Consider the following 237861-nt stretch of genomic DNA (forward strand, 5'->3'; position numbering starts at 1 on the left):
AGAGCAAAACTCCTATTGACTTCAACATTAGCAGTGTGGAACCCAGTAGCTCAAACATTGTTAAGGAGACTATTCCTCACCTGGATTTTCCTTTATAACCAGCTCTACATACAGATTAAATCCTACATTGGATTCTACCTTTTTTTGTAAATATTTTATTAATAATACATTAGTTGAGGAATATAAGGACAATTTCTTCTTACATTTTAACACTAAAGAGTATTTGTGAAGTAAGAATAGTCTCTGAAGAAAGAAAGTTATAATTAAATACAGCATGGAACCAAATACAGACAATCTTTTAACAAGATGAAGTTCTGGTTACCTTTCCTTATGCATTATGTAAAAATAAGTATATTTCATTTAATTTTTAAAATATTAGCAAGGGGAAAATGATAAAAATAGAACTAGACTAAACATCTCTTTTCTAACTAGGATACTGGTTAGAAAAGACACAGGGATCCCTGCAAAGGAATCAATTTCTATTGAGAACAAAAAACATATATAGTGTGATATAGAAATGCTCACTTTCTTATAAAGCGTCCATCCTGGGCAGTTATCAACGTTATTCGTTATTTACTTTTCAAAAATCAGAAACCCTCGAAGGTTACAAATTATCTCATTTGTTACTATTTAAACTAGACCTTTACTGTCTGTGAAAAAATAAACAAAACCAACCCAATGAGAAAGTTGACAACCAGATGTTTTTAACCAAGTCATGTTTCACATGAGAGGAAATTCAAAGAATCAGAATTGTGACTTTCACAGCAGCATGGGAACTATATAGTTGTGTAACCAAATGGTGACATTAACACTACAAAACTCACGTTGGGGAGACACATTTGATATTTAAACAATGTACAAACAAGAAAGATAGGCAAAAAGCTGAACAGCAATAATCTTTAGTGTTACTGAAGGAAAGCATGGGTGGGTGGAAGAAAAAAAAAGTGCTAACTTTTAGTAAGCTACATGAAATCTGACATGTAATTAAAGGTATCAACCTTTTTTTGTGTGTCTGTGAGAAAGGTGCAAGAAAGCTACTTACTTCTGGAAAACATTTCATGATACAAAAATATATGCACTGGTTATTTCAGCTTTGTACACAGAATGCATAATATTAACCCATTGCTCCAGCTTTTAGTCAACAATGCGAATATAAAGGCCTGACTCATGTATAATAAGTGCAGGGGCCAGGGAAACAGCCACGTACATTAGGATACCTCCCTAACCCAACACTGAACATAACCCATTGTGTGCGCTAATGTGGAAGATCATGTTAAAAAGTGACTTCAGTACAGTTTTGGGGTCAGGCCCTCAGCTGGTGTAAACTCCTTGACTTCAAGGGAACGATACTGGTTGACACCAACAGAGATTCGTTTATTTTTACCAACCCAGGGGCACTGCGGTATTCTGATGTTCCAGTGCTGTAAGTTTCATGCTCTGGAACAATTCGGTTTGGTGGAATAAGAGTAGAGAGGAAGGTTGGATGCAAGGAAACAATGCAAACAATGCAAGCTTTCTGCCTACACAATAATGGTAAGTAGCACAAAGAGAATCATTTACACTTTTCATAGCATCTTTCCTCTGAGGATCTCAAAGCGTTTAACTAAGCTGCACAAAACCCCTGTGAGGTAGGTTTGTACAGATAGGGAAACCGAGGCACGGGAAGGTTACGTGACTTAACCAAGGTTACATAGCAAGTCAGTGTGGTAGAGGAGACAAGCAGAATCCAGAACTCCCTCATGCTAGTTCTATACCCTATCATGAAACTCCACTCCCTCCCCGAATGTGAATTAAACTAAAGAGTTGAGATGTGCAGTCCCTGAAAGGGTCAGATGAGATGGTGGTTGAGCAAACAGCATCAAGCATTCCTGTCAGGTAAGATGCCCCCAAATATTATACATCAATTTACAATAAGCCAATAGTTTCTCCCTTTATTATTTCCAATTGTGTGAGAATCACCCCAGTGTTTGCTCCTGGGAGCTTTGCTTGTGTCAGGCAGCATGACTGGGTCTTTACAGAACATAGGAAAGGGAAATGATCCTTTCTCAGACTTTTACTCTTCGGGAAGGGGAAGGGAGGAGGGTTAGTACACTAACAGCTAATCAGGTCTCTCAATTTCAGAGGCCTGAGGAAATTAGCAGTAGCTATTGGCAAGTGAGAAGAGGATGCTGTATGAGACATTCACGGCAATCTGAGCATTTAGACCAAGTCAAGATTTAAACAGAAAGCTGGTCTTAACCTTAACTATAAGGTAATAGCAGTGGTCCATTCTAGTAAAGAGCCTGATTTCGAGACTTGGCTTCCTCCCATTTTGCATCCACAATTTAGGAGGGACAAATAGGAACATCGGAAATGGCTCATACCAGTGAATGATTCATCTAGTCTGTAATCCCATCTCTGACAGTGGCCAGTACCAGATGCTTTGGAAGAAGGCCCAGGAAGCTCCACAGAGGCCCATTATGGAATTATGGTGCATCTAAGGAAATTCCTTCCTAACCCCAGGCAGCTAGTGGTTGGTTTATGCTCCAAAGCAAAAAGGGTTATATCCCTTTTGTATTTTTATCCTATCTAATGTAATTGTGGGTTGCTCTTATTGTCCATGAAAATGTTTAATCTTTGGATTTTCAAACCTGCTAAGCTCTGAGTAAAATATCCTGTAGCAGCGAGTTCCACAGCTTAATCATACGTTGTTTAGAATGCATTTCCTTCCATCCACTTCAAACTGTGTGCTGTGTGTCACCCTGCTCTGGTATTATATGAATAACTGAGGAGGCGCTCCCAACTAACCTTCTCTATGCTATTCTTTATTTAAATACCTGTACCGCATCCCCTCAGATCTGCCTCCCACTAAACTATGGTGCCAACTTTAACTAAGCTAAGTAAATAGTGCAGTATGTGGACTACTCCATTCTACACTAGATTCCATTCATTAGCAAGCCCTCCGCTGCCAGCCACAAGTGGGCCATTCTCTGGCTGTTGCCAATAAGGCAGGTTTGCGGGGCTGCAGCAAGGGAAGGCAGGTCCCAGAGTTTCCTTCATTGTCTGCAGCCTCACAAATCCGCCTGTGGCTGGGGCCTTTCCTCCAAAAGCAGTTCTCAGTAAGCGACGTCCTGCTGCCAGTATCTGCATCCCATTAACATTAAGGTCAATGAGACAGGACTGGTTCCCAGCAAAATGTTGCTATGAACTGGACATTGTTAATATCACGGTTGCTATTAAGCAGCATCCACTGTGTTTCCCTAGCCTTAGTACAGGGAATACTGCAAATACGGAGGTTAGCTCACTACAAATCTTCATTATCTATGGGAAATGGTGAGCTTTTCACCACAACTGTATATTGCTCTATTTTATTCTAATCTCCTCTCAAAGCCTTTAATCCTGTTCTGTGCCTTTCTCTGCACCCTTTCCATTTCTCCTATATGCTTTCTGAGGAGAGGCATCCAGAGTTGAGCACTGTCTCCAAGCAGAGTGAGTATCATTGATTTGACAATGGCACTCAGTATTTCCAGCATTATTCTCTATCCCTTTCTTAATTAAGCCTAACATCTGGTTTTGCTTTTTTTTTGTCTTTTCCTCTCTCTTTTGACCGCTGCTGCTCACCGAGCACATGTTTCCATTGCAATGGCTGTATTGGCAGCTAGGTCTATTTCCTGAGTGGCTCCAGTTAATTTAAAACCTATCGACATGTATGGAAAGAAATGCAGGCATGGCTGAGGTCATTAAGACGTGATTGGCAGCTGCTATCCCACATGGCACCGTAGACAGTGGCACCTGCAAGTATTTGCCTCACAAAATTGTGAGAGTGTGAAATTTCCACCCACAAAACAGGAAGCCAGGTGGAGGCCTCATTCAGAACCAGGCACATACCATGTGCCTCGAAAAAGGCTCTTTTGGAATAGCAGAGCTACTCATTTTTTTAAATGTAGTTCTTGAGCACAACAGCCCCCTTCACTGACCCTGTCATCCCATGGTATTGGGGCGGGGGTTCCTGAGGGTCTAACAAATGATGGTTACGAGCGATCGGCCTGTTCAACAGGGATCTCAGGGTGTGTCTGTATGGAGAGGCAGTGAGCAGCAAGCTGGGGTGTAGCGTTCTAGGCTGCCGTGCACACAAAGTCCTTTGAACTACTGCAAAGCAGGGCCACAGGGTAGCAGGGTCCACCCGGCCAGTTAGTGTGTGGTGGGCTGGAGCGCTGTAGACTGATTCCCCGGCTTGCTGCACAGTAACTCTCTGTACAGACAAGCTCTCGCGCTGCTTGCTCCTTCTGTGTGGTGGTGCTGGGAACAATGCAGGTCGCCTTTCATACCACTTTGCAGCTGCTCACAGAATGACATTCAAGAGGCTACTGTAGGCTCCAAACCGTCTTTGAGCAGGGAATGGAAAGACAGAGCTGTGACAGACACCACTTACATTACTGGGGACAGAAGTTATATGCTAGAGAAGGGTGGCCAAAGGCAGGAGAAAGCAAGATCCTCAGACTCAGGTTAGAGCCTACCAGGGCCTGATCCATTGGCTTGACTGTGTGTTGGACAGGGCCCTTTTAATACAATCCTATTACTGTACGTGTACACACCCACACCCACACCCACAGGGTTCCACTTGGAATCAAAGGGAGCCTTGAGTGAGTAGCCAGGGCAGGATCGGACTGCTCAAGAGGGATCTGATTCTTTCCTTGACTTGCACCAGTAAATGCCATGAACATGAATGGGAGTTACAGGCACGCACCATGGAAAGAAAATCCACTGCAGGATGGGAGAGTCCCTTCTCTCTACACCTTGTCAGAGTTGATGGGAGAGGAAGGCATCCTTCATATCCATCCACGTTACCAGAACAGAGGAAACAGTGGCCTTTGCGGACTCTTGTCCACGACAGTCACTGCCAATGGGACATTTTGCAAGCAAATAATGATGAAATAAAGGGATGCAGTCAGGTCAATTCAGCTCCAATTATAGGGCCAGACTGCAGGGCTGCCTGTGGAGTACAGGGTTCCCCTCTGCTCGCAAGGGTAATCCTGTATCACAATCTGGACTGAGATGTAAAAACTTTTTACAAAGCCTCAGATCAGCACAAAGGTCTCCATGATATTTTTCTGGCTAATTCCAATGGAAGCAGGGTTTAGGGGTTTTTTTTTGTTTTTTGTTTTGCTTCGCTGTTTAACCAACAAATGGCTAAATCCGAAGAAATGCTGAGCATCTCCTCAGCACCCGCAATGTCCAATGAATTCAATGGGACATGCAGATCCTCAGCACCTCTCAGGATTTGGCCCAGTCTGCAGTGTTCGCTATTCAAACATGGCTGTGTTTTGAGAATCTGAAACTGAGCTAAGACAGGGTAGGAATGAAGGGAAACTAACTCCTTTCTTTTCAAAGGCTCAAGCGGAGAGAAATGCCCTCAGTAAACAGTCTAAATAATGAAGAGTAAATGAGATTATTTAAAACCTGTCTGTGATCATTCAAGGTGCTATCTGAACAAGAACGAACGTTTTTTTTAACGTGGCTCTGTCCTTTTAAGGGGATGGCCTCGCGCCGAGTGCGAATCCCAGCGGAAACACACTCACACTAGCGGCCATTGACCTAGCATGCTAAAAATAGAGTGGAGTGTGGACCAACAGGTTAGCTACGTGAGTACGTGGCATGGGTCTGTAGTCGGGGAGGCTAGCCCCTCCCACGGCTCGCCTGCCCGTGGCTACACTCCATTTTTAGGTTTATGACAGCTAGTGTAAGCAGAGGGGATGCATGGCGGGAGGCATGTGGGGTCATATGCCCGTCCCCCCTGCCCAGATTTGCAGCTTGCCTTGTATTGAGCATGCTCACACGAATTGAGCATGCTCAGTAACATTGCTGAAGCTGGCTGCTCTCACTCTGCCCCCCGCTATCGGCAGGCACGGGTTGTCTCCGAGTAAGTCAGTCTCCTTGAGCAGGAAAGCGGACGCCCCAGCTCGAAGGCCAGGCACACCCTGAAAATCCATTTTGGCCAAGATTGTCAGAAGTGACTTGTGATTTTGGCTGCCGAATTTGACCCACTTTAAAGGGACCCAATTTTCAGAAACTGTTTTGTACCCACACTCAGGCAATCTGGCCTCTTTAAAGTGTCTCTTTAGTTGGGGTTGGACTAGATGACCTCCTGAGGTCTCTTCCAATCCTGATATTCTATGATTCTATGTCTCATGTTGGGCCCTAACAAACTGACGCTCCCCGTTTGAAAACTTCAGCTCTTCATTTTCTTTACCAGCATGAGCCCCTTAAAAACAAAATGCTGCCAACCATCGCCCCATCTGCGATGGCCTTTTTGCAAAGCACATGGTTCTAACGGCCAAACACGCCCAACGCGTCAGTCCTAGGGCAGGTGGTCCTGCCGTAATGTATTCAAAAGAAAGAGAGAGACTTGACACCTGCAGCACTATTTCATTAAAAAATAGTCAAAAACCAGTGCAAACATATTCTTTAGAAAAAGGCAGTATAAGAATAAGTTAAAAACTAAAATGGACTATAACAAAAGAGTAAATCTACGGCTTTTTTTTTTTTCTCCAACAGACATGAGGTAGTTGTGTTGTTAAGGAGGAAAAAATAAAGAGAGAAGTAGTAAAAATGCTACTCTAGACCACACACTACTCCACTTTATAAAATTAAATAATATAAAGATGCTCCGAGGAAATAAAAATACATTGTCGTACATTAAAAGGAGAGAGACGTACCTAAAACGATAGGTACAAGAACCTACATAACACAAAGTCCAGCTTGGTGAAGTGACCGAGACGCTGAAAAAGGTTCTATGTAGTACAAGTTGTTAGAGGCACTCGCAGAGTGTGTAATAAAAGGCCACTACGTCAGCCAGCTAGTAATGTTTACCTGGGTAGTGTACAAAGGGATCATTAACATCATTTTAACCATGGGTGAGCGGAGAAGGCCGCTGGCTACGGCTAATTGCCTTTTGGCTGGTGTTTGTCTCAACCCCTTTGGCTGCGGCCCTCCCTGGCGAAAAGCAACATTGGAGAAGATACGCTTAATGTATTCTCCCTCTTTCTGCCGTGAAAAATGTTCCGGCACTCCCCATCATGGAATAAAAGGAAACAATGGCACAGGCTGCAGGCAGAAGGTTCGGTTTTAGTCACTTCAATGGGTGTTGGATTGGGCCCACAGCAATCTACATATTGATTTATTTCATGTGAATTTAGGGCTGTTCATCTGTCCAGGAACCAGAGTCTCTAAGGTGCTAAGCACCCTCAGCCCCACCGAATTCACTGCGAGGTGAGGGCACACAGTATCTCTCCGGATCTGGCCCCCAGTAACTCACACCTACTTCTTCTAGCTCTCCCATGGTCAAAATCAGATTAATTTCCTCTTTAATGGTTATGGACACGCGTCACGTTCTCAGATGCTGAGGATGAATTGATTAGCGCAGAGATACTACACAGAGGGGCGTCCTGCTGGCCTGTGGGAAAAGCTTGGCACTTGACTGACTGTACATTCCCTCTGTCTTCTTGAAGAGAGTCCGAATCCCCGCTTTCCATAAAGTCCAGACTTTCTCCGTGCTTGTGGAAGCCGTTGGTGAGCCCATGAGGGCCGACAGCTTCCATTTTGTTAGTCTTTCTGTCAGTACTTAACATAGCGTCCTGGGTCTGAAGCTCAGGTTTGCCTTGGCAGTCCACGAATGCTATGCTGACATTCTGCTTGGCGTTTGGGGAGGTTTGAAGGGGCTGCTCATCGGAGGGGACGTTTTCTGGGCTGTGGTCCTCAGGATCCGTTTCTTCAGCATCCAGCGTGTGAAGCTGAGAGTCGCAGTCTCTGTCAGAGGCTGAGAAATCGGAATGGACAATGACCTCGGCTTCCACTTGATGAAGGCTGATGGGTGGCTGATTTTTCATCACTTCATTCTGTTAGTAAGCAAAGGGAGAAAGTGACTAAATTCAGATCGTTCGGCCCCTGGATCCTGACAAACGGAGAAGCCCTTGTTTAACTGGGAGCAAGTTAGTAATCCCATTGAGTTCAATGGGTCTACGCACATGCTTAAAATTAAGTAAAAAGAAAAGGAGTACTTGTGGCACCTTAGAGACTAACCAATTTATTTGAGCATGAGCTTTCGTGAGCTACAGCTCACTTCATCGGATGCATACCGTGGAAACTGCAGCAGACTTTATATACACACAGAAATCATGAAACAATACCTCCTCCCACCCCACTGTCCTGCTGGTAATAGCTTATCTAAAGTGATCAACAGGTGGGCCATTTCCAGCACAAATCCAGGTTTTCTCACCCTCCACCCCCCCCCACAAATTTACTCTCCTGTTGGTGCTAGCCCATCCAAAGTGACAACTCTTTACATAATCAAGTCGGGCTATTTCCTGCATAGATCAAGGTTTTCTCACATCCCCCCCACCCCCATACACACACAAACTCACTCTCCTGCTGGTAATAGCTCATCTAAACTGACCATTCTCCAGGTTTAAATCCAAGTTAAACCAGAACATCTGGGGGGGGGGGGGTAGGAAAAAACAAGAGGAAACAGGCTACCTTGCATAATGACTTAGCCACTCCCAGTCTCTATTTAAGCCTAAATTAATAGTATCCAATTTGCAAATGAATTCCAATTCAGCAGTTTCTCGCTGGAGTCTGGATTTGAAGTTTTTTTGTTTTAAGATAGCGACCTTCATGTCTGTGATTGCGTGACCAGAGAGATTGAAGTGTTCTCCGACTGGTTTATGAATGTTATAATTCTTGACATCTCGCCACTAGCCGTCACCTTCAGCCCCCAACTAAAACCCCTCCAACGCATTATTAAGGATCTACAACCTATCCTAAAGGATGACCCAACACTCTCACAAGTCTTGGGAGACAGGCCAGTCCTTGCCTACAGACAGCCCCGCAACCTGAAGCAAATACTCACCAACAACCACATACCACACAACAGAACCACTAACCCAGGAACTTATCCTTGCAACAAAGCCCGTTGCCAATTGTGCCCACATATCTATTCAGGGGACACCATCACAGGGCCTAATAACATCAGCCACACTATCAGAGGCTCGTTCACCTGCACATCCACCAATGTGATCTATGCCATCATGTGCCAGCAATGCCCCTCTGCCATGTACATTGGTCAAACTGGACAGTCTCTACGTAAAAGAATAAATGGACACAAATCAGATGTCAAGAATTATAACATTCATAAACCAGTCGGAGAACACTTCAATCTCTCTGGTCACGCAATCACAGACATGAAGGTCGCTATCTTAAAACAAAAAAACTTCAAATCCAGACTCCAGCGAGAAACTGCTGAATTGGAATTCATTTGCAAATTGGATACTATTAATTTAGGCTTAAATAGAGACTGGGAGTGGCTAAGTCATTATGCAAGGTAGCCTGTTTCCTCTTGTTTTTTCCTACCCCCCCCCCCAGATGTTCTGGTTTAACTTGGATTTAAACCTGGAGAATGGTCAGTTTAGATGAGCTATTACCAGCAGGAGAGTGAGTTTGTGTGTGTATGGGGGTGGGGGGGATGTGAGAAAACCTTGATCTATGCAGGAAATAGCCCGACTTGATTATGTAAAGAGTTGTCACTTTGGATGGGCTAGCACCAACAGGAGAGTAAATTTGTGGGGGGGGGTGGAGGGTGAGAAAACCTGGATTTGTGCTGGAAATGGCCCACCTGTTGATCACTTTAGATAAGCTATTACCAGCAGGACAGTGGGGTGGGAGGAGGTATTGTTTCATGATTTCTGTGTGTATATAAAGTCTGCTGCAGTTTCCACAGTAAACATCTGATGAAGTGAGCTGTAGCTCACGAAAGCTCATGCTCAAATAAATTGGTTAGTCTCTAAGGTGCCACAAGTACTCCTTTTCTTTTTGCGAATACAGACTAACACGGCTGTTCCTCTGAAACTTAAAATTAAGTGTGTCTTTATATGCCTCAGTGGATTGGAGTCTTAACACTGTAACATGAGCAATAGCCAAAGTAGCCAAAGACAGAATGGCTTTATGGCATAACAGCTTTGTTTTTCTCAGAAACAAGAGCATTTGCTCTTTTTCAATGCAGGCAACTTTTCCAAGCTTCTCTTTTCAGGTCTAAAGTCAAGAGATGCTATTCTAACCCAACCAGATTTCCTAAAATGCCAGCTGAGTTTAATTGCATTTTCCATCAGCTTTTGGTAATTAATGCTGGAAATAAAGCATGTAGCTCAGAGACAGAACTCACTGTATACCCAAAACCAAATACGTCATTTAAAAAAATAAACAGCCGGCTGTGTCATTTTAAAAGACAAACAATCTAACAAAAGCCTATTCAGATCAATAGCCCCAAGCACTTCCGGGCGCTTGTCCACATGGTTTTAGATGGTTGTGATTCCATCAGTGATTTCAGGAAAAAAATATTCTGGGTTTTGAGCTTGGCAAGTGAGCAAAGTTGGAATGGCTGTCCCAAGACTCTGTTATAAAATGTATTTTCAAATCTGAAGTCAACACACGCAGGGCATGACATTTACCCTCCCCGCCCCAAGTGGATTGCTGATCCCCAGTCCAGACGCTATGCGCAGAGTGCTCATTTATAACAGCGGAAGCATTCTCTCTGGAATGAGTGTGGTGAGCATAACAGATTTCACACTGTAAAGTGGGCAGGGGGACTACCTCCAGAAACATGTACTCTGCACTTATACATCATCACCTTCCATCACAGGACCTCAAGATGTTTTGGAAGCCTCACAACACACATAGCTACAGGTGGGGAAACTGAGGCATAGAGCGGTGCAAAGACTTCCACAGGTTACCCAGTGAGTCAGCAGCAGAAAGGGGACTAGACTCCAGGATCCTAGCAAACTGTACCAGGTGGTGGCTTAGAGGTATGGCCAATAGTGTACAGAGACATTAAGTGGATGGATAGCAGTATGGCCAACCCCAAGCATTCAAAAATAATGAATCTGGCTTCAAAAACTAATGAGAGTTTAAAAAATGAAAAGTGTGGGGTTTCTTTTTATTTGCCTTTGGGTTTTGAGCCTTGAGAGTTCATTTTTTCAAGCACGAGGGGCTCAAAAAGTAGCTTTTATTTTTTAAATGTAAGCTGAGATTCTCACATAATCACATGACTCCAAGAACTGGGACATTAAGAAAAAACCCCCAGCAAATATAGCAACTGAGAAATTGTGAGAGTTGGCAATGTTATAATAATAACAGTAGTAATAACTTGCTCCGACATAGCACATTTCATCAGTCAATCTCAAAAGGAGATTTTTACAAAGGAGGTGAGCATCATTACCTCCATTGTCGAGCTGGGGAAACTGATGCACAAAGTATTGTAGTAACTTGTTCACAGGCACCTAGCATGCCAGTAGCCAAGCCAGGAATAGAAACCAGATGTCTTGCGTTCTAGTCCAGTACTCTGTCCACAGGGCGACATGCCTAGAATAACTTGGATGCCTTCAGATTCTTAAGGATATTCCCCAAGTCCTTAGCTATCAATTATTGAAATTGGGACACGTACATTACAACGATTCCACAAGGCCCTCTCCCTCCAGAGACAAAGGCTGAGATTTTCAAAAGTCCTAGTGATTTTAGGTGCTTAAAGGGTCAGATTTTCAGAAGGTGTGTGCTCAGCACTTTCTAAATATCAGGCCCCTTTGTGGCATCTGAAGTTGGGCACCCAAAACATGAGGCACCCAAGTTGACTACTCATTTCTGAAAATGTTGGCCACAGCGTACAAAGCAGAACAATATTTGCTAGTTACCTCAATCCTATTCTGTAATTTGCAAAAGCTGTTATAAAACAAAGCACTTAGAATTGGAAAAACAGAACGATTTCACTCATGCAACATTTAAACAGTGTCCTATGTTCTTGGGTCCTTTGCATTTATTTTGAAGCAGGGTGTTACTATATTAGACTAAAATTTGTTAACTAAGCAGATTTCTCTATTTTGGAAACCCATAGAGAGTCTCCTAGACAATTAGCTTTAAAATCTTTTCAATGCTTATTGCCTTTGCTGGTTAACAACTTCACTTACTGAAAGGAAACAATCCAAAACAAGGAAGTGAACTATCCTATGTGTAAACTTTCCAGCTTCCTATTTAAGCCAATTTTGTGTAACATTTACATATTTTAACACTTCTCTCCTTTTGTTGACAAACTCTGATGGGTAGCTAAACTGTGATGTAAATGACACACTATAATTGGGTTGTAAAACATTGTCTCAACTCTCTACACAACATTAATTACATCCTGTGTATAACTGATTGTCACACTGCTATCTAGGAAGGAAGCATAGGATAGGTGGAGGTACTTATGAGAGGAGAGAAGACAAACAGGCAAATCTCTTGCTTTACAGAATCAGCTGAGTTTATGTCAAATTGCTTCAATGGAGCCTTGACACAGATTATGGTATTAGCAACTGCTTCATTGGAATAGATCTGTATTCCCAAGTTTGAGAACGCAACATCAGAAATGTTAATGTTGATTTTCAATAAGTCTTGGAACACTGGGGAAGTTCTAGATGACTGGAACAAAGCAAATGTGCCAATATTTAAAAAAAAGTTAAAAGGGATGACGCAGGTAATTATAAGGCTTGTCAGCCTAACATTAATCCTGGGCAAGATAATGGAGCAGCTGATAATGGACTTGATTAATAAAGAATTAAAGGAGGGTAATGTAATTAACCCAAATCAACACACATTTATGGAAAATAGATCCTGACAAACAAGAGTACGAGTTTGGTTCCTAGGGTAAAAGCACTGATATAATACTTTTAGATTTCTGCAAGGTGTTTGACAGTACTGCACAACATTTTGATTTGAAAACTAGAACTATATAAAATAAACATGGCACACATTAAATGGATTAAAAACTGGCTAACTGATAGGTCTCCAAATGTAACTGAAAATGGGGAATCATTGAGCAGGTGCGCTTACAGTGGGGTCCCGCAGGGATTGGTTCTTGGTCCTACACTATTTAACATTTTTATCAATGGCCTGGAAGAAAATGTAAAATCATCACTGGTAAAATCTGCCGATGACATAAAGACTGGGAGGGGGGTAAATAATGAAGAGGACAGGTCGCTGATTTAGAGCGATCTGCATCACTTGGTAAACTGGGTGCGTGCAAACAATGTGTTTTAACACAGCTAAATGTAAATGTATACATCTGGGAACAAAGAACATAAGCCATACTTACAGGATGGGGGACTCTATCCTGGGAAGTAGTGACTCTCAAAAAGATTTGGGGGGTGTGGTGGATAATCAACTGAACATGAGCCCCCAAAATGACTCTGTGGCCAAGAGCTAATGTGATCCTGGAATGCATAAAGAAGGGAATCTCGAGTAGGAGTAGAGAGGTTTTTTTCCTCTATATTTGGCACTGGTGTGACTTCTGCTGGAATACTGTGTCCAGTTCTGGTGCCCACACAGGATGCTGATAAATTGGAGAGGGTTCAGAGAAGAGCCAGAAGAATGACTGAAGGATTAGAAAACCTGCCTTACAGCAATAGACTCACAGGCTCCATCTATTTATCTTAACAAAGAGAAGGGTAATGGGTGAGTTGATTACAGTCCATAAGTATCTACATGGGAAACAAATATTTAATAATGGGCTCTTCAATATTGCAGAGAAAGATTTAACACAATCCAGTGGCTGGACATTGAAGCTAGACAAATACAGGCATAAATGTATAATGTTGAGAATAATTTACCAAGGATTTTTAAATCAAGATTGGATGTTTTTCTAAAAGATCTACTCTAGGAATTTGTTTTGGGAAGCCCTACGGCCTATGTTATGCAGAAGGTCAGACTAGATTATTACAGTGGGCCATTCTGGGCAAGGAATCTATGAAACCTGAATTTTCTCCTGAGCTGTAGACTAAGGATAATGGAAATTGCTTTACACTACCTTTCAAAGGAATTTAAAACAACCCTAGATTTTTGACTCTTTCTATAGGGAAAAATGCAATTCGTTCTCCAGGTTGGAATACATTAGACCTTAATAACTCTCTATGCTGAGTATTGTAGATCCTAACTCATTTTATGTGTAAGTTTACTGCACTGCTACATAAAAAAGCCAAATCTGTTTTCTTGAGCCTGAGCACAGCAGCCTCTCCATCTCATTAACAAGGAATCTGCTCCACTCCCCCCTGGGCCACCGATTCAAGACCACAAGGACTGAGGAAAGTAAGGCAGTGAGAACATGGGGATTGCTGGACCTCTGAGAGAGACACAGAGGACTCCCTGAAAATAAAACAACTTTTTCCCACTGTGACAAAGTTCCTTCTCTACCTTGGTGGGTCTTGCACTTATTGGCGGATTTGCTCGCCTCGGAGATTCACGGCAGCCCTCAGTTTGGCTGGTTCTGTGAACCCATAGTCCAGGTCAACTCCTCCTGTGTCTGATTAGGAGTTGGGACGTTTGAGGGGGAACCTGGGTCTGCCCTCTACTCCGGGTTCCAGCCCAGGGCCCTGTGGAATGCAGCTGTCTAGAGTGCCTTCTGGAACAGCTGTGTGACAGCTACAACTCCCTGGGCTACTTCCCCATGGCCTCCTCCCAACACCTTCTTTATCCTCACCACAGGACCTTCTTCCTGGTGTCTGATAATGCTTGTACATCTCAGTACTCCAACAGTCCGCGTTCTCACTCTCAGCTCCTAGTGCCTCTTGCTCCCAGCTCCTCACATGCGCTCCACAAACTGAAGTGAGCTCCTTTTTAAACCCAGGTGCCCTGATTAGCCTGCCTTAATTGATTCTAGCAGCTTCTTGATTTGCTGCAAGTGTTCTAATCAGCCTGTCTGCCTTAATTTTTTCCAGAAAGTTCCTGATTGTTCTGGAACCTTCACTGTTACCTTACCCAGGGAATAGGGACCTACTTAACCTGGGGCTAATATATCTGCCTTCTATCACTCTCCTGTAGCCATCTGGCCCGACCCTGTCACACCACGTACGCAAATCACACATGACATACAGTGTTATACTTGGGCAATGGAACAAAAACCATAATCAGCAAACTGAGACTAACTCTAAGGGGTAAATATTTTCTCTCCCTCTACAAGCAGGGAAAAAGATGAAAAGACACATAACAAATGTACCGTAGTGCACAAGCGTCTGACACTAAAATACTGAAGACACCCACCGTAACAGCATCGTACACCAGGGCTTGTAGCAAAAGCTTTTGTCCTGCATTAGAAGGCGGCTTCAGTGTTCCATTCACAGCAGCAGTAGGCTCCTTTGTAATGGCATCTCCACATCTGGCTATGCTACTAGCCCAGTTCTGATTAATTGATTTATTCCATGTAGACTGCAGAATAAAAAGGAAAGCAATGATCAGATTATTTCCGAGACACAGATTTGTATCCCTCCAAACCTGAAAGAACAGGCAGTTCAACACAAAAAAGGAAGTTGGAGAAATGCCGTATGGCTTAAAGATGTCGGTTAAATGCAGCCAACACACTTTCCAATGACGTCACAATAACACTAGCCCTAACAAATGGACATTATTACCACAGGACACGGGGGTTTAGAGCACTGATCTGTTTTGGTCCGATGCAGAGCAAGTGGATAATTGGGATTTTCTTAGCTCTGACACAATATTTCTAATACCGTTCTTCCTATGTCACATTACGAGAAGAGCTCATGCTCCAAATCTAATATGGGGTCTCTGCTGATTTCATAGATTTTAAGACCAATAGGATGCAATGTATCAGGTAACACAACACTGCATGCATCTTCCTTTTGAAGCCCTAATTCAAAGCCCATTGAAGTCAGTGGGAAAATGCTCTTTTATCTCGATTGGTTTGGTATCAGACCCTACTGCATGTACATACCAAGACACTAGTGGGTCGGAGGCAGTGGGAATAATACTCTACACTTCAGTAGCTATCTTCCTATAACGATCTCAAAGCACTTTATACAGGTGAATAAAGATCTCCATGTTACATGTGGAGAAACTCAGGCACAGAGAGGCTAACTGACTTGCCTAACATCTAATAGTGGCTCAGTAGCAAAATTAGGAATAGAATGCAGGTCTCCAATACACCACTCTACCTCTCTTTCTTAAAGTTCCCCCGTGACAGTCAGAATCTTTTAGTATTTTATTATTTGAGCTTTTCCATTTTGCGTGTTTTATATAAGGAAGGATCCCATTTTGGGCCAAATCTTCAGCTGATCTTCTGTCCGGCTTCCTCTTGCGTGTGCATATGCAAAAACTGCACACTCACATCTATTCACCCATGCTTTGCAGGTACAAAAACCTGCACGGACAGCTTGAAATGTTTAACACCTATAGAAAGTGCACCCACAAACTCCATTAAGGTGAATGGGTTTTTCAGGGGTACATTTTAACCCTTGTGCATGCAGAGGTGTTCAAAGATGTGGGTAAGCATCTGCACCTGAAACATGCAGCTCACGTGTGTGTGTGTGTGTGTGTGCGTGCACAATTTTGTATTACGCACGTAGAGACTGAGGGCTTTATATCAATGAATTCTGCTACGAATCTCATTCCAGGAAACCTGGCAGTAGCAAAAGCAGATGAAGCAGTTGGGTTACTTTTGAAATGCACTTTAATAGAAATTGTTACACGCTGGTCAATTTATATTCACGCACTTCATTAGCAAAATGGTTAACCATGTTCAGCAGCCACAATCGATACATACACGCAGTCGTGACAAGTTAATGTCAGAGTTACTTTGTATTATACCAAAATGGAATGGTCTAAACCAATCAGAGGGCTGCATGGTTACTGACTCACTGATGGACATCATAGTTTTCGGCACTCAGACACTATGCAAATCCCTGCAGTCTCATTGGCTACTGCCCTTAGAAGTCACCATCCACAGGCCCACCACAAACATGGCTGCCACAACTTCTCGTTTCATCCAGCTAACAGAAGACGAAAAACCCAGTTACGTCGCAAAAACATCTCACTGTTATACATTTCAGTATAATAACCGCAGCGCAAGGTGCTTCCTCTTGACCCAATAACAACTGTCTTCTGGGCTAACAAGCCACCTTTGACCTTGGAGTTACTCAGCTCACAACTGAGTTATTACTTCATAAATAGGAAGTACCTTCATATTATTCTCTATTCATGTTATTTCACAGTATCACAGTAACTCTTCTGGAAGAAACAGTAAGGATTATTTGCTATCTATGAGAATAAGCAATGTAACATTTTTGTTTAGGACTATGAACGTTATTGGAGAAGTAACTGTACCATAGCAATTATGGACATTTACCCATAACACATTGGCTAATTCTCTCCAGGCTTGCCTGGTATTATACTAGCTACCACTAGTCCCTCTCGATGTTTTAACTACAGTAGTTTTTGTGATGGAAGGATGTAAGCCAAAGCTCGAGTTCTAACGGTGCATCATTATGATTATTTATCTACCTCTGTCAATGCACAGGGCTGCGCAGTAAGAGAAAGCGGATAAGTAATGAATTGGTCTCCTACTTTGAAAGGCTGCCTAGAACAACTGGTTAAGAATTTATTTTCCTCTTTCATGAAAAATGTCAATGAAAATAATTTTTTTAAATTGTCTTTGGCATTTGTCTTTGAAAGGTTTCATGGGATTTTGTAAAAGATACTTTTTTCATCAACCAAAAATGGAAAAAGAAAATTTAAAATTTTTTTTGTTTCATTTGGTCAAAAAGCCAAGTTTTTACCCTAAATAAAAGTTAAAATGAATTTCTTTGCAGCAACTGTTTTGTCTAGAAACAACATAGGACATCAGGTGGGTCGCTTTGACAGCTATGGCAATTTCCTGCAGTATCTTTGGGAGCTCTCACTTTATTAAGTTTATTTATCACAATGGGCTAGGAATTGTCTGTAACTCCATGGGGGATGGAAACCACAGACCCCCAGGAACTAAGAACACTGTGGGGTGATTAGGCACATTCACTCAGGGCGTAATGCCTCCACAGAGGTATCATCACCTGGAGAGGCTTATATATACTGGTTCAAACTGGAGTCTCCAGAGACCAACAAAGAAAGGACTTTGGACAAATAGCTGAGTTTAAACGGACTCAGGTCCATCTTTCTGATCCACCAAACAGACAGGACCTTCTGCCTAAGCAGGGCCGCAGTCTTTCCTGGGAGAGGCTGGAAGATTTTGGCCTACTGAGGCCCCATAAGACTGATGGGTGACCTCTGGGAAGCTTTTAGCAGGTGTATAGGAACTCTTATTGTTGCTATTATGTTTTCTCTGTAACGCTTTCATCTTAAAAAGAAATGTGCTTGCTCAGACCAGGTCTACACTACAAACTTATATCAGTATAACTACGGCGCTCAGGGGTGTGAAAAATCCACATGCCTGAGTGACACAGTTCTACCGATCTCACCACCGGTGTAGACAGAGCTATGTTGACAGGAGAGCTAGCTACCACCTACTGGGGAGGTGGATTAACTATGCAGATGGGAGAAGTTCTCTCATCGGCGTAGTAGTGTCTTCACTAATGCGCTATGGCAGCGCAGGAATGAGAGATGGGAACAAGCTAGCAGTGACATTTCGGTTGAGCAAAGGGGGTGGGAGGCCATGCAAGAGAAAATTAGAGCCTAGATATGGAGAGAAGCTGATTTATGGGGAACCTTCATGGGGGGAGAAGGGAATAATGTGGATTCTATTGTGGGAGAATGCATCAACTCCCCACCGGGAGAAATGTCGGGCCAGAAAGAAACCAGGAACAGTTCTAACCTATTGAAAATTAATTCAGTGATAGAAACAAATGGCCTTTTTTGGAAATAAATGGATCTTTCAGTGCTGCCTGATGGCATCATTTACTTTGCTAATTGGAACAATCAGTATTCTGCACTACGGAGAAAGACTCACCACACAAGTTCACTATCAAGGCACGTTCAAGCTGAGGTATGTGTGAATGGATTCCTGCGTAAAGTTAGAGCCCGGGGAAAAAGGGTGGTTGCTTCACCAATACAGAGGCACAAAATGGGGCGGGGGGGGGGTCTTTTTTTTTTTTTTTTTTTTTTTTAAAGCAGACCACCAAGCTATTCTTAGTAGAGCTTCAAATCCCCCAGGCAACCAATGTTACCTTTTAGTAGATCTAATTAAATTATATGGGCTGAATGCAATTTGTTCTGGGTTCTCATGGCTTCCCTTTGCAATAAACTGTTGAATGCACACCTCTGTGCATGGGAAATGCGTGCCTTTAAGAGCTCAAATTATTTCACAGCTCAGACTATTAGTTCATGGACAGAGGTAATTTCTTTGCAGGGCTTGATTTTACTGGGCAACCTTGTGTTTATGTGGACTCACCTTGTTACCAAAAGCTTAGTGTGGCTACAGCCACTCCTCTTTCTGGCCTGGAGGTTAAGCAGAAATGTAGCCCCATTTTTCTTTGGTGGTCTATTTGTCCCACAAAGAATAAATTCCCTGAGAACAGGAGAAGAGCATGGAGGTGGAAGGGAGGGAAGCTGTAAGGTTTAAATGGAGGAAAATCTTTTTCTCTCTCTCTAGACCTAATGCCCAGTGAGGATAGCACAAAGCCAGTGTCTGGCTGCAAGAGCAAAGAGGCTTCTGACACCAGTGTGACCTTGTATGAGTCATTTGACCTCCTTGTGCCTCAGTCCATCTGGCTGGACATGAGGTAGCAACGCAGGACCAGATGTTGCACGGAAGCCGAGGATTCCAAAAAGTCAGTCACTTACAAAAATCAGACGTTAGACCACGTTGTCGGGGCTGGCATCAGGCAAATAAAAACAAAACACTCATGTGCATGCTTGGGAGGTGCTGAGCGCCCTCGGCCCACTTTGACTTCAAACAGCAGCCGAAGGTGCTCAGCACCTCGCAGGATGAGACCTCTCTAGATAATCATTGCTTTGCACAAAAACCTCTAGGGGCCAAACCTTGCTCCTACTGAAGTCCCATCGCTACGGGATCAGGCCTATAGAGACCAGCTATCAAAGACGTTGTTTATGCAGCAACGAGCTTCAGAAAGAAAGATCGTCAGTCCAAAGCTGTGGATTTCAGGTGCTCATTTTCAAAACTGCAAATATGCTGATCATGGTGACAGCAGCTCTGCTAATGGTCACTTCTTGTACATTAACAATACAGTCTATTCTGGACCAATGCCTCCTGCACCTCTCCCTCATTTGGGTCAGCGATAATTAAACTAACTGTAAGTAATGAGAAAACAGACAAGTGATCACATATAACTGGCTGGGATGAAACACAATAAGGAATATTAATAAATGAAACAGCATTTAATTACACTAATTTGCTCCTGCTGCCATCTGAATGGGTTTCTGCAGATAGGCCAATTACTGGTGGATTACGAGCTTTTTCCAGAGAACATATCATTACTTAGCAAATAAAGTCTGAATGTTTCAGACTAGAAGGTATATAACACACACACGCGTGGCCATATGTGCAATTATAGATATCTGCACGCACACACACACTATCAGAGATACCTGCTCACAAATAACACACCCCTACCCCTTGCATACCCGCACACTCCTTTTGTAGGCTTCCTGTGCAAACCAAAAACGTGGAAAGAAACAGCAACTCCGGTGCAATCCCCAAAGGAGTAACTGCTAGCGGAAATGTCAATCTGCCATGTTTACATAGGTTTTGATGACTCTGGGAACAGACTGTTCAGCTCCGGTTGAAATTAGCTGTGATGAAGAGTAAAGTTTTTTTGTACCAGTTTGCTATTTTCAACAAACAAACAAAAAACCCCATCCACTTCACCACGCAACTGTATACCATGTTACTCAGGCAGGTTCCATTTACAAAAAAAATTCCCTCCTAGAGAGCTAATATCTCCTAGGTCAAGCACTTGCAATTAGCTCCAGGTCTGTTTGTTGAAGCTTAGTTTCAGAAAGCTGGGGGAGAAGTTGCAGGAAGTCAGGAAAATGGTCTCTGGACTTTTTACAGAGTATTAGCTAAGGAGCGGTGTGTCAGTCTCAGATTTAATTTAGAGGGGCAAAAAAATCACTCTCTGAATAATAAACTTCGCATCAAACGAGAGAAGGAATACATAACCATCTTCCAATAAAGGGCCGAGAGCAAAGACATTTCAGTTTCAGCTAAACTCATCAAAGCAAATAGACTTTTCCCCTGTAACCTCTTTGTAGTATCAGCAACTGCTGGTAAAGATGGTATTGGTTCACGTTTCCTTCACCAGCAACAGCTTGTGATTTCCTGCAACTCTGTTAGCTGGAGATCGACACTTAGAATATGTACATAGCCATTTATACCCTGAGTGCCAAAGGAGTCTAAAGAACACTGCCTCTCACATCATCAGCCCACCCTGAAACCTTATTTGCTTTGGGATCACATCTGTTTAGACTCAGTTTAAATCCCATGCAAGACAACAATGGGAAATTTCAGCCGTGCCCATTTTCGAGTTAAGAGCACCCCGCTGAAGAGAGTCGATTCATTACAGAAGCTGTGCCTCAGTCTGCAGAAGAGGGTGCAATGACCCCATGTCATGCAAACATACAGACACCGTGGTAGGCAGCAGGGATACAACCCAGGAACATTGGACCCCAATACAAAAAAAAGCTCAGGCCTCTACCACTTGAGATAAAGGAGACTTTCTGTTAGCTGTCAGCAGGAGTAAGGCTCTTATTTAGAACTGGTTGGCAAGTGTCCTCCTCGGCAAATTTCAACTAAAAGGGGAAAAAAGTGGCCACACTACATCTCCCATGATGCACCACTCTCTACCCTCTTCCTGAGCCTCTGTAGTGCATCAAGGAAACTAAAGTCCACTGCGGAGCATGCCCTGTTAAGAAGAATGGAGGCGGCATGAGGCAGCCAAACTACAACTCCCATGAGGCACTCCAGTATTGTCTCCAAATCAAAATATGTTGGGTGTTGGTGTTGAAAATGTTGGATTTTTGAGCATTAAGTGCTTGGACGAAGAGTTTCCATGACAAGCGTACACATTTTACGAAAAATGTCATTGAGTCAAAACCAGTTAAATAGAAAAGTAAAAGAAAAGCCCCACCCAGTAGAGGGAGACAGAGTTGTACCACCCTTAGCCACTACATTATAAGCATCATTTATCGCCTGTCCTGTTGGATACCAAAGGTAGTGGTGTTTAGGAGGTGCATTTGGGAGGGAAAGGGAGCTGTGGGAGATGGGTCAATGATAGGACTAGTTAGCCTGTTGGCGCATCCGCAATTCCCCCGATGACAACTGAAAACCAGCATTTGAAGAAGACACACTGCAGGACGGACAAAAAACTATCCCAAAAGGGGCATGACCCTCCTCTGGCAAAGCAGCTGCCAGCACTATGCAGGAGCGCCACCAACTGGCCTCTGCTGACAGCTCACCTGCAGTGGCAACCAGCTCTCATTACAGCTGGGCGGTTCAAATGTTTATTTATAAGCAAGGAGAAAGGATGGCCTTGTGGTTAAGGTACTGGGCTGGAGAGGCATGTTCAATTCTTGGCTCTGCTAGAGGCTTCCTGTACGTAGTGTCTCCGTGCCTCAGTTTCCTCATCTGCAGCATGGGTATGATAAAAGTATCTCTCTCTGTGTGTCGATATGGAACCTAGTGCAGCAGAGGCTCCAGTCTCAATTGGGCTATCTCAAGGCTGTGGTAATACCATAATAAAGAAAAATCAAAAGGGAAAGCCCTAAATATGACTGAATGCTAAACCAAGAGCCTCAATGTGAATTAATGGAGAAAGAACGTACAAGCACTGAGAGCAGCTCTTTTAACCCAGCTGTAACTTCAAGCGCAAGGTGTTCACAGAACAACAGATTTCTGGCTGAATGATTTCGAATCCAAGAGCCTATTTACTAATTTTAAAGGTCATGTAGCCGTGTTACTGCCAATTTCGTGGCATCCCAGCTACATCAAACTGTGTAAGAGTAATTGCAGTAGCAACATGTGCTAAGCCTTGAGCTGTCAAAAGATCCGGATCAAGAATAATACCAGATTGCACATATAGAGCATGTTTCAGCTGGGGATCTCAAAGCATTTTAAATCAAGAAAGCTCCGTGATAACCCTGGGAGACTGGTAAATGTTATTAATTGTATTCATTTTACAGATGGGGGATTGTGGTACAGAGACGTGTGTGAATCAGCGGCACAGCTGAAATCAGTACTCCAGAGTCCGTGTGGCCAAGTGGGTAGAGCATTGGATTGACACTAAGACGACCTGGGTTTTATTCCTGGCTCTGCCACTGCTCTGTTGGGTGATCTTGACCAAGTTACCTCACAGCTCTGGGCCTCAGTTTCCCCATCTGTAAAATGGCACTAACGATGCTGAGCTCCTTGAAATCTACTGGGGAAAAGCCCCATAGAAGAACTAGATCTTGTTGCTGGCACTCCTCTGCCCCAATCATTAGGCTGAACTCCCTTCCTGTTAATGTCAAAACCTGTCAGGAATGGGCTGGATAGCTCAGGGGCTGAATGATGCAGCCTTTCATCTCTAGTTAAATGATCTGAATGCAAACCCAGGACAGTGCAGTGAAATGAGCTATCTCATTTCAGTTCCTAGGACTGGAATTCACATCCTTGCTGGTTATCTGATGGCATTCACAGCATAGAGGGTAAGGAGTGACTGGATCATGGAGACTGCCCTAGTCTCCTGTCCCTACATCCAGCTCCCTGCAACCAGGTCTTGCTTTAAAGCACATAGGCGTGGCAGGAAAGTCTGCCCTACCGGTGTCATGCTGCTCCCATTCCCTGGAGAGCCAGGGGATTTCTGTCTCCAAGTAATGCCCATCTGGCAATTGCTATAATTTAATATCTTGCAGCCCATCTGTTGCACAATCATCTAGAGCTGCAAGGATGGATGGAGGGACGACGCAGTGGGCGAGAATGCGCACTGCCACGGACAGACCCGGGTTGGGAGCAGCCCGGGGGACGTCACTCCTTGGTCGGACCTGTGCTGGAAGCAGGGGAAGGGCAGAGTGCAGCATGCATTGGGCTCTTGCATCCCCTAGTGGCCGGTTACAGGCTTGGAGAAGGAGGAGGAAAAGGAGGAAGAGGCTTGCCCGTCCAGCTACAGTTTAATTGCACTGCTCTGAGCTATGAGGGAGGAAGTATCCCTGCACAGAGCCCCAAGTGGCTACAAAAGCCTTCTGCTCAGCAGGCAGGAAGGCTTCAATTTCAAGTTACTGCCTGAGAAACATACAGCTCCCTAGGAGTGGGCAGCAGGAAGATACTGGTAAGTGGGGCTGAATAGCACTTTGGAGGGATAATGGGGCACAGAGATTTTCACCTCTGGGTCACTAGTCTGAGATGAATCAAGTTGCTACTAACTGAGGGCTGTTTGGTGCAATGGGCTTGGTGGGTCTCAGCCCAGTTCCCGGGGGACGGGCACCCACATCACAAAAGCCACCAGCCCAACTGGCAGCGTCGTGGAGATGGAATGACCTCCTCCCTGCCAATGGTCAGGCTGGAGGTGCAGGAAAGGCAGGGAAGCCAAGGGTGGGGAGGTGTTATGAGCGTTAGGCCTGTTCTGTGGGATACCATGTCTGTCTCTGGAGTGGCACTCGGCACCTCCCACCAGTGCTGTGGCCTCGTGATGTTTACTAGAAAAAGAAACATTAAAAGAGAGCGAAAATTGCCTACAGTGTCCCTTTCATCTGGAAAGAGATCAGGTCACCCCACAGAGCCAGCAGTACCTCCGGGGCTTCAGACACAGGGTCGGAGAAGATGAGCAAACTCTAAACTCCTGGCGAAGGTGCAATTTCCTATACAAACCAGACTGGATCTCTTCTCTGCTGAGTGGGGCTTTCCTGGGGTCATTCTTCTAAGTCCCCCACTTTCCTGTTGTTCTACTGCTTTCCACGCCAGGGGTTTTCATAGCCTCACTCACAGCTCAGAGCAAAAATCCCCTTAGCACAGCAGAGCTCAGTCTGTTGCACAGTGGACCAAAACCCACTGTGAGACTCTTCCCTCCACTCTGATCTCCATGGCTCCTAGCCAATGTATTCACACTACCTGCGGCAGGAGTATCTAGGTTAAGCACTCATGTAAAGAGCTGCACAGGGGATGCCATCTGCCGCATGCAACAACCAATGTATTCTGGCATGTGTTCTTGAGCCCCATCTCCTGGCACCTTGTTGATCCATTACCTATTCACATTCTATACAGACACAGAGCCCTCTTGCAACAATTTGGATGCTATCTCTATCTCTGCAGTTACAAGGCTTCTGCCAGCCATGCCCCTTCATTCAGTTGTTCACCTGAGTACTGATGGATTTACAGCTTAGCGTCCATGCCACGCTAATGCCTGAAGAATTTTTATGTTATGGTCTGTTTCACTCTAGAAATTTCAGAGAAAGAGAGAAAAGAGGAAAAGCCAGAAAGAAGAAAAATGCTTCTCAGTTCGACAGCACCTTCCATCGGAGGCTTGCAAGTCTTCATGAATTAAGCTGTACAGCCCCTTTTGGTATTTACAGGACTCAATTTCCTTAGGATGGGAAATGCCATGGTAAATTTAACAGTTGCCAAGGAGATATGTCCTGATTTTAATGATCACTACTGTAGGAAAGTAGCATTATCACCATTTTATGGTTGAGGAAACCAAGATAGGATAAGTTAAGTGATTTGACAAAGGTTATTTAAAGAATCTGTCAGAACTGGCAACAGAGTTTTCATCTCCCGACGCACAGCCCTGAGCTGTAACTATAAGGCCAGGCCTCTCTCCAGTGACCAAAGAGCAGAAAACTACATCTGCTGGAATTATGGTCCCCATTTTCTAAGTTACAGTGTCCAGATGTACATGCTCCTGACTGCATGCACCTGGGGCATGCTCACAAATTGAGTTAAGTGCACAGGTTAAGTTTGGAATTTTGGAAGCGTCTGTACAATACACTAGCTCACTCCATGTCGTGATGTCTCCCTCCACTGCCCATGTCCAGCAACTACAACAGCCTGCTCCTTGCTGCCTGCTAAAGGAGTGGCTAGGATTTTGTGCATTCAGCACTGAAGATCCTGGTGCAGTCGACGCAGATGACCATGCTCTATATGTACGCAGCCAGGCTTCCTCACACGTGCACTTTTGAAGACATGGATCTTTACGTTTGTATCCATTTCTTTGTAACAAAATAATGTCCCGATTCTTCCAGTGAAACCCTTCCAATACACCAGCAGGGATTCAAAAAATATCATTTCTTTAGCATTCGATGGCACCCCTACCAGACTGTTCCAATGGGGGACAGGGCGGGGCTGGTGGTAGCTACTTAGCGGCATTGCTGTCACATGATACTAAGGGGCACAGCTAGAATTCAGCTAGGGAAGAGGTGAGAATCGTTTATGAAAAAAACCCTAAACCAGGAACAGGTCATGGTTACGCCTCTTCTCTGGCCCCCACCACCATGGCATCTGGGCTAGCACCTCACCCCCTGGCAGAGGCTAGTGCCACCAGGGAAAGTAGGGCCCCGATTTAGCAAAGCATGTAAAGCACCTGCTTGACTTTCCGCACACACCTCGTTGCTGAATCAGGGGCCAGCACGGCAGAGTTTACAGGATGCTGACTGTGTCCAGCCCCCCACATGGGGTGGGGTGCGTGGGAGAATGCTTGCACTCCCCCTTCTTGCACACCCATGCTGGGTCAAGCTGAGATAAGCCCCAAGAGTAGCTCTGCAGAGAGTGCAGATACTTAATCTATCCGATCTGCTGGCAGATTTCGTTCCAAGCACGTGCACTTTTCCTTGGCATCCTCCAGGATACTGCATACGGTTTGCTGTCCAGTGGTAACACAGCTGCCCCAGAAATATATTACTGACTTTCTCAGAGTACAAGAACCAGGAAGTTACTGGCTGTCTGAGCTTTGTGGTCACAGCTTTGGAGGCTGCAATCTTCTGGCTTTGTGAGACTAACGCTCCTGCATGTCTCCTGCTCACCAAGCCCAGGTGGCTCTCCAATATAATTTCATGGAGGAGTCAGGATTTCTGGAGACTAGGAGCAAATCCAAGGTGCTGCAGATGACAGCACAGCACTTGAATAGAAGCATGTACATCTCCATGGCATAGACAGTCCAACAATGCAGGCAGCAAGACCCTGCTGAGCTGCCAGAAGCTATGGCAGACTGGGACTGAAAGTGAAACCCTGGATGTAGGAGCATTAGCCAGCCTCCCACTCAGCAGATTAAATTGCGGCCAGACCGTACACTCTGCAAACCTTTGATCTTTGATAATCCATCTGCCGAACGCCAAGACAGGACTCTAAGATACTGAGATTCTGAGGCCTTAAACTCTCTGAAGACAAACCCTGAACAGACTGTGATTGGCATTCGTGCTCCTTTGGGGAGCTGATCTTGCGTTTCTAGAGATTGAATTCCCGCTTGGGCAGTATCCACAGAGGGATCTGGATTTATTATCCCCAAAAGGCAGGAGGAAAGTGACTCAGTTGGGCAGAGAGTTTTACCTCCAGGACCCTGAATCAGAGATCAGGGGCAAAGTAACTCTTTAAAGAAAAACATTTGTTCCTCATTTAATGGAAAGGGCTGTTAAAAGGGCGGGGGGGGGGTGTGTGGAGAAGCAACCCAATGCTTAAATACTTACACTGCAAGGAGCTGTGCTTGCTACACAGGAAACCTCACGCTCTCTCCTATCTTTTCCTGTTAGTCTTGATCCGATGGAACACCTGGGAAACCAAGGTGAATCGCTTTGACCCTTGTGACGGTTAAGGAAGACAAGGATGTGGCATATCAAAAAGAATACATCTGCTCATTCCAAACTCTCCAAGGCCGGGCTCTCACACGTCTCCCTTATTTTGCACTTAGATTTGATTAAAGTTTTCTATCTTGAATACACCTTAACACCAGTGACATACAAGCATATGATTGATGCAAACATGAAATCCTCTGTGCTCACAATGCGCCTGTTTCACTCAACCTCCTAATTACCTTACACACTCTCCCCGGGTTACAAAGAAAGACATAAACAGATTAACTAAATTAGGCCAATTAAAGGTTCCCTAATGGAATGAAATGCTTCAGACATTGCTTGAGAGAGAAAAGGGGGCAGGGAGACGAGAAAGACGAGGCAATGTCAGGCAAATTACATAGAGCTCGGAGAATACCTCCAAACATACAGATCCACAAATAAAAACACAAGCTCCCTTCAGTTGAGGTCACCTTCCTGATGTTTGCTCTCCGTGAACATGCTGGTGAACTTGATGTTTATAAAAACGGCACATTTTAAGTTAATACTGGGGAGAGTATTTGTAGAAAGCAGATGTCGAATTTGTGAACGCAAATATTTGCATTGGAAACCCGATCATTAATCTGTGGAATTCGTGGCCACAAGATCTCACAGAGTTTAGCAGGAGTCCCAAGGGGACTGAAACCTGAGTGCATCCACAATATCAGACAGGACAAAACAATTTTCTCTATAAAAAGCCTCAGATATTTCTCGATACAAGTTCTCCGATCCAGCATTCTGGTTTTGCTTTCAATGCTCGTTTTCAAATAAACCAAGAATCTCATTGGTTCCATCCAAAGAGAAACTGTCGTCCTCTTTTGCCATTCGCCAACAACCACTTCAACCTTCTCTCATAGATCAATGGATTCTAAGGCCAGAATGGACCATTATGATCATCCAGTCCGAACGTCTGCAAAACACAGTCCCTAGAATTTCACTCCATCATTTCTGCATCACGTCCATAACGTCAGCTTGAGCTAAAGCATCTCTCTTTTGATTTACTGATTGCCACAACGTCCTTGTACAGTTACTTGTCTTAAGTGGAAAGTCAAGTTTCTTGGTCATGGTCATTAAATTGCCCCAGGCTTGCAACTGAACCAGAGTTATGACCAGACAGACAACACAGTAGAGTCCAGCATCATCTTTCTTACCGAAAGGCTGGAGGAATTTCTCCTTTGTAGAATCACAACATGCTATTGTGGGGCCTTTTGATGGACAAACATGCTCTACAGCAGGGCTCAAGGACCTAACACAGGACCTGATTCAAATTCTGATGAAGCCAATGGAAGTCCTTCTATTGACTTCAATGGGCTTTGGATCAGTTCTATTAATACCAGAGACTGGTCCAAACCCAGGCCCTGGTCCAGAACACCATCAAACTTTGAGGAAGCCTGGGGCCAAAACGTGGGGGATTTAGGCTCATGGCTAGCAAACATCAGCATCTGTAATGATATTGCCACTGGCCCATAGACATGCCAGGCAGATAAAAACCCCAGCACAACTCTGCAAGTCTACCAACCTTTGAAAAAGGGAGATTCACTCTGCAGAATTTGCATGGCTGACTGTCAACTACAGTAAGGTCTGGCTTTCATCAGAATCCTTATGGGAAAGTCCAGAATTAGATAATGAGGACCTTTTCTATAAGGCGTTTTTTTAACCATTGTACAGAATGTAATGGAGAATTATATCCCTCCTATAGAATTCCACAGGACGAGAAAAGCTAAAGAAAGGATATTAAGTCTCTTTTAAATGCTATCGGTTTAATTTTTAAAAATCCCTATTAGTTTTCTACAGAACTCTGTTTGTCTCACCCCTATTAAATTCTAGAGGACGAATGTGGTTTGGTCCTAATGGATTCATATTAGTGCTAAGTAGAGGGTGAGACCTTTTTCCCTTGTCTCTCTAGTGGTGAAGGCCACTATGACATTTGCATTGAACACAGAGGCATCAGTAACAAACCCTGCCCTGCACAACGGCACAAAGGACCTGAGTGGAACAGAACCACGGCAGCTCTGCTGGGAGAAGAACCTTTCTACTCTACAGCGCAGAGCTGTGTTCCCAGAGATGAGGTGGAGCTGGACTGAGGCAGAAGCAACAGATCACAAATCCATAGCTATGGAGATCCATCCACTATTCCATCCTTCCCCAAAATGGGATCATTGCAGCCAGGGGATCTACTCCTGCCTTGAAGCTACAGCAGCATCCATAGGTCAACATTACGGGAGCTCTGAGACTCTTGCCTTTAGAAAGTGTCTTGTAATACATCAATGGAAAACTAACACCACGTTGGTCACTAAAATCATTATGAAATGTACGTAACAATGCTGTATGTGACATTATGGATATTCTCTCTTTTGGGATCTGTAAACAAACCAAGGAAGCAAAAAAGTTTTTTTCCAGACAAAGGAGAATGGCCAACACCTCTTGGACTCAACGACAAATCAAGCCAGGTGTGCCAAGAACAATGGGCCATTCATTTGCATTGCAAAATCCCAGGAGACTGCAAAAATTAACATGGCGTCAGCTCCGTGGAGAACACAGAGAGCTGAGCCCCCAGGACGGCTTCCTGGCTTTGAAACCAAAGATGAACTTTGAGGATATCAGGACCTTCTGAAAGACTTGGAGGTAACCATCACAGAGGGACGATGGGGTACTGCACCCTTCAAGCCTTTGAGAGCTGGGCCCTCTTAGCCTGGAAGGCAAGAGCTGCGGCAGGGCAGACAGCTTTGGGGGGACGGACACACACACACACACTCTCTCTCTCAGGACTGAAAGGGCTGTTGGTGTCGCCCTGCAAGGAGGAACCAGGCTGGTGGAGGCCAGGGTGAGGCCGTTGTCCCATGAGCAGGCTGCTGGTGGCAGGGCTCGGAGCCAAAGTTGCACAGCACAGAAGTACCCAGGTCTACAGGGCAGGTGGTGACACACCCCCTTACTGGTCTGGGTGAACCCCAAAGCATCACCAGGGAATGTCCTCCTCTGGCACTGGCGATGACATGGACTCGCTATAGGAACTGGGAAATTCTTAACATGGCTGGATATGAAAATCAGTGTACTGGGGGGAAAACAGCTCAGGATAACCATATTAGAGGAAATACATTTGATAATACTCTGTAGTCAGGGATTCTCAGCATCAGGTGATACAGGAACCCCCCTTGCTAGCATGGTGCCTGCCCTGAAATGATCCATCCAGAGCCAGAGGGGAAATCAGACGCAACTCTGCTTGGTTCCTTGGTGCCGCTCCAGGTTAAGAGGGTTATCTGAGCAAGGCGGTGGTAAGCATTCGCACTGGCGATACCTTTCTTATCCCGTGGATGCCGTCATCCGGAAGGCTGGTGTGGATGAGGCTGTGTACTTCCGTCAGCTCTGTGATGTCCACCAGGGGCAAGGGAACCTCTTCAGAGAGCGGGGACATGAGCGATTCCAGCTCATGAGAATCAGACTTGGCGCTGGGCCCGGGTGGTCCCTGCCTGCCCCGGTGATAGGAGCTGTGATTCCCAGAGGCTTGAGAATCCAGGCCTGGCAGAGCCTCCCTGCAGGGGATGGGAAAACAAACAAAGGTTTCCACCTCGGAGGGCAAACAGCCCTGGACTCCCTTGTCCAGCCAATCAGAGCTCAAGGGGTGTCATCTCCCAACTCGTGAGCAGTGGCAGATGCTGGACCAAACTGCCCCTCTCTGCTTGGGTTGTTATCAACAGGACTGGAACAGCTCTGCTTTTGGCTACTCTGCTGGGTGCAGGGATCAGTGTTAAGGCCCCTGTGCTCACCACTTATTGCCAACACACTCTGAGCCCGGGCTGTGTAACAAGCACAGTGTGCCGTTTCTACAACCCGCCCCCTGTCCAGCAGATCACAGTGGCTGGTCCTTAGTGCCCCGTAACGGGAGCGAGAGACAAGGACCAGGATCTACCTCTCACTCATGCTTACCACACCCCACATGAAGCAGCTAAGTTTCATCAGCCCCATTTTACAGGTGACAGAGGGAGGTTACGTGATGGGGGTGGGTTTGTGGCAGAGCCTGGATGAGACTTCAGGAGCTCCTAGGTCCCAGCCCTGTGCTCAGTCCACCTGCTCACAATGCCTCTCTCTAAAACTACGGCTTACATCAAAAGTTGGGCTTCAAATGATTTCCTTTGTAAGCAGTTACAGGGCAGGTTCTGACACCTAGGTCAGATCAATAGGACTCAGCCAATATACCCCAAATGAGGATCTGGCCCCGACCATGCCAACCCACTCCATTACATCAGGAAGAAAGGGAACCCTCTAACAGTCTTCCCTGCTGGAAGTTCACAAAGCTGCTCAGTGCATGCTTACAGCTATCAGCCAGGCACCCAAATGCAGCGGAGCCGTGTTGTGCATATGCAGAGAGGAAGGAAGGATAATGTTCTTTGATACGGCAATTAGCATTCTATTTTGCTGCAAAAACAATTACTCTAACAATGCAGATTAAAGAAAAGCTACTGCAGCAGCATACAAACCAGCAAACCAGACTGCATTCATTAAACAGCGCTCCGTCACGGGCACGCCCCGCAAAGCAACATGACAGAGAAGGAATTTTATATTGAAAGACGTGGATTATTTTTAGGGCCTGCATCTTTCACTGCCTTAAATTCAACTGTTCTACAACAGAGCACATCTCAATGTGGGAAAGAATTTGACGGGGCTTTTTGTGCTGCTCCCCATCGGTGCTCTGCTCTGCTTACTGTCCGGATAATGCAAGGCATACCTCTGCTTGCTGCTGCGGAAACTGGCACACGTACAGAAGAGTATGCAGAGGAGACCTAAGCAGACTCCCACGATGATCCCGGTGACCGAGTGGGTATCCAGAACATCTAGTAGGCGAAGGACAGAGTCGAGTCAGCGTCTCAAGCCCTACCAGGAAGAGGACGCAGAGCGTCCAGTGCCTTCAGAAAAACACCGACTTTGGGCGCGTGGATATAAAATGGGCCCAACGGACCAATTACTGATCCAGAGCTAGTGTTCCCTAAAGCCCAGGGGTAGTGGGACGACTGGCCCCAAGTTGGACCCATATCTCAGACACACACACAAAGAGATACGCACACAACACACTATTATAAGAAGTACTTGGCAATGACCGTTGAAGCAGATAAAAGCAAACTGGCATCTGTCAAAGATTCAGCTGCCTTAATGCTACATGAACTAATCTGATCGCTGCAAGATGGGCAATTAGAGCCAAATCCTTGCCCCAAGATACGGATAGGCAACTGCCACAGACGTCAGCAAGAGCTGCGCACACGCTGAATTTGGCTCGATCCCAGCACGGTTTAAGCATGTTCACGTTGGCTGGCACACAAAACTAAACAACACTAATAACTATGGGCAATTATGGAGCGTGACTCAATGCTCAGAGTGACATCTCGAGACCAGGGCATGCTTCCTGGGGTAGTAAAAACTGGAATACCTGACTGCTTCTCGCGAAGGGTGTGCACGTCCTTTACATTCGAGTACGGCCCAGACCCTACAATGGTCTTTGCTCCCATCTTGAAGTAATACCTGGTGTCACTCTCCAAGCCATGCACCTCGGTGCTGAAAGTATTTCCTGTTCAAAAGCAGGTGAGAAGGTTTATTGTTTACGGTTTAGATGCTATCTGGGGGGTTGCAGAACTTTGTTTCATTCTCCGAGCTAGCAGAGTCTGTAAGCAGTATAACGTAAAGAGATGCCTTTTGTACCCCAGGACAGTTATGGTGTAGCTAACTAATATGCTCACTAGCAGCCTGACCCTGCCTGTGTGAAACTTTACTCACATGAGTAATCTCACTGAAGCCTCTCCTTCAGCTACACTGCCTCGTGCTCCCAAATTCTGGGCTGGACGCAGGATTGGAATTCTCTGGCCTGTAATATGCAGGAGGTCGATCAGATGGTCCCTTCAGGCCTGAAAATCTTGACATTTATGTCGTTCCTTGGCCATACCCCTAGACCACCGCCTCTGTGCTACCATGGATTGAGCCCAGTGAGCAATCCCATTTGAGCCACTGAGAGGACTCTCATCAGTCAAGTTCTCTACATGCCGAGCTGTTGGCAGGATGTGGTCCCAATCCAAATCCACTATGTGCTAACTTTAATTCCTAATTAACATCCATTTTGAAATATTCAGTCAGAAGCCTCTGCAGTTCAGCTCCATACATCCCCAGAGATTTCTGACCCTTTCCGTTTTCACAGATTCATAGATTCCAAGGCCAAAAGGGATCACTGTGATCATCTTGTCTGACCTCCTGCATAGCCCAGGCTCTAGGATTCCCTGAATTAACTCAAAAAGAAAAGGAGGACTTGTGGCACCTTAGAGACTAACCAATTTATTTGAGCATGAGCTTTCGTGAGCTACAGCTCACTTCATCGGATGCATGCCGTGGAAACTGCAGCAGGCTTTATATATACACAGAGAATATGAAACAATACCTCCTCCCACCCCACTGTCCAGCTGGTAATAGCTTATCTAAAGTGATCAACAGGTGGGCCTGAATTAACTCCTGTTTGAACTAGGGCACATCTGTTAAAAAACTACCCGATCTAGTTTTACAAGCAGCCAGCGATCAAGAATGCACCACATCCCTTGGTAAGTTGTTCCAGTGGTTAATTACCGTCCCGATGAAAACCGTGCGCCTTCTTTCCCGTCTGAATTTGTTTTGCTTCCGCTACCAGCCATTGGATATTGTTCTATCATCACATTTCCGTTCCCCAGGTAGGTACTCACCAACTGGGGTCAAATCACCCCACAACCTTCTCTTTGTCGAGCTAAATAGATTGAGCTCCATGTGTCAATCACTATAAGGCAGGTTTTCTCATCCTTTAATCATTCTTGTGGCTCTTCTCTGATCCCCTCCCATCTGTCAGAATCCAGAACGGGCCGCAGTGTTTCCAAAATGGTTGCACCAGTGCCGTTACCGAGGTCATTTCACCTCCCTATTCCTGCTGAGATTTCCCTCTTTCTGCATCCAAGAATCGCATTAGCCCTTTTGGCCACCTTGTGCAGCTGATTACCCAAGTCCTTTCCAGAGTCACTGCTTCCCAGGCCTGAGTCCTCCATTCTTTGTGCCTAGATATCTAACTCTACGTTTGGCCATCCTGAATGCATATTGTTTGCTTGCGCTCAGCTTACTGAGCAATCCAGATCACTCTATCTGGGACTTGTCCTCTTCCTTGTTTACCCCTCCCCCAAGCTGTGTGTCGTCTCTACACCTTCTCAGTAATGATTTTATCTTATCTTCCAGGTCATTGATAAAATGTTAAATAGCGTAGGGCCAAGAACCGATCGCTGCAGGAGCCCACTAGAAATACACCCGCTGCAAGCTCATTCCCCATTTGCAGTTACATTTTGAGACCTAGCGATTAGGCAGGTTTTAACCCATTTAATGTGTGCCCTGTTGATTTTGTATCCTTCTGTCTTCTCATTCAAAAGCTCAGTTTTCCTTCAGGGCAATGGGTGAACAAACTGCAAGAAATGACCAGCTGAACTCTTAACTTCTTGCTGCACCTTACACGGACCATTTCCGCTCACTCGCATGGGCTTCACCTCCCCAGCCCGCAGCTCCGCCCTGACACCGTTATCGGATGAAAACCGCCACACATAGGAGTGACCTGGTTTTGCAGAGGGCCTCCTGGATGATCTCAGGTGGCCGATGTGCTCACAGGGCCTAGCTTCTGAGCAGCCGCAAACATGCAGCATTGTCTTTCAACCACCGACCCACCCGCTTTCCTCCTTTCTTATCTCTGAGCCACAGCCTTGACACTCGGTCAACAGGAAGTTCTTTCCCTGCCTAGCGATAACATCTTGTCTCTCTGCAGCCCCGATCCGCAGAGCACCCAAGAGCCTTGCTAAAGAGGCAGCTGGCAAGAGAACCCACCTGCTTCCAAACACACCTCCTCTCCCACACGTCTCTTCTCAATGCTCATGCTCTGCTCTCAGCTGTGGGTCTCCTCCGCCACCTCTATTTCTAATTGTATTGCAGGCTAGCGCAGCCTTTCCTCAACATTATCTGTCCCCCAGCTCATTAGACTTCTGTTATCAGTGTTTCGAGGCTAGATAGCAGAGACGCATGACCCCTGTCAGAAAGCAGAGAGGGCCAGGGAAATGGGGGGATTCTGAACTGACATTTATTAGGACTGGCACATGTGCCCAACAAGGATTGAAGTCAACGCACCTCCACTCTGGACCCAGCCCAATGGACACGCTCCTGAGCTACTCCAGGTGCTCACCTTCTTTCCTCAGCAGAGTCCACATGTCATCGGGCTGTGTGTTGTTTGCATTATACAGGATGACATACTCCACAATGATGCCATTGGGTTCGACTGGAGGACACCAATGCACCTGCACAGCATATGGGTTGATCGGTTGCAGCCTGAGGTCGGATGGAGGCGTCGACGGCCCTGAAGAGACAAAGGATACGACGACTGCCCCAAATGTTCAACAGGAACCAAAGGGGAAATGGTGAAAGCTCAGCTCTTTGGGACACACCTCCAATTTGGTACCCCCAAAAGTGGGCTCGTGCCAAAGCTGCATTTGCAGATGGGAGCTGGGTGGCTGGATGCACACCGGAGTGATCTGCACGCACACCGGAGTGATCTGAACATGGATGGATGCAAATGGTGCACAAACAGGGCTGCTCATTGTTGACTTTGGAGCTGAATGGAAGGGTGTGCTCCCTGAGGCACAAACAGTGGGGAGTTTGTCCGTCCTGGCCAGCAAGCTAAGGAGTAGCAGGAAAACACGGGTGTAGCTGCACAGCTCAGGAAGAGATACAACATTAAAATACACCGAAGCTTTTCTTATCCTCGGGCAAGGGATCCTCCGAGCCCCCTGCCCCCTTCTGGTTTTTAATTCCCCGCCCACAAAGCTCTCTTACCACCACAGCTGGATGGGAGCCACCCTCCAAAGTCATAGAATCATAGAATATCAGGGTTGGAAGGGACCTCAGGAGGCCATCTAGTCCAACCCCCTGCTCAAAGCAGGACCAATCCCCAATTAAACCATCCCAGCCAGGGCTTTGTCAAGCCTGACCTTAAAAACCTCTAAGGAAGGAGATTCTACCACCTCCCTAGGTAACGCATTCCAGTGTTTCACCATCCTCTTAGTGAAAAAGTTTTTCCTAATATCCAATCTAAACCTCCCCCACTGCAACTTGAGACCATTACTCCTCGTTCTGTCATCTGCTACCATTGAGAACAGTCTAGAGCCATCCTCTTTGGAACCCCCTTTCAGGTAGTTGAAAGCAGCTATCAAATCCCCCCTCATTCTTCTCTTCTGCAGACTAAACAATCCCAGTTTCCTCAGCCTCTCCTCATAACTCATGTGTTCCAGTCCCCTAATCATTTTTGTTGCCCTTCGCTGGACTCTCTCCAATTTATCCACATCCTTCTTGTAGTGTGGAGCCCAAAACTGGACACAGTACTCCAGATGAGGCCTCACCAATGTCGAATAGAGGGGGACGATCATGTCCCTCGATCTGCTCGCTATGCCCCTACTTATACATCCCAAAATGCCATTGACCTTCTTGGCAACAAGGGTGCACTGCTGACTCATATCCAGCTTCTCATCCACTGTCACCCGTAGGTCCTTTTCCGCAGAACTGCTGCCTAGCCATTCGGTCCCTAGTCTGTAGCTGTGCATTGGGTTCTTCCGTCCTAAGTGTAGGACCCTGCACTTATCCTTATTGAACCTCATCAGATTTGTTTTGGCCCAATCCTCCAATTTGTCTAGGTCCCTCTGTATCCTATCCCTGCCGTCCAGCATATCTACCACTCCTCCCAGTTTAGTATCATCCACAAATGATAGTCAGTTAAAAGTCAGTTAACTCCACTCCCAAAGCAGCCACTGGAGGTTGCTATTGGACAAGAGAGGTTATCCCCTGACTTACCGGAGCTAGCCGTGTTCCTCAGGGCTCTCAGCCTCTGCCAGCCCTAGGGCAGAGTGGGAGGCTCAAACTCCTGCCACTGCCTCTACACAAACACGCTAGGCTCAACGACTCTCATTTTGACAACATCTGTCAGCCGTAGCCAGGACCGATTGCTCAAAGCAACCCCCAGGGCAGCCCCGGGCACCTCACTAGAAAGCAGGATTTCTTAGAGAAAATCGCCACCCCCCCACCCCAAGAAAACAAAAGAAAACTCAAATCTGAAATAAACATAATTGCCCTGATTCATATCAATTGCTCTTCTCGAGTTCTGCCTCCATTCCTCTGTGGTTACAAAGCCAAGTCCAATGGCAGCATCTCTTCAGTGGGCTTTGGACCGGTTCTTGGGCTTTCAAATGGCTCTCAGCCTCCATTGATGCGGAAGAGGACTGAGGGATGACAAGAGACAGCGAGACGGATTCCCAGGCCTTTCAGCGTACAAGCACGTTACATCTGCTGAGTGAGTACACAGAGGGAACGACAGAATTGGCAGCTGAAAACGGTCTTCAGAGATTTACGTCATTGCTCCACTAGTGGGCAAGGCACATGAGGTGAGACTGGCCTTCCTCCAATCAGGGAGAGCTCCGTGAGTTTGGGGATTTATGTTCACCACGGTGCGGTACTTACGGTCAGGAAGGGTGAACCTCTCCACCACGCTGCCGAACGGTCCGTCAATCCCAACTCCATTAGACTGGACTGCAAACTCATACTTGGTATAGGGTTTCAATCCACTGATGAGAATAGCTTCATCAGAACTGCCAAGGAACACAGACACGCAGGGCAGATTAACACAGGCTGGGGTCCCATTGCCGGCCACCTCAGCAACTTACCAGGCGCCCATGGGCCAGAGAAGATGTGAGTGCAATGGAGCGGATCAAATTCTATCACAAGTCTCACTATCTTTCATATGTTTCTTAAAGTCCAAGCTCCAGGAGTCATGGGATTACGTGAGAATCACAGCTTCCATTCAAATAAAAGTATGTTTCTAGCCTTCATGACAGTTCATTTATTTATGATTTTCTTGCAGAGAAAAGATTGAAAATGTGACCCCGCTAAAGCCTCAAAACCCAGAAGACAAATATACGAGCCACGCCAAATTTGTTATATATATATTTTTAAATGTCACGATTTTTAAACCAAAACGCTGTATTTTTTTTAAAATGTCATGATCTCTGAATATTTGGGGCTGAAAATACTTCAGCTGGCTTTATCCTTAATACAAAGATGTGGAAACTACAGATCCCAGCATGCAGTGCAGGCTGGCCCCCACAAATCAAGATGGAAAAATGCCTGCTTTCTCCTAAGCCCCACCTCTGTGTTTCAGATACGGACCATTCTCCAGGAGCTGCTTTTTGCCCAGCCCTGATTTAGAATTGAGCTAATGGATACAAGTCAGAGTCACATGCGTCCTGGACATACTAAACCACCCCGCCGCCAGGTTTCCCACGTTTCTCCCGTATGTTTGTTTTCTTTCCAACAAGGAAGCTGTTGTGTCGCTCAGCCTGTTGCGCGACACACTTACCTTGTGTAGTAAGTGACAAGAGAGGCGTTTTTCAGTCCCCAAGGGCTGAAACGCACGGTGTAATTGACAATCTTGACAGTCGTGAAGTCTGGTTTCTTCCACCTGAGCCAAATTGAGGTTGAACTGTTGGACTCTGCATAGACATGGGCTGGGGGCAGCGGGGGGCCCTTCTGAACTGGAGGGTCTATGGTACATGAAGGAAGAAGAAAGAAATACACACGTATCAGTGGCATGGGACAGAGAAGAGCAGTCATTGCTGATGAATCAAGAGGAGGATGGGCCCAGTGGTTAGAGCACTAGCCTGGGGAGACCTGGGCTCAGTTCTCTATTCTGCCACAGGCTTCCTATGTGACCTTGGGCAAGTCACTTAGTTACTCTCTGCCTCAGTTCCCCATCTGTGCAATGGGGATAACTGCCCTGCCTCCCAGGATGTGCGAGGATAAATTAATTAAAGATTGCCAGCTGCTCAGATTCAATTGTACTGGGCAACATAAGTACTAAGATTTAGTCATGGAGGTCACAGAAGTCACAGAATCCATGGCTTCCAGCGACCTCCGTGACTTCAGCCTGCAGCAGTGGGGAGCTGCAGGGTCCCACCCCTACCCCCGCCCGCGGAGGTAGGGATCTCCAGTGTACCCCCGCTGCCTCTGGTGGCCCCTGGAGCTCCAAGCTGCCAAAGAGTGTTGAGGTACCCCACAGCTCCTGGCCCCCGTGGGCAGCAGGGGAACCCCCGACCTCCCAGCCATTGTGGGCATGGGCGGCAGGGGAACCTCCAAGCTCCCGGCCACTGCAGCTGGGGGGGGACACCCAGAGCTGCGGGCAGCAGGGGTACCCCACAGCCCCCAGCTGCTGCAGGCAGTGGGGGCCCCGGCAGCTTCCAGCCATGGGCGGTAGGACCTTGAACTCTGACACCCAATCCGCAGTGGGGGCCCCTGGAGCTCCTAGCCCCTGCGCAGCCACCCCGCTGCAGGTGGTGTGGGCACCCACAGATCCCCATTTTGTCTCAGATCTTTTTAGTAAAAGTCAGGGATAGGTCACGGCTTCCATGGATTTTTCTTTGTTGCCCATGACCTGTCCGTGACTTCTACTAAAAATATCTGTGACAAAATCTTAGCCTTAACCATGAACAGATAGAATACGCTTTGTGGATCACAATAATGGCCTAATTTCACCACTAAGGGAAACAAATAATGAAACTGACGCATTTGTCTGTATTATTATTTATCTATATTACCCACTTTTTGGTGGCTCTAAAAATTCGGATGGCCCTGCTCATTCTCCATGGAAGTGATTATGTTTGACACCAGTGCTAGATCACGACTGCTGTCTCTTTGATTCCTAAATGTCTGCCTCCATATCTTTATCCCAGACCTTTATCTTAGACCCCCGGGCAGAGCAGAAGAGAGCAGAACATGTGGGCAGAAGCTCACGGGTGAAATAGCTCAGAAGTGCCCTATGAAGTCACAGGGGTATTGCTTACCTACTGCTGTCGCTGATGCCTTTTCTGTTTTGCCCTTCCATACAGCTGCGTAGCCATCTTCATGCTTACTGAACGCCACCAGCTTCACCTCATAGAGTCTCCCCGGGGCTGGAAAAATGAACGATGTTTCTGGTTGCAAAAATCACTCAGCAGAAGTTAATCTTTGCCCAATCTCAACAGAGCTGCACTGGCTTAAAAACATTCAGATTCCACATTCAGATATTAGCGAATTCATCAGGCTACAACCACCCTACAAAGTGTTATCATCTCCGTTTTATCGATGGAGAAACCAAGGCCAAGAGAGGCAAGGTGACTTGCTCAGGGTCACCGATTGAGTCAGTGGCAGAGCCAATATAATAAGAACTCACGATTTCCTGACCCCCAATCCTGTGTGCCTGCCTCTATCACTGAAGGTAGCATCATGTTGCATTAAAGCTTCATCACGACATTGTCCCACAGTGCAAGATGACTGCGTTTAAGAGGTCCCGGGAGTTGTTCGAGGAGCTATGAATGTCCTGCAAGCATTGGAGCAGGATTATCTGGGAAAACCCGGATGGGTGGTAACCCAATGGCCTCTCCAAAGATAGGTGACACATTAATACTCTTTGCTCCAGTTGCTTTACCCAGTAATTTAGGGCTAGATCCTCAGAGTGATTGCTTAGATACTGCACTAACGAGTGCTCTAAGAAATATCTTAGACCTTACTCCCTTTTGCTCCCATCCAAGACCAACCTACCACAGAACACAAGCGTATTTACTTCTCTCTCCCTTGCACACGCCCACACACATACACACACGTGTACTAAAGCTGACCATCCAAAGTAAACAAAAGCATCACATTAAATTTATCCTTGTAACTCAACAACACCCTTGCAAATCTACAAAACAAAATCAATCACCTTCTAATTATGCAGAGGGCCCTTCAGCAGCCCCTTAGCCTAGTGGGAGAACTTCTCTCATGGTGTGACTGTGCCAATAACCTCTGCTCAGGGAAAGCCCAGTTCATGTATTCTGATCAGAAGGATACATTGTACAGCCACGGGGAGGGGGTATTTTTAAAGACACAGTGCTGGATCCTGCAATTCCTTGCACCTTGAAAACTTCTATTAAAGTTGACAAGAATTTTTGGTGCACACAGAAGCACAGGATCGGTCCCAAACTGTCTCATCTACCAAGAGAAATTCTTACAGTCAGAAAAACTCTGGTGCGCACAACAACAAACAGAGCCTACCGCTTTCTCAGACACAGCTGCTTTAATAATAAAGCCAGGCGCCTTCAGAAAGGAAACAGAGATCCCTGTTTCAAGTGAAATTCTCCCACTGACCCCAAACGGGGTTGCAGGAAAAGGCCCAGAATATCTCCCGGCAGCATTAGCTGCGCTTTCGTTAGTTCCGACAACGGACACCAAACTTAGCCCACACAGTCCAAAAGGCCGTTGCAAAGCTTGCCTGCCTCTTTCTTCTGGTCTTTCACAAACTAGAAGCCTCTCCTGCCATGTTGGGGGACATTTTAGCAGGGATGTTTATTCAAGGAAACTACTTAAAAGATTCAAAGTTTTTAAATAGAGGGAAACTGGCAATTCTCTCTAGACATCTAGTCCCTTGTTCAGAAATGCGCTGAAAGCAGCCCATAGTCTCTTTGGTTCCCTCGGCTGCATTTAGCTGCTGAAGTTTGTTAATTAGGGATGTGCCTATTCATCCCCTGCCCCGATGGCTCACCGGCTCCTTTGCCGTGCCAATGTAAGCAGCACAAAGCCCGTCTCACTGATGCCAATTTTATTATTATTGCGCCAATTATGCTCCCAGGGCCTATTGGTGCCAATTACCCCAAGGGTGCTCGGAAGGCTGCCCTGGCTTCACAATACGTGTTCACGTTCGGAATCTAAAAACAGTTCGGCCACATTCTTCACGCTGAAAGGCTCCCCAAAGCAAACACAGTTTTGTCTCCCTCAAAAGCCGCCTTGGTGTTGCGCGATGATGAAAACAGACTGGCTGACCTGCATTCATGCCTCCTCTGACAAAGGAGAGCCTCTTAAATTCACTGAGGCAGGGGCTATCATTGTTGGACTACAGAGTCGCTGAGTTCTCAGGCTCAGTGGCACGTAACTGATCAATGGCCCCGCTCCACAAACGCTTGCTCAGAGTTTCGCTCTGTGCGTTACTTTCTCAGCTTCACAAAACCTTCTGAGAGGAACACTGGGAAATGAGTCTGGTTTGGGTAGGGGAGCGTTAGGGCAAGAAGGAAGATGTTGCAAAATGGACAACTTGCCCTGGAAGAAATAGCACGAAGACAGGAAGGAAAGGCCAAGTCTCACTGTGCCCGCATACACTGTTAATACAGTAACGACTTTTTTCCTTTTAAACATCATGGCCAAAATTTTACAATGATGAGAGCCTAAAGTCAGGCTCCTAAATCCCCATTTAGGCACTTAACTTAGAGCCCAGATTTCCAGGAGTGCAAGTATCCAGCAGATCCCATTGACACCAGAAGTTGCAGCCGGGTGCTCAGTACTTATATAGGAATTACCAGACTGGATCAGACCTGAGGTCCATTTAGCCCAGTCTGGGAGAGTGGCCAGCACCAGATGCTTCAGAGGAAGGTACAGGAAACCATACAGCAAGCGGACGTGAGATAATCTGCTCCTCATCCTGATCTCTAATAGAGATTGTGAAACACGAAGTTTGATACTGCAAACTTTCTGCAAGGGGCAGCAGTTATAACTCTGGAGATTCTTAGCATCAATTTTTGCCACTTATGCAATCTAGAAGCTGGGATTTGTATCTGCGACCCCTGGCATACGAATCCGGATCATTTCCACTGCACCACCTAGCCACTGAGAATCAGGCCACGTTGGTTTTCGAAAGCTGGAGTTAGGCTCCTGTTTCTTATAATCAAGGCTCAGAAGTTCAATATCTGAAAGCTTACAGACTTGACGTTTTATCAACCTTTCAAGAATTGCTATCGAAGCTAGCAGGCAGGGTGAAAACAGATCTATTTTGTTATATCCCCTTATATATGTGTATGCCTATATTAAATTGATCCAGAATAATCTAGGCTGCATCGCTTCAAATATGGGATCTGGATGGCTGTAATATTTCCAATAGACTAATATATATTTTTGCATTCATTTTCTTAAGTGCTCATTTGGGCATTAACTCTCCCACCCTTTCTCAGGCTAAAAAGTACCTGGTACCGCTCCCAAAGTAAGGTACTACTTACTAGCCATTAACATGGATGGCACAATTAGGCCCTCAGTGTTTCTTTTTCTTCTAGATCCTGGCCCTTGGGTTACATTCCGTTACTAGTGATTAATTGCTAGAGTCAGGCCTAGAATGTCCACTGAAATCAGTGAGAATTCTTGGAGCCAACACATGTCAGGATTAAGCCCGGAACGACAGACTTGTGTTGATTACAATGTCCCATTTCTCCTATTTCCTGCACAATGATTTTCCTGACTCTGTTCCCTTTTTAATACTTTGCAGTTCCTTATCCAATCCCTCGTCCCAACTGAATTGTGATATTCTCGCCAAGTGCCCATGATCCAGATTGTGCAATCCTGACTCGCACATGTAGCCTCAATGAAATCAACACCTGCTTGTGTGAGCTGGCGCCCACCAGTGCAAGGGTTGCACAGTCTAGCCTTCAATCAGCATGCTCATACTTCGACTCTTGCTGGGTTTTCACACTCCCCTGCCTTCCCCATCACCTTTGCATTCTCAGCGTACACTAGGTGCTTCTACCCCATCCCTTTTCCAAGCCCCCAAGAGCTCGTCATTCCACAGAAAATCAAAAGAGGACGCTCCCAACTGGAAGACAGTTCAGCCTCTTCATGAAGTTACACTAGTTAATCCACGTCAGCCCCATCATAAGGAAACCATCAAGAGATGATTGATGCCCAAATGTAAGGAAGTAATTACGGATGAACAAGTCATGTTCTGAGCACTGATGTGCCGGACCATTTGGAACCAATTCAGATCATTCCTGGGCCACTCTCCTTGCTGGTTTGTCAGTGGTAAGGACAGTACATGATGTACAGATGTGGTTTCCTCCATGCAGTAATTACAGATCTAAATTCTTCAGAGTGGCTTGTAACTGCTAACACCCTCTCCAGGCTACGAGTAGACACAGCTGTAAAGCGATTCTAGACGGGGAAAGTTTATTTAGTGGTGACATAAGTTAGCCTCCCAGGTCCTATATATTGACTGTTAAACCATCCATAATATACGTGAGGTGTGTAAATCAAGCTAGCAAGCACACTCAGACTGCTGTTTCAACAGCTGGCCTTTGTCAACAAAGCAAAATGCTGCACTACATGGGGCCAGATCCTCAGCTGGCAAAAATCAGCACAACTGCATTGACTTCAAGGGAATTATGCTGATTTTACACTAGCTGAAGATCAGTCCCATAGAGCCCTATATATTGTACCTCTGAGCCTAGTAATTAACCAACTAGTTACAGAATGCGACAATTACAAGGGTGAGCCATGGGGCAAAGAAGGGAGAGTCCTATTTCAAGAGTACTCATGGCATGTCGGATTTCTTATCAGTTGGTTAATTAACTAATTACTCTAGTCAGATACTATACAGATAGTCTATTGTAGTAAATGGTTACAAGCACCTTGTTAGCTAAAGTTGTCCTTCAGATCTGATTGCGGCTTATTATCCCAGCTGTGACTCAGACTCATTCTCTGACCACCAGCTCTGAACCTTTTTGCCTCAATTTTTCTCCTCTGTAAAATGGGGAAAATAATACCAACCTGAGAGCAGTGTGGTGAGGATTAACTCACGGCTGTATTTTAATCTGGAGCAGACATCTCATGTGCTTTTTAACCTTAAGTAACAAACACACTTGGCTGCATTAGAGATGCATCTTACATACACTGTATGTAAGAGAGCAGCATGATTGCTCACAGCTCCAGTATGAAACTGGAGAAAAGCCTGTTGAGAGCCTTTGGGTTAAGTTTAGACGCGAGAGCAACAAGGGTGATGTCATGGTGGGCGTGTGCTATAGACCACCAGACCAGGACGGGGAGGCTTTCTTCGGACAACTAACAGAAGTTTCCAGATCACAGGCCCTGGTTCTCATGGGGGACTTCAACTACCCTGACATCTGCTGGGAGAGCAAAACAGCAGTGCACAGACAATCCAGGAAGTTTTTGGAGAGTGTTCGGGACAACTTCCTGGTGCAAGTGCTGGAGGAACCAACTAGGGGCCATGCTCCTCTTGACCTGCTGCTCACAAACAGGGAAGAATTGGTAGGGGAAGTAGAAGTGGGTGGCAACCTAGGCAGCAGTGACCATGAGATGGTCGTGTTCAGGATCCTGACAAAAGGAAGAAAGGAGAGCAGCAGAATACAGACCCTGGACTTTAGAAAAGCAGACTTTGACTCCCTCAGGGAACTGATGGGCAGGATCCCCTGGGAGGCTAATGAGGGGGAAAGGAGTCCAGGCGAGCTGGCTGTATTTTAAAGAAGCCTTATTGAGAGTGCAGGAACAAACCATCCCAATGTGCAGAAAGAATAGCAAGTACGGCAGGCCACCACCTTAGCTTAACAGAGAAATCGTCGGTGAACTTAAACACAAAAAGGAATCTTACAAGAAGTAGAAACTTGGTCAGATGAATCGGGAGGAGTATAAAGATATTGCTCGAGCATGCAGGGGTGTCATCAGGAAGGCCAAAGCACAGTTGGAGTTGCAGCTAGCAAGGGATGTGAAGGATAATAAGAAGAGTTTCCACAGGTATGTTAGCAACAAGAATGTGGTCAGGGAAAGTGTGGGACCCTTACTGAATGGGGGAGGCAACCTAGTGACAGAGGATGTGGAAAAAGCTGAAGTACTCAATGCTTTTTTTGCCTCAGTCTTCACAGACAAGGTCAGCTCCCAGACTGCTGCACTGGGCAGCACAGTATGGGGAGGAGGTGAGCAGCCCTCAGTGGTGAAAGAACAGGTTAATGACTGTTTAGAAAAGCTGGACGTGCACAAGTCCATGGGTCCGGATCTATTGCATCGGAGGGTGCTGAGGGAGTTGGCTGATGTGATTGCAGAGCCACTGGCCATTATCTTTGAAAACTCGTGGTGATCGGGGGAGGTCCTGGCCGATTGGAAAAAGGAAAATATAGTGCCCAACTTTAAAAAAAGGAAGGAGGAGGATCCTGGGAACTACAGACTGGTCAGCCTCACCTCAGGCCCTGGAAAAATCATGGAGCAGGTCCTCAAGGAATCCATTTTGAAGCACTTGGAGGAGAGGAAGGTGATCAGGAACAGTCAGCATGGATTCACCAAGGGTAAGTCATGCCTGACCAACTTGATTGCCTTCTGTGATATGATAACTGCCTCTGTGGACATGGGAAAAGCGGTGGACATGATATACCTTGACTTTAGCAAAGCTTTTGATACGGTCTCCCACAGTATTCTTGTCAGCAAGTTAAAGAAGTATGGGCTGGATGAATGGACTATAAGGTGGATGGAAAGTTGGCTAGATCGTCAGGCTCAACGGGTAGTGATCAATGGCTCAATGTCTAGTTGGCAGCTGGTATCAAGCGGAGTGCCCCAGGGGTTGGTCCTGGGACTGGTTTTGTTCAAAATCTTCATTAATGATCAGGAGGATGAGCGTGGATTGCACTCTCAGTGAGTCTGCAGATGACACCAAGCTGGAGGGAGAGGTTGATATGCTGGAGGGTAGGGATAGGGTCCAGAGTGACCTAGACAAATTGGAGGATTGGGCCAAAAGAAATCTGATGAGGTTCAACAAGGACAAGTGAAGAGTCCTGCACTTAGGAAGAAAGAATCCCATGCACCACTACAGGCTGGGGACTGACTGGCTAAGCAGCAGTTCTGCAGAAAAGGACCTGGGGATTACAGTGGACGAGAAGCTGGATATGAGAGTCAGCAGTGTGCCCTAGTTGCCAAGAAGGCTAATGGCCTATTGGGCTGTATTAGTAGGAGCATTGCCAGTAGATTGAGGGAAGTGATTATTCCCCTCTATTCAGCACTGGTAAGGCCACATCTGGAGTATTGCATTCAGTTTTGGGCCCTCCACTACAGAAAGGATGTGGACAAATTGGAGAGAGTTCAGCGGAGGGCAACTAAAATGATTAGGGGGCTGGAGCACATGACTTATGAGGAGAGGCTGAGGGAACTGGGGTTATTTAGTCTGCAGAAGAGAAGAGTGAGGGGGAATTTGACAGCAGCCTTCAATTACCTGAAGCGGTGTTCCAAAGAGGATGGAGCTGGGCTGTTCTCAGTGGTGGCAGATGACAGAACAAGGAGCAATGGTCTCAAGTTGCAGTGGGGGAGGTCTAGGTTGGATATTGGAAAAACGTTTTCACTAGGAGGGTGGTGAAGCACTGGAATAGGTTCCCTAGGGAGGTGGTGGAATCTCCATCCTTAGAAGTTTTTAAGGCCCGGCTTGACATAGCCCTGGCTGGGATGATTTAGTTGGGGATTGGTCCTGCTTTGAGCAGTGGGTTGGACTAGATGACCTCCTGAGGTCCCTTCCAACCCTCATCGTCTATGATTCTATGAGAGGTTCTTAGAAATATGTAGGTGGGGACAGATGATTGTTGTGACCTGAGTTTTGAGATACGAACGTAGGATACACCAACCATTTCAATCTGTGCTTCACCAGATATTATTTAATCACGGATTAGAGAATAATCTGTCACTACATTAGCTTTCAGAAGTTTCTGCATTTTAATATTTACTATTATGAAAATAATTTAGCACTCGGATCCTGCACTGACAGGTGGTCTCACAAGTACCTGAATGAGACAGAGGTTAATTTCTGCCCCCTAAACTCTCAGTACACTCATCCCTGCAACAGTTTGGCTAAAGACTTAACAGTGGGAGGAGCTTTAGAAGTCAGGTACATTCAGCAGACTCTGTAGGATGCAATGGTACAGCTGAAGGGCTTGCAGCCAAATAACTTTGCCCCTTCTTAGAAGTTCTTGATCACGACCTCCTTGCACTGCAAGGTGGAACCACGGTGCCAGTACATGTTGGTAAGAAGTAGACTTAACCAGCTAACCTAGTCGAGTTAACTCATACTGCTTCATTTTCTTCTTTAGCTTTATGGGCCCCACATCCCAGCTCTCCTCTTCCGTGCCATCAGAGGGGTTTTCGTCACTTGACTCTTCTGTGCCCACTTCCCGGTAGTACAGCTTGTAGCCTGAAATCTGGGCGTGGTTGGCTGGGGGTTGCCAAGTGACCAGGAGGGATTCCATTTTCGCTCGGACCTTTAATTCTGTCGGGGCAAATGGAACTAGAAAAACAAGAGGAAAGAAACCCACATTTCAGCAACTCCTCGGTGTTTCCTTCCTTTGCTAAGGGGCTTCCTTCTCTCCACCCCTGAAGGACAGGCAGGGTCTGTCCCAGTGAGGGGACATGCCCCTGATGTGGCAGAGAGGAGCGGTCACAATTCTGTCACTGCATGGGCCAACCAGATAAACACAGAATAACAGAACTGATGTTCATCTACATAGCAAGGGGGTGCAGTCTAGCAGGCAGAACTGGTGATTGGGAGCTACTGTGGTGGGGTGGAGTTTACCTGCCCTATTTTGAGTTAGCTACAGCACCACCTTTACGGCTGCTGTCTGTTGGCTCTGCTTTCATCTTGGTATGTTAATTTTGTCGACCCACTTCCAGACATGTCCACACTCATTTTTCATCAGCCCTTGCTTATAACGTGCAGCCTGAGGAAGATCTGGGAGGTGGTGGGGAGAAGGACCCATCACCAACACACCCAGCAGCAAGGGACAGGGGAAAGCATTCTGGTTTCCTATACTAAATGGAAACCTAGGGAAGGGGTTCTGGTGTGCCTGGGACCTAGTGCTACAATTCCCTAGTGTAGACACAACCTTATGTGAGGTTGGGTAAGCCGTATAGTCTAACTGCCTCAGCTTCCCCATCTGAGAAATGGGGATCATGGTATTGACCTCCCACCCTCATGGCGGTGCTGTTCCAAGCCCCAGCGAAGAGAAAGGAGCTATGCCACGCACACCACGCCCCCTACCGTGTGTTTGGTTGTCCTTGTCAGGAGTACGGTGCTGCGTCCACTCCGACGGGGCCCCATACCCTGCACTGGTGCTGGCCGCAATGCGCACTTTGTAGACTTTATTGGGATGGAGCGACTCAAGGGTGATTTGCGTCTCATTTGCACCCACCTCGGTGGAGGAGATCTGATCTGCCAGAGCCAAGGAAACCCCAGTTAGACTTCTTTATTCCAATCCGAGTGAATTCGCCCCTGTGCCGAGGGCCAGCAGAGCGAGATCCGGGCTACAAATAAGCTGAGGTGAGACTTGCATGGTGCACTGTGCTGGCCTTCGGCCCAGAGGCAAACTTCCCTCCATGTCACATTGTCACGTAACAGCGCGATGATGATTTATAACTAGAGACGGGCCAAAACTGGAATCGTGATTCAGCAATCCCTTTCCAGCTTCGATTCTGGGTCACATTCAGAACAGGAAGGGGTCTGTTCTCCCCACTGAACACACACAATTCCAGTCTGGATACAGCAGGAATTGTGAGACAGCGTGAAGCTGGCAGAAATCTCACGAGAACAGCTGATGGAGTGAAATTTCCACCCTTCTAGATGGTGGACATCTCAATACCTTGGGCCAAAATCTCAGAAGAGCCCCTACTGAGATTTTGGTGCCATCAAATCTGCAGCCAAATGCTAGCCTGAATTAACTGATATGAACCAAGAACCTACCCCTGACTCATGGCATTTCAAATCCAGCCTAAATCTAATCCAGACCCAGACCCAAATTTGAACACTGCCTCCTCAGATCATCTCTGTTATAAGGTACGTTCAGCTAAAGATTTCAATAGAGCCTGGTGGGAGATTTCCATTGGAGCTGCAAAGATCAGCCTTGCTAGAGATTCAAACAGTGGCCCTATGGTTAATGTAAAGGTCACGTTTAAACGATTCACCCTGTTTGAGCTCCTGTGGGAATTTTGCCCCAGTTCTTTAACATTAAGACTGTGTCTACACTGCAGGTGGGAGGTGTGTTTCCAGGCGCAGGCAGACAAACGTGTGCTCCAGCTAGTGCACTAACAGCAGCCGTGTGGAAGCTGCAGGTCTGGCGGCAGCTCAGGCTGGCCGCCCGAATCCAAGCACGCCCGATCCCCTGGCCCTGAGCTCAGGTGGCTAACCCGAGCTGACAGCTGTGCTGCAAAAGTCACACGGCGATTTTTAGCACGCTAGCTCGAGCTGAGCTAGCGCAGGACTGTCTATCCGCGCTGGGAATCCCACCTCCCAGCTGCAGTGCGGATACACCTTAAACAACCCCACATCACCCCCGTGGTGCACACGTTTCAAACGCTTCCCACTGACTCATCGGGTTGGGTGCAACCACTTTTAGGCGCCGAGAATAAACCCAAGAACCAGGTGTCATGGTGCAGAACAGAAATACAGCTCAAACCCGTCACTGTCACATTCCCAATCCCCTCCCTACATCCTGGAGGTGACCAGCTGCAGAGCTAGGAAAGCTTTAGGGGTTGGGACGCCGGCACCGATGAGAAAGTGCCCATGTCCCCACTGAAGGGTTAGTGTACTGGCTAACAATATAATAAAACCAGATAAAGCCGAAACCTGGCAAATGTGGTTACATGGGCTTGCCGGGATACCGGTTTTATTTTGACACTATGATCTGATTTATTACAATTACAATTCATCGAATGCACTTCCCCATCTACCCCTATAATCATTACACCCCTTTCAAAACACATAAAACACCAGGGACAGCCAGAAGTTGTTATCCTCTGATGTTTACTTGGTGGCCCGGGTGAAATGCAATCCTCAGTCCAGTTCCCATGTGCAATGGCAGAGCTCAGCGGAGGGTGGCCACAGAATGGGCGCTGGGGAGTGAATTCTTGTCTAACCCTTTCAGGGGAGGTTTGAGGCACATCAGTGGGGCAGTATGGGGACACCTGCAGGGCTGGTCTCTATGCTGTATGGATATGGATAAACAAAGGCCTCTGGGTCCTAAAGGTTTTCAGCCCGGCACCTTTTGCCAGCATTAACCATACACACAATACATTTCTGAGAACTGCAATAACGCACTGAATGCGCCAATCTCTGCTTCTCACTGAGCACATTTCCTCCTCACCTTCCTTGAGGGTGCAGTAGTCAATTTTATATTTCGTTATCTTCCCATTGCTCAGCTCCGGAGGGAGAGGCAGCCACGTCACTCGGATGTCGGCCGGGGTTGTACTTGACAGAGACAGCTGAGGAGCAGCACTGGGAACTGGGGCAAAAGCAACGAACAGATGAGACATCTCCTCAGTCCAAAACCAAGAGCAACAAGCTGCTTCAACAAGAGGCACAACTGGGGATTAGCTCCACTTGGGAGCATGTATGTCTGAACCAAGGGGCTTCAGAGGTTCAGGGATTGGCTTTGGGATTGCCCGAGCTGACCCATTCCTCTGGGCAGGTGAACCTTGGGTGTCCTCGGTCCTGAAAGTATTGTCCCTGCAGAGCATACAATCGTAACTGCTGGGGGCATGCTGACACTCCATGCCCTGTGTTGAGTCTCACATACTTAATGCCTGTGATTGGACCACAACAGCTTCCACTTCTGTCTTTGCCCCGCTAGCATGTCAATGTCTCATTACCTGTTTGCTTCCAGAATTTAAACACTGATATCCTAAGGACACTCAGAAATGCTCCCTGTTCCACTAAGGATTTGGGAGTTTACTTTAGACAGGCCTATCTGCTTTCAGTTTTTTGCCATGGAAACAGAGAGATTTAATGCCACAGGGGATGGCTCAAGGATCTAAGCATCAGGTTTGAAAAACAAGTCTCCCTAGAACCACAGATTTGTATTCCAGGCAGCTGTTCATACTTCCGAGGCAGATTGTGACAGGGAGTTCACCCCACACCAGCCCTGACAGGATTATGGTGGCTCAGAAGGGGCCAATTAACCTTCTACCGCACCGGGGGGAGAGTCAGGATTGATTGAAAAAGTCTAACTGAAGATGAAGACCAGCTGGGCAGGAGCAGGCTGGGCTTGTATAAGCCAGGAAGTGGAGAGCTGCAGGAAGAGAGTCTACAGTCACACTCTGGGAAGAGAGAGGTGGAAACCCAGGGGGAGGTGAATGCCCTGGGATCCTGTCCCAGACGGAAGGGGTTCACCCAGGGGTGGTATGGGGAAGAAAGCCCGTGGAAGGCAAAGCAGGAAGAAGCCCAGGGACAGAGCAGCAAGAGTTGAGACTGTGTAGACCTTGGATGCTGATGATAGGGTCCCTGAGTGGTAACCTGGAGTAGTGGGTGGGCCCAGGTTTCCTTAGCAGCCACTGGGGAAGTGGCACAGAGTGGTAATTGGCACGGAAGCCTGAGACAGTGTATGGACAGTTGGTCCGGAGGGACTTCGGGACTGCGGCGGGGGGAGGCTATAAAGTGACCCATCTGGAGGGCTGAGTCATGAAGAGCGAGTGCTGTGAAGTACTGGAGGAGAGGCCATTTCAGCAACGGAATGACTGATGGAAAGGGGCACTAGACTGTATGAGACATAATCCCCAGACCCGGCCACAAGGGGGCGCCCCCAGCAGTGACTGTACCCCATTACACAGGCATCATGCAGTTTACTATGTGGGTGAATTTCAGATTAAACTTTACAGTCATGTATGGACATTACAGACCCCATAACAGAAGGGCTTTGCCTGGTATGTGGCCAAAATTTCCCCTTAATGCCACTGTCCTACGGCATGTTATGGGCTAGTTGGCAGTGCCCTCCAGCCCCTGTGCGGCTGCATTTTGGCAGTGTTCTGTATATACTGTTTAAGAAACGCTTTGGAACACTTGGAATGAAAGGTGATATAAATGCAAAATATAATCTTTTAATAGACTTGACTGCAGGCCTGACCCCAGTTAATGGGAGTCTTTCCGTTTGCTTCAGTGGGCTTTGGATCAAGTCCACATGGAGCAAAATCACTGTTACCTAAGTAAAAATCCAGACCGGCTGAATTCACTTCAAGTAATGGTGCCTGTGTGTCAACTGAACCAGGATCAGAAGACAGCAGGATAATATCTAATGTCTGTTGCTGCCCATGCAGATCACTATTCCCCACTCTCTGAAGAAAAAAAAAAAGCATCAATAAATATCCAGTCGCAACAGGCCACCTTCGCAGCGCGTCTGGATTTCTGCAAGCTGACACCATGCTCTGGAGGGTGTCTTGTGACGTCTCCATTTGTGAAGCGTAACGATTTCTTGATCGCTGGATAATACTTTCAGACACACCCGGGCACGTCTACTCAACGCACCATCCTCCAGGGTCCGCACGATAATGGAAGAGGACGTCCGACTGGCTCCTAGCTGGGAGTATGCAACCATGTAGAAAACATAATTGGTATTGGGTTCCAGGTCTTTCACTTGAAGCTCAGTGGTATCATTATTGACAGCAAATTGGTATTCTACATTATCAGTTCCTAGAGACAATGCAAAAACCCATCATCAGTACAACCAGCAGGAAGCAAGACACTGGTCAAGTCCAAAATCAGCTCTTCCACAAGACCTACAAACTGTAACTTTCCCTCTTTGAAACCATTATGGCATACCCCTTGTCCTCCCTCTGTCACCCTCTCCCGTCATGTTCTGGCAAATCTTAACTTAGACACTGAGCTCGTCAGGCAGGGACATTAGATGCCTACGTGTGAGCGTTTTAGCCAAAGTTAAGCACCTAAATCCATACTAAGGCACCTAAATAAGCAGCCTGATTTCACGTGAGCTCTTGCTTCCCACCGACATCCGCAGACATGGGAGATTCTCAGCTCAATTCTCTGAAAGTCAGACCCCTGATTCAGATTGTAGATGTAGACACCTACCGTCTAGGCACCCAACTTTGACCGTTTTAGTCACTGTCATTGCCCCTTGGCACCAAGCGTCTTTCTGGTATTTTGTACATTCACTGATCATAATTAAGGCTACGCTTTAGTCACGGACGTTGTGGGAGTCACAGACTCCGTGACTTCCAGCGACCTCCGTGACTTCAGCCTGCGGTGGTTGGAAGCTGCAGGGTTCCCCGCTGCCTGTGGGGGCAGGGAGCTGTGGGGTACCGCTGCAGCAGGCGGTGGGGTACCCTGCACTTTCCATCCACCACAGGTGGTGGGGGAACCCCCAAGCTCCTGGCCGTCCCTGGGGAACCCCCGAGCTCCTGGCTGCCCCGGGCAGCGGGGAACCCCTGGAGCTGCCAGTGGGGGAGGAACCCAACAGCTTCTGGCCCCCACATGCAGTGGGGGCCCCCAGAGCTGCAAGCGGCTCCTAGCCCTGTGCAGCTGCCCCACTTCAGGCAGTGTGGGGACCCGCAGATCCCCATTTTGTCAGGGATATTTTTAGTAAAAGTCACGGACAGGTCACGGCTCCCATGAATTTTTCTTTTTTTGCCCGTGACCTGTCCGTGACTTTTACTAAAAATATCAGTGACAAATCTTAGCCTTAATCATAATAAGTGTACATAAAATCAAAAGGACAGCAGTGTCATACGGGAATAAAGACTAACGGAAAAGTTTTCAGCAGTGTCTACATCAATGGGATTTAAGCTCCTAAATCACCAAGGATAAAATTTTTCTGAAGTGTCCTGATGAGCACACTACAGATGTTCACCTACTCTTCTTTCAGTTTTTCACAGCTATCCAGAAGACGGAATACTGATTTGGAAGGTAGGAAACTACTTAGTCTGGCTGGGATCCCAGATTAGAATCCCAGCATGGTTATTTCTTCATTGTATCTGTGGGATGCACCAAGGCCTGTTTCGAACATGCATTCCCCAGAGATGCTCAAGGTCAAATTTTCATCCCAGGCTTCCACTTTTGCATGGCCAAGTCTGTTCATGCAACTGATTGCATCACAAAAGTGGCCACTTGCATGCACAGAATGGGGAGATGGGCACCCAACTGCCCAATATGCATGTGCAAAACTGGTAAGTGCAATGAATTGCACGTGCAAAATTGGGTAAGAAGAGGCAGAGGTGGTTTTAAGGCTTCAAACCCTTAGCTCTGTCCCATTAATATAACAACAGCCTTAACAATCATTGAGGGGGCGGGGTCTGAGGTGCAGCTCTGCCATACAAACTGAGCTTCCAAAAAAATCCTAGGGTAAAGTGCTCTGAAACCCCACTGACTCACTAGATTTTTCTGACCCTAGTGGGGAGAAGTCAATAGTATGAGAGGCAGGTTCTCTGAGGAGGCCCTGCAAATACCACACTACAGCTGCCTGAACTCCCAGGCTAAGCACACCCAGCTTGATCACACCCTGTCTGACATGATAACACGCGAACAGCCGCTCCTGTCCATGCACGATGTAGTTAAAAAATAAAGAAGGAAGCACAAGCCCACAAAGGGGACATGCAGCACGTGGATTCGTGTTATCACCGCTATTCTACGATGGTGGTGACAACCGAACTATGCAAACTGAGAGCACCTACCCACGGCCTTCTGATAATGCAGGGAAAAGCCAATGATCTGCTCGCTGTTGTACTCTGGACGCTCCCAGGACACTAAGACAGTGGTGCTGGACAGGGAGACGGCTGACACCTTCTTGGGAGCACTTGGCAAGCCCTCCCGCACAATGACCGAGAGCTTGGCCGTGGCACACGCCATCCCCAGCCTGTTCTCCGCCACGCACTGGTAATAGCCGGCGTCCTCCAGCCCGATCTGGTTGATCACCAGGCTGCCACTGCTCTGAATTTTCACCCGGCCATTGGACAGGACGGCCTCTCCGTTCTTCAGCCAGTGGATGACGGGGGCTGGCTCCCCTTCTGCTTTGCACACAAACCTGGCAGTGCTGGCCCGGGTGCGGGAAATGGTTTCGGGAGACTGGGAGATGCTGGGAGGTGCTGAAAGAACAGCAGAGAAAGGACGGTCAAAAAGAAAAAGCCAAGGCGAGCCCTTTCCTCCCAGGCCACATTAGGTCTGAAACAGCTCCAGGTGCATGGGAGGTTTGCCAGGCAAACTCTTGAGACTTAATTGAGACTAGCCCCCAAAAAATCGGTATCAACTCCCTCCCTGTTCCTAGGCTGTTCTCCCCAGGGGCTTCCATAAGAGTGGAAGTTGGTCGCTTTCACAAGGGAATGCTGCAGAAAGAAAAAAAATGCTTCGGAAAGGAAAAAAAATTAAATGGTGGTAATAACGCCACTGAGAACTATTCCATGCTTGGACTGAATGATTGGGACCTGATGGCTTCCTTCTAATTACGTTCCCCTCTTAGACACAGCGAGGGAGCTGTGAGCATCCCTTCTAGGGGGGCCTCTGGATGTGATTCTAGGGGGAAAGCAATTATCCGGGGTGGTGCTTACATCTGAAACGTTTATTCTGTCAACTCACCGAGGACGCTGAGCTCAGCCGCAGCTGTAACAAACTGCCGGGTCTGGGGTTTGTTCGCCCGACAGACGTACACGCCAGAGTGATGGGGCTGGGCCTGAGGAATTAGGAGGTTGGTCCGGCCTAACACAATCACGTCCATGGAAATAGGCTTCCCGTCTGCAGAGCACAAAAACACACACCGTGGGTGTAAAGCCTACATTAGGGATCCCACTCGGACACCAGGGGTTCCAGACTTTAACTAATAACCATCATGAAAAGTTCAATTCCTAGCTCTGCCGCTGTACATGGCCTTGAGCAAGTCACTTGGTCTCTCTGGGCCTCAGTTTCCTATTGTAAAATGGGGATAAATAGCATTTTTTTTCTCACCCATTCTTTGTCCATCTTGATTATTTAGGCGGGAAGCAATTTGAGATAAGGACAATCTCTTACTACATGTCTGTACAGCACCGAACTTAAATGCCCAAACTTCATTAACATAGAGCTAAGGTTGGCCAGCCAAGCCTTGTGTCTTTCCAGGATATGGAGAATAGCTAATGTAAACCTCTGAAAAACAGGAAATATACTAATATCACCCCCACAAAACAACCTTAACAGCGCCCTCTTTGTGCTATGCCCCAACACATCAGTAATGCTCATGCTATCACTCTACACTCAGATGCTACAGAACAATTTCAGATCAACCTGAACTGTAGCAGAGCAGGTGTTCTGCTACAATGAAAGTCAAAGTTGTTTTGCTGCCTAGCAATGGGTGGCATCTTTCAGGGGCAGAGTTGTGGTGCAGATTTAAGCCCATAGTTAATGCGCACACCAGCTCTCTCCAAGAAGAACCTATATTGCACTGGCAAGGGGTAGCAGCTGAGAAGAAGAGACAGCCCGTGATTATCATTTTCACCATTGGGTTTCTCCTAGGGATGGACTCAGACTACTTCTCATCCTGATCCAAACTGATTGCAAGTTCGGATCCGGGTTTAGTCCATTATAGCCAAGAAGTTCCGACTTGAAGCCAAACATCCCCTACGCTCCGGGGTATCTGGATTCAGACCATATCTAAGGCTGACATATGCGAAGAAGATAATTGCTTTATTACATGCCTATTGGACAAGGTTGCGGGATGGAATCCAGCGTGTATTTGTCTGCTAAAAATCCCACATTTACAAGGAGCCAGAGCACTGAGTCACCATTAACTGAAGAGATTTTTTTCCTGTCCGGCTCCTGGAAGCTGTACTGAACTGGCTCACAACACTGAGGATGCAATGAATTTGCCAAACCCGCTAATAAATTTTTATGTACCTGCTCTGGTTACTGACCTGTAACATATTAGCCAGTTTGATTACATGGGAATTTACTGGCCTGGTTTTGAAACCTAACCCTGCCATGAACAGCAAAGGCTGAATTTTCCACATGAGCCTTCAACTTGGATCCGACAAAGATTTGTCAGATCAGCTACATTTGAAGACTCCTGATCTGTTTCTTGCTGTGGATAGGCCATGCACAGCACTGTTACTCTGAAAACAGGGTAGACCCAGGGACTCTACAGTTCTCCTGGCATGAGAAATTTCAGCAAAGAGAGAGTTCTTGCAGAAAGTGATAAATGGCTTTGGGGCCCGATCCTGGGGGATGATGAGGAACCTCAGCTTCCCCCTGAAGACATAGGGAGTTGTGTTTGGCCTTGCCTGGTTTTGCTGGAGGACTTCTCGTCGCCTCAGAAGGTGTGTAAGAGAAAAGGGCACAAGCCCGGTTTCTGTTCCTTCTCAAAACATCTTTAATTGTAACATCACTGCTGCAAAGCTCCAGGAGCAATGCTGGGTCAGAGGCCTGGCAGTTCCTCAGAACTGAGAACAGAGAGTGTGGAGGCGGGGGGGTCCCTGAGGGACCAGGGCTGGCCAGGAGTCAAAATGGCCTGGGTGTAATTTAAAGCAACGCTTGGCTTCTGTGTCAACCAGAGATTAGGTGGAGTGTCATGCAAGCCACCCTGACTGCTCCTGTCCCTGCTGCCACCATAGTTCCTCCTTGCTCCCAACAGAGCTCAGAGGAAGCCGGTGGCCTGGAGCCAGCGACGTTTACTCTATGCGATCCAAACATTGCCTCCTCCAGCCTGCTCTGTGTCAGGGTTTAAGCAATGCAAGGGGACTTTGGGCCAGATTGTGGGTGAATTTGCTTGGGGGAGGAGAGGCTTCTCTGGGCGCTCGTAAATCCAACCTGCCAGCTGCCAGGCTGAGCTATACGGGGCCGAGGGGGCTCAGGTTTTGCACTCATGCATGATTTACTATTTTAGAACTTTGTTTTAGATTTCAAAAATAACCCACCAGCTTCCAATGCACTATGGGGAACCATGCTGTTTGCCTCCTCTCCCCTCCACAAGAGCCATGGTTGCTTTCGACCACGGTACTGCTGCTAACATCCCTGCTACTTCTGTAACTTCTCATCCTTGCTGCGATACATAGCAAGGAAGAACACACCAGCTGGAAGCTCTGCCATTCCCCTCACCCTCTAGACACACTGCCCTAGACAGCAGAAGCTGAAACGTCTTCCTGGCTCCACACCCCATTGCTGGCTGCATTCAGTTAAGGCTGCATGTGGAGACAGAGACAAGCTTCCTGCCTTCAGGGTACACAGATGCATCCTCCAGGTCGAGTGGTGGCTTGCTCCGAGTAGCAAGGGCCACTCACCTAGCACAAAAAGAAAAGGAGTACTTGTGGCACCTTAGAGACTAACCAATTTATTTGAGCATAAGCTTACGAAAGATTATGCTCATATAAATTGGTTAGTCTCTAAGGTGCCACAAGTCCTCCTTTTCTTTTTACGAATACAGACTAACACGGCTGTTACTCTGTCACCTAGCACAGTTGATGTGGAACGCGGCTGTTAGCAACGTCTACACACCCTCCCACTTACTGCTGGTCTGCGGATGGGCCCACAATTCAGTACCCAGGCGTTCAATTCAGGAACACACCTGCATGCACATTTTGCACACATGCCTAAACACAAGTGACTTGAAAATCTGACCCCAGATGGAACTGATTGTCGTGGCAGAGTTTCAATGGGTGACCTACAGTTGAAACCCTCAGTGTTACAGGACTTTACTCATCCTGAGTGTCTCAGCCCTTCTTTTTACTGCAATTTTGGAACCAAATCTATTTTAATAACCACATGAAGACTGATGAGGCCCAATCAGCTCATCCATGCTAAACCAAGGACATCCAGACCGAAAACCTGAGGGCACAGAACAAACATTTAAAAACTACAGCTTGAAAGAAAACGTGCCACTCATTTAATAAAAAAAAAACAACCCAAACTCTAACCGTGCTAATTGACTCTGATTACAAATACTCTGGGCACTCACCGCTCTCAGTGTAGCAATGAATAAATTATTTAGCATGGGAAAGATGGGTATTGCTAATTATGTCTTAAGTACATGGGATGAAATGCAAGATTCCAGCTCTGCCTCAGTGATTAATCCTCCCTGTTTGTATTCCCCACACAGAGTCCCGCAAACTTTTTTTTTTTTTGAGGGGGGGCGGAGGAGGAAATATTAGCACATCCAAAAACATTGCCATTAACGAAGAGCCCCCGGAGTAGGCAAGTTACAGCTAAAGACTGAGTTGATTAAATGGTTCTGAGGGCAAGGAAAGAGGCTTATGACATAACACAGATTTTTGAAAACTATTTCAATATGTTTTTGAGACGTGGTTTCTGGACTGAGAACCCACATGGCAAGTTTCAATGTTTAATCGCTCATGGGAAACATCTGACACAACCTCAGTGATGGTTACACCAGCCCTACTTCTGATTTAGGCTGATCAGCCCTTGACACATGAAAATCAGTCTGGCTCATTTACAGGCACTTAATGATATCTTTACTCTTTCTCAGACCTTCATTATCTTGACCATAAGAGGATTTACTTTTGAAAACAAGGCCCCTTAAATGACTAAAGAATCCTTATCATATTTTATAATCCCACAAGATATCAAAAGTTATTTTTACAAAGCAACAGCAGATGTGTTAAAATTCCCACTAACCTTTCTGAACCATTACAAAAGAAGTGTCATCAGCCTGACCCCTATATGGTGACCTTCAATGCTCCGGCTCATACAATACTGCCATGACTAATTTAGATCAAAAGGCATCCAGTAACCAGAATTTCATTTATTTTACAGATCAAACAACTATAAAATAAGTTGCACGCTTTGTAAGGTTTTAGATTCAATGAGTAATCCCAGCTCAGAAAGGACACTCCAGATCACCGCGTACATAGCCCCATACAGTGGGTAGCAATTTAAAAAGCGCCCTCTCTTCCACAGCACTTTCCCTTTTAATAGATTTTAAAAATACAGTGTGCATAGACTCCTCCTAACATCAAAAGAATAATTATCTTAATTTACCCTGTCGTATCCAAGAGACAAATGGGGTGGGCTCTGCAGAGGCCATACACTCCATGACGGCACTCTCTCCAGCTACCACTGTGGTGTTCTCCGGAGCAGCAACAATAGCAACATCTCGAGTCACAGCTGGTTGGGAACCTAAATACACCCAGGAAAAAAAAAAAAAGAGGGATAAAAGAAACTCTTTAAAGAAGTGCTGTCCACATTCCATTTATATTAAAAACTAGCCAATTCCTTACCTCCATTTCAAGAACAAACCATCACAGAAAACAGACTTTTCTTCCTCCCTGTTTACACTGTTTGTGTGTTACATTTTTTGTAGTTCACTCAACTGGTCTGGTCAATTTCACCTTTGTTTCTGGTTACTTTCACTTCCTGGTTCTCCCATAGGAGTGCCATGTGATTGGGTTTGGAATGGACATGGAAGACTTCAGGGGAATGAGTTTCTATTTCAGGTCAACATTTCTGTTCAAGTCAAGTCCTGAACTGCAAGCCCACAGCCAAACATTGTGGGACTTTGAGAAAGTGTAGAACCTGATCTAGAGTTCTGCCCCGTCCTGCAATCACATCCATGTCAGTGAAAGTGGATGCATGCCTGGAGCCCCACTGAAGTTCTGCACCAACCCCAGGTCCCATCCACATAGCTCCAATAGAAGGATCAGGCACTTTGTGGTTCAGAACCTCTACAATTGGCCAAACCAGAACCCCAGATCTGAACGGGCCCATACTTAGAGGAATTCCAATGCAAAGTTTGATCTGAAAACTACATCTTAGGTCCATCTAATTTCTTGTCACATTAAATCTGGTAACCAGCCTCCATTGCCATTATTTTTGTCTTCAGAACAAAAGTTCAATTTAATTACTTAAAATTGTAAAATATGGGGCCACATCTACACTACCCGCCGAACCGGCGGGTAGTGATCAATCTATCAGGGATCGATTTATCGCGTCTAGCGTAGATGCAATAAATCGATCCCTGATCGCTCTGCCATCGACTCCGGAACGCCACCACGGCGAGAGGTGGAAGTGGAGTCGACGGGGGAGCGGCGGCCGTCGATCCTGCACCGCGAGGACGTGAAGTAAGTGATTCCAAGTCAATCTAAGATACGTCGACTTCAGCTACGCTATTCTCGTAGCTGAAGTTGCGTATCTTAGATCGATCCAACGTCCTAGTGTAGACCAGGCCTGAGACTCACTCTAGTTGACAGCGTCCCTTTAACCAGCACAAAGGGCCAGATTTTCAAGGGGCTTTGAGTGCAGCTGCAAATGCTGCCTGCACAAAATGAGGGGCCAAATGCCACAATGTTGAAGCTGGCTAAGTTTTGCACTGAACTGTGGTCAGGAAAGGATTTTCTAAAGATTCCTAGGAAGCTGCCGAATAAAATACTTGAAATCCTTTGTTTGTGTTCACATTTATTACTTCACCCATTAACAGCTGAATCTTGCCTATAAGCAGAAAGGTGAATTTCTTTGTTTTGAATATGGAAAGGTTATCACAGACATTTTGATAACCAGCTGCTAGGTTTTAAAGTCAACCACTGAGAGATCAGTTCTCTGCACACCACACCTTCATCTTTATGCACACAGAACAAGTCAATATATAGATTACATACAACATACAGAGGGTATAGATGTATGTATAGATAATCCAAAGTGTTTATGTAGTCACATAGGGAGACATGTATATCCAGTGTGTATACGTATTGAACAACTTCCAGACACTCAAGAGTGGTCTTTTTTTGTTTGAAGTGAACCTTCTGACTCTCTCAGCCAAGTTTATAAGGAGAGGTTAGGGAGACAGGAAATGTCTTTGCTGAAACGAAATTTTTTTATCAGTTGACAGCAGCTTTGACACTAGGAATCCTATTCTCTCCGCAGCTAATGAAAGAGGTTCAGTGCTTTCTGAAGGATGCTGTTGTTGTCTTCACCAGGTAGGAGATATGCAGTGCTGCACAATACAAGTAATTACGGCCTCCCTTAAGGTTGCTCCAGGAGCTCTCGTTCCTGAAAAAGAATATTGTGTGCCTTCAAGGATGCTGTAATTCTTTTAGATCCTGCTTGCTGAAGTTACCAAAAGGTGCATGTTATTTTCACTGGGAGGCACAGACAGCCTTTTGGTGTCCATACAAGAGGGAATGCTTCATTGTCAGCCTGGTGTATTGCAAAATGCATACAGTAATATCAGTCCTTAGCTCTTAGATGCAGCATGTTTAATCCTCAGATCTCAAAGCACTTCATAAAGATGGGTAAGTACTCTCTCTACTTCACCTCCACCCTGCCCTCCTCAATTTCTTCTTCAGCAGAGGACAAGGTGAAAGGAGGAGAAAAGTAAGAAAAATAATATACCATGGAGTAAGGTTAATGGAAGAGTTCCTGGCTCCTAATCCAGCTACAGCAGCTTCCCTCTGGCAACAAAAATGCAGAAGCCAGACCCGCCCATGACTGCCAGTGAAAAGGGGCCATGCAACAACTTTCAGGGCAAAGGGATGGGGCGATTTATCTGATAAGCCATGGGTGAAATTGTGACCTCAATCAAGTCAAAGGAAGTTTCGCTATGGACTCCAACAGGGTCAGGATCTACCCCCAAATGTCTCGACACTGTAAGTTACTGGTTTTGATCCCAGTGCATCACCACTTTAGGAACAAACCAGCAAACAAAGCCACGTACAGCACGAGGTTAGAGTCTGCACCTGCCTAACGTGAACTAAAATAAGGGGAATTGAATCTCATGCTTTAAGGGGTAAACTGATCAGGTGGGGCGACAGGAAGGAATTGCAGAAAGACACATGTACCCAGCATGCTCTCCAGTTCTCCTACATGTTCAACACTGCACAGTTGCACAGCTGTATTATTAGTAGAGGGAGAAGGTTGTTTAACTCCAAAATATCAAACTTTGGTCACGACCAGAGATAGAACAATGGATTTGCTGGACGAGTGATTTTATCTGGTATGGCAATGCATGTGTTTCTAAGGATTAGCTGTGGCATTGTTTACATGGTGAATAAGGGGTAGATATACGTACCAGTCCCAGGATATTAGAGAGACAAGGTAGGTGAGGTAATATCTTTTATCGGACCAACATCTGTTGGCGAAAGAGACCACTCCCCAACAGAAATCGGTCCAATAAAAGATCTTACCTCACCCACTTTGTCTCTCTAATAAAGGGGCAGAAGCTCCCCTGAGTGCATAACATTCCCCCAACAATTTCACTCTGAATCAGTAAAATACTTTAATGTTCCCAGTTCTTTGGCACTGGTGCAGAAAGCCACAACTTTGCTGACAGCCTTGCGCCGGAAACTGTTTTCAGCACAGAAATTCTAATTCTCAGATCGAGACATGACACAGGACATTAGAAACAGAGCATCAGCTCAGGGGCAGGTAGAAGAGCAAAACACATAAGCTAGGGATGCAGCGTTAGGATATTCCCACTTGGATTTCTCAGTCTTCCCGGGTGGCAGCAAGCATCAGGGCCAGATTGTCTCACACAGCTGAGTTTACCCTCTTTGCTGGGATCCGACAGTATCAAGTGATTCTAACCTCTCCCCTTTTCATCTAATTAGAATCTGTTCATTCACATGAAGTCACGTGGCAGCAAAAATCTCTTCATTGCTACCCTATTAGAGAAATATCAGGTGAAGGTTTTATTAGTGGTACATCAGATTAGAAAAATCTTTAAGTATACACAATATTAGCAGGGGGGGAAAAGTGTGTATTTACATCTTACAAACCAACATGGCCCTCTATTTATACTGGTGCCCAACACCATGGTGTCTAAGTGTCTAGTTAACCTCCTCCTAGAGTTGGTTGACACAAACTCCAAGGCTAGCAAGGAAACACAGATTCTTATGCACAAGTAAACACATAATCTAGAAATGAAACGAATTATGTTAGTGCAAAGTAGCAGGATTATCAACCAGGAAGTTTGGGATTAGGAAATTTAACCCACTGACATGTCCGTTTCAAACTAACCTCGAAGATTTTCCTGCAATGTTAAAGAATGGAGACCCAGAAACACAGGAAGCTTCTGCAGTCTTCTGCCAACAAAACACCGAGCTTACAGAATGAAATACTCTGTCTGAAACCCGCTCCATGCACCATGCTGTGAACTAAACGTGGGTTTTTTTTACTAGAGTTGGGTCCAACCCCTGTAAAGTTTAGATCTGGATCCAAATCTTGCTGAAGTCCCAGGTGTGTTTGAATGAAGACCTCTTCTTTAGAATAATGCAAATGTGCTCTAAAAGAGGACTGCGGAAAATCCCTGAGTCAGGACCCTGTATAGAAAAAGACCAGTAGCCAGCATTTGTCCACCAGATGGAAGCAGAGATACAAAGAAGCATGCTGTGGACTTTTACCCTGTGCAACATTTATATTGGACATTCTTAAGATTTAACCTCCAAACTCTTTCCAAATACCCAAGCAGAGTCGCAACAAAGTTCAGAGAAAAAGGCAGGTATTTCAGCCAGGTCTGAGCACGTATCAGCACTTTACACAATGGAACAATTACATTAGAAGGGGTGAATGATGGGAAAAGGCGCATCTGTGATCTGGTTTCATGCTTATAAACACACTGGGAGCTGAACAGGATTTTGCTACATTCAACTACATAAGCTATTCGTTCAGGCCAGGCCTATGGCATAAAAGATTACAAACACCACTGGCTTAACAGCCAAAGGTACGATCACACTATAGCAAAATTCAAGGGATGCTTGAATTAGCATGCCGACTAGGCTACCTTGGATTGCACTGGATAGTAAAAGACATTCTATTCCCTGCTGTACATATTGGGCCAAATATTGATTTCAGTGGAGTTACACCAGCCAAAAGTCTGGCCCACTGTTTAAATATCAAGGGGGTGACGCTCTACCCTGAAGTCACTGGAGTTACCCAAGCAGAGACGTCGTGTGAGAGGGGAATTGGGCCTTGAGGACCCACACTCGCTCTGTTTCTGAGGCACATGTTAGAAAACATCAGCAATAAGCGAGAGGGTAGCGCCGCCTGTCATGCAGAGCAAAGCCCTCAGGTTTGCTGATTGTAACACAAGTGTTGCACCACTTAATTGCAGTTGTTTTAGGCCATGCATTTCCTTGACATACTCAGGGGGCGTTTACTATAAAAATGCACGTGGAGAGTTAAAAAGATCCAAGTCGGCTGAAGTATCAGATAAATGCAACTGTATTCTGAATAGCATCTTTCATCAATGCTACAGCTCCAGGTCAGCAAAGTAGGGAAGTCCATGAGTCGCGCTCGCCCCGTTCAGCAAAGCAACTGAGCACACTGACTTGAACGGGGCTTTACTGAACAGGGAGAGTGGTACTCCCGGACAGGAGTGTGGTGCTGAATTGGGGCCTATATCCCTAAAATGCTTTAAAGAGCAAAATAACACTGCCACCAAGGAGAAGCGGTGGAGAGTGGAGGTTTTGTGGGAGAGCAGGGGAGGGAAATGGTCAATCCAGATTTGAAATGAAATGCTCAAGTGATGAGACACAGGAGGCTGCTCCCGTTGCAGATTAGAAAACTTCTGCACCAGGCGTGGGCATATTACACGGAGGGAGCGAAGGCTGGTTCTAAACGAGCCAAGGGAGTGGAAAGAGGCAACATAAGGTCAAGGAGGGAGATCTCAACAAGTCCACCAGGGGGTTGGAAAATATGAGGGCAATTTTGAGATGGAACCAGAAAGGAACCGGGTGCAGGAGAGACAGTGGAGGACATGGGTGTTGGGTCACTACACTTTAAACGTGCAAGTAGATCTTGAGTAGAGTACACCTGCTGGGGTACCTGGTGAACACATACTCAGGGGGTCTGTGCATGCACACAGGGTGACATTTGCTCTGGCTTTGTGCAGGGATCGGGGAAATGTTATTATTTATTTGTATTACCATCGCACCTAGAAGCCTCTAATCATGGAATTCCCCAGTCCACCCGCTGCATCCAACATACCTGTGACCTGCAAGAGCATCCGCTTTCACTCTGCACCCCGCACTGGGATTGCTGGACCTTTGGCGCCGTAGACTAGCACGCCCCATGGGCCTGCTCTAGGTCTGCCCTCAAATCCCCTTGTGCGGTGTCCTGTTTAGGGCTGGCAGCACAGATGGGGTATGGACCCACTGTACCTATTCAGCCCCTTCTTCACAGGGCATATGCAGCACAAAAGGCCATCCCCCCACCCCCTCCCCAGCCTGCTGTACTGGGTTAACTAGGCATGAAGTTGGCCATTCAGGAGCCAGGCTGTGCATTTCCAAGTAGAACCCAGTGATAAAGCAGAATGAGCACCAGCCCAGATGGGAGCGTTTGCTCACTTACCATAGCCTGGGACAAAGCTGCGGCCATCGCAGAGTTTAATGGTCACTTCTCTTTTTCGGCCTGATTTACGACTTTCCTCACAAGGCTCACGGCAGCTACTCCGTCTCGTCCTTCTGCAGCCCCCGTGCATCGCTTCAGAACAGAGCACCGGGAGGCACTTTGAAAGCAATTTGCTTAATCAGACAGGCACCAATTCCCAGCAAAAAGCTTTGCCAGACTTTTCTGGGTGCTCCTGGTGTCCTCTGAGGTTACAATTTAGGGGGTGGGGGGTTCAAGTCCCCCCCCCCTTACGTAAAACAGATCCTCATGCCTCACAACACCTTTTCCTAAAGGGCTTTACAACTTGACTCAATTTTTGGGGTCTTTTACCATAGGATCAGAGAGCCCAGCCACCTCGGCTAGTGGTTGCTATAGAAACAGCTCAGTCCTCATCCCTAGAGTTCCGCATCCAGAGCGGCTCAGCTTGTGTATCCCAGCTGCCAAATTAGGCCAGAGTTTGAAGTCCTAAACGACATGGTCTTATTGGAAAGGGATGCCGGAGGCAAGCACAGAGCCCCCAGCAGTTCTACACCAGGCGGCCAAACCAAGCGCCTTTCCTATCAGAGCCACAGTGCTGATGGCACCAAGAGCCGTGATGTTCTGACTCCTACACTTTATAAAACCTAATACGCTAACAGCAGTTAACACCGACCTCCAAGAATGATCTGAGGTCTGGAAAACATGCCTTGTAATAAGAGACCAAAGAAGCTCAATCAATTTAGTCTAGTAAAACAGGAGTGATCTGGGGAAATTATAGAACCGCAAACCTTACATCTTTACCTGGCAAACTGGTTGAAACAATAAATTAAAAACAGAATAACTAAATACCTGGAAGATCATCATCTGATAGAGTCTGATCACCACGGATTCTGCAAAGGAAAATCATGTCTCTCTAATCACTTAGAATTCTCTGAATGTGTCAATAAAGTTGTGGATAAAGGAGAACCGGCTGACCTAATTTATTTAGATTCCCAAAAAGCTTTTGATCAGGTTGCGCACAAGAAGCTACTAAAAAAGCTAAGCAGCCACGGGGTGAGAGGCAAAGCTTTGTCATGGCTGAGAGACAGAAAGCAAAGAGCAGGATTAAATGGTAAATTCTCTTCCCAGTGAAAGGTTAATAGCAGGCATTCTCAAGGACTTGTGTTGTTTAATAAATTTATTACTGACCCGCAAAGGGGGGTGAACAGTGAAGGGCAAAATTTTCAGATAACACAGGTTATTTAGGCTAGTCAGGACTAGAGAGAGACATGAGGCACTTCAGAGGGACCTAACCAAAGTAGGCAAATGGGCAACACAATGGTAAATGAAATTTAATGTTGACAAATGCCAAGTAATACACATTGGAGGGGAAATTAAACTCATCACACAGTTCTCAATTAAGCGTATCAACTCAAGAAAGAAACTGGGCTTCAGAGCTTCTTGAAAACCTCGGTCAAAAAGCTGACAAGATGTTTGGATGCAAAAGGAATGGGATGGTGAATAATATAAAGAATGGGCAGCCCTGCTGATCAGCGCCTCCCCTTCCCTCCCCGTGCCTCCTGCCCACCACAATCAGCTGTTTTGCAGTGCGCAGGAGGCTGGGGAGGAAGGGAGGAGGAATGAGGACATGGCACGCTCGGGGAAGGGATGTAACGGGGAGGGGGAAGAGGCGGGGTGGCGGTGGAGCAGGGGCGGGAAGAGGCGGGGCAGGGGTGTAGCATTGAGGGAAGGGGCGGAGTGGGAGCCTGGGACAAAGCTGGGGGTCGAGCACCCCCCCAGGCACAATGAAAAGTCAGCACCTGTGAAGGTGGGAAATTCAAAACAAGTAAAAGGAAAAACTTTTCCACACAATATCTAATGTGACTGCAGAACTCATTGCAATAGGAAGTCACTGCGGCCAAGAATTTAGTGAGATTCAGAGAGGGGTTGGATATGAAGACTAGCCGCAATTATCATAATTAAGGATACAAATTCTGGAAGGGATATTAAACCTCAAGTTTCTGCATGGCTTAAAGCAATCCCTAACTATTAAAGACCAGGATGAGGATGAGACTAAAGGGGGGAAAGGGTGTTTCAGATTATTCCACATTTGTTACTGCAGGGTTCTTACGCCCTCCTCTGAATCATTTGGTACAGTTCCAGTCTTTTTAATCTGTCCTCGTATGGAAGCCCTTCTCTGTACCTTTTCCAATTCTAATAAATCTTTTTTGAGATAGGATAACCAGAATTGAAGATAGTATTCAAGATATGGGGGTGCGTGGATTTATATAGAGGCATTATGATATTTTCTGTCTTATTATCTATCCCTTTCCTAATGATTCCTAACACTGTTAGTTTTTTTGACTACTGCTGCACATTGAGTGGATGTTTTCAGGGAACTATCCACAATGACTCCAAGATCTCTTTCTTGAGTGGTAACAGCTAATTTTGTATGTACAGTTAGGATTATGTTTTCCAATGTGCATTACTTTGCACTTATCAACTTTGAATTGCATCTGCCATTTTGTTGCCCTGTCACCTAGTTCAGTGAGATCCCTTTGTAGCCCTTCACAGTCTGCTTTGGATTTAACTATTTTGAGTAATTTTGCATCACCTGCAAATTTTGCCACACCGCTGTTCATCCCCTTTTTCCAGATCATTTATGAATATGTTGAACAGCACAAGTCCCCAATCCATGGGGGACCCCATTATTTACCTCTCTCCATTATGAAAACTGACCATGTATTCCTATCCTTTGTTTCCTATCTTTTAACCAGTTATTGATCCATGAGAAGACCTTCCTTCTTATCCCATGACAGTTTACTTTGCTTAACAGCCTTTGGTGTGGGACTCTGTCAAAGGCTTTCTGAAGTCTAAGTGCGCTATATCCTCTGGATCACCTTGTCGACATGCTTGTTGACTCCCTCAAAGAAACCTAATAGATTTCCCTTTACAAAAAGCATGTTAATTCTTCCCAGCATATCGTGCTCACCTACATGTCTGATAATTCAGTTCTTTACTATCGTTTCAACCAATTTGCCTGGTACTGAAGTTAGGGCTGCCGGCCTGTAATCGCCAGGAACCTCTGGAGCCTTTTTAAAAAATGTCAGTGTTAAATTAGCTATCCTTAGATTTAAGCAATAGGTACATACCATGGTTAGTATTTCTGTAATTGCATATTTGAGTTCCTTCAGAACTCTTGGGTGAATACCATGTGGTCCTGATGACTTATCACTGTTTAATTTTTCAGCTTGTTCCAAAACTTCCTCTACTGACACTTCAGTCTGGGACAGTACTCAGAATGACTCAGGTATGGGAATCTCCCTCACATCCTCTGCCGTGAAGACCAATGCAAAGAATCCATTTAGCTTCTCCACAATGGTTTTCGTCTTTTTTGAGGGCTCCTTTAGCACCTTGATCATCCAGTGGCTCCACTGATTGTCAGGCTTCCTACTTCTGATGTACTTTAAAAAACCGTTGCTGTTAGTTTTTGTGTCTTTTGCTAGCTGCTCCTCAAATCCTTTTTTGCCTACCTGATTATACTTTTACACCTGACTTGCCAGAATTTATGCTCATGTGTATTTTCCTCAGTAGACGTTGACTTCCAATGTTTAAAGGATGCCTTTTTGCTTCTAACTGATTTTTTACACTTTTTTTTTTAGCCAGGGTGGCATTTTTTGGTCCTCTCGCTGCCCTTTTTTTTTTTTTTTTTTTTTTTACTTTGGGGTATGCGATTAGTTTGAGCCTCTATTATACTGTTCTTAAAAAGTTACCATGCAGCTTGCAGGCATTTCACTCTCCCATTTAATTTCTGTTTAACTAGCTTCCTCCTTTCTGAGTAGTTCCTGTTTTTGAAATTAAATGCTACGAGGGTGGGTTCTTTGGAATTCCCCCTACATTATATTACGGTTGCTATTATCGAGTGGTTCAGCTCTTCGACCAGATCCTGTGCTCCCCTTCGGACTAGATCAAGAATTGCCTCTCCCTCTGTGGGTTCCAAAACTAGCTGCTCTGTCATTAACAATGTCGAGAAATTTTATCTCTGCATCCCGTCTTGACGCGACATGTACCCAGTCAACATAGGGATAATTGAAATTCCCCATTATTATTGTAGTGTAGTGTAGAGTAAGCGGTGAAAAGTGAATGAGATTTTTTTAAAATCATCCAAGTCTTTGGTGAAAGTGCTCCCAGGCATCAGAAAACCGGTTCCTGTTTCCAATCAGAAGAGTAATCAAATAAATATTGGAGAAAATATCAAACCCAAACCTGAGATCCAAACATCATTATTATTATTTGTATTACTATAGCACTTAGGAGCTCCCATCATGTACCAGGACCCTATCATGCTAGGTGCAGTACAAACACAAAACAAAGACTCCCTGCCCCAAAGATCTTACAATCTAATTATAAAATAAGAGAAAACAGATGGTTACAGACAGACAGGGGAGTACAAGGAAACCGTGAGCCATCTACTCAATGTGCCGCAGCTGTCAAAAAAGCGAACAGAATGTTGGGAATCATTAAGAAAGGGATAGATAATAAGACAGAAAATATCATGTTGCTTCTATATAAATCCATGGTACGCCCACATCTTGAATACTGCGTGCAGATGTGGTCACCCCATCTCAAAAAAGATATACAAAAATTGGAAAAGGTTCAGAAAAGGGCAACAAAAATTATCAGGGGTATGGAATGGCTTCCGTATGAGGAGCGATTAATAAGCCTGGGTCTGTTCAGCTTGGAAAAGAGACAACTAAGGGGGGGATATGACTGAGGTTTATACAATCATGACTGGTGTAGAAAAATGAAATAAGGAAGTGTTATTTACTCCTTCTCATAACACAAGTACTAGGGGTCACCAAATGAAATTAATAGGCAGCACGTTTAAAACAAACAAAGGGAAGTTTTTGTATTCACATGACGCAGAGTCAGTCTGTGGAGCTCTTTGCCAGAGGATGTTGTGAAGGCCAAGACTATAACAGGGTTCAAAAAAGAACTAGATAAGTTCATGGAGGCTAGGTCCACCAATGGCTATTAGTCAGGATGAATAGGGATGATGTCCCTAGCCTCTGTTTGCCAGAAGCTGGGAATGGGTGACTGGGGATGGATCACTTAATGATTGCCCTGTTCTGTTCATTCCCTCTCGGGCACCTGGCATTGGCCACTGTTGGAAGACACGATACTAGGCTAGACGGAGCTTTGGTCTGACTCAGTATGGCTGCTCTTACGTTATGTCATCATGACTGACAGTGGTCTCAGGCCACCAGGTACCTAACCATTGTCAGGTTTTTTGAAGGCATCACAGCAAAGGTGAGTTTTAAACAGGGATTTGAAGGAGGACAATGAGGTGGCTTTGAGGATGTTTAAAGGGAGTGCCTCCCAGCATGAGGGGCAGCACGGGAGAACGCATGCAGATGCTTGTTCAAAAATTTAACAAATGGGCAATCTCAAAACTTTGAGACAGATTTATTAAAAATAGGCCCAAACTGCAAACAAAAAGTTATCCGCTATCCTTTTCTGTTGTTGCTAGTGCACAACATCATCTAAGAATACTCCAAATGCAACGGGGGAAAATGTTATTTGCTCAGCTCATTTCCAGGGGTCACTTTCAGTGACTAGGAGACTTCTTCCAGAGAGGAAATTAACACATCTCCCCTTGATTCCATAAACACCCTGCATCAGCTAAGACACTGTAGGTTAAACACGACTCGACACCGTCAGCTCTCACATGTCAACAGTTTGTTGCCTGATTGCCGGAAATCTCGGTATCTCAGTCTTCTTTTCCATGAACTCTCTCACCCTCTGCGGAGGAGTCTGAAATCTAATTCATCCTTGCAGATCTCCTCTGGGAACAGATTCTAGCACTGACCAGCTGTTCAATTGAGAAAGTCAGTGCTATTGCTCTTGTTATTCTGCAGCTAATAAAGAGGCAAATTATCCATTGCAAAGCATGCCCCTTCAGAAATGCAGGCATTGTGCTTGCAAAACTTTCCCCTACTCCCACTCCCCTCAACTCAGGGGCTATATGGATTGTGCAGAGGGAAAGCTGATGATGACAAAGGAAGAGAAGTAACATCCCACAAATCTGCCTTTCCCCTCTGGCTAGATCCTCTTGTGGCACTATCTATGAGTTGTTCCTATGGATGCTGCACATCTAGGAAGAACTGGAGAGCAGAGGTCTGGGATTATTAGATTTGCACACCACCTATGTACTCAAAGTGTGCCATGAACAGTTCTGGGACAATGTACATAATAAGAGACTCCAAGACAGTGGCTCGGGCGTTTCTGGATTTATAGCAGTGCTCGTCAGAACACAGAGAGAGTGTGTACACAGTGATTCCCAGCCACACAACACCAAGTGGCCCAGAGATGAGCTGGTCCCAGAAGGAAGCCCGGTCGCCAACATTTTCAAAAGTGACTAGTGATTCGGGGCGTCCCACTTGAGACACCTGAAATTCAGGCCCTTTCCGACGGTCTCAAGCTGGGCGCTTGAAGTTAGGCTCCTAAAACCAGTCGTCCCTCTTCAAAGTTCAAGCCTGGTATTCTGCCCACAACCATGGCCATGGTCAGGCAAAAGCATTAGAACCTCTGAAACATAAGCTTCGGTATCTGCATATAACAATAAATCTCTGCAGAGCGCAGCGCTGAATGAGACATGTCCGGAGCTGGCGTAGATCAGCACAGTCTCACTGACGTCAATGAGGCAACACCGATTTACACCAGCTCAGTAACACTAGGCCAGTGTTGGGTTTTGCAAAACAATGTCAGCTAGTTTTTAGTTTCTGCTACAACCGTCCCAGGTCCAGAGCGGAATCTTTCTGCACCTCTAGAGTGTGGGGGAGGGGGTGATTCTGGATAAAGGCCTCTTTTTCCCCTCTCGATTCACCACAGCGCTTCAGCATGTGCCTACTTTTAGGCATTGAGAACTACTTATGTGCACAGAGCTAGGCACACGCTTAAGCGACTTGGTGAATTGGAACCTCTAATGCTATGTAGCATCAAAAGCTCAAAACACAAACAAAATCTGGCCCTGACCACTGTTGGGGACAGAACCGTGGGCTACACAGACCATTGCTCTGATGAGGTCTGGCAATGCCCACGTTCCTCGCTTCCTTCATGGAGATGTTCATGTCTTTCTTTTTTAGGCTGCAATGGAGCAATTGGGTGAGCATAAAGGATATTTTTGAATGTGGAGATGCTTTTCTCTCTGCTTTGATTACACAGAGGATGCTGCATTAGCCAGCCTTGGTCTTTTCTGCCCACCTACATACATGAGCTTTAATATTGTGTCTTTTATACTGTATACACTTTGCACTGCTTTGCAGACAGTTAAGCACTTGGTCGTGCGGTGATTCTCTGTGCAAGACAACAGGTAGGAAAATATCACCCTCTTTTAGCTTATAACTCTTTGGAACTCTGTGTCTTTCCATATATCAGGTCTGTGCTAGGGTAGTATGAATATTATTATTAATAAAACAGTAATAAGTATTTAAAGCGATGAAAATAAATATAGAATGGGAAACAAAAGCCCCAAGAAGTTAAATGATTTTCCTATTGCTAGTGAAGGTATCCAGATTAGACCCCAAGAGTTTTCACCTCCTGCACTCAAATCATTGCCCTCAAATGAAATAGCTGGAAGTCTAGACCACCAGAAAAAATATCCCCAAGTCACTAACAAATAAAAATCCACTCTAGTTTTTTAAAAAGCAGCCGCTCTCCTGCATGCATAACAGCTGGTACAAATGTTATCACTTCATGTACACGTATATAAATGCCTGATTTTGAGCAAAGTCAAGTACTTAGATACCAAAGTGGCAGGATAAAATGGCACCTTCAAAAGAAACCCACAAAAAGCAGCTCATTCAAGGCCCTTTCAAAGTGAGGATCAAAGAGTGTATATAGAGTGCGTGCGCGCACACACGCAGAGTAAATGTCACAAAAGACTTTCAGAGTATTTCTATCAAGAGTGTTACACTGGTTAAGCATGATCGCTGGGAGCAGCTCTGGGCAACGTTTGTCCAACTGGCTTGAGATGAACAGTCTGTACAATAGTTTTCCCTTGCCTGTGCCCTGGACTTGAAACTCTGGGAAGCAAATGGAGCCTAATCCCAGTGAAAGAAGAGGCCACCAGACAGTTCTGTTTCACTCTTCTCAACTTCCTTACACAGCCAATATGGATTTCTGCTCAGAAATTAAATCCTTTAATGTACCGATTCAGCTAGGAAGTCAACATTCTAAACTATGTGTTCCCAGAAGCCCAGCGAGAGACCGAGCCATGGCATTCTTCCAGGAATTGATTTGTGGGTTTTTTTATTTTTGTATTTTTTTTTTTTTTTAGAAGCCTTGAGGCCTGCAGGGCACAGAGCTGTATTTACAGGCAGTCTTCAGGTCTGCTGCTAATCAGTCAGGGTGCGCTTTGCCCACCATTCAGCCTCCTGTAAAGCTGTCAACAATGGCTCGCTGTTTCCTTACACACGTTTAGAACTGTTCTTCATTAAGCCAAAAGGGAGCAGAGCCAGCCAGACTGCCCTATGGATGCCCCTTTATTCACTGATAAACATTAAAAATCGCTCAAACTTTAGCCAGCCAAGCTTAGCAGGGCATGTTTGTGATCTTCCAGCAGGCTCCACTCTCCAGAACCACTATGTAAAGATGGCACCTTCTTATAAAAAACTTGCGGCTCTTTTCTTGTTCCATTGGAGGCCCTACTTATCAGCCAATGGTTTAGGACATATGTCAAATTCTACTGGATACCCTTCTAAACAGGGAGGGACTTGCAGGCATAAGGGGTAGATACAAGGGCTGAAAGGGGAGAAGTTGGGGCTGAAAGGGGCAGGGCAAGAGGTTGCAAGGGTGAGAGGGGTTATGTTAGGGAGAGGCCAAGGTCCAGAGTGGGAAGGGTCTGGGGATATGAGAGGAAGGGCACAGATGGGCTGGGACATCATCATCAGAGAGTATAAGGCCGGATCATCCAGTCTGACCTCTTGTAGCTCACAGATCACGAACCCCACTCAACACCCGCACACTAACCCAACAACCGAAATTAGACCAAAGTATTACAGCCCACAGGAAACTAAACTATTGTGTGCCAGCAGGCAGGACCAAGGTGCACCAGTGCCTGAGGCCCACTGGAACAACACTGATCCATTTAGATAAGGACAAGCCCCTTCCCTTCTTGCCAGCTTCTTATCTATCCATTTCTCTTGATTTCACAGGTCATATGGCAAAGAGACTACACTGATGGCAAGTTGTTCAGGGTAGGGCAAGCTTTCCAGGCAGGGACCTGCATAATGGCAAGAAAACACTGGAGATACCTCAGGGTCTCCGAGACAGGGATTCCCACTGCAGTTCTCTGTGCAGTGCCCTTCTCTCATCTTAAAACAGCTATCCAGCCAGTGTATCCTAGTGAAGCCCTCAAAGTGCTCCTTCAAACGAGAAATGTTGGAAAACCTAATTCTACAGACGTTACTGAGAAAGTGTGTATGTGTGTGTGTGTGGGGGGGTGTCTAAAAAAGGAGAAGATCCACAAAAGCTTCTTTCTGTATGTTGTCCACAGAATGGGACCACTACATCATGCAGTCCAGAGCAATATCCTCAACCTGCAGTTTATGCAAAAGGAATTCCAGTCTTACTACAAAGCTATCTGCACGATACAACTGTTCTCCTGAACACTGCCACTTGGCATTGAACCATACGAACCTTCATTGTAATCATCCCTTTACACTCACTTCCTGCAGTCAGAACTCGGCACGTTTGGCCCCTCAAGATGGTGTAACCATGAGATGAATGCTGTGAACAAGAGTCACTCGACTCTAAATCAGTCACATGCCAGCGTCGGAGCATCACTCAGTGAGCAAGGCTTCCTAACTTGCAATACAAATAACCTTTACAAAACGTGTACACAGCTGAGGCTACAGAAACCATGGCTGGCAAATATACTGCCAACATGCTGCTGTGCTCGCCTGGAAGGAGGATTGTATTTTGTGCTCCTGTTTGAAGGATTAGAGAGTCTGGAATGTGTGGCAGCAAGATTGACAGCTTTGGCTACAGAGAGACAAGAAGTAAAGAAGAGCTCTGTGTAAGCTCGAAAGCTTGTCTCTCTCACCAACAGAAGTTGGTTCAATAAAAGATACTACCTCGGCCCCCTTGTTTCTAATATCCTGGGACTGACACGGCTACACCAACACTGCACACAGCACTGGCCATGGCCATACTCAGGGCCTGATTCTGATCTCACAGGAGAAACTATAAAGCCTGTGTTGGTGAGATCAGAATCCGGCCCACTGTATAGACGGACCGAGGGCTGGGTATCGAGTTCCACAGCATTACCTCAATCCCCAGTGCACTCCCTTACTATCCTGGTCCCATTCCTTACGCAACCTTGGCCACGCGCCAAACTCCTGACCCGTGACACCTGTCCTGAGACCAACCCTCCGCACTGTACTTCAGTCCTGCCCATCCACTTCCAGCCTGGCTGTCGCCCCTTGGGAATGCAGCTGCTTCAGCCACCACTGTTCCTGGCTTCCTGACAGAGCCAGGATCTAACCCTGTAAGGAGGAAATGTGATTCAAGAATAGGAGTGGGAGTCATGAGTTCTAGATTCTATTGCCATCTCTGCCACTGACTACTCCTGGGGGAACTCTTCGCCACTGTGCATGCGCAGAATTTATGTCCCCGCAGATTTATTTGCTTCCCCACAGAAAAATTACTTTCTGAAGGGGAAGCAAAGGGAAGCCACAAGAGCAGCCATGCGACCCTCCCCAACAGTATGTTTCGGGGCAGAGGAGTAAATCACTGTGGAGCAGGGGGCGGGACTGGGGAAGATCCAACTGGGCTGCGGAGGACGGGACTTCCTCTTCCCCTACACCACATCTGGGGCCGGGTTAGACCCTGTGTTCCCTGTAAATTGCATGCTTGGGCGGCCACGCAGGAGAGATTCAAGCACCGCCCAGCTGATTAGCAGATTGCGCACAGCCGGCTGTCCCCTCTGCCCTGCTCTGCAGAGATGGGGTACAGGGGCGGGAGGAGGGGGACACTGACATAGAATCATAGAATATCAGGGTTGGAAGGGACCCCAGAAGGTCATCTAGTCCAACCCCCTGCTCGAAGCAGGACCAATTCCCAGTTAAATCATCCCAGCCAGGGCTTTGTCAAGCCTGACCTTAAAAACCTCTAAGGAAGGAGATTCTACCACCTCCCTAGGTAACGCATTCCAGTGTTTCACCACCCTCCTAGTGAAAAAGTTTTTCCTAATATCCAATCTAAACCTCCCCCACTGCAACTTGAGACCGTTACTCCTCGTTCTGTCATCTGCTACCATTGAGAACAGTCTAGAGCCATCCTCTTTGGAACCCCCTTTCAGGTAGTTGAAAGCAGCTATCAAATCCCCCCTCATTCTTCTCTTCTGCAGACTAAACAATCCCAGCTCCCTCAGCCTCTCCTCATAACTCATGTGTTCCAGGCCCCTAATCATTTTTGTTGCCCTTCGCTGGACTCTCTCCAATTTATCCACATCCTTCTTGAAGTGTGGGGCCCAAAACTGGACACAGTACTTCAGATGAGGCCTCACCAATGTCGAATAGAGGGGAACGATCACGTCCCTCGATCTGCTCACTATGCCCCTACTTATACATCCCAAAATGCCATTGGCCTTCTTGGCAACAAGGGCACACTGCTGACTCATATCCAGCTTCTCATCCACTGTCACCCCTAGGTCCTTTTCCGCAGAACTGCTGCCTAGCCATTCGGTCCCTAGTCTGTAGCTGTGCATTGGGTTCTTCTGTCCTAAGTGCAGGACCCTGCACTTATCCTTATTGAACCTCATCAGATTTCTTTTGGCCCAATCCTCCAATTTGTCTAGGTCCTTCTGTATCCTATCCCTCCCCTCCAGCGTATCTACCACTCCTCCCAGTTTAGTATCATCCGCAAATTTGCTGAGAGTGCAATCCACACCATCCTCCAGATCATTTATGAAGATATTGAACAAAACCGGCCCCAGGACCGACCCTTGGGGCACTCCACTTGATACCGGCTGCCAACTAGACATGGAGCCATTGATCACTACCCGTTGAGCCCGACAATCTAGCCAGCTTTCTACCCACCTTGTAGTGCATTCATCCAGCCCATACTTCCTTAACTTGCTGACAAGAATACTGTGGGAGACCGTGTCAAAAGCTTTGCTAAAGTCAAGAAACAATACATCCACTGCTTTCCCTTCATCCACAGAACCAGTAATCTCATCATAAAAGGCGATTAGATTAGTCAGGCATGACCTTCCCTTGGTGAATCCATGCTGGCTGTTCCTGATCACTTTCCTCTCATGCAAGTGCTTCAGGATTGATTCTTTGAGGACCTGCTCCATGATTTTTCCAGGGACTGAGGTGAGGCTGACTGGCCTGTAGTTCCCAGGATCCTCCTTCTTCCCTTTTTTAAAGATTGGCACTACATTAGCCTTTTTCCAGTCATCCGGGACTTCCCCGGTTCGCCATGAGTTTTCAAAGATAATGGCCAATGGCTCTGCAATCACAGCCACCAATTCCTTCAGCACTCTCGGATGCAACTCGTCCGGCCCCATGGACTTGTGCACGTCCAGCTTTTCTAAATAGTCCCTAACCACCTCTTTCTCCACAGAGGGCTGGCCATCTCTTCCCCATTTTGTGATGCCCAGCGCAGCAGTCTGGGAGCTGACCTTGTTAGTGAAAACAGAGGCAAAAAAAGCATTGAGTACATTAGCTTTTTCCACATCCTCTGTCACTAGGTTGCCTCCCTCATTCAGTAAGGGGCCCACACTTTCCTTGGCTTTCTTCTTGTTGCCAACATACCTGAAGAAACCCTTCTTGTTACTCTTGACATCTCTGGCTAGCTGCAGCTCCAGGTGCGATTTGGCCCTCCTGATATCATTCCTACATGCCCGAGCAATATTTTTATACTCTTCCCTGGTCATATGTCCAACCTTCCACTTCTTGTAAGCTTCTTTTTTATGTTTAAGATCCGCTAGGATTCCACCATTAAGCCAAGCTGGTCGCCTGCCATATTTACTATTCTTTCGACTCATCGGGATGGTTTGTTCCTGTAACCTCAACAGGGATTCCTTGAAATACAGCCAGCTCTCCTGGACTCCTTTCCCCTTCAAGTTAGTCCCCCAGGGGATCCTGGCCATCCGTTCCCTGAGGGACATCAGCACCCTCCTCCCCACCCAACCCTCCGCTCTGCACAGCCAGCAGAAGAGTCTTGGGAGCAGCTGCAGTCTCTTTCACTCTCACCTCCCAACACATACTTGTACTATTGTTGTTGTTACTTCTTGGTACTTGCTGCAATGTACATATATTCTCTGTAATTTTATTCTTTCAACGTGTGTTATTTTAGTGTTTTGACTGGTCTATGCATTTCATAATTTATACTTCTCTTAAACTTAAATTTAATTCTTTGAGTAGTGAGTTCTAAAATGCTCAACCTGTCCTGGCTGGAGTAATTATCCCTATGGTAACTTTTAAAAAATATATATTATATCTAGGTTTTCTTGTTTCTACTTGTGCTTCACATCCACACATATCTCAGTGCACATAACAAAATTTATTCCGCACACGGATGGAAAAAATTAGAGGGAACATTCACTAGACCCAGTGCCAGATTTCTCCCTTGGCTGCAGGAAGCTCTGCCAACTCCCCTTGCCGCTTCCTGCGCTCATCGCTCCTCAGCAGCAGAGGGAGGGATCCCTGTACAGGGATCTGCTCCCCCATCCACCCAACCCCCACAGATGCAGACCCCCTCATACCCAGAGCCTCCCACTGAACATCACTCCCCTCCAGCACTGAGAACACCCCCGATAAGACCCACTCCCCCTGCACTTGGATCACCCCAACGAGCCACCTGCACCCGGATCCCCACTCCACCAAGCACCAACCAGCTGCACTTCGATCCCCACCCCAATGAGCCCCACTCCCCCAGCATCTAGACCCCACAGTGAGCCCCCCATACCCAGACCCACCCTGACGAGCTCTATGCCCCCACACCAAGAACCCCCCACTGAATCCCCACCACCTTCACCTGGACCCCCCTGCAGACTCCCATTACCATTGCACCCAGAACCCCCCAACAAGCCCCTATGCATCCAGATCCCCTGCACATCTGGATCCCGCACTGAGCCTCCCCCACCCAGATGGCCACATACAGAACCCTCTCACCCCACACCTGGATCCTTCATACTAAGCCCCTCCACACATCAATTCTGCCATGCTAAGCCTGCCTGCCCACACCTGGTGCTCCTGCCATAGAGGGACAGGGCTCTGGGGAAGGCCCGGTCCTTGCACTGTGTCAGGGTTGAGTGCAGCTTCACCGCTGAGTCCACATCCCAGGGGTGGGGGAGTTGCACAGTGATCTCTCACTTCTGTGCAGTCAGTGGCCTGTGCTCCCCAATGCCATGCTGGAGCCTCCACATTTATTTGACAAATAAAATTTTCAGAATTTTGCAGAGTTTTAAAATACTGTGCACAGAATTTTTAATTTTTTGGTGCAGAATGCCCTCAGGAGTACACTGACTCACTGTGTAACCTAGGATATGTCACTTGACCTCTGTATGACTTATAATGTTTGTCTGTCTCACAGAGGCGAAGAGGCTAAATTAACAGCTGGGAAGTGCTGTGAGACCCTCAGATGGCAGGCGATGTACAAGTGCGAAGCATACAATGTTTTCTGACAAACGCAGCAAGGGTCAGATTAACAAATATTTAAATATATAAAGCAGCTTGAATCAGGAAGGAACAAATACACCACAGGACACGAGTTTGGTGCTCTCTGTCCAGGACCTAATGAACAAGTGTCCACTCCTCCTTAACCACCCCCACATTGGGCACTGTCATTCTCAGCAGAAAGACCATCGCCCAATACTAGAGGAAATCCTGCACTCACCTGTTTGGTGGTTGGATTCCAGTCCCCAGAGCTGTCAGGCTGGCACCTTTCACCAGCCCTAAGACCCAAAGGAGGCATGCCCAGTGACACCCTGTCTGCAGCAGGGTTGTATGGCTGAAATCCCTAAGTGATTGGGAGTGAGGGGAAAAAAACCCAGCTATGCCAACACATGGGAACAGACTCACATACTCACCACGACTCATCAGTTCCTGGAAGCATGTTTGCCCTGTCGGCCCTTCGCTTCCAAGAATGGATTTTCCAGCAGCAGCAGCAATTCAATTTCCATGGTGCCGTAGAAGGAGACACTTGCAGGAACAACATTACAGAGCAGCCACGGGTATTGTGCTACCCCTTGTGGAGAAGAGTGCTCAACAAAATACCCCTCATCCCCACAGCTCAACAGCCCTGTCACTGCCCCCTACTCAGCTCCACTGACATCGTCCCAGCGATCTGTTTCAGAGTAGCAACCATGTTAGTCTGTATTCGCAAAAAGAACAGGAGTACTTGTTGCACCTAAGAGACTAACAAACTTATTTGAGCGTAAGCTTTTGTGAGCTACACCTCACTTCAGGGATCTGTGTAACATTCACAGATGAGTTTCCCATTTGGGCTCCATATGGGCTGAAATCTATTTGCATGAGCTCTATTTGCAGTTCATACTATTGTACATCTAGCAGGAGTACTAGGGAAATATATTTATGGCACTAGGTTATGTAGCAAAACACTGCACAAGCTGCTCTCTCATCCGATGAAGTGAGCTGTAGCTCACGAAAGCTTATGCTCAAATAAATTGGTTAGTCTCTAAGGTGCCACAAGTACTCCTTTTCTTTCTGATAAGGGTCATTAACTGATCCAGCTCTGCCTGGTGACAGATGCAGCTTTACACTTCTGGTTTCAAGTAAACAATGCTAATTTGCAGGGGCTGAGGCAATGCACAGGGGACAGATAAGAAAAACCTTTCAGGTCCCCCTACATATCACTCACAAACTTGGTCTCGCAGTCAGAGTCAGTGTTGTCAGGCATGCGGAATGTTTTCTCGGAGAAAAGCAGAGAGCTGCGTTTGAGGAGTCACAAATGCAACAGATGGGAAGACCAAAGTCATACTAATAGTGAATTGGGCGTGAAATCGGAGTGAAACAATGCATGACTACTTGGAAGGAAAAATAAAACCAGGAAGATGTAACTTATTGAAAAAGATCTGCTTTCCCTTCCATGGAAAGCCCAGAAGGAAGTCTGGCCCTCAGAAGAAAAGGAACTTTAGTAATATCCACTCAGGAATGAGGAATGTGCATCCTGTATGTGATGAGTTGAGACATAATGAGTAAGAAGAGGGTGTTAGTGAAAGCTGTTACCAAAAGAAGACCTCTGAGAAAGATGATCATTTCCTGCTGAAACTGTCATATTAAAAGTTGAAGAGAAAGTGTCTCTTTTTGAGCCTAAAAAGTTAAAAATATCTCTGAAGCGTCTGTCCATCCAGATGAATTTTTTATGGGGTTTAGTTCCTGGGGAGGTAACCATTCTAGTTAGGAGGACTTTGCTACTGAAACTCTCCAAAAAAAGAAGACATCCTTAGGGTAGATCACTGCAATAAGCAGACAATCCCATCCCTTCCAAGGTTCTATCTTCATTAGGAAAAAGAAAAAAGGTGGGTTCTTAAATCAAGGTCAAGTTAATGCCTCCGGAGGGCGGCGGGGGGGACGGACACCCAATTTTTAACTCAACCTGTTAACATGAGTGAAAGCTGCAAAATGCTTTGTCCTCAGTAGGATTTTACCCAAGTGCCTTTCTCCTAGTGAAAACACAGCCCAAGAGTTTTCCAGGCAATCTTGGAAATCCACCAATGAGCTTTCTGAACCAATCTTCCTAGGAAGGGTGACAGACTGTTAGTTTCCTTCAGAAAGAGGAAGAGTTGATTTTGCAATCTCTGCTCAGATCTTCTGGGACCATGCAGTAATTCAAATAAGGTTTGGTTTTTAAAGTCCAGGGAAATTCCTCTGTTTTTCACAGTCATTGCTACTGTCCAGGAGGTGTGACAGTCACATGGGGTCAACTTGGATGGATTCCTACGGCTGATCATTGTGAAGTTGTCTCCTGGGCTAAGTGCCATGCCTTTCGTAAGCACAGTAAGGTTACTTCTATAGATCTGCTTCCTCAGCAGGCCTGACAACCACACATTGCGTTCTCTAGGTTATAATTTTGGTGACTACCACACCCCCTTCTTTGCCACGCTGAACTATTTTGTGTAAAACCCGCCCAGGAAAGGAATTGACCACGTGAGCGACTCTCTTCAGATCCATGGGAAGGGGCCAATGATGCTGGAAAGGATGGAGCTGAGTGAATCGTTTGCAATGACTCATTGGTTCAGTGGACATCATCTTTTTTTTTCTTCAGTTCCTGATCTGTCCATAAGCAGATCACCAGGTTCTTTAACGTATTCGTTATTCACAATGATTTGCCAGTTGCTTCTGCAAACGATTCTTGGTTTGCAGATGTATGAATTGCAAATGTCACAACTGAATATACAATTTGTGATTTATGCTGGCATGTCTGTAGTTACCCAGTGCAAATTCCAAACTGTACACCCAACAAGCCAGAATGGCCTGGTGGTGACAAAAACAGACTGGGAGTCAGGATCCCTGGGTTCAATGCCTGACTCAGCTTCCTTGGTGAAATTGGCTGACTCATCCAATCTGTACGCTGGGGGTCATAATGCTTCATTTCTGCCACCCTCTGTCTTCTCTACTGATATTGTAAGCTCTTTGGGGCAGGAATTCTCTTACCGTGAGTATGTACCGCTTCCAGCACAATGAAGCTGTGACCCTGGCCGTGCCTCTAGGTACAACTGTAACACCAACAACAAGGGTGGTGATATCCTCCTGAAATAAATACTGCAGATCTCTTAGGACACTGCATCTCTCTTGGGAGTTCTCCTGCTGGAAGGGCCATCTCAGATCGGCATCATTCTATTTCTTTGTCCCCTTTTTTTTTTTTATATAACTGGGACTAAAATCAACCCCCAGGCTTCAGCTGGGACAAGAAACTTCAAGAGAAAAATCTCTGCTCATTAATTAGCTGGACTTTGTTGTGCAGGTCCCAGAGGCCCTGTGGTGGTGGCTGCTGCATTTCCCAGTTAGGAAGGGAAAGATGGAGGAGAAAAAGTATAAGAAAGAAGAAGAAGCGCAGGCTGGCTTTTACCGAGAGGCCGAAGGATGTCAGGTACCTGGAAAATTCCAGCTGCCAAACCCATCAGGCATAAAGGTCATTTCAATGGCACCACTGCTAGAAACAGTATAGAAGTCCATGACCTTATGCTATGAACAAACTGCTGGCCAGTTCCCACCAACGTTGTTAGCGCATTTTGATTGGCAGCCGATAAACCAAAACTACTATTCTCCAGCCTATTGGTAGCATTAGAGAGCACCTAGCTCCTCCGTAAGGCTGAAATCCACCCCATACGGAGGACTAGCGCAAGTTCCAGGCACCACTTAGGTCCTGCTATTGTCCACCCCAAGCAGTCAAAGATCCCCAGTCACGGCCGTAGAAAATTATGAAATTATCTTAAAAATCATGAGGTTAAAAGAAGAAAATCAAATGCCAGGTTCTTTTTATTCACTTTCTGGTTTCGTCACAGGGCACTCAGGCCTCTGCAACCAGGAGGGTTGGCGACTTGCTTTTTGAAATGAAAGCCGAGACGCCCATGCAATCTCGTAACTGTAGCTACTGGGACTTTAAGAGTAACAGCAAGGATCACGAGACTTCCCGATAAAATGGTGAGAGTTAGCAACACTACTCAAGTCCCAGACTGATTTCACGTGGCACTGCTCGCTTGCATCTAGTTAAGCATGTAAACCTTGGGGCCTTAGTTTACAAGAGTCCTTTGGAACAGGGACCGTCTCTTACTAGGTGCCTAGCACAATAGGGCAATAATCTCAGGTAGAGCATTTTGGCACTTCCACAATGTTAATTATAATAATTAACATATCCCATCTGCAACCAAGACACCTCAAACCATTGCCTTTTGGCTCGTGGCTAGCTGCTGACCCAGTTATTCTCTCTGTTCTTCGCCCCTTTCCCAAAGCTGCTGTTCACAGGCATAGCCTGTTTGTTTAATAACATCGCTGCAAAGGCCGGGGTTGGTTCTCCTCTTGGACTGGTATAAACCAGGAGTAATTCCATTGATGTTCATGGAGTTACACTGTCGTAAAGAAACTCACTTAGGAGAACTGGATGAAGCCTGCTATTTATACCAGGATTCAATTTAAAGCATTAGTGGGTAATCATCTATCGCTCCAAAAAGCCTCCAGTGCTAAAGTATTAACAAGTGGTTCTTAATTAAGTGGAAGGCTCTATCCAGCTGCCTTAATAACAAAATGCATATCAGGATTTTAGAGGGACTTTGAACAAACAACAAATCCAGCTCTCATTGGGTGCTGGAGGTTCAAATGAAGGGCTGTTTGCAATACAGGAGACGTAACAGACTCAACAGCTTCAGACACCCTGCTCAGGTATCAGTACTTCTTGGCAAATCCTCAGAAGCAGGGGAGACAGCTCACCTCGTCCTATATTTACAGCCTTCAGTTTGTTCAATTACTCTTGACATCTTTGCTGCAATCTCTAGTGCCAACGTCGGGCCTGGTCAGTTCTGCTTAATGGAATACGAGGGATGGGAATTTTGTATCAAACCCACTGTCACCTAAGGTTGCCACAGTTGTCAGTAGTGCTACACTGTCAGAACTTCAGAGACAGCCAAGAGAGAACTCGGAGCCTCCTGCTCCAAAAAGATTGGTGTCTAACACTTAAACAAAGGGAGAGTTTCTGTCAGCAGTATAGGGTTTATGACACATGTGAGCAGTTTATTCCATTCAGCAGACGGCAGTGGTACACACCTGTGTGCACACGCACATACCAGTTGCATCACTAATAGTCTCCTTAGCTACATTACTCTTCATCATTACTTTGTTGACAATTTGTAAAGTACCTACCACAGTGTTAAATACCATTCCATGTCCATTTGAGAAGATCTGATATGTTCTCATCAACACACAAATTATTGGGTTCAGTACAGAGGGAACTGGAAAAAATTTATCCAGTTTACAATTTAAATAATGGTGTGTGTTATACAGGAGGTCAAACTACATGATCTAATGGTTTCTTCTGGCCTTAAAAGATCAGGTCCGCATTTCATCCCTCCTCTTCCACACCCTCCCTGCATCTCAGAGTCACATAATCACTTAGCACCTCCTGCCAGAGAAAAGAAGATTAAGAGAGTTTTTCATGACTCAACAGGTTCATTATGCAAACAGCTTCAAATATCAGCCACCTGAGAAACCTGACCCTCAAAACTCATGTCAACTGAGCCGCCCCAGCTCTGAGCTTTCGTTATTTTCAAATGGGTTGCAATTCCGTATTTAATTGCAAGTAAAAAAGAAATGGAAAAATGGAGAGATCGAGACACGAGAGAGGAAGGTTATCAGCCCCACTGGGGAAACACACTGAGAAAGGAATACATTGTGTAGCTTACAGAATAAGTTATAATAAATGCAGGAATGATTGGACCTGAACCTCTTTTTCCAGAGGCAATTTTAAATGGAGATTGAAATTAAAGCCTCAAAATAAAAGCACAGCTGCCTCATTCCAAACCAGAAGTGGTTGCATTTATATTGGCAAGCTGAAATGATCCCAGACAGGGCCAAATTCTGCTTTCCTTTTACACTAGTGTAAAAACTGGAATAACTCCACTGAATTAAGGAGCTGTATTTAAAAATAATGGAGTCAATCTGGATTTACACCAGTGTAAATGAAAGCAAATTTTGATCTGCAGTTTCAAGGGCAGTGGAATCCTTGAGCATGAAAACCACCAATCAAGTGAAAGATGGGGATAGCATCATTTCCATGTCATATAAAACAGGGCAGGAGTGTGGCCTTTAGTACAACAGCTCTCAGCTAGCCACGTGGCATGGGATTGGAGCACAGAACCAAAGCTGCCAGCTGTTTCTTCAAGATATAAACAAGAAAACCCTGCAGGTCTTGTTCAAATGAGGAGAACTAATTTTACTGCAACCTGTAAGTGTGGGAATCTTTTTCCAGTGCCACAGGAAAGACTCTGCAGAGTTGTTGCACTTGAAGGCAAGCAAATGCCAGGTTCTTCTCTGCAAGGCTCTCTGTACCCCTCTCAACTCCTCACTGTCCAAGGCGCAGCCTCCCAATCTGAGCCTTCTCGCAAAGGAAGGCTGCACGTGGCTCTCTCCAGAATCCATCAATGCCGCTCTTGAGTTGCCTTGAGAAGGATGGGGTTGCTAGGCACTATGGCAACACAAACAACAACCACCACCACCAGGGGCTGGAAACGAGAAACTGGATGAGGAAGTATTTTTATCCGCTAGGCAGAGATTCCTCTAGTCTAAACGCGGGTGAAGCCACATGAACTAAAGGCTGCAAGGTCACTCGCCTTGTTAGGAAAACATCACAGCTTAGCAGCCATAATCCGCTGCGTTTCTTTGATTCCACAGCCTCATTCTCACTGCAAAGGGTGTCTTCGCTGCCCTTCAGCTCTGCCCCACTTATCGTATTTCATACAAATATTTGACTGAAAAATACATTTCATGGAACACTGCCGCAGCAAGCTGTTACAACTCTCAATTTAAATGAAGATCTGCCCACGGCAATCTCCCAGCATCATCTCTAATAACAGAGTATTAAATCCCAATTCACCAGGAATGTGCTTGTCTGCTGAAAGACTTCACACCAGCATTCTCAGCCCAGACTCAACGATCACCCTCTCTCGGGCCATCCCATTCCTGTGTCTGCTCAGTACAGACAGAAGGAACAGGAGTCACTTTTGGAACACGTCTACACGAGCTGCATACCCTTTAAAAACCAATGTCCTGCTATTTTGTAGCTACTGGAGGGAAGACCATTTTGCCTTTCCCAGGCTTCGCAAGTTGGCTTAATTTAAAGGCTACATACAAACACTCAGGGGATGTTCAAACAAACTCATCCACCAAATGTCTGCAGCTATGCACGCCAATCAGGACTCTGCACATACAAACAGCCAATTAGAAGCAACGCAACGTTAGCTGGTTGTGCTTACCAGTGACGGCAATTACACTCACAAATCTGACACCTAACTCCACACTCAGACTGCACTGTGCGCCTAATGTATTTATGTACAGGTTGCCCCACATCCTTATCATTCATATTCCAAATATTGTAATAGTTGTAATCTTGAATAATTATACAGCACGTTCCTACTGTAGATCTCTAAGTACATTTAAAAGGTGACTAAGAATCATTAGCGTCATTATACTCCTGCAGAATTTGAGGCACAGGAACAGCAAGTGACTCTGCCAATGTGGCACAGAGTCATTGGCAGAAGTGGGATGAGGACCCAGGTTTCCTGATGCCCAGACTTGTGCTCTACCCACTAGATTATCCTGACCACGAACACTGGGATAACTAGAAATAAATGGTTCATTACGAAAGGGACAAAAGGGCGTGGGGGGGAAAAATCTCCAAATGGATTGCCTTTCTTTCCTTAATTTTTTGTACTTTCCCCAGCCCAGTCCAAACTCTATTAGAAATTTAAATTGCTGTTATCTCTAACTTTCCCCCAAACAGACTCTTCCGAGGCTATAGGAACAAAAGCATCCACAAATACCTGAAGGGCATAAACACCAAGGTGGGAGAGGAATTGGTTGTGGTGGCCAAACAATGTATAACTAGAAAGAATGGGACGAACTTAAGGAAAGGAGAATTTGAACCGAATATCAAGAAAAATGGACAATATCTATTAGATTGCGGAATAGTCTTTCAAAAGGAGTGGTGGAAACGCCACTGCTTGGGACATTTAAAATCTAAACTGGACGAAGTACTTGAAGACAGGCTGTACCCTACGCTGGTAGATATTTGGCCTGTTATTTTTTTATTGGTAATGCAGCACAGCTAGATCGTCTTCCCCCCCGCCGCCAAACTCCAGGCCCTGCTCTGCTGGGTGCGGTACCAACACATGAGTGACAGGACCTGACCACAAGAACTTACATGTTAAATAGACAGTGGGAGGGGAAACAGACACATGGAGGTAAAGTGACTTGCCTGTGGTCAGCCAGTAGGTCAGTGTCAGAACTAGGAACAGAACCCACGTTGCCTTGTTCCTAGCCCAATGTACTAGCACTAGAGAAGCTCCTCTAAAATGTGGATGTCCTCATAGATCTTAGGTTTTGCTCAGTTCTATGGTGCTTTGAGATTCTAGTCTATCACTGTGTAAAGAGCAAAAGACACAACAAATGTAATAAAAAGAACGACATAGCGGGGTCCGATTAGCCACGATTGCTGCATATACACGGCATGTGAGGCCTGGCTACTTGTATACACTGCTGCTTTGGTTGGGTTCTGCCAGCTAAAACACGGCATATGGTGAGTGCTTCTAAAGGGCTCACCAACTACTGAAAGAGCTGCTACTCGATTCCTGTGCCCTGTAGTGAGTAGGCATCGTGAGGCTTTTAGGCAGTGTGCCCCACTATGCTTCATCTCCCCTCCTTCTGCTGGTTGTTCCTTTTCAACGTGGTTATGAAGCAAGCCAATGGGCCCCTCATCCTCTAATCAGGAGCAGCTTAGAGCAGTTCACATGCTCTATGGTGAGAAAGTGGGATGGACCCACCCCTCATGAACGGGCTTTGGAGCAAATCTCTGTGCCCATAGGTGCTGGAACTAGGGGTGCAGGAGGGCTGCAGCAAACCCAACTTAGAATCATAGAAGATTAGGGTTGGAAGAGACCTCAGGAGGTCATCTGGTCCAACCCCCTGCTCAAAGCAGGACCAACACCAACTAAATTATCCCACTTCAAGTGGTTTCCATTATATCCAGAGTTTACAGTTAGGTTCAATGGCTCTCAGCACCCCCACTATAAAAATTGTTTCAGCACCCCTGCCTGTGCCCTGGCGCAGGGCGAAAAAAAAGTTACAAAAACTGAAACACAACCCCATAAAGCTCTCCTGTAGGAAGCTGAGGAAGGGGGAATTAACACAGAGTATGGCAAAGTGTTCCATGACGAGTTCTCAATGCCATTTCCGGCAGAAAGCAAAAGTGGGGATCCAGGACTCGTTCCCCATCTGTACAGATGAGGGGGTTCAGGGACAGGGCTGGCAGATGTGTTTTGCACTCAGGCCACTGAGCCAAGTATGCTGGGGAAGCAACAGAGAGAAAGGGAAAATCAAACGTATCCTTCTGTTTCTATTTCTGCAGCATAAGGACACAGCTCGGTTTCAGGGCTGCATGACTGGATCCTGCCCTAAATTCTAGTATCCTCATTCTTGCTTGAACTGCTGTTCCCGAAGGAATGTCTGGAAATTTACACCGTGACGGCTGTGCAGACCTGAACATCTGCAGCACACCCAGCACTGCCTGCCACAGTTGCTATCTATCCCGCTATTAATCTGATCCCAGCACACACCCAGTCGCAGAGACACAGCGGGTCTTTCCCAGGGTTGCGACACCTTCCGTCGAGGGAAAGGACAGCAGCTTGGTTTTTAGCTCATGCAAATAATTTGGATGCAGAACAGTGCTAAGATAATCACTCTCTCAGCTCAGCAAAGACATTGACTTAACCAGGAAAATGTAACAATATCCCGGGTACTGTATCTGGATCAGAAAAACAGGATTGGCCAGAGAGGGTGGATGGCTGAGGGGAAACAGGCCCTTTCCTTCACTACTATCTGCTCATTCAAATCCAGCTCCATTTGGCAGCGACCCCGTCCCCTAGCCTGCGTGCAACAGGTTGGTAGCTTGCAATTTAGTGCCTGGTGGAAACATTTCCACCACGATCCGCACCATCACCAGGTCCTAGATCACCATCCACGGAACTGGTGCTTTTATTAGCAGCCAACGGAGGCCAAGGACAGAAGAGAGGCTGGACTCCCCACTCTCGAGTCAATGATTCCTTACACCCTGGTAGGGGAGTGATGGAATGTTTAGCTGCTGCTTCCCTGCACTGTGTGGATAAACAGAGGAGCTTGTCATGGAGTTTAAGGCCAGAAGGGACCACAACCATCTAGTCTGACCTCCTGCACATCACAAGCCACTAACCGCCCCCCAGCCACCCCCACACCATGCGCCACAACCAGAATTAGACCAAACTATTACACCCCTCTGGAGAGTAGACTGTTGTGTCCACAGGCTGAGAACAGGATGGATCAAGGTAAACTGATGCCAGAGGCCCCCACAAAGCTTGGTCTCCAGGATTTCAATCAGGTTTCAGAGTAGCAGCCATGTTAGTCTGTATTCGCAAAAAGAAAAGGAGGACTTGTGGCACCTTAGAGACTAACCAATTTATCTGAGCATAAGCTTTCGTGAGCTACAGCTCACTTCATCGGATGCTGTAGCTCACGAAAGCTCATGCTCAAATAAATTGGTTAGTCTCTAAGGTGCCACAAGTACTCCTTTTCTTTTAGGATTTCAGTCAGGCACCTTTTACCGGCACTAAATAGTGTTTTTGGTTTTTGTTGTTGTTGTTGGGTTTTTTTGGGGGAGGGATGTTGTTTTTAAGCAAATGTGTTTTTTTTAAAATACCTGTTTGCATGTGCCACCATTTATAGATGAAAACCAGGTCGCCAGGGACAGAATAAGCCACCTGCCGGAATGATCAAGATGTCTAAAATAACATGCATCGTATGGAGATCACTTGAAAAAACTATCAACAAAGCGTGAGTCACCCACAGAGGAGTTTGTCGCTCGCAGCAGGTTCCGCTGCCTTCCACCTGACTCACATATCCTTTTCCCAATTATAAAAATCTCCAGAGATTTGCCAAAGACATGATTTTCATCACTATTAGCTAAATCCAATGAAAATGTCAACCAAGAGTATTCCTTTGTCAAATCAGCGGGCAGCTTAATGCTTCAGAAGTGGAGTGAGGGGACGTGGGGGAGGGAGAAATCAAACCAGAAATCTGCTCAGACCCCTTTGCGTGGCAGAAGCAATGCTCCCCTTTTAACCTCTTTGATTACTTTCAATTTGAAAAGCAAAGTAAACGTCTTAAAGTTACAAGATATAATTCTGCAGAGAACAGGACGAATTGCAGTGAAGGGGAGAGGTTATCCAAAATGTGGCTTGATCGATATTACTTATCAATAACACATCAGGCCAAAGAGGGGAGCTGTCTCTGGCATGCAGAAGCGCCTGATGCCCGAGCTCCCCTGTTACCTTGTGTTTCATTAGGAACGCACAGGATCTGGCAGGGGCTGGTAATTAGATACAGAGTGTAGGACTGCTCAAGAATTCTCTGTAAGTTCAACACAGATTATCTCCACAACGCAATTCATTGATCAAAGGTGTATTCTTGGACTCCACAGTTAATTACACTCCCTGCTGATGGATGAACAGCAAAGGCATCTATGTGAAAACACATGAGCGGCAGAGGAACAAGCGAGACACTTCTAAATGAAGACAAAAAGGGCCATGGAAGGATCTCGGAGCTGGCAAGGGATTTTTGCCCTGCAGATGGAGGACTGAGCACCCTGCGTATGTACCTGGCTCTTTGGCTGATCCTTGAGCTGCTCCTCTAACAATTCTGTGCCTCAGACTGTCCAGTGGGTATAACAAGCAGGAGGAAGCAAGGTCTAGCGAACAGGCTGTGGATCTGGGAGTCAGGAGACCTGGCTTCTAATTCTGGCTCTGCCATGGACCAGGTTGTGTGGCCTCGGGTACGTAACCGTCCTTCTCTGTGCCTCCCACCCTTTGTTTGTTGCCTATTTAGACTGTAGTAGGTGCTACTAAAATACAAATCATAATACTTCCTTACCTCCTTTGGGTGCAGGGAGGGTTCACTAACTGATGGCTGGGAAGTGATTTCAAGTTCCTCACTGAGGACTGCCAAGTGTTCTGCTCATTATCGTTATTATCCATCAGCAAACATTCACGGAACGAGTCATGTCGCTTCTGCCCCTTCCCCGGGGGAATCCTGCGAATTAAGCCTTCTCCTATCCCCCTCTCAACTTTTCTGAACTGTTTCATGAACAACAGAGGCATGGACCAGAGCAGAGATCCAGTACTTTAATCGGGGGTAGGGAGTCCTACTCTACCACCCCCCGAACCCGTCCCCCTGCCCCCCCAGCCTTCCAGAGATCCTCTCACCCAACGCTGCTGGAAGAGTAACCTCCTGCTGCCCTTCTGCAGGCCACTGCCACTGGCAGAGCCACGGGGCTGATTGCACCCCCAGCATCAGCAGGTGCCACTGGTCTGAGGTCAAATGGAGAGGCCCCCTCTTACAGCAAGCACATTGCCTCTGCCTGCCAGCCCAGCCCATGCCACGCTGGAGATTCCAGCTGCCACATGGCTTAGCGTGCTTTGCAGCTTCTCTGAGCAGGTCAATCCCTGCTCTGCAGAGTCTGGGATCTCCAGGGCCAAGCTGCAGGCAGTGTCAATAGATCAGAAGAGACCTGGACAGATTCTAAGGCAGCTCCATCCATGAACTTGGATGATTATGCATGGAAGACATGGGGTCACTTTTGAAAACACAGGAAAGGCTTCTTTGAAAGGATGTAATTTGTTCTGCACCTTGCCCAACACCAGCAGCTGAGCATGGACATGACCAAAGCTTTTAAATGCCTCGGAGTGCCACATTTACCCTCCTCGTGCAAGAGACGTCCCCAAAGAGCAAAACGGGTTCCATAGAAAGCTTTGGAGAATGTCCGGTTTAGGCAGAATTCTCATCTGGTGCAATCTTTTCTCTATTTCTAGTCTCTTGTTGCTTATCCAGACCCAGAAGCACCAATGCAATGTTCTTGTATCTCAGGCCTATTGCACATTGCGTGGGAACTAGACCATGGTCTTTAAGAGGCTCATCTGCTGTTTATTCCTGACCTGAAGTCATCCAGGCTGAATTCCAGGGACCTAAAGTTATTACAACTGAATTCCTAAGGAGGGAGGTATCTCCTCTTTAGGAGTGGTCAGAAGGAATGCATACATCTGAAACTCCTCCTTAATATGACAATGCTTGAAAATGGGATTACTGAATGGGCTTTGATTAAAGTTGAATCCATCTCTGAGCCCCATGAAAAACTCTGTATGTTGCCAAGTTTTGATAAGGAGGGAAATCTCCTCGGTGTTGCTCCCAAGACTCTAGTGGCTCAAGAGGTCTCCAATTAAAACAGTCCACTGCAGTTCCTTCCCATCAAGAAAAACAACCAGAGGGAAAAAAGAAATGGAATCCAGAAACCAAACTTACAAAAGGAAAACAAGCCTGCTATTTTCCCAGACAACTCAATTCCATTTTCTAAACAAGGTGACTAACCAACAAATCTTTAAAATCTTCATCTCACACGAGTTTTGAACCCCTGGCCACAACAGCCTGTCTGACAATGTCTGGTTGGGAGAAGAAAACTGGCCTCCACCCACCCCCAAAATGGGTTTTACATTGGTCAGAAATGGTGGGATATTACATGTATATGTCTCAGATAGCACAGTGACGAGTGGTATATGAAGGCCTGAATTATCTGAGAGACTGAGAGATCCTGGTCCAATGGAACATCTTGGATCCCTAATAAGGTGTTACCAAGTTATCACGGGAATGGCATACACAACAGAGAAATCAACCCAGCAGACTCTATTACACAGAAGAAGCTAAATTTGCTTCCCCTGATCCCGCCCCCCTCCTCTTTTCAGTTCTGAGAGAGGCTTCTGTTCCCTCCAGTCAGGAAACATGCACAGAACTGGAATGTGAACCTTCCAACAAACATGTCTACAAAACACTGCACCAGAGACAAACCTGCAGGCCTGGGAGAAAGTCATGGTTCTGACTGCCCTTCTCTCTGACAGAGCCAGCAACAGTCACAAAACGAACAGGGTGTGAAGCAGTGCAGGGATCAGACCTATCTGGACCCTTTCACTCTCACCTCCAGAAAGTGGCACGAAATACCCCTACACTGGCTTGCACCCGTGTCCTGGTCACACAGTGACCCCTGTGCAGCCCCTGTTCAGCTGCCCATGCAGATTACTCATTCATACGGCACACACAACCCTAATGAGGGAGGGTGCAAAGAGACTCAGGCTGGGCCAGTCAAAGGAACCAAAGTGTGGGATTTGGATGTGGCACCTTTGAAAATCCCAGGCCAAGGATGCACTGATGCCAGATACCCACACTGCACCAGGGACCCTTCTACGGCTCAATGCACAGAGGACACACAGAGAATCTACACGGGGCAGCTCCAGGGGTTTTAGGGTGCCCAGGACCACGTACGGCAGCTGTGACTAGCTTCTTAGGTAAAAACACTGCCACAAATCAGAATTTTGCCCATAGAGTACAACACATGAACAAGCTGTACAAGTCAGTGCAGCACCTGTAAGTAACGGATGCAAAGATACCCTATCATTATAAATACAGTTCATTTTAAATTGTCCACGGCACCCCTAGAAACAGTCCAACTATCCCACAATTGAAATCACACCCACAGGGAGAATACCATCATCAGCATTTCATGGCAGCTTCACTATTTATGAGAAAGAATCCTCAGCTCAGTTTTACACAGCCATACAAATGCCCTGTTGGGCCTTACCTTTTAAGACGCTAAGAATAGCATCGTTACTGTAGCGTTTCCGTGCTGCGTTGGTCGCTACGCAGTGATAAGCCCCAGCGTCGCTTTCCTGCACATCTACGATTTGGAGGATGCCATTGGGAAGAGTTATAAACCTGAATAAGGAAAATAAAGAGCATGAGATTTGCTTTTCACAGCGAACACGATTCATGCCCTAGCCGTTGGAATGCAGCTATTTTCATTCCTTCCTTGTACTTGAAAACGTATTATGTGCACATCGCCAAAGCCTCGGCAGAGAAGAGTGGGCGACATACTCTTTAACCTCCCAATAGGAGAGTTTTAAATACAGCAAAATGTACAACCCATTAATAGCAATGGTTCAACGCAACAATAAAACTGCTGCCTTCTTCAGATTAAGCATACAGGTCTCTGCTGCAGAAAACATTCTATATTAAAAAAATATATGCACCCACACACACACATAAATGAGTGTGTGTCTGCATATGTACGTAGATAGTAGGAAGAATGCCATCTATTAACCTATAAGGGTATGTATATAAGTCGGCAAGTTCAGTGAGGCTGTAGTTATGCATTGCAAGTGGATTCTTTAGCTCTTATGATCTGCAGCAGAAGCTCTTCTCTGGGGTCAAAGGGCTTTTGAGTCCCACCTCATTGAGATGTGGCTCCTGCGAAGTCCTGGGGATTTCCTCTGCAGATTCCCACCCGGAACTGTTGGAAAAACTGCCCCCAGAGAACCCCTCCTCTGGCTTTACAGTGAGCTTAGTCAGTGCTGTGTGCGCTCAAACAGGGCCCAGTCCTGCAAGACGCTAAGCACCCTCCAACTCCCATTGATCTGGATTTGAAGGTGCTCAGCACCTCGCAGGATCAGGCCCACAGTGCCAGAGTCATGACCTAGGGCAGTGATTCAGTACATCTTCCAGGCAGCAGTACCCTAGCCCTGCCAGCTTCTCAGCCGGCCATGCCCCATCTGTAGATCTCCCTGTCCAGGTCCCCCAGTGCTGTGGGGTTGCAGGTAGCATAGAAGCCCTCTCTACAGGCAAACTTCCCCCCACCAGGGGCTCACTCACAGCTGAGGGTCCACTGGGCAGTGAATGAGGCCAACAACCAATGTAGTTCAACGTTACCTACTCTACTGGCAAGTCTCAATGCCTGGCTTGACAGGAAGTTCCAGCAACCAGGGACGTAACAGCTACAGAGAAGGCTGCTGAAGAGTCCGTTTCCCCTGCCATCTGACACACATGTATGAGTAACAGACAAATATATTTGGCTATGCATGCGGACAGGTAACAGAATTAATTTGCCTATAGCCTACCAGCCACTCTGCTCTTCCCAGTTGTGAAACCCCCTATATTTGCCTTTGTTTGAACAAAGCGTCAGACCCGCTAAGCACCTTCTCCCGCAAACAGGATTTCAGAGAGTTGCCCTAGAATAAGGATCCAGGAACGCTTGTTTTAAGCGAACTCTTCATTAAATGATTTTCTGATATCTCAAAGCAGGAAGCTGCATTTTCTGCATGGAAGCCAAATGCAGGGGACCATGCACCCAACGTATGTACAAATAAGATACCGATAAGGAACTACTTCCTCGTGACAGCTCCAAAAATGAAAAGAAGTTTGCCCTGGAAGTCATGCTCTTTTGATCAGCAGACTCGGTTTGTAATAGAACGCTGGGTGAGGAGAAAGGGAAATGCAGACTAAGCAACGCCTACTCGCTTTAACAACTCCACGGGGGAGACAGCGCTGGCAGTTAGAGAGAACGACTGGGAGTCAGAAGTAGGGGGTTTTCTTCCCAGTTGCACCACTGATTCATTGGCTGGCCTCAGGCATGTAATTTTAATCTTTCTGTGCCTCAGTTTCTCCCTTCAGTAAAATACTATACAGCAGTGGTTCTCAACCTTTCCAGACTATTGTAGCCCTTTCAGGAGTCTGATTTGTCTTGAGTACCCTGAAGTTACACCTCACTTAAAAACCACTTGCTTACAAAGTCAGGCATAAAAATGCAAAACTGTCACAGCTCACTGTTACTGAAACAATGCTGATGTTCTCATTTTTACCATACAATTACAAAATAAATCAATTGGAATATAAATATTGTACTTTCATTTCAGTGTATAGTATACAGAGCCGTATAAACAAGTCATTATCTGTATGGAATTTTAGTCTGTACTGACTTTGCTCGTGCTTTTTATGTAGCCCGTTGTAAAACTAGGCAAATCTCTAGATGAGTTGATGCACCCCTTGGAAGACCTCTGTGTACCCCTGATTGAGAACCACTGCTATAAAAGTCTTACCTACCTCACGCTAGGGTTGCCAGGTGTCCGGTTTTTGACTCTGCTGACTCCCAGTCACTAGACCACGCCTGGCAACTACTCGAAGCACGGCTCTGGCCACCCACCAACCAGGCTACCGTGGCTGACTATTGATGGATACATTGCTCTGTAATTAAAAACCCAGCTTATATGGCATTACACTGAATCATACACCTGATTAGCAATTAGCACAAAGAACAAGCTGGCTGTCAGGTTCTTCATTTTCTGCCTGGATTCCTACCCGGCAGCTTCTTTATTTCTTAATACAAGGCCCAAGCCTACGTGAGCCTTTTTAATTATAGATGAGACCCAGTTTTAATTGAAGAATGCCATCAGCAGAGCTGCAGAGCTTTGACAGGCAGCTCTGGGTTATGAGCCTTCATCGACGCACTGAAAGCGGATTGGTAAGGAAGGGGCAGCAGATATTCTGCCTGGGCGGAAGGGAGAGGAGAAGGCTGGTTTCATGGTCTCGTTGCTCTAATGCTCTACTCCAGCAAGTCCTGATGGGAAATTGAGCTTTTTCTAGCACGACACGTGGCACAGGTTCTCTGTTCACTGAGCCAGCTGCATCTTCAGGCATCAGCTCCCCCGTCTCGTGAACGCTGGCGGCTTCGAAGAGAGATCATTTTAAGGCAGCTCAGCCAGGGAAGTGATGCTGTCACCACGGGGCCCATCCTGCAGACCTTACTGACAGGAGTAATCTTGCTGGAGCCAGTGTGTCCACTCACATGAGTCAGGGCTGCAGGACCAGGCCACGTGTGCCCTTGACAGGACAGCATTATCCAGAGAGACACTGTGGGGGCTCGTTGGCTGAATGCAGCGGCACTAAGCCAAATATTTCTCTCTCTGTCAAAAGAGAGCTCCCCAGTGCGATGAAATTTATTTTTATCGCGCATCTGCTCTGAGTGTGCGTAATTACTATCAGCATATTTCAAACACCAGGAAAGGCATCTACCGGTTCCAAATAGAGAAGTCAAACACACTTCCAAAAGCATATGGCTGAGATCCATTATGTAATCGCTTTCTGCCTTGCGAGGAGGGGTTCCGATCCTAGAGCCGCCTGTCGAGATGGAAAATCCAGTTTACAAAAAAAAAAACAACCAACCAGAAACCCACCAATGTCCTCAGAGGAAGTTTAACACAATTAGCTCTCACAGCCGGTTTTCAGTAGCATGCCCAGTGTGCTCAGTACAAACTAAACACGGGCTCCCAAAAGCTCACAATCAAAGGGTCTGTCTACGACAACAGGCTACATCAGAGGCTAGCTGCTCAAATACATATCCAGGGCCCCCAGGCAGCATTATACAGCCCATGCTGCAGAACCTTTCACTGCTGTTGTTATCTGAGCTAGCTGAATCAAAGCTAGGTCAGGTATGTCTACACATGCTGCAGTCACACCTCTGACTGCAGTGTAGACATATCTAAGAGGCACACTGACCGGAGGAGGGGTACCACATAGAGGTAAACATGATGGTACACTGCAATGTATGATCCATCTATCTGTGTGTATGTGTTGTGTAGACTACCCTCAATTACTCAGCCTTGCCACTGTTTCCTTTAGGAGTCCTAACTGCAGGAAGGGCATGGGGAGAGTTACCAGGTCTTAGCATAAAGAAAAACCTCAAGGTCACCAGCTATCCAATATGTTTAACACAATCATTTTTGAGAGCCCTAAAGTACGGAGAGGGCTTCTAAGTACAGCCACTACTAGTGACTGTATTTCCAACCTAAATGCAAGATATGTGACATACTGCTCTCCCAAGGAAAGCACAGGCGTGCAAGAGAAAGACGTCTTTGTACTTGATCTTTCCCAACAGATCTCAAAGCTTCCAGCTATTTGCGCTCACCACAGTCATGCTCATCAACTAGAGACTTCAAAAGAATTTGGGGTAGGCATTTATTTCCCACTGCAGTGTAGCAAAGTTTGCCGAATGATTCAGAGTTTTAGGGAGACTATGGCATAATGCTTTTTTTAGTACACAAAGAGCAGACATAGCCTTTCTGTCCAAATGACCTTCATTGCAGGTTAGGATAGAAATAAAAAACTAAAGTAAAGTCTCCATAAAAACAGATTTCAGAGTAGCAGCCGTGTTAGTCTGTATCCGCAAAAAGAAAAGGTGGACTTGTGGCACCTTAGAGACTAACCAATTGATTTGAGCGTAAGCTTTCGTGAGCTACAGCATGGAAAACTGCATGCATCTGATGAAGTGAGCCATAACTCACGAAAGCTTATGCTCAAATAAATTTGTCAGTCTCTAAGGTGCCACGAGTCCTCCTTTTCTTTTCATAAAAACAGAGATCATACTGCCAGTGAACTCGTGGCCCCACTGAAATCAATCGGAGTTTTGCCACTGACTTCCTCTAGGGTGACCAGGTGTCCGGTTTTCAAGCAGAACACGCGGTCGAAAAGGGACCCTGGCGGCTCCAGTCAGGACCGCCAATCGGGCCGTTAAAAGTCCGATTGGCGGTGCTGCGGAGCTAAGGCAGGCTAGACCCTACCTGTCCTGGCTCAACGCTGCACTCCAGAAGCAGCCAGCAGGTCTGGCTCCTAGGCGTGGGCGGCCAGGAAGCTCCGCATGCTGCCCCCGCCCCAAGCATCGGTTCCGTACTCCCATTGGCTTTTTATTAGCTGATAACTTCTAACTCTACAAGTAAAAAAAAAAATGGCTCTCCTTCCTTGAAAGATTGCCGATCCCGAGCTAGAGCTTTCTTCAGGCCATTGTGCAGGACTTGGAGGGTTTCTGTGTCTGATGATGTCTGTATCTCTTCACAGAGCCTCATCCAGTAATGATCTGCACAGTGTCTGCCTGCTCGCTGCACCTCAGGTTCTGCATGTCGAAGTCTCACTTTGGTGCTCCCTGTTGGCTTATTGTGTTCCAGGTAGGCTCTGTACTTAATGTTGATGAGAGGTAATAGTTCCGCTTCATTTTCTTCAAACCGGTCCCTTTTTAATGGTCTCTTTCCCCCAAATGTAGCTAAAGCTGTTTCATGGATTGTTGTTATAGATTCATAGATATTAAGGTCAGAAGGGACCATTATGATCATCTAGTCCGACCTCCTGCACAACGCATGCCACAGAATCTCACCCACCCACTCCTGCGAAAAACCTCTCACCTATGTCTGAGCTATTGAAGTCCTCAAATAGTGGTTTAAAGACTTCAAGGAGCAGAGAATCCTCCAGCAAGTGACCGGTGCCCCATGCTACAGAGGAAGGCGAAAAACCTCCAGGGCCTCTTCCAATCTGCCCTGGAGGAAAATTCCTTCCCGACCCCAAATATGGTGATCAGCTAAACCCTGAGCATACAGGCAAGATTCACCAGCCAGATACCCAGGAAATAATTTTCTATAGTAACTCAGATCCCACCCCATCTAACATCCCATCACAGGCCATTGGGCCTATTAACCATGAATAGTTAAAGATCAATTAATTACCAAAATCATATTATCCATCATACCATCTCCTCCATAAACTTATCAAGTTTAATCTTAAAGCCAGATAGGTCTTTTGCCCCCACTGCTTCCCTTGGAAAGCTATTCCAAAAGTTCACGCCTCTGATGGTTAGAAACCTTCATCTAATTTCAAGTCTAAACTTCCCAATGACCAGTTTATATCCATTTGTTCTTGTGTCCACACTGGTACTGAGCTTAAATAAGTCCTCTCCCTCTCCAGTATTTATCCTTCTGATATATTTATGTAACCCTTCTGCCCGTCAGAGTTGGCAGCAACAAGGGCCGGGTTCAATATCTAGGGGATCCATTCCAATAACACAATGCAAACCGGCTCGAGCCCCCACCCAGTGACCTGGGACAAATATATACCACCACGCTGGGCGCCTCCAAGAGGCAATACTTCCCCTCTCGCAAGCACATAGTCTGAGTGTAGCAAAAGTCTTTTAATAACAGAGAGAAACAATGTGGCATTATGTTGGGGAAACACCACCAACAGGATTCATAACACAACCCATGAGCAAAAAAAACCCACCCCAGGCAAATTGGGGCATGCCCTTTTCCCTTTGGTTCTTGAGTCCAGCAACCCCAAATCACCCAAAGTCCCAAAAGTCCAATGCCCCAAAAGTCTCTGTCCCTGGTCAGGGCAGCCCCAGAGTTCGAAAGTTTATCTGCGGAGCTTTACCTCCCAACCTGGGTGGAAATGGGACAGGGGTAAGAGGCACCTTACGTGATCTGAAGCTGACCGCCCCATAGTGGCGCTCCACTCCGCCAGCCGCCCCACAAACTCCTTCGCTCAGCTGCGCTCCACTCCGCCAGCCGCCCCACAAACTCCTTCGCTCAGCTGCGCTCCGCTCCGCCAGCCGCCCCACGAACTCCTTCGCTCAGCTGCGCTCCGCTCCGCCAGCCGCCCCACGAACTCCTTCGCTCAGCTGCGCTCCGCTCCGCCAGCCGCCCCACGAACTCCTTCACTCAGCTCCACGGCCCACAAGCAGCTCCTGCCATCCACACACTGCGCCGCGTCGAACTGCTTCACCAGCCATCCCGCAAACTGCTCCACAATATATCTTCAGGCTCCCCCACTACTTAACACAACACTCAGTGATTTCAGCTCTTAGGTGAGTTCAGCTTATAATAGGGGAGCCCCAGTGCTGGTGCACTGTCAGCCCAAAGTGAGCTCAGCAGCCTATAACTAGACTTCTAATGAAATCAAAATTAGCTCTGATATTCCACAGTGGAGAGAGGAGGAAGTGCAATTAGCATGTAAGGCCCTCACCAAGGGGCCCATGCCACCAAGTATTAATACTTGTCCCCAGCCTCTCTCCATTCACACAGTTTTGGAACCCATGACCCTTGCCTACCGAGTGCTACTTAGTTGATGGTGAATCCCTCCATCATAACAAAAGGCCACGTGCAGTTCCAAGCACAGTTCCCATAATCAGGGTAATAACAATTTATTCTTCCTGCCCCAATAACAGAGACACTGGGGATCCCACAGCAGCCAAAGTGACCATTTGGGCAGCTATGGTCTCATTCTAGGCGTGGTGGGTGTGCCTATGCAAATGAGATCGGCCCCTGAAGTTCTTTTCCACAACTTGCCACACCTCACCACCAGATGTCAGGGTGGAGCTCATCCTGACACTGCTTACATCTATAGACAGCAATCATATCTTAAATCTTCCCAAAACTCCTCTGCCTTCTCCGGCAATGACTTCCCATGCATGCTAAGTTCAAAAGCCTTCACCAACTCCTGGCATTTCCTCTGGTTTTTGGTGTTAATAGTGTTGATTTTGGGCTTGCTCCTAGGTTTTGCTCTATGTAGCTTCTTGGCTGTAATCTTCACATTGCTAATGATCTAGGCGTGGTCAGCATCACAATCAGCGCTGCGGAACGTGCAAGTGTTCTGCACTAAGGGTAGGTCTTTTCTCCTGACAATAACAAGGGCTAACTGGTGCCAGTGCCTGATTGTGGATGTCGCCATGACACTTTGTGGCGACCTTTTCCTGTAAAATATGAATTGGTAATGCACATTTGGTTTTGGGCACAGAATTCAAGAAGTCGTTGGCCGCTCTCATTCATCTTGCCAATGCCCAGATCTCCTAGGCAATCTAGCCATGAGTTGTTGTCTGCACCTACTCTTGCATTAAAGTCACCAAGGAGGAAAAGTTGCTCAGTTGATGGTATTCTTTTGATGACTTGATGCAAAGCATTGTAAAATATATCCTTCTCCTTGGGGCTAGATTTGAGTGTTGGTGCATAGGCACTAATGATGTTGACAGAGCCAATGGTCATCTACAGTTCAAGTGAGACGATATGCTCTGACTTCCCAATGGGTGTTTCTAGGAGCTTTACCCACTTGTTTCTCACAGCGAGATACCGTGCAGACGATTTTCTTTGCTGCTTTTACCTTGCCAAAAGAAGGTGTAATTGGCCTCTTGGAGAGAACCAGCATCTGCAAGTCTTGTTTTCTGGAGTGCTGCAATGTCAACGTTGAGTTTGCACAGCTCTCAGTCTATCAAAACTGACTTCCATATGCTGCTTGATTATTGTAGGTCAACATCATCTGTCGGAGCGCAAATGTACACACTTCCAAAGGCCCAGTCAGATGCCTACACAAAGATGAGCTGCAAAAATCAGTGGCCAGCTTAAGGCTTGCCTGGAATCTGGTATTGCAGAGCGATTCTGGGTTAAGGCTGCCACCTGTGACAGGTAAGCTCGCCCAGCATTCTGAGACCCTTAGGCACGAGGGGCGTGGCTGATGGACGGAGCAAACGTTCCGTGGCCAGCACGTCCTTGGGAACACTTAATTCTTTCAAAAGCCGATTGTATAAAGTCAACAACAGAAAGCAAATCTCCCTGAAATAGTATATTAGCTAAACATGATTTAACAGCAAGATCTGAAGCCAATGATTATGTCTGGCTGTTACAAGGAAAGCAATTTTCAAGCCGCCTATGTTGAAAGCAATCTCCAAGCAAGTAATTTCACAACATCCATCGAGCTGTCATATTAAAAAGCCATTGCCCTATCTATGGCATGCTTCCCTCCCCAACCCCACCCCACCTTTTTTTTTAAAAAAAACACTTATTTTTCTTCTCATACAAAGCAACAACCTCCCACAAGCTTCAGATCGCCGCATGACAGCCTCAAGGATATAAACAGCTATTCTTACAGAAACATCCTTTGTTCCCAAATCATTTCTGAATCTCGTTGGGTTTTTTTTAATCCCTTCCTCCCCCTGCTCATCACGTGGGTTAACTTTCCTCTCTGGGGGAATGACTCTTTCTGCAGAAAATGAAACCTACCGAACTTTAAGGGACTAAAGGACAATGTCATCATTAGATCCATAGAAATCTACAAAGTCTGCCGATCAGCCACTAGTCCCCGGGGTCCTCCTCTCCTTCCCACACTACACTCACTTTGTTTCAGACAAAGAAGCAGGGCAGAAGGAATTTTTAAAAAAAATTATTTATGTATTTTGCTAACAGAAAGTCCACGTTCTGACTGGATAGTCCCAGAGGATCCACTGACAGAAGCTTTAAGCCCTTGTTAAATCTCTGAGGGAAACAGGTTGAGAAAGAGAATTTGGAAATGTCTTCAGAACCAAACTCTGCATTCAGCTCCACCTGTGAAACACCACATCCCACACTGCACAGCTTAGCGACAGCCACGCAATCTCAGTTGGCCACGGATTTATTACAAAACACCACCTTCGGCACCAACCCTGCAAAGACACACGCTCAACTCTATGCATGGCAAGTAGACCCAATGCAGTCAATGGGGCTACTCACCATGCAGGACGTTAAGCACGTCCTTAAATCTTTGCAGGACCAAAAACTTGACAAAATATCAAATGTCTGCATTTCCTTGACACTCTTTATGCCGTTTGTCTCCTTCGCTATTTCTCTCTGTTGCCAGAGTGTCCAAGTTCCAGCCAATCATTAAACACACTGAATGGGCAAAAGGATACTTACAAACTGTCCAGAGTTGGTTTACTATTGCACACAAGCCTTTGATGAATGGGCATCTGGCACTCAACAATCCTGTTTGAATTTGTGTGATTATTAGTCAATTTCACTTCCATGAAATTATCCATTTCAACTTATACAGTAGCTCTAATGCAGCAAATACCGCAGGGGAAGGGCATATTCTGGGGAGGGCAGTTTCTTTTCTTTTTTCAAAGTTTTATGGATACATTTCTGTTGGTTCTGAGAACATTGGTCCTGCTTTGAGCAGGGGGTTGGACTAGATGACCTCCTGAGGTCCCTTCCAACCCTGATATTCTATGATTCTATGATTTGTCCTTACAAAGTCTAACTTTTAGGTCCAAAACTGCCCTGACACCGCTCCTTAAATTCCAGATTTTATAAAAGACACTCATCTCTTAATTTTTTTATTATTAATTATTATTATTAACCCCCAAAAAAACCACTAGCCACTCACCTGGGCTCTGCAGGAACAGCCGCTTGATCCTTCTCCCAGGTGATGACAGGGGAGGGCAGTCCTTCGATCCGACACTCAAATCGGACCATACCATTTTCTTCCACTGTCTGAGACTCTGGCTGTTGAAAAAAACGGGATAAACCTGGAAAAAAGAAGAAGAGAGTTAATGCCCTGACATTTGTGCTCTGAGAAACAAACGCATTTTCAGACAGAATAGAAGAGAATTCATGTTTTCTCACACACACACACATCTATAATAACGGAATGTACAAGCTAGGAAGACTTCTGTTATGTGGTAAAACTCGGGACTACAAAATAACTAGGCTGGACAAGAGAAATGCAATTCCTCACTGTCCTCCAACCGACTAGCTGGCATGCCCTTAACAAGCCTGGGTGTGTTACCAGAGGCATCTGAACATGCAAATTGGCCTCCTGCCTCATTTTTGCTGTAAATGTAACCGAATGGCAGAAGCAGCAGGTCCTTTGTCTGCCTGCCCAGCTGCTTTGCTAAATGGCCCTTCGGTTTCCAGTCATCCCGTTAGAAATGGGGAGAAGGATACTTTCTTGACCGCCAACCAAGTCTGAAACCCAGCTTGTTTTTGGATGAGCCCCAAAATTTGTGCAGAGAAGGTTGAATTTGACCCATTCAGCTCTGCCCAGCACAAGTGTTGCATACATGAGTGTAAAGCAGGAGGACCCACTTGTGCATTAATTGATGTTACATGAGCACCTGGAGGCCACACCCAAGGTCAGGCCCTGCTGGGCTAGGTACTGCATGGACACATAGTGAAACACAGTCTCTGCCCTGAAGAGTTTATAAGCTAAGGGAGTATTATCAGTGCCATTGCACAGATGGAGACCTGAGGCACTGAAAGGTGAAGGGACTGGCCCAAGGTCACACAGGGAGCGTTGCAGAGCCAGGAGCTGAAACCTGCCTGCTGAGCGCCAATCCAGTGCTTTACCCACAAGGCTGTTCTGCCTCTCACCAAGGAGCTGATTTGCTGCGAGGCCTACTTTAGCAGGAGTGAGGCCACAGAGGAGCGCATGTACCTAAATGCCTTGTCACAATGAAGAGAGGTGAGCTTCCCTCCTAACACACACCCAAGCCCAGCTCCCTTTGTCAAGTTTTGCTTCTTAGAGTAAGGGGCTTGAGACCTGCTTCTGCTCTTGCTTCTCTTTCACCCATGATTAGTGGGAGAAGGATCGGGCACCAGGGCAGATCTGAATGGACACTAAAATGCATGGCAAAACTCCCACTGAGTTCAATGGCGCAAGACTAGTGCTCCGGATCACAGCTATTTTCTGCTCAGTGTCCTGCATCGCACAAAGAACTGCAAGATCAAGGCCACAGAAATGTGCACTGGTATATACAGTTGGCCAGGCTATTAAATAATGCACCTGTAAAATGTCTTAGTCACACAATGGACTTTCGAACACAACATGCAGGCATCCTTAATAGGCTGTGGAAAGCTTTTATTCTCCTCAACCCGAAGAGTTAGAATTTGTTTTAAATGCATCTCCATTAAACTGCCTATGACATTAAACCTATCCTGCCTTACAAATGCTCTGTGCCATCCTAGAACACAAAGGACTGTAGCACCAAAATGCACAGCAAAGGTCTAAGCTAGAAAACATTGAATTCTGTTGCTCTGCCAAGCATAAAATTGTACTCAGCAGGTTCAACTTCTACCTGCCACGAGTGATCCTTTAACATTAGTGTGAAATTATTTATTAGACTGATTTATTACTCCCCCCAAAAACAAGAATTGTCACTGAAGAAACTGATTCTCCTAACCCCTGGAAATAGAAATGCGGTGGTGAGGTTCTTTTCTTTTTAATTATTAGTTGCTACTGCATAGATAACTGAAAACTGCCCCACTGACTTTCTCTCCCTCCTTCCCTTCCTCCCTCCCTCTCTCTCTCTCACACACACACACACACACACACACACACACTTAATTGAGGTTGAAGCATGAGAAAGGATGTCAGTCAAAAAAAATCATGATTTACAAAATCATCCGCACGTCTATTGGTTTGTAGTTTACAACTTTTTACAAAAATAAGACAACTTTTGTGTTTCTGATCCCGGAACCAGTTTAAAGTGTGATATGATTTTTATTTTACTATATTTTTAGACCATATTCATGCTAAAAATGAAAGGTCCAAAGGGCAAAATGTGTGTATTGCACAAGTAGGCCTTTTAAAATATCGGGTTTCACCTGTTTTTGTGTGCAAATATCATTAATTTTTTTTTAACAGACATGAACATGCAGCAGTGCTCACTCACCCTTGGAGCGCCCCCTTCTGTCAGTGTGGGATGTTGCTACTCTCTTGTTCTCCAGCTCCTCCTGCAGGCCGCCTGCCCCTGGCCCTGCCCTCTGGCCAAGTCACCTAAGTTCAGACCCCTCCCTCCTGGGCAGGGCCGTCTCTAGGGAGTATGGGGTCCGGGGTGGAAGTGACAGATTCATCTCTTCCGGGACCAACCGTACTGGCCAATCGCACCGGCCCGCGGGGCCCCCCAAAGCACGGGGCCTGGAGCGGTCGCCCCAATTCGCCCTACCAAAGGGATGGCTTTGCTCCTGGGACATCACAGATAAGCCCGAACTAAACTGAACAATTCTTCTGCCTTCCTGGGCTACTGAAGTTTTCTCTTCTCTGCTTACAAACCCTGTCTTAGGGTTCCCGCCTACAGGAGCCTACTATGTTCCATTTAAGTTTCCCTCCATAGGAGAGTCCTGCCTTCTCCACAGTCTCTCCCTGGAGCTTGCCCCTTTTTTCATGGCCCGCCACAGGAACCAATTCTGTCCTGGTGGCCTTCTTTAGTCTGCCGACCCAGGACTTTCCAGAAGGAGAGGCGAAAACTCCCTAACTCCTCTTTCCTGGGTCTTCCCTCCACAACTGAGCTCCCTCAAGGTGTGTCTACACTGCACTTAAAAACCCACTAGAGCCTGTGAGGTGGGAGGGTCCCAGAGCCAAGGCTCCAGCCCAAGCCTGCACCTCTACACCACAATTAAACAGCCCCTTAGCCCGAACCCGAGTTCGTCAGCACGGACCAGCTGTGGGTCTGTAATTGCCATGTAGACAGACATCCCCTCAGTCTATTTATAAGGCCTAACTCTGCCTCTTCTGGCCAGGAGGCAATTAGCTAATCAGCGCCCCCCAGGAGCGGAGCATGTTTAACTGGGGTTTTATCCTTTACCTTGCAGACAATGGGAGTTAAGCCCCATCACAGCACAAAATAGCAAAAGAAAAACCCAACCCCTAAGCATGGAGGCTATGAATTATATGAATAACCTATTGAACATTTAAACACTCTTAACTGAGGACAGGGTTAGCACCATCCTCATAAATTTTCCAGGGGGAATTTTCTTTGCATGTAAAACAAATTTTAAGAAACCCATTGTTTTCTTGGAAGAGTTTGAAACAGAAGTGATCAGTTAAGGCTCTAGTTCAGCCATACATTGAAGTATTTGCTTACGTCTATCCCAACAGCACAAAATAATCAACAACATCTCATGATAATACTAATACCCAGCTCACACATAGCACTTTTCATCAATAGATCTCAATCTGCTTTACAAACGAGCTTAGGATCATTAGCCCCATTTTACAGATGGGGAAACCAAGGCACGGGGATGGGAAATGCCTTGCCCAAGGTCACCCAGCAGCTCAGTGGCAGAACCCAGGTCTCCTGGGTCCCAGTCCAGTGCTCTGTCCATCAGGACACACTGCCCCCCACCCACTGTACGTAGTGTCCATTGACTGCAACAGGACTTAAGCACATACTGAAATATGATGCTGAAGCGGGGCCATGACGTTTAAAATACAACACATACAATGCACAGGGATCCAAGCACACTTTACACACTAGTCCTGTCTACACTAGGAAAACAACCTGTCATTGACAACAGGTGTTAACAATGGATCCCATCCTTAACTCTTCTCAGTTGGTGTGAAAAATGGTTTTGCCACGAGTACAGACAGGGCCAAATAATTTTTAGCTCTCGATAAAGCCTGCCAGACCCCACATTCCTGTAAAGGCCAAAGGGTAGGGAGAAGGGAGAGAGAGACCGCTGTTTTCACAGAACAGCAGTAAAAACAATCCACTTAATTTAAACAAAAAACAACACCTCGCTCCTTTCCACTTATTAACCACACACCTGGGGGCAGATCCTCAGGTAGTCCACCGGAGCGATGGTAATATGCAGATCTGCCCCGGATTTATATCCTGTCTTCACACACAGTAGCAACTGCTTGCACACATTACTCAATGGAAAGTCTGAGTAAATACCCCGGAACAGTTTTTATCCACTTCAGGCTGCGTTCTTTTTTTGTTGATCACCACTGTTATCGATGGGGCCAGGGGTAGGTTTTGTTCAGGGCTAAGTTATTACATCTGGTAAAATACACAGCAGTGGATGAACAGTGAGCAGGGATTTTGATCTCCACGCCTGTAGTTATTGAGTACAATGTATCCAGGAGGATTATGTTCACTATTTAACACAAGCAATAGTGAGGTTGCTTCCTTCACTCCCATGAATCACTAGCCCTCCATTCACAAAAACATCCCTATTCAGCATGTGCTTAAATCCCACTGAAGCCAAATTCCTGTCAAAGTTAAACACGTGCTTAAATGCTGTCCTAAATCTAGGCCTAGGTAGAGTGAAGGATCCTCTCCACCATAAACTAAGTACAGGAAGACTGGATGGCACAGGGGGGCTATAACGGGTTATCAAGCTCTAACTTTTAAGAGCCTCTTTTCACTGACTTCAAAGGGCACTGGACCAGGCCCTAAGTCAGCCAAGAGCAGCTGGTGGCATCAGTCTGGTACTTTGAGGGCCGTTCTGAATTACTCCCCTAAGTCTGGCACCTTTGCTGGCAGTCTCAGAAGACAGGCCAAGGGCTGAACGGTGAACCCCTCCTTCGAAAGATGGCCCAGCCAGAGCAGAGCTGGGACACACTGGCTGGGCAGCCTGTGGCAGGGTGCTTTGCTGCTACCCATGGTACGTGAACCGAGGACACACCTGTGGTACGACACGCTCACTCAGCAGCCTACAAAGGGAAGCTTTGCCCATCACAGCTATTGCAAGAGATCCTGCTCTTTCATACACAGAGGAGATGGAGCATGGGTGGACACAGACCAATCAGTGGGGTCCCCTCACTCTGTCCTGTCACAAGGCCGGTAACTGGCTGCTATTCTGTACCCTCAGCTATTTAGCCGCTTAGAGCGTCCACGTCGATGCACATGAATGTTTTCAGAACTGACCACTGAGAACTGGATCTGTTCCAGTCCCATCAGCCTCCCGGCTCAGGGCACCAGCAAAGCCAGGCTGAGAACGTCCCCACGAGGACCCTCCCCGTAGGATGTGGATGGGCCTGACCAAACGTTACCGCTAAGCGGTGCAGCGCCACCCCCACGCAGCACAAAACACAACACAGCATGTGTGTAAGACACATCAGAACTGCCAGGCCCAGCGACCAAGTGGCAGCTCCTTGCAAGGGGATCTGAGCTTGGCTCCACGGCAGGCCATTCCCAGGGCCAGCAGAGACTGGGAGGGCAGCAGGAGCAGCGTGCTTAGCCTCTGGAACGGTAGGGAGAAGGAGCGCTAACTCGGTGTTGCTCTCTACCACCCTCTTGGGAGCTGTGATGGCAGGCTCCAGAAGCAGCAGCTTCCAGCCCTCCTCAGCAGAGACCAGGACTGCAAAGCAGCACACTGAAGGGTGAAAGAGGTGGGTGGTGAGAGGGGAAATGAGGAATCTTGTTCCCCTGGACCAGAGGAAAAAAGCAAGTGCTAGGCAGCATGAACAGGGCCTCTCTAGCTAGCTCAATAGTGCATTGAACGAAAACCCTGGATCCGAGCACCTCAACTTTGGAGACGCTTGAGATCGGGCTCCAGACACCCCAGGCCAGACTCCACAGAGGATTTACTGCTCCTGGGGATAGGGAATGTTAACATTTAACATACCGCAGAGCCAGTCACCTTGGTATTTTGAACTCCCCAAATTTACTGTGCATCTCCGAGAAGAGTCTTTGAAAACGTCCACTTTCAAAGCACCCAGCCCTCCTGGGCTCTGCTCCTGCAAACCAAGGTTCAGACCAGGGTTCCTGGCCCTGGCACCTGTGCATTTGCCCTCTAACGTACAATCTACTTTTCCCCGGCAATATGGAGGACGATGGCGCAGCCCAGCTACAGAAGCACTGAGCCCTAGGCCAAAATGTTTCTAACAGGACCCACACAATACAATGGGATCCAAGCACACTTTAAGGCCCCCCCTTTGGGCGTTGATTTCTGCTGGCTGCATGGTGAAACAAGGAATCACGAGACAAAGCAAACGCAGTGGGAGTTCGCTGGAGAAACAGCCACGTAAGAACTGTTCCTCTGTGGGGTAGTACCGGATTTTGCTAGGAGTCCCATTGAAATCAGCAGGACTAGTCATTAAGTACAATACTCCTCAGGGTATGTCAGGGTTTCAAAATCTGGCCCTGAGGTAGGATCCAGGGCTGAAGCCTGCACAGCATCGCTCACCATTTTACCACAATGCCATTTTTCAGGGCCTCAGGGTCAGGAATTGATGGAACTGATTTGTGGAGAAACAAGGGCATTGAAGGGGCAAGGTGACTGGCATGGAATGGTGAAAGACATGAACGTATTCATCATTATTTAAACCACTCTGTCAGGTTTAGCCGAAAGTTTTCATTCAGCCTTGCAAATCTATCATGAAAATTGACCAGCCCAGCCATGAAACCTACTTTTCCTCCCTTCCCATGATGACGGCTAGAACGAAAAACTTCATATTTTACTCTCCTGTCGCCAAAGTTACACACTGCAGGTGAGCGAGTGCCGTTCTGCAAGGCTGCCTTCATATAAAATGTCAATACATGCTGCACTTTTATTAGTGACACATTCAAACCAAGCCCTCGACCCTCCACTGACATTTTACACTCAGCTGGAGCTAAGCCCCCTTCGATCGCACTTTGAACCCTGTCTCAAGAGGTGACTGTGGTACAGTGACATGCCTATACCCCACCCTTCTCCCCAGAGGTCAGTCTGATCAGTACAGAAGGCTCTGAGCTTGGAGAGATTCCCTGCCAGAGACATTATACCCTGGTCAGAAAATGTAGTCTATGCATGGAATTTCAGCCTTCTCAAAAACGCCTCTCTGGTCGTTCGCGCTGCATTTTGCCACCAAATTCTGTCTCCATTTATTTTCTCCCTTTGTTCCTTTTATAATTATTAGTATTAATTTCTAGGATGGTGGCATCCAGAGGCCTCAGCTGAGACTGGGGCCCCACTGAGATACTGTAGAAACCCACTGTAACACAACCCCAGCCAGAACAGCTTACACTCCAAATAGACAAGACTAGCAAAGAGTGGGAGGGGAAACTGAGGCCTAGAGAGATGAAGTGACTTGCCAGAGGCCACCCAGCAGGCTAGTACCAGAGCTAGGAATGGAACCCAGATCTCCTGAGCCCTAGCCCAATGCCCTCTCCATGCTGCCTGTCTAAGTTTTGTAGGATCTGCTCCTGCTTCTCATACACACACCGATCTCCCAATGACTAGTAACGATATGCAGAGCCTTTGACCTTTAGTTTTCTGCTTCCAAGTCAGGTCAGCGGTGACTCAAAGTAACATCTGCCTGTGTGTGCAATGAGTCAGTAGTCTCAGTAGAGGTCCCCCCAAAACCCACCACAATAACTGAAGCGGTAGTAGGCAATCTGTGCCTACACCAAGGAGTAAATGGACCAAGGAGTGAAACTACCCTCTCATGCTGGAGGTGCTCATTCCAGGATGGGTTAGAAGCAAACTGGTGGGCAAGGAGAGAAACTTGCACTGCCTTTCCACAGCGTGCTCTGCAGTGAGGACTTTGCTCTCTGGGGCTGCCAGTCTGGGATCTTTCCTCAACACTTAAAATGTTTTATGACTCTTTTTTTTCTTTTTTTTGGGGGGGGGTTGGGGGGAGGAGTGACTCCAATTCTGCATGTCCTTTAATATCAGTGGACGTGCAATTTAACTAAAACTACTATTCCTTTAAGCAACTGGAACGCAGGAGAGACAAGCCTACAAGCAAGTTTGTGTCTACTCTTATTGTAAGCTTGTGTGGTCCTAACACAATTGCACTACACCAGTAACACAGATTACACATTATACATATAACGTGGCATGTCGACACCCATTTTCAGCTTCTGCCAGCAGAAACGTGATACAGTACAGCATCATTCCTTCCAGACACAGCAAATATGTTCACCTAACACCTACAATTATTGTAATTTTATAGATCCTCCCTCGCAAACAGTTTAAAGTAAATTAACAGCTTTCACAAATGTCGTGATTAACAGGTAGAGAGAGATACCTTTCTGCAGCGAAAACAACACACTGCGTACTTTCACTTTGGGGGTATTTAGGGCTCTGAGAAACCTGCAAATCTAATTAAGTGACTAAACATCTATTTACATAGTAAAGAGATTTGAACTAGCAGTCATTACAGATTAACCAGGTCTCATTTGTAACGGTAACCCCTAAAATCAGTGGATTGACTCTGCCATGTGGCCAGGATATAACCTTTGGTATCCCTGATGCATGGCATGTGACTGACACCAGTAGATAAAGATCAGCCTCTTACACCAGCCCTCTTGCATGTCATATGCAGTGTTGCTGTAGCCGTGTCAGTCCCAGGATATTAGAGAGACAAGATGGGTGAGGTAACGTCTTTTATTGGACCAACTTCTGTTGGAGAGAGAGACAAGTTTTCGGGCCCAGACCTGAAGAAGAGCTCTGTGTGGCTCAAAAGCTTCTCTCTCTCACCAACAGAAGCTGGTCCAATAAAATAGACTGCCTCACCCACCTTGTCTCTCTTGCATTGACTATGTTGTGCCCAAACCTTTGGCAAAAACAAGGCCACCTGACTCCATTCGCTTGTCCAGGAAGTGGTGGAAGTGCTGCCAAACTTCCCAGGGAGCCTTGCCAAGAACTCAGAGAGGGTGAAATATCCCACACTGCTGCCTGTGGCAGGGTTCAGTATCCGCTGTCTCCAGTGGCCACTGCTACATCATCTACGCTACAAAGACTGAATTCAAAGCCCGGTCCTACGGTGAACACAGTTCCCTAGATGCCATCAGCCGGCTGGGGCTTCTTCTGAACCCAGCTGGCAAAAGAAGAAATCCAGGCAACTATCCACCACTTTTCCCATTTAGAAAAGGACAGATTATACTCTTAGTTTCTTGGAGCAAGGTGGTCCCATCAGAGAACAAGTCTAAATTCAACAGCACAATTCTACTGGGCCACTGGTCTCGATGGAAACTGGCCAAACGTTGGACAGATGCAGGAGCTCTCCTTCCTTCCAGCCTAGGGATGCAAAAAGACCCATGCAGCTGAGAATTCTGCATTGAGGAAGAACATCCTTCCGCGCCGGTGAACGATGCCTGGGCAGGGTGAAGCCAGAAAAAACTCTGGTGGAGGTCCGTAGCGGTCCTGATGTGCAAATCGGTTGTCCGGCCTGGCTATAGGGGCAAAAGACTAATCGAACCATCTAGTAGCTACTTCCCGCCAAAGTTTCCCTCAGGATAGCTGGCACTCGTCCATCTCCGTAGTTTCATCTGGTAAAGCGAACGATTAGGTCTTGGGGCCGAAACAATCTCAAACTTCAAATGGGTAAGAAGCCCGGCTCGCTGGCGTGGAGCTGGGCATGGAATGTGAGTGCCTAGTGGGCCACTTTCGGTAAGCAGAACTGGTGCCGCGGGATGAACCGAACACCAGGTTAAGGCACGCGATGCTGACGCTCATTGTCGTCTTTCATTCTCTGAAAGGCAGCAGGATGTAAAAAGTTCTGTAGTGGGACATTTGCATTCTGTAGCTGAACCTGGGGATAAAATGGCTTTCTATGAGGTGAGTCTGTCCAAAGGCAGCAGAGACTTAAGTGCCGCCAGCCTTTGTAGGGTTAATGAAATCCACATGTCGCACAAAAAGGAGCACTGATTCAGGTGCAATTTTTGGTCCTGTGTCAGCTCCACAAGGCGGTAACCGTAGAGATTTGCTGCCGTGCTGCGAAGATGTCAAAAGTACAATCTGCCACAACAGTTGAGAACCGCACCAGAGGGCCACGGCTGCATCAAAACAAAGGTGTCATAAATGCACCAGCATATTCAGAAACCTTTCTAGCCCTGAGGCCTGTCTGTGGAACAGCTGGGTTCTTTTGCATCCAGGCCACTGCAATGGCTGATCATCTGAGAAAGCTGGTCAGAACCTCCTGGTCACTCCTTCCCAAAACAGACTTGTGGGAAGGTGCCCGATGAAATTAAAAGGCATTTGACCCAAATAACGAGACAAGTTTATTTTTAAAGGCAATGTATAAAGAAACCGCACAACTCTCTGTCCCAGGATACTATTGAGACTTACTGAGTTTCAAAAACATTTCTAAGTTTCTAACAATAATATCAGCAGTTGCAGTTACACTCGTGAAGATGAAGGCCTATAGGCTTTCAATACCGGTGCTTCAGGGCATATAATGAGCTCACGAGCTTGGGAGCCAGGAGGGCATTTCCCCTGTGCTAGAGCAATGCACAATTAAGCACACTGTTCGGGTTTCCACCTTTCTTTAAAGCATCCAGTCTCAGCCAGTCAGACAGGGCTACGTGCATCCAGGCTCTCTTCTGATAGAGAAATTCTTACTGCTTTCCATTGAATAGATAGTCCATACATCTTGGCAAATCAGATCCCACAAAGGAGACGAGCTTTTGTCAGACATGTCCTCTTCTCTTCTAACAATACCTGGCACAACCTCATAAATTAAGGACAAAAATGCTATGTCCTTTCTGCTGACACTGGATTCCTTGTCACCTGGCCAGGCCTGTACATAGCATCCAAATTTAGTCTCTTTCACGCTTTCCTGGTGAGACAGACTGTCTCCTCCGATTGGTCTCTTTGAGACTCTCGACTCATTTCCGTCTGATACTTTCCCTTCTCAAGTGTGGGAGCCAAAAGCCCTTATAAACTGAAATGTCACAGTGGCCCCAAATTTCTGGGACTATTTGGAGAAAGGAGCGAACTCCTGAAAGCCTGCACCACAGCCACTGTCTCATGTTTCCAGCAGAATCCCTTGTGAGTGGCTTGCTGACTCGGCAGGAGACATAAGACCTGATTGGCCCACTTAGCTAGTGCGCACTACGGGGAATGAAATATACCATGCAATAGATTTATAGGCAGCAGAGATGACCTACTTAAAGCACAGGACTGGAGGGCAGGAGGAGATGTGGTCTAGCCCAGGCTCTGCTACGGGCTTGATGTGTGACTTTCAGCAAGTCATTTAAGACTCATCCAAGTCCCAACGAAGTCATAGTCTTTACACTGATTTCAGTGGGCGTTCAGCCAACCCTCCTAGCTTTAGTGCTTTGCTTTGCTGGTGAAGATATTTACCTACCTCATATGGCATCATGAAGCTAAGGTCACGATAAGCACCTGGAGATCTCTGGATGCTTTATGAGGGCCAAGTACTGTCATTATTAATTATTATTATTTGCATCATCCTATTGATCAAAAAAGAGTCCCAGAGCCACATTCAGGATCTGTAGCACAGACTCATCTAATGACAGAAACACACCACCTGCCAGGAGCAAAAGGTTGCTGGCTGACTTCCTCTCTCCCTCATCTTCCAGACAAGTCTTGTTCTATCACCTAACATTAATCAGCCACGGCCGACGCAATCAGTCTGAAGAATAACTCCATCTGCATGTAAACAAGGTCTGATAGAACACCGCGCTCTGTGCCGCTTACACAGAAACAGAGCCCTTGGAATTCTCCGCTCACACGAAACGAATGCTAATGCCGCAAACACGTCTCTCCAGCCTGCAAAACAAGATGAGCTGGGGGATGCATATTATTAATCAACTTCCTCGTCACCCTCGATTCAGAAATAAGTATGTTATGTCAGGGGCAAATGCTCGCTGAAGAAGCAGCATTTTCCCCGGGCAGATAGTAATAAAACGAGACATATAAATGCACACATGAAGAGTGACAAGTCTTAGACAGTTCCTCTGAATTTGGATGCCATGTGACAGAGCATGGCGGGAGATGGGAGGGGGGTGTTTTCCCCCATATTCTTACAAATATCCATTTTTAAAGATCTAGAAACAAAAATCTGGGGAATTTTTTTTTTTTAAAAGGATATTCCCATTTCTGAGCCAGTATTTTTTCCATTGGTCTCTACAGGGCACCAGCCAAAAAAAAAACAGATCAGTTGAGCTGTAAAGCACATTGCTGTACCATACGGTGCAAATTTTTAGCAGTGAGGGTAATTAATCTTTGAGATAATTTACCAAGGGATGTAGTTGACTCTATCGCTCGGAGTCCTTAGCTCAAGAGAGGCCGTCTCTGAGCATTGGCCTGCTAAACCCACCGTTGTGAGTTCAATCCTTAAGGGGGCCATTTAGGGATCTGGGGCAAAAAATTGAGGATTGGTCCTGCTTTGAGCAGGGGGTTAGACAAGATGATCTCTTGAGGTCCCTTCCAACCCTGATATATGCTCTAGTTGAACCACAAGTTCCTGGGGTCGATGCGGGAATTGCCAGGTGAGGTATAAGGCTGATGTTGTACAGGGCGTGCTGGGTGTCAGACTAGATTATCACGGTGATCCCTTGTGGCCTTACATGTTATGACCTATGTTCCGCACAGTTTACCTGCTCTTAGAATCTTTGAGTAAAATGAAGTGCTGTGTAAGGTGAGTACTGTCTGATCGGAGAGAGATGTAAGGCAGACAGGTAATCCAGCACTGCCAGGGAGAAGGGCTGAATTGACCCAAGGTGGGTTTCCCATCTCTAACCGTCACGATTTACCCGGTGTCTGTCTGCACTATACCGGTCTGTCTCCTGTTCAATCCGCGGCATTTCACAAGCCCCAAAAGTCACCCATCTTATGAAATACGGCTAGTAGCTATTCATCTGGCACTGCAAATGTATGCGGAAGGCAAAGAAAAGGGGAGAGAAACTGGCCTTTGGGACACTGTATGCTTAATATTTGCTAAGAAAACCAACTGGTTTACATAGACCCTACCTAAACTGATAACCAAACAACTATGGCTCCAATCCTGCAAAGATTTTATGCACAGTGAGAAGCATTTGACTTGGCTGAGACTACTCACACAGCTAAACACATGTTGGACAGGCTCAGGGTCTATTTACGCTTCTACTAGAGTAAGTGTGTTCCAATGGGTCAAGCACAGGTCTGGATGTCAGGACCCCCAAGTTCCATTCCTGGTCCTACTGCAGATGCTGGGTAAATGCAAACCACTCCGTGCCTCAGTTTCCCCAGTGGAAAACAGGGCTAATATTACTTACCTGCCTCACATTCATTAACTGTTATTAGGATCACAGGACGAGAGATATTATAGAAAAATATTATTGCATTCACGTTATTTTCTAACCTAGCTTAGTTTTTAAGTCAAGGGCTGGTTATTTATTGGCTCTCACATTCTTAAAACAGCTCTGAAGGTAATTTCCAAATGTGAGGGACTTTAATCTAGGATATTACGCTGTTTTATTATTTTAATGCCTCAGATCTCGAGAGATCTTTTTCTGTGCCTGAAATGAATACCAGGCTGAACTGGAAAGCCCTTCCTTTCATCTCTGCTTCCTTTTATAAATGGATAGTCACCTTGCGAGACAGCACAGAATCTTTGTAACTTCGACAGCTGCTACTGCTTTCTACTGCTCTTCACAGTCTAGAACTCTTCCCCTCGCGTTCAGAAGGGGGCCGTACAATATGCAGTGACTACTCCTCCTGCTTACCGTCTCAGCAAAAGACACTGGGACAAACTCTGCCCTCAGCAGTACCCATGCAAGCTCCTAGGCATCAAGGGGTCTAATCTCACTAGGTGCTCAGAATGTCGCAAGCGTGGATGGCAGAATGCAGCCTATTATTTCCTGCCCCCTTTTTTTTTAACCTCTCTAGGTCCCTCCCATGCTCCTTCCCTGGGTATGTCCGAGCGCCTCTAATTGGACAGCAGCTGAGTTCTTAGGCATCAACGCCTCTCCACGAGGGGACTGGAGAATGACACCTCCAAACTAACAACACAGTGTCAGAGTGGGTGGCAACCCCCGCTGCTCAAAGAAGCCCTTTAAAAACAAGACCAGTACATCTGTTACAATTCAATCCAGTGCGAGGGATTACTCTGAATGTAAAAATAAAGGAAGCTCTGGAAACGAACATTATTAAGATAGTCTGGATGCGTGCCCACCCTCTGCAATTCTAGTCTGTCCTGCATTGGAAGCCGACTGTCCTTAGGGGGCCACATATCTCTGGGGTTGGCAACAGCTGGAGGATTGAGTGTTTATTGTATTCACTCAACATGGGACAGATTTTTTCTTTAACTTTTTACAGAAAGGTCAGTAAAAGGAACCAGGAAGAACGGGACGAATCTAGAGCCAGGTTCTCCACACACACCCAACATGCAGAAATAAGCAAAAATGGTCATTTTTGGACAAAACCTCAAACTCTTCTGCAGAAAGCGGACACTTCGCATGGCGAGCTGAAAACCAGTTTCAAAGGAAAATTCTCAGTCAGCAGCCCTAGAGAAAGCTGCCTTGCTGAATCCTGGCTCTGGGACCAAGAAAGCTCAGAAGGGGATTGGGCAGGAAGGCCTGAGGAGCCAATCCCTGCCAGGCCTGGGTTGTGCATCTCCTTGGGAAAGGTCACATTGACCACTGGAAATCTGACTCTCGAACATTGGGGCTTGCTGCTGTTCTTCTCTTGGTCTGAGCACGCTGATTCTCTGTGCTTCAACTCCAGCCTTTGAGGACAGTTCTTTCCCCATCCCACCCCCTTTTCTTTAGGTCAAGAAACCTGCCTGCCCATTTCCGTGTATTTTTGCCTCCACCAGGCAGGCATTGGCAATGAGTCAGAAGCAAACATAGGCTCTCCTCACTCTTCAAGAGGGGCAGGTTCGTATGCTGGGTCACAGGTCTCCCTTGTGTACGTGAATGGTTTTCCCCTCCACCTCTTTATACTTTCCAAGCTTTGTACCAAATTACCTGGAGTCAAGGCGAGGGGCAAATATCACCGGTGTATTCTGGGAGAAATGTAGCGAGGCTGAATAGTTTATAACCCTATGAGGCCTTAAGGTCTAAATAGCCTCTAATGGGACAAGATAAGGGTGCGTTCTGCGGGTTCTATATTCTAACATAGGCACCTCAGCGGGATGCCAAGCTTCCACATTTGGGCAACCACATTGGCACGTGGGCACCAAAGGTGCAAACTCGAGCGTGAGGCCTCTACTGCCAATTCAATCTGAGAGAAGGTGAGTGGACAGGAGGGCGCAGAATCTGCCGCTGTGACCCGCGTTTCTGAGGATGACAGCAAATGAAAGATTTGATCCACCCAAGTCTTACTCTGCAAAGCGGAGGGTCTGTTTACATCTCTTCCTAGCATGGTGCGCACACCACAGGGAGCTTGAGAAGTCAGATTGCTCCTTCTGTGTTGGGCTGGATTCGTGGACATTGCCCGGTTCAGCAGCCTTGAGGATAAAAGCACCGCCTGGTTTTCTTTGGCACCTGCAATCAGTCACTGAACTGGAGGAATGTAGCACTTGGGACCAAAATCCATTATACCTTCCTCGGCTACTTCCCGTGGCGCCTTAAATCACTACACCCGGCGCCTGAGGACAACAGCTTGTCTGCAATAAAGCTCTCACTTTACTGCCAGCTTGGACTCCCCTCAAGTCTCTTTCCTGCCAAAGATTAAGCCTCTACCCTGCTGCTACCTTATGTTGCGAAGGCAGAACTGAGCTTTCACAAACAGAAGGCGTCACTAAAGAGGAGACACCTGACACCCAGCCCAGGAAGAGCTCACAGCCTTCACAGAGAGAGACCACTGGCTCTCAAACAGGGCCTCAGCCTCCAAACTAAACCATCTTGTGCTTTTACCAGTTCCGTCAGGTCCTGGCCCCTTCAGTGTCAGCCAGCAAAATTCCCCGGACTATTTCCTCATGAGAATTGTTTCCTCAGCATCTTTAGCCAATTCATCTGGGGGCAGATCCTCCTCTGATGCTATAAGCTGCCATTGCTCTGTTGACTTCAATGGGACTATGATAAATTACACCGGCTGAGGAAGTGCCTCTCGGTTTTCGTTGGGGCTATACAGAGCTCCCACAGAAGCTCCAGTAGCAGGAGCTCTCAGATCCCGCTGCACTCCATACTGACCCTACCCTCCTTCATAATGCAAGCGGCCCCACGGAAGCTACAGGCATTAGTAATAGAATCGGCTTGGACCCACCATGCTGCTATGATTCTATGCTGCAGTAGCTATCACTGGATCAAGCTGGAATGACCAGCTGCAGCCGCCTAATCCCAGTTTCAAATTTGGCAGAAGTGTACACGTAGTGGACTCCAAGCATTTCAATGGCGAGTCTGAAAGGCCCTTTCCAAAGAGCCCCCCCCCAAATCTGGTCTTTAAAATATGCCAGGGCCCAGGGACCGCCTTTAAAAAAAATCCATGCTCCCTCGCCGCCTGGCACCAGTGCTGGAATTGTCAACACCATCTCAACAGGCCCTCCCAGAATCTCAGTGTACAAACCAAAACGCACGCTCGAGAAATTATAATGTGTTTGTGGGTCAGAAACCTGTGCGTGGCAGCCAGTTACGCGCTAGGCAGTGCTGTGTAGAAATGCATAACGTGGGTCAAATTTCAGTTGCTTTTTAAAGGTAGTTTATTCTATTTCCACAGCACATCTGGGAGTCTGCAGCAGGCTATCATTATAAATTCCTTGGAAAACACGACACGTCAGTCTTCCCAGCAGCCCTTCTAGTTATTTATGCCGGCACATACCATACAAGTCACTTGGCCAGCCTGACTAGTTCTGCCCAGACGGGTACCACTAACTGCAACATCCAAGCTGAGGTTAAGAAACAAACACACAGGGCAGGCAGAAACAAGAAAAAAAAGAGAGAGTGTGTAGCTACTTTGGAACTTTACGAGTAATATGTTACTGCAAATCCTTACTGCTTTATTGCGGGTTACCCATTACCAAGGCCACTTAATACATTTACAGTAACTTATTACACCAGCAACATTTTATTGAGCAACGCCAATTTCAAAGCAACCCAGATGTAAAAGTAACTGTTTCTAATTACAGTTACTGGGGGTCTCCCAACACGGCTATAATTAAAGGTACACCGCAGGTTTAGTTTAAGCCCAATATTTAGATTTTGTTAAATTGTTTTAAGAAATCTAATAGTAATAGAAATGTTTCCAGACCTTAAAAAATACAATGAAAACAGTTTTTTGTTGGGTTTTTGTCTGGGGGAAGGGAGAGATATTTAAACACGCCTGTACAATGTTGAGTCCTAAAGCACCTACATCACTACTTTGTCAGTGCACCCATCTGTCCGATTAGCCATTCTGCACTCAACTCCATGATATCTGAGCACTTTGGCACGCCATTGGATTTTCCTTTGTTACATTTTCTGTTTAGTTCAATGAAACATTACTAACGTTCATCAGTGTTCCTAAGAACTTGTTTTACAAAACGTAGGGGGTAACTTCACCTGCCAGGGTCCCCGGTACCCTCAGGTCTCGCTAATTCAGCTAATGTACCATTTAGAACAACCCCGCCTCTTCTCTTTTTTGCCTGCTTTTTGCTCAGACTGGCTCAAGGAGGAGATATGCCAATGAAGACCTCCCTTTTTAAAGGGAAACGCACACCTCCCATACTAGCCTATTCATGACAAGTTCGAGTACAACCCTCAACATTCAACATTTCCAATATTTGGTTTCCTTTTTGCGGTTTATGAGTAATGCTGTTTGTGTACTGGGCCCCGTCCTGCAAAGTGCCAATCACTGTGAACTACCTCCCTGTAAGAACTCATTGCTTTCAGTAAATCCATCCATTGCATCATACATAGGGTCCTTTAAGTTTTATACCTGTAACCAATGCTTACACTGTGTGGCCCTCTGTCTCCCACTACTGGTGGGCACAGATAGAGGTTGAGGAACCTGCTACAGCTGTGGTTAAAAGAGCAGAGCCCTTTTAGCGCTGACAACAGAACACGCAATATTTAAGACTTAGAAGTCCTTGGTTTGGATTCCCACTTAGGTTGTCAACCTGCACAGATGTGTCACGTTAAATAGAAATCAATTCAACTGTTAACATTTTCTTATAACATGTTTTCTGTCGTTCGTGGTGTAGATTTGTTTTTAAGTTACCTATGTGTTTGTATAACACGTAGCTCAATGGGACCTCTGTTGTAACTGTGGTCTTTAAGCACAACCATAATACAAATAATAATAATTAGCAGGCAAACGCCCACATTAAAGGGATACCATTCATCCAAAATCAAGTAATTTTAAGAGCAGATTGTGTTTCCAACCTAACTCCCCTTGCCAAGTTTTGCGGTTGCACAATTTCTCTTTCTTGTGTTTTCCGTCCCTTACTGCCATGTGTGGGAGGCATGGATCAGCGTTCACGTCGCGCACCGTGTCAGTACCTGGCCTGGGCCAGGGAAGCTAATGATCTAACCAGCAGACCAAATTCAATGATGAATCCCGGTCATGTGCCACCTGAGGCATATTGCGTATACACTAAGAAGAAGACGACTGCCATGTGTAAAAACCCAAAACAAATGACAGGGGAGAACATCCATTCAGGAGAAAGAGCAACACTGACTAACTAAGAAAACAGACCGAAATATTGTTCTCTAAGTTCACAGTACTAGTAAACAACAGGATTTTGAGAAAAGTGTGATTTTCAAATTGACAATGTCTTTAAAATTATTTGCTATTTAAACTTTAGCTCTGTAATTTACAACAAACTGCCCAGCTAGGACAGATGCATTGATTTTTATTGTACATTTTGCAAAAATGCCACTTAGCTTCTCTCCATTATTTACCAACACGTCTCATTCACTGTGTCGAAGAGGTAACGGTTAGATAAGGAACCACAAAACAAACAAAAAAACGAGAGCCAACCAACCACACGCCACATTATCGGTCATGCCTTTCTATGTATTAACTCAAATCACTCTTGGTGCAAGAGCCTTCTGCTCTGCAGCACTTGTCATCTGAAGCCACTTTTGATTGAAACTGACCTGCAAGCAACTTCCCATTCCCTGCTTTTAAAGGCATTTCCCAACACGCATCCTCTGGCTCTCTGCGGGGTGGAAGTGGTATGTTTGTGCGCTGGCCCAACCTTGAGCACACTTGCAGATCCCTGAACCCAGAGAGGGTCACCCTACAGGTCGGAGCAGAACAGAAGCAGCTGAGACTCTTTCTGGGCAAGAAAGGGGAGGTCAGCACGGCAAGTGTCCGTTCCTCAGGTGGAACCTCAGTGCACAGTTTGGCTCCTTGCAGTTAGAATGATGCTTCCAAAATTTTTTAGTGGCCACCTGTGCCAGGATCTCACAGAATTGTTCTTCCCGCCCTGTCCTGAGACTCTCAATCCCACTGTGGTTTCTCTTTCCATTTTTGAGACCCCCATGCCCATTAATCATCATTTGCTGTTCTGGATGCCTAGCTCACCTGTGCCTTCCCCTCAGCCCGTACAGAGACAGTGTGCTACGTGCCCCCTCTAGGCCCATCCCTAGAGGATGCGACTGTTACATCTATCAGCTGGAGAGCCTGGCTCTTTAGCTCAAGCTGCACAGACACTGGCTTTTAGCTCTGGTGATCCCCGGTTCAATCCCTGGCAACAGCCAAGATGGCAGCCACCACAGATGCACACTGCTTATTTCAAGTGCCCTGCAGTTCTCGATCCCTGCATTATAACTTACACACAGCTCAGCTGATTGAGGCCCTAATTTAAAGATAGCCCAAATTCAACCTACTGTGGCTCTGATGCAGTTTATAATGCACCTGTTCACCTGCTGCTCTTCATGAAGCTGTGTCTCAGAATCTTTTGGGAGCTGATCATGCCCTTCTGGTTCCTTAAAAGAGCTGTTAGGACGAGAGGCCAGAGAGTCAAGTTTAGTGAGGCCGGCCAAAAGAGAATTAGAAAAGCAACTAGCTAAAGACTCAAAAACTAACAGCAAAAAAAAAAAAAAAAAAAAATTAAGTACATCAGAAGCTGGAAGCCCGCCAAACAATCTGTGGGGCCACTGGATGATCAAGGTGCTAACGGAGCACTCAAGAAAGACGAGGGCTTTGCAGAGAAGCTAAATGAATTCTTTGCATCAGTCTTCACTAAAGAGGATGAGGGGAAGATCCCATTCTTAATCCGTTCTTTTCTCAGTGTCCCAGACTGAGGTGTCAATAGAGGACGTTTTGGAACAAACTGATAAATTAAATAGTAATAAGTCACCAGGACCAGATGGGATTCACCCAAGAGTTCTCAAAGAACTCAAATATGAAATTGCAGAACTACAAACTGTGGCATGTAACCTATTGCTTAAAGCAGCCTCTGAACCAGATGACTAGAGGATAGGTAATGTGATGCCGATTTTTACAAAAGCCTTCAGAGGCGATCTTGGAAATTGCTGGCCACTAAGCCTAATTTCAGTACCAGGCAAACTGGTTGAAACTATAGTAAAGGACAGAATTATCAGACACATAGATGAAAACGATTTGTTCGGGAAGAGTCAACACAGCTTTTGTAAAGGGAAATCATGCCTCACCAATCTGTTAGAACTCTTTGTCAAGGTCAACAAGCATGTGGACAAGAGCGAGCCAGACGAAACAGTGTACTTGGACTTTCAGAGAGCCTTTGACAAAGTCCCTCACTAAAGGCTCTTAAGCAAACTGAGAAGTCATGGGATAAGAGGGAAGGCCCTTTCATAGAGCAGAAGTAGGTCAAAATATAGGAAACAAAGGGCAGGAATAAATGGTCAGTTTTCAAAATGGAGAAAGAGAGGTAAATAGCGGAGTCACCCTAGCATCTGTACTGGGACCTGTGCTGTTCAACATATTCACAAATGATCTGAAATATGGTGTGAAGAGTAAGGAGGCAAAATTTGCAGAAAACTATCTTGAGTAATTTTGTGTCAAGTTCAAAGCTGACTGTGAAGGATTACAAAGGGATCTCACAAAACTGGGTGATTGGTAACAAAATGGCAGAAGAAATTCAATGTTGATAAATGCAAAGTAATTCCCATTGGAAAAAATATACCCAACTATATTCAAAATGAAGGGGACTAAATTAGCTGTTACCACTCAAGAAAGAGATCTTGGAGTCATCATGGATAACTCTCCAAAACATCTGCTCAATGTGCAGTGACAGTCAAAAAAGCGAACAGAATGTTAAGAACCATTAGGAAATGGATAAGACAGAAAATATCATATTGCCCCTATATAAACCCCTGGTACACCCACGTGTTGAATACGGCATGCAGTTCTGGTCGCCCCATCTCAAAAATGGTATATTAGAAGTGGAAACGGTACCGAGATGGGCAACAAAAATGATGAGGGGGATGGAACAACTTCCATAGGAGAACAGGTTAAAAAGACTGGGACTCTTCAACTTGGAAAAGAGACGACTAAGGGGGGGTATGATCGAGGTCTATAAACCATGAACAAGGTGCGGAGCAAGAGATTAGGGAAATATTATTTACCCCTTCACATAACATGAGAACTCGGGGTCACCCAATGAAATTCACAGGCAGCAGATTTAAAAGAAACAAAAGTACTTCTTCATACAATGCACAGTCAATCTGTGGAACTCATTGCCAGAGGATGTTGTGAAGGACGAAAGTATAACAGGGTTCAAACAAGAATTAGATACCCTCATGCAGGATAGGTCCAGCAATGGCTATTAGTCAAGATGATCAGGGACACAACCCCATGCTCCAGTTGTTCCTAAACCTCCAATTGCCAGAAGCAGGGACTGGACAACATGGGATGGATCACTCCAAATTGCCCTGTTCTGTCCATTCCCTCTGAGGCACCTGGCATTGACCACTGTCAGAAGACAGGATACTGAACTAGATGGACCTTTGGTCTGACCCAATGTGGCCATTCTTATGTTCTTAAGAGATCAGTAAATTCCATCTGGTAGCTAGCACGCAGTCACAGCAAGATACACTAAGTGTCAGTCCAATTTCCAGTATCCACATCATAGAAACCACCATCAAACAACTGACAATAACTGAGATCCTTAGTGCTACTGCAACAGAGGGAGAGAGGACTGAATAGTCAAGCGGTCTGAATGATCCTCCCACTGAGGGGGGTGGTAGTCCGATTGGATGGGCACAGAGAGCAGAAGCTTGGACCCCATTTCCTGTGCTAGACCTGTTCTATGAGCAAAGAGGGCTTCAGTCGCCACAAATGTCAATGTGGCACACTCCAAGGGGACTATATTGACACACACATAGGTAACTTAAAAAAAAATCACCACCATCAATGACAGAAAACATGTTATAAGAAAACGTTAACAGCTAAACGGATTACATGTAACATGACACACCTGTGTGGGTTGCCAACCCAAGTGGGGAACAACCCAAGGACTTCTGAGTCTTAAATACTGCGTTTTCTACTGTCAGCACTAAAAGGCCTCTGTTCTTTTAACCACAGCTGTAGCAGACTCATCAACCTCTATATGGGGCCAGGGAGATCGGACCTACCACAGCCCAGCAGGTAATTTGCAATTAGAGCATGGAATTCTTCGGTAAGGAGGAGAAGTCAGAATGTCTGATGCCTTTGCATTATTCAAAGACACGCACAAACCTTCTGTCCTTTCCCTTGTTCCCCAGCACAGTCTATTTCAGCCTCCAATGTTCTAGAGTATTGTTTTCCCACTTCCCCCCACTCCTCCTTTGTGCTAATGTGTGATCTGAATATACTAAAACCAAAGAAAAGGAGAACGATCTTTAGGGGCCAGGATAGACCTTTCAAAGACTACAGCTCCTCTCACTTCCCCATATTTAACGAGCGTAAAGCAGTGCTAATTATCTACCAGATCCCAAAGGAATTAGGTGAATGGTGACATGCTACGAAAATATTTTGACCTCTGATCTCATTACTCAGGTCCCATGTAAGTCATTCTCCTAGCTACTCTTCTTTCCATGTGTTGGGTAACACTAATTAATATCAACAGCTAATCAAAGTGCAGCTCGGGATGTGCCAGAATAATTATACACACACACACCCCATTATAATTCAACTTAACAAGATCCAGGACCACAGTTTCTATAATAACACTGAGGCAAAAACAACCAATCAAGAGATTGAATAAAGGAGGAAGGACACAAGGTCAGCACAGGATGGAATTGCTTTTTGTCATTGAAGAAATGCTAGAAGGTAGCAAACCCTCAGTGGCGTAAGCAGGCATAACTCCATTGACTCCCACTGATTTAGGCCAGCTGAGGATCTGGCCATCATAGTCCTTACTGAACCTTTCTTTACTACTGCAGAAATACAGTGCATACTGTATACAGACCTTGTGTCCTGAAACAAAAGGACTTGACAAGATAGTGGCCCAAAGGGAAAGGCTGGCTTTCTGCAAACAGGAGGGCCTTGTCAGGAGGGAATCTGGAAGGGTTCCAGGGGAAATTAAAATGTAACTGGGAGGGGGAAAAAAGATGATGACTTCATAACTTATTTTACAGACAATTCTGAGGCCTGCCAGCATTTAAAGGAACCTAGACAATTCTTTCTCAGCTCTTAAGCCAGGCCGAAGAGTCTGTATCAATACCAGAGAAATACTTACTTGAAAACCTAACTGCAGTCGTTTGACTGGCAACCGCGCCTAGGGAGCTCTGGGAGACACAGGAGTAATTACCCTCTGCGCCAGTCCTTTCAGGATATTTACTCTCCTTAGCAGCAGTCGGGGACGATATGAAGAGTGATCCATTTGGAAGCACGAGAAGGTGCTCCTGCTCCACTAATGGGAACCCATTCTTCTTCCAGGTGATATTGATCAACTGCTCGACAGAAGCCAGGTTACAGTCCAGCACCACGGCTTGGCTCGGGTCTAATGTCACCTTTGGAGAGGCAGCACTGCAGCTCAGCTCCAGAGAATCCCCCTGCACCAGCTTCCCTGCAAGGCAAAGACATTTGGGTTGTGTCCTGATTTATACAAACAGATGTCCCGGCACTTTGCGATTCACGTGATCGGACGTAAACACACAAACTTCAGCCCTGCCAGGGTCTGGCATCTGACGTGTCACCCACAAATAGCAGCGCCCATCGCGCATCTCTCCTGCACAGCTGGGCTCCGGGAATGACCTGCAGCGTCTCCTCTGGGCTACGGAGCCAGCTCTGCAGACAGCCTCCCTACCTCCTGTGTTTCTACACCGCTGCTGGATCCAAGCGGGGAAGGTGCAGTCAGACGCTGCAGAGATGGCAGTAACAGCAGCATCGGGCACAAAAGACAGTGGGGAGCCAGCAACAGCCTCTGACTCTCGCACCTGCCTTCCAGACATCCCCACCCACACACCCCAGCTACTCCCACAGCACAGCACCCACCTATCCCAGACAGCCCAGCACCGCCCACTTACCCCCCGACTCCCTCCAGCATCGTCCCAGCTATTCCTACACTGCCAGACACCCACTTACCTACCCAAGCGACAGTTGTCCAGTTCCTTGCAGCTCCCTGTCCAATCCCTCGCCCCCACTAGGGGCAGGGCGCATAACCTGATATTTATGGCTATGGGCCAAGTATGTAAATTAGCCAAGACATTTGCATGAAGTGTCACACATAGAGCTGCAGAAAACTTGGCAGTTATGCCCTTAGCATCGGCAGGCACAAGTCTCTCTGAAGCCAGCTTACCCCAGGGGCAGAACTCGGGTCAACACAGGTAGGAATCTGCTTCCTACCAAACTTAATGACTGTTCTTCGCCTAGGATGTGTAAACACACAGGAAAAGTCCTACAAAATTAAAGAAAATAAGAGCTTTCCTATGGGCTTTAACTACCTTATAAGATGTAATAGAGAATTATCTCCCTGCAATAGCATTCCTTATGATGGCTAAAAGCCTATCGAAATTCTTTTGTGTTCTTAGATCCTTTAATTTTGTAGTGTAATTTTATAGTGTAATCCTATTGATTTCACCCTTACTAAGTTCTTCTTTTCCATAAAGAAGGGAGTCTTCTGCTGAGAATACCCAGTCACCCTGTTTAACCTGGATGCACATGGGGAGAGAGGCCATTTTCCGGTAGTCTACTTCTGTGGGAATTCTGCACCATTGCGCAATGCAGAAGTTTGCAGAAATGAATGTTTTTGCACATAATTTCCTTTCCCCCACCCCCAGAAATGGGCTGCAGTGCTGCTGGCCACCACAAGGGGTCGCTGGACCCAGCAGAGCCCAACTTGTGCACAGAAGATACTGCCTGGGGGAGAGGGAGGAAAGAGTAGAAATTTCCTAGCAGCTACAGTTTCCTGCAGGCCCTGAGGAAAGGAGACAGCAGCATGCAGCAAACTCCATACAAGCCTGGGACCCAGCTACAGGCTGTTTCTCCTTCTGGATCCCTGGGCAGTAGGGGGATGGGTGTCTGGGCTGGGGGGGCCACAGCTGGACTCTGGAGGGGAGGGGGTGTGGGTATCTGGGCTGGGGGGCCCCACAGCTGGACTCGTGGGGAGGGGTTGTGGGTCTCTGGCCTCCCAGCTGGGCTTTTGGGAAGGGGACAGGAGGCAAAGAAACTAGAACTGGGTTGTCATAAGGGTTTCTTTAACTCTACTCCTGGGGGAATTTTTGCGTGAGTCTGTATTGTAACAGACATATTTATGAGAGGTATTTTGAAATAAATTACCAAAATAATTGAAACTGGTGTAATTATGTAGTGTTATTTTGACAAATAAAATCTGCAGAATTTTGCAAAATTTTAAAATATTGTGTGCAGAATTTTTATTGTTTTGGTGCAGAATTTTTAATTTTTTGGCACAGAATTCTCCCAGGACTAGGTAGTCATAAGCCAAGTCCTAACTTCAAGGGTGTTCAGAGCCCCCTGTATAAGTAAGCACAAGACCAGAAGTTCAGATCCAGATTTGCATCCAAATGTAAATTGCCACAAAGTTCGGAAACAGGGGTCAGACCTGGGGATCTGATTCAGGCTTGTCACAATTTCTAACAGACTGGGTATTTTACATGTTTGCATTCAAAACTCCATCTCTGTGGGCTGACTGGTAAAAAACAAAGAGAAAAGCACTACAGAAGAGCCAAACCCCAACTAACATGGACAGGAACAGAATCAGACCTCGATAGCTAGACATGAGCAGTGCAGCCTTCAGCTGACAACCAAATCTGGGTTACAAAAAGATTCACCCAGAGAGATCTCACAGTAACAAGATCATGAACAAGGGCTAATTAGCAACGAATCACGAGAGAAACACAGCAAGGGCCAAGAGGGGAGGAAAAAAATGAAAAACTTGGGAATACCCACTAAAGCAGGTGTTGGATAGCTGATAACACAAGGCTTATGGTTTATCATAAGGTAAACGAACAAGTCAAAAAAGAACAAGCAACAGAAAAATGGCCAAAATATCCATCCCACTGTCTTAGCACTCTAACCCCATGATGATCTATGCAAACAGTTCCTAAAACTCTACATCAAGTGCTGTTTGTCCACTCTCAGTCAAAAGGAAGGATGTTACAGCTACAAACTACTGGACACTGAGAAGACTGCATCATGTCTTACCAAGCTTATGGCAGCCTGCTTGCCGCAGTGAGGTCCTTGATCGGTTACCAGCGGTGAGAAAGTTAAATGGAACAGGTCTTGGTCTGGAACGTTTCCAAACCAACACAAACAATCCCACTTGCAATCGAGTTCCACCCCTAGCAACAATGCCTCGGCATTTTCTAAAGAACATTGTCATTAATAAAATGCATTTGCTATTGCAGGTCTCCAGAGACACTAAGTCAGTGTGAGCTGGCAACACTGCTTCCACACGCCAGCAATCTCCACTCTGCTAGAAGCATCACATCCACTCTCTTCATGGCTCCCCTCCAAATTATTTTGTCACTGCTCCAATCGAAAATGTTTCCTGCCTCTATAACGAGTTTATCAACAGTGGATATGAACCACATGGCTCCCTGCCTGTCCCCTATCACAGAAAGCTACAGATTAATTTTATAGGAATTCAAACACCCTATTAAACCTTCTATTACCTACTGCTGATAAAAGGGCTGCATGTTAAAAGCGCGCACTTTAAGCATGCAATTAGGGGCAATGATACGCAAAATTACACATGCAGGGTAATGGAATTGTTTCTAGGCATCGGAAGCTCCAGGTGCAACTGAAAAGAAGGAATTTGCACGGCCCAAGTGCCCGGTTAATTTAGTGACCCCCTGCTGTGCAGAAAACCTGTCATCTTGCAGCTAGCTCAGGGATAAGCAGTTGTGCTCACAGAGGCCCGCTGATCCGCGGTCTCAGCTCAGAGTCACAGAGGTACGTGTTCTCCTCTATGCACTCTCCTACAGATTATAACGGCGCCTTCCCCCCCCTTCATCCAAGCAATGGCCTTTTGTAGCCAAGAAGAAAACTAACAGCAGGTTAAAAAGTTCTGATGATAAAGAAACTAATTTTCATCCAAGCTGAATATAAATTTCCCCACCCCCCATGACCTCTTTAGTTCTTCAGACCTGGAGTAGAGCCCTGCCCATGCCTCAGTTTATTTTCCGTGTTGCATCAAACCAGCCACCACAACTGGTGTTTTCACAGTGCTGCTCTCCTTCGGGGCATAGCTATCTTATTCCCCTTCCCATGTAATACTCACTGCCTGCCATCACTGGGGTGTTTGCAGGACTGAAGTCTGCGAAGTCTTTCAACACAGTCAGCACCATCGGTGCTCTGTATAGTATCAGAATTATTTTATTAGTAAGGTAAAAATGCCGACTCATCTTTTCCAACAGAATGAAAACAAGCTATGCAATGATTTGGACCACAATTCAAATCCTCGACGAGGGTAAGTCATTTGTTATCGGAATAAATATGTGTCAGTAGATCAGACAGGGATGCACCATTTCTCTTGCAGCTTCCTTTGGGCCAAAGTTCAACCAAGCGCTGCCCACCCCACAGGAAGCGCACACGTATCTTGCATGACTGCGCCCGTTGGTGACTATGATTTATGCTACTTTTCCATTTCTCATGACTAATTCTGTCCCTCTCAAGCAGTGACACTAATAGATGTCATAGCTGACTGTGGGTAGAGGAAGGACGGCCTAGTGGTTACAGCGCTAACCTGTCTACTGCAGACAGCCTGTATAGCTGTGTATGCGGTGTAGTTGTAGCCATGTCGGTCCAAGGATATTAGAGAGGTCATATCTGTTATTGGACAGATTGTAACCCACCAACCCCCTCTTCATGTCCTATGACTACACTGGTGTTAACAGGCCACTCTACCTTGAATGGTCCCTTCCAAAATGTGCTAACTACTTATGCCGAACAAGCTGTTCCATCTTGCACTTGGCTGGGAGTTCTTTTCCCAGAGCTGAAGAAGAGCTCTGTGTGGCTCGAAAACTTGTCTCTCACCAACAGAAGTCGGTCCAATAAAAGATATTACCTCACCCACCTTGTATGGCCTCGGGCAAGGCACTTCAGGCAAGTCTACACCTAAAACGCTGCATCGGCTGTAGCTCTGTAATGAAGATGCTCATCGGCGTAGTTAACTCCCTGAGAAGCAGTAGCTAAGTTGACAGGAGAAGCTCTCCTGCCCACACAGCACTGTCTACACGGGGGGGTTAGGTTGGTAGAACTATGTCATCCACGGCTGTGGCTTTTTCACCCATGCCCCGGAATGTGTAGCGTAGCGTAGACCAGACCTAAGTCTCTCTGTGTCTCAGTTCCCCGGATATACAATGGGGATAACAATACCTATCTAGATGACAATTGCCAACTTTCCACAAGTATCGTTAGGCTAAATACATGAAAAATTGCCAGATGCTCAGATATTAGGGTGGTGGAGGCTAAAAAAGCACCTTAGATAGGCAGGTATTTTTGCGGCTGACTTTTTAAACATTGGAGTTTATAATTTTGTAGCACACATGTCTACATTTGCCAAGCCCATATCTGGATTCAAGCTTCCACAAAGCTCCAATGGCTCTCTCCACCCCAAGAGTGTGAGCCAGGCCGAGTGCTATTTCAAATACAATGGGAATTCAAAAAAAAAAATTTCTAAAATTAAAAATTTCAACGTTTTTGTTTCATTTCAGTGGAGGGAAAAAAGCCGCCTTTCTCTTTTCTTTTTTTAAACTTTCTCCCTGTGAGAGGAAGGGTTCCCCCTCTCCACATCATAATGAAGAAAAGACATTTTTCAAACATTTTGAAAACACTTTTGAAAAATATCATTTAGAAAATTTTCATTGGAAAATGGAAAATTTCTCAGAAAATTTAGAACAAAACAAATTTTTCACAATGTACATTTGCTTTTTTCCCCTCCCCCAACTGGCTCATTTAATTGTCAAAGCAACAGCCTAGGAGTTAACCTGTCCATACTGCCATTATCAAGCTTCTGAGCCATCCAGTCCCTCGACATAAGGACAAGATTTTACATTCAGCACCTTTTCAGCCCATCCAGACGTGTTACAGCTGTAGGTAATCATGCACATACCTCTCAGACATGCATGGAATGGGAAGGAGAAGGGGCACATGGTCCCTGGAAGGAGAACAGTAGAAACCCTCTCCAAGATTGAAAAGTCTGTGTTTCTGACCCGTGCACTTTAATTATCATTACCAGCAAATGCGGCGCACAAGCCCTGGTGCATATCCCAGCACTGTGACCGAGGAGATAAGTTCAAACCTGCCCGTAAGCCTGTGTCATTCTGAGGACCAGCACTCACTCAGCAGATCACCATCGGTCTCACTGACCTAAGCTGGCAGCACTAGAGGTCAGAATTTCACAAGCATAAGTAGCCCTTGAACAAGTTCCCGCACGTATCTGGCATTAACAAGATACTTCCTCCAGCGCTGAGTAAGCAAACCATCTCGTTCCACCTCTTGGTTCCCCTTCAAACACAAGTATTGTAGCCACTCTGGGGCTGACTGTCAAAGGCATAAATGGGAGCCAGGTGCCCATCTCCTATTGAGCTCCACAGGGAGGCACCTAACCCCCCTTTGAAATGCCTTTGATATCACCCCTGGAAGGGAAGTCTCCCCCTCCCCAGTCCAGTAACATCCAAGATCCCCAGGGTCCCTTGCACAGTCCAACCTTGGACAGCACATCAGGGTGGCACAGAATATTGGCTCTTGTCCTGCATTCACAGCTTTGTGTTCTGCTAGTTAGTTAATGCTCTCGTCTCCTACACAATTGGTAGAATGTATTGGGTCTGTGTTCTGATCCTGGTCAGGGAAACCCTGTTTCATGTCTTCCATGCTTTAGCCCAGTGGGGCCCAACCTTACTACTCAGGATGGAGGGTCACATAAACCTAAGCACAACCTTCCGAGGGCCAGATTCTACCTATATTTTAATAAGATTTAAAGTCACCTGTATTGATTTATATTTTAAGTTCAGCTTGTTTCGCGTGTGTTTCTATGTACAGTATTTCCCGATACTTCCTTTTGTCAACTAAAATGATGTAAACATGATGACAAACCGCTAATGAATCGGCCGTTAGTATATTGTGTTGAAGCAGGCCATGGGCCTTATGAAATGCTCTGGTGGGCCGTGTACAGCCCACAGGCCACAGCTTGGGCACCCCTGCATTAGCCCCAGCAGCTCAGGAGACAAAGGTGTCCCAACCTGGAGCATCAGCCTGGGTATGCTAGGCACACCCCAACAACCCACAGAGGGAGAAAGCAATGCGGCAGCCCGTGCACTATTCACCGCTCCCCTCCAGTGTTCAAACTCTGATAGAACACACAGCTGCTGGCCGACTACACATTTCACGTGGACTTGCAGAGACCATGTGAAATTACCCAGCATGGCAGCCTACCTGCAGGCACTGTATTCTGCTACACGCAGAGCACAAATGCATCGCCCCCTCTGGGCGCTCACTGGGTTTCCAGTTCTTCCCATGCGGAAATTTCTGTTGTGATGCTAATACATATGGGCAAGATGTGACAAAGCTGGAATTAGCAAGGGTGGGCACAAGCCATAAAGCGCTGATCTGACCTGACCCAAGGTTTGGAGGGTTGAATCCAGGGCTTCAGTTCAGACCGAACTCTAAAAAATGTCCCCCCGTCTCTCCTATCACTCACAAGTTTGCTCTGTAGGAGACAGGATCTTAACTCATGACAGAATGGTACAAATCACAGCACTTGTGATTCTCTCCCTCCCTTTGGGCCCCTCTGTGCTGTCAGGTGGGGCAGAGTGGTTGCAGACTGGCAGTAAGTGTCCAGCTGAGAATTCATCCTGCACAGGGAGCTCTCAGCTGGTGTACACTGGTATAACAGGCACCTGTGCCACTTGTTCCCCCACATCCTTGCATACGGGGGCAAAGCAGAGGCTGGGAGCAGGGCTCCTAAACTCCACCAATTCTCAACTGGTATCCGGTCCTTTAGGGACTAGAGCTAGCTGGTGTAAATTAGAGCACTCCCTAGGCAGCTCTAAATTATACTTGGGCTGCAGGTGACTCAGGGAGCTATAACCAGTATCCTGAGTGGCTCTTGGCACAGGAGAGAGAGAGGCCAAGCCTCACACATGGGTATAAATAACACTGCAGAAGGAAAGGTATTTTAGGCAAAGAGAAAAATATGCCCTGAGCAGGTTACCAAAAAGAGCACAATCGGAAAGTGACATAATCAATGCAGAAAGCTGGTTAACAAAGTATGCACGGCAGAGGAGAACTCATCAGTCAAACTAAGGACAGAAGACACATCTGGAGTGATGAATTACTTGCAAGAACACAAATCTGAGGAGATATATTATTCTCTGGCGGGACAACAAGGGGCTTTCTGAGACCCTTCAAAGGGCTCTCAGCCAATGACAGTTGTTCTTGTAGAACAGTTTATGTGTAGAATGTCATATGAACCTTAGTCAGCTTGTATTTATATAACATGTGAGGGGGAAGCCCTCAAAACAAAATACTGAGGCATGCAAGTTCAGAGCTGCTGCTACTACCAGTTAGTCCAAAATCCATTGCTACTTCTTATGGTAGGGGTCTGATTTCTTTGCACTTCCTCAGAAATCCTAAGTATCTTAACAGCCTTATTTAATCCTCCATAAAGACTGATCTATGATAAACCTCGCAGGATGAGGGAGTGTGGTAGCGGTCTGAGCACTACATTGCAAGGCAACAGATTCTAACCCTGCCTCTGATACCGACTTTCTCATCGCCCTAAGTCGCTTGACCTCTCTGCCTCAGTTTCCCTACTTGTAAAATGGAGATAACACTTATCTCTCTCACAGGAATCTAGTGAGAATTAATTAGTTAACAGCAGTAAAAGGCTTTGGGGGTGCCGGGGAAGCATCAGATAAAAAGCAGCCTATTTCAGTGCCCAACTCCCATTGCATTTCAGCGGGATTTGGGTGCCTGACTCCCTTAGCTATGCTTTGAAAACACCACCATACGTCCTGCATACATTGACTATTACTACTGACATCGTAATATGGTCTCGCTACTAACAGCATGGTAAAGCGACTAGTACAGAAATTCTCTTTGGTCTGGTTTTGGTACTTGGCTGACCCTCATTAGCATAGTCCCAGAGCACCTCAGCATCTTTAATGTATTTATCCAACACCACTGGGAGGCAGGGCAGCACTATCATCCCCATTGCACAGAAGGAGACCTGGGGCACAGAGAGACTAAGTGACTTGCCCAAGGTCGCCCACAGAGTCTGTGGCAAAACAGGGAATTTAATTTGGTTCACAGGCTAGTGCTACTGGATCATGCTTTCTCCACACCTCTTTACAAGGCATCTTTGAGCCTAATCACTCACTTTTTACTCTAAAGAGCAAATTTCCAAAGAACCACAATGCACAGGAAAATTGGGCACAGAAAAGGCCCATTTGGTGCTAGCTAAAAATGTGTACACACCAAGCTGGTACCTTTGTGTGCAGCCATTATAACAGCCTGGGTCATGAATAGCCCATTTAGTGTATGACCATGATGAGTCTTAATTAGGAAAGGGAAGAATTTCTGCTCAGACACATGTGACAACTTGCCCCGGCTTAGCACTAAACATAGCACTGGACAAATCAAATTCGGACCTGGCGTGAGCACATGCAGCTTCACTGATTTCCACATGACTGCTGTGATAAGTTAAGCGTGCAACTGCGGCTCTCTACTGTCACCTCATCCTCCCCCTGCTCCTGTTCGCCTGCTGTTGCGTATTATCAAAATCCTGGGTGAAGAGTTCTGTGGGGCAGGGACTTTGTGTTCGTTTGCACAGTGCCAGGCACAATGGGGCCCAGGTCCCTGACTGGGTGCGAGGCACGACCACAATAAAAATCATCATAATTTGGTCCTAGATATTCAAAGAACTGTACAAACATTAACGGACAGAGAGAAATATCTTACAGCCTCTGGAAATGTAGCAGGAGGGTGGTTCAAAACACCATACTAGGTAAAGTACTTTCAAGGTAAAGGATCACAACAGAGGAAAAACAAATGTAAACAGGATTCTTAAATGCTGCAAACTATTTTCAATTTCCATTCATTGTCATGCACCGATAGAAAGAGATATGGCTCTGTTTAAACAAACAAATACACACACACCCCTTCCTATCTGTTGGAGTTAATTTGCTAATGAATCCAAACTGAAAAGAATTTACCAGCTAATAGAATGTGCTTGGCCAATATAATATAGAAACTATGGTTATTCCAGGGCTATTTCTAATTAAGTGGACTCCTGGTCCAATAGTCATGAGGTCCCTTCAGATGTCAGCTGTCAAACGTTGAGACTGCACTTATGAATTACATTTACTTCTGAATTTAGGACCTGCTGGTATAGCTTCCTCTTAGCTCTCACGGTAATTTCAAACGCAAACATGCAGCATGACATAAAATATTCTACTTGCCTGGATTTCTAAATCCAGCGCGGGGAATTTCAGAGAGAGCAACATGAAGTGGTACATAAACAGCTTTTTAGAGCAGAGGGTACTCCCACCTGTCTACCCATTATCTACAGACTGCCTCAGGGTAATCAAGAACACCTTGATAACTTCTTGAGAACAAAACAAGAAAGGGTGGGGGGAAAGGGTTTGGGGAAAAACATTCGCTAGCTCAGATTTAGACATACGTAACTGCTGAGGCGAGTCGATATTAAATTCCATTCACGCAAACGGGTCACTGTTCTATTCAGAATCAGACTGTAAATTGCTGCAGAACTTTCTAGAGTGGATACTGTACCTATACCAGCTGTGTGGGGGGATATGCTTGAGACACACGGAAATACACAGTGTGCATTTGAGACTGGAAGCAGGCCCTGGCGTCTTGTGTGAAAGTGTTAGATTTCCATCAAAACTAGCTTCTTTGAAACAGGCTCTGCAGGGCATTATTATATTAATCTTATCTATTGCACTGATAGCGGCTCGGCAGGTGGTGATCTGCTTCGTGCACAACATTAATCTAAGCAGAAACATGCTCATTTTCCTGTACCCCTCCTCCTCATTCCACCTGCTTGTTCATTTCAATCACCTCTTAAATTCTGGGCCTGATCCAAAGCCCACTGAAGTCAGTGGAAAGATGCCCAGTGACTTAAATGGAATTCAATCAGCCCCTTTCGGATTAATGGGGCAGAGACTTTACTTTTCCCTACATGGGAGTACACAACCCGGCATAATGGGCCCTGATCCAGGCACTACAGGAATACACATGAATAATAAGAGAGTAGAAAGAGTATGAATCATCGACTCGCAGCAACTGGATGCTTTTACACCTTTCATGTGTGTATGTGATGACATACAAACGAGAATACCATTAGACCCACACACGCTCAACTGGAGCTGAGTGGCTCAAGGCTTAAACTCGAGTAGGGGTAAAACTGATCCCCTTGCTTTCGTGGATTACAAAACTATAAATAATTCCGTCTGGTGCGAGCTAGCAATCCAGCCAAATTTGACAGATTCCTGACAGGCAACTGATGGGTCAAAAGCAGGGCTCGGAGAGTACGATTTTCACATGCAGGATACATGGTAACAGTCGGCCATGTGTCTGCTGGGAGCTTGCACTTTGTGTCTGGTAACAGAACTTGTCTCCTCACGTGTTGCGGTTCCTTTCCCCGCCCCTCTGGAAATTTGCCTTTTAAAATAGAGAGGAGGAAAGACCTACCCAGGGACATACCAACGTGGTAACATTTCAGATATCAGAAGCAAATATGTCCTTGATCTCTGTTACACGGCCTGGACAAACAAAAGGGTTACAGCTCAACAGGAGAGAAATGGCTTTGTTCAATGGAGAGAAGGGCTGTGTTTTTAATAAACATTTCCAACAACAGCTAGATTATGTATTTGTATTATTGTAATGCCTAGGAGCCCCAGCCATGGAGCCAGACTCCATTGTGTTAGGCACTGCATAAGCCCAGAACAGACAGATGGTCCCTGTCCCAAAGAACTTTCAATCTAAGCATCAGACAAGAAACAGGCAGACTGATTGGGGAGCTCCAGGGAACAATGAGACAGTATTAGTCAGCATGTGGGTCTCAACACACCAGCCTCCTGACTTTGCCAAGTATTTTGTAGGCATCACAGAAGAGGGGCATTGTAATGAGGGATTTGAAGGACAAAGAGTTAAGTCTGCAGATGTGTACAGGGAACTTCTCCCAAGTGCAAGGGGCAGCAGGGGAGAAAGCACAAAGGGGCTTGTTTGAAAAGGTATCAAGCGAGCGAGGGAGGCATGGAGGAGTTGACATTTTGCTAGTGAAGGAGAGATGGTAGGTAGGGTGGAGATAGGTCATGAAAGGCCTTGAAAGTGAAAACAAGCAGCTTATGTTTGATGCGAAAGAGAAGGGGGAGCCAGTGGAGGGACTCCAAGAGAGGGGTGACATGGTCAGAGCTGCATTTTGAATGGGTCTCCTTGGGGTAAGATTGCGTTGGACAAGGCCCAGAGAGAAGGATGTGGCAGGGATCGAGATGTGACTGGAGGAAAGCCTGGAGGAGAGTTTCAGTTGGGTGGATGGACAGGAAAGGCCGTATTTTACAGGTGCTATGCAGAAAGAATAGGCAAGATTGACACATAAGCATGATATGTGGACCAAGAGAAGTCCAAGCTGAAGATGATGCCTAGGTTATGGACCTGAGAGACAGGGAGGATTATAAAGAGAGGTGAATACGGAGAAGAGAAGGGATGGTAGCAGGGCTGTCTGCCACCCAAGGGCCTGCAGAGCTAGGCAGCAGCAAGCCCTCAACAGAAGGCCAGCAGACAGGTGTTGAGAACCAGCTGATCCAGCTGAACGCAGTTAATGTTTGGCTCTGATTCCCAGCTGGACCCAGCTCTGTATGAGGAGGAGGGCCAGGAGAGGCAAGCCCCTCCCTGAGCAGCAGCAGAGGGCTGCAGCAGGGTAAGGGCAGGCAGGCAGGCCCTGTGGTTCCCCTGAGGCAGAAAGAGGGCTGTGCCCCTTGAGGCACCAGGGCGTAGAGGACCCCACAGTATCAGTCCTTTTGTTTCCTTACCGTATTTTTTTGCATTTGCGTGGCAGCAGAATAAAACTTTGAGAAGTGAGTCAAAAGGTAGTGATAAGGCAGCTCGGCGTTACATGCCTTCAACACCCTCACACAGCATGTGTCTGGTCTCCCATCTAGTGGCTGGTACTAATGGAGTTACTTCTTAAGCTCAAGTGGCAGAGGTCTGTGTTGACAGTTCTGGGTCCAAGCCCCAATGACAATCGTGAGTGGGGCTGCGAGACAAAGGATTTAAATGCTCATTTCAGGTTAATAAAGTCAATTACTATTCACAATGGGCCAAAGTCCTCACTGAGGAGCACCGACCTGAGGAGGAATTCTGCCTGCTCTGACAATAAACACTAGAGCACTCTGAAGTCATGCCCGCAAGACAGCACGATCATGCTTTTATGCTGTCATGTTCTGGGCCATTACCGTAAGGTACTCTAGCACCTCTTTTAACCACACTGAATAAAGACTGAGGACCAGCTTCAGGACAGGATGTGTCCCAATCAAATTAAATTATCACCAGCTGAAAGCTTCCAAAGTATTTATGTGAAAATCTTTGAATACGGTTAGTTTAAAAAAACAAGAAACTTCAAGGATGTAGCAAGAGAGGGGACTCATTATCGCACAGGCCTTGGCAGATTAATGCTTCACAAAGAGCAAAGAACAAAAGTTTGCTAATCTGACACACTTCCAAGGCTGACATCACGTTTAGTTCTTGGCAGCGAGAGATTTTCCTGGAGAGCTGCTACTGTACGGTAGGTCCCGCTTTGCCTGGAGACCGGCCAGTGCATTTCCTATTCCATGCACATCTGGCACATTGGAACTGGCTTATGCACCTTGCAGAATCCAAGCCAAAGAAAACCTTCCAAAGCGCAAGAAAAGCCTTTTAAACAGCACAAGGAAAATGCTCCCTGATCATGTGTGTTCTGCTAGATATCCCACTTTAAGAGAAAAGGGCTTTTTTTTTTCTCTCTCTCTCTGTCTTGCAGCGTATGGCACACATTCAAATGGCAGTTAAGCTTCTAAATTGTCATCTGTCTTAATTTATGTATTTATTTTGGATGTCGAACCAGGCGATTCAACAGCACAATTAATCTCATTTAATCAGGAGTGGAGAGCACTGAAGACAAACCAAAGTTATTCCAACTCCTGCAGCATTTTCCCACTGAAGTGTAACATTCTGCTGCAGCTCTTCATGAGGGCTCCGAGCTTAAATCTTTAAATTCCATTGTCTAGTTCAAAGAGCAATTACATTTGAGTGTGTCCCCATCAGAGGAACACAAAGCACTTTTTCTTCTTGGGGAACCTTAAGCACTGATAGTTAAAAAACAATAGTTTGGCCTCGGCCCTTGTTCAGGGCAATCACACATTGCAAATGGTGGTCTCGGAAAGAAGCATGGACTGAGATTTTAGTATCTTGCAGCATTCTAAGGAGGAAAAGAATTCTGCTTGCTTGTGGAGGCAGTGCTGTGAAGCAGTTAGAGCAGAAGATAACGCACCCTAAGGGAGGGGAAGGATGGCTCAGTGGTTAAGGTGCTAGGCTGGAACTTGGAAAACCCAGGGTCAATTCCCGGCTCTTCCACAGATTTCCTGTGTGACCTTGGGCAAGTCTCTCTGTGATCCAGTTCTCCTTCTGTACAATGGGGATAACAGCATTGGTGCACTCCTCTAGAGTGGTAGCAGATCCCATTTTCAGGCATGCTCCCAACTGAATGCATCCGATGAAGTGAGCTGTAGCTCACGAAAGCTTATGCTCAAATAAATTGGTTAGTCTCTAAGGTGCCACAAGTCCTCCTTTTCTTTTTGCGGATACAGACTAACACGGCTGCTACTCTGAAACCTCCCAACTGTGTCGCTGTAGGCATTGTGCCTGCAAGTAGATAGTGCAGAGGTCCAAGCTGCCCCAGCACTCCACTGGCTCTCAAAATCCATAGCTTGGTCTACTACAAAATAGGATCGGGCGGGTGACAATAAAGATCTTTGCCACTATCATTCATGTGTGGGAAGTAGCATTAAGGAGGCTTTGGGACATTGATCCAGTGTGTCCATTCTGTGGCTGTTGTTAATATTTGCACAGGCCCATCTAAGACTCTGTGTGCATTTTAAATAAATTAAAATTGATTAATGGCATTGCCACTACACTAATGGCATCCCACACTCAATAATCATACTGGACTAAATCTCTTTTACACTTATCTTGCTGATACGTTTTCCATTACCTCTTCCACACAGACTTAAAAACCCAGAAAGCACTTGCATTACAGAGACATGTGCTATGTTACTGTGTACAAGCCGTAACTAAAATCTGGGAGCTATTTGAAACCAGAATTAGGGTACAGTATGTTATTCATTGCTTTTAACTAAATGTTTCCAAAGGCTGCCAAAGTCACTTTGGTAAATGCATATCATTGTGTGTGTGGATGTGACACACACACACAGCATCAATGAAATGAACATAGTTTAGACTGTTTCTCCGGAACCACAGATTAACCTGTGGTTTTCCTGTATTTTAACACCCTCCTGCTATTTCGAGCGGTCTCAAATCAAGCACTCCTGCCAAGATTAGCCACCTCTCATACCAGGATGTAGCAAGGCTGTGGCTGGTGTCATGTTGAGGTATCACTTTGCTTTAGATTCATAGATTCCAAGGCCAGAAGAGACCATTGTCTGGCCTCCTGTATAACACACAGGCCATAGAACTTCCCCCAAAATAATTCCTAGAGCACATATCTTAGAAAAACATCCAGTCTTGATTTAAAAATTGTCTGAGATGGAGAATCCACCATAACTCTTGGTGAACTGTTCCAATGACTAATTACCCTCACTGTCAAAAAATTATCCCTTATTCCCAACCTGAATTTGTCTAGTTCCAACTTCCAGCCATTGGATCGTGTAATACCTTTCTCCGATGGAGTGAAGAACCCTTATTAAATATTTATTCCCCATGTAGATGCTTATAGACTGCGATCAAGTCAGCCCTTAACTTTCTCTTTGTTGAGCTAAATAGATTGAGTTCTTTGAGTCTATCACTACATAGCAGGTTTTCTCAACTTTTAATCATTCTCGTGGCTCTTCTCTGAACTCTCCCCAAATTAACAGCATCCTTGAATTGTGACTGTCAGAACTGAACATAGTATTTCAGCAGTGGTCACACCAGTGTCAAATACACAGCCAAAATAAACTCTCTATTCCTACTTGAGATTCTCCTGAACACGCATCTAAGGATTGTATTAGCTCTTTTGCACAACATCACACCGGGAGCTCATGTTCAGCCGGTTATCCATCACGACCCCCAAATCTTTTTCAGAGTCACTGATTCCCAGGATAGATTCCCCCATCCTGTAAGTATGACGTACATTCTTTGTTCCAGGATATAAGCATCTACATTTAGCCATATTAAAACACATATTGTTTGCTTGCGCCCAGCTTACCAAGCGATCCTGATTGCTGACCTGTCCTGGTATTCCAAGACTTATTGAAAATCAACACTAATGGTCTAGCGAGCTCCTAAGCCAGCTCTTTTAAAACTCTTAAATGCAAATAATCCAGACATGCTGATTGAAAAATGTCTAACTTTAGTAGCTGCTGTTTAACATACTGGTGGAATGGAAAGAATGTCATCGTGTGATAGGACTACATCATCTGTTTTTTTCCCCCAAATACAGAACAAAAATATTTATTGAACACATCTTCCTTTTCTGTATTATTATTGATAATTGTACCATTTACATTTAGCAATGGACCAATACCATTGTTGGGATTCTTCTTGGTCTAATATATTTATTGTGTCTCTTTGTTTCCCTTATAAATTTTCTACAATACCTAGTTTCTGATTCATATTCATTACTATCAGCTTTCCCTTTCCTCCATTTGTTATATGTAATTTTTTAAAAAATTTTGAACAACTGCCTTCACAACCACTCTAAACCAGGTTGGTTTTTTATGGCCTTCTTCCTCACTTGTTGCTTTTTGGGCATCTAGTAAAGAATTCTTAATGTGAAATTATCATTGACATTTTTCTGATTAAATTCTTCCTCCCAGATGATTTGGCTTATAATTGTTTCCAGCTTTGTGAAACTGGCCCTTTTAAAGCACCAAGTATATACATCACTGGTCTGGACTTTATTCTGTTTGCACACTATAAACATGATCAAGTCATGATCACTTGTACCCACATTAGCACTCATTTTTAGTTCCGTGATCAGTTTGTCTTTATCTGTCAAGACAAGGTCCCCACACATTGGATGCAACACTTTTTAAGTTAGGAAATTGTCATCTATAATATGCATGTTTTTGTACAGGCAGAACAAGCCCTCCTGCATATATAACTCAAATTGAAGTCCCCCATGATCTCACACCTTTTTTCCTACACATTACAGATAGGTAGGTGCATAAGGAGCTGGTCATCCTGCTCCTTAGTGTAATTTGATGATCTACAGCAGACACCAAATAATACCCCATCTTGTGCTTTACTGGTTAGGACAAGGATCCACAAGCATTCAAAATCACTTTCTTCTGAGGTACTGGTGACTTGAAAACAGATTTTTGACACAGAGTGCCACTCCCCCTCCCCCTTTTCCCACTCGATCCTTCCTAAACAGGTTATACCCACTGATTTTAACATTTCAGTGATGAGAAACATCCCATCAGGTTTCAGTATTACCAGCTAGATACAATTTATGCTCATAAACGAGCATTTCCTCTTGTTACCCAAGCTCCTAGCATTGGTGTATAGACAAAGAATTCCTTCTCTTCATATCTTTGGTTCCTTGATTAATTTGGTTTTCAACATCTCAATTTTGTGCTGATTCATATCTTCCCTCTTTCTACCTTCCCTTTCTGTTATTAGTTTTACACCTACCTGACTGTTCTAGCCAGCCTGGGTCCAACCTGGCGAGGTGCTAAGCGACTCCTGCGATATACTCCGTGACCTCAAAGCCTTCTGATGTTCCTGGGAGTTGAGGATGCTCCACACATTACAGAACGGGGAGCTGATCCCCGGAAGGACACACCCTCCCAGAAGGCAGTATGAACCCAATATAAATTAAATGAACTGATGCAAATTAGATCCATTACGATAGCGGATTGACAGGCCAAGCACCCACATGGGTGGAAGCTAGCACTTCTAGAACCACAGCACAGAACTCTACTCTTGAGCGAAAGGAATAGCTCCATTAGTGGGAAACAGCAGGAGACTTATTCTGTAGTGGATCAGCCATTAAAAAGGATGACAGGAGAACCCTTCCGTGCAAGTTTCATGCTTGCCTTCACTGTTACATCTAGGTACTGTGACACTCCAGAGGGTAGTTATACAAAAACAGATTTTACATGGAATGGAGTGTTAAATTTCATTGAAACTGTGTGTTGCTCGAACACACCCTTTGAGAACAAATCACCCAGAAAGATCAAACAAATCAATAGCACTAATAATTTATTCATTGCGTTGAACTATCAATGCCTGTCACAAGGCGAAAGCGAGCTACTGCTTCATAAATGTCAGTCGCTCACTTTCCTTCTTCTCTGCCCTGAGCAAGGCATTTAAACCAGCAGGTAAAACTTGTGGACCAAAATCTACAAGTCTTAACTCAGCTCTTAATCAGGACCCTCCTCTGTGGACGTTTTACCCAAATTAGGACTGAGCACAAAGCACACGCTTTGTCTTTGGCTGTGTGTGCCCCTCACATTTCTGGTCCGCCACACTATGGTTCCCATTGTGATTTGCATAAAGCTAAATTTTCCAACGTGTTTAAGGGACTGAGGGGCCAAAACCCATTTTCAAAGCTACCTAAATCACAAAAATCTGCTGAAAAATTACCACGTGATCCTGTGCCTTGCCTGCAGTGGGAGGAGCTGGGATTGTCCCTCCCAATACAGAGAATAAATAAGGAGGAATGTCAAGTTTTATTTTGCTCATTGCATTTTGTTTGCTTTCATATTTTTCTCAAAAAGCGACTCAAAAGAGTGCATAACCTCTTTCAAAAGTTTGGGGTGCATGGGGTGAACTGTCTTTGGTTTGCATGCATGTATTTAGGGGTATACCCACATTAAAATTCCAAGCTTGACAAACAGCCCTGGAACAATAACATGCCAGAGCACTGTAACTGGCCCCCATAACTCAGTTAATGAAAAATACAAAGCAGCTGCAATGTTAGAAAAGCTGATGCTAATGCAATCTAAGGTAATTATTGGCAACAGACCATCAAACGAGGGGACTGTGTGCACTGATCAGATACAATAATCAGATGGCCAGAGTCTAACATAATGGGGCTTCTCTGTTAGCAAATGCAGATGCTGCAGACTGTTCTGGACCTTCACTTTCAATAATCCCAAGCTCAATTGGCGGAGAACTGCAGCATTACACCTCCCTACACCTCGGCATTCCACATGGCCTCAGGACCCACATGCCTACAGGGACAGCAACAGCTTCACATACACTGACCCGTGAGATCTACGGTTGATGCACGTGTAGCTACAATCACCAATGTTCCATCCTCTTGTTTACTTATTAAGGTTCCTATTTTTTGTAAGCTACAATGTATTTACTTTTGAGTCTTCAAATTTATTATTTTTTGGAACTGTTTTCATAAGAGAACAAAACTCTTTTTTGTTTGGGAAGTGATTCATCTTTATTAGTTTACAATACATCATGTCCAACACCTGCTGGCAGTGAACGCAGTGGTCTTGTACACTCAGCCGCTCCAGCCCTGCCCGCCATCCCTGCAGCAAGTTTCCTCCCTTTGCTTCACAATCATGCAGCACTCAGCAGGCAGCTACAACCACTGGGATATTTTTCACACTGAGATCCAATCTCATGAGTAGATAACGCCAGAGCCATTTCAAACTACGCAAAGCACATTCAACTGTCATTCTGCACCTGCTGAGCCCGTAGATGAATCTTTCCTTAGTGCTGTTGAGGTGGCCAGCGTGCAGCTTCATAAGCAAGGTAGTAAGGGGCAAGCTGGGTCTCCCAGAATCACTACTGGCATTCCAACATGGCCATCAGTAATCCGCATGTCAGGAGAGACAGTCCCCGCATGTAGCTTTCTGAACAGGCCTGTGTCGGAAAGATGCAAGAGTCCTGCCCCTTCCCTGACCAGCCAACACTGATGTCAGCGAAGCGTCCCCGGAGATCCACGAGCATTGGCTTAACCATGGAACAGTAGCCTTTTGTGCTCTGTGGAAAGGCGGTCTGGGGCCAGAATAGGGGTACGCATGCCGTCTACTGCTTCGCCGCAGTTCAGGAACCCCATAGCTGCAAAGCCATCCACTAAGTCCTGCACATTGCCTGGAGTCACAGTCCTGCACAGCAGGAGATATTTAATGGTCCTGCACACTGGCATGACTCTGGCCCCTACAGTGGATTTTCCCACTCCAAAATGACTTCCTGACCAGTAGCAATCCAGCACAACAAGTTTCCACAGTGTGATCACCACTCGCTTCTCCACTGTCACTGCAGCTCTCATTTTGGTGTCTCAGCCCAGCACACAGATCTAGAAATGTAGCCTTGTGCATCCAAAAGTACTGCAGCCCCTGCTCGTCATCCCAAATCTGCATTACAATGTGAGCCCCCGGTCAGTAATCGTTTCTCAGACTCAGGATCAGTGCTCCAGCATCTGCAGCTGCTCCATGAATGCCAACCTCCACCATGAATTGGTTCTCGCTATGGCCCACAGCAAACTGACCACCAGGAAATCGTCACGTTCCCCGCGGTTCTCCTTGCAGCTCTGCAAATACTGGAGGACCATGAGTCCTGGGCTTCTGTCAGAGATGGTGAGAATTACAGCTTCCGCAGTGGTTCGTGGGAAATTGAAAATAGACTGGGACGAAGATGATACTATGGGATGGAGAACTCTGCATTGCGGAAAGTTGACCCCTTGCTCTCAGTCATTTCTGACCCACCGTGCATTGCCAAAACCACCCAAAACACCGTGCGCTGAACAGCGGTGGGTTGCACAGTGATTTACCCATGGTGCATTGCACTGTGGAGTGACACAAGCACTCCTGGCGTGTGTGCCCGGTGCCGACACAAAGAACCAAGCATGCAAGTGCCCAAGCACTATACTAACTGCAGCGGCTGTCGGCCGACAAACTTTGTCGTGTAGACATGGCCCCATTATTGTTATCTCCCTGTGTTGCTAGTACAACCTCCATTTGTGGAGGTGTTCAAAACTCTGCGGCTAAACTGTGGCCCAAACTGAAACTTGAGATTCAAGAACCTTGAGGGGCACTGTCAGGTTAAAATTAATGGCCCAGATTTTCATGATTTCGTGCACAACATTTACAAACACAATTAGTTTTTGCATTTCTTTCAGCTTACAGCAGTGGTTCTCAACCAGGGGTACAGATACCCGTGGGGGTACGCAGGTGTCTTCCAGGGGGTACATTAACTCATCTAGATATTTGCCTACTTTTACAATAGGCTACATAAAAAGCACTAGTGAAGTCAGTACAAACTAAAATTTCATACAGACAATGACTTGTGTATACCGCTCTATATACTATACACTGAAATGTAAATACAATATTTATATTCCAATTGATTTCATAATTATACGGTAAAAATGAGAAAGTAAGTAATTTTTCAGTAATAGTGTGCTGTGACACTCTTGTATTTTTATATCTGATTTTGTAAGCAAATAGTTTTTAAGTGAGGTGAAACTTGGGGTACACAAGACAAACCAGACTCCTGAAAGGGGTACAGTAGCCTGGAAAGGTTGAAAACCAGTGGCTTAGAGAGTGAAACTAGCTCTGTCATACATTTTCAGTGTTGCAAGGGTATGGGATGCAAACGCAACAGGGGAGCTTGAATGAAATGTATTGTTACAAAGTTGCCAAACATCTAAATATTGAGCCTAAACTATTTAAATTCTAATTAATAGCATCTTCGTCTCTCAATGCTTTACAGCTATTAAAAACAAACAAATGGTGATCCAAAAGTTTATGCCATTTGATAGCATGCCTTTAACTTGGAACTAATATTACTAAATAAAAATAAAAGAAGAAAAAGGAAACAGAAGCATTCTGGCTATTTCTTATTATTCCCAGTTCTATAATTAAAATATGGAGTACATTTTGCAGTTCCTCTTCCAGAGGTTTTTGTGTACTCCATAAAAATTAAAACAGAAAACTTAATAATAATATTCAGTTCTTCAACTGTACATTTCAAAGCACTTTACAAAGGAAGATAAGTATCGCTATCCCTTTTTTTAAGAGATGGGGCAACTGAGGCAGAGAACAGTGACGTGACTTGCTCAGTGGCAGAACTGGGAATAGAACCCAGGTCTCCTGACTCCTTGTCCACTGCTCTAGGCACCATGCCATGCTGCCGTCCTTTTGAAATGTAACTACTTACTGCATGCACAGCAAAATACTTTCCCAATGCAAATTTCATAAAAGATTTTTACTCACACTTCTGTGCAGCAAACTGGCAGAGTCTGTCCTGCCCTAATCTATTCATTTTTTAAAAGCCTCTATGTACCCAGCCGGGATGTACAGTTGGCAATTTCCATGCAAGGCTGGTACATAAATTGCTGGTAAATAATTTGTATTATACATGTTACTGACAGAGTAGAGCAGAGTGGCCCTGAACTGAATGGATAAACATTAACCACTTTATAAACGGTCCACAGTCACAACACAGGGAGTAGGAGATGCACTGCCTGAGCTGTGCTTAGACAGATGGATAGATACAAGCACTCCAACACTTAATGGGGGGCTAGGGATCTGGGCTGGAATAAAGATCCTTTCTCCGCACAGTCACAGGCTTGAAGTTGACAGACATCAGAAGATCAAAGCTATTGCTAACCAATGACCCAAGCTGGTGCTTTCAGTTCACTTCCCATTTGGCCAGGTTACATGTTACCAAAAAGAACATCTACAGCTCAGCAGAGCCGGAAGAGGCAGGGGGCACTGGTGAGGCAGGGAGGAAGCTCGCACTTCCGGTATTGCCCCTGCCTTGCCCTTGGATAAGGAAGGTATGTGCATCCCCACATCTGCCAGGATGGTACCTTTCAACAGTTCTAAATTCACTCCAAAAAGGACAATATAAAAACTAACTTGAATACCAATTATCGGGGAGGTTCCTTATGCGCCCACCAAACAATGCGTGAAGCAGCATCATAATGGCTGGCTTAAGGAGTTCGGTAGTAGCACAACATGCTGTCATATGGGGGATTCACCCTCAGACTTTCATCATCCGAGAAGCTGGGGCCTCAGTGGAAATTCTCCCCCTCGTTCCCAAAGGCCCTCCCCTCAGAGCAGCAGCGACGGGCCCCAGAGTGGGACATGTCTGCCATTTTGGGCAGAAGTAAGGAGGGTGATTGATAGAGGAGGAAGGAATGGAAGGCACTGGGGGCTGGGGGGGGGGAGGACAATACACACACTCCTTTTAAAAAGGATGTAGGTGTACCTGGTTTAAGACAGCACACAAGGAAACTCAGTGAAGAGCAAAGCTTTGCCTGTTTATCACCTTGTTTTATTGGCCTCACAGCTGTAGAGTCCCCCCACCAGTGGTCTCCAAATAATGACCAACTTTACACACTAGGGGCCAACTCCTGCAGCTCTCACTCATGGGATTAGACCCTTAAACATCAGTGGAAGTTGCAGGTGCCCAGCACCTCTTGGGACCAGGCCCTCAGTCCTTCCTCAGGCAAAACTTCCATCAATTCCAACCAGTTTGCCTGAGAGGCAGCGGCAGAGCTGGACCCTTTATCAGCTACCTTGTCTAGGCACACAAGGCCCTGTCATATGAGATGCTAAACAACATCAGGCCCCATGTGGGAAATTAAGATGATGAGGTTTCACCCTTACCTTTGATAGCCCTGGGTCTTGGCACTGAAGCCAGTGCCTCCCCATTACCTGTGCAGTCTGTGAGGAAAGCATAGATGACAGGGTGAGGGGGAAGATGAGGAGAAAGCTTTGATTTAATCACTGCATTCGTTTAAAAAAGCAAAATTCAGCAATGCACGAGACTTCCCCCTTCCACATCGTGCATAACGCGGAATCATTCCATCTTTTACTAGATGAAAACAAACAGGGTGGATTTTTTTTTTAAATTACTTCTCCATCAAACGTACATTTCCCTTCACAGACCCCACTGCCAGTTGCATAGCCTGAGCTGCCATACAAAAAATTACAACACGACACTGTATGATGTACTGTAAATCAATACAAATAGCCACAGGGAGAATCTGAAAGGCACATGGAAGGAGCACTCGTCAAATGATATTTATGGGCACAGGATGATGCAGAATAAAACTGCTTTAGCTCTCTGGTGTATTTCCACTATTTACAATGAGATCTGAAAATTAAAATGATATTTTATGCTGAACGACACAAAGGAGACATATGCAGTCCTTCTCTCATTCCCATTTACAGTATAGATGTTGGTGACGGACCTGGAGCTGCAGATGGTCAGAAACACTCTCCTAGAATATTCAGGCAATTCAGCTTGAATCTGTGCCCAAATCATTTAACTTTAATGGATTCTTTCATTAACAACCAAAGAAAGGGAATATGGTTGCCAGAACATTAAAATCACTTTTTCAATTATACTGTTATAAAATCGAACAAATTAGCTGTAATTCTTAGCTGAATCCTAAATGGAAGCACGACTTTATGAAAGAAATCAAAATTGATTTGGATTAGTGGGCATCAAGAGCTTTTTAAAAATTAACAAGATTCTTATGACTTCATAACACGGATGGGTTAGCCAGAGTTTTCACTGCTCCATATTTGTTACCTGCCAAGACGCTGGTGCCGGCTTCACGGGTGCTTGGTACAATGGTTTTAATGAGACTGGAACTGGAGACTGCAAAGTTTGAAGCTAGAATAAAGTTTCTGAAAAAGTTTGGGGATGTTTGAATACACAGTTTGGGCTCAGCCCACCAGGGCCCAGATCTTGGGCATGGGTCAGAACCTCCAAACTTGAGAAGGTTTTAGGTAAGAGGTTTTCCTTTAGTATTTGCATTATAGTGGCCCCAATCAGGGATCAAGGCCCCGTTGTGCTAGGTGCTATAGGGACATGGAAGTAAAAAGTCAAAACAACAGTCACTGCCCCAAAGATGTCACAGTTTTAGATTAGAATGTAAAATACGACAGGTGGACAAAACAAAGGTGAGGGGACGGGGAGAATTTAAGTAATAGAGCACTGCTGTAAGTAACTGAGGAATTGATAAACACCTGTGTGGGGGACGAATAATTATTTTGGGGCGCCAGGAATAAGGACACTATGATCACAGGCATGGGATCGAGCGAAGAATGAAAAGAATCAGGATGGAGATTCAATGTTAAGAGCTCCATGAAAGTGGACCCCATCTCGAGTGCACAACAAGTTGTATTGATCCTACAAAACCCAGGTACCATGCTACATATTCTTCAGTGCCATATACTGGCAATTTACCTATTAACTATTTACATATATGCAGACAGCTCACTCATACATCACTTCTGTGACATCAGGAAAAACCTTCCTGTGACAGTGAGATCTAATGATCTGTGGAACCAAAGTGAAGTGCTGGAAGCCCGATCACTGGGGCTTTTAAAATCACACTGGATAAAACATTAGAGTTTAAGGAACAATCCTGCACTGGCCCTTTCAAGACGGACTAGATGCTCTGATGCATCTGTTCCAGCCCTAACATCTATGAAATGATCTGGTGTGGACAATACCTAGTCAGTTGGCAGAACCCGCTCTTTAAAAAGTAAATGCAGCAGACCGTTTCAAAATCATTTTCATGAAATCTTGCAACACAAAGCACTTTCCGTGACCCCTTTAAGGGTCAGTGTATCATATTTAGTTATTTCTACTCTTTATTGCAACACAGTGGTTGACAGTTTGCATCAGTCAAAGCTGACTTGAAAAGTTAATCTTTCTTTGGACAATCCTGAACACTGCTTGCGTCCCATAATCGCTCCATCAGCCTATATCTGGCTTTCAGCCATGCCGCTGGGTAATATTTTTCAATAAGTGAAGGGAAACTGTTCCCTTTGAATCGGAGCTTGTATTGTAATCACTGTGGCTCTTCATGGTCTTGCCAGGACTGTTTTAGTACTTAACAGAACAGAACAGAGGGTAGTTTTATATAGCACCTTTCATGCTCCAAGCTTTCCAAAGCACTTTACAAAGAAATGAGCTAGAAACCAGGAGCCACATTCTGTTACAATGTAACCGAGGGCAGAATTTGGCTTGGTGGAGCCCTGACTGTACAAACAAGTGCAATGTCCACTATAAAGCATGTGCACTGGGGGCATATCAAGCCTAAAATGTATATCAACACCTGGAGCAACCAGCCCAGATCCTTGAAGAAACACTGCAAAATAACTAAAATACAGACAGGGCCGGCTCTAGGATTTTTGCCGCCTCAAGCAAAAAAAACCAAAACTTTGGCCGCCCCCACTTTTTTTCATTCCCCCCTGCCCCCGGCTCTGCCCCAACTCTGCCCCTTCCCAACCCCTTCCCCAAATCCCTGGCCACGCCTCCTCCCCCGGGCGTACTGCATCCCCCCCCCATTGCTTCCTGGGGCCTCCCCCCCACAACTCCCCGCCCTAGCTCACCTCCGCGCCGCCTGCTCCCCTGAACACGCCACCACTCCGCTCCTCCCCCCTCCCTCTCAGGCGAGGGAGAGGCAGCGCGTTCCGGGGAGCAGGCGGAGAGGAGGTGAGCGGGGGAGGTGTGGGGGGCAAGCGCAGGAAGTAACGGGGGAGGGGGGGTAGAGGAACCGCTCCCCGCCCCAGCTCACCTTCACTCCACCGCCGCCGCCTCCCCCAAGTGCACCGCCGCTCGGCTTCTCCTCCCTCCCTCCTTCCCAGGCGTGCCGTGTGAAACAGCTGTTTGGCGCGGCCAGCCCGGGCGGGAGGGAGGGAGGAGAAGCCGAGCAGCAGCGGCACGCTCAGGGGAGCGGGCGGAGGCGAGCTGGGGCACATTTCTAGGGGCGGCATGGCCGGCGCCGGAATGCCGCCCCTAGAAACGTGCCGCCCCAACCACCTGCTTGTTTTGCTGGAGCCTAGAGCCGGCCCTGAGTACAGATAATGCTTAAATACCACCCTGATGTGCACCTTCCAGGGGGATTAAACAGATCAGCAAATAGACAATGCACTCCCACTCCGTCTGGAACACTAACACTTGTTGATAATGAAAGAAATGAATGATCTACCAGCCCCTCCTGTGGTGCTGTGTATTGAAACTCTCCCACAATCATCAGCAGGGACAGATGCATCTCTAAACTATTGCTGGGGTTCACAAAATCCTCCCCAAAACAGGCTGGCAAACCAGGGTGCCCGTTAACACTGTCTGTACTCTATTTATTTTTCCTTTATAATTCTCCTCTGTGCTCCATTTCACATCCCATTTTCCCCCAGTCTCTCCTTCACGACTCACTTCTCTGATAATGTTCAAATTCGAGTCAAATTTTCAAACCCACAATGTTTAAGTGGTTTTCCAACTAGACAAAACAAGCATCTGTCTCCAATAACCAGCCTATATGCATGTGAGAAAACACACCCACAATGTACAACCTCACAATTGCACTCCAGTGACTGGGAGAAGACCCAGCATAAACAATGGAATTGTTCAGTTAATAAGCATCAGAACTGACATTGTCTAATGGCAAATAATGGCCCACAAATGTAGCTTATTTTCCACTTACAATAATAAATTAGGAAGTGATCTGTATAGTAATCCCATAGAATTAATAAGGTTTTAGGAATATGAGACACTACTGTTAAATCTTTGAGGAGTGGGGAGGAACCATATTTTTTCTGCAAATTACAAAGTCCACCGTGGAGATGCACTGCAGCTTACAGAAGCTCCGCGGCACTATATGTCAACATATAATGTAGTAATATATAAAGAGTTCCTACAACTACACACAGCTCTTGAAAGTAAAGATTCCTCCAGGCTGTAAACACATATAAAGTACAGCTGTTGACCTGCTAAGGACAAGAATGTTGAGATAGTTTCAACCCAAATCGATACAGACAACATCATGGAGAAAAGACAGACATTTTTAAAAAACTCCACTATACAACTAAGGGCTTGTCTTCACTTGAGTGTTGTCCGTAACACAAGTCTCTCCACACACAAACCCCTCAACCTGAGCGTAGTGGTGCTTTTAACTTGAGCAACTTGGCCCAAGAGGCATAGAGGCTACAACTCAGGTGAGCACAGCTTGTCAGCTGCTAATACGACCACTCTGTAGCGTGGACACAGGCTAGATCCACTGGAGTGCCAATAATCTACCAATGGCCTTCCCACAATTCCCTCTGTGTGACTAGAAAGGACAGATAAGTTCTCCCACAATTCACTGGGAGAGAAAGAGAGTGGCTCATCTTACTGCAGTGCTGTCCCAGAAGTCTTAGCATCGCACAAGTCAGTGGACACAGCAGCTCCAGTGTAATTTCGCCACGTGGCCACTCTTAGTCAAGCAAGGCTAACTCAAGAGGGGTAACTCATGTCGACAACTCAAGTCAACTCTGCAGTGCAGACATACCCCAAAAGGTCAAATCCTAGTCCCGCTGAAGTCTACGGCAAAATTCCCATTGTAATTTCTCTAGGATTAAATCTGCAGCCCACTGAAGTCAAACAAAAGCTGTGGTGCATTTGTGTTCAACTTGATACTTAAGAACAGAAGAGCACAGAAATTATGTCCTTGAGGAGGAGCTGCTGCTGCCACATGGATAACCTACTTAGAAACAATTCTGTTTACAGACCATCTGTCTTCTGCATGCTGCTCGCTTGTTCTTTTATTCTTTATCACTAGGGGTATTTGCAGGGAAACAGAAGCTCCACTTCTTAGCCATTCACCTCCTCTTGCTGCTTATTATCCACCTGAAGATGTACAATACACAGATCCTGCCTTCATGCAAACAGCCTTAGCTAAAGGAATGTGAGCAGAGGAGCACAGGAAACAGAGTGTATGAGTGATTCCTGCATACATTAAGGACTCAGTGCTGCAGTCATTATGCCAAAACCAACCTCACTTTCGCACACACAACAGCTATAATAACGGGCCTTATGAAAATTTTGCAAACCTTTAGGATGGAAGCTGCTGTATAAATGGGAAATGTTCACAGGGGAATTTTACACATTTTCCCTGGGATTCAAGCAGTCACCAACAATCTTGTGACGAGATACTGCAACATCGATCGACCACAAAGGATGCAACATCAGCCACCAGGCTAGGGAAGGTGTTGTTAGCCAGAAGCCTTTGCTTACTACAAACTCAGTGCGAACAACTGGAATTTAGAAGAAACACTGCCAGCATCAAAACTAATCAATCTCAAAACTGAGAGAAAGTAGTTTCAGGCATTATTATTGCTCCTGAATTCCCCTGGCAATTTTGCTATTTTAAAAATATGTCTCTGTACCATGTTGCTGGGTGAAAAACCCACACAAACACGGGAAACTGACTTTGGCCCTGATCTAGAAAAGTAATTAAGCATGTGCTTAACTTTAAGCACAATCATGTGCTTAAGTATCTTGCTCAGTTGGAGCCTATAAATATAGTACTGTCAAATGATCAAAGAAAACAAACTGGGAAAAATAGCCCACTTTTTTCCTCTAATTTAGATCCATTTCAGTTGTTACATGTCAATAGAGCTAATCAACAAATGAAGAGGTTTCCTGAAATATTTCAAAATTTGTTAAGTTGTTTTCAATATTGAAGGATTCAAAATGTGCCCTTTTTTTGCTTTTTCAAAAAAATCTGGCAAAACCAGTTTTTCAAATTTCAATAATGCTGTTTTAATAATGCTTTTGATGTTTTCAATGAAAATGTCAATTAAACTGTCACTGCTTTTTTATTTATTTATTATGAGCAATAAGAATTTAATAAAGCAGATAATTTTTCATGACAATTTTGAAAAAAAAAGGGTATTTTTCAAGCAGGAAACATTTAAAAAATTTCAACTGACTCCATATGTAACCATCATAGATTAAAACGAATTTACATGCAGGTGTGACTTACGTCAGGGGGAGGCCCCTTAAACTGCTGACTGCCCCCAGAAAACCTGCAGATCTGCATTTAAAAATCCTAGCCTCACTGACTGGCAGACACATCTACAAATAAAACTGCTCGCCTGCCCCAGCTTCCTTCTAAACATCACTCAGTGGAAGGAGAAAAGACTGATTGTCTGGCACAAGCTGCTGCTTTGCTTAGCCTTGTCTACACCGCCTTATTTCAGCCACCACTGGCCAGCCATCAGAGTAGACAGTTTCAAACAGGAATTAGCTCCACCAGTGCAAATTGTGGCTTTGCCTGTCTGTACTAGGGATCGCAACAGTGCAGCTATCCCAGTGGTCAATCACCAATGGGTGAAATAGGGGCCAATCCCCGAAGTCAAGAAGGCCAACGTTGCTCTGCTCAGCCAGCACTTAATTTCCTTCTTCAGCAGGGTGTAGTGAGGATTAGCAAACATTCATAGTAATCTGACACTATAAAGCGCTATGCAACAAGCTTGATATTATCATCACCTTCCACTTAGCAGACTAGACTAAATGACTCAGAAGCTTGAAATAATGACCTAAAAACAAAATTCTCCCTTACCAAAATAGGCCCTGATCTTGCAGGGATAGGTGCTTAACTTGACACCCTGCAAGGGGTTCCACTGAAGCCACCTGCATCAGTCTTTGCAGGATAGGGGCTTTGGGTAGGTAGTGACCCACAGCGATTCTCTTTTGACAATGGCAATTTCAGTTAAATGATCTAAGTTCGGCTCTTATGAGATAGCATCAATGTCAGAGCCCACGCTAGGCCATAAATGTTGGCAGACTCAGCAGAGAGAGAGTGAAGATTGATTGGGGTGGTCTCCTCCATGCCAGGGCCCTGTCACACTGCCCAGGCAATGGATCCACTGTGGTTATGTATGAAAGACGCCCACCTCTAGACATGTCATTCCAGAATGAAATTCTCATTGCAGGAAGGGAAAAAAAGCCCTCTCCCATCACAATTGCTTGGTAACAATCTCGGGGACACAGGGTGAGATCATTCTGCCATTGGTTACCTCCCATCATGAAAGGCACCAGGACAAGGTTTCCACAGACTCTCATTTAACTCAGCCCACAGCTGTAATCTCACATTTGTAACATGAGCTTCACACGCTTGCACTGACATTGTCAGTTGCACTCTGGCGAATGAGGTGCTAACATCTTCAAAAGCAAACAAAAGGGGGTTGTGAAAACTAATTAGTTGCTCATGCTCACTACTGTGCTTATTTGTAAAGCTATAATCATGCCAAGTCATTCTGACACAACTTCCTTTCTGAGGGCTACATTGGAGTTACCCCAGGGGCTTCACAACACCAAAAGGATGGGCCCTAATCCAGTGTCAAGAAGAGTTCTCTGAAACGTTTCATATTGATCCTGGGCAAAGTCTCACTGTCTTTCTGAAACTTTTGCGGTTTTGATGAGAGAGGGACCCTCCCCTGAGATCTTCACCCAAACTTTCCCAGAGCCGGAGGGGGCTCCGATCCAGGTTTGTGCTGTGGACCCCATCTGTGGCTTTAAACAGATTTAAAACTATTTTTGTATAAAAGAAAACTGGCTGGCAATTTTTCACCAGGTTTCAACCATGCAGAGTTTTAAATGAAGTAATTAGGGTTTGCCAGGGTTTGAAATCACCAGGGTTTGCAGTGGAAATACTAAACTCTCAAACTTTGCTTTGTTTTCAAACAATAGACAAATTCTTAGGCACACATCCCAAAGATGCCAATATCTTACTTCTCTGATAATACCACTTTGTATTTATGTAGTTCTTTTCATCTGAAAATGTCAATGTGCTTCATGAGCATTAATGAACTAAACTTCACAACAACGTGAAGACGGTGGCAAGATCACCATTTACAGATAGGGAAACTGAAGTACAGAGATTGAAGTGTCTTGCCCAAAGTCTCACATGGGTTGCAAAGAGAGAAAAGAACCCAGGCGTCTTAACTCCTGGCACCCTGCCCCAATCCCCAGACGACACTGCCTGTCTAAGAAATAAACACAAAGCATCAACCAGTTGACTGTTTTCTTGTCCCACTGGAAACCACTGACTGATACTTCAGAGAGAAGAAAAGGATATCTTATGGGGCACAAGATGATAAAGCAAGTCTCCAAATACAGGCGAGTTAGACCACTTATCGATAGCATGACATATTCATAAGGAATAAAGTATCTTAGAAACATGCACACACCTTGTTCCTGCAATCTTAAAGGGTCAGATTCTTGGCCAGTGAACGGCCCTAAGGCGAGCACAAACATATGAACAGCAGAAGCAGAGTTATTGTGCACCTATAGTCTTACGAACAGCAGCCCTCTCTGCAAATTCCTTCTAGGAGCATGAATAATCTGGTATGGGGTCAAGTCAGAGCACCAGGCGCTAGTGGGTTAGTGCCGAGCAGAGACAATGGTGATATCATCTGGAGGTCTGGGAGATTTCATTTAGGAGAAAACAGTTGAAAAACTAGAGACAAAGTTTATTCTTCTCTTTTGCTTCAGAGTTCCCTAAGCATTAAAAATCTTTTGCTAATTACTAGCTATTCATTCATTATCAGGTACTTAATACCTCAATTGCTTCCAGGGAAAACTAACCTGACCATTAGGCAAGCAGTTGATATTATATTTAAAATAAGATTTGACACCAATATTGCACCTTCTCTCCAAGGACCTAACCGTGATTCACACTAATTAATATAGCCTCACATCTTCCCTGTGGGGTACGGAAGCATCAGTATCCTCATCTGATGTGGAAACTGTGGCACAAAGCAACTGACTTGCCCAACATCACATAGGAAGTCTCAGCGGAGCCAGGATTAGCTAGATGTCCCAAGTTCTAGTCCAGGTCCTTTTGGCACTGAAAAAAACATCTGGCAAATTCCATATGAGTATTATATATGTGTATTACCGTACAAATATGTATTACTGTACATAGGCCTGATTGAGATGGTGGCCCCATTGTGCTAAGGGCTGTACATACAAATAGCAAGAGACAGTCCCTGCACTGAAGAATACAGTCTAAATAGACAAAACAAACTCAGGGCAGGAGGCCCAGAGAGGTGAAGTGACTTGCCTGGGGAACAGAACCTTGATATCCAATCCTGGACTGTGTCTCCAGGACCATGCCTTCAGCACTATACGAAACACATGGAAAATTGAAAAATGGGTTCATTTTATTTTTCTTCTTCCCATATAGTCTACACCCTCAACGTCCCTGCACCCAGTCAGAGACCCTTCACACTCCGTAAAGAGGCCCAGGCTCTGACGACTCCAGAACCTACCAACGCCACCGCTTCAATTGGCCAGAAAGGGAGCTGGTTCAAAGAAACACAACAGGGAACTGGACATGCAGGCCTGGAAGGCCTAGATCCCCTGCACTGGAGCACAGATTTGGATGAAGGTGTTTTGATGGGGATTTTTTACTTCATTCAACTTCCCTCATCATGCACGCAAACCAATGCAATGTGTGTATGGAATACACAAAAGAGAAATGGACCCAACCGAAAGCCCTCACAAATGCAGGGGACATTTCAGTACTGGCCTGTACTGCCCATCTCTCTGTAATGAACCGAAGCAAACCTCTGGCTCCAAAAACACTCTCACCCCACCGAACACTGGGGCAACTTGGGCCCTCCTCTAATTCGCTTAGGAGGGCAGGAGGCCGCTAGTTAACTGCTGGCATATTCCAGATCATACACAGACACTCTAGTCTGCTCCTCCTAAAGGGCCCTCCTCATGTTGTTCTGACAGGAAGACATGATAACACAGCACACGCTCATTCCTTATCTCTCTCCTGAGGAAAGGAAGAAATTGCCTGAGAAACTAAAATTAGCCTCTGATCTAAGCCAGTTCTAAAGCCTTCTCAGGAACTGTATGTTATCTCTCGCTAGCCTGAATCATTCCAGTTAGGTGTGGAATAATAAGGCAGTTGGCCTTTGATAATGACGGTATTACAGTGGTGTGTTTGCACTGCTATAATTTAACGGTTTCTCGTTGTTTACATTAGGAAACCCAGTGTTAAAAGGTTTATAACCATTATAAACTCTAGCTCCAGGTCAAAAACATAGGTGTGCTGTCATCTGGATAAACCGGGATTACATGCATAAACCCCTCTACTCCAGAAGAGAATATTCTCCATTATATATATACAAGCTTGTGGGAAACACGTTTTTATGGACTGATTATAAATCAATTTGGCCATGTTAAAGTAAAAGGAGACGGTAAGGGGAAGGGGGGAGTATGTTTTCTGCCGCTTCTTTTGACCGTGTCTAAACTGATCATTCCTAAACAGTTTTGTTTTCTAAAATTACGTTCTCCCAGCCGCTAATTAAGAGCCCACTGAAAGGGAATGAGATTTGGAGTTACTGCGAATGTGCAAGAATTATTTTTCTTCACACATATATTCGACTACACCATCAGTATTCTGGATACACAACCCACAGAGACGTGTTGTTATGAATAGATGATAGTTTTTTAGAGGCCAGCCTGGTGGAACGGAAAAAGCAGCACATCAGTAGTACAAAGATTCGTTCAAACCCGGGGTCCCCTTTGTTTGTTGAGCATTTGTGCCAACTCAACCTGCCACACTCCCAAGATCTACATATCTCTATGGAATGGAGGCGTGCACTGAACTGGTAATTGGGTGCCCTGGGAAGGTGACTTTGAGACTGTATAAGCGAACATAACTAGGACAGCATGCCAGGATTGGTGACTGTTACTGACCTTAGGCAATAGGCTACCTGGCATATAAGGGTCCATCCATATAGCAAAAAAACCCGCAAGGCAGCAAGTCTCAGAGTCTGGGTCAACTGCCTCAGCATCTCACTGCAGGGGTAAAAATAGCAGAGTAGCCAATCAGCTCTGAAATCCACGGCTGGGATAGAGTCTTGGAGCCTGGGCTCCAGCCAAGCCCAAAATGTCTACACTGCTACATTTAGCCCTGCAGCGCAAGCTCCTCGAGCCTGACCCGGACTCTGAGATTCGCTGCCGGGACTGCTGTTTCCTATGTAGAGGTACCTAAGAGACAAAGTCTTCCCTACAGCCTCTTCTGTCTTTGATCTTATTAATTCAGATAAATAAGGTCAGGCCTGTGCAGTATTTGGCTGCTGACCTAAGGAAAACCAAGGTAACTGTCGGAAATGGCGTTGGTGATTTAAAGGAAGGCATGTTTCCCTCTGAGTCAATACTGAAGCGATGCCCGATTGTAGTGTTTTTTAATAAGTCCTTTTGTACAATGCATGAAAACAGGTTAATTAGCATGGATCCTCCCCATCCATCTGCCCTTTATTGATTATCCAGTTTGCAATATTCCTTCGCGCCCACCACTTGTCGTTTTATTTCAGATAATTTAAATATTCCATTTTTTTAAGCTGGATTGGCTCAATTAGAGACGTTGCTCTGTAGAAAGATGCGAAGCCTCTTGGCCCAGGTGAATGGGCTGGAATACTTGCTGTTAATAATATACTGACCACATCTTTTATATTGAAATATTGAGAGACTTCCTGAATCTGAGCACAAAATGCTTTGCTCCAGGGGACAGATGGGCAAATCCCTCTCATCACATTCCAAGGAAAGGAAGGGTGGCCTTGTAGCTAAAACGCACACCCAGGGCTCAGGGGTTTTGGGTTGTATTACTGGCTCTGCTCTGCCCCTGTGTGACCTTGGGTAAATCACTCACTTCCATTTCCCCATTTGCAAGATCATATCGCCTTACTTCACAGAGGTGCTCAGGGAGGCACGGCTGCAAAGACTTGGCAGTCTTGAGATGGAAGTCATTATACAGGTCCCACCTAATATTTCAAGATGTCATCCCTATGCTGATTCTTCAGCCCTTGTTGGCAATGAACTTTTGACTCATTAGGGATCTGGAGAAGAACCAACATTCTAGCTTTCAGAGTTCAAAACGATGGAATTTCCACCAACTCCCTTGGACGCTAGTCTACAGTCTATTATATTTCATTGTCCAGACTATTCAACCTACATTTCCCTTTCTTAGCAGCATCCCATTACACCTTTCAAACACAAGAATACTGTCATCTCACGTCTTACCGCCCTCTTAATCATCTTTGCGCCAAGCTTATACATATTTAGCTTTTTTAATCTTCCCTCCTATGTCAGTCCCTCAGGCCCCTTAATCAGTTTCGATGCTGTTCTCTAAATTCCATCCATATAACACACAAGAAGAGTTCTCTGGTTTGATACGACTGGTGAGGCCTCCCCTGGAGTAGCATGTCCAGTTTTGGGCACCACATACTTTAAGAAAGACGTGGACAAGTTGGAAAGAGTCCAGAGGAGAGCAACAAAAATGATAACAGGCTTAGAAAACATGACCTGTGAGGAAAGGGAGAAAGAACGGGGCACGCTTAGTCTAATGAAGAGGAGACTGAGGGCATGGGACAGGATCTGATAGCAGTCTTCAACTATGATAAGGTCTGTTATAAAGAGAACAGTGCTTAGTTTGCAGCAAGGGAGATTTAGGTTAGATATTGGAGGGGGGGAACTTTCTAATTATAAGGGAAGCCAAGTTCTGGAACAGGATTCCAAGGGGGGCTGTGGAAACCCCATCACTGAAAGTTTTTAAGAACAGTTAGACAAACACCTATCAGGGATGGTCTAGGTTTGCTTGGTCCTGTCTCAGCGCAGAGGGCTGGACTGGATCACCTCTTGGGTTCTCTTCCAGCCCTTCATTTGTAAAATTCTACAAACCAAACCGGTTTGCGCATGTGTTACGAAGAGTGTAGACTCTCCCAGATTGGAGCGAGATACCCTGGGCCTGATTCAACTTGGCAGGATCAGAAAGCTGAAGTTTTCACCCATGCTGACGTTCATCCCTATGGGAGGGCACATGGCCACATGACTACCAAGGAGCTCTCTACTGAAAGGCCACTTTACATTCCAGCTGGGAGCCCGCTGAGTCTGCACCGAATCGGTGCATCTCCATAAGGCAAGTCACAGCACTAGTCAGCTCTGGGCCCCGGACGGGCAAGTACTAGCGGGGCTCAAGACGCACTTTCCAACACCAGCAGCCCACAGGCTGTGGGCGACCCAGCACACTAGTTGGATATATGCTGATTCAAACCAACCAAAAATATTCTGCTTAGAGGGAGTGGGGTGTCGGGGGGGAAACTGGCACCAACCTGCAGAGAGACAAAGAGCAGGAGAGCGTGAGCACTGCTGTAAAGGAGCATAGCCTTGTCACAGTGCCAGGGTTCACTGCACTCAAGGACGCTCCTGTTAGATCTCAGGCCTCCAGCCATCCCCTCTCTCTGGGTCCCTCTCCCTTCAAACCAGAGATTTAGGCGGGCAGCCCCACTGCACCTAACTGTGATTTCCCCAGCACATCTGACCTTAGTCCAGTACCTGCCGTTCGCACTCTCTCTCGGGGACAACGCCAGGGGTACCCGGGACCAGCCAGCTTTCACAAAGCACAGCACATTTAGGTAGGACTAAAGCATCACAGAGAAAACAGATCACCAAAAAATAAGCAATCTAGCCACACTCTAGCTTACCAGTGTCACTCATCTTCCACATGGAGACCAGCAGGTCCCAGTCGTTCCAACCCTTCCCACAGGGTTTGACCCTCTTGGTTCCAGCCTCATGGCAGCACAAGTATCAAACGAAGGCTGGTGAGTCAGTTCAGGCTCCCATTTATACCAAGAGCCTGTTCTTTGTCTCTTGGGTATCTTGAAAGGGGTCTGAACAAGTCTATGCAATTCTCCCCAGTGGGTGGAACTTTTCTGGAGTGGTTTACCTGCAGTAATTACCCCTCACTGATTTTAGTTCCTGGAGAAAGCTCTGTGACCCTCCTCCATGGAGCCCGAATACAATCCCTAGTTCACAAAGATACACATAACATTTATATAGATCCCAAAATCTATCAGCATTCCACGTGCCGATAGTGCCTGGCACATCTCCATACAATAATAGTCTTTTGAAGTTTCCATATTTCCAAGATCTCTCATTTGTTCCTCCTGAATCACTTCAAGTCTAGCCCTGCTCAGTACCTCCTACTTCTTCAGAGATAAGACCCAAAGCAATTAGCATGCTCATTGCGTCAGATGCCATAATAACCATGTATAATGCAGGCATATACTCCAGGTCTGCGTACGATCAAATTTCCCATCTAACTGTATTAAAATATTACAGCTAATAACACAGGGCTGGAAGGAAAAGTGATTGCAACCATTACCATCCCACTAGCTATGGCCTGAGGTATAAATCATGTCAGAATAGAAAACTGGATCAAGATCCTAATTTAAGGCAGGCTAAACCCATCGAACCATGAAGCGTATCCCTGATTCATTAATTCAAATGGAACTCAAACAGGATTTGAGGCTTCACAGAGAAATACTAGCAGAAAAGGAAAGAGGTGACAAAGACTGATGGGAAGTGGCATGCAGACGAATGCCATTCCTTTATAAGCCATTCATAAAATCCCATATTCCAGTCCATTTCTCTTCAAGGGATCCTTTCAACAACAAGGACCCCAAAATGGCATATAAGATCATTTTTATCTATATTAAGGCCTTTTTGCAGCAGATCTTTAATATAGCCCTGGGTCTTACTCACTTATCATTTTACTCAAACTCTCTGTGTCTAGTCTCAGGACAGTGAAAGCTGAAGGGAATTCCCTTTGGTGGGTTATGGAAGAAGAAATATTTTAATTGAATACCCTTGCTCCCCAAAGTGTAATTACAGAAGGAAAAAGCACAAATGTTGCGTGTACCTATTGCAACCTTAGTCCCCCAGTTACCTTTTTGTGGGGGAAAGACTAAGACAAAAATGACTGAAGCCAGCTCAGTGAGTGGAGCCATAGATACCCCACTTCACTACACAATATCACTAGCAGGTAGGGAGCATCACATTTTCCCCCCCAGCTATGAAAGTCAGCGGCTCCTTCCAGGCTAATGCTCGGACAATTTAACCAGAGGAGACTATACAGATCTGACTCAAAGACACCATTACACCTTCCAAAACAAACTGCCTAAACTTCAGAAACTGTAGAAAACGGAAGGTGTGAGAACAAGACCGTAGTTTTCATTTTCCTTAGACGTTCTTACCAAGCCAGACCACACCGGGCTGAGATCCATTACATTCACAGCCTCAGGTGGCTTCAGTATAAGTAGCAGATTTTCATACGTGCATTGTTACTAACATTTTGTGGACTAAATTAATCCAGCGGGGGTCAGCAACTTCCTGTTCACGTGACTATAACAACAAGGATATCAAAATGTGAAGGACTGATCTTCCAAAGGCAGTTGAAAAGATTACAGTCGCTGGGCAGCATTCATGAGTTTGCAACAACAGCTTATGCTGTGTATGCATGTAGCTGAAGAATAGCTGACAAAGAACACAGATCGAGTTTGCAGGACTTTCCATCGAGTATACAAATAGTTGCTTTATGTTTAATCTAGAATCACTGAAGCCTCGTGAGGTTGTATAAGAATGGCCAGCAGTGAACAAGACGACGAATGTCTCTCTGATTTGAATGCTGGCATTTTGCACTTACATCAAACTATTAAAACAATTCATTCCCACCCCTCCCCCCACCGCCAAATGAGGCCCTATTTGGCTGAGCAAGCCAAAGGGAACAAAATGGTAGACAACTTCAAAAGGGGTTACGCTCTCTTGTCCTCCTGGAACAGAGTGGATGGGAGGGCTGGACAGTGCTCACCAGACCAGTCACATCTAAATGGCCATGGCAGACCTAACTCTGAAACCGCTGCTTAGTACTGCAACCAGTTACAACATTTGAGGCTTGTCTACCCTACAGATACTTGGCCAGTACATGATATAGCTATGATGGCAGAACCCCCTAGTGGAGATGCAGCGTAAGCTGACAGGAGGAGGAGCTCTGCCAGCACCATTAAACCGCCTCCCCAGCCAACATTAGCTCAGCTATGCCAACAGAACTCTGTCTACACGGGGGGGGGGGGGGGTGGAGGGGTGTCAGCAAAGGTATGTTGGCTACAGGGTGTGTCTCTTTGCCAAGAAGCAGTGTGGCAGAGTACAGAAGACAAGACACCAGGAAGGAGACTAGGTTTCCATGCCAATCTTTGTCACCACCCTCATTGTCTGGCATTAGATACGTCACTCAACCTCTCTGTGTCTAAGACTCTTCATCTCCAAAATAGGGATAATGATACTTACCCACCTGTGCATCATGCATTGAGATCTATGGATGAAAGACATGATCTACATGTGTTGCTAATTATTGTTATTATTTCAAAATTCTGCATTCTTCTTAGAGCTGAATTATTTAACTATCTGATTAGAAACTTGATGTCTCTGAGAAAACAATCACACAATCAAATGAACAGGTACAAGAAGACCAACACAACAGAAGCTTCTGAACCAGACATTAAGCTCAGCAGTTTGAGCTTTGGCCTGCTAAACCCAGGGTTCTGAGTTCAATCCTTGAGGGGGGCATTTGGGATCTGGGGCAAAAATTGGGGATTCGTCCTGCTTTGAGCAGGGGGTTGGACTACATGACCTCCTGAGGTCCCTTCCAACCATGGTATTCTATGATATGCCATTAAGCGTTAATAGCTTTTTGGCTACATCCACAGTATTAGCTGTGTAAATACATAGGTGCCAGCAATACTTCAACCAATGGAAATTCAGCTACCTCTCCCAGGAACTGGGATGTCAGAGTCAGACTGCAAAAGCCTCCACTGGAAAAGAAAATCAAACAAACAAACAACAATCCAGGTGGATTTAGAACTCGTGAAAGGTGCCAGATTTCCGAGAAGAAGGCAAGGACCATGGGCCATGGCAACGGAAGCCTCGGCAGGCTGCCCGTCACTGTGCTTCACCCTGACCCACAAGGGCCCAGCTAAAGGTGAGGGGATATCATATAATTCCATCTCCGTGGTTCAGACACTCCTTTGCCCCTCTGCTGAGACTGCCAGGAAGAGGGTTCAAATCTCATTCTTTTTGCAGAGAACACCACCCTTTATACTCTCAATTCCATTCTATTCCAAATTCCAGTCGATTAGAAAAACGTGCTTCACCCAACAACAGTAGCACTCACCCTCTTTTCCCTTCCTTACCGCTTTCTCCATTCGTGTATCGGCATCCCTTCCACCTCTTTCCTCAGCATTCGCCAAGCCCACAGCCGCACCCCTCCCAATCATCTCCAAAGACTGTCTGTGGCTAAACGGAACAGGGCCTGTGTACCCCTAATGCTGCCCTGCACTGCCCGTAGCCCCCTCAAACTATAAACTTCTTTCTCTGCTTCTTCTGTCTTCTGGGAGTTTGCAGAATTGTTTAGAACAGGCCAGTTTGTAATTGTTTAGCACAAGCCATGCTTGGAGTGGAAAAATGAGGGATTCGTATCACATGCTCCCCAGAAGGGACAGGGAGGTGAAAAAAATCCATGAACATAACAAAAATCACAACGGATTTCCACTTCCAAACACAGCACACATCGCATGATCAGAGTGCAACTCTTCCAAATGCTGCCACTGCTGTCGCGAATGAGGATTTTGCAGTTCATGTGGGGAAAAGAAAGAAAACAGGCAGCTAAGAGTTACGCAGGGGTAGCCCATTCTGCTGTGACAGGCCAAAAACTCATCTCTTAAAGTTATCTGTCAAACAGCAATCTCACTTCTTCGGCCTTTGCAGAGGCTGTGGACACAGTGCCCAAGTGCAGTCACATGTGAGGGAGGAGCTACAGTTTGAGAAACTTTGATGATCTGACATATTAGTCAGTGACAGGGATAGGTCACCTCCTCTAGCCAGGCCTCAGCTTCCTCCTCTCTAAAACGGGGATAATAACTCCTAGTTCATCAGAGGCAAAGCGTTGTGGAAGTGAAAAGTTCGAAGAACTCATAGAGGGGTTTGATTGCACTTTAATTCCTGGGCACAAGACAGAATTATTTCTCAGACAGAGCTGAAAGCTTCTGCAGTGACTAAAATCAGCTCAGTTATACATAAACTACCTAAAGTTCATTTTTAAAAAATGTTAAACTGTAGTTCCCTTCATTTGCTCTCACTTACCTCATGTGCCAACGTGCGGCTCTGAAATAACTGCAGATTCTCTCCAGGGTACGGTGTAGAATACCATGGGACAAGTCAGACACAGCGACTGCTACCCAGGAAAGCTCCGGTTTCAGTCCCATTAGGAACTTGAGAAAACTGGACAGGTAGCATCTGTATCTACTACTCGTTCTTTCCAGGAGTTACTTAGAAAACAACACTGCTAGCAATCAGAACATCGGTGAGTAGGTGGGAGCCAGTCGCCCAGGCCAAGGACAGACAGCAGCTCCTTGTGCATCCGTAAACACTCCAGGAGTGTGAGAGTCAAACGTCACATTCTGCATGTACAAAAAGGCAAGCCTAGCACCCGAGAAGTCAGGGCGCATCACGTTTCCATTAACTACCCTGCATTTCCCAGGTAATTGTGCACACTAGGACTTAATGAGAAATAATGAGCTAGCATGCAGCTCAATGTGGCAGCAAAGAAAACTCATAGGTTTTCCTATCTAAATATTTCATTGCCGATGATGGTAGCAAGACTTGTCTCCCCACATCTCACAGCGCACAGCCCTGGAGAAGAGACAAGGAGCTCACAGATTGTCTGCACCACCACTGCAACATGGGTGCCCAGACTAGACCTGAGCGAGGACCACAGTGGCAGCCTACCAGGGCCTAATTAGCATTGCGTTAGAGACCCAGCATGGTCTCGGAGGATGGAGCGCGTGAGCTCTGCGTGGCCGTGGGCAAGTCACAAAACCTAGCTACACCTCTGCTGCCCTGGCTGCAGAATGGAGCTAACAATACTTACCTACCTTGCAGGACTGTGAGGGCAAAGCCTGGCCTTACCTACCACTCACTCCTCCCTTCATGTCATTTAGGGCAACTATCATTACGGTTCAGACGAACAGCCTCACCACTCCACTGTAAAACATGAGGGGGAAATGAAGGTGTGAAAGAAAGGAGACAATAAGAAGAACAAGACATTAAACTGCAGTGTCATCAAGATGTGCCGATACCTAGGTATCAGCGTAATGTTTTTATTGGGGCTCTGAGTGTTTCAAAGCTGTGATTATGTGGCTGTGTAAACTGCCACATCATTGTTGGTCTGGTTTATTTTTAAAATTTGGCACATAACTGTGCTTTGGAATCTCAGCTTTCATTAACACCCATACACACACAAAAAAATTACATCTCCAGCCTTTCCGGTTGTGAAGAAAACCTTCAAAGCACAAAACAAATGGGAACTGGCCCATTTCTTGCCATGGGTTGGTCACACTGAAGCCCAATCAAGATGCTTGAAACGCCAGCATTGTTAACCATTCTGCACAATTTCAGTCTAAAGCAGCACATCGGACACCCTTATTTTGTAACCCCTGGTTCTCTTTCTGCTCCAACCCTCCTTGCTCTTTGCTGCTCTCCCTGCATCATGTCTAGTACCAGGGCCTGATCTTGCAATTACATCTGGGCAGGGAGACCCTATTGCACCTATGCATAAACCAAATGAAGTCAATGGGGCACCATGCAAGTGTAAACAGTCTGCCCATGTGGATCAGATGGCAAGATCAGTACTGTACTCTGCAAGCTCCTCTCGACAGGGCCCAGGTCTCATTTGTACCTAAAACCCAAACAGTTAATATTGCCATAAATCAGAACTAGCAGCTGCTGCTGGCTCCAGCATGCATCTTGATAGCAGGAGAAATTTAATTTAGTTTTGAGGACTTCTGGCCATTTTGAATAGCTGCTTTTCTATTAAAAAGAAAAGGAAATTGACTATTTCCCACCCACCCATGCCATCTCTCTCATGTAAAGGCCACCAAAGCCTTGCAAAGTCTCACTGACTTTATCCAACTTTTACTGCCGTTGAGCGGGATTAGCGTTAATTGAGCTCACCTCACACTAGCCGAGGACTATTCATTAGTCACCAACCTATAATCACCTGCATTTTCCAACACAGCCCGTACATGTATCGCTCAGGTAACTCGGATAATCCAGGTCACATTTTTAAAATGAAATCTACAAGAAACACACCCACAACCATGCCTCCCACCCCTCCAAAATACCCAATTAGTTCAGCTTAGGAAACGCCATAAAAAAGTAATACGGTGAAATTTCCAGTCTAAGAAGTTTCTGGTGAGAATATTCCCTACTAGGGCAATGTACTTTTTTTTAAACCACAACCAAACACCACCCTGGGAGTGACAGGGTTCACGGGAGCAAGAGAGCCCCATTCTGGGGCACATGGATTAAGAATTAGGCCCAGATGGGTAGAACCAGGCTGCGTGGTTCCTATAAAGGAAGGACTGCAGGGTTAATGGGGAGGGATTGAGAGAGGAGAGCTGCAGCAGGGAGCTTATCCCCTGGGACTTGCCCTGAAGGGAGAGGGCAGCAGGAGTGGTGAGGTTCCAGGCAGCTGCCGGAAAGTCTAGAAGCCGCACTGAGAAAGCTTCTACGTTCAGCTTTCTGCAGCTATGTGGGTACCTGGCTTCCAAGCATCTGCAATAGTCTGGACTTCCTCAGTGCTAAGTGTAACCCAACAATCCCTATGGTGTTTTTCTGCATTGGTGCATCTAGATGCTATGGCATAGACCAGGGTAAAAGGCTTCTCTAGCGTCAGGACACTAGTAAGGATACCTACACTTTGTCTATATTTTAGCTCCCACTGCAGGTAGCACTCGTGCAGAAAACTGCTCACAATATTACTGGGTATAAACCCACTCAGGTTGCTAGCCCGTGCTGAAGCCTGCCACGCCTGCATTACTATTGTTACCCATGTTAGCTAGATTACAGCTGGCGTGGGGATGTCTATCTTTGCTACAATTGCATCTTCGCGTGCAATGTAGACATACTGTTGGCAGCTAGCTGTGCAGCGCTGTTACAGCTTAGAACGCAGCCTCTTGGCTTTCCTAAGTACGGGGAAGGTGCCAAATTTGGGAACTAGAATGAAGAGCTCAATGAATACACACACAGCCAAGAGTCTCTCTCAGTCACTGCATCTGGGAAATCAGAACTATGCCATGGCAATGTCTCCACCTGCTGGCTGAAAGGAGCTTTACCAAAGTGCCTTGACTGGTACAGAAGAACAGAGAATAAAACGAATAATTTGACAGCTCACACTGCTGCTGAAGTGTTATTGAAAGCCTTTCACACTACATTGAACTCTCTCTGCTAATGCAAAAAATTCTGGCAGCAACAACAAACGCTAACTAAATTAGAAGCTATAATGTGCTGGCAGCTGGAAGCAACCTCCACCTAACTTTGTTTTGCGCATGTACAGAAAACCCAATGACAACACCTGAGACAACATTCCTATTCTGGTTTTCAACGAGTGACATTTGAAAGGGCATGAGATACAAAGTGTGCTCCTGTGGGCCATTCATTAATGGATCAACATTTGACATTCTGGATCAAAAGTCTCTCTCCTCAGCAAAATGTTCATTGTGCATTATTTAGAGATAAGAGAGTATAGCACAGAGAGGAAGAAATAAGTTGGATTTACTCTGATCTAGGAAAAAAGGGGCTAAATAATTTAGATCAATATTTTGTGTTCTCTGACAAAAGCTGCAATCAATAAACAACTAGTTAGCAACCCTAAGAAAAAAATCAAACCAGAGTTTCAAGACGTTTACTTTTCCATCACAATCATTGTCAATGGCAGTAATTTACATGGCTAATACCTGAACCTGAACCCTTCCCATGCTGTTAAATATCTCTTAGGGCACAAAGAAGGCTCCGCCATCACTGTCTATCCTGGGCTGCTCTTTGTATGTCCTCTACGTTGTTAAGTCCCATAAGTTTTCCCACTCTGAATGAATTCCTCCAAACACTCAATCAGCCCCTTTCACATGTTCTTCCAGTTGCCCAATGGCTCACCTGCCATGGCAGATGGTCTGGCTTCAGTCTTAACACATGTCCCAAATATTTCCGTCTTCTTTTCTGGATAACTTGAGAGATAAGGGATTGTTGAACTCTCTGACAAATCTCAGCATTTGTTATAAGCTCATTCCATTTAAGAGCTAGTATTTTTCTGCGGCGTTTAGACATCTATCTTTCTCTTTGGTGGATTTCCAGCTCTCTCATCCAAACGTTAAAATGGAAATAACATTGAAGTTGAAGATTTGTAATTTAGCCTTTAAGCTTCAGATTTTTCAATGACCAAATCTTGTTAAAGCTGATGAATGCAGCTCCTTGCAATGTGTGACATTATTTCCTTCTGAACATCCCCATTGGTTTGCACGTTACTGCTGAGGTACGTACATTGGCTCATTTCTTGTATTCCTTTGCTGAGTAATGCTGAGCTGGGATGTAAATTAGATTTGCTTTTTCAAAACTGCTTCTTAATCCCATGTTTTTTGCAATGTGGACAGTCTTTCAGTCTTCACTTGTATGCTGGTTGAGCGGTCACTTAGAAGAGCAACATCAACAGCAAAACCTAGACCTTCTGTTGTCATGCCATGCAATGCCTGTTTTGTACCTGTCTACCCTTATTCGCGTTGCAAAGTCAAGAGCGATGCCAAACAGGAGAGGTGAAAGAATGCATCCTTGTTTGACACCAGTGTCTATGTCTGAACCATTCACTCAAGCCTGCGTTTACTTTAACTGGGCAAACTTCACCTTGATATAAAGCCTTTTGTTGGCATACCACAGCCTTTCAAGATGGCCCAGAATGAATTGTAATGGGGGCTGTGAAATGCTTTTTTGAAAGCATTCTATGAAGTTTAGGTGATTTTTGCCATTCGATTATTATTCTTAGTGTGAAAATGTGGCTAACACATGATCTTGTGGGTTGAAATCCAGCCTGCTCTTCCTTTAGATTCACCACAACCGCTTCCTTTATTCGACTTAAGATACTACTGCAGCAGACTACCTATCCCTGATAGGAATGTACCACCTCACAGTTATCACAGTCGTTTATGTCATCTTTCTTTGGTATTTTGACTATAATCCCAGGTTTCCATTGTTCTGGAGGCTTTTCCTCATCCTAGGTCTCATTAACTCAAGCTTTCAGCATTTCCCCACTCACTTGGTCTTCACCAGCAGCTTTCTCAAGTTTTAATATTTGTACTGATTTCTTTGTCAAAGTCAATAGTTTCTTTTGACATCGGTCTCTTTAGCACCTCTTGAAAGAACTCTGCCCATCGCTCTCTTTTATCTTTTTCTGTTGTTAAAGTATTTCCTTGTTTACATCATCCTGAGGGCCTGAGGGATAAACTTGTCAAGCAGGACCTTGTTGAGCTGATAAAGTGGTTTCCTATCACTGCCTAATAGCCTACATTATGTTTACAAAATCATTCTTGAGAAGGGAGATTGCAACTATTTTTCTGGTCAACGTGGATGAGAGATTTGCAGTCAGTATTTGATCAGATGCTGGATTTCTTGTGTCCCATTGATCTTCAATGCACATATCACAGAGAGAAAAAGAGGACTTGTGGCACCTTAGAGACTAACCAATTTATTTGAGCATAAGTTTTCGTGAGCTACAGCTCACTTCATCGGATGCATTCAGTGGATGCATGCAACATGGCTGCTACTCTGAAACCTATCACAGAGAAGTGCTGACTAAGCAATAATGCATGCTGCCCGTGCAGGTATGTAAATAAGCCTCTGCGACGTATTTGCTCTAGTGACGCCATGCATCGCCAGTGGGCATCTGTAACAAGGCAACTTCCTGTGTCTCAACAGGAGTGGACAATCGACCTCAACTGCAGAATGCTCTACAAAACACTGTAAAGGGAATAATACTGGACAATCAAACAAAATGGGGCCTCAGCACGAAGGCATTTGGCTTCCTGCAACGCAGGCCCCATGACGCACCTGTGAACATGCGCAAGTCGTGTGACAACCCATGCACAAGCCCCATCTCCTGCAGCGACCCCCAACATTCCAGCTAAACCTCCATCTCTCCAAGCCTCTGTAGAACCGCTCACACCTCCAACACCTGGTTCACGCCGCCTGCTCCCACACATGTCCATTCCCTCCTAAGTCTCCATCTCTCCTCCGACGCCCGGCATGCTTTCCCAACGCTTTGTCGGGAGCAGAGGTAGCACATGTGGCCGGCAGTGGCTGGAAACTAAAGTAGCTAATGGAACTAACACAGCTCAACTGAGTGACTTGGATGAGGAGAACAACTCTGTGTTTCATTTTTTGAAGTGGTTGTGATGTTAGCAGAATATGGAGTGTATCAAGTTGGAAACTCTGGGTTGGTTTGACAAACCCAAAGAAATGTGAGAAGAATAAAAGGGCAAAGATTTCCAAAAAAGAGCACTTTTAATTCCTTCCTCTGCTAAAACCAGTACATATTTTAGTTTTAAAAAATGTCATGGAAAATTCAATTATCCTCTGGCGACTCAGTGTGCCCAATCTGGAGATTTGATCCAGCCAGCAAGGTGTCATGCATAGGGATTTTAGTCCCGATTTAAGTGCAAATCTCAAGACAGTTTTAAACTATGGGGTCACCACTGATGCTCCCATGACAGATGGATAACTGAAGCCCTTGTAGGCAATCGAAGATTTTGGCCCAAAATACTTAATAGATTCAGAGGCGACAGCAGGAGAAATCCATTGCATCAAGTAATGACCTATCTGGTCACACCAATTAACTTAATTGTCTATTGATTGTTTACTTAAAGATTTGCAAGGAGGCAAAATCCTGAGCTGTAGCTCACGAAAGCTTATGCTCTAATAAATTGGTTAGTCTCTAAGGTGCCACAAGTCCTCCTTTTCTTTTTGCAAGTACAGAAGGTAAAACACAAGACAGTTTGTCCCCTTCACATCCTCGCAGTAGTGGCAGTGAGTGTCAGGAGACCCCTCGAGGCAGAAGTATCCTGTTCTCAGGCCCTGTTCCTTCCTCATCTATTCGACAACTAATTCTTGAAACGTGATTGCTGCTTTTAACCCATGAAGACTTCCCAAGATCTTTCCCCATGTGGTGATCCATTTTAACCTGCTCATGTCTTGGATTGTAAAATTAAAATGGGGCCAAATCATTCCAACCCCACAGGGACAAAAGCCCAGCAGATCTGGGTAGGGAAGGGGGTAGGAGCTGGGGAGCACTGCCAATCCTCACATCCAATGCTCTTTTCAGGTGGGCCAGAGAATAAAGAGGGTGAAGCTAGAGTAAAGGTGTATTTCACTGTGGGTGAAAGGTGGGTTCCCTTGTCCAATGCTCCCACCCTCAAGCACGAGCATTGCACAAGGGAACCCACAGGAGCACAGCTCCATCAGAGCCATGCTGCCCTGGTCATAGTGTTTAAGGCCAGAAGGGACTGGGGGAGTGGCAGGAGGCAGTGTGGGGCACAAGTCCCCTGCGTAGCCTCCTGCAGACTGCTGCATCCACAGATTCCATGAGTCAAACCCCTGCCAGCTTCTGTGCTGGAACAAACTTTGCTCCCCCTCACTCCCGAGCCTCAGCGTTTAGCAAACGTGCAGCGCCACCAGCACTGATGCAGGAGAGACATGTCTCTTAAATATTAACAACCCTCAGACGGTGAATCTGTGTCACTGAATTAAAAAAAAAAAAAAAAAAAAAAAAGCACAAGACAGACCCGGAGCTTCAATACCTAGGTTACATTTAAGAGGCAGAGCCAGGTAATGTGGGCCCAAAATGCAGATCTTGATTTTTTTTTTAATGCACCTAATGTTAAAATCAGGCCATACGCTGGGCAACGGGGTACATCACTCCCTCCCCATGTTGGGCACTGGGTCATGTTGATCACCCACTACCCCGGGCAATGAGGTACTCAGCCTGCAATCCTTAGCACCCTTGGAGCAGTGTTGGACTTTTAACAGAAAGCAGATCCATAGTGAATCAACGGGGTTCCCCAGATGTTAGAGCAGGGAAGGCTTTAGCCCAGAAACAGAGAGAAGCCCACCCGCGTAATAGACACAGAAATAAAAAGTTCACAGGAGCGTCTGTAAATTAGGAACGTCACCTATCCACCAACTGCAGGCAAAGGGCCTTGACTCTGAGAAATGCGAATGACAGAGCATGAGATACATGGAAAAACTAGCATCGGGGATAAGGTGGTGTGTGGAAGACTCCCCCCTCTGCTCGGGACCAAGCCTTGTCATGCAGATTTGCTGTGGACCCACACACAATCAGCAAGTCAAGCCCTGCAGGGAATTTCACTTCTCAGCGGCTGTCACTCTAACAGATTCTTACCTTGCTTAATGTAAACACTGATTAGCTCTTCCCCAGAATGTTAAGCTTTTGTTTCTCTCTAGAAGCCAACAGAACTTGACAGTGTTTGGTTTCAGCAACCCAGCAGGGTAAATGCTGGTGAGGTCTCCTCCCTGACACCAGGAAGCTGTGCACAGAGTGATATTTAGCATCCCTCGGATCCGCAGAGAGCTTCCAGATGGCGCCCGACTCATAAAGCTGATCAGAGATATGATCACTATGGATATTATAGAGGAATGAGGGCAAAGTCAGTATTACCACGCTGCGGGGCTGAGTACCAAGAATCAATTACCACACCAAGAGGACCAGACAAAGGGTCAATCCTGCAGATTACCTACACCCTCCACCACCAGAATGAGGCCCAATTTCTCATTATCCATCCAAAACTAACATTATATTCCTTGCAACTTTCCTGGCTCTCCTCCCACAATGACCCACATGGGACAAGCATGCTACACAAACCACTATTTGCTGCTTTTCTACTCAAACGTTTCATGGTAGAGGATGGGAGGAGGAAAGCAAATCAGAGGAAAATGGAACTTTTTTTTTTAAATGAATAATTTAGAGGTTGAAAAGCTGTACTGCCTAAATGACAATGGGCATCACCATCATTTAAAAACATAAACCAGCTGTAGGTTGATAAATCAGAAATCAACGTGTTTCGGGTTACTGAAGCATGGGAATCAAATAAACGCTATAAAGTTACTTAGGGTGACAGAGTTCTCCACACATTCCCAGCCCCTTATGACATTCTCTGACAGATAGGCAGGTAAATATCAGTAGTATCCTCCCTTTACAAAATGGGGAAACTGAGGTAGAGAGGTTCAGTGGCCTGCCCAGACCCAAAAGCGTCAACATCAGAGCTCAGGGATTCCTGGCTTCCAATCCTGTGTTCAGACTGTGCTCTCCCTACAAGAAATGGAAAGCACAATAGCGAGAAAGCCACTTGATGCAAGTGCTGGTATCACAATAAAACAATGCTTTGGGGTTGTTGTTTTTTTTAACATAAAACGAGAGTAAAAAAACCAAATTATAGACACCGGGCCAAGTTCCTCTCCTGAAGGTGACAGAGTTGCGTCAGAGTTGAATTTGGCCTAATATGTGCTAGGCAAGAGCTTATAACAAAGATTTACCATTTTCCCTTTAGTGTTACAGCTGACTGTAAAGCAAACATTTCCTTTCCACAGATACAAAAATGACTAAGATGATCAAATTGGATTTGTAAATGTTTTGGGTTACCCTTCCCCAGCAGGACTAAGAATCTCTTTCAATTACCCATGCAAAAATCCCCTAACTATAATACTTTTCCATCACCCACAACCCCATGCAAAAGTTTGGGATGGAGTCCAACAACAAATTACAATGAGATTAAATATTAATTCCCATCTTAATTATGGTATCACAGCCATTAAATGCTACAAGAGTGTGCTGAGTACAGGCTGGGTCTTCTCAGAATGCTAAGTACTTGCACTAGTGGAAATCCAGCTACATTTTGCCTGTGGCTGCTGTGAGCAGCTGCCTTCCTATGGCTGACCACCACCTACAGGGCACACCACTCGAAGATTCTACTATTGTACATGAATGCTATAGTGGCCACGGTACCAGGGGGTCACAATCAAACTTTTACGCACACACACAGGGCAAGCCAGTAGTCTATGTCTCCATGGATTTCTAGTGCGCCCATCTCCATGGCATCTGGGTACCAATGTGTTCTTCATCACTGTAGCATTTAAGTGCCACACAATCGTTAATGGAGTCTATCCAAACAACCCTCTGGAAAAAAAGCAGGTACTATCCCCATTTCTTTTTAAGACGGGCAACTGGGACACAAGGGTAAATGAAGTGACTTGCCCACGGTCTCAGCAGAAGCTGAGTTGGGAACTGAATACAGGACTCCCGAGTCCCAGTTCAGTGCCCTACCCTCTAGACCAAATTCCCATAACTTGTATCAAATTTCACTGCAAAAAATAGGAGAAATGTGGAAAGGGTTTTTGGTTTGTTTAAGAGTTTAATTTTTTTTTCTTATTGCTTCAGAGTAACTTAATAGTGGTGGAATAGGAAGGTATAAAAAAAATTAAAAACATGGTGAGGCAAGCTTCTCCATAAGGAGCTGCAGGGAGAAACCCCGAAACATGCCATTTCCCCACTCACCAGATGCAACAGAAAAGAAAGAGAAACTACGCCAGAAAGGTTTCAGAGTAGCAGCCGTGTTAGTCTGTAGTCGCAAAAAGAAAAGGAGGACTTGTGACCTTAGAGTCGGTGCCACAAGTCCTCCTTTTCTTTTTGCGACTACAGACAAAGACGGCTGCTACTCTGAAACCTGTCATTATGCAAGGCACTGCATTTAGCCGTATGGAGTGGAAATCTATCAACTTCATGAAATTTTATTATATATGCCAGAAAGAAAGATTTTTACTTTAGAGACCTGCGCTTGGAGGTTACCTACTGATCTGTCAGAAAGACGGTCTGTCACGACAGCCACAGCACAACCACAGCAAACTCAAGACTGGGAAAGACCTGCACCTGGAAACGAGCCACGTCTGAAATCAGATTACGATGTGCATCAGTACATGGCCTTTCACAAGGGCACTGCAGATGCTACAGGGATGTAGCACACAATGGAAAACGGAGGCTCCAAGAAGTACAGCTCCCCTCAGCCCACCGTGCAAACCAACATTTGCCCACCCTCCAAAAAAGTCGGCAATCAGGTGATGCTACATCAGGGCAGATGAATCTGCATGCAGCTGACGGCCTGCAGTGAACAGGCTACCATGGCAAAAGACAAGACATGTGACCTCTGGGACAATAGCAAGACTGACTGTTCTAGGCAAAGGCACTAAGCGTATTCAGCACTCCGCAGGGCTGTGGAGCCAGCAAGAATGCGACAAGAACAAAACAGAGCGAAAGTTAGGTAATAGAGGAAGAAAACCAGTTCAGAAACCACAAAGGAGATTTTACAACAGACACCAATTACATAAATCTAGATGGATTTCATCTTATCGTTCAATTCGAAAGCTAGCTCTCTACCTCCCGCTGCCCAAATGCAAGCTGTATCCCTCTAGAGAGCCCCATGGGAAGCAAGCAGTACAAACCCCTTTGGCAGGGCCAAGCAAGAATCTTTCAAAAAAATCCTTCCTGGCTCTTCTGAGAAAACTGTATCAAATTAGACAGCAGAAGGTTTTGCAAAATACTGGGCCCAATCCTCAGCATAACTTCATTAAAGTCCATGGGGGAGGACTTTCCCACTTCAGTTTCTTCCTATCTCATACCCCCTGATGCTTGAATTTTGGATTGAAACAAGTGGCCATGGGGTCCAGTTCACAACTTTCAAAAAGCATTTCAACCTTTCACAGAATGAATTTGAGATTAAAGCAATTCAAGACTTTTGTTTTCACAGTAAAACCCACCTGCTGACCATACACACACACACACACACCCCCCCACCACCAAAACCACCAACTTCACTGCTGGACCTTTCTCCACATTGTGCTATATATTCCTGCACTGGGGTGAACCAGCAAGTAACAATAGTATCGTAGAGGTCATTTTTTTTCCAGGCACAATAACAAATAGCCAATAATTAAAAAACAAATGTTGACTATTCTCTTTACACTGATTTCAAAAACTGGGCAAGCCACCATTACACATCCAAGAGAGGGAATTCCAGATTCCTTCTTGAATCTTGTTTGAAAACTAAAGTTTCAACCCTTTAAAATCATTATTATTGATTATAATAAGTATTGCAGTGGTACCCAAAGGCTCCACCCATTGTGCTGTTTGTTCAACATAAGAACAGCCCTACTGGGTCAGACCAAAGGTCCATCTTGTCTTCCAACAGTGGCCAATCCCAGGTGCTTCAGCGGGAATAAACGGAACAGGTAATCATCGAGTGATCCATCCCCTGTCACCCACTCCCAGTTTCTGGCAGCCTGAACACTGCTCTCCATCACCTCCCTCATCCTCTGCCTCTCCCCTACACTTCTCCTGCCATCTGCGCCTTTCCTGCCATACAAACACACAAGGAACCATGGCTCCTGACCCAAAAATCTGACAAGTTAATTTTGAAACAAAAAACTACAATCTTGTACCATGAGCACTGTCTGGAGCTAAAAGTTAAGGCCACATGCTCCAGAGCATCTAAAGAGATGCTCCCCTTGGATGACAATGGGCAACTTTCCTGTACCATTGTTCATTTACACACACAGCAACAGTAAATTTTGTGAGCATGCAATTCTGCAGCTACATTATGCAATAATCTGGCCCTTAAAATAGCATCAGTAGGATTCAGCATCAACTCCCAGTATAGACAACAAGAGCAGTCCACATCTCTCAGGATTAATACATCCCTGCATCCATCCACTCATATTAAAAAGGATTATCTTTGCAGCTTTAAGGGCTAAAAACTTTAATAAATGGAAACTTCTACTCTGCTGAACCTGAATTCATCAGAGGACTGAATAAATACATGAAGTGAAACAGGCATGACGCTCCTGGCTTAAATCTTTGTTTTGTGTGTTTATCTTAAATCAAAAAAAACCTAAGTCGAGCAGACATTTAACACACATGCTATTGCAACAGTGAAGTTGTAGCAACCCATGCCTTTCTAATACTTTTTCAGAGATGCAGTTAAACGCTTAAATGGGCAAGTGTACACACTGGAAGAAGCAATGCATCCAAAGGTCCACAACGTGAACGAACCTTGGTGAAAGTTTCTGTGGTTAAACACAGAGTCAAAGATTTAGATCCGAGAGATGTGTACGTGAACACGTGCACACCGCTCATTCATGTAACCAATCCCTACAAAGAGAGGAGTGACTGGTATGTTTATTATTGGATTACTTGATTGATCAACTAAATATTTGTTAATATGGTAGAACTAAGAAACCTGCATTGGTAGGCAGTAAGCTAGCGAAGTGAAAAGTAAAGTCATGTCGCTTTTTTTTTTTTTTTTTTTTTAAGGTATAAAGAGGTACCTGGGCCTGACTGGAAGATATTCGGAGCAAGATTTCACGCTCACCAAGAGGTTCCCATTTGAAGAAGGGAAGCGGTTTCCATTAGCTACACAAAGCTTTCTGCAGAGCTTCCCCTGCTTGAAAATTACACCTGGATGTTTTGCCGAGCATCACAATGAGCACGCACAACGCAACCGCCTTGCAGAGCCCGGCGGGAGCACCCACTGTGTCCCCGCTAGCCAGGAGCTGGCATTTCAGGCCCAGACCTTTGGAGTCGGCCGGTGGCTGCATCAGAAATGTGGATTTGAGTTCTCAACGCCCTAAGATCCGACCAGCAAGTTCTCCTCCGCAGACAGAAAGAGATCTCATGCTGTGGAGGCAAGGAACAGCCTAATCTCAGAGCAGCCTGAACGCTGCTCTCCATCAATCCTCCCTCCTCCTCCGCCTCACCTGGCCTCACCCCCCTCTCTCCCCTGCTGCCTGCCCCTCCCCTCCCCACTCCCCTCAGTGCTGAGCCGGCCAGAGGGAAATGGCCCCTCTGAATTAGCCCACCCAAATCTAGAGAGGAGAGGCCAGGGCTCCCCTTGTGATAGGAGCCCAGCAGTAGCACTGGACCCCGAAACCCAGCTAGCCTGGGAGCCCGGCTCAAGCCTGGCTCAGACCCGAAGGCTGGGGGTGGGCACAGGGTTGGGGGGAGAGGGGGGCGACTGCTCTCCCTGCCTTTGGGGCACGTGGCTAACCCCCACCCCCCAGGCCCGCAGACAGAGGGATTCCCCCCGCCACAGCCTGCCCCAGCGCTGGCCAAGGGGGCAGCTCCCACCCCAGGGCGCAGCTGCTGCCCCTCTTCCCCTTGCAATGGCTGGGGCAGGCAGCAAAGCACGTGGCTGGAGCAACCCCCCCCCCCCCGCCGAAGCTCCAGGAGAGACGCCGGGGGCCAGCAGCGCCCCGGGGCACAGGCCTCTTCTCCCCTGGTCTCCCGGCGGGGGGCATGGGCTGCTGCCAGGAGCCCAGCCCCCAAAGCAACCCCCCCCCCCGGGACCTCCAGCCCGGGCTCCCCCTCTGCCCTCGCCCCGACACGCCTGGAGGCAGCGCCCCGCTCCGGAGGGAGCCGCCCCGCCCGGGGGCAGCACATGGCCCCGAGCGGGCTGCGGGCACCGCTCCGAGCTCGCCCAGCGCAGCTGTAAACGCGGGGTGGGGCGGGGTGGGGGGGCTAGTAAATTACCCCCCCCCCTCCCGGACCCGCACGGAAATTAACTCGGGATCTGCCTGGCCGGGCGCCCCCTTCAAATCCCAGCCCGGCCCCGCGAACTTTTTGCGACACATTTTGTGCCCGTCCCCCGGCCCCGCGCCTGCCCCATGCCCCAGCCCCGCCGGGCACCAGGCGCTGCCGAGCCCGGCGGGCTGTGTCCCCGCTTCCCCGCCGCGCTCTCGGGGCTGGCCCCGCTGGCGGGCGCAGGGGCCGGGCCGCCCGGGCAGCGGGGCCGGGAGCGGCTGCCTGGCCGTGCCCGCAGCGGCCGGGCTCGCTCTGCCGCTCGCGGCTTCGTGCCCCAGCAGCAGCCCCCGGGAGGTGCAATTCCCCCCCGGCCGGGCAGCTGCCTTATTTTATGGCCAGGGGTGAGGTGCACGCTCCCATTGCCAGGCGGAGAAGGAAGGGAGCGGAGCCTTCCCCAGCTCTGCACTAGCCCCCTGTGTTGCTTGCTCAGAGGAGGAGGGCAAGGGGCTATCCCCCTAAATACAGAGTCCTCCCCCCCCCGCCCGCCATCCCCCACCCCTGCACACAACACACAGAAGAGAACCCCAGCACCACACATTACCTTCCACAGCCAGGACACAGAAGGTCAAAGAGAAAAAACAGAGACAAAGCAAGTCCTCCAGCGCCATGTAAACCCTTAAAATCTCCGGGGGGGGGGGAAAAGCAGGACTCTTTGAATGTCCAGAAGAAGAACATTTAAGAGGGGAGCTGAGTCTCCCTCCACTCCATCGCCATCTTGTGTGAATATTAGAGACTATGTGAGTTGCTTGCTTGCACACATGCACACACGCACACACACTCAAGTCCCACTTTAGGTGTCCACTAGAGACGCCTGAACCTCTGCCAACAACCCAGCGCACACACACCCCTTTCTGTTTCTCCATGCAGCAGCATGCTGGAAGCTTTGAGGGAAGCAGATTGGTCACTCCTTGCTGAAGAGCCCAGCTCTGTGTGCAGGGTTAGCAAACAAGAACCAGAGCATGACAAAAATAAAAGGACTGGTGGTGGGCTCTGTATGTCTTTGTGGGTCTGGAGAGGAGGAAGGGTCATCTCCCGCTTGCACACCCTGCCAGTATTTAGCAAGGCTGGGTGACCCAGAAGAGTGCTATTTAAAAAAATAAATAAATAACGGACTATGTATTTATTCATTCAACAGGTTGCTAAGAGCTTCAGGAAGTCTGACTCTATTCTCCCTTCCCCCAAGAATATGTAGGATTTGAAGGATAAAAACATTTCACGCTTAGCACTTTTCCTCTTCAAAGTGTTTTGCAAACACTAATGGGGAAGTGGCAGGTCAATTTCAGTCCCAGATTAGAATATTTTTGGAGAGGGAAATGGGAGCACAGTCCATCCTTTACAAAAAGATTGCCCAAGAAATGCTACCGGGAGGGAGATAGATAAATAAATAAATATTTATGGGGAAACAAACATTTCCCTGCAAAAACCCAAGCGTTGCAATATTAGGCTAGCACACACAAAAATCTCAGAGATTAGAAACAAACTGAGGATTGAACCTCAGCCAAACTGACCCAGAGGGATCTGATTGCAGGATAAGGGGCTTCATTTTATTCGTTAGGCAAGTGCCCACTGACTTGAATGGGAGCTTAGGGCAGTAAGGACAGAGATGTCATTGAGCAAGGACCCTGGCCTTTGGCATATTGGACATAAACAGTGTAATCAAGTACCTGCTATTATAGATAATTTTGTTAAACAAGATTTTGAACCCAACGTTTCTCCTCCTGTCACCTTCTAAGCGCGGCTGTGGGGCAGGTTAGATCAATGCTCCAGTTACAAGCTAGATGCCACATCCAGTCGTATTTCCCAGTGGGTGTATTCACCCTATTCTCTTTTTAAGGGTCACCCCCTAGTCCCTCACTATCTACAGGAGCGGAAGGCTTGCTAGGCAGCCGAAGAAGCACACAGGGTGGCTGGAGCTGTGGGAAGAGGAAGATCTGCACCCTGTGGAGCTATAAGGCTGAGGTCCATGGGGACAGCTTTTTCTTTACTATGCAAAGGGGTTTTGAGGGGGGCAGAGCTGGTGGATCCATGACAGCACAGATCCACTTACACACGCGCACACACAGAGCGGAGTGGGGCAGGGGCCAGCAGCAGTCACAGAGGAGCCCTGCTGCTCCACAGGCCAGGATCCCCCTCCTCCCCGCAAGCCCTGGCTAGATTTGGACCCAAAGATCACGCAAACGCGAGAAGCACTGACTATACCTGGTGTAAAAAAAAAAAAAATCTAGGGATTATAGTTTGATCAAAATTGGAGCTGCCGGCCTGAGCTGGAACCTCAAATCACCCCCCACCTGGAGCAAATCCACATCCAAACTGGGCCAGTCATTAACCACGAGCTCCACTTGCCTAGGTGCAGGTTTGGGTTCTTAGTCATTTGTCTCCTGACTCTTTAAATGTTGGTGATGTGCAGCCCACGAGTTACAGCTTCGGTTGCTTTTGGAATAAAATGTATCGTGTGACCCATCCTCAGCCTCGGGCTATGAAAACAGGGGCAGGGCTCATTTGGCTGTTTCTCCAACCCTGCTCAGCAGTGGAAATGATAAAGTGCTCTGGGAGCACTGAGAGAGGCTGCAAGTCTCTAAGGTGCCACAAGTACTCCTTTTCTTTTTGCGAATACAGACTAACACGGCTGTTACTCTGAAACCTGCAAAAATACCGCGGCCTCCGTAGCTTGGCAAATAACAAAGAGTTATTTCAGCACACGCAAGTGCAAAGCCATACAGGTGCATTTCTGGCCCAGGAGAGGGATAACATCCCAGTGTCTCCTTTGCCCTCCAGCAGGCTGAATGAGGTCGCTATATAAAAACAGAAGGCATTCATCTCCAAAGCGGGTAGGAGACTGAGTGCTGTGGGCTAGGAAATAGGGAATACGTTGCCTAGTGCAGAGAGATGTTTTATCACGGCAGTGTAGAAAGCACAGAGCTCTGACCATGCTGGAAATAAAACTCCTTCATTTACCAAAGAACCCTCTTTAATCCAGATCTTTCTATTTATTAGCTTGTTCAATGAACTATGAAAACAGAAAGGCTGCACGTGGGAAGCAAGTTTGCCATGTTTACCAGTTATGCAATTTTAACTTTGCACTTGACACTTAGTTACCAGTTACTGACAGACTGCATGAGCCAACAGTTCGGAGCTAGGGCTGGAGAGGTGAACATGGCTCTCAGGCATGCATCAGAGGTGGGCCCGATCCAATTCTCACCGTTCTCAGGGCCCAGCTCTGTTGTGTATTAGAGCTACAGTATATCTTGCTGGACAACAGATTATAATGAGCCCACATTCCTTTGTCTGTTTGACAACACAGTTTTGGTTAGGCTAAGATTTTCTAAATATTCTTGGGAGTTGGATCCCTAAATCCCATTGGCAGTACATGGGAATTGAGAGCCTAACTCCATTAGCAAAAAGAAAAGGAGGACTTGTGGCACCAGGCTCTTTTTGAAAAGCCCAGTCTTCAAAACAGCAACAATACAACCAGAACTAAAATGGTGCAGATGGGATAGGCTTTACGTGGTGAGATTAATGGCACTTCGTTTGTATAAACTAGTGCAATGATTCAGGACTATTAAGAAGAATTATGGGCCAAATTCTGTGCTAATTCAGGCAGGTGCATCAATCTATGCAACTGTCAGATAATCCGCACCCAGCAGCAGGAGCTAGGAGTTAGCTGGCGTATTTGGGCTCTACTCCAAACCCACAGAACTACAGGCAGGTGTGCCAGGGCCAGGCCTAGAGGCATGGTCTGCATCTAAGTGAAGCTAATGACAGAAAAGTGATACCAGAGAAGAGTCCATATTGTTACATAAGACCTAGCTAATGACACCTCATCCACACTGGTCATCAAGATCACAGAGGAAAATCCACCCACTGAGGTCACCAGCACCAGGGCTAAGCTGGAAGGGGGTGGCTTTGGTTGAAGACTCTGAAGATGGATTTGGTCCTGATTCTGCTTCTGGTGTGACCCTAGGTGAATCATTTCATTGCTCTGTGCCTCAGTTTCCCGTTTTGTAAAACAGAAATAAGAATTAGGGCTAGGTTGCTGATTAAACTAAGTTTTCCATGGAAAGGGTCTGTTCTTTGAAGAACATTTTAACTTTTCATTAAAAAAGATATTTTGGTGTTTGTTGTTTCAACTAAAAGTAAATTTTCCATGCCAAAAACCCCTCCATTTTTAACCAGCTTTAATAAAATAATAATAATAATATTTCTTTTTCCCTCCCTTTGCCTTCTCTGTCTATTAAATTGTAAACAATTTGAGGCAAAGTCTGTCTCCTACTCGCGTCTATACAGTGCCTCGTGTTCTGGGGACCCTACACACTCGTGGTATACAAACAAATGCCACCTGGGTTTAAGGAATCAGAATTCCAGGGGTGTTGCTGACCTGGAGCATTCTCACCCACAACTGGCCGTTTGTTAAGTATAACGCCAAGGCCCCCCTGGCATCAGCATGGACAAGGTGATCTCAGAAGGAGTCACATTAACTTGGGCCCAGCTCTTGCAGGATTTATTCAGGCAAAACACTCACTGAAGTATGACCAACAGGAGCTGGCCCTTACTGACTCCAGGTGAGAAGTTAACCTCTCACAGGTGGGTTGTAGCTAGCTCAACAGGCCTAGTGCTGCCCTACTCCTTTTTAAACGAATCGTTGTGGTGTTTCCAGACAGAGGAAGCCGGAAGGAAGAACCATTCCTGCTGCGCTTCTCAAGCATCAGATGTTCTCCTCCCCACAAGCAGCAGCTAATAGCAAACTCCAGGAACAGAACTGTGCCACACCTTCCCAGGTGCTGATATTTCTGCTCCAACACTTATGAGAAGCAAGAAGCCACGTTAATTTACGGCAGAGCGTCTCAGATGTTTCCAGCAGGAACTTTCTGTTCCCTTCAGCAGGCAACTTCGCTCAACCTTTCGGTATCTGCAGAGCCTCAGGTGTTTTGAGCAGAGAGAGACTCTGGATGATACAGAGCAACAGCAGCAGCCGCAGGTGTTTGTTCCCTACGTGGGAGACATTATTGCCGCTCTCCAAAAAATCTGCAATAATTCAAGTATAAGAGCAATAAATCTCATACAAGCCTCCTGGTTTCCATAAGATCCTGGCTATGGAAAGAGCAGAAGGGAAATCCTGCCCCAAGCCTGATGGAATCATAAAAGCAACTGTAAACTTACCAAGCTCAGCATGGCTCTCACAGAGGCAGCTAGAATGCAGCATTTGGGGTTCTGTCCCTTTTAAAGTGTCGTCTCCGATTTTGTGTTGCTATAAGACACAAGAAATGGACGAACAGCGATGGTCTGCATTCGAGAGAGGTCGGAACCCAAACCCTGGACCCCAACACCCCAGAGATGGGTCAGAACCAAAACATTTCTAAGCTTTTAATGCTGGTCTGCACTTCGTAGCTCTAGTCTATTTCCAATCTATGAACAATTATAAGCAGTGGCAGGAGAGGCCCTAACTGAAATCAGCAACCCATTGTGCTCTGCACTGAACAAATGCACAGTGGGAAACAGTCCCAAAGAGCTAATAATCTGAAGAGAAAAGACATACAAGTCAAAATGACTACCCACATTTCACCGACGAGGAACCGAGGCACAGAGTGACTTATGGCTTGTCAAGATGGACACTACACTGGGAAATGATCTACACTGGGAAATTAGTTTGATATAACTACATCACTCAGGGGTGTGAAAAATCCACACATGCCCAAGCACACAGGTAAATGACCTAACCCCTGATGTAGATAGTGTTAAATCGACGGGAGCAAAAGCACTGTCTTTCTTAGTTGCTAGGAGGTGCTCAACCTCCACTCTATCCCAGGCTCCATCCTCACTCCACCCTTCCCTCAAGACCCCTTCCTGCCCCTTCCCGCACCCACCCTGCCTCTTTCTGACCCATTCCACACACACCCAGTGCATCCTGCCCTCACTCTGCCTCCTCCCTCCCCCAGTGCCTCTTGCACACTGTGGAACAGCTGACCATGGTGGGTGGGAAGCGCTGGGAAGGAGAGGGAGGAGTTGATTGGTGGGGCCGCTGGTGGGAAGGAGGCTCCAGGGGCTACTGGTGGGTGCTAAGCACCCACTGTTTCTTTCCCCGTGAGAGCTCCAGCCCCAGACCACTCATTGAGTCAGAGCCTCTGAACGGGAGAATTCTCCTGTCAACCTATCGCCTCTTGAGGAGCTGGAGTACCTACGCCGATGGCAGATCCCCTCCTGTTGGCATAGGTAGCATCTTCACTAAAGTGCTAGAACGGTGCTGCTGCAGTGTTTTAAGTGTAGACACCTCAGTAAAGTTAAGGTGAATTAACTAAAGAAGTATAGTTAAAGCACATCAAACCCCTGTGTGAATGCTCTCGTCCAGAAACAAAGTGGCTTTCATTTGCTTGATCTTAAGTCCTTTTGAAGGAGGATTAAGCCTCTTTACTTCTGAATGGAGGGCAGCCACATGGGAGTTTAATGTGGTTTAATGTCAGTTACTTTGTCTTAGGGCTAGTCTACCCTACTGCGTGACACCAATGCCGCTGTAGTGTGTCTGGTGAAGACGCACCATGCTGACGGGAGAGCGCTCTCCCACCGGCATCATCACTCCACCTCGGTGAGAGGCGGAAGCTGTGTCGGCAGGAGAGCATCTCCCGCTGGCATATTGCAGTGTAGACACCGCTTTAACTTACATTGCTTGGAGGGGTGGTTGTTTCACACCCCTGAGTGACCTAACTTACATCAATTTAAGCGGTCGTGTAGACCAGCCCCTAGCTTTCCCAAGTATCCCTGTGTACGCAAGTCCTTAGTGACTCACCAAGGTGGTCTCTGGCTGAGATAGGAAGTGAACCCAGGGCTCTGGAGTCGTAGGCCTGGTCTACACTACAGAATTAGGTCTCTAAGTCGCTGCCCACTGACCTATTTGTGCATGAATCTACGCTCAAATTTGTCTCCAGCTGACATCAGTGCCCCGTTAAGGCAACATAGTAAAACCACCTCCCCGAATGGCATTGAGCCATGGTCAACCTACTGAGTTTGATGCATATAGGCATGGCATGAGTCTAGCGCCTTAACCACAAAACCATTCTTTCCCCAGCATGACTCAACTCCTCACCAGCTTTGCTACATTTCTTTGACCCAAGACAGATCTGCGATGCTCAGTCTTCTGGGAGAATGAGTCCATCTGGGAACGTTACCCCATGGGGAGTGGGGGAACAAGGGAGATCGTCCTTGCCAAAGTTATTCCAAGCTGGTGGTGGCTCATGGGCTACAGGAAACATTCATAGAAATGAGAAGTGTCCGTGCCCTCCTGTTCTGTATGTGTGAACAATGCCAAACGGAGAGCAGCTGCTTACATTTAATAACATGCCTTGTGTAAGTGAGCAACACAGTAAGCAATTTGCTCAACAACCCAGGGACATCAGGACAATTCTGTACAACAGAAAAAGAAAAAGAGAGGGGGAAAAGCCATTTGATAGCCAGGCCCTAAGGGAGTCTCTACATAATACACATTCATTTCATTATGCTTGCCCTCATAAATATTTATTACGCATAATACCTCATCATTCTTCCTAGAATGGGTGTTGCATTATTATTATTATATACAGAAGAGGCTTTCCCTGCTCTCCTGGTCCTCAGCCTCCTGCTATGGGCTGTCCCCTTCTGCAGCTGTAAGTCAGGAAGAGGGGAGTGACATAATAGCATGAAATGCCACCTAACAGTGGACTTTATGGCTACACAATTGCAGAAGCATTTTTAGGGGGACAGGTAGAGCAGAAGGGGAAAATACTGCAAATATAGAAGTCCTGTCTTTAAAATATGCTCGTTGCACGGTACCTTTCCGCAAACTAGAGCCCCGCTCCCACAATCTGATCCTCAGGTGCAGAATCTTATACCCCTGCGGCCCCTTGCACAGATTCAACCGTAGCACTGAGCTGAAGCCATGGCCTTTGGCACGGGCAAGTGTCAGACCCTGACATAGGACAAAGTATGGCCAAAGAGAATTTTAAATACCAACGTCTTACTGAGCTATTTTTATATAAAAAAGATAAAACCATTCATATTACATTCTAAAGATCAGGGGCTTTATTTAGAAAGTTACACCAAAACAAATAGGTTTAAAACTCCCTGAACATAAAATACATGCCCTTTGATTTGACTTATAACTGCAGCATTTATTCTGCTATCTGGTATTTTCTAAATGCAATGAATCCTTACTCTCATGAGTTACTCAGTGGGACTAACTACATGAGGTAGGACTTGGTTCTGCAACTCCTACCTTGCCTTATTTTCTATACAAGGAGACACCCCCAACTGATTCATTATTTAAGATCTGACAAGACTACTGGAGTGGGCTGGATGGATTAGTGAAAATTAAATTCACAAAAATTATGCAGGATTTATAGGAACAGCACATACTGGGTAGCTTTTAGATTCACCTCCTCTGTTTCATTCCAATCAGTCTCCTATACTGTCATATTAGTTCACTGCCTTTTTCTAAACAACAGGTTCACTGCCAATACAATAAAATACATTTTTCTGGACAAGTCTCAGTATATTATGTGGCAGTTGGATAGAAACTTGTAAACAGGCATGATTATGAAAAATAATATTTGCTCAATGTTAAAAAAAAATAAATCTGTGCGCTTTACCCTGCAGCGCTTTTTCGTGTGAGTGGTCCCACTGACGTCTCAATCTGTTAAGTTGTTCAACTTTCATACCTGGCTAAGAAACTTACTAACCAGGAGTGGTTTTCAGTGTAAACAACACATGTGACATCAAGGAGTTCTGCACAGGGGGGGCTGCCTTCAGAAATAACAGTCATGCTCCTTTGTGCTAGGAAATGTGTTCATGTGCCAAAAATTAAGATCTGTTCCTGTGTTTCATTAGGTGTACAAAGCTTATGGCAAAATGACGTGCCTGGGAAAATATCGTCAAATCACTAAAGAGGTTTAGAGTATGTGATCATGTCGCCCTCTAGTGGCTGGCCTTAGAAAATATAACAACCAGCTACCACAAGAGTAACTAACTGCTGTAGCTCAAAGGGTAGAACTTTGTGCTTTTAGTGCCTATCGTCTTGGGTTTGATCCTGCTAATAAACGGGGTGCCTATATACACATGGCTACATTCACACCCTTAGTTTGGCTTCAGCTGATAATACCTCAGAAGCAAAGTTTGGGCATGAATGAAAACACTCCTGAACTTTGGAAAAGTTTGGATATGGATCTGATCTCTTTATATACTGGAGCTAGCTACAATCCCAGATCCCAAAACTCCGCAAGAATTTAGATTTGGAGAGCAATCTGAATTTTGTGCCTCTGGTCTCTACTCAGAAGCCAGGCCCATTCTTGCGCCTGACTCTTCTGAGATGCATTTAATTTAGACACAAAATTTCCGCACTTGCTGCATATTTCACAAAGAATTCCAGCCAGTTTTGGTCTATTCCTGCAGTGAAAACAGCAGAGACTTGATCCCAGTCTTTCTTATTCCCCTGTCTCTTTGAGACAGTTCCACAGGTTGGCACTAGGAAGGACACTAGGGTTGTGTAGATTTTAGCACACAGGGTTTCACAGTGTCATTTGGAAATAACAGTTTTGCATTGAAAACCTTTCACCACGTCTTCTGTGCCCTCCTTGTATGATGAAGGCTATTCCCACCTATCTGATTGCTCTACAAACCTAAATAGATGATCTTATTTATGGATTACTGACCACAAGCAAGAAAAGCTTTGCCCTATTGTCAGCCCTACAACATTAGGTCTCCTACAAATAATGCATCATTGTTCAGTGTTGGTTTATGGTTTAAGTTCCAATGAGCATCATGGGCCAGCAGACTCAGCAAAGATGAAGGCAGCATCGAGTATCAATAAGAGAAAGAATATCATTTGATGAAGAGCATTAGCAAAACATAGCAAAACATTAAAACATCTCCAGAACTATTTTCATGTAAATGTCTTCATCCAGAGATCTGTTTATCCCTTTCATTTAGAAACACACAAATCTATGGATTACCCTACCATTTTCATTTTTCATCTCTCTTTTGCAAGCCAATTTGATTTCCTATAAACACTAATTAATACAAGAGGTCATAACCGTGACCAGCAGGCAGGACTGCCACGCAGAATTAAGAAATGCTTTTGAAACAGATCTAAAAGTTCCACTAGGTCTGAGAAATCAGAGAAGTCTCAACAGCTTCCCTTTGAACTAGCCAATTAAAATGTCCACAAATAAAGCTATTGTTTTACATCTGCTTCCTCCGCTGGCCAGAGATCGTTAAGAGACCATTGCCTCTGATTGGTCCATTATTCCTCCCATGTTAGATTTGCTTAGGGTTTTCAACACTGTTCTTCTTCTTCATCTCCAAACTGGGGTGGGAATAAGAATATCCAAAATGTTTGTAAGGCAAATATTTACAGCTGTAATACTAGGAGACAGTTTCATGCTAAAAGTGAAGTCTATGGGGAATTTAATTTCTATCTATTGAGCTAAAAGGGTCGCTACTATCGACATCTCATAAGTTTTCTTGGAGACTATTATTGATAGCCCAAAAGAATGAACCACAAAACCAGTTTCTCTTTGGATTAATAAAATTCCCCTGCCCTCCTCTATTGGGTATTGCGTAGATAGCCAATCACTACAATAAGAAAAGGAGTACTTGTGGCACCTTAGAGACTAACCAATTTATTTGAGCATGAGCTTTCGTGAGCTACAGCTCACTTCATCGGATGCATACCGTGGAAACTGCAGCAGACTTTATATACACACAGAGAATATGAAACAATACCTATTCCCACCCCACTGTCCTGCTGGTAATAGCTTATCTAAAGTGATTTCCAGCACAAATCCAGGTTTTCTCACCCTCCACCCCCCCACACAAATTCACTCTCCTGCTGGTGATAGCCCATCCAAAGTGACAACTCTCTGAAAACCTGGATTTGTGCTGGAAATGGCCCACCTTGATTATCATGCACATTGTAGGGAGAGTGGTCACTTTGGATGAGCTATTACCAGCAGGATAGTGAGTTTGTGTGTGTGGTTTTTGGGAGGGGGGTGAGGGGGTGAGAGAACCTGGATTTGTGCAGGAAATGGCCCAACTTGATTATCATGCACATTGTGTAGAGAGTTGTCACTTTGGATGGGCTATCACCAGCAGGAGAGTGAATTTGTGGGGGGGGGGGGTGGAGGGTGAGAAAACCTGGATTTGTGCTGGAAATGGCCCAACTTGATGATCACTTTAGATAAGCTATTACCAGCAGGACAGTGGGGTGGGAGGAGGTATTGTTTCATATTCTCTGTGTGTATATAAAGTCTGCTGCAGTTTCCACGGTATGCATCCGATGAAGTGAGCTGTAGCTCACGAAAGCTCATGCTCAAATAAATTAGTTAGTCTCTAAGGTGCCACAAGTCCTCCTTTTCTTTTTGCGAATACAGACTAACACGGCTGTTACTCTGAAACCAATCACTACAATAACCTCCCGCCTGTAAAGAAAGTCTGTTTCATAGCACATGTACCACAGAGGAATTAATTGGCTCAGGGAACCTAGTTATATATGCAGAAGAGCTTGGATTGTGGCCTAATTCATTAGTGACCAACAGTCATGATTATCTGGTGGCCTCTTTGTAGGGGATGAACAGGAGTCCGCATCAGACCTAGAACTCAGAACTCTTGCTTGCAGACTCAGCGGAAGCACCACGGATAGAATGGTCAACAGAAAATGAATTCCATTCCTAGTCATAGAGCTCAGGATTCGGACAACAGATTAGTGGGAGTGTATGGAGAAGCTGGAACTACAGCTGTGTATGTTCTGCAGACAGAGAGACAGCATCCACCTCCACTGCTATCAGCCCAGAGCCTCTCCTTGAAAATAAATTGTTCCCTAGACACTCGTCCAGCCTCTAGTTTGTCTGGTTCATAAAGGAAATATCAACAAGAAAGCATGGAAATCCTCGTGCACAATAGAACAGACCCCAAAGTGTGCCTGATGAGACATGTCACACTTACACAAATGAAATGAAACAAAGGGAGAGAAAGAACAATATCAGCAAACACTTTGGGCGAACAAATATCCTGCCTGGTACGTGTTATAATCAATGGTGTTGTTCATCCCAAAACTCAAGACCTCCCGAGCATACAGCCTAGTGTATCAAACTGCCTCAGCGGAACTGGCTTAAAAGAATCGCCCTGTTCTGGTCATTTCCAATGTCTAAAAGAACCAATAAGATCAGAGCTGGTGATGGTGATGAGCTGAGGAGTGAGACCATACTCAGGATTCATAACACGACAAGAAGTGTAAATATTAGCTGCTGGAAAGGAACGTCACTCCACATCACCTAGACAGCAGCAAGTTATCCTACCCAGGACTGGCTCTAGGCACCAGCAAAGCAAGCCCGTGCTTGGGGGGGGCACAATTCCCGGGACAGCATTCCGCCCCCCTCCCCCACACTTTTTTATTTTTTTTTTTTGCTTGGGCAGTTGCACTCTCAGAGCTTGGGGCGGCCCTGATCCTACCAAGGGGAGAAAAATCTGAACGCCGGGGGACACCAGGCGGTGCGTGATGCTAACAAAAGCCATTAATTCATTGGGGAAACGGTGTAAGAACATCAAATCCCCATGGAAACGTTGCTATAACATTGCCAAGTTCAGACTCTGCCGGGCTCACTGCCTCATCACACAGCTACACAAGGCTTTGGCCAGATTTTAGCCATCAGTGCCCAGCCACCAGGGTAGCTGTCCCAGAGCAAACCCTTAGTGTAGACAGCGTAAATTGCTATGAGCCACCATTTGCCCTGGCATGGCTTACTTTGTTTTCTAGCCCAGTACAAACAGTGCTGCCTCTCTGAGCTGGTGCCATACCCAGGGCAAGGGCCATTATCCACAAGGCTTTAGTTACAGTTTCAGACCTTTCATCCACCTCCATTTTTACTGGGGGGCGCCTGCTTTGCAGGCCATTTTTGGCCCCGCCTGCCCTCCCCCACCATCCACCAGCTGAGCAGATCCAACCCCCAATGAGAAATCTCCACTTCATTAATGTACTCTTTTCCTCTGTCACTTACCTCCTGCCTGGTGCAAGCTGCACATGAATGGGCCTGGGATTTAATCAGATTAATTAAGTTGCAGTCGTATTACTTGTAATTTAAATTATCTGAGGGCTTATCCAAACCAAGTGATTTATGGCCCACATCACTCTAATTAATACCACCATCTCTTAAAATAAAAACCTAATAAATTAGTTTATTATATGAATGTAAGATCAATTTATTAGCTGTGGGTCTCTTGTGACCTGGCCAATTTGAGGGAGGTTTTACAGTCCTGCTGGCAAATGGTCTTTTTTTCTCCCCACTTTCACCATTTAAAATGTATATGTTAATTGCAGAGGGGGGAACATATCTAGCTAGCAAACCACTACACAAGCCAAGGGGTCGCAGAAGGGTGACTTCACACGCATTCTGTGGTTTCTATAATTGCAAGTACCCACAGGAGTATAGTCTAGCCAGCTTTTTCCAGTCAGAACGTACACGGGTCTGTGTATTTAATATCAAGCAGCCTGTACCAGTAGTTAGCCAGCAAATGGGTTTGTGAGATTATGGAAAAGAATAGGAGGAAAATTAAAGGCTTTGTGGATACAGAAGCCAGGATACTGGGCTAGATGGATCACTGGTCTGACCCAGTATGGCCATTGTTATGTTCTTAACTATCTCAGTCAAAATTACAGCCTTTCCTACTTTATTTTCTACTTTCTCTCCAACCCCAGAAACTTTTTCTGAAGGGTCAAGTTTTCAGAAGTGTCTGAGGGATTTAGGAGCACAAATCCCCCTGGAAGTCAATGGGATGTGTGCTTCTAAATCTCTTCCTGCTGTAGGCTATGTCTACGCTACCACATATGTCGGCAAAACTTATGGCGCTCAGGGATGTGAATATTGCACCCCCCGAACGACATAAATTACACCGGCATAAGTGGTGGCGTGCCCAGCGCTATGTCGGCAAAAGAGCTTCTCCCTCCCCCGACGTAGCTACCTCCACTCCTTGGAGGTGGTTTTATTATGCTGACAGGAGAGTCTGCATGGAGCGGCTACATGAGAGATCTTACAGAGGCATGCTGCATTGGTACAGCTGTTCCGCTCTAAGTGTAACACCGCCAGACCCCAGTCGCCAGCAGTCGGGATCGAACCTGGGGCTTAGTGCATGAGCCTCTACTGCATGAGCTAAAACCCATGTGGCTCTTAGCTAAGGCTATAGAGCAGACGCATTAATCTCTAAGTGGTCTCCGTGCCACTAGAGGGGACAGAACACCACACCCAGGAGGTGTGTGGGTTACATAAGCTCTCTAGTGTAGACATAGCCTTAGAAAAATCTCTCTCTTAACCAATAAAGCCAGGGGTGAGATTTTCATACTTGCTCAGTGTTACCCTAACTGCTCCCACTGAAGCTGCTGGTAAAAGTCTCACTGATTTCTATGAGAAATGATGGAGGAGCCGGTAATGATGCTTTCCCTCTAACAGGGTATTAAAACAGAAAGAGCTGATGACTAAATTCCTGCCTTGTTAAACAAAAGCGACCAGTGGCAATGATTGGTTTGTTTCAGATAGTCACTTGGCAAGGGTTTGTAAACTTGTTAACACTTCCGAAATAAATAAAGAGTTTCAAAACCAAACCCCAAACACTCCTATGGATTTCAACAGGAGCAGAGCTGGATCAGCCCTGGGCCCGTTTGCAAATTACACTCACTGCACATGTCTGGAGACATTACAGGAATGTAGGAGGGCTGCCCCTTAAATACACTTTGCCTCTGCTGTATCATAAAGCCTTTTCTTTAGAAAAGTAATGATTTCATAAGTGCTTCCAATGGTTCTGGATGAAAGGATGTACATAGCCACCAGGGAGGCTGCCTGCAAGGGGGTTAACCCCTTCCTTTCACCCTGGGGTATACAGCCTGATCCAACCCCCATTGGAATCAGTTCTCCCATTGATTTCAGTGGAGACAAAAGTCTTCAGGTGGAGCTGACGCTGGTCTCTCAGCAAAGAGCAATAAGGGCCCAACTACAAAGACGAGCGATGAGCCTGGCAAGGACCTTGCCCGTTTCTCCAAGTCAAGGGGGAATTGCTGATTTCTGAAAGGTCACTTATCACATCTGGGCGACTGGTGCCGTCTGTCACAGCGGGGAAGCTGAAGATCCTGGTGTCACACTCCCAAAGGAAGGGTTCTGCGATGCCAAATATCACCTTTGTCACCAACAAATTCTGGCTTTGGAAATTTGGATGACACAAAACGTGTCGGTGTAAATGTTCTCTCCAGCATAGTGGAGCCAAACACTACAATGAAGCCAGTTACAAACCGTAAAAATGGCCCAGCTAATTCCGCGACCATCCTAAGCAAAATGCAGAACTGAAGAAGAAAATAGATTTTATGTGGACACATGACTATTAATCATCTCACTGACCACAGCCTGGGCTTCACTTTTGTTGCACTTGGCAATTTCTTCTGTATGTTTACTTGCTTCCAAGTTAGATATTTTGCCTAAATTCACAGTTCATGCTAAATTTCCTGAGCTGTAAGATTGTTTCCCCAGCTTTTTAAAAGCTTCTGTAGAGTGAACAGCGTATTTAATGGTTTTTTTAGACAGAGACATGCTCAATCTCTTTACCCTTTGCTTATAAAATATATTTTTAAATCTTCTAATCTTCCTGGCTGTCGTATTTTGTTCTTCCAGTAAAGAAAGATAAAGAAATCTGCACAACATTCTAAGGCAGAGAACGCTGGGATTTGCAGAATAATTGTATAACAACAATGCTATCCCAGAATTAGTCACAATTATATAGAGCCAGTCCAGAAAATTAACCAATCAGACCAGCAAAGCCAGTTCAATGTTACACACACACACACTTAAATGTGTTAATTCGTAATGTTTGTAACATGCACTGAACAATTATCTGACTTGGACATTTCTAATACTCCAGCATCTAGGTGCCAGACTGAAAGTACTGCAGAAGAGAGAAGTATTAGGAGATAAATATCTACATTAAGAGTTCTAGGTGTCCGCCGCTCCAAAGACATAAACTGATAGGATACACAAGAAAACACCCCTTGGAATCTTTGGTTTCAGAGTAGCAGCCATGTTAGTGTGTATTCGCAAAAAGAAAAGGAGGACTTGTGGCACCTTAGAGACTAACCAATTTATTTGAGCATAAGCTTTCGTGAGCTACAGCTCACTTCATCGGATGCATACCGTGGAAACTGCAGAAGACATTATATACACATAGACCATGAAACAATACCTCCTCCCACCCCACTCTCCTGCTGGTAATACCTCCGCCCCGCCCCGCCCCCCCCACAAACTCACTCCCCTGCTGGTAATAGCCCATCCAAAGTGACCACTCTCTTTACAATGTGTATGATAATCAAGGTGGGCCATTTCCAGCACAAATCCAGGTTTTCTCACCCGCCCTTTCCAAAAACCACACACACAAACCCACTCTCCTGCTGGTAATAGCTTATCCAAAGTGACCACTCTCCGTACAATGTGCATGAAAATCAAGGTGGGCCATTTCCAGCACAAATCCAGGTTTTCTCACCCCCCCCCCCACCCTCATACACACACAAACTCACTCTCCTGCTGGTAACAGCCCATCCAAAGCGACCAGTCTCCCCACAATGTGCACGATAATCAAGGTGGGCCATTTCCAGCACAAATCCGGGTCTTCTCACCCACCCACCCCCCACAAACACACACACAAACTCACTCTCCTGCTGGTAATAGCTCATCCAAACTGACCACTCTCCTTACAATGTGTATGATAATCAAGGTGGGCCATTTCCAGCATAAATCCAAGTTTAACCAGAACATCTGAGGGGGAGGGGGTAGGAAAAAACAAGGGGAAATAGGCTACCTTGCATAATGACTTAGCCACTCCCAGTCTCTATTTAAGCCTAAATTAATAGTATCCAATTTGCAAATGAATTCCAATTCAGCAGTTTCTCGATGGAGTCTGGATTTGAAGTTTTTTTGTTGTAAGATGGCGACCTTCATGTCTGTAATTGCGTGACCAGAGAGATTGAAGTGTTCTCCAACTGGTTTATGAATGTTATAATTCTTGACATCTGATTTGTGTCCATTTATTCTTTTACGTAGAGACTGTCCAGTTTGACCAATGTACATGGCAGAGGGGCATTGCTGGCACATGATGGCATATATCACATTGGTGGATGTGCAGGTGAACGAGCCTCTGATAGTGTGGCTGATGTTATTAGGCCCTGTGATGGTGTCCTCTGAATAGATATGTGGGCACAGTTGGCAACGGGCTTTGTTGCAAGGATAGGTTCCTGGGTTAGTGGTTCTGTTGTGTGGTATGTGGTTGTTGGTGAGTATTTGCTTCAGGTTGGGGGGCTGTCTGTAGGCAAGGACTGGCCTGTCTCCCAAGATTTGTGAGAGTGATGGGTCGTCCTTCAGGATAGGTTGTAGATCCTTAATAATGCGTTGGAGGGGTTTTAGTTGAGGGCTGAAGGTGACGGCTAGTGGCGTTCTGTTATTTTCTTTGTTAGGCCTGTCCTGTAGTAGGTGACTTCTGGGAACTCTTCTGGCTCTATCAATCTGTTTCTTCACTTCCGCAGGTGGGTATTGTAGTTGTAAGAATGCTTGACAGAGATCTTGTAGGTGTTTGTCTCTGTCTGAGGGGTTGAAGCAAATGCGGTTGTATCACAGAGCTTGGCTGTAGACGATGGATCGTGTGGTGTGGTCAGGGCGAAAGCTGGAGGCATGTAGGTAGGAATAGCAATCAGTAGGTTTCCGGTATAGGGTGGTATCATCCGTCACTGTGGGGACAATAGGGTACAGCAGCCTTCGAGTCTATGAAGGTTGGGTCCCCTAGTCTGGGGGGTGGGGGCTGCTGCTAACTGGATGTAAGTAAGGAAACTGCTCTGGCAAAGATTGTAACTTGTTAGAATTAAGTTTTAGTCACTAGAAAGTGTGTTTTGTTTGTTTTATCTGTAACCTTTCTTGTCTCCTTCACTCTTGCTTGTAATCACTTAAACCTGTGTTCCTTGTTAATAAACTCACTTTTGTTTGATCACCAAATCATCTCGGTTACTGTGTCTTTAGCTAATCTAGCAGGCTGGTGCGTGCTCTGGTCATTGGAAGCAGCAAACACGGTAATTGCTGTGAGGGTCCAGCGAGAGGGGCTGGATGCTGCAGGGGGGGAGACGGTTTTGGGGGGACTCAGGACTGAAAGGGCTGTTGGTGTCGCCCTGCAAGGAGGAACCAGGCTGGTGGAGGCCAGGGTGAGGCCGTTGTGCCGTGAGCAGGCTGCTGGTGTTGGGGCTTGGAGCCAAAGCTGCACGGCACAGAAGCACCCAGGGCTACAGGGCAGGCACATCCTCTTACTGGTCTGGGTGAACCCCCAAAGCATCACAACTCCCAGCACCCCTTTTGATTATTACATTGCATAACTGCACCACTGAATATATAATCTGGTTTGGGCGAGTGCCCCCAGTTATTATTTTGCATTTGTCTGCTGCATTTTCCATTCACTGGCCCACTCAGCTGAAACATCCCAATCCCCTTTGAAGCCAATCAGGTGGCTTCTAATGTTTTCCACTCACCATTTACATTCTGGATCAATCCAGGGAGCTCTCGGAAACCGCAAGTGCCACTATCTAAAGCAAAGAGAGCTTTGGAGAGGGTGGCTAGAGGGAGGACCAGGCAGAAGAATGAATGAGAATACAGACAACTTGAGAGGGACTTCAACTCTCTTAGGTACCTTCCCTCCTCCCTGAAATTTATCGCTACATGTTCCCTAGACCTAGTGATTCATTCATCCCAGGAGCATTCAGTTACTGCACAGTCAGCCCCATGGTTATCTGCGCAACAACGGTTTAGCAAATCTGCCATTTCTTTACCCCACCTCCAGTGACTCACGATCATTCTTCTCTGTCTACCCTATGTTCACTGTCAATAACAATTCTTCACTGAAACAGCCTCTGCAGTTTGACAGCTAATCTCCGCTCTGAGTCACAATGCCACAGCTTTGGTCTCTCAGGTGCAAACCTCAAGGTTTGATCTGAGTAAGTCTGAGCCACCTCAGATTTCTCGGCATCATCACACAGCGTGGACCGCAATCCATAGAACATCTAGGAGCCAATACTGCAGCTCAGAAAGCAGCACAGAGGAAAGATTGCAGTTAAGGCACTAGCGTGGGACTGAGGAAATGTGAATACAGTGCCTGGCTCTGCCACAGACGTTCCTGTGTAACCTGGGTGAGTCACTTAATCTCTCTGTGCCTCAGTGCCCCACTCGCCAAATGGGAACAACACTTCCTTACCACAGAAAGGTGTTGCGTGGATAAATTAATTAATGTTGGTGCTGGGGTCATAGAAGCACCTACTCAGACAGACTAAAAATGACCTTCAGCAAAGCAAGGGCAGGGCTAAGCAACAGGGAAGAAGAAACAAACAAAGGAATAATTTAAAAGCAAACTAAAGTTGTAAAAAATAAGAATGAGGACAGCTGTGCAGAGCAAATGGAAACCAATTGGATGAGGAGCAGGCCAGAGCCAGAATACATTTTGCAAGATTGTCTCATCTAAATTAGCTGGAGTACTTTATACTTACAAAACTTAGGGCAATCTTGTAACCCTTACTCACATGAGTAGTTCCATTGACTTCTATTGGGTTACTACCATAAGTAAGGGTGGCATAGTCATTTTCAGAGCACCGATGTCTGTATTACTCTCGTTAAGCCCCCAAGTCAGCAAGCCTGCTTTAATCAGCCCTTTAAACACACAACATACTGGCTAGTGTGTCTCTCTCAACTAGTCCCACTGCCCTCTGCTGAATGGTCTCAGAACCACTCCATTACGTGTCATAGAGCCTATGCTGAAAACAAGTAGAGGATATTTGGCATTAGCTGACGTGTGCCGTGGTAGAAAGGGGATCCAAGTTCTATCCCTGGTGCCACCATCGAGTTTCTAATGATCCTCACGTGCACAATGGTGGGAAGTCCTAGATGGTCACAATTTGTAACAGTATAGTAGAGGTAGGTGTTTTATTTAAAAATGCATGAGCTTATAGAGGTTTGAGGCACGGCTAGAATTTAATTGAGAATCATTGTGTCCAGGAAACGTCAGGGTAAGTTTTACCACAATCTGTGGTTTTGGGCAACGTGTCTGGTTGTGGTTAAGGTCTTTAAAGCCGATCTCTTATAAAAAGTTGTCTGCTAAGTCTGTGACTAGTTACCACAGTGAAATTCTTTTCAAATGAAAGCCAGATCAGATCAAGGGACATTTTTTTTAAGAGAAGTAAAATGGCTGAATTCCCAGTACTACGGAAATGTTTAAATCTGTCCTTCGGTAAAGGTTAATGGTGATACACAGTGTACTTACAAACAACACCTATCAAAAGAATCTGGTCTGGCCAATAAAAAGATTCAAAGCCTTGTAAAAATAAATGTAGTTTTTGTTTTGTTTCAAACCACACTGGAAATAGCTGAGTTACCTTCTACATCCAAAAAGAAAAGGAGGACTTGTAGCACCTTAGAGACTAACAAATCTATTTGAGCATCCTTTTCTTTTTGCGAATACAGACTAACACGGCTGCTACTCTGAAACCTACTACATCCAGTGCAGGAATATAGAGTAAAAACAAACTTTTTTTTTTTTTTAACGTGAGGTATCAGGGAAGATGCAGAGAAAAATAAACCAGAGATTTTCAAAACATGAGTCTATATGCAATTAACAAACTGCACTGGGGGAGTACTGAAAGAAAGTCACCCAGTGTAAGAGCTGAGCTTTGCATAATGCAGGTGTAAGAATGGCTCATTCTGACTCTCTAATCTGAGTTCACTTTACTTTGTTTTCTACCAGCTAGATTTTGGGCTGAACATGGAACACACAAGGATTGCTGAACTCCAAAAGAGGGCTGATAATGCTGCATTTCTGGATGAATCTGCCAAATTAAAGATGGACCCAACCTGTAAAGTTCAGATCTGAACTACCCCAAAGTTTAGGTATGATCAGATCCAAAGTTTGGTTCAGGCCCGTCTCTGCCAAAAGGTGAGCTGGAGATCCAGACTGAAACCAGGGGAAGGAATGGCGGAACCCACAGCCCTTTCCATCCTAAGGCTCTGAGCTTTGCCTAATGAACTTAATGGGACTGTGAGGTGTGTGCAAAGGTGTTTGCAGAAACTGGACTTGCATTCCAACATCCTCTGAAAGGGGAGGGAGCACTCCAGAAAGCACAAGGCCTTCAGAAATACAGATCTTAGTATTTTTGGCAATTAAGCCCACAAGGATATGAAATCTGATTGAATTCAGTGCTCAGAAAAGTGCAAGCCTAAAAACACTTCAAGCACCTCCCACACACGGCTCTGCCAGGGCAGCTTTGACTCCTACACCCCAGCTATTGGGTTCCCATTCCCTGGGGGTGTCAATTATTTTTGTCAAGGTCCAAATTTCTTGGTCAAGGTATAGCCAAGGTCCAGACTCCAGAGAAAATAATAAAACAATCATAATAAATGATGATGATGATGATAATAAATAATAAAATAATAATAAATAATTAAAACCATGTCCATTCAAAAGCATCTGGCGGTCCGGATTTGGCCTGCAGTCCCGCTATTGATTACCCCAGCAGGCTCTGGAGTAACAAGGATGGGTTCTGGAGGGACTGGCCTCCAAGACTTTCCGTGGCTGGAATCAGAGTTTAGGCTGATATGAGACCTTTAAAGGGGAAATAAACTAGGGGTTCCTCATCCTGACAGATGCAGGGATACAGTGTGTCCTTTACCCATGGCCATGGCACTCCTCGCAGAGAGCGTGGAGGGGGGAGTTTAAGCATCAAAGGTTCAGACATCAGGCAAGAACGAGTCTACCCTCGTATTCTCCACGATGAAGCCAGCTAGTTCCTAGGGACTTTGTACTGGTACAGGATGCATGACTGTTGCCAAAAGGAAAAAGTCAACGCTTGCACCTCTGTTGCCAATTCCTGCTGACGTTCAGGGAAGAGGGGTCACAGTCCCCACCCATGTCCAATTCCAAATACCAGCATGCTCTTAAATCTAGAACAGGGGCTGACTCAGAATCAATTACCATAAAGCAGATCCAGGAGCAATGAAGATGTGTGGAGATGCACAGCTAAAAGCTATTACCGTTTATTTGTATTACGGTCGTGCCTACAGGTTCCAGCCACATTGTGCTAGGCCCTGTACAAACGCATTGTGTGACAGTCCCTGCTCTGACAGCTTGCAATCAAAACAGACAAGACAAATAGAGGCTAGGAAGGAAAACAGAGACCCAGGGGAGTGCCTTACCCACAGTCACACAGCATATCAGTGGTAGAGATGGGAAGAGGATGCAGCTCTCCCGATGTTCCACGCGATGCCTTATTCCATAGGCCACTCTGATTCTTGCAAGTCTGGATCTCACAGCATACCCGAGGCAGGATGCTGCTGCAGAGCAGACACTCGGACCCTACAGCGCAGTTTGGAACATTAGCCAAACAAAAGTACTTTGGGTGGGTGCTTCAGATTTCTTAAACCTTTGCGGCCATTATGCAAACAATGAGAACCTCCCAGCTCTGCGAACGAGCCATGGCTGATGTCCCTTCAGAATGTAAGAGCTGCAGAAATGGATTTATTATCCAGGAGCACCCGCACAGACCAGCACTGTCTCTCTTGGTTCCCAACCGATGGGATACCCAGCAGTAGTTTAAGGACAGCAGCATTTATGGACTGGAAATTCCTTGCAATCTAGAATCTTCACAGCAGGGGAAAAGCATAATCTCCGTGATTTGCAGGCTGCCTCTCTAGTTTAAAATACATAATACTCAAACTATTCAATCACATGGAGAGATGAGTCAGTTACGTCCGCTAATGCCAACATTTATCATCCTATTTATCTGCTCTAGCTTCTGAGGCCCATATCAAATCACTTTCCTGTATCAGTTAATAACTTATTATTAACTTTTTATGATGTTTATTCCTTGTATCCCTGGGAGGCCCTGAATGACTATTCTAGCATTGAGGGCAGCATAGGTCCACCTAGGGATAGGTGAGCTGGTTTAGATCATGCAAAAATCAGCCAAAACACAAACCAACCCCCTTTTCCTTCCCTCTCCAGTGTTCTGTATTCCCTCCAAGAACCAATGTAAATAGTTCTGAGGTTCCCAACCTGCTTTGCAGGCTTTACGCTTCCAAACAGCTCTGAAAGGTCATTAAATATCCCCATTTTACAGGTGGGGAAACAGACACACAACAAAGTTAAGTGACTTGCCCAGAGTCTCACAGTGAGGCAGTAGCAGAGAGAGACCTAGAACTCAGATGTCCAAATTCTCAGTCCTGTGGGTCAACCACTAGGTCACCCTCTGTCCATCACTCTGAGAAGTCACTCTCAAATACCCTGACAAAAGCTGCCTCATGATATTTTCAACCAAATGGGGTCGGGGAAGGAGAGCAGGAAGTGTGGAGGGGAGAAGATGTCTTAGAAGAAAAGCTTGTTCTCAGAGGATGATCTCTACCATTATTGCTAGATAATGGTTCGGCCGCACAAAAAAGGTGGGTAAGACCTGCTGTGACGACGTATTAGTCCGAAAACTGGTAGAGGAGGTCATCAAGGGTACAGTAAAACGTTTGGGGCAGTGGGCAAAGCATGCAGAAACAATCCAGCCACGATTGTGCCTAGGTTGCTAAAGCAAAGGAGCTTTGCGACTGGAGCTGGTCGGGAGTTTTTCAATGTTTTTTTCCAGCAGAAAATGCACATTAGTTGAAACTGAAACTTTTTGATGAAACGTTCTGAGGTCCAAAATAGAATTCAAATGAGCAGCCCACCCCAAAATGGCCAATAGACTGGTGGTTATCTGGGACGTGACTAATGCCAGAATGGAACCTGGCTCTTCCACATCCCAGGGGAAAGCCCAGGCCACTCCGGGCTGGAGGTGTCTCTCTATCTCAGAAATTTCAAAAGGCCTCAGTTTCATCTAAACAACTCAAACATTTTCACAGGCTGGGAAAACCCTTTCCTGCTGAGGTTTATTTGCAACACAATCTAAAAGTAAAAGAAACAGACCCATTTAATCTGGTGCGTCTCATTTGCCTGATTTGTAGGAGTCATTTCTAGGAAAAACAGGACACGTGCATTTCAGTTTGCTATCATCATGAGCCAAGATTGTCAAGAGTAATGAGTTGGTTTGGGGTATGTCTCTTGCGACACTTTTAAGGGGCCTAATTTTCAGAAGCTGGCAGTTCTGTCAAAATCAGGTGCTTTTAGGTTGTCAGAAGCTGGGCACCAAGAAAAAAATTATTAGGGTCCCAAAAATCACTCGACACTTTTGAAAATCTTGGGGCAGGGGCATTTGAACGTTATGGGTATTTCCTGTGCAGCTGAGACAGTGTTTCAAGTCTGATAAGAGGAAAATGGTTTGGTAACAGAATAATTATAACAGAAAGACAAAGTATAGCAAACAAGCCATGCAGTGGACTACAGTCAGCCTTGGGTAGGGTGAAACTTACTGACAGAACTTCGTAAGATCCTCTGGAAGAGTTCAGATACTGAGCTGTCTTAATTGCCCATGTGGTCCCTTAGGGAAGCCGGAATGTAATTCAGCAGTATTCATAGAAACTAAGGCACCTTGACAAGATGACAAACAACCCTGAAATAATAATAGCAGGACTGGATAATGGGGGGTAGCCTAAAAATAAGCAGGAGTCTTGTGGTCCTGAATGGATGAGCATGAAGCTTTCCTAGATAACAGGAGAAAATATTGGTAGAAATGGAAGTAAGATATGTCAGAATGATTTATAATTTTTTTTCAAGTCAAGTCATCGTTGCAGGGATTGCTGCATCACACTATGTTAGAAATGGATGGGCCTGATTTCCACTCACTTACACGACTGTAAATCCGGAGTTACATCATGGACATCATTGGTGTCAAACTGGTATCTGTGAGGAAAAAATCCAGCTCTGAGAATCTGTCTTTGGCTGGAAGGCTGTTAGATCAATGGCTCTTCTGTGTTTTAAAAGAGGAGGTTACTTACTTGTAACTGGAGGTTCTTCAAGATGTGTGTTCCCTATCTGTCTTCCACTGTGGGTTACACATGTGCGCCATGTGCCCGGAGTCAGAGAATTTGACAGCAGTGTCTGTTGGTCCATGCATGCGCCCTGCCTCACCTCATGCCTCCAACGGAGGGGATAAAGGGCAGGGGGGGCCAAATGCCTCTCCAGTTCCTTCTCTACAGTGAATCAGATAAGATCCAAAGCAGAGGGGAAGGAGGGCAGATAGTGGAATACAGAGAAGGACTACACAACTCAAAAAATGTCCAGTTACAGGTAAGTAACCTCCTCTTCTTCTTCTTCGAGTGATGGTCCTTATCATATTGCACTGTGGGTGATCGACAAGCAGTCCCTAATTAGGAAAGGGTGCAAGGATGTAGATGGTAGGGCTGAGCAGAGAATCGTTGTCCCAAAGGAGGCATTAGCAGAAGAGTCCTGCACCAGGACATGATGCCTTGCAAATGTGTGAACGGAGCCCCATCTGGCCGCTTTACAGATGTCCAGGAGGGGCACCTCCGAAAGAGATGCCATCGTTGTTGCTCGTGCTCTGGTGGAATGAGCTATTACCCCAGGAGGGGTGCGGAGGAGAGGTTCAAGAGCTGATAGATTAGAATGAAGCCAGAGATGCATTTGGAGATTCTCTGGATGGAGGTGGCATGCCCTCCGACTCTTTCTGCTATAGCAATGAACAGCCTCAGGGATTTCCTGATTGGTTCTGTTCTCTGTAGAATAGCCACGGCCTGCCAAACATCAAGGGAGAGGTGGCTTCGTTCCTCTGTGGAAGAGTGAGGTTTTGGAAATAACAGAGGTATGTGAATGGATTAGTTAAGGTGAAATTCTGAAATGACCTTAGGGGTGACTTTGGGGTGTAGACATAAACAAACCTTATCTTTATGGAATATAGCGTATGGAGGGTTGGCTAGCATCGCTCTGAGTTTGCCAACCTTCTCGCTGAGGAGATAGCTACAAGGAAAATTACCTTCATGGAAAGGTGGGACATGAAGAAAGCAGCTAAAGGATCAAATGGGGGCCTTGTGAGTCCTGAGAGAATAAGGTTTAGGTCCCACTGGGGAGCAGGCTTCTGAATAGGTGATTAGGCCTTTCCAAAATCTATTGGCCTGTGGATGTGCAAAGACTGAGTAGCCGAGAGGTGGATGGTATGCACTGGTTGCCACCAAGTGGACTTGCAAGGAACTGATGGACAAACCTGATGTCTTCTAAGGTACGATATAGTCCAAGATGAGAGGAATATCTATAGTCACTGAGAGAAGGTCCTGTTGGTGTGCCCAAGAAGATAAGCACTTCCATTTAGCTAGGTAACGTTTTCTAGGAGAGTCCTTTCTACTATTGGAGAGGCTCTCTGGTGCAGCTGTGGAACATTCTAGGGACGATGCCCAACCAAATCGCAAGCCCTGAGGTAAAGCAGACACAGATTGGAGTGCTCAATCTTACCCTTCCACTGGATCAGGAGCTTGGGGAACATGGGAAGCTGATTGGTGGTTGGAATGACATGTGTAGCAGGTTGGGAAACCAGAACTGCCTGGGCCAGAAGGGGGCAATCAGGATGACCCGTGCTCTGTCCAGCCAGATTTTGTGTAGAACTTGTGGCAGGAGCAGCAGTGGAGGGAAGGCCTAATGGAATTATGGAGCTCCCACTCATGGTCAACTGCAAAATGTCTGCTGAGGGAATCTCCAAGCACATTTTGCTTCCCCAGAAGGTAGGCTACCTATTTGTGATTTGATTGCTGACACACCAGGTCCAGAGGCTCCTCCGTGCTTGTTGATGTAGAAGACCATCATAACATTGTGTGATATTGTGGACATGAAGCGTGCAGATGAATGGAAGAAAGGCCTCGCATGCCTTCCAGACCGCTTGCAGCTCCAGGATATTGATGTGCATCCTGGACTCTCAAGATGTCCAGGCACCTTGCGCCGTACGGCTGTTCATGAGGTCCCAGACAACACTGCAGCCAGGACCATGCTGCTATACATTTAGAAAGACCTCGAAGGCTGCCTATGTTATGCTGCCAAACAGCAAAGGATCAGAAGGGTGCAAGGGTGTCTGAAAGCCACCCAAATTCCCCTTCCCTAGGAATTTTGTGCTGAGACTTTTAGGGTATGTCTGTTCCGAAAAAAAAAAAAAAGCAGCGTGTCTCAGAGCCCAGGTCAACTGACTCAGGCTCACAGGGCCTGCACAACGCGGGGGGGTGGGGGGGTCAAAATAGCCATGCAGGCATTTCCACTTCAGCTCTGAAACCCAGCAAGTGGGGAAGGTCTCCCAGCCCAGGCTCCAGCCCAAGTGGGAATATCTACACTAGTATTTTCAGTATGAGCCAACAAGCCTGAGTCTGTAGACTGAGGCTCTGAGACTTGCTGCCGCAGGGTGGGTTTTTTTTCCTTTGCAGCGTGGACGTACCCTGAGCAGCACAGCCCAAGAATCTCACCCTAGGTGTCAGACTGGACACGCTGGGTAGGCCTGGGAGTTGCCCGTTCACATCCAGCACAGCTCCGCAGTAACCACGCACAGCAAGGATCCATAGCAACTGGAACTTAGCTGGTGGTCTCAGCAGGCCCGACCATTGCCCGCATGCTCCATTCACCTCTTGGGCTAACTACCGCTCTTTTCCCTTCTCGCTGAGCTCCCTCGCCGTTCCCGCACGCAGCCGCCTTCAGCACAGCTGTCACAAGTGTGCCAGGGCACGATTGCACCGTCTGTATTCCCTCAAATTGGGTCGGTGTTCTCCTGTGTGTTTCAGGACTGCACACTGCTTTCAAGGCTCATTGTAGCTACATAACTCACTGTTAGTGGGGACCTGACCCTCTTCTTTGTTAGCTTAAAACTGCACGATAAAAAAATCCTCAGTAAAAGCCAGTCGCCAATCAAAAGAGGCACACTCGGAGCAAGCAATGTGTCACCACAAGTGTCCAAGTCAATGGAAACCTTGTTAGGCGAAGAACAAGGGTCCCTACTAACGGGCTCTTATCTGTGTTTTTGTTTTCTATTGAAGGTGCATGTCATTAGAAGGAGTGTTAACAAGCGCTCTCAATAGCCTCATATGGCCAATCTGCCACTGAATATTCATGAAGGTGTGAACAGAATGTGGGAAAGCAGAAGAGAAAAGAAAGGAAGCAGGACAGTTTATTGTTCAAAACAAAGGAAAGAGAGAAAGATAAAGAACCTGTTGCTCTGTGGGAAAAAGAAATCCTGAATCACTGAAAAAACAACGGTATATTCCTTGGGTGAAGCTTGTCTATCACCCTGGGCTGTTGTTATTTATTAAACTAAAGACGTAGATTTTTTCTGAGTAACACAGACAGCCTAGAGAATCACTGGCAGTGAAACGGATTAGCTCATTTCAGGCATTTGCCCATTTGATGTTTATGATTCTAATTAAAAAAAAAAGCAAACTATGAGTGTGAATATGGTAAAATCTATTTTATCTAAACTTTAGTTCCTATAAAACAGTGATCCCCAAACTTTTTACTTTGCATCCCACCTTACCTCTGTCTGCTCCTCTCTGGAGCCAGGGCCGGGCGCAGGGCCACAGCTGCGAAGGTGGGGGGACGCAGACAGGGGTAAGGGGGCCAAGACAGGCAGCTGGAGCCCCGAACGTGGGGCCCACAAATGTTCCTTGGTGCCCCCATAGGGGGGCACGCCCCATTGTTTGGGGAACTTTGCTCTAAAAGGAGAGAAAGGAAGATCTTGTGACTATGAGATCCAGGAGATCTGAATTCAATTCCTGGTTTTACCTGACTCCCTGCATACCTTGGGCAAGTCACCTGATCTCCGTGTCTCAGTTCCCCATTTGTAAAAACAGGGATAATACTTCCCTTCCCTTCGTCCATCTTTTTTATTTAAATGGTAAGTTCTTTGCGGCAGGGTTTGTGGCTCACCATGTGCATGTAGGGAGCCTCACACAATGGGGGTCCTAATCCCCAGGAGCTAGTGCAGCATAAACAACACAAAATACGGTTTTATTTTGCAAGATTGATACACAGCGATCCACAAGCGTTGTCCTGCCCACGCTGGAATTTTCAGCGGTTGTAATGGAAGAGTTCTTTAAGATGTGTTGAAACCCAGCTGAAAGTTCAAACGTAGACATCCTGCCAGGCATATCTAGAACTATCATAATTAACAGCAACAAACATTTTGAATGAGGGATTAACCTCATGTTTCAGGGTTTAAGCCAACCTCTTAACTACAAGAGACCAGGATGAGACCTAATGTGGGATAATCTGCTTCCCCACATCTGCCCTATTGTGGGGTCGCTATACCTTCCACAGGATCATCTGGTGCTGACCACTATTAGAGACAGGATACTGGACTAGATGTCTGATCCAGCCTGGCAGTTCCTAAATCCTGACAGGGTGCAGTCAACTATCACTATTGGACACAGATTTTAAGTGGGAAATTGTCTTTATGGAATGGGACAAGCAAGGGCTGTTAAAGGAAGCTGTCCAGGTGTTCCCTTTGTGGTGCTATGGTTATCCATGCAAATGAGAACAGTAAATGTACACTAAATCCCTGCACATCAGCTGTCTCTGGACTAATAGCTTACAACAACCAGACCACTGGATAAAGGCCTCATTTACCTTAGGCAAGAAACCAGACATTAGGGTTGTTCCTGTTTTTTAGGGCCAGAAACAGAGGACTACTTAGAATAGGGGCAGGGCAGCTTACCATTTGCAAGACATTGCTGTAGGTATTGTAACCAATGCTCCTAAGAGAGCATAGCACAAGGAATCAATGTAAATATCCAACTCCTTTGATTTCCGAGTAAAAATCATCCCTCCAGTTTGCCTCCTCTCAAAAGATTCCAACCTCCCATGTCACTTGCAGATAAATAGTTTTCACTCAACAAATCAATGAATAGAAAAGTGAGGCAAATAACGTCAAGTCGTTTAATTGATAATGGCAGCTGCTGGGCTGTGAAGGAGAAACAGATTATGAAAATTAAAAAGCAATGAATCACAGCTGGGGCGGGGAGGAAGGGGGACGACCAAAACCACGCAGCTCCCAAAGGGCAGTGCTTGGTATTTACTCATCTATTTCTAATGAAATTTAAAAGTAGAAAGGGAAAAAAGAGGACTGTGAAAGCTAATCATCAAAAACAACCTCGTTAGAAAAGCAAAGGGCCTTTTCTAGTGAGAAAACTAAACACAGAATGCAAAGCAGCACAGAACAAAGTCCCAGCTGACAGCAGTATTATTGTGAAGCTCAACTCACTTCACTACTCCCATACAAAGAGACAATGCACTCCGAGGCAGCCTGCCTTGCTGCTGAATGGTCCTTTTTTCCTCCCTTAAGACCGGAGTACATTACTAATTCACTGCTTTTTTTTTTTTTTTTGGTTTGTTGTTGTTTTTCTTTCTTAAACAACCTCTGTGACGCTAATAGCTTTATCGATGTGAAAAGTGCTGATCAAACAACATGTTGAAAGGGTTTTTTAAAAAGGCTCATGGACTTTGCTGGGGGAAATTCACAGGAACCCTTGCAAAAATGTTCTCATCTAGAATATTTGATACGATATCGCTGGGAAACCTTTTAAGGACATTTCCTGGGAAGAGTGGGGAGAATTTTACATTTTGCTTACTCTAGGGATTGAAGAACAGTGTTGACAACAATGGACCACACATCAATAAACGCGATTTCTGCTGAGCTAGAAATTAGAAGTGTTCTAAAGTCAGCTACCGTACTTTTGAATAAAGAATCAATCGAAGAACAAGGGAGAAAGTTGGTATGAGATGAGGCCTTAATCCAGATTTTACATCTGAACACCACCGTGTCACCCTGTCCAGATCTATTCCCCAGCTTTCTAACTGGCTCCTCTTTCTACCACAGCCTGAAATGAACCCCTGGGTCCAGTCAAAAACCCTCAGGCTTTGGGGCATCTGGATTTGCCACTCAGGCTCATCTCTACCACCAGAAGGAAGGCAGGTGCCCGCTCCCAGGAGAGGCTTGTGAACAGAGCTTTGCTAAACTTCCACAGCTAAAGTCAAACCATATATAGCTTAGGTTGGGAATTGGGGAACAAGCCTGCATTTTGGGAAAGCATCATAGAATCATAGAATATCAGGGTTGGAAGGGACCCCAGAAGGTCATCTAGTCCAACCCCCTGCTCGAAGCAGGACCAATTCCCAGTTAAATCATCCCAGCCAGGGCTTTGTCAAGCCTGACCTTAAAAATCTCTAAGGAAGGAGATTCTACCACCTCCCTAGGTAACGCATTCCAGTGTTTCACCACCCTCTTAGTGAAAAAGTTTTTCCTATTATCCAATCTAAACCTCCCCCACTGCAACTTGAGACCATTACTCCTTGTTCTGTCATCTGCTACCATTGAGAACAGTCTAGAGCCATCCTCTTTGGAACCCCCTTTCAGGTAGTTGAAAGCAGCTATCAAATCCCCCCTCATTCTTCTCTTCTGCAGGCTAAACAATCCCAGCTCCCTCAGCCTCTCCTCATAACTCATGTGTTCCAGACCCCTAATCATTTTTGTTGCCCTTCGCTGGACTCTCTCCAATTTATCCACATCCTTCTTGTAGTGTGGGGCCCAAAACTGGACACAGTACTCCAGATGAGGCCTCACCAATGTTGAATAGAGGGGAACGATCACGTCCCTCGATCTGCTCGCTATGCCCCTACTTATACATCCCAAAATGCCATTGGCCTTCTTGGCAACAAGGGCACGCTGCTGACTCATATCCAGCTTCTCATCCACTGTCACCCCTAGGTCCTTTTCCGCAGAACTGCTGCCTAGCCATTCGGTCCCTAGTCTGTAGCTGTGCATTGGGTTCTTCCGTCCTAAGTGCAGGACCCTGCACTTATCCTTGTTGAACCTCATCAGATTTCTTTTGGCCCAATCCTCCAATTTGTCTAGGTCCTTCTGTATCCTATCCCTCCCCTCCAGCGTATCTACCACTCCTCCCAGTTTAGTATCATCCGCAAATTTGCTGAGAGTGCAATCCACACCATCCTCCAGATCATTTATGAAGATATTGAACACATCACAGAGCCAGAGCTGAGTGTGAGTGGATCTCCTTCCTGGTTCACCTGTAAAACTGCTTCCTAACCTCCTCATGGCAGCTCCAGCAGAATTCCCTCCCTCTCTTCACAGCTGCTTGCCTTCATGCTAACACCCAGAGGGTACTAGAAGAAGCTCAACCAAAGGATGGCAGAGAGAACAAGGATTGATGGTTGAAGGCCAGAGGGAAACTTGGAGGAGGGGAAATTGATCAAAGGAGAAATTGGGAAGGTGATTTTAGGGAATTCCGTTTCCTCTGAAGCTCTTCATTCTTTGTTTTAAAATAAAAACAAAACTGGCTTCAGCAATAGGTCAACATTGAAATGAGCCGGCAAGTGTGCCTGTGCACCACTGCCCTCTACAGGATGGAATCAAAGCTACTTAAGTGGATGTCATCGGCCCTATACTGCTAACATGTGATGGAGACTCACCTCTAGCTGAAGTGGTAGGTGTGTTTTTGGAGCAGGGAGATCCAAGTTCTGTTGTCATTGGTGTGTTTAAGCTCCAAGCAGCCACAATATGCAGCACAGAAACAGCCACGAAGCTTCTGGATGGGCATGGATTTGTTACAAAATTAGCAGCTGTGTCAGTCTTGCAAAGCAAATCATGGACATTTGCTAGCTGATGTCCTGGGGCCAGATCCCACACTGGGCTTGAGATCTGGCCATTTGCCTGTAGGGCATCAGCTTTAGCTGCTGCTCATGCTGCCTGTCGGTAACAGACCAGTTATCACACCAGTCAGACAGTGGGTCTGGAGAGAGGTAGGGGAGGTAGAATTACTTTGCAGGGAGATTGATTTGTCAGATGTGGAGACCACAGGAGAGGGTGGGCCTAAGGGATGGAGAACCCCAAACCACCTCAACTCACAAGCAAGAGAGAGAAACCTGGAGGCCCCCCCTAAGGAGCAGGAGGAGATGCGCTTTTCCCTGCTCCCACAGTCTCAATTCCCCAGTGGTCAGGTAGCATAAGAGAGCTTTCCCTGAAATGTTGGGGGTGGGGGGGTGGACCAGATGCTCCCACCTGAAGGTGCCAGGACTGGTGGTGGTGGGAGGAAACTGCAGGACAAATGGGCATCCTCACAGCATAAAAATAAATAAATAAATAAGTGGATGGATGGGGGCTGGAATGGATCTTAGCTGAACCCCAACCTTTAGAGACCTTGAGAACTGAGATATTCACGTCAATATCATCTAAAATTCCCCAGGGCATGCACTCAGCAGCAGCCCTTCTACCCCACCACCAGCAGAGAGGGCTGGAATGACCACACAGAGTTGACCAAACAGCTGATATAAAAAAATGCACCTCTGATTTATGCAGACAAAACTGGACGCCAGTATCTGAAAATCTGTCCCTTTTTTTCCTCATTCTTGTAAGTTACGTTTCCTATCGCTCCTGTGAGGCAAAGGAGTAGCATTATCTCCATTTCACAGATGGGAAACAGAGTAAATTACTTGCAATTCACTGGCAGAACCAGAACTGGGTCCCAAGAATTCCAGCTCCCGGCCCCCTATTCTAACCAGTAGGATGCCTCAGCTCCCCATCTGCTTCCCTACTTCAGTGACACAGCTTCCAAAGGGCTCTGACCGCTTGCTGGGATGCAGAGAGGGTGCTGCTGTACTTGTGAATGCTGCTAATACTTGAAAGGATGTAGCTGAGGGTTATAAATCTTCGGCTAGAGTTAATGCATCTGCATCACAGTAAGAAATTAAAGAGAGACAAAAACTCCCAGTGCTTGGAGTTGGCACCTGCACATTGGTAAGTGGCATTTATGCAAAGTGCTTTAAAGTCTCAGGAAAAGGGAAACAATGCAGTGCATTAAGAATCGCTGGAAGCGCAACCTTCTCCTGCTTAGGGGGAGGAAATGTCCTGAAAGGAACTAAGTTGGAGAGAGTCACTTTTACAGAAAGCTCTGTGTGCGCACGTCTCTCTCTCCCTGTCTTCCCCTCCCAGTTAGCTCTTTGTAAGGATGGATTGTAGGGACATAGGAATTCGCTCTGCCAGATCAGACCAGTGGTCCAGTATCCTCCCTCTTTGGCCTTGTCTATACTAACAATATTAGTACCTTAGAGACTAACAAATTTATTTGAGCATAAGCTTTCCTGGGCTAAAACTATCCGATGAAGTGGGTTTTAGCCCACGAAACTTATGCTCAAATAAATTTGTTAGTCTCTAAGGTGCCACAAGTCCTCCTGTTCTTTTTGCTGATGTAGACTAACATGGCCACCACTCTGACAATTAGTACCTGTATTCCAGCAACACTCAGCAGTGGTGTAGCGGTACATGGTAACAATGATACAAGGGCTCATATCATCCGCACCAGTGTGGCTCTCTGTCCCCCTCTAGCAGCTGGGGCACACCAGGGATTATGAGGCCACTACTGGCTTCCAGCCCAGAGAGAGGGGAAAAATGGGGCACTGTTTAGGGTGCTAGCTGGAGACTCCAGAGACCCAGATCTAGCTCCCTGTCCTGCCACAGACTGCCTGGGTGACCTTGGGCAAGTCACTTAGTGTCCCTGGGCACCAATTCCCCATAACAGCCCTGCCCTGCCTCCCAGGGGTATGTGAGGAGAAATACATTGAAGATTGTGAGCTGTCCAGATACTGCAGTGATGGGGACCACATATGTACTTAGACCTAGGCCATTTTAAACGAGCTCAAAGTTTTAGATCCACAGGTCCTGGTTTCAGTCCTTCATAGTGACAGCCCATCAGGGGATATCACCTCATCCTGGCACAAACAGCCCTTGCAGCACTCACAACCCCCCCCACCCCCACCAAAAATAAAATAAAAGCCTGTAAAACCAACCAGCAAAATCAACACACATACCACAAGCAGAGGCAAACTCCATAAAATCCACCAGGGACTTGGCTATTGCTACCGACTTCAATGGCTGGTGCTTAGACAGACAGATCCAGAAATGGGCAGCAGTATAAAACCCTAAAATAGACGATTTGATTTAATCCTCTTCCAGATAGTTCTACATTATCCTAAACTCATTCCTGCTCTCTGTTTTCTACATTAATTTCTAACACGGAATAGAACTTCACCTCTCACGCCGGGACTGTGCGGTTTTTTTTAAGCGCCATTCGTGGAGGGACTTTATCAAAGGCCTTTTAGGATTGCACATTTGTATCGTGTTAAAACAATAGTTACATTTAGGCAAAAATAGGATGTGATTGAAAAATGGATTCTTGTAGCTACTGTAAGTGCCTCGGAGGGGAACCAGCCATGGATCACAGCATCACTCTGGCGGAGCTGGGTGGTTAGACAGTGCTCTCATACACCTGGTCTCATTCTAGCATGTTAAGCAGCATTTTCACACTCACGACACTAAGTGAGACACTCGAAGCAGAGAGACGACTTGCAGGACGCTGCATTCCTTCTGCCGGCTGTATGCACCCACCAAGCAAAAAGAAGTCCGGGCTTTACAGATCCCCACTGAGGCCTCTCTCTGAAGAGCAGCAGTTTAGAGGCAGACAAATAGTTTAATGGCAGCCCTCCTTGGGGTGTAAGGTTAGAAATCATATAATGGTTAAACCTACAAGTGCTGCATTATCTTAACATGCTCAAGCTACAACTTTCTCACGGCTCCATCCATGGTGGGTTGTGGTGGCCCCTCACCACCATGACTTCTACCGTAGCAGGCTGGGTCCTGATGATTCGCTAGCTTGCTAGAGCCACACTCCCTGGACGATCCAGTGAATGATCTAGTTTGAGGGGGACAAAGTGGCTGGTGTTTAAAGAGATGTACATAAGCGCCGACATTTACTTTTCTCCAGGGATGCTTCACCCCCATGCCGCTCCTTCTCCCAAGGCCCTGCCCTAACTTGGCCCCCTTCCCCAAGGTTCCACCCTTCCTCTGCCCCCCTCCCTGAGGCCCCCACCTACCCGCCTCTCGGTGGTCTCTGCCTTCCCCGAGCCACTAAACAGCTGTTTGGTGGCACCCCGATCAGCTCTTTTGTGGTACCCCTGATTAGCTGGTCGGGGATGCCGCCAAACAGCTGTGGCTGGTGGGTGCTGAGCACCCACTAGTTTTTTCCATGGGGCTGGAGCACCCCTGGAGTCAGCTCCTATGGATGTGTAGACTGAGGCACAGTGGGTCAGAGTCAGAGGTAGGGTTAGCTCCCAGCCCCATGCACAGCCTCAGATGCACCTGTTCTCTCTCTCTCAACATATAAAACCCACTTTGCCCCAGTGTGGGTAACATCCCCACACAACACACCTCTGCGGTGTACAGCTGTGTTGCCTGCACCGTAGAAACCTCTCTCACAAACTCCCCAAGCCCTTAAGCCTACCACCTCCTCCTCTGATCCACTCCTAGTTGCTGCCCCGTGTCCCCTCTTCCTTCCCGCTCGTTTTTCAGCTTTTTCCAAATGCGGTTTCTCCACACAAATGCATGCGAGGAAACAGTCTGAGGGCAAACAGTCCTCCTGTTCATACAGGAACGCATCACTCGAAATGACAACTGCACAGGAAATGGATACGTGGAGAGAGAAGACAGAGGTCTAATGTCACACAAATGGTTTGTGGTTCTGGTAGAGCAGGGGAAGCATTGAGGATAATTAATCACCAGGCATTTGGGTGGATTCTACACCGGATTTAGACTTCTTGTGTTTGCACTAGGGTGACCAGATAGAAAGTGTGAAAAATCGGGACAGGGAGTGTAGGGTAATGGGGTGCTAATATGAGAAAAAGCCCTGGCTGTCAGGACTGTCCCTATAACATCGGAACATCTGGTCACCCTAGTTTGCACCCCTTCTGAATTTGATGTCTGCGGTCTCACACAAACGAAGACCTATTTTATGAACATTTGGGGGAAGTAAATGTTGGGCAAGGAGGCAGAATTTATTTCTTAAGAAAAGAAACCTCTAGAAGAGGGAACGGAGCAGTAGCCACCTCGCAATTACATTTGTTGGTCAGCGAAGGGGAAGGATAGGCAGCAGGTAGCTGTAGAATAATCACCACCAGCAGGAGTCAGACGCATGCGCCAGACGCTCGGGCCAAGATTTTTAGGACTGATGGGAGACTCTGGGCGCCTGACTTGAGGCAAGTTAAAGGGGCCTGATTTCCAGATTTCTTCAGTGCCTATGAAAATAATGCAGTCAAAATCCTGACGGTTCTCATTATTGCCCCACCGCTAACTCCGCTGAACAGCTGCATCGTGCACATCAGTGCTACCTCACCCCCGGTCATGTTTCCTCTCCTCCTAGTCTTTCTGAACATGCATTATGAGTGTCTATTAACACAGCATATAGATACGAACGAGCGGGGAAGGGAAATAGAGCAGTCTAATGACTGCAGCAAGAGATGGGGTTCTGACATTGACCTAGGTTCGATGACTGATGGTTACAGAACTGCTGTCGGACTATGGGTAACTCAGCCTCCCCAAAGGGAAGGGTCAGTTACCAGCTGTTTGAGCTTCCTGCGCAGATTGCTGCCAGTGCATGCAACTTTGCAGGAATAAAATATTGGCATTTGCTCTCCCCCCACCCCCTTCTTTTTCTTCTTCTCAAAAATCAAAGGCTGTAGCAGGAAGTTTGGCCCTAACAGAAATTGCATCTGAATGTAAAAAGAGCTACTGGAATGCTCCTTTCTGCCTCAGGCTGCCATATGCTGGTCTTCTTAGCCCGCCTTGAAGTGGTTCTTCCACAACAGGCCTTTATCTGCATGCCAGACGGTCACCTTCCACCCCTCTCCCTCGTGGGAAAACAAGAGGCAAGAGGGATCTGCTCAGAGAAAACAAAGGCTGCATCAGTATTAATCGCCATCACCAGCATGCACCAACATCAGCCTCTTTCCCGCTTCGTAGCTCTGCATCAAAACAATCCCAACCTACATCGCCAGGGCTTTGCAAACAGGGTGGGGAAAGGAGGACGAGCTCCATTTTCAAGAGAGCATAGCCTAGCACATTACAGCTTGCAGCCAAGAGCTAGGAATGCCTACATCCTAATCTCTGTTCCGGTTAGTATAAATTAAATATTTGGTCGGCACAGGGGCTGGAGCTAGGTGTTCTCCTTCCCAAGTAAGTGCCCAAACCATTGGACTATTGGTTGTTCTGGGATGGGGCTCTCTCAATCTCTCATTGAAGCTGTTCCACTTTGAATAGTCACTGGGCCAGAGAGAAATAGTCCAGTCATTAGAGCACTCCCCTGGGGGGGGGGGGGTTGCCCAGTCCCTGCTCCTACGAATATGTAATTATTTACACCAAGTGGAAAATCTCCAACAGCAGAGATGGAGAAACCCATCCCAGAATTCCTTGCAGCCTGGTGGGCAAGGCACTCTCCAGCCCCTGCTCCCAAGTCGGGATTGGAACCTGGATCTCCCACCTCCCGGGTGCGTACTCTACCCACCGGAGGATTGAGTGTGAGAGGCAGCACCCCCAGCATGAAACATTTTGTATAGAATAAACCAATTCGTTCACCCCCCCCAAGCAAAAGTTTCAATTCAACAAAAATTCTGAATAATGTTGGTTTCGGTTTGACTGGATATATATATTTCTTCGGGACTGGCAGCAAACCACAAATCACACAGCTGTACTCCTGGGTCCCTGGCTAGCACCCTAACCACTCAACTGTCATGCCTTTTGTACCAGCCTTCCTCTCAAGGCTGCTCCCTTTGCTAGAGGGTACAGCCCAGTTTAGCATGGGTAATCAAAGACTAAACAAAACCATTGGAGAGCCCCCTTGTTGCAGCTGTTGAAATGAATGAAAACACACAGCATTTTAATAGTGATGCTATCACCAAGAGCCTGCGATGCCCAGCGGGCCATGAGAGAGGCCCCCGGAATGGAGACGATACCGATTCTGTACTGGGATGGGCATAACATGCCAGCTGCCTGCCACCGGGAGCTGCTTATTCTGCGCGTGCTCATGCTAGCGGCCACAGCAGCAGGGTCACTCGAGGATGGACCTCATTGATAATTGAACATTTCACTCATGTCTCCACCCAGGAATTAAACTGTGACCTAGATTAGTAAAGAGCCCACCTGGCAAACCAAAAATAGCTTGCCAAGACGCTGCTGTACTAACGTCACGTGGCAGGCAGGTCCACCCGACGCAGCCAGTACTGGGGTCATGCTGCATGCAGTTAGATTGTGGAAAGGCATTTTCCAGCTGTTTGCTTTCCAAAACATCTTAGTTCTCAAATATCATTTGGAAGACAGACAGCAGGTTCCTAAGCCTCCAGGGGCTTCCTTCTTTGGGACAAAAGAAACCTGCAAGCAGTGTCCTTCCACCTGCAGACAGGAAATAGTCCTGATATAAAGGTTACTTTTAAAAAACAGTTGTATATTTGTGTGTGATAGCAGCAAGCCACAGACTCCTTTCTTTAGGTGGTGCTTGGGTTCATAAGGAATATTGGCTAATACAAGAGAAGGGACAGAGAGGCAGGACTCCTGGGTTCTGATCCCCAATGACTCCACGTGTGACATTTGGGCTGTCAATATTATTTAACATTTATATTCTATTTGCACTCAGCCACAATCGCTGATGGTGCCAGAGCTACATCTATGGAAAGACAATATTTGAGTTTTACAACAAACAGCTCTCAAGTCCTGCTCAGTAGTTAGAATAGCATGTGACAAATCTAATCTTTAATTGTAACTAATTGATCTACAGTACATCTGTAGACACAGCGACACTTGGCTTTTCTACAGTAGATCTCAAAGTGCTTTACGAAGGAAGTCAGGATCATTAACCCCATTTTACAGGTGGGGAAACTGAGGCAAATTTACTTGCCCAAGGTCACCAACAGAGTTGGGACTAGACCCCAGGTCTCCTTCCTTCCAGGCCAGGAAGTGCACTGTCCACTGGAGTATGCCCCAAGCACTTGCCAGCTAGACAATGTAGGAAACCTAGGAAACCCTTGGAAAACAAAGGCAGCTACTAATAGGATGGGAAGAAAATTCCTCTCATGTACATGCTACACTTCCATTCTCGTGCCTTTCCTTTGTGGATTGTGGAGAGTTGCAATTAAACAGGATTGTGATTCAATTCATTTGTTAATACTTGTAAAACTCTATGAAGATGACATGCACTATGTAAGTGCTAAGGATTTAGGTCTGAACCTGCTACCATTGAATTCAATGGGTGGCAACCTCCCACTGTATTCAGTCCGTGCCCATAGCCTGTTCAGGGACGTAACAATGTTCTCTGTAGCATCTAACTAGCTATGAAATCATTCTAGCAGCTCTTTTATAAGCAAACATCTGGAGTAGATGCAGTACGGCCTGGTGTCGGAATGAGAGAAGACTGATTTCCCTTAACAAAGCTTCAGTGCAAACCATCTTATAGGTGACCTTTCAGTTTATCAGATGCACTGTGTGGAATTTAGTGTGTTTATTACTTGCATTCCGAGGGGATTTAATTCCAGGCACAGAAAGCACTTTGGAAGCTTTAAGGGTTATTGAGATGCGGTGTGTTCTCTAAATGAGAGATGCCATTCTTATTGCCATTACCTCAGTCAATCAGATGCCACTGGTCATGAGTTTTAGAAACTCATCTTCGTGTTGGAGAATGCACTGTAACAACAGGCCCAAAAGCAAGGTAACTAGTGGTAATAAATACCTGGTCTTGTGTGACAGGGTTGTCAATTTTTAAAAATATTTCTGGTATGCAAGACTGAAAGCTGAAAGGATCTGGAAATAACAATCCTGACCTCATCTCTGAGATCACCTGCCAACAGGGGAAGTGCTATGCTGGCTGAATAAGGGAGCTCTGTCCAGGCAAGTTATGGTTACAGATGATGGGAAGTTTTCCGGCAGAATGTTTTTCCATGTACAACACCAAAACTGGCCAAGTCTGATGGACCGTGTGATTTAAGGATAGCTATTATTGCTTTGCCCAGGTGGGCTCCTTGCTCATCTAGGTTACAGTTTTGGGGAAACATGGAAATGTTGACAAAATTTTGTTGCAAAAGAAAAGTTGAAAATAAAAATGTTTCAGGAAGGTTAAAATATTCCATTCGACCTTCTGATGTTCCATTTCACAATTTATTTTAATTTCAATTTTGTACTTTTATGTCAAAAGTCTTTTAGATAAAGTCTAAATCGAAACAAAACATTTCAATTTTGTAGAAATGGAATCTTTCAATCAATCCAGTTAAAAAAAATGTCCAGAATTTCATTTCATGGGAAATATCTCTTTTTATTTTTTTTGGTTATTGTTCTATTTTAGAACAGAAAGAAAGAAACATGAAATCACAGAATTCCCCAAAAAATGGAAAATCCAGTTCCTACGCAGGTCTAGTTATATTGCATTGGAAGGAAGTGGGGAAAGATCAGGAGAAAGCCAACAGAAGATTTTTTTTCCCCATAAGGTCCATGGAGCCATAAAAGAAACCATTCTTGTTATTAATGTATCTGTTGGCTTTAGAGGCCCTGTCAGCTGGCAGAGGCGAACTTAAAAAGGACTCATCTTGAAAAGGACTCAAGTCAGGAGAAGAAAATAACTACAACCATTCAATTTCAACTATCACCTGAGTCTCTCTTTTGGTAACACAAGGTCAGTTGTAAGGTTTTTGTTGCCCAGACTGTAAACTCTTTGGGGCAGAGTCTTTTCTTGATGCATCAACAGCATCTGGCACACAGGACCCTGGTCCCAACCAGGGCTTCTAGGCACCAATATTGCCAACCACAAGCATTCTAAAATCAGGAGTTAGTCCAACCAACCCTAAAAAACATGAGGTTTTTTTTAAACAACACAGTTGGGGTTACGTTTTTCTTCTGGTTTCAGAGCCTCAAGGGTGTAGCTAGGACACATTTTCAAGCTTTTCTTGCAACCATGAGAGCTAGAATTTTTTTTTTTAAATTAAAATGGTTCTCCTCATATATTAACTGGACTCTTACAGCTAAATAACATGAGACTCATGATAACATCTCAAGCACTGGCCACACAAAGTCGCTATCATAATACAAATAATAAATAAAGGAGAGGCCCAGGGGGAGAAATAAAGAGGGAAGAAAGCTGGTTCTTCTGGACCAAACATCCCAACTCAACATAACCCAACTCAGCCTTGGTGGTTCTTTTTCCATGCCGAGCTGTGTATGTTTGTCTGCAAGGAGTAATTGTAATCATTCCTGGCTCTGCATAATTAAATCACAGTATAATAGACTTTTCATTAGGTACAAACAGCAAAGACCATAAACATTCTTCATGCCACAGAGGATGTAATCATTTCCCATAGCAGCACGGATGACAAAATCAGATCCCGTATGGCTTAGAGCAGTTTTATGAATACACATCTATGCTACAGTTTCCGAGCATACATTTCAGATTCGATGTGGGGCTGGCTGCTGACTTTCCTGTACAACAGAGAGCAGGGACAACCTTGAAGATTAACAGTTCTTTGCCCTTCTATAGGACCTTCCTCCAGAGGATCCCAAAGCGCTTTGCAAATATTAATGGCTTTAGCTTCACAAGACCCTGGGAGACAAGGGAGTGTCATTATTCCCATTTTACAGGTGGGGAAGCTGAGGCAGACCAGGCTGGTCAAAGTCACACAGGAAGCGAATCCCAATACCAAGGCCTATGCTCTAACCACAGTGCCATCGTTTCTATCCTCCACTTCCACAAGCAAACCATTCCACTCAGGCACCCACACTGAAGTATCCCCAAAGCTCCAAATACAATTCAAACTTTAGTTAAAACTCACCTTGAATAGGCATCCTGTTTCTGCTGGTTCGGGTGGACACTTAAGAAAGATTTAACTATGCATGCCGCTCAAGCTGTATTTAGAGACAGATAGCATCAGTTCAACATAACTGACATTAATGATGCAGAAGCCAGTTTTCTCCTGAAAACAAGCCTAGATTGGCTTCTATGCTGGGAATGAGCCTCACTTGCATCTGCAAGGCGGACACTATATTAATAGCAAACCTACCGCCACCAAAAGCAGATCTTCATAGTTGTCACTATACCACGGCCACTGGAAACTTAATACTGTAGCAACAACAGGGCTAGACCGCAGATATGCCTCTTCTCAAGCACAGCTTCCTGCCACGGGTGCTCAAGGACGAACGGCAGTTTACTAGAAGCAGTACAGGGCCTACGAAACATGGGGGAGTTTTTCTGACATCGATCCACAGAGGGCAACAGAACACACACACATGAGGCAGTTCATTGAAACACCAATAAAAAGCCCTTTTTAAACGGTTGGGGGGAAACATGTTTTGCTACAGCCTGAAAAGGCCGTCAAGTGCTGGGGGTCTGGCTGCAGCAATATCAGAAGAGGTACACGTTGCCAAGAGAACCAAGCATTTATTTACTTTGAAAAGCAGAGCAAACGGACTAGCAACTTGCCACGTTTGACATTTTGCCAGGCCCGGGAAGAGAAGTCTCTGTGTCCATGAGCCATTAAAGGGAGCTTGCGCCAACCCACTGAGCATTTGTGTCGGAATGGGTGAAGGGTGCTCTTTGACGTGCAGGAGCGATTCAAGGTTTCAGGACACAAACTAAAGCCCCCATGGGGACAGATGTGTCTTTTCTCCTCTTTTGCATCCATGTGCTCATGTGATTTCTTTCCTTTTGCTAAGTTACCCAACACACCCTTTTTCACAGGAAAGCACAATAGAAAGCCATCAAGTTTCCAGACATAGACCTGCAATTCAGCTCCACTGGTGTATCCATCTTATTATTACTGCTTGGAAATCCTGACTGAGGCTGGGGCCCTGTTGTACTGACACAGTGTAAGAGACAGCCCTGGACTACAAAAGGTTCCCCCCCCGGTTCCTATCACTCTGGTTACAGTGTGTAGGGTAACACCCATTGTTTCATGTTCTCTGTTTACATAAATCTCCCCACTGTATTTTCCACTGAATGCACCCGATGAAGTGAGCCGTAGCTCACGAAAGCTTATTCTCAAATAAATTGGTTCGTCTCTAAGGTGCCACAAGTCCTCCTTTTCTCCCTGCTAGGGTAGTGCAGATAGCCACAAGGTAACACTGCTTCCCTCTCTTCACGTCTAGGCATTGATTAGAATCAGTCTTGTGACAGAATGAAGCAACAGCTCATAGAAGTAAGAGATGGAAGAGACCTTGTAGGCCGCTTTGGCCTGCCCCTATCAGGGCAGAACTGGTTCTCTCCCCGCAGCTCCTTCAGGGTGGCACCTGGTTCAGATTTAAGTAGCTCATGCAGCAGTGCTTCCACCTGTAGATGCAACTGGCTGGATGTACAGTAACAGACTCACACAAAAGAATAAGGCAGGGGTCTGCTCCCCCCAGCATCACATCCAGCTCATTGTTACTGGGACTGTCATAGAAACAGCAGGGATAGAACCCAGATCTTCCTGCTCCAAGAGAAGAGAGATTCCTAGTACTTAAGATAAAAGGATATCATCCTTTGACATAATCTGATCTATTACGCACAGCTGGGCTGGTGCAGTTCTATCTTGAAGAGAGGCTATTAGCCAGACAAGGTGGATGAGGTAAAATCTTTTATTGGATCAACATCTGTTGGTGAGAGGGACAAGCTTTTGAACTCACACAGACCTCTTGTCTACACATTCATTGCAACACCCATTCTGCCTGTGGCTTCTTGATGGGTGTGAGCCAGGGTAAAAGCATTTTGGAACAAAGTTGGAGAGATGATTAGTTGAGTGCTTAAAAACTTTACTTTGTAAGCAGAAGCTGGAAATTACGAGTTTTTCTACCATTATTAAATGCATCTTTCACCTAGTTTGCTGCTACTAATTATTTCAGGGAGAGTCAGAGACCTGGCCCTATTTTTTGGATAAATAATGCAAAACCAAAGCAGCAGAAAATCGGGATTACGTGAGAGACTGTGGTGATAAGAACAGATCTCGATATAATCAAATTGCATTTGAATCCACCTTTAAAACAGGCTTTGCTCAAAGGGGAATTTGAGAGGAAATACCCCCAGATGCAGCACCTCGGAGCAGAACAGCAACAGCTGCTGCTACAACGTTCTCACTTTTTAGAGACATGGCTGCTGCAATAAATGATTGATGTTTCAAGCACAGAACATGGGCTTCCAGCAGTGAGGCCTAGTGGCTAGGGTTCTGCCCTGTAAGTCGGCAGGCACAGGTTCCGTTCCTAACTGTGACCCTAACCTGGCGTGTGACCATGCCCAAATTGCTTCTTGCCTCTGTACCTCAGTTCCCCTCTCACCTTTTTGTGTTGATATTAAAATTGCAAGCTCTGTGCAGCAGGGATTGTCACATATCACGTGTATGTATAGCGCCTACAAGCACAATGGGGCCCTCATCTCAATATGAATAATAATAAAGGCCTAGTGCCTGAGCTGGTTTTAGGGTCATGGAGAGCAGGATGTTAGCTTTTGTAAACACTTTGATTTGGGGCCTAAAGTTCGCTCTTTAACTGCTTTTGGAGGCCAGACTTACTCTAGAGTTGTCTGATGCGTGGAAAGTGAAGGTGATTCCAATGGCGAAGCATCAGCTGACTCTACACACACTGCAAAACTCAAATCCAGCCTGAATTGAGAGAGAGAGTGAGAAATGCTTATGTTGATTATTTCTGCTATTGGCAATCTTTTTTAAAAACACCCACCCACCGAGCACTTCTGAAATGTACTGAATAGCACACTACCCGCTGATACCTCTGACAGGATTCCACAACCCTCCCTCATGATCTTTCCAGGGAGTTCTCCTTCTAGCACCAAAGCAATTGGCAAAATGTTTGGTCTGGGCTTAGATAAGGAGCAAAGAAAGCTGACTGAAGACTAGCAATTGCCACTCCACCTGCACAAAGGGAAAAAAGAGCTGTGATACATTGTCCTTTAATTTGTTGGAGGGAAATGCAACAAAGGCAGGTGTTAAGGTTGAGAGGAAAAGAACTGAATTTCCTGATCTTTCCTAGTTAGCATCCATGCTATTCAAGTGGGATTTTTTCTTTCTTTCTAGTTTATTTCCTTTAACTCTTTAAAGATAAAAGAAAAAGAAAAAATCACTACACGGATGATGGGGAGTGCACTATCCTAGCAGCATCCTGGCTTGCCCAGAGGAGCAGCAGCAGCCTCAGTGGTGACAGCAGCACCTCTGGTATATGTGTACAACTTCCTGGTGAGATCTTCTGTGGGGATCGAACCCTAGACCTTGGGATCTAAAAGCATGAGCCTCTAGCGCTTGAGCGAATAGGCCCAGGCTGTGATTTTTAAAAGCATCGAAGGGACTTCAGAGCAGAAGTCCCATAGGCCCGTGGGACATTCCTAGCCTAGGTCTATTCGTTTGGCAGTGTAGCAGACACAAACCTCTTTATATGGTCCAGTCGCTAGAGGGGGACAAAGACACGTGTAACGTTGGGAGGATCTGTGCAAAGTCACAAGCATTTTAATCACCTCGATATGTTGGTAGTGCAGCCAGTAACGGCGGCAGCATCTATTCCCCCCTGTATTAATGGGTCCTGAGAATGCAAGACCATTTAGAATGGTTGATTCAAGGCTCCCAGGCCACATCTGCATTGGGAAGGCACTACTGCAAGCTCAAGATGCTCCAGACAACTCTTGTACAGTACCTTGCACCCCCATTCCACAGCCATTTTACGAGTGCTGGTGGCAATGGCTGGTTGCAGCCTCTTGGAGCCCCTCTTTAGCGCGAGTCCAGCCTAACAGGTGCAATGCACCAGAGTTCCTGCCCAGCACGGACAGGAAGCCGCAAATGTCGCAGCTGCACCAGCTCAGCCACCTTTCCTAACTCCAGCCCACCATGCAGCACCTTAGGTAGGGAAGTCAGCAAAAAGTCCTTACTCTCAGCAACAGCGCTGGGAACTTTGGAGTAGCAGGTCCTTTCTGTGTGCTAGGACAGTCATGGATCTGCAGAGATTGCGAGGTGATGAGGGGACTCCTAGGTAATGAGTTATGATTGCAGGGCGATTTCACCACTGCTGTTGGTGGAGAGCGGGGAGATGCGTGCCATTTGAAGCTAGAACAGAGACAGAGGAAATGGGAAGGAGCCCCAGTGGAACTATTTAACTCTTTTTCCCTTTCCCTTTCCCAGAGCAGCAGAGGGTTTTCCTTGAAAACTTGATGCGGGAAAAAAAAAATCCACCCCTTTGGGGTGAGGGGACTTGCAAGGCTCTGTGCAGAAGGCAGTTTCAGGTTTCTTCTTTCACTCCCTGACTTCGGGTAGCACATGGCTGGGCATAATGAAAGCTTTTGTTTGTATCCAGTCTGACTGCAGGGGATCATGACTCAGCATCGGAGAGGGCAAAGGCACCACTGGATTGCATGTCTACAGCTGCTGCTGCTGAATTTGAGATGCGCCAGGAGACCTACCTTTCTCGAAGGCTGCCATTCAGTCTACCCTTGGACCGTCGCCGTGTTCTGTAATCAAAGCATTTTGGCAATAACGGGCCGCAGTGCAAACAGATATCTGTTACCGGAAAAGGACTTGTTCATAACCGTAACAAATGCAGAGTGCAATTTCACCACCAACTGCTTATCATGCTACCGGTTGAAAGATACACAGATGGATTAAATTCAGTCAGGCCTGGGCATCACATTTATAGCCAGGCTCTAATTTTGATGTAAATTATGTAAAGCGTTCTGAGCTCTGCTTGCAAGGCTAGCAGAGGAGAACAGTCACCCTCCCCCCTTTGGCTATCAGGGCCAACGCATATCAAAAGGAAGGACAAGCTGTGTTAATTCACAATTTCTTATATTGTGGGCATAAACAACATTCAGCTTCATTTTCAGAGTAGCAGCCCTGTTAGTCTGTATTCGCAAAAAGAAAAGGAGTACTTGTGGCACCTTAGAGACTAACCAATTTATTTGAGCATGAGCTTTCGTGAGCTACAGCTCACTTCATCGGATGCAGCCAATGAAGTGAGATGTAGCTCATGAAAGCTTATGCTCAAATAAATTAGTCTCTAAGGTGCCACAAGTACTCCTTTTCATTCAGCTTCATGTTCTTGTTCTTTACACATTGAGGGCCTGATTTTCCACCTGTTAAAGACAAAGGCAAAGCTCCCATTGACTTCCATGGGAGCAAGATTGGGATCTTTATGTTTTTTTAAAACAGGGGCCCATTGCCACCCACTGTTAGAAATTAAATCAAACACCAAGACAACGTGCCACAATGCCACCATGGGGAACTCGTTCACACCCCCCAACCAGCTATGTAGCCCTCCTACAAAGGCAACTATCCTGAGCAAGTCTTGCACCATGGCCTACCACCAGGCCTTAGTGATCAAACTCAGGCTTTGCTAAATCAGCTGTGGAAGAGAAGTCCAGTCAACCAAGGTCTACCTAGAAGGCCCCTTTCCTACACAGTCTCCCCAGAATTCAGCAGTTTAAGAGAGGCAATCTAGTCTAGTGGGCACAGCACTGGATTGAGAGTCAGGAGACCTGGGTTCTGATCCTGACTCTGCAACTGACCAGCTACACAACCTTGGGCACTTTCTCTTCTCTTCTTTGTCTGTCTTGTCTCTTCAGACTGTACGTACTGTCTCACTGTGTGTTTGGACAGTGCAACTGTGCCCTGATCTTGATAGGCTATTATCATGGGTATTCTTATCCTACAAATAAGGAGAGTAGATGGGAAGATTTTATTGGTCTTGAAGGTGCACGGAGAAAGCTGGTCTCTTAAGCCTGGTCAATACTAGGACACATACCTGCTTCTAACAAGAGTCAGGAACTGTGGAAGATGAAGTGGGGCTAAAATGGTTTATCTGCAAGTGTAGACAGGCACAAAGCACTTTCACCAGTTTCAGGAGCCATGGCTGAACCCTGCTGGGACGATGGAAGCCTTGGGTACCTACACACTAGACAGATACACTGAGCAATCTGTTAGGCAGCCTGGAAAGGGACACTGAGATAAGAGTCCAATTACAAGTTTAGCCAGGGGCTAATGTACTCAGGTAGCCCCCTTGGTTATATTTTGGGTTTCCTCTGGTTAGTCTCCCTGCCCCCCAGCTCTACCAGCCCATTGCTCTTGGCCAGCTGTGATCCCTCCAATCTTAAACAGGTTGCCCCACAATTTCAGTCTCCCCTCCTATTTTGTGGGCACCGGTCATAAATCTAAAAGGAAGGGTAACCACCTTTCTGTATACAGTGCTATAAAATCCCGCCTGGCCAGAGGCAAAACCCTTTCACCTGTAAAGGGTTAAGAAGCTAAAGGTAACCTCACTGGCACCTGACCCAAAATGACCAATGAGGAGACAAGATACTTTCAAATTCTTCTTTTAAGAACCTGATTAATTTTTCATTGTTCTTAAGATCCAAGGGTTTGGGTCTGTGTTCACCTGTACCCATTGGTGAGAATATTATCATCAAGCCTTCCCCAGGAAAGGGGGTGTAGGGCCATAACTGATGCTTTTGCTCCTCTGGCACCCGGAACTCTCTACAATAAGGGTAAAGCTCATGTGTGTGTGGGAGACAGAACATACTCAGGAAATGGTCTGAGAATGTGGAGTGAACTCCCCCAGCAACTACGAGCCATCACAAACCTCACCACCTTCCGCTCCGCATGAAAAGCAAATATTTCCATCTGCCTCCTCTAACAAATACAGAGCAACATGTATGTTAACAAAAACACCCTACTAAAACAAGACATTCCCCAGCACACACTTCTCCCCATGGGGAAAGGATGAAAGAACAAAGCACATGGCAGATATCAGTCATGTTGTTTAATGCTCTTCTGCAAGGTGCTCATGAAGAGCGCGGTATCAGAATAGATATAGAATAGAACTCAAGCAGGAAGCCATGTATGGTCCTCAAACTGGGGCTCCTCCCTTATGACCTCTCCTCATTTGACTGACCTCTCCCCAGCTTCTGGTCCTTCCCCGACCTTGCTAATGGACTCCCTCATCCTCAAGAGCCCGTCCTTGACCTGACCTGCCTTTCTGAGTTCCACCCCTTGTCATCTTTACCTCCAAGACCATTGTCTAGGGCTGTTGCCTCAAGGTCCTCTCCTTTGACTTGATCCTGGACCTTATCCTGTCTAGTTTCTGCCCTACTCACCCACTGAAGCTCTGTCACCGTGGTCTATAATGAAGTTTCCTAGTCAAGTTTCAAGGTCTTTGCTCCAACCGCACCATGCTTGGTCACTCTGTTGCTCTCATACTGTCAAACACTCCCTCCTCCTTGAAATGTCACTTTTCCTTGGCTTTTGGTACCGTCTTCTCTTGGTTGTCCTCCTTGTTCTGATGGTGCACTCGGCGTCGTCTTCTTACTCTTCCACTCTCTGTGGGTCCCCCAGTGCTCCAGCCTCATCCCTTCTCCTTAGGAGATCTCATTGGCTCGCACATCTTCAACTACCAGCTTTGTGCGATGACTCACAGAGCTATTCCATTCTGGCGCTCAGATACCATGGTGATAAGTGGGGTATAAGGATCCGGATAAAGCATCTCGCCTATGGAACCACATAACCTTGGTGCCTTTTCCGTTGCACTGCCCCTTCCCTGTTTTCTCCTGCAGTGCCATACGCTGCCTTGTTGCATCTTACCTTACAACTAGATCGTTAAGTTCCGAGGTGGGGAGTAGGTCTTCCTGTACGTCTGTACTGCACAGAGCTGGGTCACCAATCCCGACTGAGGCCTCTGAGTGCCACCAGTGTGCAGACTTCACTGACGTTCTCTGCGGGGGCGCAGAATTACTCGACAGGAGCACACGGAAGGCAACAATATCCGCCTCTTTCAGGAAGGAAGCTGCCTAGAACAACTCCCCAGCCCCTGCCAGACTCCACACCATGTGGGGTTGGAGAGAAGGGGTTTCCAGAAGCTTGAAGAAAGGCAGAGCATTGGTTCACCCCCGTCTTGCTGCTGCTTAGGAGCTTTCCCACCAATTTTACTACTCAGCCTCGCTCGCTCTTCCTCACCAGAGGCAGGAGGCTTCCAGTTTGTATCTTTCACTGCTCCACAAACTGATCAGCTTCCTTCTCCTTGTAACCTGGGGAGGTGGCGGGGGACATCATGGGCCAGATAAGCCCTCAGCTACCTGCCCACCATACTCCCCACGTGTGTAACCAAGAGCAGATTTGCCCTACCCACCTTAAAGG

General features: G+C 46.0%; 1 protein-coding gene across 5 annotated transcripts; it reads right to left on the reverse strand.

Moving 5' to 3' along the window:
- Positions 1–230: 230 nt before the first annotated feature.
- IGDCC4 (immunoglobulin superfamily DCC subclass member 4) lies at positions 231–187622 on the reverse strand. 5 transcript variants are annotated; one of them, XM_073304340.1, is made up of 20 exons: positions 187424–187622; positions 130753–131082; positions 107137–107278; positions 96941–97074; positions 61193–61330; positions 56810–56965; positions 55912–56322; positions 53753–53917; positions 51600–51737; positions 49502–49672; positions 48518–48751; positions 40494–40601; positions 39014–39197; positions 38119–38246; positions 35798–35968; positions 33005–33142; positions 32309–32414; positions 30881–31115; positions 15091–15255; positions 231–7874 (listed from the first exon to the last, which is right to left on the reverse strand). In XM_073304340.1, exons 1-20 carry the CDS (start codon positions 187488–187490, stop codon positions 7344–7346), a joined length of 3852 nt encoding a protein of 1283 aa, XP_073160441.1. In that variant the 5' UTR covers positions 187491–187622; the 3' UTR covers positions 231–7343. The 5 variants fall into 5 exon arrangements, with proteins under 5 accessions (XP_073160441.1, XP_073160440.1, XP_073160442.1 ...); XM_073304339.1 differs by having other exon boundaries at positions 53612–53917; XM_073304341.1 differs by lacking the exon at positions 130753–131082 and having other exon boundaries at positions 53612–53917.
- Between the last annotated feature and the right edge of the window lie 50239 nt (positions 187623–237861).

Source organism: Lepidochelys kempii, chromosome 10 (assembly GCF_965140265.1).
Source record: "Lepidochelys kempii isolate rLepKem1 chromosome 10, rLepKem1.hap2, whole genome shotgun sequence".
Taxonomy (NCBI): domain Eukaryota; kingdom Metazoa; phylum Chordata; order Testudines; family Cheloniidae; genus Lepidochelys; species Lepidochelys kempii.

What these genes read in the sequence shown, in the direction of transcription:
- IGDCC4 (XM_073304339.1), bottom strand. Translation starts at nt 187,490, where the DNA reads ATGGCGCTGGAGGACTTGCTTTGTCTCTGTTTTTTCTCTTTGACCTTC. An exon ending in GGCTGAGCTCAGCGTCCTCG is followed by an intron (nt 56,323 to 56,809) that starts GTGAGTTGACAG and finishes CTGTTCTTTCAG; the next exon opens with CACCTCCCAGCATCTCCCAG. An exon ending in GTATGAGTTAACTCGACTAG is followed by an intron (nt 40,602 to 48,517) that starts GTTAGCTGGTTA and finishes TCATTTTTCCAG; the next exon opens with CCCCGGGGAGACTCTATGAG.